The sequence below is a fragment of the Halichoerus grypus genome, chromosome 3, assembly GCF_964656455.1.
Source record: "Halichoerus grypus chromosome 3, mHalGry1.hap1.1, whole genome shotgun sequence".
NCBI classification, from domain to species: domain Eukaryota; kingdom Metazoa; phylum Chordata; class Mammalia; order Carnivora; family Phocidae; genus Halichoerus; species Halichoerus grypus.
In genome coordinates this window covers 20,853,338-21,141,695 of record NC_135714.1, presented here as the reverse complement: position 1 = coordinate 21,141,695, position 288,358 = coordinate 20,853,338, and the positions used below count along the sequence as shown (strand labels likewise).

Sequence of the window (288,358 nt, the reverse complement as noted above, 5' to 3'; positions counted from 1 at the left end):
CCCTCTTCCCAGTTTTTGGCTAAGTAAAACTATCTTTAGGAAATGCTTGTAATATTTTCCGTCATTAACTTCCTATATAATTCTTGATACAAACCCAACTTTGGAGTTCACCTCTTTGTCACGCAAATCACTTCCCTCTCTAGAGATGGCTGGCTCTGTGGAATGTGTTTCTGATGGGACACATGATCAGAACTGAAAACTCACAGCCGCTGTGACGGTAGAATAATGGCTCCCCAAAGACGTCCATATCCTAATTCCTGGCACCTGCCAAGATGTCACCTTACACAATAAATAGGCTTTTGCAGATGTGATTATGTTAAGGACCTTGCAATGGGGAGATTATCCTGAATTATTTGAGTGGGCCCAACGTAATCACGAGGTCCTTAAAAGTGGAAGAGAGAGGCAGAAATGGAAAGACAGGGAGGGAGATGGGACCGAAGAAGGAAGGTCTGAGTGATGGGGTGTAAGGACTCCATCTGCTGTTGCTGGCTTTGAAGATGGAGGAAAGGAGCCGTGAGCCTCCAGTGCCTGGGAAAGACAAAGATTCTCCCCTAGAGTCTCCAGAAAAAAAAAAAAAATAGCCCTGCTGACAGTTGCTTTTAAGCCCATTGAGACTCTCATCTGACTTCTAACCTACAGAAATGTAAGGTAATAAATTTGTGTTGTTTTAAGGCACTAAGTTGGCAGTAATTGTTATGGCCACAATCGGATACCAGCACAGCAATGGTGACCACCAACCTGGCAGCCATGATGGCCTATGGGGGGGGCATCTTTGCATCATTGTCTGTGGCATACCTGGGAGCACGCCTCTCTGAGCTCCCTTCGGGAGGGAGCCTACTGTGCTATGTGACGTGTGTAACAGCTGACAGCCTCGAAGGGCTGCGCCTACAGGATCCATCACAATGTTTACAGCAAGGACATCTCCTCCCCGGGCTGCTCCCAGCTGACGACTGAGCACAGTGGGTGTCCCCGAGCCGGGCCATTCCTCCCCATCAGCCTGGCCAAGACTTGCACAGAGCTGCACTATTTGTCAGAGAGAGCACAAGCAGGGGGAGCAGGAGAGGGAGAAGCAGGCTCCCCTGCTGAGCAAGGAACCCGATGCGGGACTCGATCCCAGGACCCCGGGACCATGACCTGAGCCAAAGGAAGACGCTTAACCCGACTGAGCCGCCCAAGTGTCCCTGACTGAAAGTCTTCTTATTCAACCCTCCTTCCTTCCCTCTTTCTTCACAGATGTTAAACTTCCCTCCTGATCTTGCTTCTTCCTCTCCTTTTTATCCTACAGACATTTCCCCCCAGTAAATCTCAGTATTTCTAATTCCATCTTGGTGTTTGCTTCACGGAATATTGAAAACGACACATCTTTCAAGGCCCAGCTCCAGAACTCCCTTGTCCTTATAGTTAGCCATGAAAAAGGCTCCCGTTTGCTCCTTTCTGACTCACCACTGTCCCTTCCTATCTTTCTTAAATAACTGGCCTCCCTTGATTGGTTTCTTTATTTCTCCTCTCTATCTCTCACCCTGATGGAACCCATCCAGCGCCCTGATGAAGCACGCAAAGATCCTTGCTGTAATGTGGAATGTGTGTGTGTGTGTAGAAGAGTCTTAATATTAACAATCTAATATCCTTCCTTGTTCCTCTGTCACGTGAAGATAAAGGACCCAAGGCTCAGAAAGTTTGAGTAACTTGGCCAAGGTCACATACCGAGAACATGATGAAATCACCTTCAATTCCAGATCTTGCTGACTGTAAAGCCCATGCTATTTCAACTAAACGGTGTACACTGTGTGTGCAAATGTATTTGGGAAGACTCCCATAGGTGTTTAGGATTCAGATGCATCTGGAAGAGTAGGGGAAGAATCACATCAAGACCCTGTTTACATGAGGAACAAGGATCATCTTGAGAAAACACTTATCCAGGCTAGAGTTAAGTGTGCAGATGTGATCCAAGCTCAGCAGGATTACCTTGGAGAGAGGGCTGGAGCCCAGCGTAGGATTCCATACTCACTTCCACAGTCTGCCTTCTGACCCAGCCAGTGGGGACTTATACCTGAGTCCTGGAAGAAGTAATTATAGTAACAAGCTGCTTCTCAATATATGAATAGAGCTAAAAACACTCAGTATATCCAGGGTTTTTTTTAATGTTTCTTTTTAAAGATTTATTTATTTTAGAGAGAGAACATGCATGCTTGGGGGTGGGGAGCAGAGGGAGAAGGAGAGAGAGACTCAAGCTATTTTAGATGAGGTGGTCAGGGAAGGCCAAGGGGATAGCAAGGTAAATATTCGAGGGAGTAGCTGCTCACCACTCCCATGATGCTAATAACACCAATGTCAGGCTCTAGAATGTTCAGTGTCCTGTAAAATGTTCTCTGTGCTCTGTAAGCGACAAGAATCATTCCATATCTGTGCTTTCCTCCTGCTTTTTGCCCCTCACTCAAAAGGAAGGTGATGCTTCCCAGGTTTTGAGACCCTTGGGGTTTTGTTTTTGTTCTTTGTTTGGTTTGGTTTTTTATTTGAGGATAGCTGACACACAATGTGACATTATTTTCAGGTGTACAACATAGTGATTTGACACCCCTCCAAGGCCCAAGGCCCAGCAGGCGGGGCCCCATGCAGCCCCCCCCCCAGCTTCACACTGAGGAATGCTGGGGTAGGCCTCGCTGACAGATGCCACCAATACCACCACGGGGGTGGCCCAAGGCCTGTTGGAAGAATGTGGATCTGCATTGTATCGAGATTTCACAAAGAGAGAAAGACAAAACGAACCTCTTCTTTCCATCCCCTCTGTTTGTGAAGTTGGTCGAGAATGAAGCAATTCGAAAAGCATCACAATTGGTGACCATGAGGTCTGACATAATCATACTTCATTGCCAGGGCTATGTTTAAAATCACAGATAAAATAAAGAGCGGGAGGCTTGAAATATTACACATAGATTATTTTAAGTGGCAGTGTGCCTCTTCCAAAGTTTTAGAGGGCAGGACCATCTTCTATCTCCTAGCCTGTGTTATATCAGGGCCCCCCTGCCTCCCCCCACCACTGTGGTGGATTAGCAAGGATACATAATTAGACCCTCAGAAAGGAGCCATGATCTGGGGTCTAAATCTAAAAGCATCGAGCTTGGTTCTCTGTGCTAATCACAACAGTACAAAAGGTTGCATGAAAGGAATCAGTGGGAGTGTGTTCGTCGTGGTGACCCATATAAGAAAAAGGAGTGGGGTGTGCGTCACCCTGGCCCCTTACCAAGAGTCAGAGTGTAAGTGGGCAAAACTGGCTCCAGACATTGAAACAGGGTCGAGCCCCCTCAGCCTTCCCACCACTCCCTCCAGATGCCCAACCACAGCCTCGTTGCTCCATTTCCAGGACCAAGTCTCGGGGAAAGCCCCGAATGTGTTTTGTTCTAAGGAGAATGTGACCGATAAGAGCCTAGTGTGGTCCCAATACTGAGCATCTGTTTTTTGATAAGAATGAAAGACAGAGTCTGGTTCTGGGAAAGGGAGGGCATGCAAAAGCCAGGAGGGAGAGGCTTCCTTATGGCATACCACGATGGATGGCGTCCTCCTCAGCCCTAGAGCTCAGGGAAGCCTGGAGAAAAGATCCTATCTCAAGAGACAAATAAGAGGAGAGAGTTTCTTTAAAATGCTCTATGGTACCAGGGTGAGAATGCTTGATATAGCCACTCTGGAAAACAGTTTGGCAATTTTTTAAAAAGTTAAACACACGTTTACCATAAGACTCAGCCATGCCATTCCTGGGAATTTGCCCTAGAGATATTAAAACTTAGGTTCACATAAAAACCAGTCTGTGAGGGGCACCTGGGTGGCTCACTTGGTTAAACATCTGACTTTGGCTCAGGTCCTGATCTCGGGGTCCTGGGCTCAGGCCCTCATCAGGATCCCTGTTCAGCACAGAGTCAGCTTGTCCCTCTGCCCCTCCCCCTCTTGTGCTCTCTCTCTCTCTCTCTCTCAAACTCTCTCAAATAAATAAAATCTTAAAAAAAGAAAACAGTCCATGAGAGTTCACGGCAGCTTTACTCATAACCACCCCAAACTGGAAACAACCTAAATCACCTTCTCTAAGTGAATGGATAAATGCCCTATGTATGGTACAACCACACAGAGGAGCACTGCTCAGCTATAAAAAACAACAAACTACTGGTACACACACTTCGATGGACCTCAGTTGCATGATACTGAGTGACAGAAACCAGTCTCAAAAGGTTCACACTGTATGATTCCATTTATATGACATTATCAAGAAACAGAAGGAAAGTGATAGAGAACATACCCATGCTTGCAGGGGTTGGGGTAGGGGAGGATGCGCTTATAAAGGCAACATGAGGAAGGTTTTTTTGTGATAATGGAACAGTTCTGTCACTTGATTGTGGCAGTGAGTGTACGAATCTATATATATATGTCCTAAAACCCACAGAAGTCTATATACACACCCCCAAAAAGTCAATTGTACTATATGATGATTTAAGGCATTTTTTAAAAATCTTTATACATCTAAAGAAGGAGCGCTTGACATGGCTTATGAAGACCTGGGTACCACTTCTTCACAGGTCTGACATTCATTCATCTCTTCACCCAGGAGCCCGCCAGCCAGCCCCACATTTATGCCAGGCAGCCATTACACATGCACAGAAGGTAGAGTTTCTGCTCATAGTGAACTCGTCCAGTGGAGGAAACCAAGGCTTCTATGCATGATTTTAACATGGTTTGATAGAGACTCGTACAATGGCAGGATGGAGACACCTAAAAGGGGACCCCACGTCACAATGGGAAGGTCAAAGATGGCTTTGCCCTCAGAGCCTCTGTTTGCTCATTAGAAGTTTGGAAGAAATAGCTCTTCCTGCCTCATCTGTTCTAGAGGCTTGTTTGGAGAATCAAGTTCATAAGAAGGTGTCTGCCCCATACAGCATGGTCCTACGAGGGTCTTATGATCATTCAGATTCAGAAGGAGCTCTTTGCTCTCTCAGAATAAATGGGCAGTTTAAAGAATAATGATTTTGTAGGTAATGTAACGGGGGGGGGGGGGGATGTTGAGAAGAAAACAGGAAGTCTCTGCATCTTCCCAGGCTGTTTTGAAAAATGTTTTTATAAATTTGCTTTAAAATTTTTTCAATGAAAACTGAATTTTACTTTTATTCAGGCTTTTCCCTGCTGTGCTAACAGTTGGATTTCTACAACATTGGCTGGAAGTGAAAATAAAACAGACCTATTGTAGAGTTATAAACCAAAATCAAACGTGATGTTTTTTTCTACTATTCATCTTAAAATATCTTTCAGACTTTCATTTCTGTTTTCCTATAGAAAATAGATCTATAACCAATGGGTAAAAGGTTAAAGTAGGCATCATTTTTGCTCATACATAGAAAAATGTTTTAAAGATTAGCGATGAATAATAATAATTACTTTTGACACTTATTATATGCCAGCCCAGGCTCCAAGCGTTTTATAGGCATTATCTCATTTAATCCCTAACAACAGTCCGACAGGTCCATGCTACCTCCATTTTACAGAGGAGGACTCTAAACCTCGAAGGGGTAAGTATTTACAGTTGACCCTTGGACAACACAGGTTTGAACTGTGTGGGTTAATTTATATGTGGCTTTTGGGACGCCTGAGTGGCTCGGTTGGTTAAGCATCTGCCTTTGGCTCAGGTCATGATCGCAGGGTTCTGGGATTGAGTCCTGCATCGGTCTCCTTGCTCAGCAGGGTGCTTGCATCTCCCTCTGCCTGCAGCTCCCCCTGCTTATGTTCTCGCTCTCTCTGACAAATAAATAAAATCTTTAAAAAAATTTATATGTGGCTTATATATATATATATGTATATATATAGTACAGTACTAAAATTTATGTTCTCTTCCTTATGATTTTTAAATAAAATTTTCTTTTCTCTAATTTACTTAAGAATATAGTAATATAATACATAAAACATACAAAATGTGTGTTAATTGACTAGTTATGTGATCAGTAAGACTTTGGTCAACAGTAAGCTATAAGAGTTAAATTTTGGTGAGTCAAAATTTATACATGGATTTTCAACTGCTCAGGGGTTGATGCCCCTGATCCCCATATTTTTCAAGGGTCAGCTATATTCAAGTCATCCAGAAAGTCAGTGTTAATTCCAAGACTCCAATCCAAGGGTGTAGATTATAAGCACAAGAAATAGATGGAGAGAAAATACTTGTAACAAAGTTAGTAAATGTTTAGTAATAGAATACAGTAGGGAGCTCATAAATCAGTGACAGAAAGAAAATGCATAGAAAAATTAGCAAAAGAAATAATCAGGTAATTCACAAAAGTAAAATACAAACAATCAATAAAATACAAAAAGATGCTCAACATCACCAGTAATCAAAACTGCAAAATAATACAAGGTACCTTTTTTCATTCATCAGACTGGAAAAGATTGAAAAGATTGGTAACAGTAATGGTTGAATATGCATAAATATGGGTCTGGTACATTGTTGGAGGGAATACAAATGGGCACCACCATTTTCCAGGGAAATTTGATGGTATCTTTTATATTTTTAAAAATGCACCTATTCTGTGACCCAGCAATCCCAGCGTTTTGGTATTCTTCCAGACAAATATCTGCTCATAAGCCTGAGAAGTGTGTATAGAAGTGTTCACTGTGGTTTTGTCTGCAAGAGCAAAAATCCAGGAACAACCTAAAATCACTTAGTAAGAAAATAGTAATAGCATGGCACATCCATAAAATGGAATGCTACACAGTATTCTGAAAGAATATGGCAGATCTATATAGCCTGAAAAACCTCTAAGATGATACTCTTAAGTGAAAAAAAAAACAAGTAGCAAGAAAAAAAATAAGATACAGTACAATATCATTTGTGTCAATGCCCCTGTAACTCACAACACCACCAAGCAATTTCCATGGGTACGGGAATAGGTATTTAACGATAGAAAAAGGATATAAAATGAACTGGTCACGATAGTTATTTCTAGGAAGGGTCCTGGAATTATTTGGTCAAAGGGGACATTATCTCTAATGTTTGGGTTTTCACTAAAGAAAATGTACTGCTGCATAACTTCTTAATTAACAATACGTAACGTAAGAGACTGAAACCAGACGTGGCTGACTCCAGAGCCAAAGGGTATGAGCACATTGGTTCTTAATCTCTGGTTTATGGTTAGATTTTAGCAAGTTTGTGGACTTCCTGAAACTGTGTGCACAGCTGTGTGTCTTGAGGAGAGCACATTTTTCCTTAGGTGGAGATTCGTAAGATCTAGTTCCTAAGGGCGATTCAAGACCCAAAGCAAGTCCAGAACAACTTCAGTAGAACACGTTTCTGTTCTGTTGTGGTCTTGGCAGAGTTACTCAGCTTCTCTGGAAAATGGGGATCGTAGGCGTTCCTACCTCATTGGGTTAATGTGAGGATTACGTGAGGCAGTGTGTATAAAGCTCTTGAAACAGAAGTCAATAACATTAGCTATTATTATTCCTTTCATTGTTGCTGCTATTATTCATGGCTTGGAAAGAGCACTTCATTCAAGAGATTCAAGTTCTCAAAACAGTGACATCACAAGTAAAATAAGGGAGACAATTTCATGCAGTCTGAAAATCCCACAATTCCAGACTCCTACTAAGTTTTCTTCCATCTGGAAGAGTGATAAAATGACATTAAATGACATCAGTCCTCCCATCTGTTCACCCTTATGCCTGACAAACATTTAGTGAGTGCGTACAACGTGCTAGACTTTGTAGGGACAGCTAGAGCCGTAACTGCGGCAAACATGGCTGACAGGGCCCTGCCCTCCAGGAGCTCGGAGCCCGCTGTGGACACGTCGCCACAGACTAAGCTCTGAGGCTGGGAGCTTCGGTGCCATAATGACTCTGTGACCTGTTAGTGGCTTTCTAAGATAACTGACTTTCAAATTCAAGCTTTTATTTATTTATTTATTTTTTTAATTTTATTTTATTTGAGAGAGAGAGAGAGTGAAAGAGAGAGCACAAGAAGGGGTAGAGTCAGAGGGAGAAGCAGACTCCCCACCGAGCAGGGAGCCTGATGCGGGACTCGATCCCGGGAGTCCAGGATCATGACCCGAGCCGAAGGCAGCCGCCCAACAAACTGAGCCACCCAGGCGCCCCAAATTCAAGCTTTTATTATTGACAGGCATAGACATTATATTTTTTTAATCCTTAAATCTGACATCTCTCCTTTAATTTATTGGGCCATGAAGGGGGCAGAGATCAAGAGTTCTCTTCTGACCCTACTTTCCGCAGTAATTAGGCCAGATCAGCATTTTGGTGCTTCAACATTTCAAGGCACCGTGCTTCCAGTTGCTTTTACTTTTAGTCCAGCTAATGGATTTGGTAGCTGTTACAATTCCAAAATAGCAAGTTGACACGTGGGTGGACCAGATGCGAGCTGGGCACAACTCTCTAAAAGGTTCCCGTAAGAGCAATGTTGCCGGCTCCCCACACCTCGGAGGCATGTGAACCGCGGGTTTTTAGTGACCTGACAGTGTGCACAACGTTGTCCCAGTCCACTTAGAACACATCACTGAACGATGATGATAATGGGTAGCACGTTTGGCTGGCAGAGCTGGGACACAGACCTCCACCATCCCCAGAGAGGCACATCCAGCTCTTCACATCCACTCATATTCCTGGGGGTTTTTGTCTTTTAACTTAAGAAGGAGAAAGAGGCTTGGATGGGGGAGCACCACAGGAGAGCAGGGGGATGAGGGCCACAGTGCACCTTTGGAAGGGATAAAGCACCTAAAGGAAGTGTGTGCTGAGTAGGTGGTGCTTTGACACTCACACACGGCTTTGGTAGAGTTCATACAGAGCTTCCAAACAAATGCCTCATCCCGTGCGATCCTCGCGTGACTCTGTGAGGTTCGTATTATGATGTGTGCTTTATGGATGAGGAACTGGAAATTCAGGGGGATGAAGGTCAAGGGTGGAACCCGGTTGAGGCCAGATTGTGGAGATGGCACATAAGGACACACACTAGGTCCTCATGTGTTCACCTCACAGCAGTTGCCTCTTGGTGTCCTGTTCTGAGTGGTCCTCAGAGCCCCTGAGAAAGAGTGAGGAAATTCTTGTCTTCCTGCTGACTCTCAAGTTACCACAGCCTCCGCCAACAAGTGTCTCCCCCAGTGTCTGTCACACACTATGAAATTCCATTCTGAGATTCATGCCCCTGAGTCTTAAAGGCTCACAAACCCCTCAGCAACTGTGCAGAGACCCTGGGGGGAGTGGGGGTCAGCCAGTTACTGGTCCTTGTTCCCGTCAGACTTGACGGTCGTTAGGGTGGCGTGGATGCTGTGGCCGTGAAATGAACTGAGTGTAGAGGTTGGCACCAGTCCTCCCTGGGTCTGAGTCCTAACGCAGCCTTTACAGTCTCTCATCTGCAAAAGGAAATTATAATAACACAGAGTTATAATTTCATAAGGCTTTGTGAGGAATGATGCTGGACGCTTACACCGAGGAGTTACTATAGTGATGTGCAGACCAGACACGGTCCTTGTCTTCGTGAAGCTCCAGGCTAGTGGGGCAATGGCTCAAATGCAGTATTACCAACCAGAGTCAGCGCTGTGTCAGCGCAGAGTGAGTGAAAGAAGAGACCTGGGAGACATGTGAACATCCAACGGGGACACTTGTTCTAGCCTGGGTCCAAGGGGAGAGCTGGCTGAGAAGCCTGCTCCTTCTCAGTGGGTGGGGCCTAATGAGAGAAGGCGAGAAGGCCGAGAGAACAATGTGCGCACACACTCTGGGGGTCAGGGCAGAAAGTGGGCCAGGAGCACGGCCCAGGAGGGAGGAGAAAGTACGTCTGGTCCACACAGGCTGGGGGAAGGGATGAGGGCGAGTGTAAGATGAAGCCATGAAGGGAGGCAGGTGCCATTCGTTCAGGGCCTTACTGGGTTGGAGAGTTTTAGGTAGGCAGTGACAGCCAAAGCCACCATGAAGTATCCTGAATACAGGTGAGGGGTAGTGTGAGACAACATCAGAAACTAAGATACGCAGACTCTAATTCACAGTGTTTTAGTTAGGATTAGACTGCAAGAGGCAGAAAACCCAAAATAACGTTGGCTTATAATAAAGTAAATTTATTTTTCGTTCTCACATAAATGAAGTGTAAAGGTAAGTAATCGAAACAGGGAGCATCTTTGGTCGTAAAAGACATGCAAATTAAAACAACAATGAGGTGCCCTTTTTCAATTATTAAATTATCAAAAAAAAAACCAAACAGGTATATAAATTCTAAGACCATCAAGAATCCAGATTCCTTTTAATAACTTGTTCTGATGCACTGGACCACCCACCTCAGAATACAAGATGGCTGCTCCAGCTCCAGGGATCACGTCTTCATCCTAGCCAGAGGAAGGATGAAGAAGAAAGAAAAGGGTATGCGGGCTCTCTGTAAAGATAATTCTCAGGAGCTGCACATTTGTGTCTGCCTACATCCCATTGGCCAGAACTTGTCACGGAGCCACATCTAGCTGCAGAGAAGGCTGGAAAACGTTGCATTAATTCTAGGCAGCCATGTACCTAATTAAAAATTGGGGATCCAATTACCATATAAAAAGGGGAAAAGGGAAGCAGTCTCTGTTCCACTCAGCAGTTTATGACAACAATTTGTAAGTTAAACATCATTATCTCTTTAAGTAGAATTCCTATCAAGTGATGAGGAAAACATTAAGACCACAATAAATAGCCTTTCTGGAATGTTCTTCTCCCAGGGAGTCATGAGACTCATTCCCTCAATTCATTCTGATCTCTGCTCCAAGGCCACCTCCTCGGATCACCTGTCCCTCTCAACCCCCTACTCTGGCTTTGTTTTCCTTCATGGCACTTACCTGACATTATGTACTCTGCTTATTTATGTGTTTATTGTGTGTCCCCCACTTGACTGAGGGTCCAGTGAAAGGAGCTCCCTGCTGTGAACAGAACCTCTGTCGGTTGCCGCCCCGTGGTAGATGTTCAATGAATATTTGTTGATTGAATAAAGGAATGGGCAGAGCACATAAACAATTCATAAAGGATGCTCTGGTTTATCTTAGGTTTATATAAATAGCAAAAGAAGACACGCAACAGGTAACGAAACCCATGGAAAACAGGGAGCATCTTTGGTCGTAAAAGACATGCAAATTAAAACAACAATGAGGTGCCCTTTTTCAATTATTAAATTAGCAAAAGGCAAATGCTAACTAACACTCTCAGATGCTGAGCAAAGTATAAGGAGCCAGTAGTCATAAATAGCAGCCTTGCAAATGAGTATGATTTCTCGGAAAGCGTTTCGCCCAGGCCGCGGGCTACCAGTGCCAGGACGCGGTGCACACCGCCTTGGTGGCTCGAGGGGGTGGCTCGGCCAGTGCGTCCAACGTGAATGCCACCCTTGGAGCAGGCTGATGGCAGCTCTGACGTCACCGAGGTACATCAAAGGCCACAAAAATGTGTGCATAAGTGTTCACTATGGTGTCACTTACAAAAACAGGGAGCTAAGAATAATGACAAAATACCCAACTGTAAGGAAATATTTTAGTAAATTGGAGTACATACTCTTTTTTTAAGATTTTATTTATTAGAGAGAGAGAGAGAACACAAGCAGGGGGAGTGGGAGAGGGAGAAGCAGGCTCCCCGCTGAGCAGGGAGCCCGATGCGGGGCTCGATCCCAGGACCCTGGGATCATGACCTGAGCCGAAGGCAGACGCTTAACCAACTGAGCCACCCAGGCGCCCCTGGAGTACATATTCTTAAGGAAAGAACAGACATCACTCTAACATAACACTATGGAGAAGAACTAAAACATGACAACGAAATAATGCTAGGTAAAAAAAAAAAATGAATATACAAAATAGCATGTATGCAAAACACTTTGTAAATCCTCTGGGTGATAAGGTTATCAATTTTTTTCCCCACTTTCTTCTTATCTAACTTTTTAAAAAGTACACACATTTCTTCCAAACCTTGTAAAATTTCTCTCTCATTTTCAAAATTTTCATTGAAACTCCATTTTCAAAATGCGGTAAGTAGGATGAAAACCAGACATAGAGTATGATTCCAAATTTGCTTTTAAAAAGATTTGTTTAGAGGGAAAGCCTGGGAAAATATCCACCTAGCCATGAACAGAGTTATCTTGAGGCAGTGGCATTAAGGATGATTTTAATACTCCTAACGACATGAAATACAGTAAATGATGGCTATTATCATTTGCTGAACCTTCGTGACACGCCAAGCACTCTACTGGGCGCTTTACACACACGGTGACCTGTGATGTCCCAGCCGTCCTCTGGTGGGGGGGCGGGGGGGGGCGGTTACCACTGTGAAGCCATTTTCCAGGTAAGGAAATCAAGTTTGAGGGAGGCAAAGCGACTTGCCCAAACCCAGCCAGTGGGAGAAGAACTTCAGGGCACGGCTGTCCCGCATTCTCTGCAGGGAGCAGGGGTCCACCCCTAATTCCAGAAGCTTGGGGATGGCTAGAGAGAGAGAGAAAGAGGAGAGTCCTAGCAGGTGGTGGTCTGGCTGTGTTGGGGAGGAGAGCGAGGAATAAGGAATTTAGAGAGCCACGTTCCAAGCAGCAGACTGCGGGGGAAAATTGTAGAGGAGAGGCAAGAGAATTCTTAGAAATGTCAAGGTGCCCTGTGAATTGGGTACCCCACAACGTACAATTACCTGTTAACTACCTCGGGCTCTGGACTGTCTCTGAGAATAAATCAGGCAGGGACCTGAAATTCATGACTCTTATAATTATAGTTATCTCTTTTTATTTACAAAATTTGCCATGACCATGTGATTGATGTGATAATGAGAAAAAAAAATACATAGGCATTTTTTTTTGGTGTCTCAGAACAATTCTTCCTTAAGATGGAGAACAGTTTAGGGAGCGGCTACCAATTTCCTTCCCTAAGAACCGGGTAAGGTTGCTCGTGTTCTGTCTTTCCAGCATTTGCCGAGAAGAGAGTCCCCTGCACCAGAAGGGCTTTGGGGAGTGCGGGAGGCCCCTGGGCTTGTGTGCCCAGGACTGCGTGCTCGAAGAGGGAAGGCACTTAAACCATTTCAACTCAATTTAGTAAATTATTATCAATTTGCCTGGAACTGTACCTGATCCCAGGATAGGCTCTGAGGTGGGAGAGGCACTCCCATTTTGCCCAGTTTATTAATAATTGCCTGTCGCCCACGGTGGACTGAGGATTTCATGAGGGCAGGGTTTTCACCAGCTTTGCTCATGGCTTATCCCCCGTAGCTAGCACAGTGCCTGGCACGTAGAAGCTTGCAATAGACGTGTGCTGAGGAAAGAAATAAGGACTAACACCCTGGAAAATGCGTCCGTTCTTCCCTTGAAAGCCCTAAAAGCTTTCGTTGGAATTCCCTTTTCTGGTTTAATTCTTACGTAACACTGGCTCAGAGACTCAGAGTGAAAAATCCAGAGCTGGCCAGGAAAAGAACCAATATAATAGAGTTACAAAAAGGTAGACTAAGCAATGAAAGATTGGTTCTCCCAGTTTTTCACTCTTGACTCATTATTCACATTTCCCAAACACATCCTTTATGCCAATCACTGTGCTTGAGTTCTAAAGATTCAGACCCCCTCGCCTGGCCATGATAATGGGGATACATAGAGCATCCCTAGCATTTATCTCATCCACCAATAATAAGTGTCCAGCACTATGTTCCAGGCATTGTTCTGGGTGCTTTCCATGTATTGCTTTGTTTATGGGTAGCATTATGTTATCCCCATTTTAGTGATGAGCAAGCTGAGGCTCAAAGGTTAAGTAATTTGTCCACGTTCCACAGCTGGCCAAAGGTGAAGGCCAGGCTTGGGTTCCTGCAGCTTGATGCTTGTGTTCATGCTCTTAATGGCTTCCAGGGAGCTTCCCGATAGAGTTGACCCTGAGATCACTGGCCTTGGAATCACCAGGGACACTGGATAAAAAAAGCAGATTCCCAGGTCTGGGGCTGAAGGGTCAGAGTCCCTGGGAGGGGAGCCTGGAAATCCCGGTTTTTTTAAAGCACCAACCCAGGTGTTTCAGATATGCACTGAAGTTTGTCAAGCACAGCACTCAAATGTACCACACTCACTCCTTGGGAGTTTAGGATATCTCCAGCCCCCACCCTCCTATACTCCACCCTCGCTTCCTGCCAGCCGCGGGACACAAGTGGAATAGAGAGGAAAGGAAGGAATGAGGAAGGAAGGGAGGGAGGAAGGAAGGGAGGAAGGGAGGAAGGAAGGAAAGAAGGGAGGGAGGGAGGGAGGAAAGGGACGGAACTGCAGGGCAGGTCGGCGGAGCCCCCTACCCTTCTGCCCTTGGACCTGTGGCAGCACACTTCTCCACCTGCTAAAGCAGCTACTGATGGGTGTGAGGAGCCTCAGCGGCTAGAGGGACATCTGCCCAATTGGAGCAACTCAGCAGCCAGCTGCTGGGAAGAGCAGGAGGGTGAAATTTAGCTGCTCCCTGGGCTCAAAACCTGAATGTTTATCCCTCCCCAGATCAGGCCAGCACAGCACAGGGTCCCCTCCTAGTGGGCAGGGTCACATCGGTCTGCTGGCTGGAAAGATCCAGCCAACAGGACACGTGGCAGGAAGGATGAGCAGACAGGAGGGCCCTGGCAACAAATGGGCTACATGATCCTAGGATAACAAAGAAGGTTCCAAGCCGCAGGAAGTGGAGTGAGGATGGGTAGGCCGGAGCTACCAGGGGGTATGCAGTGCTCGTCTCACCAGCAAATCATGGAGCCACTCTGAGTCTCAGTTTCCTCCTGCATAGAAGGAAAATAATAACTATTATTTGATGGCTATTGATATCATGATCTGTGATTGGGTGAACACGTTTATTTTTTTTTTAAGGTTTTATTTATTAGAACGCCTGGGTAGCTCTGTGGGTTAAGCGACTGCCTTCGGCTCAGGTCGTGATCCTGGAGTCCCGGGATCGAGTCCCGCATCGGGCTCCCTGCTCAGCGAGGAGCCTGCTTCTCCCTCTCCCACTCCCCCTGCTTGTGTGCTCTCTCTCTCTCTCTCTCTCTCTGACAGATAAATAAGTAAATAAGTAAAAAATTTATCTGTCAGAGAGAGAGAGTGAGCGCACACAACCAGGGGAGCGGCAGGCAGAGGGAGAGGGAGATTTATTTGTCACTCTAGGTGTCACTCTATCTTCCCAGCCCACATCCTCAGCCTCCACAGCAAAAATACCAGTTAGTTCATCTGCATTCAGCAAAGATGCAGTGCGTAGCTCTGTCAACTGAGAGAGCTGTCAGTACACAAGGGCCCCAGAGATACCTAGCAAATAGACCCACCGTCAGCCAGGCATGTGGCATGTCAGAAATACAGGTCCCGCAGCTGCCATCTGCTTCGCCAAAGGTCTGAACTGAGGAGACCATCTGTATGACAGACACTGAGGGGCTTGGGAGGGCGACAGAGCTTCACAGAAAACCCAGACCCCCCAGGCCGGTCTTCCTCTCTAATCTTACCTCTCACTGTTTGCCCCTCACTCACTTCTACTGTTACCTGTTCCCCAAAGAGGCCAAGCTCATTTCCACCTCAGGGCCTTTGCACTTGCTGTGACCTCTGCCGAAAACACCGTTCTTCCTGCCTAGAAGAAGCTTTCCCCAGATCTTCCCTAGGCTTCCTCCTCCTTGTGTTCCAGATGTCAGATCATGGTCCCCTCCTTCGGAAGGCCTTTCCTGACCACCTCAGCTAAATTAGTGCCCCCAATCCATTCCTCTCCATTGCATCATCTGGCTTCCCTTCCTTCGTGGTGCTTAACACTATCTGAAAGGATCTTGTTCATTATTTGCTTCTGTGTTCAGAGAGCGCTTGGCAAATGGTTGACTCTCAGTGAATATGCGCTGAATGAATGGACAAATGAATAAATGAATGAATGGGAGATCTTACTAACTTTTCTTGTAATAAGGATCCGGAACCCTATATCCAAAAGCAGCCCCTCCCCTCTCGGTTAACAAGGGCAGAGACCACGAGAAATAACAGTGTGGTTGGTAACAACTTAACAACCAGAGGGCAGTTCTATCTACACACATTGCTGGGCATGGTTCCAAAGCTAAAAAGGCACTAATTGCTTTTATATAAGGAGGTAGAAACGCAGTCCCTCCGTGCCCTTCAGTCCTGATGGTCTGCATTATCGTATCTGTTACCGTGTTAATTGTTCCTGTCTCACACAGCCAGCCTGGGCTTTATTCTGCATATGTCTGGGTTGGTGACAGGTTCCTATGCAGAGAATAGAGGTACCGGGGAAGCGTGTGTGTTTGTGTCCGTGCATGCGTATCCATGTGTGTATAAGTGTGTATAAGAGCAGTGACACTCTGGGAAGGGTTAACTCGCAGTCCAGCTCTCTGTGCTCAGGGCCCTTAGACTGGCCCAGGAATGGGAGGGGTGGGCTCAGAAGGTGGAGCAGGCTTGGCTTGCCTGAGCTGCCTTTTCCAAGACAGGAGAGCAAATGCTTGCCCAGCTGGACCGAGCTGGGTGAACTCACGTCGCCTTTAGGAATGGCTGCAGAAGCCCACACCTGGAAATCCCTCCCTCCCTGCCCCTGCACGGCAGGTTGCGTCTGGGAGGCTCTCCAGTCATTAGAGGAATGAGCTGAGGGTGAGCAATTCACCAGCTCGCCAGCACTTGGAGAGCAGCAGGTGAGGATGGATGTGGTCGACAGCCTTCTCGTGAATGGAAGCGACATCACCCCTCCCTGTGAGCTGGGAATCGAAAATGAGACGCTTTTCTGCTTGGATCAGCCCCATCCTTCCAAAGGTAGGTGTCAGACGCTGTTATTTTAATTCAGAGAATGATCGAGGGGAGGGAGAAATCAGCAAAGATGAGGCTGATAGAGAAAATATAACAAAGTCCTCTTGAGACCAGGCTGGATAAAGTCATACGTTCACAAGTTTGGATAACAGATCAAAAAGCAGAACTGAGTCAAATACCCTGATTGTTCCCCCGCAGGAGAGTTGAGATGGGTGTATAGGACATGGGGGGCAGGGGGAACAAAAGCCAAGGGAGGAGGAGCTGAAGTGTCATAAGAAGGGGGTACAAGTGTCGAAGGTGGAACTTACCGGCATCACAGAAAAGGTGTTGTCACAATCGAGCTGTCACCTTTTCTTGGGGGAAATCCAGCATGAAAAAGTGACTAAAGTGAAATCATGCTTAGCAGCTGGGAAAAGAAAGCAATCACTAGTCACTGGAGAAGCTTTGTTCTTAAGAAAAAGTGGTTCCCTGCGTGATTCTTTAACAAATTAACCTCCCAGAAGCAACGGAATCACTCCGTGCGCTCCTCAGTTTGCTTCTGCAAAATATTGTCGCTAGAGGAATAGTCGGGTTCAGTGATTGCAGACCCTTGCAAAAAAAAAAAAAAAATCTGCAGGAAATCACCATTCATTTCGTGTGCTAAGGTTTTAACATTCTGTTCCCATAACCTCCGTCCCTCTGTCTCGTCCCCGTTACTCTTTGCAGAGTGGCAGCCGGCCGTGCAGATTCTCCTGTACTCCGTGATTTTCCTGCTCAGTGTGCTGGGGAATACGCTGGTCATCACCGTGCTGATTCGGAATAAGAGGATGAGAACTGTCACTAACATCTTCCTGCTCTCGCTGGCGGTCAGCGACCTCATGCTCTGCCTCTTCTGCATGCCGTTCAACCTCATCCCCAACCTGCTCAAGGATTTCATCTTCGGGAGTGCTGTTTGCAAGACCACCACCTACTTCATGGGTGAGTTTGCTGCTGGCGACTATTTCTGGAGCTGGCCCCAGACCCCACTCGGCCCCAGACCCTCCCAACCCCTGACAGCCTCAGCAGAGGCGTCCTGCTGAGTGAAAAAAAACCAAAACACCCACCAAAAAAACAAACAGAAAAGAACGAAAACAAAAAAACATGTGGCTGCATGGGGCTGTGTGCAAGGACGCAGGTGCTGGCTTTACGGTAGGTCGGTCCTCACATGTCGCCAGAAGTCGGTCCCCTGTGTGTCCTCTGTTTCAGAGGTCAGTTTCTCAGGGTGGAGTAAGTTGTTAAGCACCCGCAGAAGAGGTTGGTTTTGCTTGCTTCTGCTAGAAAGAAAGAAGGATTCAAGCGACTCTGTCCCTTCCTGGAAGCCACGGGTCGTAGTCTGAGCTCTGCCCAAGCCGAGCCATGGCTTTTGGGGGTGGAGGGGGTGGTGGAGGAGGGTTCTTCCTGTTGTTGCGCCTGCTCTCCTAGGGAACAGGGGCTATGTGAAAACCAGTTTCATCCCAGCTCTAGATTCCTGTCTCAGGATTCACTTCCCAGCCTGATCCCGAGTGACTGGGACCCTCTCGGGCAGAGAGAGAGAGAGAGAGAGCCCTCTGACACTAACTGAGGAGCTGATTTTGCTCCCAGAGCCTGTGGGTCATTAAGCTCCCCCTGACTGGCTGAGACATGCAAATCAATCTGCCAATCAAAATGATGATGATAAATACAAATCCCAAGAGCCGAGATTTTTTAGTACTTTTTATGCACCAGATGTTGTACAAAGTGCTTTTACTCCCACTATCTCATCTCCCAACCCACCCTGCGAAATAAAATACAGTTGTTCTTTCCCGTCTCACCGAGGAGCGAACAGAGGCACAGAGAGGTTGATCATGTGCCCAGGGACACACAGGTGGTAAGCCACAGAGCTGAGATTTGAACCTAGATCAGGAGCCGGTGGTGGGTGAGGACGCCGCCCCAGTTTGCCAGCTGCTGGGGTTCCCCTGAAGCCGAACAAAGATGTTTCTCGGCCCTCTGTCTGCCAGATTGCCCTGTGCCTTACCCCTTCCGAGTACTAGCTGCGGGGAGGAGGAGAGGCGGGAAATGAGGGAGGGTTGTTTTTTGTTCTAACCTCAGCCTTGCGTTGGCCTGGGGCCGTCCTCAGTGATGGAAAGCTTTCAAAGCCTTGATTTCTCCCCATCGAGGCAGCGGGATCCAACCCTGACAAAACGATGATGAATTATTGATCCGTGTCCCACGGACAAACAACCAAGAAAGTGTCCGTCCTTGTCCAAGAGCTCTGAAAATAAAAACGGACTTACAAATGAAAGGGATCATGATTAAACAATGAAGCAATAACAGTTAACTAGCATCTCCTCGCACTTTCAGCTTTCATGGCCCACCCATATGTATCTTGTGATAATATTATTTAAGAATCTTAACTAGGGTCTGTGAAAGGAGATTTAAAACAAGTGCTTGTGTGATTGCACAACACTGTAAATGTGCCGAAGGCCACAGAATTGCCCGCTTGAAAATGGTTAATTTCTTGTGATGTTTCACCTAAAAAAAAATGTTTTTAAAAATAGCTAAAATGAAAAGCAAGAAAATTCTGAAGCTGTTTGCAATACCATAATGGTTTTGTTGGATTTCTAAATCTGGGGATTTTGATTCTGCCCTTGATTTTGTGTTCTCCTCAATACTATTCCTAACAGTTAACATTCATCAAACTCCTTATATGCAGCAAAAAAAAAAACGAAAAAAAAGGAAAGAAGGAAGAAAGGAAGGAAGGAAGGAAGGAAGGAAGAAAGAAAGGAAAAAAAAGAAAGAAAGAATGCTTGCCTGATGGTGGGTTTATAATAACAATGAGCCCATTTTACAGATTTGACTCTGAAGATGCTGGGGCTACACTCTGTAATCTCAATGTCATCAGTTCCTTGGGGTACAGTGCAGGAAAACACAGCCGTCCTGTCTCAGAACATGCGTTTTTATTTAATGGTTTTGGGGTTGTAGATTCCTTCAAGTCTCTAAGGAATACTGTAAGTATATCACCCTAGAAAAGAGAACATTTTTATAAACAGTTTCAGAGAATTTATTTATACCCATAAAAGGCCCCAGGCTAAGAGCTTCTTCTCCCCAACTTAGGTTCATTCTAAGGCTTAAGAAATCATGCTAAAGATAATCAGAAAAACTGACAGAATCCATAGGTGAATAGGTAAAGGGAATTTTTAGGGGATAAGACGTGATAGTGAGTATACACACACAAAATACAAAAGTTAAAGAAAATTAAGTTTTTTTTACTCTGCCTAAGCACATCATTGTGAGGTTTTGTGATGTCTTTCTCGCTGATGATGCATGCTCGTTCTACAAAATACAGAAAAGCAAACAGAATAAGAAGGAAAGTTCTAGTCCTCCCACCAGGAGCAAGCTTTAGTTACAGTATAGCGTGACCTCCCTTTATCCTTCCTTTACTATGTGTTTTTTCAACAAAATGCTTTTTCAAATTTATAATGTTTCATTCTTAAAAAGAGTCTGTACTAGAAATTCTCGGAAAGTTTTAATGCCTCCAGCTCAGACCCCAGTGACCTTTCGGGGTCACAGTCCTTAAGAATCTGGGTTATTAGGTCAACTTAACTTCAGGTTATGCTCAAAATGAGAGCTTCTCTCTAGGCGACTCAAAAACCTCTTCTGTGGGAGAGGAACATATCTCATCCCCTTGGTTATTAATTAATGAGCAACTTCAGCCTGAGAAGGAGTTCAGTTGTAATCAAAGTTCAATAAACGTATCTAAATGTTGGCAATCAGACGTATTCATAAATATATTTCTTTAACTGCCTTAAATCCTTTTTGAAGCAAAGCTGGGAATCAATCATTTAAAAAAAAATACAGGTACATGATCTTTCTTTCCCCTCTGAGTGTTGTCCCTCGATATCGAACCTGTGCAGAGCAGATATGCTTAAGCTAATGTGCGAATAAACTTGGGATTTCAGAGCTGTCATAACCAGCTTCTTTATTCCTTTCCCAGGCACGTCTGTGAGTGTATCCACCTTTAATCTGGTAGCCATATCTCTGGAAAGATACGGTGCGATTTGCAAACCCTTACAGTCCCGGGTCTGGCAGACCAAATCCCATGCTTTGAAGGTGATTGCCATGACCTGGTGCCTCTCCTTCACTATTATGACTCCGTACCCAATTTATAGCAGCCTGGTGCCTTTTACCAAAAATAACAACCAAACGGCGAACATGTGCCGCTTTCTACTGCCAAATGATGTCATGCAGCAGTCCTGGTAAGGTGGTGTGGTGTTTATTTGCGTAATGCGACTTGTCACGGTGTGCAGTTTTTATAAAAACGGGAATGTATTGTCCAGAGCGGCTGGGGGAGGTCCGTGTCCAGGAGACCTTGAGGAGGATTATTCTAACTTCTTTTTAGGATAATAGTGATAGCAGACACTTAACGTGTTCTGTTTTAAATGCCATACACATATGACTTCAATTAATCCTCTTAAAACCCAATAGGGTAGGTACTGTTATGGTCCCCATTTTGCAGATGATGAAACTGAGACACGGAGAAGTTAAGTGAGTTGCTCAAGGTCACAAAACTAGAAGAGAGAGAGCCTCTCTGCTTACCCGCTATGCAGAATGCCTCTGGATGGTCTAGCAGGGGGTTGGCTACAGCATCTGGAGGGCTATGATTTTTCTAAGAACTGAAGATAAAGCAGAGAATGAGTCCCAAATCCTGTGTGGTTGTTTTTTTTTTTTTTTTTTTTTTTTAGAGCTGCAGCTATGGTATTAGCACACAGAACACTTCACTAGACATAGACAGGCGAGATTCTAAGACTTTCTTTGCTTACTAGCCGACTGCCGTTGGACAAGTGCAGGGAACCTCTCTGAGGTTCAGGTTCTTTATCTATGCAACGATATAATAATAGAGATTTTTTTTTAATCTACCTCATTGGTGGCTGTAAGATTCAAAGGAGAGCCTGTGTATGAAAATGTCATTAAATATTCTAAAAAATACAAACGCAGGGTATTACGTTTACTAATTCCAGGCATATTTTAGAATCAGGGAACTAGATATTCAAAAATGGCTCAAAACTGAGATAATCTTTGCTTTCTTTGCCTTCCTTTTTTTTTATTATTTCAACCAAGTAACACACACACGCGCACACAGAGTTATGTTGCAAATGAGAGAAATATTTCCAAGACTTGAAAAAGAATCTTATCAAAACATGTCCAATTGAAATGAGAAATGGCCAGCCACTGTGAGCCTCTGACAATTTTATGGCCTAATCCTGTAACCTTACACATGCCAGACTGCAAAAATGATTTAGGGGCCAGACTCATAAAGGAGGCTGTGGGGCTTCAGGAATCAAACATGTTTAGAGAAAGCATAGCTCTGCCCCACCAGGCACTAGAAGGAGCCCACCACTGTGCCAATGGGGCAGAAATAGCCAGAACACCCGATTGTGCAAAACCACGGAGGTCATCCATCATTCCTACCTATGCGCTTGACGGTTCTGTTGTTGTAAAGTCAACAAATAGTATATTGTGATGCTTAAGAGCACAGGTTCTAGAATCGCGTATTCCTTGGGTTCAAATACCCCCTTTGCCACTAGGTGTGTGACTCTGGACGAATGATTTAATCTCTATAAATCTCAGTTTCCTCATGTATAAAATAGGTATCATGGTAACAGTACCTACCTCAAAGGTTACTATGGGAGTTAAATCTAGTGTTGCATATATATATGAAATATTATTATATGTACAATGCTTAGCCTAGTGTGTCACGCAGTAAGTCCTCGATGAATGTAAGCTCTTATCAGTATTTGTTTATGTTTTTGGTAACAGCTTTATTGAGATTATTCACATGCCTTTGCTGTTGTTAAGTTCTCATTGGTTCTACATGAAGGCTTGTTTCAGGCACAGAACACACCAGCCTTTTCCAACTTAACTAGTCCTTCATAATAGACTTTATCTGAAAAAAAGAAGAGAAATAAGCAACTTCGAATGACCAAACCTCCAGACATAGTATTTCCAAGGCTATTAAATACCAATAATTGATGTGTTTGCCCAGACCAGTTGAAATGGAGATGAATCCTATTTATTCCATCCCGTCTGAGTTTGAAATACTGGAGTTTATGGTTATTGAATTTCTTTTTATTTCATTAGGCACACGTTCCTGTTACTCATCCTCTTTCTTATTCCCGGAATCGTGATGATGGTGGCGTATGGATTGATCTCTTTGGAACTTTACCAAGGAATAAAGTTTGATGCTATCCAGAAGAAGTCCGCTAGGGGTAACTACCTCTTTGCTGTATGGTTTATGCCAAAATATCACAAAAGCTTGGTTCCTATAACATAAATAGTTATACCCAGAGTGTGTGTTGGAGATTTTTGGAAGTATCCTTGGGAGAGACCCTGTCCCACTAGTCAAGAGACCTAGTGTCCCTATTCCCTCATCTGTAAAATGGAGAAATTGTCCCTCTCAAAACGGACTTAACACGCATATACCCAGTTATCAACTGAGGGCCCGTGTGTCCCTCACTGTCTGTAGTGTTGCATTCCAACGGACCCCTCCTTCCACAACTGAAGGGAATTGTAACTCCAACCCCCCACCTCTGGTCTCCCTTTCCTTATCACCCTGCAGTTGCCCAAAACCTAACTTCTTCCCACTCATTGTAATCCATTAGCCACTACAATTTACCCCAACACCTTTGTTGATACAACTTTTTGCCCTTCTCATTCCACCCCTTCATTCAGCTCTTTTACCGGAACTTGTATGTCTGCAGGGCTTCTTTGGTTTTGGTTGATTTTTGCTCATTATCCAGGTTTCCCAGTAAAAGCATTCTGGAAGCTTACCAAGCAAGCAGGGACCTTTCCCCTGAGGATCTGGGAAAAGAAAGAGTGTGAATATTCATTCTTTAGTAATTCTTATCCTTATAATTGATGTCTATAAAATATTCTTTTATTATATACTATGTATATGATAGATTATATATTATTGTTGTTGTTTTTAAGATTTTACTTATCTATTTGAGAGAGACAAGAGAGAGTGAGGGGAGGGGCACAGGGAGAGGGAGAGAATCACAAGCAGACTCTGGGCTCAGTGCAGAGCCCAGTGTGGGGCTTGATCTCAAGACCCGGAGATCAAGACCTGAGCAGAAACCAAGAGTTGGAGGCTCAACCAACTGAGCCACCCAGGCACCCCACATTATTTTATTAGTTTTAAGTAGCTTTCCATTTGAAGGAAAGGACTACTGTAGATCAGCACAGGCCCAAGGATGCCTGCCCCCCGCTTCAGTTCCAGTTTGGTTTGACCCCCTCGATGGAGGGGGCATCTGCCCCGCGTGACCCATCCCCAACAATAAGCCATGTCACTTGCCCATCCAGACAGGAAACCGAGCACCGGCAGCAGCAGCAGGTATGAGGACAGCGATGGGTGTTACCTGCAGAAGGCCAAGCCCCGCAGGAAGCTGGAGCTTCAGCAGCTGTCCACCCCCAGCAGCGGCGGGGTCAACCGCATCAGGAGTAGCAGCTCCACGGCCAACCTCATGGCCAAGAAGCGGGTGATCCGCATGCTCATGGTCATCGTGGTCCTCTTCTTCCTGTGCTGGATGCCCATCTTCAGCGCCAACGCCTGGCGGGCCTATGACACGGCGTCGGCCGAGCGCCGCCTCTCGGGGACCCCCATTTCCTTCATCCTCCTGCTGTCCTACACCTCCTCCTGTGTCAACCCCATCATCTACTGCTTCATGAACAAACGGTTCCGCCTCGGCTTCATGGCCACCTTCCCCTGCTGCCCCAGCCCCGGCCCCCCAGGAGCGAGAGGAGAGGTAGGAGAGGAGGAGGAAGGCAGGACCACGGGGGCCTCTCTGTCCAGGTGTTCCTACAGCCACATGAGCGCCTCGGCGCCGCCCCCCTGACCTGGGCGGGCCTCCGGGGCTGCGGGAAGGAGGGGCGGGGGGCGGAGACGGAAGGAAGATGCCATTGCCCATGGGAGCTGTTCATTGTCCGCTTTTCATCCTTCATCCGGGATCCAGGGGAAACTCCAGCAGACTGGGGCTGGGACTTGGTTTCTGGGCAATTCCAGGCAGGAAGGGTTCAGTAACATTCACCGTCAGAAACACCTCAACCCGCCAGTCACAGGAGTCCAACGGGGCTCATACTACAGATGCGATGCCAAACACGTGGTCCAAATGGAGATGTGAACCCTACTTAAGCTTTATCAGTTTCTAGAACATCCAAGGTGGGCTCTCATTCCGCCTAGTGACACAGTTCTGGGCTCTGCGTCATCTGCTGATGCAGAAGCGTGGAGGCCGCTTTGCCTCTGGAGAGGGTCTGTCATGTACATAGTGTAGCCACCCTCTCATCATGACCACAAAAAGGGAACATGAAGCGAACCCTCTTCTGGCCATTTTTCTGAAGTAAGACAACAGCCTGACTTTTTCTTTTTGAGGTTGGCCAGGGCCATTCAGAGACATAATTTTATGGTGTCATCAAAAGAGCATAAGGAATGTTGTCTAAAGAGATTGAATTGGGAATTTATGTTTCTAAAAAGAAAAGAGATTTGCGGCAAATAGCCGAGTGGAATGCCATCTTGCCATCGTGAACATTAAGAGCCAGAAGGCACACAGAAAATTTTTTCTACTTTAATGACATATATCGCTTAACTCCTCCTTTCTATGGCAATATGGAACCCCATGGCTTCTTTGCCTCAATTTCTCATACTCATCTGGCACTGCCTCTTTCCCAGAAGGACTCCAGGTAGAAAGGAGAGTTGTAACCTATGTGTACCTGTCCAGGGGTGGAAACAGAAACATGTACAGCCAGTCCTAGAAGAAGAACTGGCATTCTCGGACTCCATTCGCAAATAGTTTTGAAGGTCAAAGCTGTCTGTCCCATTAAATATAATCTATGTATTTGTCAGTAATATATATGTACAAACCAAACATATAAGTATGTTCTTTACATATAAGTATATTCTTCAGTGTGTTTAAAAAAGAAAAAAAATAGTGAATGGATGTTGGAATTCAGTAATTGTTACCATTTTACATTCCTTCACAACAGCTAGAGTTCAATGTGAACTTTTCCTTGCAAAACTAGGGTTAAATCTCTCTCCTCCAATTTAGAAATCTCAATTAAAATAAGACATGAGCTATAAATTTAGATAGTAGGAAGTACATTTCTAGAATAGAATGTATCAATCCGCTCTGCCAGCACTTCTTTTTCTTTCTTTCTTTTTTTTTTTTTTTCGAGGTAACATTGTCTTGACTATTTAAATAAATTAACACAGGCATTTTTGACAGAAACAAGTGTACATGCTAGTGTAGGAATAAAAAAAGAAAGAAGGAGGGAAGGAAGGAGGGAGGGAAGGAGGGAAGGAAGGAAGGAAGGAGGGAAGGAAGGAGGGAGGGAAGGAAGGAGGGAAGGAGGGAGGGAGGGAAGGAAGCAGGGAAGGAAGGAAGGAAGGAAGGAAGACAGGAGGGAAGGAAGGAATGAAAGAAGGAAGGAAGAAGGGAGGGAGGAAGTTCATAGTGTCCATGCCTCCAAGCATCTGACAAGTGAGTTTTTCTTTTCCTGGCTTTCATGGGACCGTGGCCATCCATTGTTCCAGGCCTGACATTCTTCAGGATGCACAAAGGTCGGTGATTTCAATCATGGAAAAAAAATCCATGTGAAAAAGAGAAAGGGAAGACAGTGGCAAGAAGGGTTCATGAATAGGGGAAGGGATATTGTGTAACTTAAGATGTGTCACCATTTAATTTTTTGGGTGGGATGGCCATGTGCTAACAGATGAAACATTATTGAGAACATGACCATTTATTATAGGGGACTTTTCAAGCCAGATGTTAGTTTTTCTATTTCTCGGGCTGCCGTGTCATGTTAGTATTTATAACCAGTCATCTCAAATATTTCAAGATAAAAAAATTCGATGGACTAAAGCATGTACTGCTAAATGATAAAAGGAATAAGATGTGAAATTGTCTCCATTATTTAAGTAAATTCTACAAAATCTACAATTTTCCTTCCAGAAGAAAAAGCCTTCCCCTTTGACAGTGTTAGCCTATAAATAAAGATAAATTAGGCCCTCCCCCCATTATTGGGAACGTCTGGAAGTTCCAAAGGTGCATTAACATCTGCATAGGGCTGCCAGATTTAGCAAATAAAAATACAGGATGTCCAGTTAAATTCTAATTTCAAATAAGCAACAAATAATTTTTTTTAGCATGAGAATGCCCCATGCACTAACGTACATCCTGTATTTTATCTGGCAATCCTACTTCAAAATAATTTAAAAAGTACATAAAAATATAAATAAGATTTCCCAGATACAGGACAGTAATATGCCTCTGTTCACTAAAATTCATTGGATGGTCTTTCATATAATGGAAGCTTTTTTAAAAAAGAAGACAAATGCTATTAACTTTCAGAATCTGTGTCTCACATTTGGGAACAGTATCATCAACAGGCTGATTTTACTTAAGAAACATTTTTATTAACATAAAGCTATTCAAGTAGTTTGTGGAATCAACTGCCTTTATTTCCTGCTGCAGTGGATTACTAATTTGAATTGGAACTAAAGGGGCCCATACAGTTAAGAAAACAGATTCACGAAGTTCCTAGTATTTTCTAGTGTTTTCAGGTAGCTTCCACACATCACCAGTGCAGTGAATTACAACTTGTGTCTTTGATCTTTCCTTAACCCATATGTCCCAATGGCTTCTGGTGCCCCAGTTACTGTGGTAATTTCTCATGATAAACTTGTAGTGGTGAATGAGCAATGCATGTATCTATATGTTGGTCACACATGTTTGCGTATGCTTAACATGTATCTCCTCCATTCGGTTAAAATGTAATCGTGAGGCACGTGACAATAGCTGTCGAACCTCCAACCTCCACTGTAATTCCTTCCAGTGTTTTGCCCAGCACTCTGCACGCTGGGATTGCTCAATAAATATTGTGACTGACTTCTGCTCTGCCCCCTATGCTTTGGGAGCGCTCTTTCTGTCCACAGTAGCAGTTCTCAGCAAGGGGGCATATTCTTGGGGGAGTATCCAGAATTTCTGGAAGGGTTTTCCCAACACCCAAGAGCTGGCTGTGTGAGTATCTGCTGTCATCTCTCCCTTCCCTTTGCTCTCTTCCTGGGTGTGTGTGTGCGCGCATGCATGTGTGTGCCTGTGTGTGTGTGTGCGTGGGTGTGTGCGTGGGTGTGTGTGTGCACGCATGCATGTGTGTGTGCATGGGTGTGTGCGTGTGTGCGTGGGGGTGTGTGTGCGCGCATGCATGTGTGTGCCTGTGTGTGTGTGCGCGTGTGTGTGTGCGTGTGTGTGCGTGCACGCATGCATGTGTGTGTGCATGAGTGTGTGCGTGTGTGCATGTGTGTGCGTGGGGGTGTGTGTGCGCGCATGCATGTGTGTGCCTGTGTGTGCGTGCATGCGTGTGTGTGGGGGTGTGTGCGTGCGCAACTGGAGATGTTACTAATGGGAGGATGTTGCGTCTGTGAACACTGCTAGACACAGATTTTTTAAAAGGACCAGGCAAAGGACATCTAAAGTGGTCAAAAGTCATAGAAGCAGAAAGTAGAAGGGCGGTTACCAAGGGCTGGGGGAGCAAGCGAGGAGGGGGAGTTCGTATTTAGCAAGTATAGAGTTTTCGTGTTGCAAGATGAAAAGTTTTGGAGATCTGTTGCGCAACAGTGTGAAAATACTTAACAGTACTGAACTGTACACCTAAAAATGGTGAAGGTGGTAAATTTAACATTGTATGTATTTTAGCAAGATAGAAAAGTGGGGGAGGGGTTGGTCTATCATATCCTTCGATTTTGCTCTTCTCTGCCCTCATTCTCTCTAAGGAGAATAGCAAAGAACCATCACAACAATCCTACTCCATGCTAAAGTACCCAACTGACTCTTTAGGGCTGTAGATATTATCGACGCCCACTGGGTGCCCTTAGCTTTTCTCTCCCACCCATTGTTCTCCTGTATGACCCCTCTGACAGCATTTCTGCTCCAACCACGGTGCTCCATCCCTCTGCTTCCTTGATTTGGATGTGTCTGGCCCCCCTGGCGTCCTAGCCACCCTCAAATGGAATATCGATTCCAAATTTCCTAGGCCCCTCCCGTAGCGAAGGCCAGCTGCGCCCCCCACGGCTTCTCTTAAAGCCCAGCCTGTGAGGAATCCCAGCTCCTCCTTCTTGCCCAGGAAGAGAGGTCAGACAAGCATGAATTTTCCAGCACCCATAGCACATACAGGTGCTCGTAAGTGTTCGGGGGGATGAACGAATGAGTGAACGAATGAATACATTTGAATGGAGTTGTTCCTCAATGCGAGTTCTCTCCTGGCCACTTGGGGGCAGGGCGAGCATCTTGCACTGAGCATGCAGTGGAGCTTGACAAAGGACAATGCTGATGGGCAGCCACACTGTGTTTCTCGTCCTCCACGATGTACATGAAATCCAGCTGATCCTGCGTTCAAGTTCACTGACATAAACACCTCCTCTGTGGGCAAAGCAGATGTACTCTGGACCACAAATCCAGAAGCCTGTGTCCCAGTTGTAGCCCTCTCGCTTGCTCGCTGTGTGGCCCCAGGCAAGTCGCACCCCGTCTCTGGGTATCAGTTCCTTCTTGTGCGAAATGAGAGGTTGTCGATCCCTCTCTGATACTCTGTGACTCGGTGGCTCAGAATTTGCTGTGTCCTCTTCTTAGCCCACACCTGCTCTTTAATTTCATTGGCTTCCCGTTGACTTTGCAGTCGGAGGGAGCTCCTTGACACCCAAGCACGTAACCACCTCTGAGGAAGCCTTGACCTCTGGAACACCTCTGTGAGAAGCCTGCCAGGGCAAGAAAGCACAGGGCCCAGAGAGGACTCTGCCAGCCCTCAGCCCCTTCTGGCCCCAGCTGCCCGGAGCCACCTGTGGGAAGCTAGTCCCTGCAACACCAGCCCCCGTTGCCATTGAAATGCAGGCATAAAAAGCCACTCCTGAGAGATAAATTTAGCCTAGGCAAGAGGGGACCAACACTGATTAAAGCCTGTTTTATGCACTGTGGCAAGTCACTGCAGGGGACAGCAGGTGACAATAAACACTCCTAAAAGGGAGGAACGGATGTTTGCTACGCATTTAATTCTCAAAGCAAGGTGTGGGAGGCATCATGGTCCACATCTCACCGGTGAAGAAACTGAGGCTCCAAGGGGGTGGTAATATGTCCGAGGTCCCGCAGCTGGTAAATGACAGACAGGATGGGGACCCATTCTAATGTCGCCAGGCTGCTGTGGAGACGAGGTGACAGCTAGTGGTTCAAGAAGACAGGCCGGCTGTTCTGTTTCCAGTGATGTTTTCCAGTTCCGAGTCCTTGTGCTATGACGTCCCCAAGGAAGAGAGGTCCCGTCTGTGTCCCCCTCCCCTCCCTCCCTCCGCTGACGGTGGTCCTCTCTCTGAGCTCCCTGAATGTGGTGGATTTGAAAGCTGGCTTTGTGCACAGTGACCTGGATGTTGCTAGCCCTGCTTTTATCTTTAGAAGAAAGATAACACACGTTGCCACCTCACAGGGAAGCCGAGAGATAATGTCAGTAAACAAGCTTTCACCCCTTCGTGGATCATCGACATTATTAAGGCAGATCTATTCTCTCAGAATCATCGGAGAGGAGACAAACACGGGGCCAACTTACCCAGCAGTAAAAGGTGGTATCAGAAAGCAGTGGGGAACGTGGACTTTGATGTCAGGAAGCTGACCTTCCCAGGCTGAATTCCTAACCCAGACCCAGCAGCACTCACCGGCTGTAGGACTGCAGACCATTACGCGGGGCGCCAAGCATGCAGTCCTCGTCCACAGAGCTCACCTCCGGGTGTGAAGGAAATGAATGAGACTGAATTTAAAATAATATCAAAGGATCTTAAAGGAAAGTTTTTGGACTCAGATTGTGGCTGTGGACAGAAGTGGCAAGTCATCCAACATTCCAAAAGGGGGACTCGTTGCAGTCCCCTGATTTACGAAGAGACAGTGAGACATGCTCTAGAATACATGTTTCTTCACCTTTCTCCTGCTTGTATGAACACAAAAGAGAAAGAGAGAGGATTTCTTTGAAGAGTGCTGTAAATTGAGTGGGTGGGGAATTCTGTGCCATTGTCTACCCCTCTCACCATAGACCCAAGCAAGAGAGACTTCCAGAAACATTTGGAGAGGGTGGAATTTTTTTTTTTTTTTGGATTTTATTTTATTTTATTTTTTTAAATTTTTTTATTGTTATGTTAATCCCCATACATTACATCATTAGTTTTAGATATAGTGTTCCATGATTCATTGTTTGTGTATAACACCCAGTGCTCCATGCAGAACGTGCCCTCCTCAATACCCATCACCAGGCTAACCCATCCTCCCAATCCCCTCCCCTCTAGAACCCTCAGTTTGTTTTTCAGAGTCCATCGTCTCTCATGGTTCTTCTCCTGAGAGGGTGGAATTTTTGCCAGAACGGACAACTGACATCTCGTCCTTCTTTTCATGGGACCTCGGTTTGGGGAAAAGTTCCAAGGGAACTTGTGTCTCCTGGATTCAGGATTTGTTTCTTTTATCTCATGCTGTAAAGGGTTTAAGAAGAGCCTGGCTGGAACCGGCTTCCCAAGGATGGAGAGTGTCTTAGTTGGTTTGAGCTGCTATAGCAATAATCCCCTAAACTGGGGGGCTTAAGCAACAGAGATGTATTCCTCACAGTTCTGAAAGCCGGGAAGCCCAAGATCAAGGTGCTGGCTGATTTGGTTCATCATGAGACCCTCTTCGTGGTTCACAGAAGGACGCCCTCCTGCTTCAAATGAAGGAGAGAGACTCCCTCGGTCTCTTCTGACAGGGGCACGAATCCCATTCGTGAGGGCTCCACGCTCACGCCCAGTTACCTACCAAAGGCTCCTCCTCCTAATAACCTCCTGCTGGGGATTGGGCTTCAACAGGTGAATTTCAAGGGGACACAAATATTCAGTCCACAGCAGAGAGGAAAGAGGGTCTGGTTCCACGGCCCCAGCAGACATCAAAGAGAAGAGCTAGGCTTGCTCATTCTGGGACAGCAACGGTCATGGGAGCTATGCCAACAGGACGGGAGCTGACTGGAGAATGCGTCGCCTACCTCAGAAAATCAGGCGGTATTGGCGGCCCCCCTACAGTATGTGGTTGGGGGTCGGGGCATGGTAGGAGGGTTGGTAGAAGGCTCTGAAAAACCTACAGTGCTGCCCCCCAGGGGAAAGAGCCAGCATTTGCACATCCGGCAGGACGAAGGTGATTTGTCCACTGAGGAAGAATCACAAACAACCTCACTTTTGCCGTTTTACCACTTACCCCCCGCCCCCCATAGCCTCAAGAGGAGGAGATGGAGCAAGGAAGAGAGAAAGCTGGGGGCGCGGGGAGAAAGACCTTCAGCTTCTTCTTCCCCAGCAGATGTCTTGCCTGGGACCAGTCTGACTTAGAGGAAAGGGGAGAAGCCACAAACTGGATGTGAGGTAAAAGGTTTGATTTATGTCGTATTTAATACCTAAAAAATTAAGTTGTTCTAACGAAGAGAAAAAAGAGACGGGGAAGAGATGGGAAAGCTCTGGGGGCTGCCAGAGATAATTATGGTGGGGGCTGGGGTAATCTAACAGATAGGGATTGAAGACAGAAAAATAAAGCTATTTCCTGATTGATCCAGATATTTTTTTTTTGATTCATCAGTCTTATATACACCCAGTGCTCATTATGTCACGTGCCGTCCTTAATATCCATCACCCAGTTACCCCATCCCCCCACCCCCTCCCCTCCAGCAACACTCAGTTTGTTTCCTGTGATTAAGCCAGATCTTTCAACACATGTGCTACACGTGAAGGGGATCTGGCAGAGAGGATGCACTTAGGGAGCGATAGCCATCGTAAGGGATAGCTAACACACTTGTGTCAGTTATGCGCCCAGTCTGGCTGGTGTATTGGGTTGTTATTGAGAACACTCTAATCAGAATTCCCTCTGTACTTATCATCCAAAAAGCCACAGTAGCTGTTCAGCTGGCCTCTCAACCCCTAATTCTCTCCCCTCCAGTTCACCCCACTCTCCCATTGCCTTAGCCTGGTATTAAAGTCCCCAGCAACTGGGAGTCAACCCTCCTTCCCAACTTCCTTCCTTATCAATCAGTCAATCAGGCTCTTCTTTTGTTCAGAACAGAATGATGTGCTATTCCCCCAAACATCTTCTGGCTCCCCCAGTTTGCGACGTGCTCCTTTTATCTTTAGCTCTTCCTGATAAAACCCTATCACTCTTCATAGCTCAGCTCACATGTTAACTTCCTCATAAAACCTCCAAAATCTTTTTGGTTTTTTTAAAGATTTTATTTATTTATTTGACAGAGGGAGACACAGCGAGAGAGGGAACACAAGCAGGGGGGGTGGGAGAGGGAGAAGCAGGCTTCCCGCCGAGCAGGGAGCCCGAGGCGGGGCTCGATCCCAGGACCCTGGGATCATGACCTGAGCCGAAGGCAGACGCCTAACGGCTGAGCCACCCAGGCGTCCTTGGAAAGGCTTTCTCCCTCCTCTGAGCTCCCATAACAGTGCCTTTGTCCACCAAAAGCTCGTTCCTCCACCCTGCTCCTCGTTGTTTGCATTATATACAGGCATTATGTCCAGGGAGAAAAAAAGTCCAGTTCTGAGGAATAAATCATGGTGGAGTTACACTAGGCATGACAAGCTCATTCTCTTTTCTTAGTTGTTGGTTCAGGGGTAAGTTTGGTCTCAGTCCTCACCAGTAACGTTTAACGAGGTACCCTCCAGTTAAAAAAAAAAAAAAGCCTTAATTTGTAGCAAAAGTTTGCTGATTTCCATGGTACCATGATCCCCACCATGGCCAATTTCAAGTCACCAGTGAGACATTATTGGACATGGAACCTGGAGGAGATGTGCAGTAGCACACTGTTTTATAGTATTTCCACTACTCCAACACAATGACATCAAGGGCATAGATAATAGCTAAGTGTAGTCAAATAATTAGGAAGTGAGGCATTTTGAGTGTTTATTACCAAGTTTCCTGAAAATTTAACAACTGGCTCTTGCAAGCCAATAAATCCAATTCTAACACACCACTGGTTCTAGCCAATTGCTATAGACATGTTTGTGTCCTCTCAAAATTCATATGTTGAAATCCAACCCTCAATGGGATGGTATTTGGAAGTGGGGTCTTTGGGAGGTGATCAGGTCATGAGGGCAGCGCCTTGACGAATGGGATTGGCACCCTTATAAAAGAGACCCCAGAGAGCTCCCTTGCCTTTTTCACCATGTTGAGGTCACTTGGCTATTTATGAACCAGGAGGTAAGTTCTCACCAGACACTGAATCTACTAGCACCTTAATCTTGGACTTCTCAGTCTCCAGAACTATGAGAAATAAATGTTTGTTGTGTAAGCCACCCAGTGTGTGATACTTTTGTTATAGCAGCCCAATGGACTAAGATACCAAGGAAATGCAAGGAGAAATCTGCTTGGGGGTTCTGGATTTATTGGTCAGTTTTTATTGCATTTGCTTCAATAACAAACAACCCCCAAATCTAGCACAGAGCATCATATATGGAGGTTTTCAAAACATGTTTGATGAATGAATCCCCTACCTCTAAAATAAAATATTTGGACTAAATTAATGGTTTCTAAATTTTAACAAAGAGACACTTCTCGTTTTTTCCCCCAAGCAATTCTGTTTGGAAGCCCAAAGAGGGAAGAGATAATGGTATAGTTGTTCTAGTTGAAGGAATGAGGCTCTGAGACACTGTCTTGAAATCTTAGTGGAACCCCCTGGGTTCCATAGAACATGATTTGAAAACCACTAATTTAGCTTCATTCTAGGACTAATAAACTATGATCCTAGGGCCTGTAATATATCAGTCAATATATCAGGATTAGCCAGTGATTTGAATAAAGCTTGGCATCACAAGTTCAGGGCCTTAACTTCCAGACTTGCTGTGCCCTTGGCCTTGTTGAGTGAGCAGACCGCTTTCCATGAGGCTCTCCATTTCACACACTACCCATCTCCCTCCCCGACGGGGGCAGTGCTCAGAGGGCCGCTCTCCTTCCTGTGGCCCAGAACCAGCCCGGGCTGGTCAGAGAAGACGGAGCCTCCCAGAAGCCCTGCCATGGACACCAGCCAGAACCCCCCGGGAGCTTGGGCTAAGTCCCTCCACCTGCTCCCAGACTTCGCCTCCCTCAACTGCTCTCTCCCACTTGGGCTCTGATTTCATCTCTCCAGCACAGAACCGCAGCTGTGATAAGGGAACAGCTGGTCGGGGATAAATAAACGAGATGGGCAAGCGATGGGTTTTCAGCCCAGCGGAAAAATTCCCTGGCCTGGGGCCAACAGCTCCCAAGACCTACTTCAGCAGGTGTTTTCCTGGGCACCTTCCAGGTGTAAGGTCGCCAGAGAAAATACAAGGGGCCACTTGAATTTGAATTTCAGCTTCCCTGTGAATAGCGTTTCCCTAGAAGCATGTCCCGTGTAACGGTGTATTTCTGTTTGCTACCCCTGCCCACCGCATCCAGGGACGGGGGCGCTGGGGAGGTGCTGGGGGCGGGGAAGGCAGGTCAGGAAATTGAGAGAAGAGAAATCAAACCGGATGTGGCACCGCACCCCCAGAGGACAGGTAGGCACTGGTGCATAATAGGTGCTGAACCAGTTCGGGAGGAAGGGTGGGGGGCCTCTGGGTGATGTGTCCCTGGCGGGTCCCGGCCCTGCGGCCCCTCATCTGGAGTCAAGGCAAAGAGGCCGTGTTGTCTTCACTTCCTGTTGCTGCTGTACCCAGTTCCCACAGACTTCATGGCTTGGGATGACACCAGACGTTCACGCTCTTACAGCCCCAGAGGTCAGAGCCCGAGATGGGTCTCACTGGGCTAAAATCAAGGCATCAGTGGGACCGTATTGCTTTTGGAAATTCTAGGGGAGAACTCATTTCTCACCTTTTCCAGTTTCTCGAGGCCATCTGTCTTCCTTGGCTCTTGACCCCTCCATGTGTAAGGCCCCCCCCTCCCCTGCCTCTCATTTCTCCCTCTTCTGGTCCAGCGGGGGAACAGTGACCCACAGGAAGTCCCACTTGAGACACACGCATTCACTGGCCCCTTCGGAAGAGGGACAAGTGAGTGAGGTGCAGGACTAGGACCCACCAAAGGAAGTCCCTCATAGAAAACTGAGTCCCCAGTAGGGGCTGAGCAGGTGCCCAGGTTTTCGGGCCAATTCTTGAAAGTGCAAAAGTGCTACCAGCAGGGGAACAAAATTCGCCGGGGACTAGTACATGGGAAGCATGAGTGTACGGGGGAGGCCAGCTTCCAGGGACAGAGGAGCCTACCCCCGTGCCTATAGAAAGAAAATAAGGCACAGGTCTCACTCACAGACACAGCAGTGTGGCATTTGCCATTCTAAGCTCCCAGATGCCACCCAACCCGGCCCTCAGAAAGTGTACGTCCTCGGAATGGGACAAGCGGCGCCACTTTCCCAGCCCAAGGCAATATTGCAGGGATCCCCCGGTAAAAAGTGAAGGGAAGAAAGTGTTCTCAAACATTAGTTTGTAGGACAACATGGGACGAGTTTGATATAAATTCAGATTCCTGGGCCTCATCCCTGGGGTCTGGTGTGGGGCTCGGGAATATGCATTACTAACCAACTTCCCCGATGATATTTATGCGATGGCTCATAGGATGCACTTGCAGAATCTCTGTTCTGGAGCTTTCTGTTCTTTAGGTTGGACTCCCTGTAGACGTCACCGCAGGCTCCTGCTCAGGAGCCACTGTGGGGCAGCTGAGTCACAGGCTGGGACGGACCAAGAGGTAATGTGGTCAAATGCAGAGAAAAGAATCTTCTGTAGACATCCGACCCCCACCATTGGACTCCCTGCCATCTGACACTCCCCTCCCCCCACTCCATCCCCACCGGCACCATCTGACCCCGCACAGGGAGTTTCGTGTGGCATTGCTTCGCATTTGCAAACCTTGCTTGCTTGCTGTTCCTGTCTCCACCCTTCGATCCAAAGCACGTGCAGGGCAGACCAGGCGCCCTCTGAATGCCTCCAGGGGCCTCTGCTCAGGGTGTGCCCAAGACAGGTGTGAATGACACCGACCAGCCCCCACGCCATTTGAACAAAAGCCCAGAGGGAAATGGACCCCCTGGGCTAGTTATGTCATTTTCCCTGCCCCACCCCCCAATACTTTAAAGGTGGACTCACCAGGCTTTTATTCCCCGTAAAACTGGGAAGCCGATGTTGCTATGTCTTCTTTCTGAGGCTCCTTCACACCCCCAGCGACTTACTGGTCAACACGCGTGACCTCACCCTCCTTTCTCGCCCCGCCCCCAGGCGGCCCCTGCCAGGCAGCGTCAGTGCGCCCCGTCGCTCCCACTGGGGGAGCGTTCACAGTGGGAACTGGGTCCTGCGGGTGCACAAGGGGCTGGGATGGGCGGCAGGCGCGCGGGTCTAGCCGACCGTAGTCAAGAACCAGGGCCACCAGAGGAAGAACCACGCCGCCCCTTTGTCCTGCAGCCCCTGATGGTTGCCATTCCTCTTGTTTCCCTAAGTGGGTGCCGAGGGGCCGGCACAGCGAAGATGGAGGCCGAAGGCGAGAGGCTCCACACAGGCGCACTGGGGACACATGGGAAACTGTTTAGGCCTGTTGCTGTCAGTTTTGATCAGTCAATTTCTTCTTTTTACCTTGGCAATAACAAATTACACTCATTAACTATGAAAATAACCTTTATTATTGAATTTCTTGTGGGAAAGATAATCTCGTTAGAGTGAGTCTGAAACTCCAGTTCCTGGCCCTCTTACCCCTCATGTTTACAAGGGGAATTTTAAGTAATTCAGGTATCCTGGACAATGGCTGGCTTTTTATTGGGGAGAGTGGCGGTATTGTCCCCACCCCCCACCCCTCCAGGGGCGCCTAGAGAGGGTGCTTGGGTGACTCAGTTGGTTAAGCATCTGACTTCGGCTCAGGTCATGATCCTGGGGTCCTGGGATCGAACCCCACATCGGGCTCCCTGCTCAGCAGGGAGATTGCTTGTCTCTCTGCTCCTCCCCCCTGTTCATGTGCTCACGCTCTCTCTCTGTCTCTCAAATAAATAAAATCAAAATCTTAAAAAAAGAAAAAAAGAGGCCTAGAGAAGGAAATGGAATCTGATAAATTTTAGCCCAGAGAAATAGAGAAGTGGGGCCTGGAGTCCTGGCATTTGGGGTGAGTGGTGGAAAGGGGAGGAACAGTGAGGAATGGGGAGTCCTTTGCCGACTCTAATTATGGTGCATGAGAGGGTAACACAACCCAAAGACCCCTAGCACCATTTGGGACTCAATGTCCTAATTCTGTGAGAACCCAGTGAAACTGAAAGGGATTACCGCAAAGTGAAGCGCATTGTGAGGTTGGCACAATGGCTTCAACACCCGGGTTACCCATGGAAGTTTAAATTATCATTCAGCAAGTATCTTTTCTCTTGACACCCCCAGCTCCTCCTTGAGAAGCATGTGCTTCCCTACCCCCTCAATATTGGGATGGATCGTGTGACTTACTTTGGCCAAAAGAACTTGGGACAGGGACAGTGATAGTGAGCCAGTTTTGAGCCTAAGATTGAAGAAGAATTGTTTCCATTTACTCCTCAGCTTGCGGCTCATCCAAGAAAGATGACAGACACACAGGCAGATCTGGAACCAAGATGAGCAGAGCCTAGCACGGATCAGCTGAACCCAAGCTGACCAACAGACACTGAGCAAGAAATCAATGCTTCACATATGTCACTGAGTTTTGAATGATTTGTTACGCAGCTTTACCGTAGCAATAGCTGACTGACACAGGGCCCTTTCCTTGTTGCCTACTACCTCTCTCTGTGTGTCTCCCTTCCTCTGTCCTCTGTCTTCCCCCTATCAAAATCTTTCAGCCTAAAAGGTCTGAGGTCAACCTCTCACCTCTTAGACTGAATTTCAATTACAGACTTTCCCCTCCCAAATGTATGTGCTTTTCAAGTGACTGTCTCTTTGTGAAAAGAAAGGCTTTGCTATTAAGATTTCAGGAATCAGCTAGCAGGTGAGAAAGGCATTTATAAACGGGGGACACTTTTTTTTAGGTCTCCTGATTTCATAGTCCTAGTAGCCTAGGGTGGGTCAGACCCCAACATGTAGCTGATCTGGGGGGGAAGGCTTAAAATACTGAAAGAAAGGCATGGCAAAATCTATGCTTCTGTTTCATTCTATCATTTGCTCTGAAAAAGTCGAAGCATGGGTTGGCAATTCTAGCTGGGTGTATGAGGACTTCTCCCCCTCCCCAGCCCTCCCAGAAAGTTTGGCCAGATCCCCAGTCCAAATGGCAGCATGTGTTTGGAAAGATGATTAATGTTAGCACAAGGCTCCAGAGAATCTCTCAGGGCCCTTTTGTTTATTAAATATAAAAATCCATGTTTAAATATAATGTCAAGGGTATGACATGGACCAACATGATCCAAGACAGACTGCTGGCCCTAACCTTTGATAACTATGTGTGCTTTGAGTTTTGACTTCTGGGCTTAAAACCCTTAAAGATTTTCCAGGAAGGCTCAAACTACTCAAGGAAGAGGTCAATGGACGCCGACAAAGCCCATCTATTTCTTTCCATCCTCGATTCTTCATGGCAAAGGCTGTAGCTTTCACGTTGCAGATAAAGCACGTAGTTGGGTCAAAATCAGTATCCATAGAAGGCAGCCATTCCTAACTACCTGGCATGGGCTGGAGAACACAGCTCTGTTCTGCCATGGGACCCAAACTCTATGTTCATTCATTCATTCCTTTAGTAAAGAGTTACTGAGAACCTGCTACGTGCCAAGCCCCACTCCAGGACTTGGAGACACATGAAACACAGACAATGCTCAGGTTCCCTGGTTAGATCCCGGAGGTGCAGAGACAGACAATACATGAGTAAACACATAGTGGTTTGGTACAAAGGACTATGAAGGAAACAAAACAGGACGATACGGTACATGTGGATAAGAGGAGATGTGTTACTGTTAGGTCAGGCGGTCAGGGAATAACAGAAGCAGAAGCTTCCACGCTGCTTACCCTATGACCAACACTACTGTGAGTATTTCATGTATATTCGCTCATTCAATCCTCACAGCAACTATGGGGGAGGTACTATTCCTACCCTTTTACAGATGAGGAAACTCTTGCTCAGGGAAGCCAAGTACTGTGCCCTGTATCACCGGGCTGGGAAGTAGAGGAGCTGGGCTGCAGGCATGGTCTTGTTGCGACCGTCTGCACTTTCACCTGCGATGCGTATGCTGCCGCCCCGGGCAGGTGACATTGGAACTGAAACCTAAGTAAGAGGAAGGGGCCAGCCACGTCAAGATCTGGGGAGGAGTGTTGCATGTGAGGGGATGAGATCATTGCAGTCCCCTAGGCAAGAGATGAGGGAGATATAGACCAGGGTGGCAGCAATGGACCCAGTGACAAGTGGCAGTTTTGGGATCTGTTTTCACTCCTGGTGTCATTTCCCATGTCAACATCATTTGTCCTGCTAAACTCTAAGCTCCATGAGCACCAGCGCCTCATTTGTTCTACCCCTCTTAGATCCTAATGCCTCGTACAGGGCCAGGTTCATAGATATATTTAGTAATTCTTTTTGGATAAATGAATTAGTTTAATTAATTAATGAGCACTAGGGGCCACCTGGGTGGCTCAGTCGGTTAGGCGTCCAACTCCTGGTTTCAGCTTAAGTCCTGATCTCAGGGTCGTGAGATTAAACCCCGAGTCGGGCTCCATGCTCAGCAGGGAGTCAGCTCGGATATTCTCTCTCTCCCTCTGCCCCTCCCCCACCTCAAATAAATAAATAAATAAATCTTTTAAAAAAATTAATGAGTGTTAGACCAGTCTGAAGTTGTTTTGAATCCCAAATCCTTCACCTGTTAACTGTTCCACCTTGGTTAAGTTACTTAACCTCTCTGATCTTCACTTCCATTTTCTGTACAGTAGGAATTATAAGACAGTCACAAGGTTGGGTGTCAAGAGCATTCAGTGAGATAGCTTTTCTAGAGTCAAGCACAAGACCGCCATAGGACAGCCCTACGGAAATAGTGGTGTCCATCTTCTTTTCCCTACTACATACAAACTAGAGTTGTTCCAGGGACATAAACCCATTGTAGAATTTTCAGTTGAAAGGGACTTTGAGCCCTTGTTACTTGAAGTGTGGTCCAAGGACTAGCCCATCAGTACCCTGGGGGAGCTTGTTAGAAATAAAGAAACTCATACCCTAGACCCCCTGAATCAGAGTTTCTGGGGAGAGACCCGGTTATCTGTATATTTAATAAGCACACCCCCACCCCCTCATCCTGAGTGATTCTTATTATCAAAGGAAAGGTTGGAATAGGTTGAGCTTGCTCCAGTCCAAGTTCCCATCTCCTTATATACTGTTCCAAACACATGGACTCCAGCCCACTCCCTCTGATGCTTGCTGCCTGGGCCTCTGCACATCCTCACTAGCCCATTTTCTGGCTGCCATGCTTCAGACCCCTGCTATTCCTAACTGAGCCCCCAGTGAATTGACAACCACCCCATTAGATGCCTATGCTGGACCAATCAGCTGGGCTTAGGATGGTCCAGTAGCATCACACAAAATGGGAGCATGAGCCTGGCTGGCTCACCGACCAGGGTCACGGACCTGTGAGTAATACCTTCTCTCTTTTGCAATCCTCCTGGCTCCCCTGCTAGGCCTGAGGAGACACAACAGAACAGGATGCTGACTGATGGGAAGGCAGCCTCATTTCTGAATCTCCAACTACATAAACAAACCCTAAAGATAGATGTCTAAGACAAGACAAATTCCTACTACCCCATCAAACATTTTCCAGGCCCATCCATGTTCACTGACCATTAATCAACTCAGAGCCCAGGGTGTCATAAAAATTTGTTTGTTCATTTCTAAGATATGATCGAACCTTCCAGAAACGAAATCTTGTTCTCCTAATTGGTGCAGAACTCACTTTAGTGAGGCATGGAACCTGCTTTTCATCCTTGGTGACTGTAGCCATTTGGACTGTGCGGCGTGCTGAAATGAGAACGCCTTGCATACCGCCGTGTAGTTCCTTTGCTTTGCACCTCAAGACACCTGCTTTTAAAAGTCACTTCGATGGGGCGCCTGGGTGGCTCAGTCGTTAAGCGGCTGCCTTCAGCTCGGGTCATGTTCCCAGGGTCCTGGGATCGAGCCCCACATCGGGCTCCCTGCTCCGCGGGAAGCCTGCTTCTCCTTCACCCTCTCCCCCTGCTTGTGTTCCCTCTCTCACTGTCTCTCTCTCTGTCAAATAAATAAATAAAATCTTTAAAAATAAATAAATAAATAATAAAAATCACTTAGAGGGACGCCTGGGTGGCTCAGTCGGTTGAGTGTCTGCTTTCGGCTCAGGTCATGATCCCAGGGTCCTGGGATCCAGCCCCGCATCGGGCTCCCTGCGCAGTGGGAAGCCTGCTTCTCCCTCTCGCTCTCCCCCTGCTTGTGTTCCCTCTCTCGCTATGTCTCTATTTGTCAAACAAATAAATAAAATCTTTAAAAATAAATAAACAAAATAACAATACATTTATTTAAAAAAAAATCACTTGGAGACCATCTGCATTGGGATGATAAGCCAAGGATTCACGCTGAAACATACCTTCAGCAAGGCAGAGATCCTTCCTGCCACGACTACCCCACCTGGCACGACGTGGGCGTTCCATTTATACCGCCTGACAAATGCCATCAAACAAAGAGATGCAAATGGACGTTAGAAGAATGCTCATCAAGATGATGACTGGAGGGCACATGGGGCTCCTGTTTGTACCCAGGCCGCTTGTGCTCTGGCTCACTGGCCTCCTCAGCTACATCCAACAAGAAAATCTAGTTTCCAGGCCAGGTTCAAAGTGCTGCCATCTACTGGCCGAAACTTAACACTATCTTTGCCTGAGTACATTTAAATTTTAACTAAGCCCCTGGGAAACTTAAAACATTTACAGAAAATTAGGGAAACAAGATCGATTAAAAAAGACTTGGCAGTAAAATCCCATTTTCAAAAGAATAAATATAAACTGTTTCAGATTAAGTGTTTTAAAAGCTTAGATTATAAATTGGAGCTCAATGAAATTTCCAATCAATAAATTATGTTATACCCTCGTATGATGGATGTGCTGTTTCTGCCGGGCTTTATGGCTACTCCTCCATAGTCTGTGAGTTTGGAAAAAAGCAAATTGGGTCTGAATGTGTCTCCTGAAGACACTCAAGCCCAGAAATGTAGAGATTCAGAAATCTGGCAGGTACAGCATCCTGCTTAGTAGGATATGCCAGGAAGTCCATCTTCCCTGCTCCCCACGGAGAGAGAGAGAGAGAGAGAGAGAGAGAGAATATTTACTATACTTTTTTAAAAAAGATTTTATTTATTTATTTGACAGACAGAGAGAAAGAGCACAGCAAGGGGCGTGGCAGGCAGAGAGAGAGAGAGAGAGAGGGAGAACCTGGCTCCCCGCTGAACAGGGAGCCTGATGGGGGATCACGAACTGAGCCGAAGGCAGACACCTAACCACTGAGCCACCCAGGCGCCCCCACTATACTTCTTTTGTACCTGATCTGTCATGGAGGGATGCTTGCAGGGAAATACTGATCTCTTCACACTACTTCCCATGCATATCAGAGGGAAGTCTGCACCAATAAGTAAAATTGCCCCAGAAAGAAAAAGCACGGACACATACACTCACACACGTTCTTAACTTTGAAGATTCTTCCAAGAGTCGGGTGGCTCAGGAACGGCCACCAAGAATTTGATGGTCCTAAAATGGGTCCTGATTTTTACACACTGAGAGACCCAACATCTGGTTACTGATTCTTCAGACTGATCAGAGCTACCGTCGCCTCCCAGAACCACAAAAAGCCCCCTCTGGTCCAGAGGCAGATAGGCGCTCTATATGCTGTAGTCCAGGAAAGATTCTCCTTCCTGAAAATAGATTTAAAGTCTCCGAGAATTGTTTTTCCTTGAGAACAGGTGTGTTTGTGTGTGCATGTTTAAGAGTTGCCTCCTGGACAACTTCTCTCTGGCAGGCAGGGATTGCCCAAGTCCCCTGCCCCCGCATCCCAGTGACCTGCTGGGTGGTCTCCTTTAGCTCATTCATTCTACAAAGTCATCCAATAAATATTTATGGAGCCATAACAGGCCCTGGGAGTACAGGGGTGAATGAGACAGTTTCTCCTCTCTAGGATCTTGCCTTCTAGCGGGAGAGAAAGGCAACAGACAAGTCACAAATGCAGGAGTGGTAAGTGCTACACAGAAAATAAAACAGAGAATGGAGGGGCGCCTGGGGGGCTCAGTCTGTTAAGTGTCTGTCTTTGGTTCAGGTCATGATCTCAGGGTCCTGGGATCGAGCCCTGCATCAGACTCCCTGCTCACTGGGGAGTCTCCTCCTTCTCCTTCTGCCCCTCTCCCTGCTCCTGTGCTCTCTCTCTCTCTCTCAAATAAATAAAATCTTTTTAAAAAGGGGGGGGTGAAATAAAGAGTGAATGAACTAGGGGGCTGGTGGGGGGAGAGATTTATTATGTCAGTCATCTTCAAAAGATGCTATTTGAGCAGACACCTGAATGAGGTGAGGAAGACAGCCACACCAAGATCTGGGAAGAGCAAACTAGGTAGAAGGAACAGCAGGTGCAAAGGCTTAGAGGTGGGAACCTCTTGGCATGTTTGAGGAACCAATGGAACAAATGTCACATACAGAACCTCAAAAAATTGTCACAAAAACCCTAAGAAGGAAGCACTATTATTATTCCCATTTTACAGATGAAGAAACTGAAGCTCAGAAAGGTTAAGTAAATTACCCAAGGTCCTCCAGCTAGCAAATGGCACACGAACCCAGGTAGGCTGGCTGTGGAGTCCAGGCGCTTAAAAAATTTGAATTAAGTGAGAAGCCACAACTACCATGTATTACCTGGAAGAACTGTGCGTGTCTTCCGGGGGGAGGCGTGAGTAGGGGTGGAAGGTGCATCCAGGACCAAACTAGTCTTTGTGCATGAAGGGTGGCTTTTCCTTCCTCTCTTGGAGACTTTGCAGAGGGCATATCAGTTGACGGAGGGGAAAACGAGGCCCTAGCCTGTGCCAGTGTGTTCGCAGTGCGCTCCGTGTGTGTTTTCTCTTGTACGACTGTGGGGGCTGCCACTCTCCTCTCCACTTAGATCCACAGGTCCCTCTGTAGAGTCGGATGGCTTTGGGCAGCGCCACGGGGCACTGTCATGGAGGAGCGGAGACCCGATGTCCGCGCTTCCCCTGAGCAGGTGAGAAAGTGGCAGCAGAGATCAAGGGCAGGGGGGTTCTGGGGTTTCAGAGGATGAACACAGAGAGCCCATGGCCTGCAGCTGAGCTGGCCCCGAATGTATGACAAAGGCTTTCTTTCCCAAATGTCCTGAGGGGAGGGGCGAGCAGACAGCGCCTGGGTCTCACCGTCTCACCCTAGAACTCAAGGTCCGGAGGACAGTAGCATCACCTCTCTCCCACACTACCACCCCGCCCGCACCCCCCCCCCACTCCCGCACACCTAGCACAGGTCCTGGCAGGTAGGTAGCAGGCACTCAAAAGGGTGTTTGTCATATGGATGTGCGATGGCCCGTAAGGACCTTCTGTCCCAAGAGGCAGCAAATTTCCGGTTTAAGCCAAAAGATAATGTCTTGCCTTGGTAATGGGCTGGGAACTAAATTTGGCTTCTCACCCAACGGACATGGGGCTTCTATGGTGAACCCAGAACTCCGCGTTCCCCAGGAAAGCTCAGGTTTCCATTCTCAAGTAAGATGCGGAGGCGACCCAACCTCGCAAGCGAAAGCAGGGGCCTGGGAGTCCCGCGGATTGCAAGGGCGCCCAAGACTTTCCCAGCCCGGGGCCAGGAAATGCGGTGTTTTGATTGGCTGAAATCTGGGTCATGTGCTTCACCCCAGTTTCCTAAATGCAGCCCCGCGTTGACCCCCAAGGAGCAGCAGAGAGCCGAGGGGGATCACTTCTGAAAATCTTGTCTCGAGAAGGCGCAGAGAATTACAAAGGATCCGCACCGTGGGAAACAGGGAGAGGGTACTCTGAGCAGTCATAAGAATTTGTAGAAGGCTGATTTCCACCGGTGCTATTCCAGGCACTTCTCAAGCGGTGATGCAGGCCTGGTAGCAGTCTTATGGGTCGGTAGTATCGTTAGTCCCAACGTCACAGAAAACGCATAGAGAGGTTCAAGTAACTTGCCCAAGTTTACACAGCCAAAAAAAAGGGGGGGGGGCGGTGCAGAACCAAGAATCAGACCCAGGCAATCAGCTACAAAGCCCATGCCCCTAACTACACCTCTGCAGGTCACACTGCAGATGCTGACAGCTGGTGCCAAGCAGAGCCCCGACACATAACAGGGGTTCGCTGTTTGTCAAAGGAATAAATAAACGGTGCAATGGTTTCACCTGCGTGCGTCTGAGAGCCTCGGACTGCCAGTGACTTGATTTCTGGGGAAATGCTTTATACTGCTTCCATATCCTCCTAGGCTGAAGGATCGTAGCGGGTGCTGAAATTTTTTATTTTTAGGGGGAAATGAATAAGTGATCATGATGAATGGAAATGCCTTCATCACGCCACCTTAGATTTCATCCTCCTTAAATTTTTACCAGGAGCAGCATTTCCGGAAACAACTTTTCTGGGTGATTCTGATAACATTTCCTGTGTCTGCTCTTCTGGGAAAGCTTTCTTCAGAGACCGTATCCATGCCACTCGCCGAACAGTGGATGAGGACTGCCAGGTCCCATGTCTTGTAGACTCACAGATCCAACCAAGCCGGCACCTGCTCGACAGAGTGCTGCTCAGGGCCCTGGATCCTGAGGTTTGTAGGGACAGAGAAAGCCTGTGGTCTGAAGCTTGTCCCCTTCCTGGTCAGAGTGTCCGCTGGGCACCAGGTGGGCATTGCCCAAGCTTGGAATTCGCAGCTCCGCTGCTGGTTGGTGCTTTTCCTCTAAGTAAGCGCTGGGCTTGGGTCTGAGCTGGACCACCAGGGGGAGAGGAATACATACAGCATTCTTCCCTTCACGCATTCCCTTATCCATCACTTCACGGCCACTGCTGAGCACCGAGCAAGTGCCGGTCACTCTGTCAGGGGCTGGAGGTTTGAAAAAAGAAGGACCAAACAGCCATCCTCATAACTGCAAAGTCAGGGAGCCAAGAGCAGTGAGGGTGCTGGTGGAGGGAGAGACAGTGGACAGCCCCCAGAGGAAGTGATCCTTTGGGCCGAGCTCAGCAGAGTAAGTCGGAGTTCAAGGCGCCGTGAGTTGAGAGGAAGGGCATGTAGGCAGAAAGAAGAGACAGGGCGAAGGTGCTGGCAGAGGTAATGTGGGTGGCGCAGAAGTCAGGGGACGAAGGAGAGATGAGGCTGGAGAGACAAGCAGGGCCCGCCCCTGGAGGACTTTAGGATTTGTTAGGAATGTCGTCGTTCACACTCGGACACTGACAGTCCAGTAATGGGTAATGGGTTCAAGAGAAAGAGATGTGATGCATTTCGAGAGAGGTCCTGCTGGCTTTTGCGTGGAAAACCGGAGTGGATGAGGGGAGACTCATTTCGAGGCTGCTAGAGAACCCCATACAAGAGATGGCAGAGGTTTGGACAAGAGCGATGGCCTTGGAAGAGGAGAGCATGAAGAAACGTTTAGGACCCAAGTCAGCAAGATGGCTTTGTGATCAGAGCAGATTCAGAAATGTACTTTCTAGTCCCACCCCTCCCACCAAGGACAACTGTAAGACTTGCAGGCCCGAGGACCTCAGTCTTCTTGGAAGCCATTCCCCACATTCGTATCAAACACCCACATCCCATGTTAAATACACATAATTCTATAGTAAAAAACAAAAAAAAAATTCTTTTGAAAAGATTCTTATGATTTTGCCTTTTGAATTATTTAGCTACATGTTTAATACATTTAATCGGCAAATGGCCAGTTTCTTGACAATCATCAGGCATACCCCAAAATCCTAGCCAAGTGAGAAAATCTAACCATAAATCATTTCCAAATATAATAAAATTTATACTTTATTATATGTTTTATGTATTACACAGTATATTTTACTACATTAAATAAAATACAATAAAATAAGAAATATTTGAGTGTTACACTGGATAATTCATTAGGTTAAGGATGTGATGTTTTGTATCCATTTTGCACCGGCTCCTCTGGCCCGGCCTCACCTCCTCTGGCTCCGCCTCACCTGCTCTGGCTCCGCCTCACCTCCTCTGGCTCCGCCTCCCCTGCTCTCAGCCCCTGGTTTACTTTGGCCATTGCGGTAACAGGCACCTGGAACGGGAGCCACCTCTGCCCTGGGCCTCCCCTGCCGCCCCTTTCCCTAAGGGAATTACAGAGGACCAAGGTAATCATCTTTTTAAAAAAGCACTCAACATACATAAGGTGCCCAAAAGGGTTAACTAGAATTACGCACCAATGAGTCTCGTTTGGAATTGTTACAAGGGAACCCCTTGACCCCTTGACCAACGGGGGAGGGATAAATGCCATCCTCTCTCTCCCCACCCCAGCAAGGGAAACATCTCCGTCATCCTCTGCTTGGCTTTCAGGATGGTGCACAGCGGGATGGACCCCACTTGCCCGCCGCAGTGACCAACTTTATAGTGCACGTCTATGCCGCTCTCCCCCTTCCTCGGCCCCCCATTCCCAGTCTCCACCACTGTTTCTTGGGATCCTTTCACAAAATAAGCTACCTGCCTGCAAGCTATTTGTCTCAGGCTCTGGTTTTTGAGGGAAACTAGGCTAAGACAATTGGTACCAAAAGTGGTTCTAAAATGTAAATGCTACCATGAGATTAGGGGACACTGGTGACAAGTGGAATTCCTGAGGTCCCCTTTCCTCTGGAAGGGGCAGGAATTGTCCTTTCTGGAATTGATGCCAGAGCCAGACAGAAGTTTGCCTTCCCTGCCCACAGCACCCCTGCCGGGACCGCCATCCAGCATGTCAGCGCTTCGGCTGAAGCAAGCAATTCATGGCACAGAGGTGTGGCGGTGGGTGCACGCCCCTGAGAACCGCGGGTTCTCCCATACACTGTGTCAGCTGGAAGCAGCCGCCTAATAGAATAATAGAAGGAACTATTAATGGTTCAGCTAAGATGTCAGCTCAAAGAAGCACCCGGTGGGGTTGGGGTTCTGTCCTTCAGGAAGAAATACATGCACTGAGGGGCGCCTGGGAAGCTCAGTCGGTTGAGCGTCCAACTCTTGATTTCGGCTCGGATCACGATTTCAGGGTCATGGGATCGCGCCCCACATCGGGCTCTGCACTCAATGCAGAGTCTGTTTGAGATTCTCTCTCCCTCTCCCCCTCCCCTGGCTCACACTCTCTCTCTCTCTAAATACATAAATAAAATCTTAAAAAAAAACCAACCCTGTCATATAGGCACTGAATCACAGACCAAAATATGCTACTCTCTTCTCAAGAGAGAATACTCAGGTCCAGGAAACAAAGAATAGAGGTGGAATTTGTCCCTTTCCCTCCCCCGCCCACCCACCGAGGAACCCACTTGCAGATTTTGATTCCTGCTGCTCCAGTTTGAGGCTTTGCCCAGTACCTGGAAAGTTTCAATCACTGGTAAATTGAGAGAACCCACCATTTATGTCTTTCTGAAAAGATGGTGGATCTAGGGCTGGCAAAAGACAGAGGGAGATGAAGAGGGAGAGAGATGAAGATGAAGATGAAGCCATCTCCTGGAAGTATCTGTAAGAGTTGTGGGTCATGGGTACCGGCCATAGAAGTGGAGGTCACCAGCCAGAGACCCAGAGGAAGTGGACACAGGCATAATAGGATTCTGTACCCAATTCCACTGTGGGGTTCCCCCTCCCCCCACCAAGTAATTCTGGGACACTAGCTGTGTGTCCTGCTATTTAACTCAATTCTGACCTGGAGATAACATCAGATCCCGCAGATTAAGGGCTCAGCCCTAGAAACTGCACCGCTGCCTCCTCCCCACTTCAGAAGTCAGTTGCAAATCCAGATTGTCACCTGCGCTTCCATGAGCACAGCGGCGAAGAAAGAATTCTTGAGACATTGTATGGTACAGCTTAGTAAGTTCATTTAAGTAGCAGGGGAACAGGACCCGTGGGCAGAAAGAACTGCACTTTTGCAGTATGGAGCTGGTGGTTATATGCTTAGTGCTCAAGGCGGAGGGGACACATAGGGAGTGTTAGATCATAAATGTTTTTTTCAAATTTCTACTAGTGGGGGCGCCTGGGTGGCTCAGTCAGTTAAGCATCTGCCTTTGGCTCAGGTCAGGCTCTGGGGTTGAGCCTTGCATCCCTGCATCAGGCTCCTTGCTCGGCAGGGAGTCTGTTTCTCCCTCTGCCCCTCCCCCACCCCCCCACCCCACTCATGCTTGCCATAGCGTGCACTCTCTCTCTCTTATCTCTCTCTGAAATATTTGTAAGATGTCTCTTCTCTCTCTCTGAAATATTTATTTATTACTAAATCTTTTTAAAAAATTTCTACTAGTAAAACTACTTTTGAAACACCCGGTGTTTATCATTCAGTTCGATATTAACTATGGGTGAGATACAGAGGCAGTCATGAGACCCTTTAAGAATGTAGCAACCAGCACGTATTTGATCCTTATCGGAACTATGCAGGCTTTAGGTCAGCCCTCTGGGCTAAGGGTGAACATTTTTCTGCTTCTGTCCCTCATCACTTCTGACCGACCAACTGGCTATAGATTGGAGGTTCCAACGACCCCCTCCTTGGGTTTGATTAATTTGCCAGAGCAGCTCACAGAACTCAGAGAAACATTTTACTTACTAGATCACCAGCTTATTATACAAGGATATAAACTGGGAACAGCCACATGGAAGAGATACACAGGGCAAGGTGTGGGTTAAGGGTGTGGAGCTTCCATGCCCACACGGCCCCCCTCCCCCGCCCTCTCTCTCTCTCTCCCCCCTCTCTGAGTGCACCACTCTCCCCAGATCTCCTTGTATTCACCAACCCAGAAACTCTCGGGACCCATCCTTTGCGGTGTTATGGAGTCTTCATTACATAAGCACGACTGATTAAATCATGGGCCATTGGTGATTGAATTGAACCCCTAGGCCCCCTCCCCTCCCTGAAGTTTTAAGGCAGGGGGATGGGGGGCGCTGGCGGTGGGCCCAACCTGACGGTTCACAGTCCTGAAGTTGGCTCCACCCGCAGCCAGCCCACAGCCTTCTGTGCTTTTGAAAAGTCATCTCACTAACATAACAAAAGAAACATTTATCTCTCTTATCATAGGAAATTCCAAGGGTTTTAGGAGCTCTGTGCCAGAAATGAGGACAAAGACCAAATACATATTTCTTTTTTTTTTTTTTTAAGATTTATTTACTTATTTTGGTGGGGAGAGAGAGAGAGAGAGAGCAAGAGCAGGGGGGAGGGACAGAGGGAGAGAGAGAGAATCTTAAGCAGACTCCCCAGTGAGTTCGGAGCTCTATGTGGAGCTTGATCCCAGGACCCCGAGATCACAACCTGAGCCGAAACCAAGAGTCAGACGTTCAGCTGACTGGGCCACCCAGGTGCTCCTTTAAGGATTTATTTATTTATTTAAGAGAGAGCCAAATATATATTTCTTATTATAAATCATACTATCACACATGAGCAAAGGCCACACACAAGCCAGATCCAGAGTCCAGGGTAAAACTGAGACATAAGGGAGCTGCTTGGGAAGGAGCACACAAGCAGGGGCAGAGGCAGAGGGAGAAGCAGGCCTCCCGCTGAGCAGAGAGCCGGATGCAGGGCTCGATCCTAAGACCCTGGGATCATGACCTGAGCCGAAGGCACACCCTTAACCAACTGAGCCACCCAGGTGTCCCAGTATATCATTGTTTTTATTCTGGCTATGACAAAAGTGTTGATTTGTTCAATGTAAACAAAATACACTACAAATTTGAGAACAATGTTTAGTATTCCTTCACTTTTTAAAAGATTAGATGTATTGTGGTACTATTTACATCCAATGAAATTCAATCTTTTTATATGGGTTTGACAAATAGTTGTGTACCTGTGACCACAATCAACATATGGGGCATTTCCTTTACGCCCCAAAGTTCCCTGGACCCCCTTTGTATTCAGTCCTCTCCCTTCCCCCTCAGCCCCCAGCAACCACTGCTTTGATGTCTGTCCCCAGGGTTTTGCCTTTTCTAGGTCATGTGAAGGAGTCAGAGTCTGAAGCCTTTGTGAGCGGCTTCTTTCACTTAGCAAGGGGCATTTGAGATCAAGCCAATTATTTCACGTAATCAGTAATTCATTCTTTTTTGTTGCTAAGTAGCATGACATCATATGATGTGTTACCGCAAACTTGTTTATTGCTTATACATTTATTTACAGGAATTTATTCTTTCACAATTCTGGAGACCAGAAGTTCAACATCAAGATGTCTACAGGCCTCTGGGAGATTCCGTTTCTTATCTTCTCCAGCTTCCGGTGGCTCCAGGCCTTCCAGAGCTGGGACCTGCATAACTCCAATCTCTGCCTTGGTTCCCAAGTGGTCTTCTCCTCTTCTACCTCTGTGTGTCACTTACAAGGACAGTTGTCTTTGAGTTTGGGACTCAATTTGGATAATCCAGGATGATCTCATCTCAAGGTCCTTTATTTTTCTTCTTCAAATTTTTATTTAAATTCTACTTAGTTAACATATAGTGTAATATTAGTTTCAGGAGTAGAATTTAGTGATTTATCAGTTACAGACAACGCCCAGTGCTCATCACAGGTGCGCTCCTTCATACCCATCCCCCATCTAGCCCATTCCCCATCCACCTCCCTCCATCAACCCTCATTTCGCTCTCTATTGTCTAGAATCTCTTATGGTTTGTTTGCCTCTCTCCTTTTTTCCCCTTCCCATATGTTCATCTGTTTTCTTTCTTAAATTCCACATATGAGTAAAATCACATGGTATTTTTCTTTCTCTGACTTATTTCGCTTAGCATAATACACTCTAGCTCCATCCACGTTGTTGCAAATGGCAAGATTTCATTTTTTAATGGCTGAGTAATATTCCATTGTATACATACATACCACATCTTCATCCATTCATCAGTCAATGGATATTTGGGTTCTTTCCATAGTTTGGCTACTGTTGATAGTGCTGCTATAAACATTGGGGTGTAGGTACCCCTTTGAATCAGTATTTTTGTATCCTTTGGGTAAATACCTAGTAGTACAATTGCTGGGTCATAAGGTAGCTCTATTTTTAACTTTTTGAGGAACCTCTGTACTGTTTTCCAGAGTGGCTGCACCAGATTGCATTCCCACCAGCAGTGTAAGACGGTTCCCCTTACTCTGCATCCTGGCCATTTGTTGTTTCCTGTGTTGCTAATTTTAGCCATTCTGACAGGTGTGAGGTGGTATGTCATGGTGGTTTTGATTTGCATTTCCCTGATGATGAGTAGTGTTGAGCATCTTTTCATGTGTCTGTTGCCCATCTGTATGTCTTCTTTGGAAAAATGTCTATTCATGTCTTCTGCTTATTTATTAACTGGATTATTGGTTTTTTGACCTCAACTGGAGCAACTTCTTACTAGACAGGTTGCCGGTGGCAAGGGAAACAAAAGCAAAAATGAACTATTGGGACTTCATCAAGATAAAAAACTCTTGCACAGTGAAGGAAACAATCAACAAAACTGAAAACCTGCATAGGGAATGGGAGAAGATATTTGTAAATGACGTATCTGATAAAGGGTTAGTATCCAAAATCTATGAAGATCCTTACTTTACATCTGCAAGGACACTTTCTCCAAAAAAAAGGTCCCATTCACAGGTTCCAGGGATTAGCACGTGGATGTAACTTTGGCGGGGGGTGGGGGGGACGGGGGGAGGGGGGCTACCATTCAACCTAGTACATATGTATAGACCAGTTTGTTTATTCTTTCACCAGATGATAGACATCTGGGTTGTTTCCAGTTTGGGGACATTATAAATGCAACTGCTGTAAACAGCCACAAGTCTTTGCACAGACCTACGCTTTTATTCCCTTGAGTGTGGGATCAGAGGGTCATTCCTTCACTTTGCAACATACGAGCTGCTTCAAGAAATGGAAGTGGCCTCTCTCTGTCCACCTCGGGGTGGCCGTGCCCCGAGGCCCCAAGCTCCCCCAGCTCTTCCCACTCTTCTGCTCCGCCCTGGCTTCCGGCAAGTTCCGGGCTGGTCTTCCTACCCTGTCCCCTGCCCCCAGGCCCCAGAATCAAGGACATTTATAGAAACTGGCTTGTAGAGAGGAAGAGCCTGAGCAGGGCCCCGGGCCTGCTTCCTCAGGCGCCAGCCTCCCGGCTCAGACGTGGCAGCTTCTCGTGCCTGGCTCGGGAGGGAGTCCGGGCAGGCGGGGGAAGCGGCAGAGAGATGCGCGTGCCGCGGCGCCCGCCTCCGCAGCCGGGCGCCCCCAGACAGGCCCGCCGAGATGCCGTTCTATAATCACCCTGTAATTGCGTTATCTCGAGAAAACAAAGGAACGGTCGTTATCGCTAATCTGCTCGGACTCCCCCGCCGAGACAGGAACTCAAACAGCCTGGCCTGTGTTTGGCTACACATGCCCTCCCCTGGGTTCAAAGGAGTCTTCTGTTCAACGTCGACATTTGCTTGCGAAACTTTTCTGTTGTGCAGTTTTCATTGTTTGCTTCCGCTTTGTCCTTGCCCGGCGTGAGAACACCCGGACGCCGGGGCCCTAACCCGTTGTGTGAGATCCTGCACACCTGTGTGACCCTCGATCGCCGGCTTACCTCGCCCCGACTAGGCTACCCGCACTCCCAGAGACCGAAGAGCCAATGCAGCCGTTTGGAAACGCCGCTTGCTGGTGGCTGAGCTGCTCCCCCGGGAAGGCAGCCCCCTCCCCTGCAGGGGAGCAAGAACCCCGACACAGTCTCCACCTCCCGCTTCCATCATTGGCTCAGAGGCTCTTCGAGGTCTCCGTCCTTGACCTGGCTACACTGCAGCACTAACTCAGCCTGTCCCTGCTCTGCCCCGTGTCCTTGGAGGCTCCACTTCACCCCTTCCCCTCCAGCGCTCGTTCCCCTCCACTTAAAAAGCCCCTCTCTAACCATCTGTGGGCTGAAACGCCTCGCTGTTTGCAGGAATTCGAAATCTCCGGGCAGAGATGGAGAAATCCGCCTCCTTCCCAATCCCAGTTCGCTTTTATATTCTCTGCTACTCCGGGGGCATCCTGAATGGTGTGCAGCCTAATTCCAGATGACAAACGCGGGTTCTGGGAGGCTGGGAACAGGGAGCATTCGCCCTTCTTACTAGAGGATGCCGACGGCTGTTCAGACCCAGGTAACTCTCCCCCGCCCCCCGCACCGCCCCCACCCCTCCACCAGCTGGTAAATCTCCGTGGGATGAAAAGCCACTTGGCTTCAAACATAATGCACGTTTGCCTTTTCTCTTCCGAGCAGGCTGCCTGCCACCTAAAAGCCTAGCTGCGTTTCCCAAATCAAATGTAGCATCTCGCGAATGGCTCCTTCATGCCAACTGCTTTTACACATTCGACTGCATTTTTATGTTTATCAACCTCTGTGAGGCAGATTTCGTCACCCTCATTTTAGAGAAGAGAGCACTGAGGCTTCCAGAAATAAAGTGAGGTGTCTGAGACCGCAAGCCAGGAGGGACGCGGACCCGGAACCTGAGCCCAAGTCTGTGCCCCGAAGGCACAATGCCCTTTTCAGTGCCAGGCTGCCTCCCCCAGCTCTGACATAATTGACGATATGCTCTTGGACCAGTTAGTTGCTCTGAGCCTCAGTCTCCTCCATGAAATGGGAATAAGAAGTTCTGCTTCCTAGAGTTGTGGAGCACTTTAAACATGAGATCAGGGGGGTAAAGCAGTTAGCACAGTTTGGGGCACATGCGTGCTCAGCAAATGGTACCGCCGCCTGTTCCCTGGTAATAGCCTTCCAGCTTTGGATGACAGTCAGGCCGTGGAATCTTCCAGCTGCAAGCACCTTGACAACCATTTGTGACAATCGACCACGTTACAGACCTGGAGACAGAGGCCAAAGAGTTTCGGGGAACTTCCTGTGGCCAGGCGATGTGTTGGTGAGAGACTGGGACTGACACGCGGATCTCCTGAATCCATGTTCATGCTCTTTCAACTACAGATTCAAGTTCATCAAGGCTGACTTTTGGAAGAAAGGAATGTTTATATCTTGGCCTCTGAGCTTCTCAGCTGCATTCCAGGCCCCTCCTTACCCAGCTTCCCTCCCTCCCTCCCTTCCTCCCTCCCTCTCTTCCTTCCGTTATTTCTTGATAACAAATTGCAATTGGGGAAAAGTTACAAAGGAAAGACAGATGTGGGCAGATAGTTGTTGACCCTTGGTTCCCAATGTGCGGTCCCTGGATCGGTATCAGCATCACCTAGAAACCCATTAGAAGTGCAATTTCTTGGGCTCAACCCAGACTTCTTGAGTCAGAAACTCTCTTAAAATGGATCTTATGATAACTACTTCAGAGAGATTAAAAAATATATACTGTATCCATCAAATGCACTAAGAACAGGATGTTATGAAAAAACAAGAGCTTTAGAAAATGAAAAAAAAAAAAAGAGCCAAATGAGAAAATGGAGAGGAAGGTTAAAAGAAAAAGTAGAGGAAATCTCTCTGAAAAATGGAATAGAAAGACAAATGAAAAACAAAGAATAAAAGACAAGAAAATGAAAGAATCGGTCGGGGTGGTGGGGTTGGGAGGATCGTCTGACTGGTAGGAATTCTGGAAAGAGAGAACAGAGACAATGGAAGGGAAGAAACTTTCAAAGAAAAAACACTGGACAAAATTCCACCAAAGCACCAAAGTTCCTAAGTCCTACCCACTTCCTTTTTACCTAATAACAGAAATCTTCATTGAGAAAAAACCCCCGAGACACTAAATCAATTTTTTACCATCCCATATTCTTGGCTGCCAAGAATCCCTTCATTCCCACTGTTGATATTCTTGTCTCTACATTGTGTCTCTGGTCTTGAGTAGTTCCTGTCACTTCTAGACTTCCAGAGTAAGTCATTCTTTACAAGTTTCTGAATTAAAGCATAAGCCTGGGTTTTCAAGGTAGATTGGACATACCACCCAACAGTGTGACTAATAAACAGTCATCCATTCCACAAATATTTACTGAGCACCTAATATGGGCCAGGCACTGTGCCAGGGTCTGGGGACACAGCAAGGAACAAAACAAAGCTCCGGGTTTCAAGGAATTTTCATGCTGGTTGGTGGGCAGAAATAAACAAGTTGATGAGTAAATACACAAAGTGTCAGGTGGTGATAAGCACCATGAATAAAAAACAAGTCAAGGGTACAGAGAGCAAAAGGAGTAGAAGTACAATTTTGCATAAGGTGTATAAAGATGGTAACCTGCGGGAAGTGAGGGCATAGATCTTGGGGACATCAGAGGAAGAGTGTTCCAGACCATTCTCGGTAGTTTCATTGTTAAGCATTTTTGCCACAAGCATTTTTGCCACATAACTAATTGGCCATAAGGCAATTTTGCCATAAAAGGTAAAACCATGAAAAATCAGAGAGGGACATTCATTAAAAAGAACATAATGAAATGTGAAAAATGAATAACAAAGTTAAAAACTTTATTGCAAAATACAAAATATTTGAGTACATTTAAAATGTCAGCGGGGGCGGGGAGGGCACCCGGGTGGCTCAGTCGGTTGAGCGTCTGCCTTTGGTTCAGGTCATGATCCCAGGGTCCTGGGATTGAGCCCCGCATCCGGCTCCTTGCTCAGCGGGGAGTCTGCTTCTCCTTCCCCCTCTGCTGTTTCCCCTACTTGTCTCTCTGTCAAATAAATAAATAAAATCTAAAAACTGTGTGGATTCATGGCAATGCGCAAACAACGGATTTTATTTTGTGGGTTCTATCTAAGCACTTGTCTTCGAAGTCTTTCATTCCTAGTATTACATTTTTTTGCTTGTTGATTCGTCTCCTTGTTCAGTATTGTACTTTTTTTTTCCTGCTAAAATTCCTTCCTTCATTAAGAGGAATATCAGTTGTTAAATACTAGGATGCGTATGTGTAACTGAGCTTTGTATTGCATTGTGAAAGCTCTCTACACTGTTTTGTTCTTGGCATATCGTCATATGTCCTAAAGTTCTATGGGAAGTGTGGGTTCAGAACTCTGTGCCACTGTACAGACCATTATAAGGGCTAAGATTTATATAAAAATGGGAGTGTTGCATCAATGGGGAAATGAAACTAAACTGTCAACCAGTTGATGAAACCAAACTATCAAACCAAATTATCTACCAGTTATTCTTTTTTATTAACTTATGGCCAAATTGCCTTATAGCCAATTAGTTATGCAGTGAAGATGTCCATGGCAAAGATGCTTACGGCAAAAATAGTGGATGCTCTTCCAGACCTTCCAGAACCACCAATGCAAAGGCCCTGAGGTGAGAGCATGTTTGGTGAAATCTAGGAAAGACAAAAGAAGTCAGCGTGTCTGGCATACAGTGGGCCTGGGGAGAGGGTGAAAGATGAGGACCAAGAGTAGCAAGGCAGGTGAGGGTCATGAGGAGGTCTTTGGATTTGGACTCTGAGCAAGATGAGAAGTCAATGAACAGCTTTAAGCAGCAGAGGGACACATTTTCACAGAATCCCTCTAAGAGGGCCTGAGAGGAAGCAGGAGGAGTGGTCAGAAAGTGACCCTAATAACCCACGTGACAACCAATGGCAGCTTGGCTCACAATGGTGGTGGTAGAGGTGATGAGACGTGGTCAGAGTTTGAATATATTTTGAAGGAGTTGTTGACTAGCTTTACTGATGGACTGGATGTGGGATGTGAGAGAAAGAAATGAATCAAGACTGACTTCGTTTTCTCCCTAAGCCACTGGAAGCATGGAGGCCCCGTTTACCGAAAGGGGAAGACCGGCTGGGGAAGGGGAAGAGATGGGGATTGGAGAAGGGGGGGAAGGGGTGAAGCGAGGAAATCATGGGTTAGCCTTCGGATGTCGAGTAAGCAGTTTTATCTACAATCCTGGAGGGCAGGCAAGAAGTTTGGGTGGAAAAGAGGATGTGGGTGGTCATCTCCACATAGATGGGAGACGGGGACAGATCACCGTGGGAGGAGTGTAGTTGGGGAAGAGGAGGGGACAGGACTTTGCACTGGTGCTGTCCCACGTTTGCAGGCTGGGGAGGTGAGAAGGAGCTAGCGGCGCAGACCCACAAAGAGTTGCCAGAAAGCTTGGTGTCCCGGAAGCCAAGTGAAAGAGGGTTTCAGCAAGGAGAGAATCATCACCTGTGGCAAGGAAGTGAGTAAAAGGATGCCCAAAGCCTTAAAGCAATACTGTAATAAACCGCCTTCCATCTGGCTCATACAAGGTGGGTTTGCAAATATTTTTCCTCAACAGCTCAGAAAACAAAGTGCTTCATATGCCTTAATGTGCGACTTTCGATCTTTTTAAATATCTCCACTTTTGCTTCACAGGTTAGAAAGGGAAACATACAAAAGCAGTTTCAGTTTGCCCCGGGCCCCAGTGCCCGTGCTCAAGTCTTTTCCGCCTGCCCACGGTGAGCCAGACTCCAGGGTATGGGCCCGAAGCTCTGCTCTTGACACCCAGCCAGGGTTCCAATCACATGACAGAAAATGTTAAACATCACATTCCAAAGAGACTCCTGGTGTTGTTAACACATATTCAGAGGATGGTAGTGGCGTATGATGGGTATGTGTGTGTGTCTCCCCTTGGGCTAGTAATGTTTCTGGACTCTCCTACTTCGCCTCTCTCTGCTCACCTTGCATCTAGAATCCTCTTCCCTAGAGGGAACTTGTATATTGTTGATGTCGTTTAGATCTAAGATCACAGTGAGGGAAAGAAGACGTGGCCTTCCGAGAGCCACGCCACAGAAAAGTGGCCAAGAGCAGCGTGGCCGGTTTGAGTGAAGATGCCACTCATGGAGGTTTTTGTCATAATTCAGTCTTTCTGAACTTGCAGAATTGCTTTCATGAGTAAGGGAGCTTAAAAATGAGGGGTTTTGGTGTTTTTTTCAAACCAAGGATTTTTTTAAACGCAGGAGTTGTTCAACATTCCTCTAACTTCTGGGTACACCAACTTCTTGGATGCTACGGGGCTCTGGGGTTTCTGACACACTGTCAGGTCATGAAGTCTCCTGTGCATCCTCCCTATAATTGCATGTGAACATTTCAATTTTTAGACAGGCCACACGATCGGCCCTGTAACAAGCATCTGCCTAGCCCATTTGCGGTCTGGTATAAAAGGCCTTCTCGAGCGTAAAGAGAAATTTTAACTCTGTGCTTAAAAACCAGTAAGGCTTGGAGCACCTGGCTGGCTCGGTAGGTAGAGCATGTGACTCTTGATCTTGGGGTTGAGTTCAATTAAAAAAAAAAAAAAAAAGAAACAGAGCTTCTTCTAAAACCATTATTAGTGAGTTCATAGTGACTCGGAAAACACTGATGTTAGTTAAACATAATCACTTCTATGGAGTAAAGAGGCACTTTACTCTTTCTGTCAATCACTCCCAATCCTCTCTGGGGATACATGAGGCCCTCACTACCCAAAGCTGGGTCTCCAGACAGCAGCACCAGAATTGCCTGGGAGTTTGTTAGAAATGCAGGATCTCAAGACCCACGCCCACTGACCTACTATAAAGTTGGAGAAGCGCTGCCCTGGGTTCGGTACTGGAACCCCTTTCTTACCTATACCCCTCCCTCGGTGATCCCATCAGGCTATGGCGTTAAACACCATCCACCTGGGAGGGGCTCCCAGATGCGTATCTCTAGCACAGACTGCCCCCCTGAACTCCAGACCTGAACACCTAACCGCTCACTTGACATTTTAACGTGAAGTCTAATAGTCATCTCAAATTAACATACCTAAAATTTACTCTGGGTCTCCTCCTCCCCCCCCACCCCTTCCCTATCTTGCAAATGGCATCTCCATTCTCCTGGCTGCACTCTGTGTAGGGGAGAGGTCACTCCCGAATCAAACCAGCAGGGATGGCAGGTCGGCTGCTGTTTGGGCTTCCTGGGTCCATGTGCCAAGCCGCACCAGGGTCCCCGCGGTCCTCACGCAGTCCTCAGCCTCGGCCTCCATCCCTGCCTCCAGGTGGGGCAGGAGAGGCTCAGGAGGGGCTCTCTCTCTGGAAAGAGGGCCGATGGGAATCCTGGAGTCACAGCCGACTTCCTGATGGAAGATCTTCATACTGAACATAACATACTCAGTACCTCTAGGATACAACAGTAATCTTCACCCATATATACCCCAGGACGCTGCTGGGCTGTTGTGATGGTCAGATTCCATGATCTCTGACCTCTAGATGAGTGACGTTTTCAGTCTGAGCCCTTATTAGGTAAATACATGTGTGCATGTAAATAAGTAAGTTTTGTATCTACACCTAGTCTCTCTCCGCTAGCAGGAAAGCTCCATGTAAGCAGAGCTTTTATTACTGCATCTGCAGGGACTGGTTGTAATAGAGCAAAATTAACCAATTCCACAAAGTTACTAATACTGAGTAAGGGGCAGAGGCCAAGAATACGAACACGTCCTAATGAAGGGTCACTCCATTCCACAAGGAAAGACATGAGGCTCAGAGAATGGTTTTTCCCCTAACAGACATAGCTGGAGATTCTACCCATCTGACCCTGGTAACCTGTCATATTTATACAATACCATGTAACAACCAATTCCCACGCCCCACTAGTACCCCATGGTCCCGTGACACTGAAGAACTCGCCCTTGACCACGCACACCCAGATGCTCCCAGCTCCTTGCCTTCCATTAGTCCGAACCCCAGGACTTACCTGCTGGAGTCCTGAACGCCTCTCTCTCTGCGGCACTGTTCAAACGCTACCTTCTCTCTGCTCTTTGGAGGCGTCTTAGTAGTGCCTCCAAGCCCTTATCTACCCCAACTAATTACCCAGGTCCAGTGCGCCTGGGTTTGAGTCTCAGCTTTGCCACTTGAAGCTGTGGAACCCTGCAAATGACCCTTGCCTTTCTTTTTCTTAATTTCTTCATTGGTAAAATTAAGGTAACAACAGTAAGACTTACACCAGTAACAAGTAATAAAAACCTATTCAAGTTAACTCAAGCGCTGAAGGGCAATGATAAGGATAATGGGTTACCTCTGGGAACTCAAGAACAGGAATCTAGTTAAGTCTAGTAAGGGGGTGGAATTGGGAGTGCTACCAGTTTTCTTTGGGTGTCTGCTTCATGCTCCCTATAAACCAGTTCACTTCCCATGTCAGTTCCTATGTCAAAACAAGGCCCATGTGATCTCCCATCTGCTCCCTGCACAATCACCTGCAGAACCCGACAGGAAGTTCCTTCAGTGGTCCTGAGTCGATCAGCTACCATGGGGTTTTAAAAAAAAAAAGAAAGAAAGAAAAAAAAAAAAGCACACAGTTCCCAAGAGCCCATCCTGTGCAAGGAGCTTTTTTAAAAGGTTAAAAGGCCAGAGGAGATGGGAGGGCTTTTCCTAATGTGGCTCATGATCTGAGCATTCTTCTCAAAACTGCCTACCAAATTGGCTCATAGGAATTTGAGGAATAAGAGAGGTTTTCACGTAAAGCCTTTAGCACAGAGAATACACTTAATACACTTTATTACAGAATATACTGTTTGTAGCCCTCTAGAGTAATTGCCTAGCGTCTGTTCCCCCATCCTGGCAACTTCAATTTCCTTTGTGGGTAATTATCTCTTTCCCTACTGATTGTCAGTCAGGACTCAACACGGGAACCAAAAGAGCCCCTAGAGGTTCCTTTTAACTGACCTTTCCTCTAAATGCACAGCAAGTGCCAGTGACCTAGGCTCACATGACCAGTTGCTGTTATCTGCAAAACTGCATCTGGAGATGACTTAGGAATGAGACAGGGAATGCACAGGGGCAGTGCTCCCAGAGCAGACCACTCTTACGAAGCAGGCTCCTGGGTTAACCCACAGGGGTTCTGTTTCTAAGCATGATTCAGGCGTCCCTTCAATCCTGTGGGCTTCTGCTTTTCTTACAAAATCCCCTTTCCCTAGTAACCGGTCTTGGTTTCTGACTTTAAAACGATTTTAACTCCAATGGCCATCACAGTGAAGGTGTACATTTTTAAAACTCTGAGGTATTAAATGCAAAACAGTCCTATCGTGGTTTTCTTGAATGAATAAGCAACAACCGGGCTTGAGGACCAAACTCACACTGATCCTAAAGACCCAAGCCAAATGGACTCCTGAACCCGACCGAGGACAACCGAAGCAGGTGTTCTGCACTTTGAGGCTCAATAGAGCTAGGACCACAGCTAAGGGCTTTCCATTTGTGCCCCTTCTAATAACTATGTGTCATTTCCCCCCACTTACAAATGGGACAAAGGAATAGTGGAGAGCTGCAGAATCGACCACCTAGACAAGTAGTGGCGGAACGGTTTATGATTTGAGCACCAATCACTCAGGTCACTATTCATACCCTGGTCTCTGAGCTCTGGTCTTCCTAACGCCAACATAGTGGGTCCAGGAACATGTGAAGTTAGAATTGGCTACTAAACCTGTTAGAGATGAGACCCATTATCTTCACCTGGAAGATGGAAAATGTTTTCAAGTGTACAGGCTCATTCTCTCTAGGGTTATGAAATTTGCACATTATTTACAAGTAAGGCTTGGATAGGGGGACTAGCCAAGACGTCAGCCAGGAGATATTAGCATAATAATAATAGTAACAATAATAAACACCTAGCAACTGAATAGCTCTTTCGAGTTTATAAAGCATTTTCAACCTACAACTACGTTTGGATTTTTCAATTTCTCTAGGGCTGTTTTTCTCAACTGCAAAATCTGAGGATTGAAATAGAACAGCTGTTCACTATAAAGTTCCTTAAGACAGAACTTGTCACAGAACCACTCCCTAGTAACCCGAGTCCCTTGATCTTTTGGTAACTGGGGGCTTGGGAAGTCCAGTGTGGCACTTAGGAGCAGGATCCTGGGCCTGTCTCTTCATCTCTAAAACAGGCATGAGCTCACAGGGTTGTGGTGAGGATTACATAGTGGCCACCAAACAATTTACAAGTGGCCAAAGTGACTTTTCCCAGTCCATTCACCATCTTAGCTATCTACTGAGAAAACCCAACCAGGACTTACGATGCTGTAAACCCGAATACTGTCATCTAGATGGACATCCAGTATGTGGTTTAAACTGCAAACCAGAAGGTTTTTAGGATGAGCCTGCTCTGGACTGAATTGTGCCCCCACTCCATCCATTCACGTTGAAGCCCTAACTCCCAATGACTCCATCTGGAGATAGGGCCCTTGGGAGGTAATTAAGGTTAAATGAGGTCCTCAGGGTGGGGCCCTAATCAGATAGGACTGTGGCCTTCAGAAAAACCGATGTCTCTCTCTGCCCTGTGAAGCCACTGGAACGGTGGCTGGCTGCAAGCCATTAAGAGTTGTCACCTGAACCTGACCACGCTGGCACCCTGATCTGGCCTCCAGCACTGGGAGAAAATAAATTTCTGTTGTTTAAACTACCCAGTCCTTGGTATTTTCTTACGGCAGCCCGAGCAGACCAAGACAAGCCCTTAGTGGAAATTTTCAGAAATGGCAACACCCTGATAGAGCTCAGAGCCTAGACTGTTACTGGCCATTTAAAAATTCCCACTTGTGTCTTAACAAAGTCGAACTTCTGGTACTATCCAGAACTAGGGATGGACATTCATGTTTCTAAGCAAACAGCCGCATATCCCATTATCCTTCAGCTGAAGTTCTTCCCCCAAATCACACCATTTGCACCTTTGGAATCTACCAGCAAATTCTCAAGCTCATGAACTCTCTAGGACATTTAGTGATTAAGGTAACATTGTCCTTGAAGTCACAATTATTTTCCCCCAAAACTTTTCATTGTATCATCTAAATATCTGAATGCCATATTAAGAACTTAGTTATCATTACTTTGTGTTGTATGGTGAGGAAGAACAGAGAGGAAGCTTGCAAGGAGAAAAGTTAGTTCTAGGTGAAAGGAACAGCTATCAAGGACTGCCCCAGAGGCCACTGTGGAAACCACCTACTTACACTCTTTGCTCCTTTATATGGTGAAGGCAGGGGGTGCTTCTAGATGGAAAGTTTGGATTTAAATAAATACTAGTGACCCTACTCTGTCCAGCACCAGGAGAAATTATCAACCAGATAAAGGTGCCAGAAATGACTGACCTACACATTTGTACGAGTAAGTAAGGTGGTAGAATTTAAGAGATGAAAAGCAAGGACTACAATCATTATGCCGGAAAGAACTTGATACACACCTCAACTTCACAGATACCTTTAAACAATTTTTTTTCAGAGAATACCAGTTTAAAGTGCCAAAAAGCAAAACATTCTGTAAATCCAACAGTTATATCGACGTTTGGTATGAACGGTCCTTGTTGTCAAAACCTTCCCCCTTTATCTGTATTAGAGGATATTTACCTGCCTTTTCAGTGAACCAAGATAAGTCATGATTTCTACATATATGAGCCTAACAACTTTAACTCAACTACTTACTATCTCTGTGACAGGCACATAAACGACTTTATCCTGAACACAAAGAACTATGTGTACGACTGACTGTCCATTTCTTCCAGGCACTATCGCTTGGCCTTCTGGTTTAGGCTGTAACCGTTAGGTCAAGATGAATCATCTCTTTACATACATCGGCTTCATCCATCTCCCTCATGATTTCCCAGCACTAAACTTTTTCTAGGGTTTTTTAGTCTATCCTTCTAGATTTTTTTTTTTAAAGGAGAAGACTCCCTTCTGTGATCACTTACCACTAGAACCTGATGTAGCTTGCCCTCTGCGTCTCTATAAATGGCAATCATCTAGGGGTTTGGTGACAAGAAGAAGAAAATAGACTTAATGGATCTTTGGTAAGATTGCTTAGAAAGGGCTCACGTACTATTTAGAGCAAGGAATATATGATTATGCTCTTCTAAACTTTACATCAAGTAATCACTATCAATCTCCACCTTTAAAAGCTTCCAACTAAATTGTTTCTTATTTAACAATCACTATTTTTAGAGTAAGAGGTCTTTAGTAAAATTCTGGTAACGTATTTTTTTCTTTTGGGAGAAGTCAGATAAAAAACTTGCTATGATTTAAAAAATATGTAACGCCCCCTCCCCCTTTACTTTGTTTCCCTATTTAACAAAGAAGGCTCTCTCCAATTAGGAGCCCCCACTAAAGAGCATAAACCATCATTATATGTTCTTCTGTACGGCAAACCAAATGACAACTTTATACTGGAAAGCAAGCTGCTGCTAAATTAAATACTCTTTAATCTTGTTGAGAGTAGCTTGAAATGTTCCTGAATTGGAAGATACACCCCTTGAGTGACAAAGCCCCTTATTACAGGGGGGGAACCCCAAAACACTCCCTCTCTCTCTCTCTCTCTCTCGGAAGTATGACATAGTTAAAAACACTGAAAAAGAAATTCACATAGCTATCACTTTGATGTGATGCAGACAGCAAGCTAAGATTTTTAATACGCAAACTGTGATATGTAATTTAATTGTATCTTTATGAAGTATTCTGAAATCAAAAGAAGGTCATACATGCATCAGGCACATTCGACAGAAGACTTTTACAATGGTTTACATTTCCTTTTTATTTATTCCTTGAAACTGCCGTATTGCAGGTTTCTCATGGATGAAATATGGAACTGAGCAGATTCTTTTTTCTACAAAATTATGGTATAAACTTGCTCAATTTTCTATCTTATTGCTAATAAACCTTACAGGCGCACAGTTTGTAAAATAAACCCCTTAAGGACTGAATGCGTAGAGCATGCTGCAAGGTACAAGAAATAAGCTAAAAATGAGCATATAAACCTACATCTGGACCAACACAGTACTGAATGCTGGCAAACATTTATCACAACACAGGGAAAAATTAATAAAAGGAGATACAGTTCAGTCCTGAAAGGGTTAAATAGAAACCCTAATATATTATTGTTTCTAATCATTCATCCCACATTACAGTGCTTGAAAACAAAGTCAAAAGTCTGGCACAGAAATTACACACATTTGTTCAGTACTCATCAGAAAACACAGCTGCTTTTGAAATCAAAAGTAAGTAACTTGGTTAATAATTGAATAGCATTTTGTTTAAAAAAGGAACCCCTCCCCCCTGTGGATTATCTGGTTAAACATGAGGAGTTTAGTTCTCAAAAACTGCATTGGGAATATTCTGTGAGGGCACAGATGGTACCAGTTTCATTTAAAACACACACACACACACACACACACACACACACACACAAAAACTAACCAGTTATGATCGCAAATAAGTCTGTGCAGAGAATGATAAATACTTCACTAACACATAAATGAGGATGCCTTTAGTTGCCACAGTTGAAGAAAAGTCAGCAGCAGGTTAAATATTATCCTAGTGTTCAATTCGGGAAATCATTCAAAATCAAAAGGGCATTCTACATTTAAAGTCTTTTACTTGCCTTCCCAATCTATGTGATCAATTCAATGGAACTAATAAAAACATACCGGATCACAGACTCAGTTTCTAGCATATTTTTAGAAATTGCATAGCTCATGAGAGCAGAAGATACACTTCTAAAACAGAATTGAAAAACAAAAACAAAACCCCAAACTCGAATGTTCTCTAAGCAGCCACCATTCTAAGAGAGTCGTTATGAGGAAAAAGGACCAGCATCTCTAATAATGCCATCGGAGGAGGGGCTGTGTTCTTCTATAACCAGAGGACAAGGCTCCCATAAATTATACACTGAAAATGATTCACCAATCCATGAAGATTTTTTTTAAAAGCAGCTGACAAAAGAACTATTGATTAAAATAAGAAGGTACAACAGACAAATCATTTCAGTCTTTAGTTTGTGGTATGCAGAATGGCATAAAATAGCAAGGGAAATGCCTGTATAAGTACATTCTTGGACTTTTCAAACAAAAAAACAAACAGGAAAAGGCTTTACAGTCTAATATTTCAAAATCATCTTATTAAAAGAAACAAAGAGCCAAAATAAGGCATAATTAAATAGTAAAAAAGCAAAGTTCATTTTAATAAAGCCATCAACTTGAAAAATTAATTGGAGCTGCAAAGACAGGTAAGGAATCGTTTGTTCTTCAAAAGTATCTCATCTGTTATCGGTTAATTTAACACAGTTTCCTAACTAGACACCAAACCTGGGGAGTGGCCCATTCAAAGGACAGCGGCACTGAAAATATTTCCACACTCTGAACAAAAAGCACTGTATAAAGACTACTTCGGTGACTCAATAGAGAAGAAGAAATACTACTCGGAAATGAGCAAGTTTGCAAGAAAGCAGCTAGTAAACAGTTAAAAACAAAGACAGATAAGGCCACAATTCTGCCCTCGATCACTGGAACAGATTTAAAGTGTGAGGCTGGGTTGGCTTACAGGAGAAGCTAGTGACTGGAGCAGATCTGAAGAGAAGGCTTATATAGACAGAAGAATGCAGCCTGTGAGTAATTAAAAAGGCTTGCAGTAAGATAAAACCACAATAACTTTGATTTAACCACTAACGTGTTTTACAAATGACTTCCCCCTTGAAAACCGAAGAAAAGGTGATTGAGAGAGGTTAGCAATCGTATTCACAATGACATAGTCTGAGCAAAAGGATGGGTGATGAAGACAGCAAAGCTCGGGGGACAAAAAAAAAAAAAGAAAAGGCTACTAATAAGATGTTTAGAAAGTCTTCCAATGACAATGTCTTCAAAATCGCCCAGGACACCAGAAAGACAATGTTCTGTCTGGAAACACTGCAGGAAGTTAGTTTTGCATTCATAAGGTACTTGTGGCTCCTGTTTTATGGGACAGTAAAAGCTTACCACATTCTAGAGGTAGTTTTTAACTCTAAGAAGGATGATTGTATTACTAGACTGTGTCCTATAAGTTACACACAGGGTTCCCGTATTAAATGTAGCCCAGTGAGTCGGCCGCAATTTCTGAGAAACCGAACGAAGGCATAACCAAAGTGCGGGAAGGGAAGCAACGTGAAACCGGTGAGCCGAGCGTCTGAGGCCAACACACAACCCTGAATGCAACTAAATCTTAACTGAATGGAAAAGAAATGTTTTCTGAGTAGGAGACATTTGTGGAGACACTCAGTACTGGGGAAGAGAAGACAAAGAAAGGCAGGAGAGATATGAAAAGATAAATTACATTTGCAGTTTTATAATCTCACAACTATCTGTTCTAAAGTACTGTCTTCCAAGCTATTTTAGTTGGTCATCTAATAAAAGCATCTTGTTTTAAGGTTACAATGTTTTGACCTAGGCTACAAAAAAAAAAAAAAGTAAACACATGCTTTTGCTGAGATTTTCCTCAATAAGGGCACCATCTACCAACTGGTAGCAAATACTTCTCATGATATATATATATATTTTTTTTGTCATATGCCGACAAGGCAGAAAACACCCTGCTGAATGAAATCACTGGGAACGTTCCAAGTTCAAAATAATATGTTTAACTTACACATAATACAAGTTATGTACAAGATCAGGGAGTTGTGGGGGGGCGGGGTAGGGGTGGGGGAAGGGACCTGAACAAATCCTGAAACATGGAGATACATTTACGCATGGGAAAAGGGGAGAGAACACTCCAAATACCATGTTCTGCGCCATTAATTCATTAAGGACTAAATGGCCACATTTAATTCCACCTCTTGGAATACCACTATAAATACTTTAAAAAAAAAAAAAAGAAAACAAGGAAGTAACTACGGACAGCGTCTGAGAACAGAGACGAAGTTAACGTACATTGCATGTATTGCAGGCAAGGCAGAGGCATTTTTTTTTTTAAAGCTTTTGCACAGACTTCATATAATCTTAAAAAAAAAATATGCGGGCCTTTACAAGATTTGACTTGCTGAAATCAAAACAATTTCGACTCATGAAAAGTCATTAAGACATCTGCCTAAAAAAAAAAATAACAATAGTTCCAGCCTTAAATAAAAACAAAAACAAAAAACCCTGGAAGAATATGGTAATTAGATTAAACAAGCATGGTCAGGCTTGGAACTTGAATGTACTGAAGAGCAGAAGCTCAAAGAGGGGCGGGGAGGAAAACAACCTATTTGGTAACAAAGGTGTACTAGATACTGTGATATAAAAAAAAGGTATGGTGAAAATGTACCTTTTGCTAAAGCTTATGCAAGTTCCTTGGTCCGTAAAAACTATGTTAGATTTGTGTCTTCTAGGTTGATTAACTTTTATTCCAGCCACATCTATATTTCTTGCCCATTTAAACAAAACCAAACAAAAGCCAACCAAACAAAAAGAACAGCTGGAAAAAAACACCGAATTCCAATAGTTTGTACATTTCCATGTTTTGCTTGTCTGTTTTACTGTGGCTTCTGCACGTCCAATCAGCACTTGTAGGTAATGGGGTTTTGGAACAGTATCACCTGGTATGAAAAGTTTTCCCAAGAAACCACAAAAGATGGTTCATTTTTTTTCCTTTTTCTTTCTCTCTCTCTCTCTTTTTTGTCACCATTTTGCCGCACTCAAGTCAGTTTAAGTCCTAGCAAAAAGACGGTAGTTAGGACACCACTGTTGCTGCAGAGGATGTGACACTGGTTGAATTTGTGCTGACGTTTGTGTAACCTCCCTCGCTGTTTGTGTTTGATTCATTAGGGGGCACTTGGCCTGAACTGGCTCGAAGGATGGCTCCCGCAGCACTGCAGTGTGGCCGTGGCCCTGGTTCTGGCGTGTAGGTAAAGGTAAGGCTGGTGGAATAAATGATCCCATCGTTACGGACCAAAGTTACTGGGACCTGGACTGGCTGTCGGACCCATCTCCAGCCTTCTCGGAATGCAGAAATGTCTGGGACAACACACAGCATGCTCTCTCCACATCTGGGGGGGGATAGAAATCACTTAGAAGCCACGTACGTTTTACAACTGGAATGAACCCCATGTACCCACCCCCATCAAAAACTCCAGATGATTTAAGAAGTTTCATTAAGTACCTGTACATAGTTTCAGCTTCTACATCCCCAAACCACACTCGTAAATTTGGAGTGAAATTCTGTCCTGTAAGTTCAAGCATTGCTACATCACCACCGCCATTCAACTGAAAGTCACAGAAAATGAGAACAATGTTGAGAAAAATTTTCATTTTTCGTTGAAGTACACAGATCAGTTTTTCATTTAACTATGATTTGTGAAAAAAATGAATAAAACTCTATTTATTTATTTTTAAAGATTTTATTTATTTATTTGACAGAGAGAGACACAGCGAGAGCAGGAACACAAGCGGGGGAGTGGGAGAGGGAGAAGCAGACTTCCCGCTGAGCAGGGAGCCCGATGCGGGGCTCGATCCCAGGACCCTGGGATCATGACCTAAGCCTAAGGCAGACGCTTAACGACTGAGCCACCCAGGCGCCCAAAACTCTTCTTTTTAAATAACATGATTATAGGGGCGCCTGGGTGGCTCAGTCGGTTAAGCATCTGCCTTGGGCTCAGGTCATGATCCCAGGGTCCTGGGATCGAGCCCCACATCAGGCTCCCTGCTCAATGGGGAGCTTGCTTCTCCCTCTCCCTCTGTCCCCCTTCCCCCCGCTTGTACTCCCACTCTCTAATAAATAAAATCCTTAAAAATAAGTAAATAACGACAAAGTGAGCTAAACACATCAAGATAACATACAAGTAGATTTAAACTTAAATTTTCTTATATAAAAGTATGCTCCTATTTTTTTTTTTTAAATCAACAATGTATTAACAACATCCCCAAATCACTAGATTTGGAGAAAAATCAAATTTATTGTGAAATAAAAATCACACCAAGTCAGAGCTGGGAGCAGTTATAAAGCACTAAAAGTCAACTTGTGAGGGGCACCTGGGTGGCTAAGTCATTAAGTGTCTGCCTTCCGCTCCAGTCATGATCCCAGGGTCCTGGGATCAAGCCCCACAATCAGGCTCCCTGCCCAGCAGGAAGCCTGCTTCTCCCTCTCCCACTCCCTCTACTTGTGTTCCCTCTCTCGCTGTGTCTCTGTCAAATAAATAAACAAAATCTTAAAACAACAACAACAACAACAACAAAAAACCCCCCAAAATAAAAGTCAAATTGTGAGTAAGTGGTCTCACCTGAAGACTTTCTACAACAGGCACAGGGGTGACTGGGGCAAGGACAGGGCCCATTCCCTCATAAAAGGTATACTCCGCCTTATCCGTACTAATGATTGTCCAGGAAGCTCCATCATTTATCATCTCTTTATTTGGTTCTTTTGGGCATGGAGTGGCCTTATGAAGAAAGAATGTTTAGAAATCGAGTTTTATATACATTGCAGTATAAGACAATTTTAACAAGGTAGCACTCGTACACTGGAGTTAACAGGGAGAGAATTCAGTGCAAATTTATGAACTTCCAAACACGATGCTTTGCCAGTCCCTAAATAAACATAAACAGAATATTTAATTTGGCAACCTCACATTCAGCAGTTTTTATTATAATATGAAGTATTTTGGTGACATATTAAAAATAATACCTTTCATAATGACCATTTGAGAGTACGCCAGTACCTGTGTAATTTCTTTAATAAAAGATGAGAATTCGTGATGTAAATAGCTAATTAAAACTCTTTACGGATCCCTAAGAAAGAAGCTAGGAACCCCTCAAGCTTAAAGAGCAGTTAGAAACTCATGCACTTTCAGCAGGAGGGAGCCGAGATGTGAACTGGCATTCCCCTACCCCTACCTTGAAACACCCAGACCGGTCCATCCGCTCCGGGCTGAGGAGAATGGCTGCACGTGGCCACCTCTCTGAAACAGGTCTCCAGATGTTGACAAATGAGTTTCACATGAAAGTATAATTATCCTATTAAATCATCTGTCCATGTCACAGATGTACTCATGAAAGACTTCTGAATGAATGTAGTCAAAAATCAGCTTACAAAACATCTCGTCATGACCATCTAGGAAGACCCCCAATGTAAATCTGATAATTATGAACCCTCCCCCAAAATATATGTGTATCTATATACAGTGTCTTCACACAGCTTCAGCGGATTCACCAAACACTCAAAATCTACTTTTGGAAGATCTGAGGAACTTTTCGATTTCCCAGAACTAGATGTTAACTGTTTCTCCAAGAACATTTTTATCGTTTTGAGTTCTTCCTTGAGGTAGGGTGACGGCCATGTCTCAGGATCATGTAGGTTAAAGAACCTTTGGACTTGAGATAAATATCTGAAAACAGCTTCATGTATTTGGGTACAATTAACATTAAATGAGAGTTTTAGGTTTCTGTATGCTGCTAACTGAAAGACAGTACATTTTTACCAATAATTTTAAAACGTACCTGAAACTGGATTATTCTTTCTTGAGAAAGGCACAAGTACATTCTTTCAGTATCCTTAAGGTAAAATGCACATTTATGGAGTTGTGACACAGGATCATCTGCATCCAGTAATGCGGTCTGCTTATCAACCTTCCTAATTATCTGTATTTCAATAATTAGAAAAAAAAAGATTATCACATATGGAGAAACATTTACAAACAATAAGGCGAGGTGTAAAAAATACTTTCAGATGACAAGCATGGTAGAATGTGGAAGCTGTTACCTTCTTCCAAGAACACCTGAAAAACAGGGTGGGCAGATACTTGCTTTCCAGATCACTGCTTTTCAAACTTTGATGTGTATACAAATCATCTGGGGTTCTTCTTCTAATCTCAAAGATCTCATGGGGGCCTAACAGTCTGCATTTCTAACAAATTGACAGCTGATGTTAATTCTGTTGGCCAATGGACCATATTTTGTGCAGCAAATTCAGCTGGCTTTTCCAATAATATACAATGACATCAAAGAAAAAACTGTTTCTAAAGATACTGTGAGTATGCTAGTCAGTGCAGTTCATCAGCTAACATATCTGTTTTAAAAACCTAAAATATCATTTTGCAGATTAGGAAATGGGCTCAGAGAAACCAGGTAACTTATTCATAATCACCTGGTTAGAAGCTGAAGGACCAGAGTGTGATTCCAGGGCTGGCTGGCTGCCTGCCCAGCCTGAACTCTACTATATTTAGTAATTTTATAATTCAAGTATTTCACAAAACACAAAAAGATGTCTGAAAAAGAATCCTGTCAAGTCTGAGATGCCACTTAGGCCATAGAAGGTAATCACTAGGTGTTTGATGATTATGAAGAAGATCACTCCCAAAAGCATATAAACATGTTATAGAACTATTTCTCATCTAAAATCAAAAGTAAAGAAAATCCCTCCTTGACTACGTGTCCCTCTTCCACCCTCTCCACTCCATTTCTTAGCTCCCCTTTATGGCAAACTCTTCTTCCACACTGTCCAATCTCCTGAAGTAACTCCAGCTTTTTGTCTCAAAGTCCCCACTACAATTGCCCTGGTCGGGGGCCACCAAGGACTTCCAGAGAGATGAATCCGTGGGTATCAGGAGGCATCTGTCCTCACCTTACTAGCTTTCTCAGAAGCACTGACACAGAACATCCTCCTTTTTGGGGAGAGCCCTGCTCTAACTGGCCTTCTCACTGGCCTTCAGACTGTCCCAGAGCCGAGTCCTCGGACCCCCTTCTCTTCTCTCCATCCTCTTTCCTTTCTGTACAATTTAGAGGTTGGCAACTCCTAAAGTTGCATCTCTAGCCCTAACCTCTCTCCTCCGGCACGCAACTTGCATATTTAATTACCAACTCAACAGTTCCACTTAAGATGTTTAATAGGCTACCGCAATCTTCACCAAAACCCAGATTTTTGGGATGCCTGGGTGGCTCAGTAGGTTAAGCGTCTGCCTTCGGTTCAGGTCATGATTACAGGGCCCTGGGATCGAGTGCCGCATTGGGATCCTTACTCAGCAGGGAGCCTGCTTCTCCCTCTGCAGCTCCCCTTGCTTGTGCTCTCTCTCTTCTATCTGACAAATAGATAAAATCTTAAAAAAAAAAAAAAATTTAAAAAACGCCAGATTTTTAATTTTCTCCTACAAGTGATCCTTCTCCAACTCACAGCTCAATAAATAGCACCACCATTCACTCAATCCAAAAACTTTGGAGTCACCCTAGACTCCTTGTTTTCTCTTATACCCCATCATCCAATCTGTCAACAAATTCTATTACGTCTCCTTTCAAATAAATCTGTCACCTCTCACCTTACCACTACAATCCTGGTCTAAGATGCCACCATCAACTCTTGCTTGAATGATGACAGAAGCCCAAGCGTGGTCTCTCTGCTCCCAATGCTACACCCCATGCACGTTCTCCTCTTCACAGAGCAGCCGCAATTACCCTTCTAAACATAAACCAGCCATCATGCCCTGTTTAAAACCCTCCAGTGGCCTCCTATTATATGTAGATAATATCTCAATTCCTGCCTCCAGCCCTCCCCCTGGCTTGGGCTACCATGGCGTCCTTACTATTTGTCTCACATTTCCATCTTAAGTTCTTTTTGCACTCATGCTGTCTGAAATGCTCTTCACAGTTTGTGGTCTCTGTTCAAATATCTCCACTACAAAGATTTCTCTGACCCCTGGAAGCACTCCCACAAGTCTCACTTTATTCTTTTTTAACTTATTTTCTTTTCATTTGTTTTAACCTTTAATACATTAATATGGGTATTTCTTTAGCTGATTTTTTGTCCATCTCCCTAACAAAATGTAAGCTCCATGAGGACAGAAAGCCTGTCTTGCTCACCAATGTATCTCCAGTGTCTAGGCAGTGGCTGGCACATGGAAGGTTCAGGAGTATTTGCAGGATGCATGTATGTATGTAGGACTGTAATACTTTGCTCCACAATGAACATCCTTAATAGTAACTACTCAGTTTTATGAGGATTAAATCAATATATGTGAAAGTACTTAGAACTGTACTATTAATATCATGCAATACTGTTGGCTTTACTACTTTGCATCTCAATATTCAAAGATTTTTAACTAAGCCACAGTTGTATAAAAGTCCCAATCTTTAAAGTTAACTTTTTTCACGTTTACATTTTTTAGCTCTACAGTTATTAGTCAGAATCTTTGCCATTCTACTAACACCATGCCAATTTTTGAGTTTAAAGGGAAACAGTACACTTTTAGCAATTATAACTTCTAACATAGTCTGGGAGACTGACTAAACTCAAGCAATATGTTTCAATTCAATGCTAAAGTCTTCGAGCTACATTTAAATTTGATGAGGTTTGGACTTTAGAGAAATAACTGATTTTTGAATGATGTAAGTCTAGAGCTTCTAGGTCTACAGCACTGACTCCTGCTTCCCCATCACATGAGAGTCATGGTTTGTCTAGAGTACCGTTATTCGTGTACTCCACTGTTTCTCCACTAGCTAATAAGCACATTGAGAACATGAGCCATGTTTGGTTCAATTTTATTCCCCACAAGAGTTCTCTGGACACAGACACTGCTCACCAATAAGGAAACCAAAGATGTTCACTAGTATTTGGCATCAAAAACTTGCTTTGGTCATTTCTAAGTATTTTTTTTTTTAAAGAGTTTTTTTTTTTTTAAAGATTTTATTTATTTATTTGACACAGAGAGAGAGCTAGAGAGGGAACACAAGCAGGGGGAGTGAGAGAGGGAGAAGCAGGCTCCCTGCAGAGCAGGGAGCCCGACATGGGGCTGGATCCCAGGATCCCAGGATCCAACCTGAGCCGAAGGCAGCCGCTTAACGACTGAGCCACCCAGGCGCCCCTGGTCATTTCTAATTATTGAGAAGAGGAAAGAAATCTGATAACAGGTAGTGCAAACACTTTAACTTAAGGTATGTGTCGGTGAATTCTACATTCATAAAATATCAGGGATTACTCCAACTGGTGTTCTCTCCTCCATGCTGGCTTTGTAGCTTGTTGGTACAGTATTTACCCTATTTCTGAGGTAAACTGGACATACAGCCCAACACCGTGTCTGCCAACTTGACCTTGAATCAGGGCTACTCATAAATCCCCTCCATCTTAACTGAACTGTACTCTGTTTCAGAAAAGGAAGGGGAACATAAAGGAGGGAGTATAAGGGGCTTTTGCTTTCATTTTGCTAAGAAATGCAGTTTTTACAGTTTCAAAATCATCCTAGTGAACAAAAAGCCCTAAACACCATGCCTCTCTTGAGTATGAAATGACAATTTAATTTTCAATAAATCTATCTTCTTGTAGGAGGGTAAACTAAAAAAACTAAGCTTATATTTTTAAAGAAGTAAGAACTTCTATGCTTCTGAGAACTTGGTCCTGTGGTGGGACAGAGCAGGTACCACAGAAAATGACGACAGAGTATCTGTATTAGTTAAGAAAGGAAATCATAACGTAATTATTTAGTGCCCTCTATCGAACATGTTCAGATATACAACCAAAAAGGAAAACTCCACCAAAATTAGAGATACTAGTGTAACAGAAAGTCAGTAAGAATGCATTCATAAAAACACAATAAAGTGGGATATAACTGTGAATAATGAATAGCAGTGATTACTGATACATCTTCTTAAATTAAAAAGCATGAAATTGAAGTGTATTTTTACATTTGCATGCTGTGTCTTTTATTTTTCCTACACACAACTAAAGCCGAAGCAGAGCCGTACCAGCCTGGGGAGCGCCATGCCAGTAACAGAGCACACAAGTTTGACGGTCTGTCCGTAGTGGATGTAGCCGTCGCGGACTGTGAATTCTTCTCCTTCTGATTCATCATCATCCACTGTGTTGCAGGGAAAAAAGAGGCTGAATTATTACCTTGTAGAGTTCATTAATCTACTTAGGAAAACAACAAAACTTAATAGAGCTGTATATCTTACTATCAAAGAATTTAACAGTTTCACACTAAAAACATCAAATACACATTTTCGTACTCACAGAGATGAATGTAAAATGCTCCCCACTGCTGAGAACTGGCATGGAAATTACCTCCTTCTACATGCAAGTATCTGGTGCTAACTGTCTGGGATCGAAGTCGGTTAAACAGAGCCACCTTTGTTCCTGAGGCAATGCATACTGCAAAGAAAAAACAGCTTCTATTTACGTGGTTGGGGGGAAGGGACCTGTACTTGGCAAGTTATGATTATTCTTTATTATAACTTAATAATTAACAGATTGTGCTAACAAATTGATGTCCTTAAAAAAAAAAAGTCAAGGTAACTCTCATTAATGTCACACTAAAGATATAAAGTATGTCCATAAAAATAATTTTTAAATCAGAGCTACACAGTATGTTTCATGCAGTGCTGTTCATTAAAGGGAAATTATTTTTTAAATAATAAATATCCAGCTGTAGGAACTTGATTAAATAAATTATATCATTTACCTATTTAAATAATGTGTATCTAAATGCACTTGATAAAGAAAATATCTCCCTAGAAGACCACTGAATGGAAAAGCAGACGAGAGAAGCCTCCGCATACTGTGGTTCCCTTAGGTGTACACACGTACATGCACACACACGCATTTATGTGATTACACGTGTCTCTCCATGTGCTCACATCCAATCCTATGGAATGTATTCACAGAGAGGGGTCTAGGAGGAGGTTTACCAAGTTGATGTCAACTGCCTTTGTGATTTCAGAGATTCTGATTATTTCTAAATACCCTGAAGTATAGTGGTATGTGAAATTTCTTGGAAACAAAACAAAACAAAACACGTCTATGTAAGCAGGAAAATATTCTGGAAGTGAAATATGTTCTTTGCCAATAAGAAACTTATGATCAATAGAAAAAGTTAGAGGTTAAATTAAATCCAGTAATTTGAATTAGAAATAGTCTGAATACATGACATTAGCAAGAATACTCTATGACTACAAAGTAAGCTTTGTCCTCTAGCAACAACAAAAAACCCCAAAGAACAACAAATTTAAATCTGACCAAGCTTCTAAGTTAAACCTGACCAAACTTTACAGACAGGTTCCTCTGAGCCCTGTTTTCAAGTAGGCCTCTTCCTTGGGCCCAGTAATTGGCCTGCCTAGCCAGTTACTCCAAGAACGCAAGTTCCCCATCTCCCACCCTGTACATCTGATCACCCAGGCCAGGCTTTAGCAAAAAGCCTCTTAGCTGGCTCCTCTAGAACCCCCCTACCCTTAATGTTTCCTCTTAGTAATTTTCTACCCACTGACCCGCCCCTCACTCTGCTCCTTGATTATAAATCCTGACTTGTCCTTGATGTATTTGGAATTGAGATCAGTTCTACACTGAAGCCTCTTTTCCCTACTGTGATAATAGTGAACAAAATCCATCTTTACCACTTTTAACTAGTGTCCAGTTCTAGTGTGTTTCTCTCTGACACTACTGATTTACAAAATACATTAAACTACACCAAGGAAATGAAATTAACAAAATCCAGTATGTGGAAAGCTCTCAGAGCCAAATTACTCAGTTTCCTGAATAAACACATTACAAAGAGAGAGAGAGAGAGATGAAGAGGGAATCCACAGATAAAAAATACTCAAGGACGTGTCAACACAATATGTATTATATATTATATATATATAAATTATATAAAAATTATATAAATTATATCTGGTGGAGATTAAATTTGAATTATTCAAACAAAATACTTAAAAAATGACATTTTAGACAATTTTATATTTGATCAACTGACTAGACATTTGATGAGATGAAGAAATTATTTCTTTTTTTATTTTAAAGATTTTATTTATTTGACAGAAAGAGAGAGAGCACAAGCAGGTGGAGCAGCAGGCAGAGGGAGAGGGAGAGGAGAAGCAGGATTCCTGCTGAGCAGACAGCCCGACCTGGGGCTTGATCCCAGGACCCTGGGATCATGACCTGAGCCCAAGGCAGACGCTTAACCGACTGAGCCACCCAGGTGCCCCAAGATGAAGAAATTATTTCTTTTTATAGTTGTTTCATAACATATTTGTTTGTACGTGATCATGGTATTGTAACTATATTAAAAAAAACAAGAGCCCCTATCTTTAGAGATACATATTTGCAGATGATACGTCTTGGATTTGCATCAAACTAAAATGAGGCAGAGGAAAGCAGTGGAAGATGGGTATAGACTGGCCTGCAGGTAAGATCATTATTGAAGTTAGATGATGAACACAAGAGGTTTCATGTAATTATGCAACTGTCTCTATGTTTGAAAATTTCTATAATATAAAGTAAATGATTACAGTAATAATGACTGAGAGAACTAAAACCAACCAATACATAAAAACCCAGTAAGTTCATAATAAAACAAAATGAAACAAAACAAAAGCAATCAAACTAAACAAAACTCCTAAAACCTCACTGGGCACTTTCAAAGAATACTATTGTTATTCTGCAAATTAGTAAACAAGCATTTATCCTGCCTTTCCTCTGCAGACTATATTTGAAACAAACTGCTAACAAATTAAGTTAAAAGCATTAGAAAAAGCCCTTCATAAAATACTGGATTTAAGCAGCCATCATCAATGGTTAATGTTGCTGAGGAACTCTGTAACGGATGGATTAGGCTAACAGCTCAACTTACTATAAACAATCTTAATAGGACAAGAAATGGGATGATCAGATATCATAGGACTTCGATTTGAAGGAAACGAACATACAGAAGACCAGCTAATTCTAAAGTAAGTCTTTAAGTTTAACCACCAGTTTATGGAAAATATGAGAAACAGAGGCACATGTAATCAGCCAGATTCAGAATATGGAAATTCCAAAGGAAAAATGACCCAGTTTCTTCAACAAACGACATGGAAGAAATAAAAGGTTGGAGGGGGAGAGAATACACTATTACAGATTAAAATGTATGGACCTTATTTGGATCCAAGTTTGAACAGGCCAACCCCTAAGGAAAAAACCCACAAAAACACAACTGTAATAAATCTGCACATGGACTGGCTTTTAGATGACATTAAAGAACTACTGTCAACTTTTTTAGGTATACCGATGTTTAAAAAGAAAGCTATCTGTTAAGAATCACTACTACAGAAATGGTGGTTGAAAGAACAGGATATCTGAGATTTCCATTAAAATATTCCAGCCGTCAAAAGAAGGAAGAGGCCATGGAAATAATGAAACCCAACTGGCAAAACCTGTTGAGGCCAGGTGCATGGTCACCATGGTAAAAGGGAGAAAGTAGTGTAAGTTTGAAAGTTTTCATCATAAAGAGTTAAAAATAAAGAAAATGGGGTGTAGGGGTTGAAATGCATAATTTAATCAGACAGCACTTATCTTTGGTAGTCTAAAAATCTGCTCATAAGACAGGAGTCTTTGCCAGAGCAACCATGTTAAAAATTTTGTTTCGGTTTGCAGGATGGCCTTCCAAAGCCCGTTTGAGAATACTGTCTCTCAAAGAGGAGCTTTTGACATTCTTTGTGGATCAATTCTCCGTGGAATGTGAACGAGAACATCTAGCATCACTGGCCCAACACACCCAATGCCACCTTCAATCACTCCCTGCAGTCACTGACAGCAAAAGGAAAAAAAACTCCCATTTTTCCATATGTGCCTGGAGAGCAGTGAAGAACCCAGTCTGATTGGGAACCATTTCCCTAGACCAGGTCTTGTTCATTTCAATTAAAAAAAAAAAAAAAGGAAGCCCATAAAGTGGCAATAATAAGCGAGTGTGACAGTTTCAGATCAAGTGAGGGCCACAAAAACATTAGTAAAAATGAACTTGCTGGGGCACCTGGGTGGCTCAGTTGTTAAAGAGTCTGCCTTCGGCTCAGGTCATGGTCCCAGGGTCCTGGGATCGAGCCCCCCATCAGCTCGGCGGGAAGCCTGCTTCTCCCTCTCCCACTCCCCCGCTGCTTGTGTTCCCTCTTTTGCTGTGTCTCTCTCTGTCAAATAAATAAATAAAATCTTAAAAAAAAAAAAAAAGTGAACTTGCTATCAAAAAGTGATTCTTAATTAAAAAAATAGCTGTATCTTATTAATTTACGATGGAAATTGGTGGCAAAAAAGAAAACTCAAGCATACATACAGTCAGCATTTTTCAATGACTGCTTCTTTTTGGAAGGTTTGGAAATGACTTTTATCCGCTTGCTGAGGAACACACCGATGTCATCGCTGTTGCCGTAGAACATCTTTACAGACAACATGAAGTGCTTTCTCTTGTCTGAATCAGATATGTACAATGTTTTGGCTGTGCAATAGTTCTGTGAAAGAAAAGGAAAGCTTCAAGAGCACCAAAACCTTGTTGGTTATGTACTTACAGCTCAGTATGGCCATGGCTAAGTTTTCAATGAATGAATTCAATGAATAACTGATAAAACCAACTGTAACAATTACTGAAAGACAAAGTACAGGCGTCTTTATCAAGGCTATAAAATACTAATGTTGTGATCCATTTTACCCTAAGATTGCTTTAAAACACAGTTTTTTTCTTGTTTAATATAGCCTTATGCCTACATCACAGAATTACCAATGCTACAGCAGTAAATATTAAGAATAGAATTTTACAGTTAAAATAGTCCATGACTGTATTTCTGCAAAGAAAACATATAAATAAGGCTATCAGAATTCAACAAAATTAAAATATTTTAGCAGTGGTCCTTTTGAAAACAGTGCATACAGTGTTTTTCTTCATACAGCTGAACACTAGAGCAACCACCTGTAAGTCTGATGAAAACTATGCTAGACCAACTGGATAATTATAAAATATTTTATGCCAGAAAGGGATATTAAAAAAACGGCTGACTTTGCCCAATGGGATAATTCATATTATATCATCAAAAGAACTGGACTGAGGGATGCATGGCTGGCTCAGTCAGAGGAGCATGCAACTCTTGATCTCAGGGTCGTGAGTTCAAGCTCCTCATTGGGGGCAGTGTTTACTCAAAAAAAGAACTGGATTGAAAGGTAACAGAAAATAAATGCAGCAAGTTATTATGCCAGTTTACCAGAAAATAAATTCTGGTAACTGAAAAGATAGAATTACAGAGGTATAGCACTGGCAAAACAGCAAAGACACTCTCAGTGCTCCTATCTCAAATATATGTGACAATTCTAAACTCTTTCCTATTCCCCTAATCCCTATGAATTAGTCAAGGAACTAAATTATTGATCTCTTTTTCCAGATTGGGTAAATGATGCTCAAAACACAGCTTAGGTATTTAAAATCAATGAGTTAATATTTTTTAAAAGATCAATGCTCTACCTTAAAATTAGGCTAAACAAGTTTCTTTGACAACCTCTGTTGTGCGTTTCTTTTAAAAATCAGGAAAAACGCCACTCATTTACGAAATAGCTAATGTAGTCTAGGTTTTAAATTTTTTAAATTGTAATCATGGGCAATTTTAGTAGCAGAACAAAAATAATGCCGCAGCTTATTTCATTTCTCAATAGCAAAGTTATGTAAGAAACTGTAGTTGCCATGTGAATATTTTACACTCAATTAAGTTTTCCTAAATTCAGAAGTGTGGTAAAGCTTTGAGAAGCTTTGTTCTGCAGAAGACAAAATTAAGATAAAGTTAACAGTAGTAAAAAGAAAAATAAAAACAACAGTACTTCACACTCACGCAGCTCCTTCTACTCAGGGATCTCCAAGCATTCAGAGATGCTGTGGCAGGACTTATCGGTCTGCCATACAATAAGAAGCACTGAAGGTCAGATTAAGCCTAAACTATGGAATTGTTCTGTACCATAAAAGACACAGTCTAGGAAAATGGGTATCAACATACTAAAGTAGACAGTTACAGGGAACAAAAATGAAACATGTATTTAAATGAAGACAATTAAATTCTCATGGGAAAAAGACTTTCACACAAAGGGTTTTATTTTGTTTGGAAAAAGCACACACACATATATCCCTTTGAAAAAAAGGAAAATGTATCCCTATTTTTTACAGAAGTGAGTCTTAATCCCCCAAAAAATAATCATACCTGGGATAACTGTACTAGAACCATTATTTTTTTAAAAAAAAACTGTAAGACCACCGACCACAAGCTACTCAAATTCCATTAAAAAAAAAAAGGTAAAAAGTCACTACTCAGAAAAAGTATTACGGCATTAAGAAAATAAAGTAAATAAAGTTTAAAGTTACATTCATCATACTAAAAGGCTAGATTACCTAAACAAAATTCTAGAATAGAAAACGGCATAAAATAAACCTTTCTATAAATAATAAACAATTTAACTTAAGAACAACTCTTTCAAGACGAGATCTTCAGGCCACAGTAATAACATGTGCCCTGAAATGAGAAATACCAGATATAATACTGCAAAAGTACTGTAGAAATATGTGAATTATACAAATAGTGCTAGCAAGAGAGGTGTAGGGGATGTAATTTTTGAAAATAAGAAAAACACAAGTGGGCTAAGTAGGGATTAATTCATGTTGTACAGCTTACCTAGTTCCAACTATGTAAGATATAAAATTGAGGAAATGAATATTTAACAAATTTAAAACATTAGGTGAAATCTCAGATCCAAAATATTATCAACATAGAGTCAAATGTCATAACCATAAGAAGTGCTACATATACTAGAACTTTACTGTAATGAGTATTAAGTACAAATACCCAAGAGTGCAAAACAAATATCCCTTCTTTTTGAATAATGACTAAACTGAACCATTCAATGAGCAGACTATTGAAAGAAAAGAGTATTACCTTAAATGAATTGAGGTGAAGTGAGACAGGCAAGAGCAAAGGGCCCCTCTCTGAAGCTCAGCATCGCGCTGCTCAGGCCATCTTTGCCTACGTAGGCCCACACCTACCATGTTCTTACACCTTTAGGCTCCAAGCACATATGATGTTACTTCCACCTGGAATGCCTTCTGCTGACTCTCAACAAGTCTTACTTTATATAAAGTAAGACTTCTCCAATAGCATTTTTCATTAAAACTAATAATATTAACAAGTAAATCTGGCTTATAGACATTATACTACCCCATTAGTAGATGCTTTAAATACTAGTTAATGCTCAAGCTTTCAGGTATTCTTTTTGTCTTGTGTGAATTTTTAGGGCTTGGGGAAAGTACATAATGGTATAAGTTGAAGAAAGATATACTAAGCCATGATGCTGGGAAAAGCAAGTGGGGATGCTGTTTGCTTGGTATTAATTCCCTTAAAATGCTGGAAGCTGGAATTGGTTAAAGCAGGCAATGAAATTCAGTTAACAGTTAAATACGCTGGTAGCTACAATCCCTGGCTTCTCACTACCTACCTAAGTAGTCAATTCATAGTACCAAGTGTCTAAATGTACAGCTTGGAGACGTACTCTGAGACTTTCTACAGGACAGGAAAACAGGTGAGACAGAGCTAAGGCCTATCAGATCAGCCTACCACTTAAAAATATCCTTTACTTTGGCTCAAGGGTCATAATTTAGAAATATTTCTTACTGCTCTATTTTCTTTTAAAATGAAACCACCTTTATTGTGATAAGTTTTACTGAAAATCTAATTAAAAAATACATAGCTGACAAGCCTTACTGATAAAAATTATAAAGATACAAATGTCATAAAAAGGGCGCCTGGGTGGCTCAGTTGGTTAAGCGACTGCCTTTGGCTCAGGTCATGGTCCTGGAGTCCCGGGATCGAGTCCCACATCAGGCTCCCTGCTCAGCAGGGAGTCTGCTTCTCCCTCTGACCCTCCTCCCTCTCATGCTCTCTGTCTCTCGTTCTCTCTCTCTCAAATAAATAAATAAAATCTTTAAAAAAAAAAACAAACCAAAAAAAACAAATGTCATAAAAATATCTGAAGAAGGCTGTTATTAAGGCTTCTTGGTGCAGATTCTGTGTATTATCTGTAAATGACTAAGATTGAACTGGAGTGTACAAACCTCCTAGCTCATCACCTTCAATGTTACCTGCCAGCCCCCATCCCTACTGCCAACTGCAACATAGCAAACACTAAGATACTCAGTAAGGATTTACTGAATGAGGAAATATCTTTTTATGTACTATTTTAAGACATTCACGTGATCGTTGAGAACTAAACATTTTTCAAATTTTAATATCAAGGGAAAACAAAATAATAGTTAAATGCTAAGTCAATAAGAACTATTTTTGAATACTAAAGGTATAGACTGAAATGATTACGTTCTAATTTCATAAAATACAATTAGTAAAACTAATATATAAATTCCATTCCCTAACAAATTAATCAAAGAAAATTCCTAAAAGTCTTGAGTAAAGCTGATTGTGGCTGTTCTTGTCTATTGCAGTTTTGCTTCACACAGAAGCTAAGTAAAACATTTACGATCTTTATAACCCAGGTAAATACTTCTAAGAATTTATCTCTATCACTTTGCTTCTAGTATAAGACTAAGATTAAGAGAGAGTAAAATATTACTGAACTATGTATTTTCACTGTTTATTGAGTATCATGTCCCCCCTGTCAGTCACATGACAGATTAGCCTCCTAAATTTATTATTGGCTTCCTGATCATAGCCTGCTCAAACTGCTCCCAATCTGAGGAAGCTTACTATGTGCCACCTTTAGATGTCCACAGCTCATGACTAGACCACAGCTATTTGACCAGTTTATCTCTCGTGGGTAGGGCTGGGTGTGTCTGGGGGGGGGGGTGGTGTTCAGAAAATTGCTACCAAAAGAGATAAAAGAAAAAAAAAGCATCAGCACAAAAACAAATACGCTGGTACCATGGTGCTCTTTAAGAGAACCAACAGTTTTAATTTACCTTTCCTTCCAAGTTCAGCTGCTGCATTTCTTGGTCACTATTTCCTATTCCAATAAATGCACATGGTTGAGACTCTTGTTCAGAACAACCATCTCGTTCCATTTGTTCTTTTTTTTTCTTCCATCCACTGCCCATAAGATACACACAAGGAGGAGGGCAAAAAAACCTGAAACAATATACACACCACAAAAATACAAAAACAATGCAATTAGACTCAAGAAAGCATTTCTTTTCTTCGAACATATGAATACAAAATTATACTGAAATGCATTAAGTAATCTCCTAAAGAAACATTTTGGTGAAGCCTTCTGTAATGCAAATAGTCATGTACAGAGCACGGAAATCAAGGCTTTCACAAAGACTACACTTGTTCAGGGCAGGTTCGTCTATCCTAGAATTACGCATTCAATTACATCAGATACTTTTTAGAGCAGAGAGTATTAAATTTTCATGGAGCCCAGAATTCTAAACTATTGGAATTCAGCAAATCTAACAATGTCTAAAAGGTTACAGAAGATGATACACCAAAGCAGAATCTACAATTATTAAGATCTACTTAAAATGACATATTATTCTTTGATGACGTTGTTTTTTTTTTTTTTTTGAAGATTTTATTTATTTATTTGACAGAGAGAGACACAGCGAGAAAGGGAACACAAGCAGGGGGAGTGGGAGAGGGAGAAGCAGGCTTCCCGCGGAGCAGGGAGCCTGATGCGGGGCTCGATCCTAGGACCCTGGGATCATGACCCAAGCCGAAGGCAGACGCTTAATGACTGAGCCACCCAGGTGCCCCAATTGATGACATTGTTATGGCTATTGTACTTTATTTGGTAATTAACCTGGAAAAAAGATTTAGAACAATATCCAAAGTAGAAACTTTCAAAATATTAATAAAAGTAGAAGAATTACAAGCAAAATGGACAACTGGATTCCTATGTGTTATATATTACACCCTGAACACCTGGTGCAAGTGGATGACTGAAAGAACAATGCATTGTACCCTTTCACCTCACAGATTACCAACGGATTTGTTTTGCTAGCTGCCAAAAACCTGCCTTCAAAAATTCTTCCCATCTAGAATAACTTCCTTATACAGTCGACCCTTGAACATTATGGGGGTTAGGGGTGCCAACTCCATATGGAGTCAAGAAATCCATGTCTAATTTTTGACTCCCCCAAAATTAATAGCCTACTGTTGACCAGGAAGCCTTACCATTAACGTAAACAGTCAACACATATTTGTATGTTGTATGTATTATATACTGTATTCTTAAAATAAAGCTAGACAAAATACTACTAAGAAAATAAAAAAATAGATTTGTAATACTATACTGTATTAACTGAAAAAAATCTGCACGTAAGAAGAGCCTGCAGATGGAACCAATGTCATGCAAGAGTCAACTGCTATCTCCTCTCTAGCAATTATGAAATATCTATTTCGGGGCGCTTAGTCAGTTGGGCGTCTGCCTTCGGCTCAGGTCATGATCCCAATATCCTGGGATCGAGCCCTGCGTCGGGCTCCCTGTTCAGTGGGGAGCCTGCTTCTCCCTCTCTCTGTCTGCTGCTCTGCCTACTTGTGCTTTCCCTCTCTCTGTTAAATAAATAAATAAAATCTTAAAAAAAAAAAAGAAATATCTACTATTTCAAAACCTAGCTCAAGCCCCTTATTTTACAGTTCACACCATCAATCTAGTCCTTATGGAGGGCATAATTTGCTTTTGCTCAATTATACACACTGGTTTATGCATACTTTAAAACATTTACACCATGTCTCATCAACGGGCCTGAAAACCCAAATACCCTCTCAAATAGTAGCTAAGTAAACTCAAATAGTAGCCAGGTAAGTAATTTAGTGGGTGAGCCAGGTGAACAATAAATAAGTCGGAATATCCTTTAATTACTCAAAGAAATAGGTTCTCTCCTTTCTTTCTTGAAACACACAGCCCTCACGGTAATTCCCACTTTTTGTACAGTTATGAGTAAAGGAAAATTTTTCTTAATTCTTTTAAGCCTACTGTAAGAAAAAGAACTTAAACGCAATGACAATCAGCCACTGATGTGTCACTCTAATGATAACAAGGCACAACAGAGAATAGCAAGCCTGTGAGTACACACCCTCTCAATCACTTTGCTGAACTACCTGCATGTGGGCCTGGTGTTGGGCACATCCTCCAATTGTTCAACAAAGGCTTGAAATTAAATTTTAGATGAAATTCCTAATTTTAAAATTTAGCGACTAATTCATGCTTTTTAACACTTTGTAGGCCAACAGCACACAGGCTTAAGAAAACGACAACAACAAAAAAATGTGTACACGTGCCTACTTGTGCGTATGTAACACATGAACAACACCAGGCTGGATTTGGCCTCAGCCCTTCCTAAAGGTAGTTAGTATCTACTTCTTGTTTGCTCCCCGCCTTAGCACCTACTACAATATTGACTGAATTGAATCAAAATTATATAACATCTACTTTTTGCTCAACTCTAAAGACTACTTTAGGAGCAATTTATATTCATTTATAAGAAGTGAGCTGGGTTTATGTAATATTAATTAATTCATCAAATTATTATACCCCTGGGTGCCTGGGTGGCTCAGTTGGTTAAGCAACTGCCTTTGGCTCAGGTCATGATCCCGGGGTCCTGGGATCGAGTCCCGCATCGGGCTCCCGGCTCAGCGGGAGCCTGCTTCTCCCTCTGACCCTATCCCCTCTCATGCTGTTTCTCGCTCTCTCTCTCAAATAAATAAATAAATAAAATCTTAAAAAAAAAAAAATTATATATAAAAAAAAAAAATTATTATACCCCTAGCCTGTACCCCTAGTGTACCAGACACTGTGAATATAGTAGGAAAAAAAAAGACAAAAATTCCTGTCTTGATGGAATTCACACTCTTAATAGGAGAACTAAAAAAAACCCAAAAACATAAATGAGTAAAATGGCTTCTATATTCTGTTAGCTGATGATAAATACTAAGGGAAAAAATAAAGCAGATAAAGGGTACTTAAAATGTAGACGACCTGGGCGGCCAGGCAAAGCTTCCTTAAAAAGGTGACCCTGAGTCACAGCCTGAAGCCATGGGTAGCTGGGGTAGGAGCATTTCAGCTGAGGGAAGAGCAAGTGGAAAGGCTCTAAAGTAGGAAGGACTAAAGTGGACTCTGTCTAAACAAACACAGACCAGTGTGGCTGGAGTTGAGAATAGAAGATGAAGCCTAGATAATGGGGAAGTAGACCGAGTAGGCCCTGGGGAGTCAAGGTGAGTAAGGAGGGAAGCCTCTGGAGTCTTCCCATATTTATCTAAACCAATAAAAAGGGAGCAGAGCAGCTTTCATGCCTGCATACTCTCACTGTGGCCATGGACACAGAGGTCACAGGTGAGGTAGTGGGCCAGCTCCAGGTCACTCCAAGTTTGGAGGGATGCCTGGATCAGCCAGCCTAGTTCTGGATTTGGATCAATTCAAGTCTACACCAGGGATCTTTCTGGCCTCTAACCCTGGGAGCCACCTAATGCTTACCATGGCACAGCCTCAAATACCTAGCTGGCACACCACTGGGAGGTTGAGAAGGCATCAATTTAGGAAACTTGTCTCCTATTAGTGTTTTCTACTGGACACTGATATTAAGATTCCTTAGTAAACTGGTATACCAGCTATAAAATTCAAAGAGCGGTGCTTTAGTAGAATGTACCAGAAGTGGGAGTCAAATCTCAGCAAGTTATCATAAAAGATACTTTTATTTCACATCTGAAAAATATAAAAAGGGCTAAAGCTGTACAAGACTGGGTAGTGCTGGTTTTCTCAAGAGTACTGTGATAAAATGGCATAAGCAAGGTATAAAATTAGGCTGGCAAGCTATTCTTTATCACTTAAAACTCAGACCAAGATTCTATATTGAAAGTGCTTTCCAATCATGCAATAAATAAGAAAAAACGAAGAAGACTCTTTGCAAATGCCTCTGAACTAGCCTTGTTTTTTAATCAACTCTACAATTCAAAAGTCATGATATAAGAAAACAGCGAATCTAATACAATCTAAACAGACTATTTCTATATAATGCATTGATGAAATCATATTTTAACACCCCAATATTGCCATCCTCTTGGAAATAGCTAATGAGTCAGGCTTGCATTTCCACAGACTTCAGTAGTAACCTCAGCAAATAGAAGATAAACATACAACAAAAGAACACAGACAAAAGAAAGGAAATTAAAGGGAGTGAGGATAAAAAAAAAAAAGGCCACCTAATTAACAGAAGAAAAATTATAACACGCCTTATAATGCCATGTGCAATCCATGATTTTTTGAATGTGGGCAACTGGTGAATACGTACCAAACAGTGAAAAGTTTGACCAACAAGTGGTCAGCTCGCAGAGTTTAGCAGCTGCTCTGAAAGAATATGCTACAAAACAATGTGCCTTGATTTTCTAATATTTCCTACAGCTCTTATCTAGCAACTGTGACAAACAATGTTTTCTTCCTGCCACTTGGTGGCAATATGCACACATTTACAATGTTATTCATTTCCTAGTTTAAAAAGTCCGTCTTAAATTATTTTCAGAGAATGATTCAACAACTTTTTCCTCAAACCCTAAGATGAGTTCTGGAAAATACCTTACAGATTCAAAGAAGCCTTTTTATTCGGCCTAATACACAAAATAGGTTAGGTTAGACAAAATCCAAACATCATTTACATTATCTGACCTTTGCAGAATCATTATCCTTTGATGATTATTCAATCCAAAAGCACCAAAATAGAAACTTTTTTGCACACCACAGTTACCTCAATTAACACACATTCTCAGTATGACTTCAGGAGCATCACCTCGTTGTCTACACGGCTTTACTGTCGCCTCAACAGTATCTCTACCACCTTCACTACTGCTTAATGACTTCCGTTGACACAAAGTTGAAGCAATACTAATACGTCAACTGTAGTTTCCCCGTCTTTATTGAAAATTTTCCTCTAGACAAAATAATCTTTTTAAAAGTCTATTTTTTTAACCTAGAATAACCTTCTTTAATGAAAAAGTAAAACTAATCACTAACATCAGTGGGATAACAGATGTCCAAAAAGATAAATATTTGTTATTAGGCACCAAAGTTAATACCAAGGACAATTTAAAATTTTAGGACAAATTTTCCTGACCTAGCATTTCTAGCATCATTCTCTGGACTTATTTTATATGCCAAGAAGACTGCAGTCATGTCCCCAGGTTACCTTGTGCCTAATGCCTTAGCGGCTTTTCAGAAAGGCCTGAATCTTTCTTTCCACCACGTGCGCCACCCGTGAGTAATTGGCCAGGCTTCGTCCAGAACGCTGGACCTCCCGAGCAGTCCCTTACTACTGATCCTTTTTAAAAATCAAGTAATTTTAACAGGTTTCCACCTTCGTATGTAAAACAAATACACGTCTACTCTGAAAATTTAATAATACAAACATATAAAAAATACAGGAAAGTAGTTACTCTGGCCTTTCCATCATTATTTCTTCAGTCTTTGGAAGCTGGAAGCTTAGATTCTTCAAGCTCTCCTTTATCTGCTGTTTTAGACAGGCCAGGCCAGACCCAAATAGAGAGGAAGTGAAAATGAAGGCAATCACAACAAAGGATAACCTTTAAATCACCTACTCGAGAAGCCACTACAGCTTTGTACTCATTTTCAACAGTAACTAACAAGAGGAACCTTATTTAGACTTAGGCATAACTCTTTAAGTTCCTTTCTGCTTTCCCTGCAGGGCCTCAGTTAGTCAGTATTAAATGACACAATGACTTCCAAAATTCCCAGTCAAGATTCTTTTGTATAGTACCTGGCACCTAATTTCCGAACCCAAATAAAGAAAAAATGAATAATGAATGAATCCAGCTATACCAAAATGCACCTTCAAAAATCCAGAGAAAGAACAGCCTCGCTGCAATAAACGCACATCTATTCCTATTTCCATCAGATGCAGCCCAGGCTCATGGAACTGATGGTAAAGGAACGATCTGAGGCAAACTTTGTGTTCTTTAGGCATCTTTACCTCCTTCATCTTCAAGCCTTATTGTACATGACCAGCACTCAGACACAAAATGGAAAGCTATGAAAATTAGGGCAATAAAAAGAATATGAAATTTGGAGTTATAGTCCCAGGGGTTCTAATCCTGGCTCCATCGATTCCTAAACTAAGATGAACGTGGGCATATTTAAAGTTTCTGATCTTTAGTTTCCTCACTAAGAAAATGAGGATTGTAACATACTGATTTTACAAGATTATTCTGAGGATTAAAATTTTAAAATATCTGTAAGGCATTTCCAGTCTGGTCCACGATTGGAGCTGAATAAAGGGCAAGTGTTTCTTCTTCAGGTTTATTATGAGGTGCACGGCTGGCCTACTAACTCATCAAATATTAAGGGTGTTTACTTGCTCTGTTTCTACAACAATCTGCTCTGCACACACATTCAATTTCATTTTATATATATATATATAAATGAATATCCAGTATTGACTTCATAAAAAAAAAGGAGCCACTATCTTGACTTGACTCTATGCCCCAAACTGTAGATACTAACTTCTTCCCATATTTAATTCTAAATCAGATGGCTAAGTTTTATTAGTAAATTAAGATAAAATAATCAGAAGTTTAGTAAGCTTCAATAACGGTAAGAAAGAACACTTTGGCAGTATGAGTCCTAAATATTGCTTGAATTTGCTCATCCTATTTGAGGATAAAGTTATTAATTACACAGCTTCACCATCACCTCAGCTTGGATTGAGAGGGCTTTAAGAAAGAGACCTCTTAACTTTCTTCCAGCATAGACATTAGTCACATAGTTACATCTCGCTCCTCTTATGCATTATGCTAAGTTTTCCTTTATCTCACAAACTCTAAAATACCAGTCATCCCTTTCAACCCAATATCCAAACCTGAATTTTCATTCCTTCTCTCACTTCAGTTTGGGCTTTTCTGGCCAATCCAAAAAATCTTTCATCTTCCCCCACAAGCAGCCTTTGTCCACGAAATGCTTAACACAGTCTCAAAGAAGTCCCAAAGACAAGAAAATCCAGCAACCAAATGAAAAAAACAAACAGCAAAAGTCCCAAATGCTGAAATTCATAAGATACTGCAGCAAACACTAAATATGAAGATCACTTTGTTAGAGTTTAATTCTGCGAATATGACTTCTAGGTTATTTCTATAGTGTCTACATTCTGAGTACAGAGTACCAACTCAGTGTTGCTATTTTTCTTAACCTGAATAGGCATGGGGTCAAGGTGGAGAGCTTTATAATCACTCAATTCAGGTGTTTATTTAGCCTTCTCCTTTTCAAAAGTACTTTGGGGGGGAGGGTCACGTTTATAAAACTACATTTTCCACCAAAAGGAGAGCTATTTTTTGAATGAGCTAATGCACCACAGAAATACTTAGGGAATATCATGTAGGCCGCCCCCCAACCCGGCAAATTATGGATTACTTCATTTCATAACTTCAGAGACCTAGCCAGATGATCTTTACTAAATATGCCACAGTTCACTTTGTTTCTCCCCTTCAATAGAGACAAATCCCCTATTTTTCATTTGGTACTTGCAAAGCAACCCAATAAAAGAAACCACCCTCTAACCTGTATATTAATAAATCACTTGCAAATTCATGATAGCTACAATTAACTACCCATCAGAAAAACAATAACCTTACCTTTTTTCATTTCCATATGACTTCTGTGCAACTTTTGCATGAAGAATAAGTACTGTTTGATCCCCTCGCTCTTTTAAGTAATTTCGCATAGCTTCCCTAAAATAAAATATAAGTATTACTATTAGAGGAGTGAGATTTAGAATATTACTATGCTCTGTGATGAAAAGAATGATTAAGTATATTTTTAAATAAGCAAATATAAAAATGAAAACAAAAAAGCAAAACAAATCCAATAACTAAATTTAAAGAATATTATACGATGGGGGAATAAATATTGTTCATCTTCAACTCTGTATTTTATTCTTTAAAAGAAGAAACTGCCAAAAAAAAAAAAAAAAAAAGGGAAGAAGAAACTGTCCGTCATTGATGGAATTTATGATGTAACTGAATTAAATCACAATTACAACTTCTACAGAATAACTAGAATCATTATATACATTGTTTGCTTTCAACTGTCTGTAAAATTAATGACGTGCAACATTTTTATATTTAATAACCTAATTCCCCACCACCACCAGCGCCATTCCCCCAGCTACTACAATCAGTATTTTCCAATGAATACAAAGCCATAACAAATCACTAGTCACCCAAACTTATTACATGTATTATTATTACATGTTCTTAAAATAACAGCCTTACATAAAGACTATGAAAAGGCTATCATTTATACACAAACACACAATTACCCTGAAGGATGTTACCGAAGACATAATAAAATTTAATAAAGGTTAATTCAAATTGGTGTAAAACTAAATTAAATTTTGGAAAAAAATAGTGTTAATTCAAGTACAAACTACTTCAACTGCCTATTATGCATAAACTGCATAAAAAGTCCACTGTCTGAAATATTTATTCTCTCGATTATTTTGCTAAGCAATACGAGAGTATATAAAGCCTACACAGATCAAACAATTCTGAATCTGCAGTCCCAATTCTTGAGATGTTTTATGCATTATGAAATTAAAGCAAAAACAATCAAAAAGCACTTTTAATGTGTTAAATGCTATTTTATTTATATTGTAAATAAAAGACAAATGTATAAGAGGACAGCTATGCAATAACAGTACATTATTAAATGTGGGGAGTTCTAGACTTGTAGCACTTAGAAAGTGGCTTGGGGCAAATCATTTCACCTCACCCAGTCAGATAATAATGCAGCCCTAACACAGAGTGGTTGTGGGGATTAATGAAATAATCTAGATGGCAGCCAGTGTGGCTACTGACTGAAAACCTGTTAGCTGCAAGGCAGGGCAGGTAACACTGAGATCCAATAGCTTGAGAATGATTCCCTACTGCTGACAAGGAGCTTAAAAGTCCAGTGAAGACAAGAGTTTGGAAAACAAATTGTAATAAAATACACGACTCAGAGGTATGAACAAAAAGCACCACTAAGGGAATATTTGTGTCAAGGAGGGGAAGGGTGATAAAGAACTACAGTTAATTCTTGAACGATGTGGAGGTTGGGGGAGCGAGCACCCTGCACAGTCAGAAATCTGCATACAATTTTTGACTCCTCCCAAACTTAACTACTAATAGCCTACTGTGGACTAGAAGCCTTACCAATACCACAGTAGATTAACACATACTTTGTATACGTATTATACACAGGATTCTTATAATACAGTAAGCTAGAGAAAAGAAAATGTTATTAAAATCATAAGGAAAATCCACTTACAGTACTGTACTGCATTTATGGAAAAAAATCCACATATAAGTGGACCCATGCAGTTCAAACCCATGTTGTTGTTCAAGGGTTAACTGTACACACTAGGAAAAATTTCTTAGAAGAGTTAAATTCAAAAAGTAAGAGGAGTAGGCACAGGAAGTAGGACGAGGAAAGACGAAGGCATTCCAGCATCTGGGAGTAGTATGTATAAAGACACCAGAGACCCTGCACATTTGGGTACACAGAGATTCAGGCTGAGGAATAAGATCAACACAACAACAAAGCAGCAGCCGGTATTTCTTGAGTATTTACTATGTGCCAGGCCCTGAACTAAGCATTTGATGTGCACTGCTTCATTTAATCCTCATAAACCAGAAAGGTAAGAAGATTCTTAAAACCACTTTGAATGTCTTGCCCAGTGTGTTGTAGTTCATGTTAGGAGTCAAAAGTGAGCCGTGGCAGTGAGGAAAGGGGACACACTGGGTTGAGTCCAGGTGTGAAAGGCTTGTCAAACCCCTTGAAAATGTTGACATTTTGGGGCGCCTGGGTGGCTCAGTTGTTAAGCATCTGCCTTCGGCTCAGGTCATGATCCCGGGGTCCTTGGATCGAGCCCCGCATCGGTCTCCCTGCTCAGCGGGAAGCCTGCTTCTCCCTCTCCCACTGCCCCCTGCTTGTGTTCCCTCTCTCGCTGTGTCTCTCTGTCAAATAAATAAATAAAATCTTAAAAAAAAAAAAGAAAGAAAATGTTGACATTTGTAAACTTACTAATTCTGAAAGTTTAAGTTAATTCAAATACCACTCTATGATAGATGATGATAAAAGTGGTAGCAAGTAATAAAATTTTTAAGGGACCTGGGGAAAAGATTTAAATATAAATAAATAAATAAAATAAAATCCTTCTCTTTGAGAATTGGGAAAAGATCATCATTTAATTTTACCCAAACCCCATTACAGAAAAACACTGTGGATTTTCAATCTAGACAAAAAGGCAATGCGAGATCTTAAGGTTTTTTAAACATTCAATTAATTTCCCTTTTAGTGGTGGAATAGAGAAAGGACTAGAAAGCACTGAGACAAAACAAACTTGAAAAAAAGGCTGACACACTGAAAAAGAGGTAATGGAAGATAGTAGGAGGGAAGACGGAAAGACTTGCTAACTGTATTTTGGTCTGGGAGAAGTGGGTGTAGCTTAATAGATTCTGTTTGACAAATGTGAATTCTGAAGTGTCCCTGACCTCCAGGCTCTAAGTATTCAATAGGGTGTTGGAAATTCCCATCTGCAGTTCCAGCGATAGGTCTGGGGAACAAAAGTGGGGTCTGCTGGTATATAGTTCACACATGAAGCCACCACAGTGAATGAAATCTCCCAGAAAGAAAGCACAGTGACAGGAGAGTCAAGAAGAAAATGTATAAAAGGAAATGGTGAAGAACCAGAAAGGGGTAGAAACGAGACTGTTTATTAGATGCTATGGAAGGAGACAACCTTGAAAGAGGGTAAGAATCAAAAGGTGAGATGCTGCAGAGGTCAAGGTCATTTTATTTTTAGCAAGAAGTCTAATGGATGCCAGCTAACAGAATACCTTTTACAAATTATTTGTAAAATGAGAAGCCACTGTAACATCTAATGGTAAGAAAAGAGCCATAAATATCTGGAAACACCCTCAAAGGAATGGCAAAGAGCAGCTGACAATGGACAAGTAAAATGACTGAAGATCACCATCAAAGGACCAGCTAGCTAATGGTAGAATCCATAAATGATGGTGCCAATTCCCTCTAGCACTCCAAAGCTGGGAATACAGAGAGCATATTCTCAAAACTGCTGGGTACTGGATAAGAGGTACAGCCTGGAAAGGATAATGATGATAAGGTATTTGAGGTGTTACTCAGGTGATTATTAATCATAGAGTTCAGGGTGGACAAGAAACCAAGAGCAAAGTCAGAAGGCCAGTATCTTCACAAAACTGGTGGAGAAGTCCAGTTCTTGGCATAGAAACTTGAAAAGTTGCTATATACTTGAAAAGAAAAAAAATTTTTTTTTAAAGAAAAATTTTAAGTAGCAATTTTAAGTATATTTCACCCCCTATAATCTATTTACATCTAAAATTTCTATTATATCATTTAGCAATTACTTGGTATGTCTGTCAGATTTCATGTCTTTCTTCTTGTCTTTCCAAACAAACCACGAACTCTTTAAGACACACTATTAGGCATATTTTAGAACGGGGGGAGAGGTTAAGTAACTTTCTCAAGAGGATAATAAACACCCAGAATTCAAACTGAGGTAGTCCAACTCTCAAGGATGAAATTATACTATCAGATACTTTGCAACAGTTAAAAGCACAGCTTTGCTGTGAAACACACACGCAGTTTTCTTACCTGTAAGATAGAAGTGTACCTATATATTTTAAGTAAGTTAGCCCAACTAACTTATACCAAGTGTCAGTAAACTTTCCTACTATTACTATTATACTCTCAGAAGAGGAGGCAAGGCGTGGCAGTACTTCCACTGAAGTTTGAGAGCAAACTTGAAAAGGGCCTGCAGGTAAATGATCAGGCATGTCACCTGACTTGCAAGGCACACTATCTGTGGCCATGACAGGTAAACCTTACATTTATCCATCTTCCCATTAAAGATTTATTGAGAGCCTGTTCTATCCTGGCACTGGCCATCATGCTAGTTGCTTGTATTGAAAGCAGCTGTGTACAATTATGATTGTGACAAAAGATTTCAGATCTCAAGTTATTTATGGTGAGTGCAAGATGACAGCTCCAGTTTTCATCCTCTCCCTTCATATTTATAATACGGATTCTTGAAAAAGCAACAAGAACCTTCAGATAACCATTAATAGTTGTCTTGTAACTAATTTGCCAAATAGCTTCTTTCAACAAGGAAAAAAAAAACACCTTTGCTTCCTTAATAGAACATCAAACCCATTAAAATTATGTTCTCTGGTAATTAAAGCTTGATCATTTCTTCCAGCATTCTTAAGGAGCCATAACAAAGACGATACACTCTAAAGAAACACAATTAAGGGGCGCCTGGGTGGCTCAGTTGTTAAGCATCTGCCTTCGGCTCAGGTCATGATCCCAGGGTCCTGGGATCGAGCCCCGCATCGGGCTCCCTGCTCGGCGGGAAGCCTGCTTCTCCCTCTCTCACTCCCCCTCTTTGTGTTTCCTCTCTTGCTATGTATCTATCTGTCAAATAAATAAATAAAATCTTAAAAAAAAAACCAATTAAATAATAAAGCCCAAAGAATGAGAGCCCATGTGCCTTTCATCCAAATAGAGTAGGGTTTCACCAACAGAATGGGGTTTCAGTTTCAGCACTGCTGACACCCTGGGCAAAATAATCCTGTGCTATGAGGAGACTGTTCTGTGCACCGGAGTTCTAGCTTCTACCCGTCTGAAGCCAGCAGCACCCTTCCTCAAACTGTGACAACCAAAACTGTCTCCAGATACTGGCAAATGTGAGCGGGGTACAAGGGGGAGGTCACCTGGGTTGAAACCCACTGACTGGTTTAGAAAAAGTCAAAAGTATTTCAATAAAATGGCAAAATCATCCATTGTCTTTTTAAAAAAGAATAAGGGAAATTTTATCATTGGAAAACATAATGTAGGTATTGTAAGACTCTTACTAGTAAAATTATTACTCTGTATTATTGAATTGTTAAAAAGAATGACAAAGTTAAAACTCATAATTTCTTGGAAGAGTTACTATTCTAACAAGTTTGAAGTATATTCTTTGTTATTTCATTTAATGATTCCTTAGAACATAAAATATTCATTCTGAATAAAAACCAATTAAAAATTATTTGAAGAACACTGTGTAGCAACTACTTTTGAAAGAATCTGCTTACTCAAAACACGGAAGCTTTAGAAAAGTGGAAAATTTTATTTTTATCAATATTTTTATTAACATGAAATAATGGCAAGTGCCATGCTAGGTTAGTATGTTCAAACTGCTTGTCATTGTATCTGTCCCCTTTTTGGCTGTGTTTTCCTTTAAAATTTGAACCTTTTTATACTGCAAACAAAATTCGTTTAAAAAAAATGTTCTTATGGTGCTAATTCCCATTCTTCTGTAAAAGAGCCCCTTACTCCACACTCATTTACCTCCATGCTTGGGCCAAGGGACTAATAGGTGATTTACAGTGTGTGTGTGTGACTAATATGTGATTTACAGTGTGTGTGTGTGTGTGTGTGTGTATGTGTGTGTGTGTTGGTGGTGTGGACATATGAGACATATGAGCTGGGAGCAATCACAGCCACAGCCCCAACTACTCTAGGAGAGAAGTGATCCACAGAGTGGGGAGGTCTAGTCATCCTACCAATAGGCTCAGTCCCCTTATTTCTCAAATTAGATTTCTGTCACTTCTAAAATCCAAATAATAGAAGTTCCCACACGGACTGTCTTATAGAAAAGAAACCCATTTACACCACCGCCACAAACATTTTAGAGAGCTGCAAGTACACTTTGGGAAACACTACTAGAGGCCAGGTTTTAGAAAACCATGTCAGCAGCCTGTTTTCATACTTCCTAGGAACTAAAAATGTCTTTTACATTTTTTAAGGATTGTGAAAAAGAAAAGGAGACTGTGTAACATCATGTGGACCTCAAATCCTAAAATATGTACTACTTGGCTCTTTACAAAACAAAAGCATTTGCTGACCCCTGCATAGGCAATAAAAAACAGAAAGATAATTTTAAAAGAAAAGTTGCAAAACAGAATGAATAATGACATTCTAATTTGTTTAATCAATTAAGTATACCACATGGCTGATATTTAATACAATTATTAAATAAAACTCTTCCTTGAAATTGGACTTGGGGACACCTGGATAGCTCAGAAGCCTCTGCTGGACTCTTCTCACCACTCCTCTGGAATGTTGCCAAAAGGTGTCCAGATTCATGCCCCGCCCCCCCAACAAACTCATGGAGCTGCCCTATTTCTGTCAGATTCCCCAGGTAAGTTCTTCACATCATCACAGACAGTACTTCTCAAAGTGAGCTCCACAACAGTTACAATCTGCATTTGAGAGTGCTCTGCTCAAAGAAGTTTTAGAGCAACTGGTTCATGTAAAGTAAAATCAGTTCTTTCACTGCAGGACTACTCAATCTTAAATAAATCTTCAACAGAGGTTATCTGTAATACAGTATTGGCCCAACTATCAGACCAGACCAGGATCTCTTGTCTTCCCCTCAAGTGCCAGTTTTGAAAATGATAATCTAGGGATAGGGCTAACAAAGTCTATTCTCATAATACTAAGGAAACATTAAGGATGCTACACTAGGTTTCTGTATCTATTGGTGACCAAGGCCAAACAACAGTACAGGTCATGTTCCTAGGAGAATGCTGGCAAATTTCATTCCATTCCCTCTCATAATAAAAATAAAATTAATGATCCATACATAATCCTATGAAATTCTATGAAAGTTGATATAGAGGTAAACTGCTTTAAATCCTGTCTCACAGCTATGAGACAAATCCTTTCATAAACTCTTGGTGGTTTTTATTCTCCCTCCCAAATAGACAAAGCCATTACATTGTAGGGACTGGGTCAACATCACTAATAGAACATTACTTCTGTGTTCTATTATTTTAAGTTTCTATTTATTTAAGTTTATTTTGGAAACGCTACTTCTCGTGTAGAGAAAAATCAGACTTGAGGATTTTGATAACATGTAGCAGGAGGGATTACTGACATTGAAAGATAGGTCATCACCTTGGTTCTTAGGTATCTAGGCCTGGTTGATCCAAACTTGGCTCCTTGAATCCCAGGGACCACATGGACCCTTCCTATTCCAGCTCATTTTCTTCTTCCCCCAAGATGCCCTACAAAGATACGACTGGCCTAAGTGAAGTTCGATATTAGCTGCAGCCACTTTTACATGAATTATTTACCACTTATAAACTAATTACCTGACTAAAAATTATATAGAGCAATATATATTAATATATATATTATATATATATTACTATCAATGTATATTTAACTTTATGGTTTTATTTTACTATAAATCTAAATTTGTTTCATTTCAACTTAGTTTACATGGTGTTTGCTACTCACGGTTGTCTTATGATGAAGTAAAAGGAAAACCCATAATTAGGTTAAAACATGAATATTGTACTCTGTAATATAAAATGTAAAGTAACCTCTGATTTCTTGAAAAGAACCAAAGCAGACATTAATCTGACCTAAGTCAATAAAAAATGGATGATTCTCATGTCACAAATTGAAAGGGACGGATCATAAATAGGCATAGCAAATAGTGACTTTAACTATAATCCAGGGCAGACAAGAAGAATACATTGCTTTAAGAGTTTCTCATTAGGCACTGGTAAAATGCTTCTCAAAACGGCATGCTATGGACAAGAAAGAAAAGAGATTCAAAAAGAAAAAAATATGGGCTCACTCAAAGACAACAGAACCCCAAAATTAAAACACAAATATTTACAAAATGTATATAACCTGTGTTGAAGTAAACAACAGATACGGAGGTTAAATTTTAACTATTCTCTTAGGATGTTATTCCTTATTCTGGGGCAACCTGAAAATAAGCCAAATGGCAACTGAGTTTTCCAAAAGTTTGACCAGGACAGTAATGGAATATGTACCAGTACAGTGAGAACAGAGGTATGGTAGTGAGACCAAAGGGGACAGGGTTTCAAAAAAAAAGAACCTTATGAAAGAAATCCCGATAGTAAATGAATTCAAGCAAACGCATGAGTTCGTGGATACCGGTCTGCAGTATCGCAGAGGGGAAGAAAGGTAAGAGTACATGCCGTTGAAGGTTGCCTATAACTCAATCATATTCAAAATTTCAGTTCTAACCTTCTGATTATTGACAAAATGGCAAAGTCTCTTAGTACAATGGTGTTTTAAGTTGAATAACATCTATGTTTTCTAAAAGCACGTGTTACAGTGCTGCTGCAAGTCGTAACTGCAGAGCTCAAACACACTCTCACATAAGGAACAGACACACTCGCTGTGATCTATTCAGCATACCTGGAGGGACTGGCACCTAGTTGCATTGCAACTAATATTTTCACTGATGACCCCAGGCTCTAAATGACAAAATGTTAAGCCTCCACAATAAAAGAACTGTTTCTCTACGTCAATACAAGGTCTGGTTATTCCGTTTTGTGTTTGAATCCACAGCCAGTTATACCTGTGAGTCTCATGAAGGGGACTATTTCAAGAGAGTAGGATGCCCTTGTAAGTTAGCACTCAATTGTTTCTATATATGTGTTTCTGAAAGAATGTAATATTTAAAAGAAAAAAAAGTGAATCCACGGTAATGCTGAGTAGTACATGGTGTTAATTATCCTTAATCAAAAATTTACATTTTGTGTAGGCAGAACTGTGTTCTAAGCACTATCCAAAACACTGTCCTCTAATAAAAAGACAATTTTTCAATATTGCTTAATTTGGAAGATTAGGGTAAGGACAGAATAGGGTCGTTTTAAAAGATTTATTTTTTAAGGGACCCTCTCTGAATTAATTCCCTACCTCCCCCCAATTAAAAGAGATATAAAATTCCTTTAAAAACATTTTTAAAAATGTATTTATTTGAGAGAGGGCGGGAGAGAGAAAGCACGAGATGGGGGAGGGGTAGAGGGAGAGGGAGAAGCAGGCTCCCCACTGAGCAGGGAGCCCAACTCGGGGTTCATGGGATCATGACCTGAGCAGAAGACAGACACTTAACCAACTGAGCCACCCAGATGCCCCTAGAAACATTCTTAATAGAATAAAAGACACTAAAGTTTTCCAACAGAGAAAACTCTTTAAAGGAAAAATGGGAAAATGTGATTAAAAGGAACCAGAGAAAATCTACATTTGCTATACTATCAAAAGGGAAACTTCTTAATTTTTACTTTGGGCTTAAAATTAAATTCTTATCAGAATTGGTCATTGATTTTACAATCCAATTTTCTGTTTTATACAAACTGTTTTTACTAAATTTTCTTTGTATTAGCTTTGATAATAAAGAATAAGGGGTGCCTGGGTGGCTCAGTCAGTTAAGCATCTGATTCTTGATTTCAGCTCAGGTCATGATCCCAGGGTTGTCAGACTGAGCCCTGTGTTGGGCTCCGTGCTGGGCATTCAGCCTGCTTAAGATTCTCCCTCTCCCTGTGCCCTCTGCCTCCCTCTCTCCCTTTCTAAAAAATAAAAATAATTTTTTAAAAAGGTAATAAAGAATAAAAACCTGTAAGTTCGTTCTCTTTAAAAAAGATTTAAAAAGAAATAAAAGCTTAACTGAATTCTCCCCCTAGAAGATACGCTAATTCCTTTTAAGGTATTTTTAAAGGACAAAAACTAATAAAATCTTTTACAACTTTATTGAGATTTAATTGAAACACAATAAAATGTATTCATTTTCAAGTGTACGGCTGGGTAATTTTTGGCATATTGGATACACCATCACCACAATCCAGATGAAGATAGTCATCATTCCCAGGTTTCTCTTCTGCCTCTTTGTAATCCCTCCTCCTACCTCTCCCTGTTCCCAGGAAACCACTGGTCTGCTTTGCCATTATAGATTAGTTTCCATTTCCCAGAACTTTATACAAATGGAATCATATAGTAAATATCCATTTTTTTTTTTTTTACTTTTTGAAACCTGACAGTAATTATCGTAAGATTTATCTGTGTTGTTGCATGTATCACCAGTTCATTCCTTTTATTGCTGAATAGAAATCCATCGTAGAATATTCCACAATTTGTTGATCCATTCACCTGCTGGTGGATGTTTGAGTTATGCCTGTTTGGCTATTATAACTAACACTACCACAAAGTGGAACATCTGTGTTTAAGTCTTTGTATTCACATTATGTTTTAATTTTTCTTACTAAATATGTAAAAATGGAATGGCTGGGCCATATGGTAGGAGTATACTTAACTTTTTAAGAAAGTGCCAGATTATTTTCCAAAGTTGTTATACTACTTTACATACCCACCACGAGGATATGAGTGTTGGCTGTTCTAACATGTATTTCATTGTGGTCTTTTAAGGTTTTGGTGTTTTTTTTTTTTAAGATTTTATTTATTTATTTGACAGAGAAAGAGAGAGTACAAGCAGGCGGAGCAACAGAGAGAGGGAGAAGCAGGATCCCACTGAGCAGAAACCCCGACGGTGGAGCTCAATCCCCAGGACCCTGGGATCACAACCTGAGCCGAAGGTAAACGCCTACCCAACTGAGCCACCCAGGTGCCCTCTCACTGTGGTCTTACTTTGCATTTCTTTAATGGTTATTTGCCATATATACACATTGTCTGGAGTATCTGTTTAAATCATTTTCCCATTTAAAAAAAGAGGTTATTTCCTTATTTTTTTGGAGTTCTTTTCATAATCTGGATACAAATGCTTTATTCCTAATTTGGATGAAGTAAAATTTATCCATTTCTTTCTTTCAGAGATAGTGCTTTTGGTGTTATATCTAAGAAATCTTTGCCTAATCCAAGGTCACAAAGATATTCTCCAATATTTTCTTCTAAAAGCTGTATAATTTGAAGTTTTACATTTAGGTATATTTTTAGCTAATTTTTATATATGGTTCTAGACATAGATCATAGTTATTTTGTGTTTATGTGTATGTAAATGATAGGGACATACGGATATCCAATTGTTCCAGAACCCTTTGTTAAAAACCCCTTAACTAAATTGCCTTTGCACTTTGATTGAAGAACATAGATCACGAGAACTGTTTCTGGCTATTATTCTGTTACAGTGATCTACCTTGGCTATCTTTACGCCAATACATCCTTGATTACTGTATGCAGCTTTCTTTAAAGTTTTGAAAACAAGAAGTCTACCTTCTTACTGCTCTTTTTCAAGGTTGTTTTGGCTAATCTAGGTTGTCTGCATTTCCATATAAATTTTAGAAACAGCTTGTCAACTGCTACAATAAGTTCACTGGGATTTGGCTGGTAGTATGTTGAATCCATAGATGAATTTGGGAAGAAGTGACATCTTAAATTGATTCTTCTTTCTCAAGAACATTTATTTTGGACTTCAAGCTCTCTCAACAATATTTTAAGGTCTTCAAGTGTATAGTTTTTGTACGCCTTGTGTCAGATTGTCCCCTAAACATTACATATTTTTGATGCTATTAAATATAGCATTTTTTATTAAATTTCAATTTCCCATTGTTCATATAAAAAATACAATTCATGTTTATATGTTGGTCATGTTTCCTACGACCTTGATAAAACTCACCTATTAGTTTTAGCAGCTTTTTTTTATAGATTCCATAGGATTTTCCATATAGATGATCATGATGTCTGCAAATAAAGACAGTTTTACTTCTTTCTTGCCAATCTGGATACCTTTCTTTTCTTTCCTGGACTTACTGTACTAACTAGAACCTCAAGTACAATGTTAAATGGAAGTGGTAAAAACAGACAATCCTGCATTGTTCCTGATCTTGAGGGAAAACATTCAGTCTTTCACAATTAAGTATCGTGTTAAATATAGTTTTTTCATAGGTATACCTTTTCAGAATAAGGAAATACTTCTATTCCTAGTTTGATGAGAATTTTGATCAAGAATGAATGTCAAAAGCTTTTCCAAACCTCTTGAGATAACCACATGATTTTCCCTTTTGTTCTGTTAATATACTGAATTACACTGATTTCCATTTGTAAGATAAAGCCATACTGTTGTTTTCATTGTGAAAATTTAAGACTTTTTGCATCTGTGTTCGTAAGGGATATTGGTTTATAGTTTTATTTTCTTAAAATGTCTCTGCCCTGCTTTTAACAAGGCAATGCTGTCCTCAACAAAATGAAATGGAAAGAATATCCTGCTCTCCAACTTTCTGGAACAGTATATAAAGAACTGGCATGATTTATTTCTCAAATGTCTGGCAGAATTCAAAAGTGAAATCATCTGAGCCTGTAGGTTTCTTTGTGGGAAGGTTTATAATTACAAATTTGATTTCTTTAGATATTAGGGCTATTTAGGTTATCTGTTTCTTCTTGAGTAAGCTTCAGTAGTTTACTAGTTTCAAGGAATTTGTGCATTTCTTCAAAAGTTGTTGAATTTATTGGCAGAAACTTATTTGTAATATTTGTTATCTCCTTTCCAGTTTTTTATGTCTAAAAAGGTCTTTACTTTGTCTTGCCTGGGGATAAAATTCTAGGTTGCTGGTTGCTGCATTTTTTCCCCCTTTGAGTACTTTAAAGCTCTTGCTTCACTGTCTTCTCCCTAGCAAGGGAGACATTCCTTTATGTATTTTTTTTTCTCTGTTGCTTTTAACATTTTCTTTATCACTAACTTTAAGCAATTTGGTTACTATATGCTCCAGTGCAGTTTTTGCACTTGGGTTTACTGAATTCTCAGAACTATGGTTTTAACAGTTTTCACCAAATTAAGGAAAGCTTCAGCTGTTACTTCTTCATCTCTTCTTTTAGTCAAACGATGACTCCAATTACTTGGATGTTAGCCACTTGAACATAAACCACAGCTCACTTATGATCATGTTTTTTTACCCCCAGACCTTTCCTCTATGTTCATTTTGGCTAGTTTCTACTGCTATGTCTTCATTAGTCTTTCTTTCAGCAACATGTACCTGTAATTAATTCCATCAAGTGTATTTCATCTTAAATATTATAATTTTCATCTCTAGAAATTTGATTTAGATACCTTTTTAATCTTCCATGTCCTCTATTTAACTTGTTCAATCTTTCCTCTAGCTCAGGAATCGCAATACAGTTTATAAACCAAATCTGATGCACCCCTCTTTGTGACAAAAATTGTACTCCAGTGTACAGACACGTCCATTGGTTTACATGTGGTCTATGGCTGCTTTTTTACAAGAGTTGAGTAGTTACAGCAGAGGCTACATGGAGCTCAAAAACTAAAATATTTAGCATCTGACCCTTTAACAAAAAAATAGGCGAACTCCTGATGTTAGCATACTGAACATACAGAAGACAAATATAATTGCTATAATGTCATTGATTCCATCATGTATGTCATTTCTGGGTTGGTTTAGAGTTGGTTTAGATCCTCATATGGATCATATTTTCCTGCTTCTTTGTATGACTGGTGTATTTTGATTAGATGTTAAGACTCAGTAAATCTTACTTTTGAGTATTTGATATTTTTCTATTCCTGCAAATTTTCTTGAGCTTTGTTCTGGTATACATTTAAGTTACTTGGAAAGAATCTGATCCTTTCAATCTTGTTTTTAAATTTTGTTAGGTAAAACCAGAGCAGCATTAGTGTTGGCCAAATTTTGCACCACTACTAATGGAAAACCCTTCTGTGTGTAGTAGTACTCTAGTAGATGCATCGTGAAGTATAATATTTTTCCACTTTAGCTACTGGGAACAAGCAGTTTGTAGTATGAGCTTTGGGAAATTTTTTCTCTAATTCAACTTGGTTTTTAATCCCCAGCCTTGGATAATTTCCCAACACATGTGTGCTGATCAATACTCAGCTGAAGACAAGAGAGGACCTTCTGCAGATCTCTGGATCTCTTTCCTCTCCAGCTCTCTGACCTGGGAACTCCAGCCACCTTGAACCTCTAGATACCTAGCTCCATCTCTTCAGCTCAAGGTGCTTACCAGGCTCCACCTGCTCACCTCACTTGTTTCCTGTCTCTCAAGGATCACTGTCCTTTCTTGCCTGCCAACCAGTATCTTGAAAACTGTTATTTTATATATTTTGTCCAGGTTTATAGCAGTTTCAGTTTGGAGAGTAATTCCAGTTCCTGTTACTCCACCTTGGCCAAAAGCAGAAGACTGAAAAGCTTACTAAAATTTTCCAAGCAGGGAAAATTGCTTAAAGGGTAAATGGAAAATCATGATAAAGTAAACAGGACCTAATTATATTACTGTATATATTTAAGGAAAGGAAAGGAAAGGACAATTTCCTTATGATATTTATTATCATCACACTGATTGCTATTTTTATAGAGGTATCCATTAAAAGCAAGTGATTTATTCATCAAAATATATTTTATGGTTAGGAGTCATTCCATAACCAATATATTACTACTGGTAATAAAATAAAAATATCTATTAAATTGTAACTTTCAAAATGTCTACACACGTGCTTAGAATTTCTTCAAGATATTTACAAACATGTAATTATATTTAATGTCTTTAGAATTTTTTTTAAATTTAAGTAATTTCAGACTTACAGGAAAGTGGCAAAAGTAGTACAAAGAATTCCTAGTCCCCTTTCCTCCAGACTCCCTAAATATCAGTATTTTACCATATTTACGTTTTTAAACTAATGCATGAAGAGCTCATTGTAGACATTAAAGCCCTTATACCCAAAATACTTCAGTGTTAATTTCCTAAAAACAAAGACATGCTCTTAAACAAGCATAATGCAATTATCACTGATACAAATACTTGTATATACAGATTTCATTCAAATGTGCCAACAGTCCCACAAACATCCTTTATGTCCTTTATTTGGGGGGTGGAAGGCAGTGTTGAGAAACTGTAAATTAAGTTGAGCTGGAATACAGACATACCATTCACTTATGTATTGATATCTATGGCTGATTTGGGGATATAAAAACTGAGATGAGAAGTCACAGTAGCCTCAGTATGGACCAAAAAGTCTAACATGTTTATTATCTGGCCAATTATAGAAAACATTTGCTAACTCCAGCTTTAAAACAAAAGAAAAATTCTTCTTCCTGACCCAGGATTTAGTTGAATTTAGGGGTCATGTCTTTTTGGTCTTCATTAATCTGCTATTCCTCAGTCTTTCTTTTTCATGATCCTGATAAGTTTGAAGATCAAATGCTGTTTATTTTATAGAATGTCTCTCATTTGTGTCTGTTTGGTGTGTTTTCTTATGCTTAGATTTAGCTTATGCATTTTTGGCTGGATCATCACAAAAATGACATTGTGTCATCCTCCTCAGGATGCACATGATGTTTATTTGTCCATTACTAGTGATGTTAATTTAGATCACTTCATTAAGGTAGTGTCTGCCAAGTTTTTTCACTGTCACGTTACTATTGTTCACTTTATAATTAATACATACTTTGTGAGGATATGCTTAGAGACAAAGTAAATATTTGTTTCTCATCAGACTTTAAACCAATAGTTTAAGCATTCACTGATGATTTTTGCCTGAAACAATTATCACTGTAGTGGTTGCCAAAGTGTAACTTCCTAGTTCCATCATTCCTTCTACGTTTATTAGGTGGAATTCTGCTATAAGAAAAAGAATTCCTCTCCCTCTACTACAGGATCATTTCTTTAACTCAGTGTAGACTTTTAAACTGTATGTTATTCTATTGGTTCTTATCTATTACTATCATTATTTATTTTGAGGATTAAAGCGTCCATGATTTGGCTAAAAGGGAACCTCTTCAAACTGGTTCCCTTTCTGTGTCCTTCTGGCATGTCCCCATCATTCTTTGTGTGCAACACCTTTTTAATAATAAAAATAACGTGGAAATAACCCCAATGGTCATCAATGTGAAATATTAAAGGAGTAGTGTGAAGGCAATGAAAAACTATGGAGACATGAAAGAGAACAAAGTAGAAGACGTACAGTAAGTGGAGTTAAAAGGTCCAGAACAATGGTAGAGTATGATGCCAGACAAGAAAGATTAAAAAAAAAAAAAAAAAGACGAGCATATGCTTATATACGCACGTAATTTTCTTGAAAGATACTAAGAATACAGGATTAACATTAACTCTAGGATGTAACTGTGCAACTAGGTGTCCTACCTTTTACTTTACAACTGCTGATTGCTGAAAAATTTAAAAATCATTTTCAAGACTAATACTTTCAATTAACATTTGTAATTAAAATGTGTATTGTAAATTAGAACACAATGTAATACTTATAGCTTCCTTAAAAGTGAGTAAAATCTTATATTTTCTTTAAAATTCTTTTCTAAAGCATTTATTAAATATCATCAGGTGCTACCCTAAATGCAGCTAGATTGGCTAGATGTAGGAAGCTATCTTTACATTGTCACCCTATTTATATTAACTATATAATACTCAAGATTCTTGAAAGGTTTTACACCTTCCCCATTGAACTATATCCTATTATCCTCTTTTTGGTGAGGTGGGGGAGGGAGGATGTGGGGGAAGGATGGGAATAAGCTTATGATCTAGATACCAGTATTTGAATAACTTCTTTTCAAGAGCACCTAATAACAGTTTTTAAGATGACAGGATCTGATATTTCCATGAAAGGTTTGTGTGAAAGACTAATATAACGCTTACCTAGTGAGTCGTTTAGGTGGAGGCCGCTCACCAAATTTTCTGGAAAAAATAAGAAAAAAAATAAATATATAGGCTGTACGACACATTCCGTAGTAAGCTTTTTAGGCACCATGAAATCTCCTTTATGACTTATATTTCAACTCTACTAAAGAACAGCATAAAGGAAAATCCTCTAATAACCACCCATGCCCAGAAATAACAAAATACGTACTTTAAAAATGGTTCCTAAACAAAAAACGCACCCTAAATAGGCCTTACACACCCACTCTGAGCATGTAGCATAATGATTAGATGAGGGTGACAGGTACCTCCTAGAGACACCTTGCAAAAAGCAAACAAACAAAACCCAACAATGACAACAACTAATCAAAGACCCCCAGTCTCACACAACCTGCAACACTCAGAAAAATCCTCAAAGCCCAAGAGGTGGCATAGAGCTTAGTTTGTCATGTGCCAGGAACTTTGCTGTACATTCTTTATACCCTACCATCTTTAATCATTACAAAACAATTCTGGGAAGTACATAAGGGCTCATTTTAAAAAGGTAGAAAGCAACTTGCCCACAAAGTAAATTAAGTGGTACGCAGAGTTAAAATTTAAACCTAGATGTTGACAAATATTATCAAAGTTTGTATGGAACCACTGAAGACCCAGAACAGCTAAAGTAACCTTGAAAAAGAAGAACAAAGCTGGAGGTATCACAATTCCAGGTTTCAAGGTATATTACAAAGCTGTAGTAATCAAAAACAGTTAGGCACTAACACAAAAACATGATCACAGATCAATGGAACAGAACAGAAAACCCAGAAATAAACCCATGCTTATATGGTCAATTAATTTATGACAAAGGAAGCAAGAATATACTATGGAGAAAAGAGGCTCTTCAATAAATAGTGTCGGGAACACTGGACTACTACATGCAAAAGAATGAAACTGGACTATTTTTTAATATTATAGACAAAAATAAACTCAAAATGGATTGAAGACCTAAATGGGAGACCTGAAACCATAAAAATCCTAGAAGAGAACACGGGTAGTAACATCTCTTCAATGGCAAAAACAACATTTTTCTAGGTAGGCCTCCCAAGAAAGGGGAAGCAAAAGCAAAAATGAACTATTGTGACCACATCAAAACAAAATGCTTGTGCACAGCAAAGGAAACCATCAACAAAACAAAAAAGGCAACATAATGAATTAAAAATTAAAAATAGAGGGGTGCCCGGGTGGCTCAGATGGTTGAGCGTCTGCCTTCGGCTCAGGTCATGATCCCAGGGTACTGGGATCAAGCCCCGCATCAGGCTCCCTGCTTGGTGGGGAGCCTGCTTCTCCCTCTCCTACTGCCATTCCCTCCACTTGTGCTCCCTGGCTCTCTCTGTCAAATAAATAAATAAAATCTTTAAAAAAATTTAAAAATAGATATTCCTCATGACCCAATAATTCCACTACTGGGTACCTACCCAAAGAAAATGAAAACACTAATTCAAAATGATATAAGCACCCTTATGTCTATTGCGGCATTACTTGCAATAGCCAAGACATCAAGCAACCTAAGTGCTGACAGACAAACAGATAAAGAAAATACGGTGTGTACACACACACACACACACACACACACACACAGGAATATTACACAGACATAAAAAAGGGAGATCTTGCCATTTGAGAAAACATGGATGAACCTAGAGAGTATTATGCTAACTGAAATAAATCAGACTGAGAAAGACAACACCCCTATGATGTCACTCGTATGTGAAACCTAAAAACAAAAACAGAATCAGACCTATAGAGAATAAACTGATGCTTGACAGAGGGAAGGGGTATGGGGGGGGGGGAATAGGTAAAATGGGTAAAGGGGAGAGGGGGATACAGGCTTCCAGTTACAGAATGAATATGTCATGGGAATAAAAGGCACAGCATAGGGAATATAGTCAATGATATTGTAATAGTGTCGTATACTATCAGAGTGTAGCTACATTTGTGAGTTCAGCATAACACAGAGAGAAGTTGAATCATTATACTGTACACCTGAAACTAGTGTAACCTTGTGTCAACTATATGAAAAATCCTAAATGTTGTCTACTTAACTAGCTCATACTATATGGCCCTTCAGAAAGAAATATGCTAAGTGGACAAAAAAGCATTTCAACTGGTTGTAAGAGGGCAAAGAGAAAAGCCTGACAAAGGACAAGAAAGCACAATTCAGGCTTGAGTTAGGATACAGCATGAAGGTTAAGAAAAATGCTCTAGAGTGAGATCGGCTGAGTTCAAATCCATGATTCAGATCATGCCATGTGACTGATGTTACTTGACTCCCTAGACCTCAGTTTCCTCATGTGTAAAATGAGCACAGTGACTGTGTTTACCTCAAAGAGGTGTTGAAGGGATTAAATGTGTCAATATATAGAAAACACATAGAATAGTGCCTGGTACACAGTAAGAGCTCAACAAATGTTAGTAGTTATTACTGTATTTTAGTTATAAATCAGTAAGCCAAAGCTATGAAATAAAGGAATTAATTGGGATGCTAACAAGGATAAGTAAGTACAGAGGAAGAAGAAACTAATTCCTACGTGATGCCCTATTTCCTCTGAAATAGGAAATGAGGTCTTCGGAGAGATGGTGGAAGCACAACCCTTGAAAAAGACCAACAGAATTTTGTTTTCTTTTTTAAGCAGATTGCAGTTATAAACAGGTTAAATGACTTGTTCAGTCACAGTTAGAGGTTGTGAAACCTAATCTGACTTAAGATTTCTCCACTGTATTTGATGTCCCACAAAATTATCAACTTTGATGATAAAAGTCTTAGAATCCAACGCAGTTCATTTTGTTGTGTAACTTAATGCCATATGACGTTGTTTATGAACTCACAATTTATAAACAGTGGGTATCTGTGACTATGAATATTTTTGTTAACCCTGAAATACTGAAAACTGACTTATTTGAAATAGCATAAGAATATGAGTAAATAATCCAAGCTTTTGTTGGAAGAATTATTTATTAATTCTTTGATTTTACCCTATAGGATATTAAATTTTAAAAACCAAGAAACAAAAAACACAATGTTTTGGTAGGAACATGAGCAAGGCCACTGAACACCATCGCTTTTAAAACACTGAACTACTGGCAAATCTGTGGAATTCGGTTATGGAATTAAAGGCAAAAATCTATTCCTGCATCTTTTTCCACAGAAAGAATTTTTTGAACCTTTGAAGCAGATTAAATGTACCATTACAGCATATGACTAAAATGTAACTGCCTCACTAGGTTAGATGTAATTTACAAAAAAACCAAGAAGTTTAAGACAGCCTTTAAAATACTTCTTTGTATATATACGTAAGAGCATAGCTATACTTTTTTTTAAATTTTATTTTATTATGTTATGTTAATCATCATATATTACGTCATTAGTTTTTGATGTAGTGTTCTATGATTCATTGTTTGCGTATAACACCCAGTGCTCTACTCAATACGTGCCCTCTTTAATACCCATCACCAGGCGAACCCAGCCCCTCACCCCCCTCCCCTCTTTATAAAAAGAAGGAAAGTGAGACGTGGCCAGAACCTACTCAAGGGGTTAAAATGGTGAAAATTTTAGAGAGACATGGTTAACAAATGAAATAAAGCTTTTCAATGAAGATCATGACACAGTACTCTTTGTACTAACTACTAATATTCCAATCATCAAGCACCCTTTGAGATCTAACATAAGTTTGTTACAGGACTAGTAAGAGATCCACTGCACTCAATTGAAATGTTTTGTTCCTTGGTGCTCTGAAACGCTTTCAAAATTAGATCAACAACTAAATATTGATTAAAGTATCTGTCTCTCTTTTTAGAAATACCTGTTAATGAAGTGAACAATTACAGAGCATGCTCATGCAGTACAACTCCTGCCCCCATAGAAAACATGTGCAAGAGAACTCAACAGTGTGCATGCCGAGCTTGAACAGCACTTCAAAATTTAGCATCATTCTATCTAGGTGCCATCCTAAGGCTAGGTATCTTATAAATGTTAATAAGATTAAATTGCTTCTTCAGTATATAATAAAGCATCTCCAATAACTGTTGTGTGCCATCCCAGTCCTTTCTTTAATGAATATGTGATCACATTCCTATTTATCTCATTAAAACTAATGGTTACTGTATCTACTACAATGGGGGAAGAGTAAGAAAAGGGGTTTTCTGAGAAAAGTCATGAAATCCATTTAGTAGGTTCACAATGCAAAATTCTGAAGGCTGCAATTAAACTAAATTCTAATTATGTAATAAAATTCACAAGTCTACATACTTGAAAAATGTCAAGTTATAACAAGGTACTGTATGGATCCTGAACTTAACAAGATCCATTTTCACTACTAATCTGATATACAACTAATACATAAAACTTCAAGAATTATCTACTGCAAAAAGGTCCATCTTTAAACATGAATGACTCAAAATTCATGATGTAATATTTATATCATGTATTCAAAATACTCAGTTTTCAGCAGAAATGACTATAGTCCATTATCAATTTCTCAGAGGTTGATTATAATTTAAACACTAAGCTCTGTCTCTCCCTCTCCCAACAGGGAATGGTGAGATAGGCAGGTACAAGAAAAACAAGGTGTCTACTGACATGATCTGTGTTAACAACTGAACCAGAAATAAGCTGGACCAACCAATTTTAGACCACTCTTACCTAAGATGCTTTTCATGTAAGGTTTATAGTGTATTTAACAATAAAAAATAATCTAAATCGTTAAGTACCCAAAGGATGGTTTTAATTTTACAAAATACTGAGTTAATTCTTCATCGTAACAAAGAATATAAGGTTGTAGGATCATTTGATAGTATAGGTTGTCATCTGTACCAAGTTCCTCATATTTTATGCATGCTGTATTATGTAAAATGTCATTTTGATTAAATGTAATAATCAATCCTGTTTATATTTAAGGAAAAAAGTTATGACTCTGGCTTTTCTTTTTAAGTAACAAACAAAAGTTAGCTTATATACAGATGATTATACCCTATCGCACGTCCCTTCCTTCTTGTTCTGTTCTGTGTATTTTCCCCTCAGACCCATATTGGCGAATGAAACACAAAAATCCATGTAATTTACCTAACAATGCTCTTATAATACTATAGCTCAGGAAAATTTATGTGATCTAAAGTATATATGTCATAAGTATAATTTTAAAGTAGCAAATTCATTTTGCTTTAACTTCACTAGCTTTCCCTTTCTAAGATAACAATGATCTTTTATTCAAAATAGGAAGAGCTGGAGAAAATGTTAATTACTCTATTTTCATATACCTGAAGTAAAAGGATTTTTAAAAAGCTACCATCAATCATTAAACATAGTGTTTCCTACCTATAAATAGTACTGTAGTTCCCAGATATCCTCCAATGAATTATAATTTCCAAATAAGTAAAAAACCTCTGTACACATTACGCTTATATTACACACTTCCTTTTTAAGCTCACAGTGGAGATGCAATATTGTTTTCTCCTATAACACAGATACATTTCCTTCTATATTTACCAGTCTGTTAAGAAAGTGCATGACCACAAACGTACTGAGGACAAACAAGAGAAAAATTTTATCATAACTTCACCATCTTAACACCTTTTCTACCTAACAGATGATTCACATGAGAAAATCAAGTCAAAAATCAAAAAGTGGGGGAGAGGATACAAGAAAAATCTTTTCTGAATATAGAACAATTTGGTAACATGTTGCTAAAAAAGCCCCAAGAACCTGATGTTATCTAGTTTTACCTAGTTAACAATATTAGAAAATCAGTTTTAAAAACACAGAGCTCGCTGGAAAAGCAAGCACAAGTCATGTGGGAAACTCTTCTGCCCTAGGGTTGTGGAACTAAAAGCAATTTCTATTTTTCTGTATTTCATAAATTTCTGCCTAAACAGAAATGAGGATAATGAGATTAAAATAAATGAAGGCAAGAAACACTGGTGCAGTATTTGCAGGAAATAAGAAGGAAGGAAAGCATGAACAATTCAAACTCGTAATTAAACCAAACTTTACACCAAATTTGCTGTAAACAGTATATTATTTTTATACAGTTTGAAAGTATTGGGATTCCTACAATTTAAGATAGTGAAATAAAATAGTACTTGATTGAGGGAAAATTAGGAAACTTTATTCTATGACAACATATAATATGAAAAGCAAAGCAAAATGTACTACAAGTTGTTTAGTAATTTAGTCACAAAAAAATAGGAATGGCTAATTAGAAAAGGCTGCATATAACATTCTGTCCTTGTCTCCAGAGTCACTGATTCACCTAGTAGGAACCAGGTATAGGTATTTGGTATACAACAGTGAACAAGAGACACAAATCTATGCCTTTATGGAACGTATATGCCATTAGGACAAATGGACAGTGACATATATTCAAAGATGTTCTTCTATGTAATTAATAAATGCAAAATTTTAAAAAACCAACTTAAATATTATACCTACACTGAATATGATTGAAGATTACTAGGTGACCAATTGAAAATATTTTTAAAATAAATATGTAATTTATCTCTACTGTAAAAAGCTTATTCATTCTCCATCCATGGCAGAGAAGAGCCTCTTAAGTCACACAACTTGTAGACATGTCCGCCTTTGTCGTACTTCAATTTCTAGTTTTGAACTTGCTCTTACCTTAAGAACCACATTTGATAACAATACTGCTCAAAACCTGTTGAGGTGTAACCAGCGGTCCTTGGCTACTAAAACAAAGACAACCGAGCACGATGTACTCTCCTGGACTATCACATTTATTAAACATGTTTCTATTAGAACAGATATCCTAAGGGGTAGACTTCAAAGACAAACCATGCTTGCAGCCCCATCAGGTGGAGAAACATGCTCCCCTTCTTAATTCCGTGGACTGGGTAGAACATTTGAAAAGCACTGTTTTCCTTAATTTTTATTCTACCTTTTCTTTACAATAAAAGAAAAATTTCAACTGAACTTTGTAACAATCTGGCAGCAGTTTCTGAAAAGCAGCAGGAAGAGCAGAAAGAAAGGTGACTGAGACCAACTCCAGCTGCGCTCAGCATCTGCCTTCTTAGGTATCTCCAAGATTATTGCCAGGTTGAGGGTGCCTTCCCAAAAATCCATCCTGAGAAAGGACTTTCCCAGGTTAAATCTACAAGAGCCATCAGTCTTCCTATCCAGATGGCATGACTGAGTTGCGAGAACACTGGCATCCATTAACATTGCATATGAAGATCTCATATGGAAAGTATGCATCTTAAAATCTATGGCCTCCACAAGAGGGGGTGATCAGACACTGGGTAAACTAATTTCATGTATCAAAAGACTGAATGGGGCAAACTGACCTCAACTGCTTCCTAACATGATGCATTAAGAAAAGTACAGTATCACTTCTGGAATGTTACTGCCAAAAAATGCAGAACCTGAGTCTTAACATGAGGAAACATAACAAACTTAAAGCGTGGAAGAGTCAACAAAATAACTGAACTATACTTTTAAAAGCATCAAGGTGATAAAAGGCAAAAAACTGAGGAACTGGCCCAGATTCAAAGAGGCTAAAGATGCATAATAACTGAGTGCAACATACTATCCAGCATTTACTTCTGCTATAAAGGACATTATTTAGACTGACAAAATCTGAATAAAACTAGCACAGTGGAGAACAGGATTATATTGATTTTAAATTCCTGGTTTTGATAATTGTACCGGGGTTATGTAAGAGACTGTCCTGATTTTTAGAAAAAATCGCTGTAGTACTTAGGGAAAAAAGTAAGGGGGTATGTTGTCTACTTCTTACCTTCAAATGGTCTAGAGAAAATAAATGTGTGTGTGTGTGTATGTGTGTGTGTAAATATATAGAGGAATAAAGCAAATGTGGTAAAATGTTAACACTTGAAATATTTGGGTGAGCTTCCTTGTATTATTTTTGCAATTTTTCTGTAAACTAAAATTATATCAATCAGAATAAAAAGGCCACACTCAGAGAAATACTAATCTCTTGATCAAGTTGCTGGCCTGACCCTGCTTGCCACAGAACCTGGTGGTGACAAACCTATCAAAAAACATTCATGGGAGGTGTCACATAAAAGACTATGGCCAGCTTCCTGGCACAGCTTTTATGTTCTCACGACAATTATGCAAGGTTCGCTTGCTGTAGATGTAAAGTTTGATAATACTCAGTGCTAGTGTACAAGTGGAGAAACAGGAAATCTCATGCACTGTTGGGAGTTTAAATTTGTGCAATCTTTTTGGAAGACATTTTAACAATGTCTATTGTAATTCTAGATGTGAATTCCTTTGAATTCCTAGTCATTTTGATTCTGGAAATTTATTATATAGGTAGACAAATATGCATACCAAGATACTGAATAAAGCATCATTTGTATTAACAAAAAAATTTTAAATTCCAATGTGTATAATTAGGAATAGATTGCTGATTACATATAACCTCCCAGTCATGGCTATATACACACAACAAAAAACAATCCAGTCAGTAGCATTCATTTTCAATGAGGAAATAAGATCTACATTTTTATCCTCTCCCCCCAAGTACACATATAAAACAATACATACAACTCTACACACAATTATTTGTGATAATGGTGGGCAGTGGCAAAAACTCCATTTTGCTCTACAATGCATTATACAATTAAACAGGTGTTTTATTCTTTACTAATTAAGTTTGATTTAGGTAAATAGCAAAATGAAATCACATTCTCTAGGAATCAACTCACACCAAGTCTAGAATACAGCTAACTTAAAATAAAAACAGAAAAAGGCACACAAGTTAAAAATTTACTCAAAAAAATTGTCTCCGCAAATTTCACTGGGTGGGCTACTTTAGAAAAAATACGCCCAATTCAAATAAGGAAATTCACACCCTTATGGAAAACATATTGCCACAAAGGGAAATACTACGCAACTTAAAGAACTTTAAATAGGTTTCAATCTTAACTATCTGTTTAATTTTTGTTAAGAACTCCTTCAGACACTTTACCTGACCTTATAAACTGCTTTGTAAGGCAGTGTTCAAGAAGTGGAAAGTATCATCTGACGAGAACACAAAATGTATCATACACAGGAGAGGTAACCAAGTGCTGTGGTTAAGTACATGGAGTCAGGAGCTGGGTTGCTTAAACTCAAATCCTGGCTTTAAGGCAAACTAATGGAAGCTACTTAAACTCTTTCTCAGTTTCCTCAACTGAAAACACAGATAAAAGTACTTCCATATAGGATTCTTGCAAGAATTTAAAATGTTCATATGTGTATAGCATCTAAGAGTGCCTGGCACTGCATAAGCACTCAATAAAATACCACTACTCCTTCAAGGCTGGATTACTCAATGATATTTACTCTAATAAATACGGTAAAACTGAAATGGATCCTTCGAAACAAATACATATGTATATTGGTTTAGAAATACATGTAAATAACCATGCATCTCATAGGGGACAGATAACCAGAATATAAAAAGAACTCTAAATCAACAACAAAAAACCTGATTTAAAAATAGAAAAAGGAAAAAAAAATAGGAAAAGGACTTGAATAGACATTTGTCCAAGAAGATAAACAAAAGGCCAATAAGCATGTGAAAAGATGTTCAACATCACTAATCATTAGGAAAATGCAAATCAAAACCATAATGAGATACCATTTCACACCCATTAGGATGGCGATCATCAACAATAACAGAGAAGACAGTGCTGGAGACAATGCACAGAAACTAGAATCTGTACATAGCTGATGGGAATGTAAAATGGTGTAGCCACTGTAGAAAACAGTATGGGGGTTCCTCCAAAAGCTAAACAATTACTACTTGATCCGTCAATTCCAATTCTGGGTATAAACCCAAAAGAAGTGAAAGCAGGGACTCAAACAGACACTTGTACACCAATGCTTATGGCAGCGATATTCACCTCAGCCAGAAGGCGGAAACAACCCAAATGCCTATACTGATGAATGAAGACAAGAACAAATGTGGTATATACATACAGTGAAATATTATTCTGCCTTAAAAAAGGAAATTCTGATACATGCTACCATGTGGATGACCTTGAAAACATTATGGTAAGTGAAATAAAGCCAGACAAAAAAGGGCAAATGTTCTAGGATTCCATTTATATAAGGTGCCTAGAGCAGTCAAATTCATAGACAAAGAAGTAGAATGGTGGTTGCCAGGAGCTGGGGCTGGGGCTGCAGCTGGAGGTGGGGGGGGGGGGGGCGGGGGGCGGAGAGCTAGTGTTTAACGAGTACAGAGTTTCAGTCTGGGAAGACGAAAACGCTCTGGAGACATGGTGGTAATGGTTGTACAATAATGTATATGTACTTACTGCAACTGAACCGTACACTTAAAAATAGCTGAAATGGTAAATTTTAGGTTCTATACATTTTACCACACACAAAAAATACATTTAGTTTTGCCTTAAGCTATAGCTTACAGGGGCGCCTGGGTGGCTTAGTCGGTTAAGCGTTTGCCTTCGGCTCAGGTCATGATCCCAGGGTCCTGGACTGAGCCCTGCATCAGGCTCCCTGCTTAGTGGGAGTCTGCTTCTCCCTCTCCTCCCCACTTGTTCTCTCTCTTGCTATCTCTGTCTCTCTCAAATAAATAAATAAAATCTTAAAAAAAAAAAAAAGAACATGTAATCTCATTAAAAAGAAAACCAAAAAAAAACCCATGGCTTACAGAGGGATAGTGGCTTTGCTTTAAGGGGTCCTATGTTACTACCAGGTCAAGTGACACCTGTCTGGTAACAAAAACAGACAAGTAGGTGCCAAAACAAACAAAAGAAATGAGGAGTATATGTATATATAAAAAGTACACATGTGTACATATACACACAAATGGTTCCTACTACTATTAAAGCAAAGATACAAAAGGAAAGAGAGGAGTTTATCTGAGAATCTATACCTTTCAAGGAAGGGCAGCCCAGACAGCATGTAAGCAACCCATCAAAAACTGTTTAGGACTAAACATCTTTCATAGAAAATCCACAAGTGATCATGGACAACTGGCTTGTATATGAGATGAAGTCACAAAGTTTTCTCCCATGCACTTCCCCTCTTATTTCTCACCCCTACCTCAAATTATAAGTAGTGAAGATTTTTTCCTCTTTACAAATTTTCTGTCAGACATGTTAAGTTGTCAGTTCTTTGAAGGCTAGGTGGTCAACTGAAATTTTTTTGCAAGAAGAAATAAATCTGATATTAATCAGAAGAGGAATTAACTTTTCTCTCATCTCCTAAATATTCTTTCCAATGCTAGTGAGACAAGGAAGGTAGGGAGGGAAGGAAGGAAGGAAAGAAGAAGCAGCCAGCAAAAGTAGAAGACATTTTCCCCTACCTCAAATGAAATTTAGAAGGCCATAAGAATGGGGCACCTGGGTGGCTCAGTCAGTGCTAGGACTCTCGATTTTGGCTTCGGTTGTGATCTCAGGGTCGTGGGATCGAGCCCTGAGGAGGGATCCATGCTCAGCGCAGAGTCTGCTTGTCCCTCTCCCCCCACCCCCGCTCTTGTGTGAGCTCGCCTCTAAATAAATAAATAAATATAATCTTAAAAAAAGAAAAAAGAAGAAGAAGAAAAAGGCTGTAGGAGTATACAACCACCCGTAACAGGATTTTTTTCACCTGTTCTTCACGGGTTTTACTCTTGGAAATACATGCAACATTTAGTGTATAAAACACCTGTCTGGAAAGGGCTCTAGTTATCTGTTAACCACTGCCTAGGACAAGTGAACAAGAGGCGTTTGGCACTGAGATAGGTCAGAACCCCAAGAAGTGACTATCAATGATTTCTGTTAGGGAAGCTTGACCTACAGCAAAAAGGGCCAAAGAGAGTTTTAGTAGGAAAGGATATGAGGAAGACAAGTTACATTTCAGGAGGTTTCTCAGGGTAAGTTCCTGCCTCCCAAGAATTAAAAAACTATGGAAAAATAGGTAATTTTCAGTTAAAAAAAAAAAGCGTAACTATTAAGCCAAAAGACCTTGCAATTTTAAAGTTAGATTCTATATGGAGTCCTAATACTCTAAAAATAAAATTTTCCTGTACCTGGTGAGGAATCAAAGGATAAACACGGTGGAGAGAGGCCTAGCATTACACATCACATGGAAGGAAACAGGAGAAGTAGGAAAAGAATGTTTCCCTGTAAAAGGTCCAATGGGTCTCTTCCTAAATTAATCCTGACTCTGCCTGTGGAATAGAATAGCCTCAGAAGCAGTATCATGCAATTAGGCAGTACATAAAGGTCCGTGCCTTTTCCTTAATAAAAGTATACCTGAGAATGTAGCAATACTGCTAAGATGACTGGCAACAGTTTCCAATATATGCTTGCTGACTGTGATTATTATTGCTGATGACGTTCAGAACTAGTAAACACGTTATAACCACATTATGTGTATAAATGGGTACCAAAAGACACGTACAAGAATGTCCACAGCATCAGCAGACACCCCCAGAAATAACCAAAAGGCCATTTTCAAGGATCAGACAAATTATAAAATAATCATACACTAGAGTGCTACTAGCAAAGTGAACTATCGCCACAGATGTGATCAGGTGATCACTAGCAAAAGCCACCAGACCCAAAAAGGTACAAAATTGTATAATTCTGCTTATAAGAACTTCAAAAACAAGCAAAAGTCATCTGCAGTGTTCACCAGGATACAGGTACCTTCAAAAGAACAGTATAGAGACTAAGACTAGAAGGGGCTACAAGAGGGCTTCTAGGAAGCTGGTCATTTCTGCATCTGTGTGTGATGGTCACACCATGTATATTCACTTTGTGAAAATTCACTTTATTGTACATTAACAATTTGTGTGCCTTGTTTTTGTAGGTTTATTACATTAATTTAGAAAAATATTTGTGCGTATGTGTGTATAAATATACATATCTAATATTTTTGAACGAATGGCTGGTTTTGAGAAAAAAAAAGTTCTTTCCTGGACTTCATTCCTATTGTCTTCAAATTTTAACACCAAAATTTTATAAGGCGGTGATTTCTAGTCCTTGGCTACACCATTCCAAGATGTATGTATTCCATATTGAGAAAAGTTAAATATTATGCCAGTGAGGACTTAAGTCCTAACAAAACTCTTCTCCCCTCTCCATCCAAACTGCAGATCAGATATTCCAACAATCTCTCCTACTTAGTAGGCAAAAAACTAGGATTATCTGTGGTCTTCTGTTTGGCATATAACCTATCACAAGATTGTGCCTTTAAAAAAAATTACTAATTATGCAGTGTCATGGAAAAATACTAAATATGTACTAGGATTGGAATGCTCCCATTATTAAAATTGGCTTCCTTTGCCTATCTCATCTAAAACTGAGAAGAGGAAGGAGGGAGAGAATGGTATAACTGTTTTCCTAGATTCTGGTTCCTTTTTTAATTTTTTTTAAAGATTTTATTTATTTGTCAGAGAGAGAGAGCACAAGCAGGGGGAGCGGCAGGCAGAGGGGGAAGCGGATTCCCCACTGACCAAGGAGCCCGATGCGGGGCTCGATCCCAGGACCCTGGAATCAGGACCTGAGCTGAAGGCAAATGCTTAACCCACTGAGCCACCCAGGTGTCCCATGGTTCCTTTTTATTTTAACCATTTAATAATACACATTTAAGTGCCTACTGTGTGTTAGGCACTGCACTAGACTTGCAACATACTGGCAACAAATAAGAAACAGGGCCCTATCCCTACAGATTACACTGTAATAGCAGCTAGTAGAGGGCTGGCATGAGGCCAGCAACTGTGCCCACCTATCTCAACTTCATACACACATCAGTCTTACAAGGTGGGTGCTGTTGTCCTCATTACACAGATGAAGAAATTAGCTTAGAAACCACCTTGCCCAAATTTACATAATGGTAAATTTTGTTCAAAACATAACTTGTTCCGAACAAAACATAACATGAACTTTGTTCATGATTTTCCATACACTCTGCATTAAGATAGAATTTAATTACAGTTCAATTCTGGACACTAACATGTGAAGAGGGTGCCTGGGGTATGAATTTTTTAAAAAAGATTTTTTATTTATTTGAAAGAGAGAGAGAGAGAACGGGGAGGGGGGAGGAGTGGAGTTGAATGCGAAGCCGTGGGGGGCTCAGAGCTGAAGGCAGATGTTTAACCGACTGAGCCACCCAGGTGCCCCTGGGGTATGAATTTTTACCATAGGATCTTAAAGTGCAGTAATTGATTCTAAAACTTTCTGTGATAACAAGATTTGGTTTGCTTCAATGAGGGTCAACAAAAAACCTGAAAGTTCAGAAACCTTCTTTCATTACCCTCCCAGTACTTCAGCTACTGACTAAAATTTACAAAGATAAAGGGTAAATTTTTCTTTGAATACTAGAAAGTGAAAAAATGCTATCTAAAACTATACATACATAAAATTTAGTAAATCTAAAGACAACTACTGTGGAAGCCATACCTCAGCTACTACACACATACATACAGACATGTGTGCACATATGTGTATGTCATAAATTGGACAATTACTCTTACATTTTCCCTGCACAAGGGCAAATGTTACAATTGCACTGGGAACTATGAGAGTCTCATGACTCTACTATTTACACTATCAATCATAATTCTGCAAGGTACATTTTTTTCTGAGTTGCAAAGGACCAAGAATCTACACAGACATCTTCAGTTAACAAAGAGGTTTTACGTTCCTTTTTCTGTTGGTAGAAATTACACAGACACAGTACTAGCTCAACCCCCTTCAAGCCGTGTTTGGCCAATTTCTTAAATAACCAAATCTCAAACACACAGTTTGGTATTCTGAAGTATTTGAATTCAGCAGTGCATCCGCCTTTTATTTTCCTTTTAAATAACCCAGACCAGAACATTTATGGATAGGATAGCCAAAATAAAGTCTAATGCATAAAGGTAAGGCTATGACTCGGGTTTATTTATTTATTTATTTTTAAAGATTTTATTTATTTATTTGAGAAAGAGAGCACACACGCAAGTGCAGGGGAGGGGCAGAAGGAGAGATAATCTGAAACAGACTCCTTGGGAGCCCTTGGGGGGTGCGGGGGTGCTGGAACCCAAAACCTTGGAGATCATGACCTGAGCCGAAAGTATGCTTAACTGACTGGGCCACCCAGGCGTCCCTATGACTCAGGTTTATAAAGGAGTTAAGCACTTTCAAAGAATCCTGTCCCTAAGGGCAAAATAAAAGATGGCAATCATTTTAAAATATAAAATTTAAAATAGGACACTGAATTAAAATGGAGAATTTTTTCTTTTTTTAAAGATTTTATTTATTTATTTGACAGAGAGAGAGAGACAGCGAGAGAGGGAACACAAGCAGGGGGAGTGGGAGAGGGAGAAGCAGGCTTCCCGCGGAGCAGGGAGCCCGATGCGGGGCTCGATCCCAAGACCTGGAATCATGACCTGAGCCGAAGGCAGACGCTTAACGACTGAGCCACCCAGGCGCCCCAAAATGGAGAATTTTAATAAACAAAAATAATAAAATCAAAAGTCATATGTTCAGAATGGGGAAGAGATTTCCAAAATGGTTTTTTGGGTTTTTTTTTTTAAGATTTATTCATTTGAGAGAGAGAGAAAGAGCATTTGCACATCCACACGCACACGTGGGAGGGCAGAGGGACAGAGAAACCCAAGCCAACTCCCTGCTGAGTGCAGAGGCCCACGCGGGGATCTATCCCACAACCCTGAGACCATGACCTGAGCTGAAACCAAGAGTTCGATGCCTAACCAACTGCGCCACCCAAGTGCCCCTCCAAAATGTTTTTTATAGCACCATTTCATGAATAAAGAAATACCGTTCTGCCTGAATGTTAATACCCAAAACGATATTTCTTCCGAATTTTAACTTTGCCTTCTGTTATCACATGTCATATTATAATAAACCTGCATTTGTGGTAACGCAAAACCACTCTGAAGAAGTGGTCTTTAACCACAACTCAAATCTTAAAGAATGGCTTTCTGCCAAAGTGTATCTGAGCCATTAACCTGTCACACTGCCTTCATGCGCCCCTAGGACCAAAAACACAGGCCAAGGAGCTAGTATCTGCTCCCTCAAGCCTCACAGGAGGCCCGGGGGTGGAGGGGTGGGCTCTGAAAAGTAATACACAACACAGGGGTACAGGGGTTGATAGTACAATCTGACAGCAAACCGTTTTTCCCTGGGTGGTGCTATAAGCAACCTGATACTCTAACAATCATCTGAGCAGCCTCTGCCCAACACAGATGAAAGAAAGGTTCTGCATTGAATATGACTGTAAGTGATTAAAAATATCGATCATCAGTAACTTACAGTGGTGAAGCACTAATCCAGGAGCAAAAGCTTTGTGATTTAAGGGGTAGCAATGAAGAAAACAAGGATAAGGCCTTTCACAGATGCAGGCTGAACTCTCATCATTTGGGTCATTCGTGCTATGTATTTACTCAGTATTTTGCTGTGCTATGAATTTAAATTAGGCAAACTGCAAAGCCGTTGTTAAGAGTTAATTTACTAATTAACTGTCCAGTCAACTGCCTGACATCCAATTGTCTAACGAGAAAATAGGATAGGTTTTCTTTAAACTCCACTGCAGCAACTTAATTCTTAACATTCCTTTCACCAACTTCCATACCTGCGTGCTCCCGAAAGACATGCAGTTTCTCTTCTCTACAGTATGAGTTTTATTGACCTCTTCTCCTCATTCTTACCTTCTGTCGCAAGCAATTAATTGATTAATGCTACCAACTGTATTTCAAATTATCTTCTATATTTCCATTCCCTGATTCCGTAAGGTTAGATAAAGCTCCCGTTACTACTTACATCCACAGCTTCCGAAACTGGCCTCATATATCAGAAGAAAAAAGTACATAACAACAAACAGAATATATCTCCTTATATATGCTCTCATTTAATTCTCATTAACAACCCTAAGAGTAGGCATTATTTCAAACTTAGAAGGGAAAACTGAAGCTCAGAAAGTCACAAGGTAGGACCTTCCCCTATTTCTGATTACACACCGACCATACTAAGGTCAAGAGAATGAGACCTACCCTATGGTCCTTAAACTGTTTATCTTCTTTGCCTTCCCCAAGTAAGGACTTTTTTTCCCCCCTAATTCACTGAAAAATAAATGCCTATTTGCTTTTTCCATTCAACAAACCACCTATCATATGAAAATTTATTTAATGTTCCAGAAAAATCACTTTTTAACCTGTAAACTATTTCTCAGTAAACCAAACTGTTGAATTCCAAGGATAAGAGAATATGAAACAATGGCATAAGGTTAAATAAACCAGGGAAATCTGATGTGTTAATAGCTCTAGGGATTAGTGGAATCCAGAGCCTTTAAAGAATTATAACTAAATATCCCAGTAATGGAAAAAAATGCCAACCTGTTTCCACAATTATGCACAGTGGATTTTTTTAGGCCATAACTTTCATGCTGAACAATCTTTTTTTTTTTTTTAAGATTTTATTTATTTGACAGAGAGACACAGAGAGAGAGGGAACACAAGCAGGGGGAGTGGAAGAGGGAGAAGCAGGGAGCCGGATGCAGGGCTCGATCCCCAGACCCTGTTTTCATGACCTGAGCCGAAGGCAGATGCTTAATGACTGAGCCACCCAGGCGACCCCCCCCCCTTTTTTTTTAATAGCAGAAGTGCACATCAGAGAAATATGGCCAAAGCTATAAGCTTGTATTATTCACATGTTGACTCAAGGGTGTACAGTATTAACATCAAGTTTTCAAATATAAGCCTATAGACAGCGTGTGTTCACTAAACCAATAAACCAGAATAGCAAGTCATATGTTAAAAAAGAAAAAAAAAAAGGCAATAGAAAAAAAAATTACGGAATAGTAGGTCTTAAACTCTAATATTATTTAAACTATTTTGAATTAAACAATAATTATGAACAAACCAATCTAAAATTAATAAATTATTTTCTGCATTGGAGAAAAAAAATATAGTCTCCCAAATAAACGATATTAAATTTACAAGTTTTACAATGCAGAGAAAAATGCAGACTTCACTCAAATCCAAAAAGCTACAATGATGACAATTTCCTCACCTTCATTAAACTATTTTATCCACGGAGAGTGTCCTGCTATAGATTACTGTTATTATTTGCTCAAGAACAGCAATGTTCTAATGAAGCACGTTGACAACTTAAAAAAAAGTGATAATCCATGTTTCTGACAGATTCTATAAGTGACATAAAGATCTAAATGGAGGGGCACCTGGGTGGCTCAGTCGTTAAGTGTCTGCCTTCGGCTCAGGTCATGATCCCAGGGTCCTGGGATAGAGCCCCACGTCGAGCTCCCTGTTCAGCGGAGAGCCTGCTTCTCCCTCTCCCACTCGCCCCCTGAATGTGTTCCCTCTCTTGCTGTCAAATAAAATCTTAAAAAAAAGATCTGAATGGAGCTACAACAATACTCCTGAAAAGAGGTCCTTGGAAGTCCATGTTCCTTCGTGTAGTTTTGATGGGTCTAAAACTAACTGAAAGGAAAACTTACATGTATCAGGTATAGGTCTCCAGCAATTTCACCCAGGCAGTTTTTCATTGTAGTATCAATAATCAAATACTAATATAAGACTCATTATATATAAGCCAATATAATGATGCAATTAACACATTAACTTCCTAGGCTTTTAAAATGATGATGGCTCCTAGGTATGAAGGAAAGTTTAAGACTGAAATTAGATCCTTAATTCTTTAAGTATAAATTTGAACTTTGGAATGAAAACCAAAATTAAAGGGAAGTCATTCAAATTGGTGATTTTTAATTTTTTTCCTGGTTATCCCTCAGTGCCTTGGTTTGATTCTAGTATTCCTCAAGAATTAATCCTACTAGTCTGGTCATTATACCCAACAAATCTTTTAATCTGAAAGAGGAATACTACTTGTCCTGGGGTCAGCCCTCTTGACTTTTGGACAACTTGCTAGGACCTATATTTCATACTATTTTCATAACATCCTCATTTCTCACTTGATCTGCCCAGTTTTCGGACTCAAAAGCACTGTTCACATATTATTTTAATAAGAGGAATGTAGAACAAATGTTCTTGTTTGTTCAGGTTGCATGTAAATGAGGGAGGGAGGAGCTTATAGGGTAGGAAGGGAAGAGAGGAGAGGAACACGGGAATGCAAGATAGCAGTAAAAGGGAAGAGAAAAAGGATTGCTTGAGGAAGTGCCAGAGCCACCAAGTTGAAGAGAAATAAAAGCGATGGAGTGTCTAGCGGCCATAAAAGGGCAATTGTCCACCTCCTAACAAACTAAATCTGGTCAATCCCAAATATGGAAATGTTTTAGTTCAAATACAGAGCTTTTCTTCTGTGGGATACAAGCACAGATCACAATCATTCTCTCCCTATAAAAAATCTCACACTTGGAGATCTACCATTGTGAGAAAAATCTGTTGAATTATTGTATAAACTATTTCCAACTTTTGTTCCCCCAAAGTCCAGGTCTTTCCAACAACAACAACAACAACAACAACAACACTCTAGGCCTTTCACAGTTATTCTAGGGCTTCAGTCTCCACATATGTAAAATACAAATGTTAATTTTAACAACCTGGAGAGGTGGAGGTGGCATTTTGTTAAGTCCAATACTCATTAAATGTTAGCTATTACGCACTCAAGACTTTCTTGCTTTTTTTTTTTTTTTAAAGTAAGCTCCACACCCAAGCGTAGAGCCCAACCCTGGGCTCAAACTCACGACCCTGAGATCGAGATCTGCGCTGAGATCAAAAGTTGGACATTTAACCGACTGAGCCACCCAGGGGCCCAAAGATCTTTCTTGGTCTTTAATAAACATTCTAACTCACAAAAGAGTTCACTGATGACAAAACTGTAGAAGTCACAATCATTTCAAAATGTGATTACTTCCTTATATATCCATTCATTCTGTCCATTGGTAAACTGCCATGGCAGGACAGATGCATATCTTAATAACCTATATTATCAAAAGTTCATTCATTTGACAAATATTTACTAAGTACCTGCTTTGACTAGTCACTGTCTAGGGGCAGGGGATATGGGAGTCAACAAAACAGAGTGTATAATTGCGGGGGTAGAGAGGGTAGGACTGAAAATTGGTTCCCAGCAGCTGGAGTAACAGCTTTTATTTCAAAAGTGCCTTCAGTGGGTTTTACCTGTTCCAAGTCACCCCTGTTTGATAACGTAGTACCTGCATCTGCTCTGTCCCTGCCCCAGGTCACAACTTCTCACTCACAGATTACTTTTTCCACAGGAATTTCAACCAAAATGGAGTTTTAATAAAGCTAAATTTCATGCATACTTGATTAATCTAGCTGCTTAGCTGCTACCATCAGCACTGCTAGCACATTTTTAATCACCTTTGTCCACCCACTGCTGCAATGAAACACAAAAGCACTCAACCGAAGTGCTTTGAAAATGCTCTTTGTCCTACCCAACTACCCTAAGAGTTCCTCCCAGGATTCCTTAAAATAAATAATCAAGGAAGTGGGGGGGGGGGGCGGGGTGTAGGCAGTTGTCCTTTCTGATCACTATTTTCCAAAGTAGTACATTTCCAGTCATTATTTTTTTTTTTTTTTATAAGTAGGATTTTATTTTATTTTATTTTTTTTTAAGATTTTATTTATTTATTTGAGAGAGAGAATGAGACAGAGAGAGCATGAGAGGGTCAGAGGGAGAAGCAGACTCCCTGCTGAGCAGGGAGCCTGATGTGGGACTCGATCCCGGGACTCCAGGATCATGACCTGAGCCGAAGGCAGTCGCTTAACCAACTGAGCCACCCAGGCGCCCATCCAGTCATTATTTTTTTTAAGATTTTATTTATTTGACAGAGAGAGAGCGAGCACAGGTAGGCAGAGCAGCAGGCAGAGGGAGAGGGAGAAGTAGACTCCCCGCTGAGAAGGAGCCCGATGTGGGGCTCGATCCCAGGACCCTGGGATCATGACCTGAGCCGAAGGCAGACGCTTAACGACTGAGCCACCCAGGCGCCCCTGCAGTCATTATTTTTAAAGATTATATGCTGACATGATAGTTGTTAAAGCAATGCCTGAAGACTTGTGGGGGCAACGAGGGTTGCCACTATTCTACTTGTAGTTCACTTGCTCTGATGTGTAAGAACGTGGCTACATTGCGGATAAGGGCTCCATAAAGAAGACTGTACTCCTCATTTAAGCAACAGTTTTGGCATGTGTACACATTTTCTGGCACACCTACAGAATATTCTCCTCATAATCGCCTACCAGTTCAATATTACAAGATAGGAGCACCTGGGTGGCTCAGTCGGTTAAGCCTCTGACTCCTGATTTCGGCTCAGGTCATGGTCCCAGGGTGGCAAGATCGAACCCCACGTCAGGCTCCGTGCTCAGTGCAGAGTCGCTTAAGATTCTCTCCCTCTCCCCCTCCCCTGGCTCCTGCGCACACTCTCCTCCCCCAAACCTAAGTTAAATAAATAAATCTTTAAATATATATATATTACAAGATAAACTGACATTGTTGTGTTTTTGAAAAGGAAGATAGTCCCTGATTTTCATGACAATTACTGGTACAGCATATTCCACTTTTTAATTAGGTTCATGCTTGACACGGGATTCTAAAGTTTTCTTTTAATAAGATATCCCAGATCCCAGACACATGCAATATAGCACTGTTTTTCAAAGTAATGAAATATAAATTAGCTTGAGAAAGTGCCCAATGCTAACAATGCTACCATTTATACAAAAGATTTTTAAAACTTTGTTATTTTCAGAATCAAAAACATCTTTTTAAAATCTCTCGAAGCAGCTCATCTTCATTCCTCGAGTGTTTTTAACTTGTTTTTAGTAACCAAAAGTATACGGGAACCATATCTAATAATTAACATAGTAATTTATGGTATGTTCTTTCTTCTACTCCTAGGTATGTGGTTGGAGTACCACCTGTGGCCACTGATCTCCATTTTAGGCCAACAGCTAAACTAGAACGTAGTTTAGTTTCTTTCTAAACTACACTTTAGGAAGAAAAATCTACCAAAGAAAAAGAATACAAGTTGCTCTCCTTCTCACCCAAGATGATAACTCAAGTAAAGGAACACAGTTTTGAAGAACAAATGCCACAAAGTGACAACATGAAACCTTGCGCTCTCAACAGGACAAGCAGCATGAGGTAGCAAGTGATGAGGTCGTAGTAAGAGGACTAAAACAGTGATGAAAAGCCAAGCAATGCTGTTGATGAGGGGAGGAAGAACTGGAGAGTCTGGGAGAAGGCAAGGACAGGTGGGGGCTGGGAGGTTTTAGGGAAACAAAGTAAGAGAATCCACAGGCTCTTGTTTTCTACCTTCACCACAAGCAGCATACGCCTGTACCTCTAGTGCAAAGACAAGCAGCCATCATCGGGGAACTTAATCCAGTGGTTGGGGGGAGTGGTGGTTATTACTTTATCTTCTGTAATTTCAAAACATGATTTTTAAGTTTAGTATATCGTACCCAATTCAGAGCAGGAACTATGTATGTTTGACTCAAATTCCAAGAACTTGCAGAGAAAGATGAATTGTGCTTATCATCTTTTGGCCTCCTATTCTGGCAAAGAGTTCTTCCATTTTTCAACTCCCAAGTGTAGAAAACTAATATACAAATTCCATTGCTATGAAACAATTTACCAGAAGAAACTATTTTAGACACAATCTAAAACATACATATGCTGATATTGTCCTACCATGAAGCTTTATTTATTTTAAAATATTCACCAGAAACTGTGATCATCTTCAACAAATCTGTAAAACAAATATCTGCCTGTTATGAGGACATCGTGGTAGGCACAGGCACTAACCCAAAAAAAATTAAAAGCTCTTACATTTAACCACCCAAAATATTGTCATGTATCTGATTTATGCTTAATCTTTTTGCAACATTAAATTTTTATCTACCTTCTGAATTAAAGAAGCACCTATTACATGAAAAAGTCTTAACATATAAGGAATAGGAAAATGAAATGGGTGGGTTTTAGTATATATTATCAGATTGGGGTTTTTTTTTAATTGAATGGGTCACTTTCATCAATGTAGCGTAAGAGTAAATTCCTCAACTAGGAAATATTTTAAATTTCTTACCGATGAGCCTTTATAAATATTTACCAGGGCAAGCAAGCTAGGGAGCCAACAATACAACAAAAAAACAAAAACAACGTCTCACATCTAATTAATTATAACCTACCATCAGAGGTAAGACTATTGGGCTGACAATCCTGCTTTAGATATCTGAAGTCTTTTCTGACTGAGGTCAGTTTGGCAACCTCGATTTATAAGACCAAGTTTCATATTGTTTCTCAGATGATCGTTACCAGAACTCGGGTCTCTGCAATTCAGTATATATACATGCTCCTGAAACAAAAATTTTATAAAATTTGGGATATAATCATGACATCTGCTATTCTGTTCTTCTTTTTTTTTTTAAAGATTTTATTTATTTATTTGACAGAGAGAGACCCAGCGAGAGAGGGAACACAAGCAGGGGGAGTGGGAGAGGGAGAAGCAGACTTCCCGCTGAGCAGGGAGCCCGATGCGGGGCTCGATCCCAGGACCCTGGGATCATGACCTGAGCCGAAGGCAGACGCTTAACGACTGAGCCACCCAGGTGCCCTGCTATTCTGTTCTTTTCTGTTTCATTTAATTAGGGGAGAAAGGCAACAACTTATTAAATTGACTCCAGAATGGGCTGCCACTGGCAGTTTGAAGACACGGATCTATAGATAATAAACACCAGGATGTATGCCAGAGGGCAGTATACTAGAACACTCTACTTGATAAAACAGCCTTGATTAATGCCACTCAAAAGCTGTTATTACATTCTCCTATTCTCCTGTACTCCTTAGATACTCTCCGGTAATAACCTTCACTTCAAACGAAAGGGATGGTAGGGTGATCCTTGAAGGTGATATAGAGCATGGCGTACCATTACAAGCCACAAACTGGAACCTATCCTGGTCACTTCTTAGCAAGGCAAAAAAAGACAGAACTAACAGCACCTGTGAGGGACATCTGTGACTATGGTAGGCATATACTTAGTGGTACTAAAACAATCCAATCAACATACACATAAATGGGTATATATTTTGTTTATTTCTGCATTTTAAAAACTTGAAACAGGGCACCTGGGTGGCTCAGACGGTTAAGCGTCTGCTTTCGGCTCAGGTCATGATCCCGGAGTCCTGGGATTGCGTCCCGCATCGGGGAGCAGGGAGCCTGCTTCTCCCTCTGCCTCTGCCTCTCTCTCTCTCTCTCTCTCTCTCTCCCCCTGTCTCTCATGAATAAATAAATAAAATCTTAAAAAAAATAAAAAAATAAAAACTTGAAACAAAAGTATTTTTTAAAATACTCTTTTCTACATTCAGTGCACCTGGTATTTTATTTTCTATTCTAATATGTTGTCTTAATGCTGGTCATAACCCATTAAATCGATTTCTTGACCCACTAATGAGTGGGTTGAAACCTGCAATTTAAAAAAAAACATAGCTTTAGAGACGCACACATCAACCTAGCAGGATAAGAGGACCATAGATAAATTACAGGTCTCTAGTGGCCACCTTTAACTGATGAGAAAAAGCGCAAAGAACTGAAAACATCAATCAAATACTGATTGTTTATGTAGCTCTAGGAAGATCATGAGAATGTGTAAGACTCAAGGTAAGAAAAAAATGTAACAGCATCCCCCTTCTACACCCCCCCAGGTTCCTGATCGGATATTTAATAATCATCACCACTGTTAGTCTAACACTGGCTTCCTACCCAGCACCGTGTGTGTAATTTATTGATACAGGTATTTATACAGAGACACATATATGTATTTTTATATACACACGTATAAAATGCATTAACATAAATTATATATGTATATACTTATTTACTACATTTTTAAAATACAAATTTAAACTTTTTTTCCAGATCATTTTTACAACCTGTCAAAATAATAAAATTAAGTGTTAGATCTGAAACACAGGTCAGCTGGCCCCCGAGTCTAAGCTCTTAACCACTAAGCTATAAATTCTATGAACACTTCCCCACACGAGTTCTCAACCCTGGCTGTACATTAAGAATCCTCAGTGGAGTTAAAACAAAACAAAACAGATTCCCAAGTGCTACCCCCAAAAAAAGATTTTTTAAGTTAAAGTAGCAAATATTATAGAGAATTACATTTTGTAAACAATGTATCGAATATCATCTCCAACCCATTATGTCAGAAAAGATCTTTTTTTGGAGAGTAGACACTATTGTGTGCCATCAGACATAAAATACCTGGTTGAAGTGAATGATTGCCTTGGTTAATAAGCAGCCTACTTTACCTAGAAACTTGATTAGATCGCTGTCATTATAGACTGGAATTTAATATAAAGCAATTTTGTCTTAGGTTTAATAACTAAATTTCATTTAGAATTTAACTGCTGATGTATCAAAAGGATCTTAACGTTAAGATAGCCGAAACGATAAAAATTACAGACTGCACTAGTGTATTTCTATTAAATTTATCTATCCATGATGTAAACCATTACCTTCCCAACATATTTTTCTTTATTACCTAAAAGATAAAGAATTCTGAACCTAATGTAACATTAATAAACTCTGCATTCTTCCTGGGTTCATTCACTTCCACCATCCATAGGAAAACATTTAGTAGTAAGCACACAGTACAAAATTAGGTTGTCTCCAAATAATTAAAAAGTGGTTTTGACCACATCAGTCAAATAAAATGTACGAACATAAAAATCTTAACAATTTTTGACACTTAAGTGGGTAATATGAAACCTAGAATTACCACTATTAGCAACCACAAATAACAGGGGGACTACATACCACAAACACATAAATGATTAATTACATACATACAATTAGTGAAGCAACAACAATCACTGTTAATAAGGAGCCATGCATTTTCCTCTCAGGAAAAATTCTTTGTAAAAGACAAAAATGAGCACAAACTATAAACGGTCCACATAAGAATTATTTTATTTGGTCAAATTAAGGCTCCAACTAAAGCATTTATCTATTTCCTATTCAGGCCATGAAATGACAGCACTGCAAAGAAACTAGTCTATGATGTAAACCACAAAGCTAATTACAGACCAATACATGACTAATACCTAAACTATCTGGTGAAAGAAATTACAGCCCATTACTATTAAAATCCAGGGAAAATATCTACCCCAGTGTCTTCTATAACTGTATCTCAAAGGGGGTGGGGGGAGGGAGGGAGGGAGGGAGAAATCAGTCATCAACCTTATGATATATGGGTTTTTTTTAACAAAAGAAAAAGTACTATTACCATAAATCCATACCACATCTACAGTCTAAATATTAAAATCTCTTAAAAATTTAATTGTGATAATTAAATACAGAATCACGAGCGTTCATTCTATCCATGACCCTGGGGTCACTGGGAGATTTCTAAAGCATACCTTTTAATCCACGCCATGGTACTTCAAGAACATGTTAAGGTAAGTCACAGCTTGGAACACTTCGATGCACCTCAAAACACCTCAGCCAGTGTATCTGTATCATTCTCCTTTCCTTTTGAGATCATAATGGTTCCGAAGAACTACAATGCTTCCATCTGAATGATAGTCTCATAATTTCAATGACTTAAAAACAAAAACAAAAAATAAGGACTTGAGTGTTGGTGTGTTACGTGCACTGTTAACTGCTGCCATGACTAAGAAAACCAGAGAGGCTGCTGCTACTACGTCACCCTGTCACTTTTACTGTGAACCCTCAGATGAATGAGGGGTACATGCCTGGTGGTAAGAGTGACAGCTTTTGCTTTATGGAGATCCACCAAAACCCCACAAATCTCTTTGCCCCAACAGATTCTTCAGTTCTTCTGAAGAAATGAAAATCACCAAAAAAGACAGGTCTAAACACTGGGTAGGTGCTCTGACTGACCACCTATTGTATTCTGTGTTGCATGAGAGCTGGAAATCACCCACACCCCTGCACAAAAGGGAACTCATTAATAAACACAGCAGAGGGCCCTGCCCCATTTTAATTATGGAATCATTTTAAATTCCATGGAAGTCATTAAATTGAAATTCCATGGAGCTCCCGTTTTTGAAGCTTACTTCCATTAAGAGTATGCACGTATCAATGGACAATAATGGCTAACTATCAGGTTGTACTGGGGCTCTGTGACTGCCTTGGCAGGTTGTCTGTCCCCCTTTCCTCCTCACTCCAACTCACCTTTGTTATATAAGAGCATTTAAAACATTTCATTATTAAAATGATAGGATAAGAAGTTTGTATGTCACATTTTAAATCTAAGAATTCACTCTACTTTTGCCTCAAGTTTGGCACTCTATAATAGTTACAGAAGGAATACTCAAGCCACACAAAGAAAGTAAAACTAAATTATCAATATCGTATTGATATCAATTATCACATACATTTGTCATAAAGCAATTAAAATTACCTTAGGATAACTGATCAGAAAATTTTTAATAAAAGCAAGCCATAAAAAGGGCTTCCAAAGGGGAAAAAAAAAGTCACTGGGAGAGGTCTGTTATACTCTGGGCCTATGGAACAGCTTGTGTCAAGTTAACAGGCAAGAAATGGAAAATGACAAATTTCCCAACTAGAGCTAAAAGTATGTCCTAAGGAGAAAGTGGAACCACTTCCTGTTTGAAAAAGTAGAGTCAACTGATGAAAACCTTTTATAGTCCAGTGTCAGAAAATTACATATTTCTGAGATTTAGATTCATTGCAGGTTGTGGGGGAGGCAGATTACAAAATGTAGGTCACTCTTCAGAAAGCTGATAATAGTGGCAGGATCGCATATAGGAAAGAACTCTACCAGGAGAGGTGGAAAGAAACTAATGAAGAACAGAATCAAGAGACCTGGCCCAGTGAAATCACTGCAGCCACAGCCATCTTTTTAAACTGATTGTTTTACCACTCAGTGCAACCCCCGGCCCTTCCCACTTCAGCTTGAAGCCTCTCACTGGGTCTGTACGTGTTACAACTACCTGGAAGGACAATGGCACTGCCTCCTATACTCTGCTCCTCCAAATAAATGCGTCCTCCACCCAACTATTGGGTTAATGTTCTGAAATACAGCTCCTCCCCTTTGCACATAAAAATTTATGTCAACTATTGGGAAATAAAGCAAGTTATAATAAATAGGCTAGATAATAAAGAAAAAAGCCTAGATCTGAAGCACTTGCTCAATACATCATTTAATTTTCAGAACCTCATTTTATAGAAGAGAAAACAAACACTCTGTGGTCAAGTGACTGATCCAAGAAAGCATGCAGTAGAAGAACTAGGACTTAAATCTACATCTTCTAGCCAGAACATCAGCACTTTTTTTTTTTTTTAAAGATTTTATTTATTTATTTGACAGAGAGAGACACAGCGAGAGAAGGAACACAAGCAGGGGGAGTGGGAGAGGGAGAAGCAAGCCTCCTGCGGAGCAGGGAGCCCGATGCGCGGCTTGATCCCAGGACCCTGGGATCATGACCTGAGCCGAAGGCAGACGCTCAATGACTGAGCCACACAGGTGCCCCATATCAGCACTTTTGTACTACAATTCTGTCGCAGAATACAGTTGGGGAAAGGGGTGGTACTGAGGCTAACACTTACTGACACTATGCCATGAACTGTGCTGAACATTTCATGTTATTTCATCCTGATCTACCACTCCTAAGACTGACAGGGTGCCTGCCTCCTTTTACAGCGAGGACATCGAGGCTCAGAGAGATTTAAGTAATCTGCTATACCAATCTATCTTCCAGAAGAAATCAAGTCCAACAATTATGTTTGTTTTTTCAACCTGCCTGATATAACAATAATTAAATTTTACAAATGCGTCTCACTCAAAATCCAGTCAATGTACGTAAATGAATTTGTATAACAAGACTGTATACACATTTAGTAAAGCCACTAAAAATTAGGATCACATATAATCACTAAAATCAGAAACTCCATTCAGAAACTCCATTTGATTCCTACAAATGACATCTAGTATTTTCATGAAGTGATACATTTGGAGGTCTTTTAAAGAGGACTTGAAAGTCACAGCAGTTATCAATATAAATTTTAGGTGACCAAACAAAAATGAGCATGGAAAGTATTTTCCTTAAGAGGGTACACTGCCGGGGCGGCCTGGCGGGCTCAGTCAGTAGAGCCTGTGACTCTTGATCTCAGGGTCATGAGCTCAAGCCCATGTTGGGTGTGGAGCCTACTCAAAAAAAAAAAGAAAAAAAAAAAGGTATATGGCCACATTTTTCCAACTGGGCCCCGTCCCATAAACTGCTACGGGTATTAGCCTCATGGGAAGAGACATTTATTTGCTGAGGGAGGTGAGGTCATTCAGTCAGGTTATCACTAATTAAAAATACAAACAAAATAAAACAGAACAACAACAACAACAAAAGCAGATGGACAGCTTACTTCAGTGCTTCAAAACATTATTAAACTAAAAGAGAAACAAAAAGCACTGAAAAAAAAAATCCCCCAAATTAAGGGACAGGAAACTCCTAAGCAACTTCAAATTTGAATGGAAACCATGCATCCACACTGCATGCCACTGTTTGGTAACAAGTTAGATGACTCAAAGAAACCGTTTTTTAAATTGCAGAAACAAAGTCTTGCGGAATTATTACATTTAAGAGTCAAACTGTTACCGTAAAAAACCTAAAAGGTCTTTTAAAAAATATCTTCATCAGTAATAGCATTAACCCTTCTGTGTAACTCATTTTATAAACATTAATATCTCAGATAGTGGATTATAATAGGAATGCCCATCAGAAATTCTGATGCCCAACCACATACCTTTTAATTTCAAAACTAGTGTGTATTAAAGACTATGCATCTGTCTACAAAACATTTCACTCCTTATAAAAGAGACAAATAGGTTTCCATGGAAGTTGTTATAGCCTCCTTCACTACACTATGTCCAAGAGGGTAGCTGCTGTCTTTATCTTCCTAAACCTATTATCTAACTCCCAAAAACGTGGAACACACTAGGCACCAATGATCTAAGTACGTGAAAATGTTATACACCCCATTTTGGATACATGATTGACAACCAGAAGAAGAAAGTTCGTGATATGCTCTAAAACATAGTAGGCACACGAATATTTGAGTGAATGAAAGAAAATATTTAGGAATGGTTTATACATGCTACAATGACAACATTAAAAACAGATTTTGAAAGAAGACAGTTTAATATAGAACACCATTTTTGACTACTGAATTTTGTTTTGTTTGTAACTACTGAATATTTAACATATAATGCTTTTGAAGGTAGATCAGCACTACTGCTAAAGCATAAACTTTAGACAATTAGGGGCGCCTGGGTGGCTCAGTTGTTAAGCATCTGCCTTCGGCTCAGGTCATGATCCCAGGGTCCTGGGATCGAGCCCCGCGTTGGGCTCCCTGCTCAGCAGGGGACCTGCTTCTCCCTCTCCCACTGCCCCTGCTTGTGTTCCCTCTCTCACTGTGTCTCTCTGTCAAATAAATAAATAAATAAATCTTAAAAAAAAACTACTTTAGAAAATTAGAAACAGATACCAGTAACTTGAAATTTTTATGCTTTTATAAACAGCCTCACAGAGTAATCTGAAATGACAATAATGAATGCATTCAATATTACTTACTAAGAAAGGACTAGGAATTTCTTTCCGACAACACAAGAATAGTTAAATTATGGCATATCCATACAATGGAAATTATAGTCAATAATACTGAAATTTGAAACATGGTAATATGCTAGTTATATATGGTTACTTAACCATATATAGTGTTTTCCCACATTAGGTATGTCTGTATGTATTTATATATTTTAACAAACATAGAAGATTGTAAATATATTTATAAATATTTAAGTTCCATGAGATCAAGAACCATTTCAGACGTACCTCCAGCACTTATTACAGTGCCTTGAGAGAGGTGTCTTTACATAGGTAACCATTTAAAGCTTGGTAGTTAGAAAAAAGGGCTCTGAAGAAAAGACTGCCTGGTTTTGAACTGAATCCCAGATTCACAACTTAGCAGCTATGCAATTTCAGGCAAGTTAATAATCACTAGGCACCTTAGCTTCTCCTTTTGAAAAACTGGGATAAAAGTAACATTCATGTAATGGAAGAAAACAATGAGTTAATACATGTAAAGGCTTTGGAACAGTATCTGGCACATAGTGGTGACCCAATGAATGGGAGATGGAATGGAGAAAGAGAAGCAGTGGGTTCTCAAATACCTGAGTAAATGAATGGATACTGTCTTTAAAATACAGACAGAAATGCTAAAAGCATATACAAATATTTAAATAGAGTTTTTCAAACTTTGCTTACCATAACCAAAAGTAGATTTTTACATAACAACCTGATACACACTCTGGTAGATATAATTGTATCCTATTCTGTCATAAATTACTTAAATGCTAGTTGTAACCCACTAAACTGATTTCATGACAAGTAGCAAGTCACTTTCTAAACCATGGACTCTTAAGTTCTCCTTTATTTTTATCCTTCAACTTTATGTTCCTAAACACGGGGCAAGAATATTTACCCATTAAATCAAGAATCTAAGGTCAGAAGACACTCCATAAAAGTCTTTTGATTTTGTCACATATTTTGTTTTATTCTTTCTAAATTCTACTCTTTACTCTTAAACCACCAGAAATTTCAACAGAAAAAACTTAAGCGATCGTTAAAGGTGATACAGAAATTTGCCAGCTTTTAACATATACCTAGGTAGACTTACTCTTGAAGAAATTAAATTTGGGCAAGAGAACACAACATTAAGAAAGGTATGAAAGAATACAGGTTGCTGGGCTGGTATTTAGCTGGAGAACTGCATTCCCACAGGGTCTTTTCCTGATCCAGCTTCTGGTCTCCTCCTACCCATACAAAGACAACGTGTGTTCTAGCCACACTGGAACTTAACACAGTTCTCAGAACACCACATGGTGTTTCAGGTCTCCGGACTTCTTCACATGCTATTTTGCCCCACCCTCCCACACCCCTAAACTGCAGGAGCAGTGTGTGAAATAAGACTTTAACATCACATGATAATAGAAGAATAAAGGAGAGAAAAAAATGAAACAGGTGAGACTAGAAGTGAAAAATTTTTTAAATATTTTCAGTGCCTACAATGTAAGACATGTGAGCCAAGTTGGTATTTTTACATAAATCCTCATAGATTTAGTATCTATAAAAAAATGTTTAAAAATACTGAATACTGAATTGATGAAATAAAGTCTTTTAAATTAGATAACATAATTTACACGATGTGTTCTACGGACACTTGAATTTTATTTTATTTTATTTTTTTTAATATTTTTATTTATTTATTCGAGAGAGAGAATGAGAGAGAGAGAGCATGAGAGGGGGGAGGGTCAGAGGGAGAAGCAGACTCCCTGCCGAGCAGGGAGCCCGATGTGGGACTCGATCCCGGGACTCCAGGATCATGACCCGAGCCAAAGGCAGTTGCTTAACCAACTGAGCCACCCAGGCATCCCGACACTTGAATTTTAAACAAGTTTTGTCAACCAAATACTTGAAAACAGTCTTGTTATATAATGACAGAAAATTAATCACCACTATTATCAAAAGTATGAAAATCACATATACCAAGAATTTCAACTCTAGGTTTTGGCAATGCTAAAAAGGATTATAAATCTAAAGCTAAACCTGTTTTTGAGTAATTTTCAAAGAATCTTCCTAAGAATAATAAACTATTCTGATTCCCATCCTGATAGTAAAACCGTAATTCCTTTTCCAATTAGGGACCAGGGGACATCAGAACCTGTAATGAAGAGACTAAAGTCAAGATCAACATGGCTCAATAACTAAGACACTTGTGATCTAGCAATTCTGAAAGATGGAATATTCAGCTAATTTTACTTTTGAGGAACTCCCAACTGGGAAAACTCTTTTCTTAAAATGTATATCTTAATCTTCAATAACAGTGATAAAAACTTCTATCAAAGCGCCTGATACTGCTGCTACCCTTAAAGTAGCAAACACCCAGGGGTTCAACCATGGTATGCCTCCATATTTTTGCTAGAATTCTAGATGGCACAGTATACACAGGTACAATTTAAACATAAATACACACACGCATGCATACACAAACATACAACTACTCTTTTTCAAACAGATTGGTGTTAGCATGTTGTTACCTGTCCACGATACCAAAGGTAGGAGGGTGGGGAAAGTGGAGAGGGACATGAAAAACCAGTAGTTCAAAAGTGCTGAGTACTCAGCATCAAAAAAAAAAAAAAAAAAAAAATGAAATCTTGCCATTTGCACCCAACGTGGATGGAACTAGAGGGTGTTATGCCAAGTGAAATAAGTCAATCAGAGAAAGACAATTATTATATGATCTCACTGATATGTGGAATTTAAGAAACAAAACAGGGGATCATAGGGGAAGAGAGGAAAAAAATAAAACAAGATGAAACCAGAGAGGGAGATAAACCATAAGAGACTCTTAATCATAGGAAACAAACAGGGTTGCTGGAGGGATGGAGTAACTGGGTGATGGACATTAAGGAGGGCACCTGATGTCATGAACACTGGGTGTTATATAAGACTGATGAATCACTGACCTCTACCTCTGAAACCAATAATACATTATATGTTAATTAACTGAACTTAAAATTTAAAAAAATGGAAAAAAAGTGCTGAGTAAAGGATGTTAGGGAAGGAAAAGCAGTAGTAGTAAAGTAAATCAGCTCATAAACCCTACTATACATTTATTCAAAACAAGCAAATCAACAGAAGTTTCTTTCCAGTCCAGAACTAAGAACTGCTAAAGAGACTGAATCAAGTTTACCTCTACTTTCTTTGTACTTTTTATGTATATACATATTTATAAAAGTGTTTATGGGTGAACTGAGTTTCTATTATTTCTCCCTCAGCTTAGTTGCTTAGGTCTCTTTTTATTTAAAATAAAATGTAAATTTTGGTGACTTAAAAGAATATGTCATCATGAGCGATACAAGAATGTGCTGATCAAGTTCTGGACTTGGAGTCAGGAATCACAGGTTAGAAACTTACTGAACATGTAACTTCTCAACAATCACAATCTCTCTGTGGCTAATACCAGCATAAAACTGCAGTAATTATGCATATTATATGTGAAAGCATCTAAAATACTGTCTGAGGATGCATAAACATTTACTGACTTTGGAAGCACAGTATCTGCTAACGCCACAATTCCAGAATCAAAATAAAACACTTTCCTAGGAATGTTTTAATGTTCAAGAAGTACTTATGATTTAAGTTTGTTTTAAAAAAAATTCACACTTAACGTTTATTCCAATTATGTGGGCAATGATCCAGTCTGTGGCTCTAATTCATGCCTTCAAGCATTCTCTCCTTTCTAGACAAATTCATTAGCTTAACAAATATTTGAACAACTACAATGTGGCAGCCCTTTTTTAAGCACTAAGGACACTTCAGTGCACAAATCAGACCAAAATCCTTGGCAGAGTTAACACAGTAATTAAGAATTTCATATGGTGGGACTGCCTTCGGCTCAGGTCATGATTCCAGGGTCCTGGGATCGAGCCCCACATCGGGCTCCTGGCTCAGCAGGGAGCCTGCTTCTCCTTCTCTGCCTCTCTCCCTGCTCATGCTCTCTGTATCTCTGTGTCTCAAATGAATAAATAAAATCTTCAAAAAAAAAAAAAAAGAATTTCATATGGTGGGGTAAACACTATGAAGAGAAACGGAGAAGGAAAGGACAAGGAAGACAGGAGATGGGGTGCAATTTTAAATAATACTTGAGCCAAGATCTGAAGGAGGTAATGAAAGGAGGATTCCACGCGAAGGAAATAAACAGCAGGTCCAAGGATCCTGAAGCAGACCAGCGTGGCTAGAACACAGAGACTGCAGGAGGATACTAAATGAGACGTTATGAGTGTGTGAGTGTGGGTAGGGGTGTGCACGCACATGTTCTTGGGGACCACTAAGCATGCAGGCCTTCTGCTTTTTTTTTTTTCTTTTTTAAGATTTTATTTATTTATTTGAAGAGACAGACACAGTGAGAGAGGGAACACAAGCAGGGCGAGTGGGAGACGGAGAAGCAGGCTTCCCCCCAAGCAGAGAGCCTGATGCGGGGCTTGATTCCAGAGTCCTGGAATCATGACCTGAGCGAAAGAAGGCAGACACTTAACGACTGAGCCACCCAGGCGCCCCAGGCCTTCAGCTTTTTATTCTAAATTTTGAGTTGAGGAAGATCAACTGAGCCAAGAAAGCTCAGCAGGAGTCTGGCTGGTGAGCAGAGAAAGATGGTAAGGCAGAAGGGAAGAAGCAGCAGAGACCAATTAGGTGGCCACTGTGACTATGGAGGTAGAGAAGACAGAGCCTTACACCAGAGTGAAAGCAGTGGACACGTCACATGTGATGAAAACATGCATATATTTTAAAAACAAAATGACAACATCTGCTCACACTGGATGGTGGAGTTGGAGGGAAAAATGTAAGAGGCAATGGTGACTGCCAGGTTTCTTCTAGCCTCAGCAACCCAAAGGATGGAGTTACTTACGGAGATGGGGAAGACCTCAGACTTAAGGAGGAAGGTTTCAGCAGTTTGGTTTGGACATCATAAATTGGATATGCTCAGATATTCTAACAGAGTTTATTCCAGTTTATCAGAGCTTTCTGCCAAGGCTAGTGAGATGTGACCAGCCAAGTTAGTCTATTTAGTTCTTTCCTGCAGTTGGATATTAAAAACAAAAACAAAAAACTAAGGAGGTAAAAGTTTTATTTATCAAACGAGTGTTCCGATAATCTTAGTATTTTAATTACACATTAATTAAAATTAATGTGCCATCTGCACTTGTCAGTATTAAATAAAACATAATGTGGTAAGAATATTTAAGAAAATCTCTAATTACAGAGACTAATTTAAGAGAGATAGTCCATATTCAAACACTGTAGAGGTAAAACAAGGCAATTTCAGGTAAGAACAGCAAATTATTATCTGATGCTCTCCAGCCACTAAAATGCCTCTCAGTTTCAAACCCATAGATTAGAAATAATAAATTTTAGTATATGGGCTGCTGAAGCAAGCACTAGAAATAATAAATTTAACAGACAACATTCATGGACTGCTTTCCACATGCTAAGCATCTCATTTAAATTACCAACTACCTTCTATTAGCTTATCTTTTACAATGAGGCTGAAAGAAATTAATAAAGCTGAAGAGCTATCCTGTAACTTCAGCCATCCTAGAAAGGACTAGTTCAAGTCTCCAGAGACTCCTTTTAATCTGTTTTATTTTTCCATTACCATCTTCATCTGTATTTTGTATTCTTTGCATGCTTTTCAATTTTCCAGTGCCAAATGTTATCAAAGTTTGATGTGCAGTAATATGTGTGGGTATATGTTTTGATAAGAAAGGAACATCAAGGAAAAGCATATACTAGTGAGTTCCAAAACAACACATTTTCCTGAAATGGAACTGTGTTGAAATGTATTAACAGAGGTCACAATTCAGAAGATGGGCCCACAATTACAACTCTGCTAGAGAGGACTGCAGAGAACAAGGAAAGTGAGTACGTGTTTTCAAGAGAGTAATGAATAAAGAGAGAAAGGAACCTCCCTCGGACACTCATTCTCACTGTCTGTTCTCACTGTAACTTCCATTAGAAAATTATGATGACAAAGGAATTAAGATATTGGAGACAGGTAACACCTTCTTGAGGCAACTCATTCAACTCTATTTTATAAAACCTGTATCACTTAGGTTAGTTCATCAGGTGCAGGGCTGTCTTATTTCATCCACCTAATAATTCGAAATTCTTTCAAAAACTGATTCCTCAGTCAACCAGACTAGACCATCTATTACAACACCTTCTCTCTGTTTCGGGCACTTCAAAGTGTACAAAATTGTGTACATATTGCTGAAGCCTCACAATATTCCAATCATTCTATTAAAAACCCCAGGTCTTTTAAATCCTGTTTATGCTATACCTTTGACCATTATGGTATCTACCCACTGGTAGAATAAGCATTTTAGGTCATTTTTCCAATAGCCATGATATGTATGAGTTGTACAAAGTAAGATCTTTTGTACTCATCTTTGTGGCAACAAACACTATTTCCTAACAGTGGACCTATACAAGACTACCGTGGTTTGTACAGTTTTATCAAACTCAATTTTATTGCATTCACACTCTAATAACAAAACAAAAAAAAGGCCTACCCCTTCCCCCATAAAAACCCCCAACAAAACAACCCTGGCAAATGGATGGATTTTTTTTTAAATGTATATACATACAATGGAATACTAAATGGAATACTATTCTGCAATAAAAAGAAATTCTGACACATGCTATATAAAATGGATAAAACTTGAAGACATTATGCTAGGTGACATAAGTCAGTCACAGAAGGACAAATACTCTATGACTACTTATTATGAGGTACCTAAGTCAAATTCATAGAGATAGAAAAGCAGAATTGTGGCTTCCAATTTACTTATTGAGGCTCAGGGTATGGAGGAATGGAGACATTGTTTAACGGGTTCAGAGCTTCAATTTAGGAATACGGAAGAAGTTCTGGAGATGGGATGGTGGGTGATAACTGTATAACAATGTGAATGTACTTAGTAACATTGAACCGTACAATTAAAAATGGCTGAAATTTGGGGCGCCTGGGTGGCTCAGTTGTTGGGCGTCTGCCTTCGGCTCAGGTCATGATCCCAGGGTCCTGGGATCGAGCCCCGCATCGGGCTCCCTGCTCCGCGGGAGGCCTGCTTTCCCTCTCCTACTCCCCCTGCTTGTGTTCCCTCTCTTGCTGTCTCTCTCTGTCAAATAGATAAAATCTTTAAAAAAAAAAAAAATGGCTGAAATTTTAAATTTTATGTGATGTATATTTTACCACAATAAAAAAAGTGAACACACCTTATAGAAATAGATCAGTGGATAGTAACTTATCTTATTCCTTATTATTTTAATAAAAATTTCCCTTATTTTTCCCAAAACTATTTCTCATCCTGTTTTTATTATCTTCATAAAAAGCACCACCTATGGACTCAGAGAGCCACAACATTCAACCTTTTACCTTCTTATCCTAAGCCACCAAGACTTACAAACTGATTTTAAATCTGTACCACTGCTTGAATCTGATTCCTTCCTCTCATTTCTAATGCCACAGCCTTCATTATAGCTGACGATCATTTTAACAGCCTCATGGCCAATCTCCCCATCCTCAAAAACCTAGCCTTCAGTTACTGCTCTTGAAATACAGCTCACCCGTAAAATCTTTTGAAGGGGGGGAGGTGCCTGGGTGGCTCAGTCAGTTAAGCGTGACTCTTGGTTTCAGCTCAGGTCATGATCTCAGGGTTGAGGTCAAGCCCCAGGGCAGGCTCCGTGCTCAGTGGGGAGTCTGCTTGGGATCCTCTCCCTCTCCCTGCACTCATGCTCACCTGTGCGCGTGCGCACGGACATGATCTTTTTCTAAAATAAATAAATCTTTAAAAAGAAAAAAACCTTTTGAAAGGCTTCCACTGTCTATTCAAGTTTAAACTTCTGAACAACACATTAAAAAATACTTTTGTTATTTGATCCAGCCTACCTTTCTAGACTCACCTTCCACAAGCCCCTTACTTCCAGACTCTACATCAGATTCTTTACTCCCTCTTTCCTCACCAGATCTACTAGGCCCTCCTGCCTCCATGCTTTTACTCATGCTTCTTTATCTGTACAGAATCCCCTTGGTTTCCATTCCTATTGAAATCTATTCATCAACTCTCACATACTGCTATATATATGGGTGTAAGTAATATAAGCTTTTGGAGAACAACTTGGCAGCATCTATCAAAGCTATAAATGAATTATGCCTGCAATTCCACTTCTAAGTATGTCCTACAAAAATATTCATGCAAATGTGGCACACAAAGATATTTACTACAGTGTTGTTCCTAAAAGAGAAATATATCTAGTTGTCCACCAAATGGGAACTGGCTAAATTGTTACACCTATATTATGAATATAGAATACTACACTGATTTAAAAAAAAGAGTGAACTAATCCTAAATATATGCCAAGAAAAGAACTCCAGAGTTACCATTTTTTTTTTTTTTTTTAGATTTTATTTATTTATTTGACAGAGAGAGACATAGCAAGAGAGGAAACACACACAGGGCAAGTGGGAGAGGGAGAGCAGGCTTCCCACTGAGCAGGGAGCCCGATGCGGGGCTCGATCCAAGGCCCTGGGATCACGACCTGAGCCAAAGGCAGACGCTTAACGACTGAGCCCCCCAGGTGCCCCTAGTTACCATTAAATTTTAAAAATAAACATAACACATAAGATATGAACACAATATAAGCCCATCTGCCCTGAAGAAAACCCAAACTGTATGTATGTACTTAAAACACGTAAGTACACAGAAAATTGTCTGGAAGAATATACCCCACATTTTTAACAGCGGTTACCTCTGGGAAGGGACTTCTAACTATCGTAATAATGACATAGGAATCTATCCTTGTATTAATTGGGTAACATGCCAGTAGGTCACAAATCAGCAGGAAGAGCCTACACAGACAGACGAGGCCTAGTCCCTGCTCTGTTAGGCCAGCGGTACGGAACTTAACTGATGGCAGTGGCCACACAGAGCAAAAGCACATGCAGCCTATGTTGGCACAGATTTACCTCGGCACTCACAGCTGGGAGTAACACATTAGAGTTCAGTTCTAGCAAAACAGCCACATTCTCACTAGGCCACTACTCAAGCTTACCTTTCAACTGACTTTCTGTTTTCTTCCATTGAAAGGAATGTTTACAAACACTGGCACTCGTGGCTTGTGAATAAACTCATCAGTCTCCAACAAGAACCACATCCTGACTGGCAGGGGTGGAGGACAGAGTCAGTACCTAGGTATTCCTGAACAAAATCTCCTGCCTCCAGATTTCCAGAACTCATCTTCCTCTGGCATAATTTAAAAGTTTAAAAAGAAGAAGAGGAAGAAAAAAATCCTTGCTGAAGTTTTGCTGAACCCTCAGAGTGAATGAATCATTTCTTCTCCCGTACCTCAAGGTTCCTTGTGAAATGTCTCTTATTTATAGGAGCCATTGTGTTCTCCTTACATTATAGTTATGAGCACTGACAGAATCCCCACTGAAGGCACAAACTACTGAGGACTAAACTTTCTTAACTCAGCTTTTATAAAACTTAAGATGTTCAAAATTCTTCCCTGTACCAGGTTTTCAAGAAACGACTCTGAATACCATTTGTTGAAAATATTCCAGTGTATGATACTAGACAGTTCACAGATGGGATATTTTTATCTTCAGAAATAAAAATGTCAATAGGCAACATCAATTCAAAAAAGATTCAATAATAAGTTCTAAATGGAGTTCCATTTCAATTTATTTGACAAAATGAAAGCTTTGAGTTGGAAGAGAATTCTCAAAAACCACAACATGTCATGGGCAAAATGTATGAAATATAAACTATCCACGGCATTTAAATAGAAAAAAGTTCATCCCTATTATAATCTAAGGGAAAAAACCCTGTTTGTGTCCTCTTCACATCATAAGAGCCTAAATATAATCACAGCTTCTGCATATTCTGGTTACTTGATCAGTTTTCTATATAAATCTTTGCCAAAAGATGAAAACACAAATCTCGTTTACCACATTTTACGTATGCTTTCCTCGTGACCTACATTTGGTGGTAAAAACACAATCCTGTCTTCTCACATTTTATATGAAATAAAACTGACAGATGTAAAAATTATTGAAAATGTTAAAACTTGCTGAAAATATACCTTGGTAGTGGTATATGTTATGTCATGCTCTGAAGAATACTGTGAATTTTAAGAGCTAACATTTATTAAACTTCATGCGTAAAAAAGATTGTCTAGCATTATCTCATTTACTTACTACCAACTCTGGGTAGGTATAATAATCCCATTTTATAAATACAGCAACTGAGGCTTAAAGAAGTCAAGTAACTTGTAGAAAAGAACATTTAAATAGCAGAGCCAGAATTCGAAGCCTGGTCTGATTCCAAAACTAACACTCACCTGCCAGTCATCTTATACAAATTTTATAAATCCAAACAAAACAAAAATAAACTCTGTTCTTCTACAATGTAGGTTCCTCTGCTGTGAATTACTTCTTAGGTGACTGGAAATAGCGGGATGAGGCTGGTGTGAAAGGAAGTCATGTTGGCATATAACACAATTTTTCCTAGCATGTTAATGTTCTGAGGCAACTGGAACAAGCTCTTTCACAATTAGAGATAAAACCTTAGCAACAGATGAATATTTTACGGAAAAAAAACCCTGAAAATTTACAAAAGTACTTTTCTTTCTTACAAGTAGTGGCTGATTTAGTGGCTTCAGGAATTGTTCCTCTTTTAGCTAAGTTCCACCTATTTGGCAAAGCTGCCTGTGCAGATGAGGAAGCTGGAAAAAAAAAAAAAAATTCCCCCCAGTATTCAAACAATGTATTAATGAAGAAGGCTACACATCTTGGATTAGATTTTTAATTTTAATGAAATAGGCTCTTACAAGCAGTGCCCTTCTAGAACCTACAACTAGGAGGAGGCTGGAGCTCAGGGTTTAAGACTCCGAAGACTGATGGTACTACAAGGCACACAAAAGCTAGTCTTTTGTTTTTTATTAGAATTGCTACTGGTTTGGGTTAGTATTCAAGAGCAGAGTTCCATGGATTTTCAGTAGTCTGCCCCATCCCTTATGCCACAATATAAGCTTTATTACTTTCACAGCAGGATTTTGCAGAATTCAAGGTTTGTCAAGATACTATATGGCATTGTGGCAGAAACTCCTGTATGCATGAGACAAAACAACTCCTATGAACCTTCTGCATATATGGACTTAATAAAATGCCATGGAGAGTTTTTTGGTTTGGTTTTGGTTTTTAAAAGCTGTGGGGTAAATGCCAATCCTACAGACAAAACAATGAAATGTGTGTTAAAACTTCTACCATTAGGACAAAAATGCAGAAGTAGAGATTAATGCTACTTTGAATTTAAAACAATTTAAATGACTTTTTGTTGATCTTTAAAAAAAGATCAAAAATATCATAAGCAATAACTTATTGTGATCTCAGACAAAGTAGACACACAAGGAACACAAACACACACACACCAAAGTGGCTCTCAGCATACTTCCCTTCTTAACTAGAGACGCTGATATTACAAAGTGACCCTACTGAGTAATCTATTGCGTAAACTAAGGCAGTAGGTTCTATCCAGCACACATATAATTCCAAATATAAAAACATACTATCAAAACAGAAAGCTCACAGCAAAGATAAAACATAGTTTGTATAGAAAACAGGCCATCTAAAGATATTTAATAAACACAGTTGCCTTGATTAATTGCTCAAAACATAAAACATTTTCAAAAAATAATTGTTTCAAGTAATACCTGGAGACCTAAGTATGTGGTTAAATGGGTTCTGGTACCAATTCCAACATGGGGAGGGGGTTTCTCACACCAACAAGCAATTCTCTGGACACCAGCAGGATGTCCTACAGTTCAGCTCATTCTGACACTACCCAGAGACAGATCCCCTAGGTGAACAGTTCTGTCCCACAAGACTGCCCCCCACCCCCATTTCAGATGCTAGTCACAAGTCAAGGTTATTACCTGTGCTCTGACAGACCAGCTATAGATTGGAGGCTCCAACAACCTTCTTCTTGGGTTTGACTGATTTGCAAATGCAGCTCACAGAACTGAGGGAAACATTTTACTTAATAGATTTCCAGTTTATTACAAAAGGATATAACTAAGGAACCGCGCAGTGGAAGAGATGCACAGGGCAAGGTATGGGGAAGGGGCAAAGAGCTTCCATGCCCTCTTCAGGCACAACACTCTCCCAAGTGAAACCTCCCACATAAAACACCTCACCCCCAAGTGTTCAACCTGGAAGCTCTCTGAACTCTGTCCTTTTGGGTTTTAGTGAAGGCTTCATTACAGAGTCATGATTTATATAAACCATCGGCCTTTGGCAATTGATTCAACCTACAGAGGTGGTGAGGAGGGGAGGAGGACTGAAAGTTCCAACCCTCTAATCACACGGTCGGCTCCCCTGGCAACCAGCCCCCATCCTAAGGTGCTTTCCAAAAGTCATCTCATTAGCACAAGAAAGAAACCCGTATCACTCTCACAGCTTAGGAAATGCCAAGGGTAGCAGCTGTGAGCCATGCACGGTGAGTGAAGACCAAAATATATATATGAAAAAGACAGTGCAGTCATCAGACTGACCAAATACATATTTCTTACAAATCACAGTATCACAGTGGTCAAATATTTATGTCTTTTTCTCACTGATCTAAATATTAGGACTTCATACTTCTCTACTTCCTGATCTGACTATCTTAGTATTTGTTTCTTATATGTCAGAGATTACATATTAATCTGTATAATAGTACTCTATTTATTGTTTAAATCAACAGCATTGGGAGAAAAGTAATGCACCTTAATAAAGCAAAAATTTTTCAAGTAATTATTTAGGTAATCCAAAATTAACGTGTAAAACATGTTAACTCCTGGAAAGTGCCTTTCCCTTACAGTTACATTTGGCTCAGGCAAATAAATTTGTTCATTTTCCTTAACTATCAATTTAGAGTAAAACAGTTATTCAAAATCATGTTTCTTACCAAGAGTTGGCCCGCCTACATTTTTTAATCTGTCCCCATGCAAATCCAGAAGCCACACAAATTATTACTTCGCATACATCTCATCTCATACTCTCACACCCAATATCTGTTCTCCACATCAAATGAGAGCAACCCTGCATTTACCATTGGTCAGGCCAAAACCCACGGGGCCATCTCTGACATCCCTCTTTACTTCACATACCGTATGTAATCTAGGCACACTCCGTCTCAGGATCTTTACAAGTGCTGTTCCTACTTGCCGGAATGTTCCTCCCCCACATACATGCATGCCTCAATTCTCATTTTATCCTTGAGGTTCTTGGCTCAGATGTCACCATCTCAGTGAGACCTTAAGCACTTTATCTTGTTGCAACCTCTTCCTGACATGATACTCCCTATCCCCAACTTTTTCTTCTAAAGCCTTATCTCAATATTTTACTTATTTGTTTTTTGTCTCTCTCTCACTAAAATGTATTTTTAGTATGACTTTTTTTAAGTAAACTCAAACTCAGGAGCCCAAGCTCTACCGACTGAGCCAGCCAGGCACCCTTTCTCACTAAAATGTAACCTCTATACACTGGCAGAGATTGTTTGGTTTTGTCCACCAGAATATCCTAGTACCTAGAACATAGATGATGCTCAAAAATCTTTGAATTTAACACTGGAGCTCATTTTATGTCAGATGATCCCAACCTGAGGAAAGAGATGTCCCACAATGTGAAGGGTCAGTAATGGTGCTCTCACTGACTGATTTGTTTAGGCATATCACCAATTACCTACTTCCATGAACTGAACTCTCAGAAAACAGACAAAGGCCTTAGGATGATTTCCTCAACAAAACAGACATTGGCGAGAATACTAATAATCAAGCACTCTAAACAAATGGCAGAAGGGTACCTCTTTCCTCCTAGTATTCGCTCTTTACCAAGTAAAAATAACAATTAGCTAACCACATGAGAATATAACAAGAGAGTCACAGGCCACCCGGCTGGCTCAGTCCATAGAGCACGTAACTCTCGACCTTGGGGTTGTGAGTCTGAACCCCACTTGGACATAGAGAATACTTTAAAAAAAAAAAAAAAAGAGGAAGACAAGACAGTCAAAGATAAGATAGAAATAACCAAGATAACTTTTAAAAATATAGGTTTACATCTATTATCAATAATAACCTCACACTACATACAAATTTCACCCTGGAAATATTAGCAAATAACTGTATAAAGCAATCACAACTAGCAAGATACTTAAAAAATTAAGTACCTAAACACATACCACATTGCTACAGGTTGTCATTTTTTTTCTCTCCAGCAAGGTTAAAGAGTCATGACTTTCAACTCAGAACTTTGGAAAATTTCCCTGAATTTAACTATATAAGTTTACATGCCTCTTTTACTTGTGGTTTCCTATAAAACAGTGTAAGATAAGAAGCCACCTACCACGGGGAAACACTTGTTCTTCCTGCTACAGTAGAAAGGGCTGAAATATGACTTGGGGAATAACATGAACATAAGCCAAAATGTATTTTCTGTCAGTAAATTACTGTATAAATATACACACAAAACATTGCTGAAAATCATGAAGACTGTTATTAGGGAAAAAAAATTACATACTGTGGGAAATTTGCCATATAGTTGGTAGTATAGATGGTTTTTCTAATATGCCTCAGTTTATAGTCTTTGCTGACTTCTGCATGAAATGCAAAAATTTCTAAGAAAATATCTATGTGACAATATTCTCAACTGCAAATTCATTTTACAGTTAAATATTTCCTGAGTGCCTTTTACATAACAGACACTCTTCCAGGTGCAACTGACAGAGCACTGAAAAAGACAAAGTGTCTTCAGAAGGGAGCTTCTTTGGCTTCTTTAATAAAAGCATTTTATGGAAAATCAGTGAGAGCATTATCTGCTGAGAGTGGCTGCTTTAACCAAAATAAAAGAAGATTCCTGTAAAAAGCTTACTGAAATCCCATCACACAAGAACTCATTCATTTCATCTTTCATTAGCAAGCAACAAAGATGATGACAGAATGGCACAAAGTACTACCAGATGTTATAGATGTGGCCAGTTTTATAAAACAATGTATCTTCATGAGATAAGGAGTAACCATGAAAATCTCCTGTACCACAGGAGGTCTGCTCTTTATCTGGTGGCAAAGCACTTAAAGGGGTTGTGAAACTTGACAGTTACTCTTCCTTCTTATACAAAAATGTCCCAAAATTGATTACTTTTCCCGTGAAGACAAGCAGCTTCCTGTAGTATGCTATCTAGAAGTTATTTTTGTAAAATTAAAAACACTTAAGGTAAACAATGGCTTGTCAGCTAAGAAAAATCACCTGATTTGTACAGAAATAAAATGAATTTGAATCTAGCCCTCTGAATGACTCTATCACAAAAAATTAACCAAGATTTTAAAAAGTAATGAAGTATATTATGTACACTTTCCCAATTTCAAATATAGCAAAGTGGTCTTTAAATACAGTGGTGCCACTAAAAAATACCTTGTGAAGATAAAAAGGGATTCTGTCATTCTGTTAAAGTATCTTTAAAACCTTACTTCATTTTTATCCTGTACACATTTTGATGTGCCCATTATTAAAGTACAACAGTTCACTGTAATTACACAATTATGTAAATACACATTCACAAATACCAGGGTACATGTTAACTTTCTATGGACACAGGGGAGCAATCAGAAGTCTAGAGACTGTGATACAGCACAAAACAGAACAAACTGCTGCATGTGTCACACAGCTCTCGAAGTGCATGGATAAAGACCCCAAAGATACGCAACCTTCTCTGGCTTCACAGAAATTGACTAAATCCACCACTTCAGTGAATCACAGAGACACCAAACAAAAAAATATGGAAGAATCAAGCATGAACATCATCTCTTCAGGAGAAAAACAATAAAGAATCTCAATCTTAAAATGAGATAGTCAATGTGAAAAGACTGAGACGTTTGAACAGAGTCAAATTCATGAATGTCCTCATAGTCACAGCATTACTGAATGTGCGCCCGCCTCCCCAACAAAACCCCTTTTAAAAAGCACCCAAAGAGTTTCAATCTAAGTATCATCCCCTCCCTGTGTTCCTTCTGATCAGCATCTAAACAAGTCAAGCCTATTCTACCTTTAAAAGCACCATCACAACACCTATGGCTCCACTCACAAGTTCACAGCCATTGCTCCTGAAAGAGTTGTCTCCACGTCCTCACCCATGAGACAAACCATATTACAGCTCCCACCACTCCACTGAAATTGTTCTTACCAAGGTCTTTCAAGTCCTAAATCTGGTGAACACTTGGATTTATAGCACTTGCCCTCTTTGCAGCATCTGACGCAACTGACTAGTTTTCCCACCTTCTGAAAGCACTCTCTTCATTTTTGTGACACTACACTGTCTAGGTTTTGTCCCACCTCTTTCATTATTAGTTTTTTTCCACTGGTTTCCACACCTCTACCCATTCCTTAAATGTTGGTGCTCACCAGCAGTTTGTCCCTGCTTAACTCCAACTCTCCCAGGGAGGTTTTGCCCACTCCCAAGATTTTAATTACCATCTAACAGTCTTCAGGTATGTCTCTCCAACCTTGACCTCTCTCCTGAGCTCCAGGAACCACAGACCATACATCACTGGCCACCATATATCTTCATCTATCTCTTACAAGGGCCTCAAACTCAACACACTCAAACCCAGAAACTTCTCCCCACCAACACTAACTCCTTTACTATGCCATTTAGCTCAGTGCCATCTCATCTCAACAAATGGCAACAGCACCTTGCCCCAACAACCTGTGTAAAAGCACCAGAATTTTTTTCCTTCTTGACAAATTTTTGATAGCTCTAAAGTTGAGCTCAATCTACTGTAACTCTTACAACTTGCCCTGACCAGTTATATTAAAAGTAAAGCCCTGCCCTATCTTTCAAAGGCACTCTGTCTTCTCTTACCTCCAAAATATCACTGGCTTTCTTCCAGATGTCATTAAGAAATGACTTCAAAAAACAAACATTTCTTGCTATTGAGTAAATATAGCCTACAAATGTAAAGTTCTTAGAATCATATTGACTGTGGTTTTGAAATTTCAGGAGCATAAGTATACATGTGAATCTCTAATACATGCGTGCACGTGTTTTGAAACTTCCAACAGAAAGAAAACAGAAGGGGAAAGATAATCCTCGTAGTAACAAGTAAAATCTCCACAAAAGCTTCACATTAGAGCTGAAAAAAGATGCGATTTTATAATTGTAAGCCCCTGCATCACTGTATTCTCTGAAAATCTTCCTCATACACAATAGAAACCTATCCTTAAGCCTAACAAAAACTCCCAGTGCCTCAAAGCACTGGATGGGCTGGTCATCTGACCAGACAGAAATGAAAATAGCACACTGATGTCAGAGCTAATGAAAGTCAAAAAGTGGAAGAGGTAGCTTAGGAATCCCTGAAAGGACAGCTGAAGCATTACGAGCCACACTGATTTCTCTAACACAAACAGATTACCTTCCCCAGGAGCGTGGGAACTATACACACTTCCAACTTTTATAAGTTCTCAAATTCACTAAGTCATTTTATCATCTGCATCATATTCTGCTACCAGGTGTGATCTTTCAAAAGGTGTGATTAGGAAATCATCCAACATAAACACGAACCTCAGCAGGCAGTGTTAAGGACCAGGGCTAGGAAAGCCATCTGTTTGATGGAAATACTATTTCTACTTCCCTGGTGATTACAGCTATCTGTAACAACTGTGAAATCCCAAGAGAAGAAATTTTAACTGCCTCAAAACTAATTTTTCATATAAACTGGCCAAGAAATTAAATGTTACACAAAGGTCTCTCTAAGCCCTAATATTTTTTGGCTAATTATTCCATTGGTAGTCTACATCTGCTCTACTAAAATGTGGTTATGAATCAGAGGTAACTCACAGAGAATGCTTTTGTATCTAAAAGTGACTACAGAAAATAACTACAATTCACAAAAATTGTTATTTTTAACATGCATAAAATCCTCCCAAAAACATGTCCCACACAATAAAGGAACAGATGTTACTGTCGAAGTTTAAACGTTATTACTAGGAGTAATGAGACTAAATTTAACAAAAAAAAGTTAATTTTAACAACATATTTTTGAATATCTTCAATAGTCAACAATTTATGATCAAGAAGCATGTTAAGTACTGCCTTTAAAAGTAAAGTGAATCTATTATGATGATTTAAATATATAAATAGTTCAGAGATTTGCAAATATATATATCCTAAGACATTCAGAAATACTGGCCATAATCCCACATATTACTGCGGTGGGGTTTTTTTGGTGACAGATCCTCATTTGTTCCAAATGTCACTTCTCCACCCTTCCTTTTTTTAAAAAATAAACATTTTCTAGAATTCTTCTGAGAAATTTATCTTCTAGATATTTTGATAGAAAATACCACAACTCCTTTATTTCTTGTAGCTCAACTCTAGATGTGGTATTTAATATCTTGGAGTAAAAAAATAACCTAAGAGTTAACTATGTGAACTTGTTCAGTAACTTATTAAAACCATAAGCTTTTGAAATAAAAAATGAGTATATGCACTGTGCCTAAAACTATTGATATGTATGAGCTAATCATACCAAACAGAAAATACTTAAGTTCCAAACAACCCAACACAAGGGTTTTAGACAGTAGACACAGGTAAAGATCATTCACAAGAGCTATTATACACAGTAGTTGTTGAGAGTAAAAATATTTGATGACAGAAACCATGTCAATAAAATATCTTAAAATTACAATTTACCTTTAAATATATCCAAATAATATGATTAAAGAAACAATCATCAAAGTAGTCAAGCAAAATATTCCAAATTCCTTCAGTCATAAGAAAGAGCACTAGCAGAAATGACTGCTCCAAAGATTACCAGAACAGAAACACTCTCAGTTTGTACTATCCTAACTCACCCCCCGCAAAACACATTTACCCTTAGGGATTCACAAATAACAAACACACAATTCATTTCAACCGTGGCTACAATTTGTAAGCAGCCTTTCATTGCTCCATAAAGACTCGTCATTGTAGATGCTCATCAGTTTTTAAGCCACATCCACAGCTGCTGTCTTGGAAAAACAACATTTGCAGCAAAAACTTTAAAATTACATTTATAAAACAGTTTGACATAAAACAAAATTAAAAGTACTCCAGTATAATACAAAGAATGAATGTATCTAGAGTACCAAAAGCATGAGACTCAAGTCATTCTTAATAGTAATACTTTTGGTTACAGTACAAGAATTATTTTCTAAGTTCTGTGACACATATAGTATCATGTTTAAATTAAAGCCTAGATCAAAGAGGCATTATTCACGCCAAAAAAAAGTGAAGCAGAGACATCACCAAAATTTCTTACTGAAGAGAACCTATTTCACGACCTCCAGCCTGTGTTTTTTCTACAACCTTTTTTCTAAAATCATAAACTGAAATGCAGAGACAAAAATCCCACATAAAACTGTTATAAAAAAACAAAGTCTACTTTAAAAAATCCCACATAAACCAATTCCCTGCTCAACTTCATCCTCCTGTCTCAGATGTTTACTCTGGCTAGACTGAGGGAAGGGGATCTTCTGGTTAGAGAGCACAACCAATCGCGCAGATGACTGAAGGTTAATCTTGAATTTGGGGTGGGGGTGTGGAGAGGAGGAATGCCCAGTAGCATTATCACATACTAGATTACACAATCATTAGAAGATGCTCATCACAATGAAATTGGAATCCAGAGACGTGAGTCTGAATTCCAACTCTCCCACAGGTAAATTTGGTTAAATTTCTATTAAACAGAATACTACTACCTTCCACACCAGACACTGGCAAAGGCTAAATGTAACAACAGATCTCAAGGCTACTGAACCACATTCAGGTAACAGATTATATTTAAAACACATTAGATGAATCTGTACTAACACTGGGGGCCCATAAAACTTTATAACATACAGGAATATAAGCAGGATTTCAGATCAGTGAGAAAAAAAGCATTCAAAAAGTGATGTTGCTAGAACACTTCCCTGGTTCATTCATTCATTCAACAAATACTGAGTATCATCTATGTACCAAGCACTCTATTTTAGTAGGGCAGAGAAAGACAAAATCAAAAGGCAAAGAATACATATAGTGAGAAGTTGATACATACAAGTGAGAAAAATAAAACAGGAAGGAGTACAGAATGTGGGATAAAGAGCAGGAAAAATGTGGGAGAATGAGAAAGTACTAGAAAGGAGACCCAAGAAAAAGGTGCCAGCAAGGTGGCTACCCAAGAGTGTGGTATCCTACAAGCCAAATGAAAAAAATGTTTGAATAAGAAGGCAGTGATCCAAGATATCAAATGCTGATCAAGTCAGATAACACCTGAAAAAAACTCACCACTACATTCACCCATAGAGGGAACCGGTAAGTTGAGAGGAGCAGGGTTGTTGTTGTTGTTGTTTTTTTAAGATTTTATTTATTTATTTGACAGAGAAAGAGCGAGCACAAGTAGGGGGAGCAGCATGCAGAGGGAGAGGGAGAAGCTCCCTGCAGAGCAGGGAGCACGATAAGGGGCTCGAACCCAGGACCCTGGGATCTTGACCTGAGCCGAAGGTAGACGAACGACTGAGCCATCCAGGAGCCCTGAGAGGAGCAGTTTTGTTGAATGGTGGAGATAAAAAGCCTGGCTGAAGTAGGTTTAGAGGGAATGGAGAGTGGAGACAGAAAGAACTCTCCACAGGAAGTTTGTTGCAAAGGGCAAAGGAGAAACAAAACCAAAGGGGAGTGTGGAATCCAGAGAAACAACAGCATGTTTATATACTGTCAAGGATGCTTCAAGAGAAAGGTAAAAACTGAGACCAGAGACAGGGAAGGCTAGCTGGCTACTCCAATGTCTAGAGTAGCCAAGAAGGGATGGGATCCACGGCACTCTAGAGTAGCTGAGAAGGGATGGGATCCAGGGCACAAGTAGAGGGCCTGCCCTTCCTTAAAGAGGAGTTCTCACAGTGATTTACAAACTTCAGGCATCAGAATCACCTGGAGGGCTTGCTGAACTAGACTGCTGGACTCTACTCCTCCAGGGCTTCAGAGACAGGAGCTCTGGGTGGAGTGAAAGAATGCGCATTTCTAACAAGTTAACCTATTGCTGCCCTCCAAGGATCTCATTTTAAGAACCACAACTCTATACAACAGAAGACAGAAAAAACTGAATATATGAAAACAATACATTTGGTTCTAAATGTATACATTTAGAAAAAATAAGGTCAGAACCTACATCATATAACACACGGCAAAAAAACCAACCAACAAACCAACCAACCAAAAACCTCCGAGAAGGGTTAAAGGGATAAATAATGTTTTAAATTATAAAAGAACATTTGGAAGAAAAACAAAAGAATGGGGGCGTCTGGGTGGCTCAGTCGTTGGGCGTCTGCCTTCGGCTCCGGTCATGATCCCGGAGTCCTGGGATCGAACCCCCCATCCGGCTCTCTGCTCAGTGGGGAGCCTGCTTCTCCCTCTCCCACTCCCCCTGCTTGTGTTCCCTCTCTCGCTCTCTCTCTCTCTGTCAAATAAATAAATAAAATCTTTAAAAAAAAAAAGAAAAACAAAAACAAAAGAATGCTTTCATAATCTCAGGGGTGAGGAAGACAAGCAAAACACAAAACTAAAGGAAAAACTACAAATTTGACTACATAAAAATTTTAAACTCACTTAAGACAATAATAAAATTGAATGACAAATGAAACACTAGGAGAAAATACTTCATATAAATTGACAAAAAGTATCATCTGGAAAATAAAGTTATTACACAAAATAAGAAAAAAACATTTCATCAGAAAAATATGGTTACAAACACATAGTCAAATCTAACTTTGAATGCATTTCTAGAATATACATTTATTTTTAAAATAATCAAACAGTAAACCTAATATTTCATCTAAAGTAATAATCTAATATAATCCCCTTTTCCTTAAAGTCTTTATTAGAATTCTCTCTGGTACTGCTTGCCACCTAGGAGAGAGTTTGGAAGCTTTCAGGTGTTTATCATTTAGGTAGAGAAAAAACAAAACCTCTGTCAGTACAGGGAGGGCAATGAATGGCAGAGGCAGAAGTAAAGCTTCCTGAACTTGAGTTAAATTAATTAAATACCTGACCCTCAGACTTCTTATCTATAAAATGGAGATACTATTTCCCTCAATGTAGTTGAAGACTCAGTAGAAACTTAACAAAATGTCAATTCCCTAAAACCCCTTAATATGTTTGCTAAACTATTGACAATAAATAGAATGTCAGCATTTCCACTAAAAAAAAAAAGTTGAAGACTATACTCCCAATTGTTCACAGTAGTTAATTTCCTGGTGGAAGACTACAGTGGCTGCCTTTCCATGATATATTTAAATTACTTTTGGATTTCTTATATACATTTTTCCAACAGAAAAAAATCATCTAAAGTATCTATAGATGACATTAATTAACCCTTGAGAAAAACTTCGACATCAACATAGTCACTTGCCTGAATTAGAAAAACAAGCTAAAAATGGGAAGAAAAAATAAATCAACTGTACATCTAAGCTACCGTGTTAATTTAAATTCTCATGTCATTTAAGATATTTAATATACCAACTGACAACTTTCAGGAGTTACATCCTTGGAAATGAGGCTTAAGTAAATGATATGCTCCTAAATCCTATACATAAAAGAATTTCCCCTATATTGCGGGGGGAGACCAGGATGAAAAATGGCACGTTTACCAGTAATTGGGAAATAATCTTTGAAAGCTACAGCTACTGTTTGTTTTTTGAACATTACAGTAGTGAAGTGGCAACTCCCACTAATTCAGTACTATCCATTTAATCAAACGACGACACTCATTATTATAAGATGTAAGTAAATTACTAAAACTATCAATACTATCTTTGGACTGCTGAAATGGATTTAATTCACTTCCCTGACATTTGGTTAAGCACAGATGACAGATACAACACATCTAATGAGTTCCACAGTTAGGGAATAATGTCCTAGAAATACGCTAGAAAAACCCCTGTATAAAAATCACCAGGTTCATAAATGAGTACATCTTCCAGTGTAAAATTTCAAGTTGTGGCCTCCTTCCCTATATGACGGTCTTCCTTTTTCTAAATCTCTTCTTCTGTCCTTCCATTTTCTCTAACAGAGCCTCTGGAAACAACCAGCTGCAATTTAGTGCGAGTGGCAGAACTAAAATGCTAGGGAGGCAAGAGGCAGGGACTGGGGTGAGCCAGGTGAGCCAGAACCCAGGCAATTCTGGAGTAGGGACAACTAAAGCGGAGTGGGTGGTAAGTGTGCACTGAGAACAAATGTGTTCTAAAAGAAGCCACCCTGGTCAGTCAAAAATATAAGATAGAGAACACAAGCAGCATCAAGAACAGGAAAACAGCCAAGGAGGAAAGAAGAGGCAGGCTCAGAGCTGACCATTTATTAAGCAACACTGGCAGCAGCCCCAAACCAAGCTTGGGGTTGAGAGATTTGTATTCTTGCTGTAAGTCCACACCCACAGGAAAAAAAAAAAAAAAAAAAAGACAAAACAAAGTTCTTGTAACATTAAAAAGCAGCAGAGTGGTATAAATAGAAAAAAGACCAGCACAAGTCTCTCCCCAAAAAGCAAACCAGAACTAGTCCCAGCTCAATCACTGAATGGGTCTCAGCCATTAGCCAACTGGAAATTACTCAGGCCATCTGTGCCCTCATTTAAATAAGTAGTTACTTAGGGGCGCCTGGGTGGCTCAGTCCGTTAAGCGTCTGCCTTCAGCTCAGGTCCTGATCCCAGGGTCCTGGGATCGAGCTTCTCCCTCTCCCTCTGCCTCTCCCCCCTGCTTGTGCGCGCGCGTGCGCTCTCTCTCTCTGTCAAATAAATAAATAAATAAAATCTTAAAAAAAAAAAAGTAGTTACTTTAGAACACATGATTAGCAAGGTCTTTTCCAGCTCTGAAGTTTCCTTAATCTAACGGAGTTAATAATCTATAACATTTGTCACACTGGATATAATTACATACTGTGGTATGTTACAGGGAGAATACAATACACCAAAATGTAAATAACCTAGAATCACAGTCTAGTATCCCTACAAACCATACCTCATCGTCATCTTTCATTATAAGAAACAAATTCCTACAGTCTCCTCCTTTAACCATAAAAACCACCGCCTAAAATCTAACCCACCAGGCTTCACTGTCTATACATTTAGAGATGGGGAATTTGGTCACTTGTGCAATTTCACTGAGCTTCCCTTCAGTTTCTACAGAACATGTTGTAATGGCATTATGCTTTTTCCATTTTTCAATACTATGAGTTTTCTATTTGCTGTAAGTTTCATATTCCACCTCAAAAACTATGGTCTAGAAATGGCAGAAAGCAGACCATAATCCAGGTCAGTTTCACCATAGTTCTCAGAAAAACTAATCTATGCTGAATATCAGATTTATCACTTAGACTAAGTGCCACCTAGTGGCAAGTTTATATATTAAATCCATTCAAGTCCTATCCATCTAGCAAATAACATTCTGGCTGATAACAACTGCGCCATAATTATGCAAGGTAAGTAAAATACTGATCCTGTCCTTACAGAGGTGGCTGACAAATCAGACTTAGAAAGGGAGGCACACTCAATACAGATATATTTATATAACTGCAGAAAGATGTTAAATGTTACAAAAGTATGCAAAAATGTTACAGAAATATGCAAATTATTCAGCATTTGTTCAAAAGCTAAAAGAAACAAAGCACTGTTATGCAGGTTCTCTTGTACCTGCTCACCTCACTCAGACTTTCCCATTTCTAATTACTTCACCCAGCTTCATCATTTGGTTTTTTCCCCCCACCTTCCCTTCCACCCCTCCCTGCTCCCCCATCTTATCCTTTAAATTCTACTCCAGATAAGGGGAAGAGTAGGACCTATTTATTGAGCAGCTACTACTCCCAGAACTGAGCTAGGCATTTTTCTCATATCTCATATAACCTTCACACCAATACCACGAAGTATTATTTTCTCCAATTTTTCAGACAAGGGCAAGACAGATTAAGTGAAATGCTCATAGCCGCAGATCTATAGCGCACTGATTCCAAAGCTCCCAATACCATCCTGTCTCCAGAAAGAGCTGCTCTATTCTTTCCATTCCTAGGCCTGCTACCATGAAAGATGAGACCTTGATTACATTTCTCCTATGGTCTCCATCCACCCCAATCTATTTTACACTGATTACACCCTGCCTCACTTCTTCAACAATGTTCAATGCCCTCCTACCCCAAACCCTGATTGATATCCAAACCCTTAACTTTGCACTCAAGGTCCTCCAAGAAGCCCCAACAACTTTTCCAGTTTTATTTCCTAACACCCCTATCAGCTCTCACCTTTTCTATGAACTCTCCTCCAATTAAGATAATCATTTACACCTGTGTTCCCACCACTATACATGTTACAGCACTTATAATCTCCCTTATTATAATTATCTGTGCACTTTTCACTAAATCATGAGCTTCACCAGAAAACTTCTTGGCCATCTTTATAAGACCGCTAACATAGCAGTCACACCTATTACGTGCTCAACAACTGTTTCTTTAAAACATATTTAAGCAGTTATAAAGGAGAACCACTAAGGCACGGTTATAGGCATTTCCCTTAACCCCTCCCTTCATGACTGGGAACCTCAATGTTTCTGCTTCCTCCACTTGGTGTATGGATCAGGAGCTTTGTACAGAACTACATAATTTTTTGAATCAAAAATTTTCTCATACTCAAACCAAAAGTTAAATGATTGGAAAATATATGCTGGGAACTATAGAGAATACAAAGTTCAGTGGTTGTCAGGGGCTAAGGGTGGGAAGGGGATGAGTAGGCAGAACACAGAGGATTTTTAGGGCAATGAAACTACTCTGTAAGATACTACGCTGGTAGATAGATTTACATTTGTCCAAACCCAAAGAACAAAGTCTAATGTAAACTATGACTTAGAGAGAGAATGTATCGATGTAAGTTTATCAATTACAACAAATCTACCACTCTGCTGGGGGATGCTGATAATGAAGGAGGCTATTTATGTACAGGGGCAGGGAGAACATGGGGAATCTCTGTACCTTCCCCTCGATATTCCTGTGAACCTAAAAGTGCTCTAAAAAATAAAGTCCATTAAAAACAAAAAACACAAAAAGCAAACAAAAAAACATGGGGCGCCTGGGTGGCTCAGTCAGTTAAGAATCTGACTCTTGGTTTCAGCTCAGGTCATGATCCTGAGGTCATGAGATCCAGCCCCGTGTGGGCTGCCGCTCAGCAGGAAATCTGCTGGAGATTCTCTCCCTCTCCAGGTCCCTCTGCCCCTCCCCCTGACGCGTGCACTCTTTCTCTCAAATAAATAATATTTTTTAAAAAATGGTATGTTAGGGCACCTGGGTGGCTCATTTGGTTGAGCGACTGCCTTCAGCTCAGGTCATGATCCGGGGGTCCTGGGATGGAGCCCCACTGCTCTGCGGGGAGCCTGCTTCTCCCTCTGCCTCTGCCTGCCACTCCCCCTGCTTCTGCTCACTCGCTCTGTCAAATAAATAAAATCTTTAAAAAATAAAAATTAAAAAAAAAAGGTATGTTAGCAAAATAAGGCAAGATCTTAGTGGGTCTGCAGTTTTCCAATAAGGGAACAAAGACCCTTCTTCCAGTTACACAAACCAGCCGAAAGCTAGTATGGTCTGGAGCAAAATTAGTTCCAAAATAAAGTCTTCATAATAATAAAGAAAAAAACCCTACAACATTGGTTCTATACTTTATAAGGCAACTAATATTGCAGTTATATAACACAATCTTTACCATGCTAATAAAAAATAACAGGGTTTCATAAAGTGATAAACATTTTTCCTGGTTATATACACTTTTTATGAGAAATACACTCGTATTCATTTACAATTCTATCATCTAATTAACAATGTGCAGAAAAAACGTTAGCTCTAAGGCCAAGTTAAAACTATTGAATATAGAAAAGGAAGCGTGGGAGGGGAGTTAAAAAAAAGTCAACTTGATTTTCTAGTATATTCCAGCTCACATCCAACAGGTGCAGCATTTTTATCTCAAGGCTTTTGCAACTTAGGATACCTAAGCAGCAGTGGTTTCTACATTGTTTCTGTAATCTTAAAATAGTGCAAATATTTCCAAGACTGCCATGAACATGACCAGTTTGACTAAAAAGCTGTCATGCTTATCATTATACACTGTCTCAACGTAACAAACCTACACAAATATTTATGCAGATAGGTAATTACTACCAATTATACAACCCAAGTCAGAGTGCCTCTAATGCTTGCTTTTCCTCAGAAGTATGTTCAGGAAACACATTATCCTTTTCATACTACTAGGATATCATTTCATTCCCTGAAGCAGAAGCAGGTCTAATGAGGCATAAGTGACACCATGATGCTGTGCCAGGCCTCAGGGGCATCCAGAACTGTGGGCAGGATGTATGAAAGATGGCTGCAGTCAGGCATTCAACATTCCTACTTTATTACGGCTGTCCAAGCAGAGAAGACAGCAGTAACAAGTAGACCCCAAAAGTTGGGGGTGACTCAATGACAACATCCATGGTCAAGCAGTAATTTACCAAATATGTCTGCTCAAAATGCCAAGGCACATATTTCAAGAGCTGTGGTCCTTTGCACTAAATACACTGCTGCCTTCCTAAAACATGACCCACAAACCACAGGTTACAAAATAAAAAGTCCATCTTGAACACTGCCTGTGAAAGGTTAGCAGGAGAAACCGTTTGTTACAATGAAAATATTTGTATACAGTGCTTTAGTATTTACAAATCACTTAAATATTTTTATTCGGCCTTTATAATTTAACATATTTTACCTTACTTGATAGTCACATGCCTGTCAGATAAATACAACAAAATTATCATTCCCTATTATATAGAGGTAGAACCTGAAGCTTGGAGAAATCGTAACCTGTCCACAATTCCAGAGGCTTCCTGAAGATTATCAAGGTTATCAGGTTATTATTTGGTTCGATGGCATGGCTCCCCCCCGCAAAAGAAGCAGTCCAGAGTCTTAAGTTTTAATGTACATCCCTATGCATCTAAGAAGGACTTAGAACATGTAAAAATAATGGAACCCTTTGAGAAACACTGGTCAACCATTCAAAAAACAAAATGTGAAATTTAAACTTAACAGTTTTGTACAAACAATATAGTATAATCCAAAAGGAACTTCTGGCTAAGATTTTACTATAATGTTCTCAGAGGCTATGAGAATGCCTGTAGCTGAAAATATCAATTCCTCTGGGTACCTCAGCAATTAAATTCCCTAGAGAATCAATACATTCCCATGTACATCAAATTCTGCCTACAGGAACCAGGTTGCGCCAAGGTTTCAAAGTACTCTTTTGAGTCACTTGTTCAAAAAACCTTTTTACCGAGTCCCTATCATGTGCTAGACACTCTTTTGAGTATAAGAATATATAAACGATTATGAAAAAAAATGGTATCTGCCACCAGGTAACTAATGAAAAGCCTTTGAATGTGACAATTACAACTTAGTATGACACTTCCAAGAGAATTATCCTGAGTCCTTTAAGAACACACCAAAGGGGCACTGGACCCAGCCTGGAAGATCCCGTTAGAATATCGTCAGACGTAAGTCTTGAATAATAACCCACTAATACCAGCACTTTTCATGTACTGGAAGGCATTAAACTGCTAAACCCATCCAGGGAACTGCAGATTCTTAAATATAGCCAGAGCACTAAAGAGTAAAGGAAAGAAAGGCATACAGTTCAGCTAGAGAAAAGGTAAATGAAATAGTTATAGAGGACCCTATATGTCAAGCTAGCTAACATTTTTTGAGCACCTGCTATGTGTTTAGGTATCCTACTAAATGTTTTCTTGCATTCAATCCTCACCACGACCCACTGAGCTAAGAATAATTATCTTGCAATTGATGGAAAACGCAAGAACTCAGAGCACTTGTCAGTGTTATGAGGTTTTAAATGGCAGAGACAGAACTGGAACCCAGTCCGGATTAAATCCTAAATGTGAACTCATACTCTCTACTCCACTGCCTCTTTAATGAAGGCTGCTAGGGGGAGCCATTGAAAGGTTTTTAAACTAAGAAGTGAAGTGATCAGATTTGCTATTTAGACTGTGTGGAATCTGGATAAAGGAGGTGAACCTACAAACAGAAAAAGGAAGCTGCCAATGTTTATACTAACCCATGAGAGAAATGAGAACATGAATTGTGGCAGCAGGGATGAAGGACACAGATTCAAGAGATTTTCAGAAGGGAAAATTTTCAGTTCTTAGTGTCTAAATGTGAAGGGTTAGTGTAAGAGAGGAATCCAGAAACCTAGCTCGGGGAACTTAGCTGGGATGTTGTATCATCTACCAAGAATAGAGAAGCAACAGGTTTCGTTTGTTCAGTTAAGTGTCTACGGAGCATCTCCTAAATGTAAAACACTTTCCTAGATCAAGGGCCAAGGGCCTTTGATCAAGGGCCTGAAATCATGGCCCTTGGTTGTTGGAAATATTCTTTAGAGCAAATGACAAAGCATTAAAAACTACAAGGATATTGAAAATAGTCATTACTATTAACAGATTTGGCGTAGAGTCTAATGAAAACATTTTGTGCCACCACTTTTAAAACATACTACCCACACGCATAAAATAAAAACTTTAAAAAAAATCACCAAGTGCAGAAAACAGATCAATAGAGGGAAAGCATCCCATAATTTCACAGTGTTATTACTTGAGTTTGACAGATTTTCAATCTCTTATACAACAAATACACCACCCTGTAATTTGTTTTACTTATCCCTCTCCCTCTAAGCTTATAGGGAAAAAAATGTATTGGTTTTATTACCCAAACTATAATACATATTTTCATTTTTTTCATCCCACTATCACCACTGTGACTTGCCAAGAACTTTGTTCATAACCTCCTACTTGACTTCCTATAAAATATGACCTACTTCACATCAGCTTATTTCAGTAACAATTCCTAGAATTTAACCACACCTTTCATGCAAGGATGCTCTCTGCAAATCCTAAGGCACAGCAATCCTGTGCAGATGTGGCAAGTTATTACAATTCCCATTTTACTACATAGTTAGGAAATTGGCCCAGGGGAAGTAGAGTAACTTGGAAATAATCATAAAGCCAGATGCCAAGAATAACAACTTTTAGTCAATCCATGAGAAAATACTGCCCCTAGTTGAAATAACATGAAATTTAGTATTAGGAGGACGCAAAAAAACGTTTTAAAGCCACATCCTAGGTTTTTAAACTTTATTTTTTAAAATGACCCAATCCTAGAATTAGGATTTGTAAGAACTTTCAAACACACCATTTTTCCCTAATACCCTATCCACCCAGAGTGCCAAAGATTATTTAATGAAGTACAAATGGAGTACAGCTGGCAAGAGTGGCTTTTCTCCCAAACCATTTTTTATCTTACCCTTTTAAAGACACTGATAGAAAACTGTTATCAGACAATAGGTAACTTTTTAATAAACCTAACTACTTAAATAATCTAATACAAAGAAGCATATATTAGAACAGATCTGAAAATACCACAAGTGAGCTTCTATTTTTTTCCTGAAAATACACTCTGCACACCCATCTGCAATATGCATGGACAACAAATTTAAAGCTTTAATAGTCGATAATCAGAATGAAAGTGTCCCAACCACAACTCATCCCGTATGTTTCTAAGTATGTTGCTATTTGATATAATTTAGTAAAAGCAATGTTTTATATGATCACAAAATAAAGGTCTTAATTCAATTTAGAAACAAAAAACACAACACGGTTTGTAAAAGTGGCTTTTACGTTTGTGTGATCATTCCTACATGTACAAGTCAGAACAAAATACTTTCCATTATTACACCATATTTACACTTTTGTTTAGAGTCAGAAAAAGCGTACTCAAGATTTTACCTTCAAAAGAATGATTATGCACAAAGAACAAGTACGGGAGACAAATGATTACGGGTAAAATCCACTCATGGAACCCAGACTGCAAATTTTCACAAAACCCTCACATATCAATTATGAAAAAAGATTTTCCATTAATTAAAATCAAACTACTAATTCTAATCACAGCCTTCAAAAAAAAAATGTTTAACAACATTCCTCACACTAAATCTTGTACATCCTATACTAGTAGCACTTCATGTGGAACTTTAGTTTATAAAGGAAATGACACTCCAAATGATTTTGTGGTTAACACAACTTCTAAACTTAGTGATCAACTAGTAAGGGGGAAAAAAACCCAACTTCTGAACAATATATTCAATCTAGTAATCCTGGTAAATTGAATACTTCTTTTCCTCAGCACCAGAATATTCAGGTTATTTAAATACACCACACCACCCTCCCTCCCCCCCAACTCCCAGTTTTTACATTACCATAACAATAAGCACTCTGAACAATTTAAAGCTCCTTTAACATTAGAAGTGACTTTACCTTACTTAAGACTATTACTTAAATGTCTTTTAATTGCATTTGATTAATGCATTCCACAAAGATTCTAGAAGCAGTATTCATCAACCAGAAACTGCACTCTTAAGCGTGTTCCTCATTTCAACTCCAAAGATGGGACAGAAGGGTTGTCACAAATCTACAGAGCAAAAGCACATAATTATAAACTATCTAATGATTAAGAAAAAGTAAAACTCCCAAGTAGGATGCCTCCCTTTTTCCTTAGCAGCAGGAGTTACTGGTAAAATAACTAACTCTAGACCTATAGTCTAGAAAATGCTGGAATCTTCCCCACGAACGTTCAGAAATTTTTAACATCAAAATTTACGCTACTACTATTCACGTACCAAATGAATAGCCAATGTGGATATCTGAAACTAGTCTCATACACCCAACAGAAAAAAACAAAAAAAATACCTCGCACCTCTTCTAACCTTCCTACAATACCCCCAGGTAACCCAGAAGCAAAGCTACGACAGCTGACCTTGGCCTAGGCCATCAGAAACGGCCTAGGGGCAGAGGGGGCGGGGGTGGAAGAGCAATAACCTAGAGACCAGATCTTTTTCCAGGGCTACTGTTTCCAAGCAAAACAACCATGGGCCCAAAGAGACCGCGAAGAAAACCGGAGACACTGTAATCCCGAGAGAAAGGGGGGTGGGTGGGTGGGTGGGTGTTTGTGTGTGTGTGTGTGTGTGTGTGTGTGTGTACGTACACATAATCCCAAGAGAAAAGGGTGCGGAACGCCGAGGAGGAAACTAAGTATCCCCACGCCTCTTTCAAGACCCACAAAAACAACAACAAACCGTAGGGTCTGTCTGCGCGCAGAAGCACCAGATGGAGTCCCCGAGGCTGAGACAGTTCAGCCGACACACTCCGTGGGTAGTGGATAAATCAACCGATGATGGGAGGGGAAGGGGGTGCCAAGCGAATAAGCCACTGAATGGGCGAGACAAAGACTCTGGGAGTGATCAAGTACCAAACATAAAGGTGAGAGGAAAACACGTGAGAAAAATAATGGAAGAAAAATTAAAAGACAGAAATCTGGTGCCTGGGCTGTGGCAGGTCACTGAGCTACCGAACAGCGAAGGGCACAACAAAGGGGCACGGGAGGAAGGACAGCTGAGGGGAGGAGATGGAAAAGGGATGCGGGGCGCGACGGGTCGGACAAAGCGCCCAAGGCGGTGAAACAAAGGGCCCGGGGTAGAGAGTCGCGGGGGGCAGCGGGGAAAGACAAAGCGCCCGGGGCCGGGGACACCGGCCCGGCGAGGAGGCGACGACCGCCCGGAGGAACAAAGCTGAGCGGGGCCAGGAGGCCCGGCCCGCGGGCGGCGGCGCAAGAGGCGCGCGACCCGCACGGCGCCCGCGGGCCCCGCGCGCCCGGCCGCACTCACGCCCGCACCCGCCGGCGTCGCCGCCGCCGCCGCCCGCCCTCACGCGCCGGAGACCGAGCCACGGCGGCGCAGAGCGAGCAGCGCACGGCCACACGCCGCCGCCGCCGCGCTCGACGCACGCGACGCCGCCCCCGCGGCCCCGGACGCCAAGCGTGCCGCGGCCCCCGAACACGCCGCCCGCCGCGGGCTGCCAGACGCCCGCAACTTTGCCGATTCCCAGCGCTCCGATTCCCCCAGACTTACCCTGTCACAACAGGCGCCATCTTCCACAAACTCTCGCCAAAACTCCAACCCTCGCGAGATTCCCCCTGACGCCTTCCCTGGTCCCTCTCCCCCGCCCCTTCCCTTTTTCCTCACTCCTCGATTCCACCCAGCCCCCGCGCTTCTTTTCCCCTCGCAGCCGCCGCGAAGAGCCAGACGCCTCGCGCCGCCCGCGGAGTAGGGGATCCTGCTCGCTGCCTTCCCTGGACACCTACCCAAGCGATGGAGCATGCGCAGGCGGCTCCTCCGCGGGCGAGCCCTCAGTGTGGTCCATGGGGAGTGTTCCGGTTATCCGGGTTTTGGGACGCGCCCTGAGGGACGTACGTGGAGACTGAGGAAAACCGGAGGGGATTACAACGGGGACGGGGAATGGAAGGGTCAGGAGGCGGGGCCGAGGGGAAGGGAGGAGGGGTCCTGGGAAAATCTGCCGCGTTTCACAGGCCTAGATGAAACACCTCCTCAAATGGGTGTTTTCCAAGTGGCTTCCCGCTCACTCTGGTTCCCAGCCCTTTTCATTCATTCAGACGTTCATTGGACACCTCCCTTATGCAAATGTATGCGTTAGATGCTGGAGCTACAGAGATGCCTGGAGTTCGGCAAGTGACAAACCTAGAACTGTCTTCGCTCTCTTCGACCCCCCCATGCTTGCGCACAGACAAGATGACAACGTGGGCTGTGACCCTTCAGAGCTCTGTAAATGGAAAACTTTAGCAGTTGAGCTCTGTGGACTTAGCTTTCTTCTCCTTGGGTGTGAAATGAGGTCAGGCCAAGGCCTCTGGCAAAGACACCTCTAATGTCCACCTTGTATATGCATGCCAGAGCGCCGCGTAGTTTTCTCCAGAGGTGAAAACTGCGTTGGAATTGAGGCCCCACTCGCACTCAAACCAGAGATGCCCCTGGGGCAGAGAGCTGCCTGCTGTGTGAGCCTTAGCACCTCATCGCCGTCCCCAGCCGTGTGTGAACCCAGGTGGAATGGGGACAGACACTGCCAGGGTCCTTCCGTGGGCCTGGCATAGTCGAGGCCGCTGGTCGCTGCCCGGAACGCACTTCAGGCAACTTAAGCCTGGAAACCCCGGAGCAAACTTGGTCCGTCTGGGCATTTAATAGAAAGGAGAAGGGCACGAATCCTGACCCCTCCTTCCTACCTGCCATACCCCTTTCTCCACCCTCGCCGCCCCCGCCAGCCTTGCCCTTTCAATTCCTAGAGATTCCCAGATCGAGCACTGCCTCCTGTAGGGAGCCCCAAAACCCGGAGAACTGGAATTCGCTGCCGGAGACCTGCTGAAGGCGCTGCAGGATTGGCGCGGCACTCGCGAGCGGCACTGCGCATGTGCCCAATGCGGGCAGCCCAGTCTCACGCTACACCTCCTTCCCACCGCCTTCCACTACTCAACTCAGACACAACACGGGCCGTGGGAAATTTCCTAAACCTCGCGAGAACGCGCCCACTGTTGCCTATGCTTTCGCCCCCAAATCTCGCGGAGCCCAGGCGGGACAGGTGTTTGTCTAGTGCAACTCCCGGCGCTGTTCGTGCCGCGCGTGTCCGGACGGCGGCCGCGGGCGGGGTGGGAAGGGAGCGGCTCGCCGCGGAGGCGGGGCGGGTGGGCGCGTGGTGGGGAGCCGCTGGGAGGGGGCACGACGTCTTGCACACACACGCCGCGTGACACTTTGTGGAAGAAAAATGGGTGGCGGGGTGGGCGGGCTGTAAAGGAAGAAGGGGAAGCCAGGAGATTAGAAACTCCTCTTGGTGCAGATGGTAAGAGGTCAGACTGTAGGGCAGGAGGAGCCCCAGGCCGATCCCCTGGGGAGGTTTCCTGTCGCCTTCCTCGAGCCTGGTACTTTCCTAAAATGTGTTTGACGCCGCGCCCCCGGCCTCCGGGAGCTGACGGCCCCCAGTGTCGGGTTTGAGTCATGCCTCTGAGTCACCTAGTCTGGCCACCACTTTACTTGGTTTAAAACAAGTTCGGATTTCCTTAGCTACTCTCTTGTAGCAATTGGTTGTTTTCTTTCTGATCTACCAGCTGGCATCGCGAGTGGAATAGGGAAAAAATACTGCTCTCTGTGCTCTTGCAGTGTTGCCCAGTATAGATTCCGTCCCCCATTCAAGGATACAATTTGAAAATTCCTTTCCCCTAATCTCTTCCTAGCCTTTTGAAGTAATTCCTATACGTGAGTTTCTGTTCTTGTGTTTTGTTTTCCTTTCCTTCCGCTAACAAGAGTTAAAATAATGGCTTTTCTTTCTCCTTCACTTTCCGTGTGTTTGCTGAAATATTCATTCCATCTTAGGTACTGTTTCATCAGATGTTTTAGCTACGACTGTTTTAAGTGTATCCTTCTCTTGGATTATTTATTTGTCCAGTGAATTCCTGGTTACATTCTTCAATCGGGCACATTTCAGATTGCCCTGGTGTGGTTTCTTTACCAGCCCAGCCTGGCATTTACTAGGAGCTGGGGGCTTGGTGATATCACAGACCCGCAAATGTGGAACTCAATTGTTTTGATTTTTGGACGACAGTAAGTCCTCTAATGGAGGCTCATGTTCTGCTTGTTATGTAGTGGACAAGAAATCAAGTTTTTGAGTTGTTTTCAACGTTTTTAGTTATGTGTGATGATATGTGTGTGCATTTTCCTATCCCTTTGATTAAGTGTTTGACACAGAAAAAAAAAAGATATAGGACATTTAATACAATAGCTCACTGCAAGTCTGCTTTGGAACAGGATAGCTCAGGAGGAGGACAATGCCCATGGGCAGATTCCTTAAAGTCTTCATCCCAAGAAGGCATTTCAGTCATAGTCGACTAGTCCAGGCCATTAACTTAATTTGGAACCTTGGCCATCTGAGAACCCCAGCCACAGAAAGCCATGGTAGCCACAAGCCAAATCACAACTCATCTTCACCCTAAAACATGATCTTCCTGCATTCTTTCCCCAATCCAGTAAATGACAACTCTATCCTACTTCTTTAAGCCAAGAACCTTGGAGTTATTCTTGCTTCTTTTTCCTCTCACATCGAATGTCCAGTCTAACCAAATCATGCCAGCCATTCCTTCAAAACAGACCTGTAGTCCAAGTATTTCTACACCTCCATGGCTCCCAGCCCATCGTGACCCATCTCCTTTCTCACCTGGTTTACAGAAAGTCTCCGAACTGGTTTTCCCTTCTTCCATTCTTGCCCTCCCTCAGTCTGTTCTCAGTAGGGCATTCAGAACAACCCTCTAGAACTTTCCATGGTTTTCCTATTTCACTATAGGGACCTACACATCTGACCTGCTACTCAAATCCCCTGACCTCCCTGACCTCACCTCTTCCTCTTCCCCTTGCTCACTAAGCTCTAACCAGCAGTCTAACTTGCTGTCCCAGGACATACCAGACACACTACCAACTTCTTTTGCTCTTTCCTTCAGATACCTTGCTCATTTTTTCACTGCTTTCAGATATTTGCTTAAATGTCACCTCAGTGAGGCCTTCCCTAACCACCCTCCACGAAGATGACTCCTCATACTCCCTATTCCCTCCTCTATTTTTCCCAAGGCATTTATAAATTAACATACCATGTATCATACCTGTGTATTGTGTTTACTCTCTGTCTCCTTCCATTATAATGTAATCTTACTAACGACAGGGACTTTTGTCTATTTTATTCATTGTTTAAACCTAAGCCACTACAACAATGCCTCGTGCATGGTAGGTGCTCAGTAAGTATTTGTAGAATGAACAGGATGTCTTCCACTCTACAGCAGAAGAGAAATGATTCTGAAGACTGGCAAAGCCTTCTAGGGTTGAAAACAGTATTGGGGTTAGACCAACAATGAATGCTGCAGTGCCAACCTGCCTGGGGAAAGGAGATCCTATAGAGCAATCATCTACGTTGACTTAATGCAAAAAAAAAAAAATTCTTGCTCCTGGGTTAGGAGCAGTAGATGAATCTACACTTACTTGAAGGGTTTCCTTTGTTCATTTTAGAACCTCAGGAAAGAAAATACTATTGGCAAGGGGTGCCTGGGTGGCTCAGTCGGTTAAGCATCTGCCTTCAGCTCAGGTCATGATCCCAGAGTTCTGGGATGGAGTCCCACATCGGGCTCCCTGCTCAGCAGGGGAGTCTGTTTCTCCCTCCTTCCCCACTCGTGCTCACTCTCTCTCTCTCTCTCAAATAAATAAATAAAATCTTTAAAAAAAAGAAAAAGAAAATACTATTGGCAAGATACCAAGAAACAGGTATTCACATATGTTCTAATGGGAGTGAAAATGGGCATAATCTTTATGAAACCATTTTTCCAAAACGTGTCACTACCTGTTAATCCTACCATTCCATTTCTAGAAATCTATCCTACAAGTAGACTCACACATGTCTAAAATTACCTATATATTGCAGCATCATTGATGGTAGAGAATACTGGTAACAACCTACACGTCAATCAAGAGGTGCCTTATTTAAAAAAACAATTGTACCTGAAATGAATATAACACTGTATGTTAACTATACTGGAATTAAAATTAAAAACTTAATTTAAAAATCATGATATATTCTCAGAATTGAATAGTATGCATCCGTTAATAAGCTGAGGCTGCTTTTTATGTACTTATATGGAAAGATAACAAAGTTTAAAAAGCAAGGTACAAAATAGCGTTAGATAAATACCTACTTATTTGCCTCTATGTATCTAAAATGGCTCTGGAAGGGCACACTAGAAGCTCTAAGGGACTCAGTGGTTGGAGGGTGTGGTGAGGAGATGACTTATCTCCCAGTCAGCTGTCTTGGATACTTGGAATTTTGTACCTAGTGCCTGTATTGCCTATTCAAAATACAAAACATAAAAAAGGGAAAACGGAAGAAAAGGATTAAATGTGCAAGAAGAAAAAAATTGAAAGAATGAAATTATTTTCTTGGTTCTATTTGCTAGAAAATTATTTTCTAATAGAAATGATGGACTTGACCTACCATCTCAGTACAATTAACTGCAGAACTGTCAGTACTTTACTCCAGTCATTGGGTAACACTGAACTCACAAGCAAGTCCAAACAGCAAGTTTAGAGTCCCTACCACTTCATGTTAGGCATGATCTTTGGTGGTTTAAAAAGCTAGATAATGCAGAGATCCCAGGGGACTCCCTGGCTAACAGTACACAGACCAGTTGCAGTATAATTCTAGGATAGATCAATGAGTTTAAGGGCATTGGAGTACAATGGAAGAAGCACCTAACTCTGGACTGATGGACCCTAGGAAACCTTACAGAGGACTATTGAACTGACTCTTAGTAGTGGGGGAGTTTAGAGGACCATCAAAGGGGGAAGAAGCATGAGAAGCACAGGAAACAACATGTTCAGGCTCTGAGGTGTGAAAGAGTATCTTGTACTCAGGGGAACTCCAGGTGGGGGTTTGGTGCGTGTAGAAGCAGGGGGTAGGCATCCTAAGGAGGGTCACAAAAAGGATCTGGAGAAAGGTCCTCAAAACTTGGCATCAGAATCCCCTGCGTCCCACTCCCTAATACTCTAAATGAGTAAATCTGGGCTGAACCTGGGAATGGGCATTTCTAGCAGGCTGGTCAGGGACTCTGATGCAAATTGTCCATGAGCCAAACTTTGAGAATCTTTGTCGTAGGGGTTAGACGTAATCTTTCTTCAAGAGTTTAACATTAAAGGGAGTAATGGCATATGATTTCTTTTTTTAAAAAACAGTAAAGATATTTAAATAGTAAAAGGAATGAGTTTCAGAGCCCCTTAGTGTATATCCAATGGGCATGTGAAGCAGTTAGTGGCAGTAAGATAAGCACATTCATGAAGGGGGCATGCTTTGCTGGGGTGGCTGAAGCCCAGTGGCACATTTCAACGTTGCTCTTATTCAAAGACTAAGTTACACCATCTTCTATTAATGAGACACAGTAAAACATTGAACATTTTGCTGGGCAGCCTCATGATGAAGAACATGGGTTCTGGCACCACGTTGCGTGGGTTCTGGCTCTAAGACCTTAGACAAGTTACTGCCTATTTTTAATGCCTGAGTTTCCTCTCCACAAAATGGAGATAACAGCACCTGATTCACAGGGTGGTCGTGAGGATTCAAGACGTTTATTACATCATGAGGATTCAAAGTGTTGAGGGTGTCTAAATCATTTACAATGATACCTGTCACATAACTGCTGTGGTAGTGTTAGTTTTTATCATTATTATTTTTATTCAATAAATCTGTAAGTTGCATTCATCTAATAAAGGTATTTCACATGCTTTGCAAGAATTTTCAACACTTCAAAAATCAGTGTTTAAGTTGCTGAATATAGTGGTGATTTTATCCAGATTGGTGTTAATTCATTTCTTTATACTATCCCACTCAGAAATGGCAGTATCACTGTTATTATTATTCAATTTTAAGAGGTGCACATGTCCAAAAAGTTTGGGAAACCTCCTGTAGATGGCCAATGAGAGCCTCTCAGGCTGGAAAGCAGGGTTTGATGTGATTGGATTGTGAGGTAGTTGTGTGCCCAAGAAAGACTTACTGACAACTCATATTAGAAATTAGGAACCTACGGGGCGCCTGGGTGGCTCAGTCAGTTAAGCGTCTGCCTTCGGCTCAGGTCATGATCCCAGGGACCTGGGATTGAGCCCCATTGGGCTCCCTGTTCAGCGGAGAGCCTGCTTCTCCCTCTCCCACTCCCCCTGCTTGTGTTCCCTCTTGCTCTCTCTCTCTCTGTCAAATAAATAAATAAATCTTAAAAAAAAAAAATTAGGAACTTTTTCATAGAAAGAAAATACCATATGATTTCACTCATGTGGAATTTAAGAAACAAAACAGATGAACATAGGGGAAGGGAAGGAAAAATAAGATGAAAACAGAGAGGGGGACAAACCATGAGAGACTCTTAACTATAGGAAACAAACTGAGGGTTGCTGGAAGGGAGGTGGGCGGGGGGATGGGGGTAATTGGGTGATGGGCATTAAGGAGGGCATGTGATATCATGAGCACTGGCTATTATATGCAACTGATGAATCACTAGCATCTACCCCAGAAACTAATAATACAGTATATGTTAACTAAATTGAATTTAAATAAAAAAATACGAAAAAAATTAACAATTTTTACTCCAGAGAAATTTTTTTCTTTTTTCTTTTTTTTTTAATTTTATTTGTTTATTTGAGAGAGAGCGAGAGAGAGAGAGCATGAGCAGGGGGGAGGGGCAGAAGAAGAGGGAGAAGCAGACACCATGCTCAGCAGGGAGCTTGACTTGGAGCTCAATCCCAGGACCGGGGGATCACAACCTAATACAGAGGCAGACGCTTAACCAATTGAGCCACCCAAGCACCCTACTCCAGAAAAATGTATTAACTTATGGTTTTCATTCATCTTTATAAGCATGAATCCCCCCCTTTCTTAATAACAGTATCTCCATTGTTTCTACTACATGTTAATCAAGGTTAATAAAATGTACAGGAGATTGAAAGAGTGGCAAGGATTCCATAAGACTATGTAATTCTAGAAGGAAAATAAGGATTTAAAGAAATAAAGAGAACACTGAAAATGAGTCATGGAGTGGGCTTTAGGAGAACTTGAGGAACAAAAATAAATATTCACTCTTCTCTTACCAATTGTGTTTGATTTTCATAGGATTCTTTGGCCCTGGGAATTTGATTTTTTTTTCTTTTTTCTTTTTTTTTTTTTGCAGGCCCAAAGCTTTACATAACTTGCTAACATGTGCAGCAGTTCAAGAAGGTGAAGTAAGAAAAAGAACGGGCCATTTACTCTAGTGATGTGGAACGTGAATGGAATCAAATGCACATTTGGTGTGTACAAAACTAATAATTTGTCAAAAGTTTTCATAGCTAATGTAATTGGAAGAAAATGTTTCCATGTGTGATTGATATGCCTTGTTCTTTTTAGGATATAAACAAGATAAAGCCACTTTTACAAAAAATGACAAAATAACAACACTATTCAAAAAAGACAATACCACATGAATCATAAAATACCAGTTATTTGTTTACAAGGGAATATATATAAATTTTGATTTCCTAAACTTTCCCCTTTGTCATGTATCCTATATTGCAGTGGTTTTTGGTTCTGTGTTGAGCCAGTGTTGAACACACATAGTTAAAAAAAACAGCTGGGGGGACGCCTGGGTGGCTCAGTCAGTTAAGCGTCTGCCTCCGGCTCAGGTCATGATCCCAGGGTCCTGGGATCAAGTCCTGCATCAGGCTCCTTGCTCAGCAGGGAGCCTACCTCTCCCTCTGCCTGCCATCCCCCTGCTTGTACTCCCCTCTCCTCTCTCTCTGACAAATAAATAAATAAAATCTTTAAGAAAAATCAAATAAAAAATTAAAAAACAGCTGGGATATGAGGGAAAGAGCACTGGACTGGTCTACCATGGAGTCCTACCTCCACCACTAGTCAGAAGGCCAATTGTGGGCAAACTAATTTTTCCTCATCTGTTAATGGGGAAGGTAAAACTTCTTGCTTAGGCACATTTTAAGAATCATTTCAGACATCACACAAAATAACTGTGTACACAGTAGGCACTCTGTAAATGTTACCTCTTTAGGAAATTCTCTCACCCATACTGTTGCTCAGTTTGGCTTTCTTTTGTTTTTTGTTTTTTTTTTCTATTACGTGGACTAGTACTACCTCCTTTAGAGATTTGTTGCACAGATCAAACTAGATATTTATGTAGATGATTAAATGGAAAGAATTGTCTCTCAATAAGTTCACTGTACTTATTTTTGGTTGGCACATTTATTTGTAAAAATTTGACTATGGTTATATAGGAAATCAAGAGAATGGAAAAAGATCGTAGGTTTTTCTCCTCTGGCCTGTGTTACTATTAACCTTGGGCACAGATGGCCTTTATCAGTTTTTCAAAGAAAGCTTACCAGAAAGGTTTTACTCTTTGCATCTGTGTTACTTTGTGTCATAGATCGTGTAATGATAAGCATCAACTGGTAGGTATGACCTTTGTGGCTAGCACCCTTGTCCAAAATAGACTAAGATCAACTTTGGAGCCAGTCTATTCAAGCACTGACAAATAGTAAGAGATATCAACTCCTGTCTTGTGAAATACCTAGCTGGGTCAGAGATAGTTGATTAACCACGAATCCCCTGGAACATCATAATCAAAGTTATACATTGTCCCTTTTAATAATTGCCATTATATCAGGATGTCCATATTTTTTATTTTAATGATTTTTTAACAATTTAAAAATTTTTAATTATGTCAACATGTAGGAATTTAAAAAAAGAGATCTTGTGAAATTACTGGAGGTAAAAGGTATCTAAGATAATTTCTAATTATTAGGCTATTAATAAATCTGGAGTATGGGCTTAATTTTATGCAAGAAGTATGTTTGAAAAGTTTCATCTCAATCTCATAATGATGTATTTTATTTGTAAAGGCATTTAGAGAAACTCTGTATTTAAAGGTATCTTTAAAGGCTTTGTGTTAGGGGCATCTGGCTGACACAGTCAGCAGAGTGTGAGACTCTTGACCTCAGGGTCATGAGTTTGAGCCCCACATTGGGTATAGAGTTTACTTAAAACATAAATAAATAAATAAATAAATAAATAAATAAATAAAATAAAAGCCAACGTGTTTTTAAAAAACTAAATAAAAATTTTAAAAAATAAAGATTCCATGTTACATATTATAACTGGTATTGTTGTATATGTAGTTTTTGCTACTTAAATGGTTATTTAACTAAATTCTATCATAATTAGCATCCTGTGGAAGCTAAAATAAGTTATATTAAGGTGTTATAAATATCCCACTAGTGGAAAAAACATTTCTCAAGATCTTAACTACAAATTGCCTCCCATCTAAGTCTTTGGAAAGATTTGGAAATTTATGCATGCTTCTTCTTCTTTTTTTTTTTTTCTCCCAGCTTTCCAAACACTTGGCTTAAATTCTACCCTCAGAATTACTCTTGACTTCAGTGACAGTTATAAACTATCGTCTGGGAGAAGCATTTGGCTCCTACTTTTCAAGTCTAAGGTTCTCCAGAAATGTTCTTATGAAATGTGAATCTGATTTTCATCACACAGTTTTACCTACATAGCATCATATTTTCCTTCACCAGCAAACACTAAGTATTTTATTTTTAACTTAGCAAAGCTATATCTGTATTTGCATGGTACTTTCCAAGTTTCCGAAATAGGCAACAAATCAAAGAACCTAGGCAAAAAAAGGACTTAAGAACTGAAAGATAACTTCTGAAAAACAGATTACGTACAGAAGTATTTAGTTTTATGCAATAGAGTGTTTTTGAAAAGTTGTATGCCAATCTAACATGGAGACAAGCAGCTTTCTATTTAAAGGGATACTATGATATGCAATTTGTGAATCGACAGAAACTATAATTGAGTCTACACTGTCCCAAGCCTTCTCACATATATCATCTCAATCAGTCCTCAGGACAAAGTAGGAGGGAGGGGATTTTATTCCTGGTGTTTTTGTTTGTCTGTTTGTTTGTTTCTTTTAAGAGAGAGAGAAAGAGAGAGAGAGAGAAGGGGATCCCCAAACAGGCTCCACGCCCAGCACAGAGCCCAACATGGGGCTTGATGTTACAACCCCAAGATCATGACCTGAGCCAAAATCATGAATCGGAAGCTCAACTGACTAAGCCACCCAGGCTCCCCTTTATTCCTGTTTTTACAAATAAGGCTCAGAGAGCATGACTTACACAAGTTATACCTTAGAAATGGAGTTTCTGATTGTCAGTGAGTTTTTTTTTTACAATAGAAATTCAAATGATTTTATTATTACAACCTGATAGAGAATATCTTATGTCAAATACTCAGTAGCTGATTATGATTTTAATAACTTATTTATGAAAATAAAAAAGGTAAGGAATTCAAAAAGATTTATTTTTAAATAGCTATTTATATGAACTAGTGAATGGCTAAGGATGGGTAGCCAAGAAAGAGAGAAGACCTAATACCCTTGTAGATTTTTTGGTATGATTATTATTTTTAAAAATAATTCACCAAAGACACCACAAGAGAAAAACACTATAAATAGAGACACAAAATCCTCAACAAAACCCAGATGGCCCTTACCTTACAATTGTTCAACTTAACAATTTTTTGACTTTATGATGGTGTGAAAGTGATATACATTCAGTACAACCCATACTTCAAATTTTGAATTTTGATCTTTACCCAGACTAGCAACACGTGGTATGATACTCTCAAAATGCTGGGCAGTGTCAGCAAGATGCAACTAACAATCAGCCACACAATCACAAGGGTAAACAACTGATACACTTACAACCATTCTATGCCCATACAATCATTCTGTTTTTCACTTTTAGTATGGTATTCAATAAATTACATGAGATATTCAATAGTTCATTATGAAGTAGGCTTTTGTTAGATGATTTTGCCCAGCTATAGGCCAACGTAAATATTCTGAGCATGTTTAAGGTAGGCTAGGCTAACTAAGCTGTAATGTTTGGTAGGTTAGGTGTATTAAATGCATTTTTGGCTTATGATATTTTCAACTTATGTTGGATTTATCTGGACATAACCCCATCATAAATCACGGAAGAGCTATACTAGCAAACATCAAACAAACTAAGAATAGAAGGAAACTTGTTCAACCTGATAAAGGGCATCTATGAAAAATCCAGAACAAATATTTAAAGGTAAAAGATTGATGTTTTTACACTAACATCAGGAAGAAGGGAAAGATTTCCATTTTTACCACTTCTATTCAACATTGTACTGGAGGTTCTAATAAGATAATTTGGCAAGATAATTAAATAAAAGGCATCCAGATTGGAAAAGAGCAAAAATGGGGTGCCCAGGTGGCTCAGTCAGTTAAGTGTCTTCCTTCGGGTCAGGTCATGATCTCAGGGTCCTGGGAACAAGCCCCACATCGGACTCCCTGCTTAGCAGCGAGTCTGCTTGTCTCTCTCCCTCTCCCTCTACCCTCCCCTCGCTCATGCTCTCTCTGACTCTCTCTCAAATAAATAAATAAAATCTTAAAAAAAAAGAAAGAAAAGAGCAAAACGATTTCTTTTGCACATGACATGATCTTATAGAACATTCTAAGGACTCCACTAAAAAAGTATTAGAACTAATACACAAGTTTAGCAAGGTTGCAGGATATAATATCAATATACAAAAATCCATTATATTTCTATATATTTGCAATGGGCAAGCCAAAAATAAAATTAAGAAAACAATTCCATTTACAATAGCATCAAAAAGAATAAAATACTTAGGAATAAATTTAATTTAAAAAAAGTTCAGTTCTTATGCTCTGAAAACTACAAAACATTGTTGAAAGAAATTTAAAAAGATCTAAATAACTGGAAAGGCATCTCATGTTCATAGATTGAAAGAAATGATTATCAAGATGGCAACACTCCTAGATTGATCGGTAGAGTGAACATAGTAACAATCAAAATCTCAACTGTCCACGTTGCAGAAAGTGACAAGCTGTTCCTAAAATTCATATGGAAATTCAAGGAAACCAGAATAACCAAAAGAGTCTTGAAAAAGAACAAAGTTGGAAGATTTACACCTCCCCTTTTCAAAACTTACTACAAAACTATAGTAATCAAGACTATGTGGTACTGGAATAAAGTAGACATACAAATTGATGGAATAGAATGAGAGCAGACATAAGCCCTCATATCTGTGGTCAATTAATTTTCCAACGTAAGTTTCAAAACAGTTTAATGGGGAAGAAATAGTCTTCAACAAATGGTGTTGGGACAGCTAGATATCCACAGGCAAAAGATTCACAACGTATATAAAAATGACCTTAAAATGGATCAGAGACCTAAATGGTGGGGGAAGGGGAATGACTGCTAAAACTATAAAACTCAGAAGAAAGCATTAAGGTAAATATGCATGACCTTGTACTAGCAACGGTTTCTTAGACAATAAAAGTATAAGCAACAAAAGACCAAAAAACAGATAAATTAGATTTCATCAAAACTAAACTTTTATGCTTCAAAGGACACGCTCAAGAAAGTGAAAAAGACACCCCACGGAGTGGAATAAAATATTTGCAAATCATACATCTGACAAGGATCTAGTATCCAGAATATATAAACATATACAAATAGATAAACAGTTCTTAAACTGAGTAATAAAAACTACAACCCAATTTAAAAATAGGTAAATGAGGGGCACCTAGGTGGCTTAGCGTTGGGCGTCTGCCTTCGACTCAGGTTGTGATCCCAGGGTCCTGGGATAGAGCCCCTCATCGGGCTCCCTGCTCAGCGGGGAACCTGCTTCTCCCTCTCCCACTCCCCCTGCTTGTGTTCCTGCTCTTGCTATCTCTCTCTCTGTCAAATAAATAAATAAAATCTTAAAAAAAAAATAAAAATTAATAAAAATTAAAATAGGCAAATGATTTAAATAGACATTTCTCCAGAGAAGATATGTAAATGATCAATAAGCTCATGGAAAAATATTCAACATTATTAACCATCCAGGAAATGCACATCAAAACCACAATCTGATACTATTTCACACCCACTAGGATGGCAGTAACCAAAAAGACAGATAATGACAGATGTTGGTAAGGAGGTACAAAATCAGAACTCTTACACATTAATGTGTTGGAAATATAAAATGATGAAGCCACTTTGAAAAACAGTCTGCCAGTTCCTCGAATGGCTAAAGGTAAACCAAGCAATCCCGCTCCTACGTGGATGGCCAAGAGAACTGAGAACATATGTCCACATCAAAGCTTGTACACGAATATGCATGGCAGCATCATTCATAATAGCCAAAAAGTAGAAACAACCCACATGTCCATCAACTGCTGAATGGTTAAATAAAATGTGGTATATCTATAAAATAAAATAGTACTAGGCCACGAAGAGAAATGAAGTATTGATACATGCTACATGGATAAATCTTGAAAATATGCTATATGAAAGAAGTGAGTCACAGAAAGTTCCATATTGTATGATACTGTTTATATGAAATATTCAGAATGAACACATCTATAGGGATAGAAAGGAAGTTATAAGGGGATGCCTGGGTTGCTCAGTCGGTTAAGCGTCTGCCTTCAGCTCAGGTCATGATCCCAGGGTCCTGGGATCGAGTCCTACATGGGGCTCCTTGCTCAGCAGGGAGCCTGCTTCTCCCTCTGTCTGCCACTCCCCCTGCTTGTGCTCTCTCTCAATCTCTGACAAATAAGTAAATAAAATCTTCAAAAAAAAAAAAGAAAGAAAAAAGTTGCCTAGGGCTAGGGAGTATGGGGGGTGGGGGAGGGGAGTGACTGCTAATGGGTGAAGGACTTTTTCTGGAGTGATGAAAATGTTCTAAAAGTATGGTGATGATTGCACAGCTCTAAATATACTAAAAACCCTTGAATGTACACCTTAAATGCGTGAATTAGATGGTATGTGACATGTGTCTCAATAAAGCTGTTAACCAAAAAAAAGGCAGAAAATTTAACTGTATTCAATTACATGATAATTTCTGTCTTAGTCATATGCTGATATAAATGTTCGAGTACAGACAAATAAATAATAAACTCCATAGAAAATTAGGGAATAGTCATCACTATGTCAGTTGATTTACCCTCTAGTTTCATTTCAGAAGTGGACTGATCTTATTTTAAGATAAAAATCATAGTTGAAATGACTGAGTACCAACTTAATCCAAGAACTTTCTGTACATGATGATCCCATTTGATCCTCCCACGACCCTGAAGAGGACTCCAAACACCCCTTTTAAGAGCTAAGGAAGCTGTGGCTCAGAGAAAATAAGTAACTTTCCTTAGTGCATACTCAGTTACAGAGAGAGCTAGAATGGGAATGCTGTGGGCGCTTCTGACCTTTCCTATAACCTGTCCTATACTAGGCCTGCTGGGTCACTTTCTCTTTCATTACCATTGGTGAATTAAGATCCCAAGGCTGAGACTTGTAGGGTAATTACATAATAGGTATGTTAATGTTACCTTGAGAACCTAAGAATTGGGACACCCTCTCTAGGCTACCGATGAGAGCTGGTGATGGGGGTGGGGAATTGTGGGGGGTTGGAGTTGGAAATGGAACTTCCTTATTTTCAAATGTGCAGGAAAGGATGAAGAAACTGAAAGGAAAATCCCCAAAGATCCTACCAGCTCTAAAGTTCAGTCAGTTTAAGGCTCCACCTTAATGGCCCTGAAAGTACGGGGAATACAGGTAACAATTTCTTTCCTCTCCTGACTCAGTCTTGTCCCAGGATCCATGATTGCAGTGTCTCCTTCAGGACCCCAATGACTACAACTTCATCAGAAAGTGTGTTTTCAGACTTTTTTTTTTTCCCTTAGCTGTACTCTGCTGGCAAAATGCATGCCAGAATTATCTTTGCAAATTTAGTTCTTTTTTACTTATTTAGAAAAGTTATCCTTAGGCCACATGTTTAATTTCAGTCTATGCTATGTCTACTTCTTATCCTTTGCTAAAATTGCCTTTTGATATGTGACAAATTATAAAAACCACTTTAAAATTTTTTTGATTATTTTTTTAGAATGAATAATATGTACACATGGAACAAAATTTAAAATTCATAGTAGTGAATGCACATAGAGTTGCAGATCTAGCAAATAAAAATACAGGACACAAGTTAAAGTACAGTTAAATTTCAGATAAACACCAATAAATTTTTAGTATAAATTGGCCCCATCCAGTATTTGGGACATATTTGTACTAAAAATTATTTGTTATTTATCTGAAACTCAAATGTAAGTGGGTATCCTGCCTTTTAGCTGGTAACAGTCAATGGCAGAGAAAAGCAAATATCCCTCTGGCTGTGGTCTCCATTCAGTTAACCTTTCAAAAGGAAATCCTATAACCAATTTCTTGAGTATCCTTCCAGGAATATTCTATAATTAACTGTCTTTTTTGCAGCAAAGTTATCAAGCCTCAGTACAAAATAGAACTTGGAAAAAAGGATCTAAACCAAATATAATAGTGTCTGTGTTTTTAATTTGGACTCATGACTGTTACTAAAGGAACTTCACAGAGGCCATGTGATGCACAGGGGAGGGATTTTAGTTCATACCAACTTGGTAACCTTGAGTATGTTCCTTAACGTCTGGGACTGTCTGCAAAAGGAGGTTAATATTAATACTCACCTCATACATTTGTAGTGAATAATAAGTAACACATGTAATATGCATGCAAAATGCCTGGCCCAAGGTAGCCGTAGGATCAGCAAAGCCCCTCTCTGGATGTTTTAGGGTATTCATTCATCTGTAACTTTCTTAAGACATTCACTATAAAGGCCTCTGTCTGGAAACACAGGCCAGATAACCTAAGTCTGTCTCAGTAGAACCTTCTAAATTTGCCATTGGGTAACTCATTAACTCAGTTTTCTGCCTATTGCCTCTACTCCACCAAATACATCATTCAGGGCCCTGATGGCTCAATTTATTCTATGCATTTTCACCTCATTGAATCTATTCCTCCATCATCCAGGGATTCAAAAAAAGTATTTACTGAACACTTACTCTGCAAGGCACTGTTCTAAGTACTGGGGATCCAGGTTCGAGCAAGTAAGACAAGATCACTGCTCTTATATTCAGGGATGGAGACATAGATAATAAAAGGGTAAACAAATAAGTAAGACTATTTTAAATAATGATAGAAATGATGCAAAAAATTAAACAGGAGTGGAAAATGGTAGGGGGAGAGGTAAGCTGACTTTATTCGGACGACTGTCCTAGTAATAGTAAATTTCTTCCATTGTACTTAAGCTGCTCAAAGTACTTTAACTGTGTCATTCCTTTAAGAAGGTTTTGAACAATAGAAGTAGAGAGCAACAACCTTTACAATTTTAAGTTCTTTAGACTCAGCAGTATGTAGAGACCAAGGTCTTTCGAAAGTATAGACTTGAGGATTTCTACCCTTCTTTGGTAAATTCTCCATGGGAAAAGGAAAAGTGACGAGCATTCAAATTCTGAATGCAAATTATGAATGAGAAAATCCTCAGGCCAGTTATTCATATTTATAATTCACCCCATCTCACACACACACACACACACACACACGCACACACACACACACACAGTGCTGAAATTTGGCTGTTTTCACACCCAGATCAGAAGAGGACAAACCAGATTTGAAGCCATATTTCTGCCTTTTTACTTATGCCAATTAACCTATAATTTTATGCCATTTCCACCCCTCCCCAAACCTTGCTTCTTTATTAAGACGTTTTCATTTGAAAAAATTACTGTAAAGGAAGTTGGGATATGTTGAGGAGGTTTGGCATAAATAATTCAGCATCATTAAGAAATCACAATATAATAACTTCCAGCTTCATTTTGTCTGTTAGGGTCACATATTATCAGAGCTAATATTCAGAGATAATTATCCCAGGGAGTGATTCCTACATTATTTTTAAAGCAGCCTATCTCTTCTGAGAAACTGCTTGTTGTTTGCCGGGATAATGCAATTCCTGTTTGTGCATTATCAAATTTGTACAATTTAGATGAAGAAAATCTTTTTCCTTGGTTCCTCCCAGTGAAATGATGCATTTTCATGATGATTAAAAGGAAAACAGCCAAAAATGCTATATTAGTTCACAAAAATTTCTCAGAATAGTGTATTAAAACTGAAACTGACACATTACAGAGGTGGTAAAATCTACTCATTCAATTATTTATGGGCAGAAAAAGATTAGATACCATCAGTGTTTTCAGATCTACCCAACATGTTAACTATGATATTGGAAATAAGCCTAAAATTGAGTGTGAATCCTCCAGATAAGGATGTTCTTCTAAGTGGGTTTAGAAGACTTGATTAATTATTAGGCTCATAAAATTAACTAAGTTATAAAATGAGAAATGCCTACGATATTATTATATTAAACTTTGCTAAGATAAGAATCATTTTGAAATGTGACTGCTTTCTAGCTTCTTAGTTGACTCTCCCCCCTGCCCCTGAATATTTTATCTTTTGAGCTTTAAAGTATATTTATTTCATTGCCCCATTCTTTTTTTAGAGTTCTTTTCTTTCATTTCTTTTTTGGAGGGGATGGAAATGGGGTGTTTCTACAGGACAGGGTATATATCTTATGGTACTCACACAACTTTCTCTGTTCTACCTTGGTTCTTGGAAGTCTAGATTTTAAATACTTCTAAAATGGTTAGTCTCAATTCTACTCACACTCTTTTTATATATTTACTTCTTTTTTTTTGAGGGTTTTTGTTTTTTTAAGTTTATTCTTCTTCTTCTTCTTCTTTTTTTTTTTTTTTTGTAATCTCTACACCCAACGTGGGACTTGAACTCACAACCTGGGACCAAGAGTCACACGCTCTACTGACTGAGCCAGCCAGGTGCCCCAGATTTACTTCTTAAAAGTGCTTTTTTAGAATATTACTTTGTATGTCAATAACTCCACCGGCCTCCCTGCCTCTAAAATGTGGATTTTCTTGACCTGGTGGTATCGATTTTGGTTTTGCGCAAACAAGTTAAGTTAAGGCCTTGTCCTCTCCAAAACCTGTGTTCACCCCAAATCAGCCTCCACTGTTAAGAATACTTTAACTCATGTGTTAAGAAACAGGCTCATCAAGAATACTGCTTTGAACTTAAGTTTTATAGGAATTTATAAACCAGAATGTTTCCTCAAATTATGATGACATTGGGCAAATATTAGTTATTAAGAAGATCCTTTTAATACCTCTTCTTCCTCTTCATTCACTGGAAAGTGTTTGGTCTCTTTTGGGGGCATACAACCAGTATGGAAAGTAGCTTTGCCCACCTTGTGCAAACCCCCTGTAGGGTTTGTAAAACTGCAACCCATAATCCCCTCTTGAAAAAACACACTGATTATTTGTGCTTATGCTAGTTCCAAATATTACAATAGTTTCTGGATTTTTGCCACATTCCTCTCTAGATGGTCATTTGGGAGACTTTGTTTATAATGTGTGTTTTGAATGAAATTTTAAAATTCCAAGACCACAGGATGTAAGACTCAACTGTGGGTTAAACTTAATTTTGCATTTTTTCAAAGAGGCCCTTCTTAGATTACAACAATAGCAAACATTGAATAGAAAATGAGAGAAGGTTTGTTTTTTTCCAAGGATTAGTGTATGAAAGAATATAAGAGAAAGCATGCTATTTCCAAGGATTAGGGAAAGTTTTCAAAATGGCCTATAGTGTTTAGTTGGTGGCTTAGGTAAATTAAAACATTAAACTGTTTTATGGATATCAGGAGAAACATTTTCTTTAGTAATTGTGCTAATTGTGATTTTAAAACCAGAAACAAAACCCTGAATTTAAAATAGCACTCCCCCCACCCGGCCCCAAGAAATTAGTTCATTTCTTGGGGATAAACAGTATAATAACATTTTTTAATATTTAAGGCAATGTTAAAAATATAAAAGCTCCTTGGGGACTTTTTCCTTCTAATAAATTCTATTTTTTCCCCCTTATACTCTTTGTTTATTTTAGAAGCTGATGCTTGTTAAAGAACCCTCAGAGATTTGGGGACAAAATAAATTGGCTTTTCAAAAAAAATGTAAATGGAAGCTTCTTGCATCTGATTACAACCTTCAGGAAGTTTTTTTTAGCTTTACAAATGATAGACTTAATAAATCGGTGCGTCTGACTTTCGTTGTTTTGTGCTCTGTCTGTTACCATTTGGATGTATTCTTTGGCTCTCCACTCCTTACCAAACAGAAAACAGTGACCATAGTAGACAACAAGTTGAGGCCAGCATCCTCTATCAACTGTAAACTGATGGATTTCTCCTCAAGATGTTTCAGTTTACATTCTCTCTATAAATCTCTCTCTCTCTCTCTCTCTCTCACACACACACACACACACACATACACACACCAGTGATTTCTATGACATAACCTTTCTGGAATTCCATAAACACAGGCTATGCAATATGGGTTAACCACTTGTCTAGGAAAGAAACTAAGCAGACAGTTGCCCACAGAACACATCTTACATTTAACCTTCTATGTATGCCAAGAAAGTGATCCAAAAAAGTGATCATTTTGAGTCCCTGCCTGAATAATAACAGGACCTTGAAAACACTATTGCTATTTTAAATGGATGTTGCTTGTCAACAGAATGAAGAATGAATTCTGGCCTCTGTATGAAGCTCTTTTATTGTTGACCTCGATCTTCATAGAGGGTGTGGTAGGTAGCCATCTACAAATGTAAAGCTTACATCAGGTACATAGAAAAATATTCTACTTAGAAAGAAAATAGAATATAAACATTAATGTCACTGGTTAAAGAAAATCAATGGTTATTCATCAAGGTAAAGAATAAGATATTAATAGTGCATATATGGCAGCTTCCTTGAAACTTACGAAACAGAGTGGAGAATAAAGAAAGGGCAAGTAAATACCTTCTTTCACTAAGCCACCTGACTGATACTGAGCCTGATTAATATTGCCCTAACACAGGGACATCACCCACAACTTGATGCTTAGTAGCCACATTCAGCAATGGACTTTAGGCCCACCTCTATTCTCAGCGACCCAAGGCTGAAGAAAAAAGAGCATCGTTAGAGGTAGGGTAGGGTGTGTGGGGTGGGTGTGACCAGCAGCCTTGTGTTCTGTAATTATAGTGGGAGATCAGCATGCGAAATATTAGCCACTTTTCTATTCTATAGAAGTGATGACATCACTGCTGCCGATTACAGAAACTGCCTGTCAAGGAGTCAAATTAGTCCCTCTAACCCCCACTTAAGACAGATCCCAAGGAAGGATCTTCAGTGGAGGCTTAGGGAATTATTTATATCTCCATTGCACCCTTATGAACTCACCTGGGCTCATTAATTCAGGTGCTTTCTTAGCAGATCGAAATAGAAAGAATCTGTTTCTCAAAGACGGATATCATATAAGCACTGCAGGAGTGAAGTGGTTTCCTGTGGTTATACGATTGTACCAATCTGAACGTGAACGCAGCAGAAGGGCCCAGATTGTGGAGGCAGTGAATCCCTTAGGAGGCTCTTTTCTGCCCTTCAAACATCCTTGAATCATATGATTATTAGATGAGCAGGACCAAGCTGCTGAACATCCACGGCCATCACCTCTCCTCCAATTCCCAGATCAGCCCAGTGATTGATTCTTGGATGTAGCATGGCCAAAAGAGATGGAAGGGGCTGCCAGCAGACTGGCTTTTGTCATAGAACCAAGCTCAAGAATTGGGTGCAGTAGGGGCGAATGTGCCTTGGGAATTCCTACACATTCTTTTACCTCTTGTGCTGCTATCAGCCTTTCCTCCCATTCCCGTCACATCAATGCTTTCTGGTCCAGCATCCATAACAGTACAGCCACTCTGCCTTCCAAAAAAAGACAACTACTCACCAGATGAAGCAGCCATACTGTGAAAGAGAGAGAGAAGCCTTCCTCCTCCCCACACGGGTGCACACACACACTCACACCCTCTCTTCCTGGATGGCAGCCATCCTTGTCACTTCACCCAACAAAGTCATTCTCATGGAGGAAATGTGGGCGTAATGGAAGAGGAGAAAAGCGATCTTGTCATTTCCCTACTTAGATGTTGTCAATTACGTTCAGCGTTTCATCCCAAAGCCCAAAGCTAGTCGGTCCAGAGGAAATGTCTGGAAGGGATCATTCCTAGGAAGGGCCGAAGCCTGGTGAATAGGGCAACACTCACCCAGGGGCTCAGTGGTTCTTCCTTGATTCTTGTCTCTTCATCACCAACCCTATCCAATCCATTAGCAAGTCCCATTAGTTCTATGCTCAGACTACGCCCCACATCTAATACTTTTCACCCTCTCCCCACTACATCGTAGTCCAGGGCACTATCAGCTCTCTCTGGGTTACCTGTATTACCTTCCCACCTTCTTCCTACTTCTACTCTACCCCCCTCCCCCACTCCCAGTCCATTCTCTATGGGATATCCTGGTGTGGTCTCTTAAAACGTAAATCGAATCATGTGACTCAAATTTAAAACTTTCCATCTACATGTCTATTATTTTTGTTATTCCTCAAGCATTTTGCTACCATAATTAGCATTGAAATTAGCGTTGGTTTTTTTAACCAAAAAGCTGTGTGCTGTTTCACAGGAAACAAAGTGCAAGCTGAGGGCACCACCTTCCAGATGCAAGAGAAAGGGTGGGTGGTGATAGCTATCAAAGGGAGGAAAGGCAGGAGAGCCCAGGAAGGAAAAAAGATACCGAGCTGACTTGACCCTGAGCAGGGGCCTGGGCTGAGCAGTGGAAGGACCCCTCCGGGGTGTGACTCCTGCCAATGCCCCCCTCCTTTTGTCCCACTCCCAATCACTGCCCTCCCCTGGTCCCGTGCTCCCGCTAGATTCAAATAACTTTCACTCCCCAAAGCAGGGACACCTTCTTGCCCCCTCCTGCCTTTTCTCTGCTTAGAAGAAGGATCTTCACCCAGCTTTTCTTCCTGGTGACTATTTATTCAGTTCATACAACGCTACAGACTAAATTCCCCCCACCAGGAGCTAATTTCTTAATTGATCCCCCCTTGCTCGGAAGATCGTAAAATTGTCAAACCTGTTCTTTTTCTGTAAGTGGCAACTTTGCAACAAGATCTTTCGGTTGTTTTCCAACGTCTGAAGTTTTCTATGTGCCATGAAAATGAACGTTTATAATTCTATTTGACATAAAAGATTATACTGAACAATGTCCTATTAATAGGACAGGCAAATAATCTCCCCTGGTCCACACAACCCACGGACCAGAAGAGAATCTCAACACACTGGTGGTTCTGACAAGTGGCCGCCCCTCCTTGACTGCCTCCTCTTCTAGACTCTGGGTTACTGTACAAAGAGTAACACTCTTTTCTCTCTACTCTTTCCATGCGCACTGATTTTGTCTCTCTGCAGCACTTCTCAGTCAGGTAGTACAGAAATACAGGTAAACAGAAAGCAAAGCTTGTAAGTGAATACTTACTGGCTCAGGGGCACAGAAACTGTGTTCAAGAAGAATGCTTTTTATTTTTTTTAAATGAAGGATTATTTACTTTATTATCTGTCTACTTCCTTGAAGGAAGACCAAGTGGTTTAAAACAGAAATAAGGGCTATTGATTTTTATGTGTTTAATTTACAATTCTATTCTGGAAGGCAGATTCCCATTAATAAATGAAATATTTATAAGTACTCTAATATCCAAATAAAAGCACACTAAGTCATCTACTTTTGGGGGGAATATTTAGGGTGTATTTTTCAGCTAATGGGACAAATCCTGAAAGAACTGTAGCATTTAAAGAAAGCACATCATTACTGGAACTAAACTTGAGTGCTTTTATGGCAAGACTGGACAGCTGCTTGCACCTGCCCTAACTTTTTTTCAGGCTAAAGTTATCTATTCCAGGATCCTATGTCATGCAGTATAAAGCTTTGGTTTCAATCAGTCACTAACCCAGGACCTTGGATATATTTGAAATTCCTTTTGGGGGAAAGAATTGGCCAAGGCTTTTGACAGCATTGCTTCTCACACCCAGGCCAGAGCAGGCTGGCTCTCCATGGCGACAAGAATGCATATTAGCATCTCACCCTTAAAGTCACAGAATCATAGCATTTTGGTCCAAAAGGGGATTTAGAGTTCATATGGCCCTTACTTATTTTACGTTTTTCTATAACATAATATCAGCATCCCTCGTTCCCCCATAGCAAATATCCCAAACTCCTAATTTAACTGACAATATAAAACATTTATATTATAGGTGGCTGATAGAGGATGTCAAGACAAAGAAATAAGATTCAGCAGTTCATTTAAGGACTCTCACTTACAACGCCTGATATTTGAGGGAGATAGTCCAGCACACAGATTAATCATCCGTTCATGTATATTCTCCAAGTTTCATCCCTTAATTTGGTAAAGAAGTTGGAGGACAGTTTGCCTAGGCTGCATTTTTCTTAGCTTCTTGCTCAAATGTATTCACAAAAATTAAAGGTGAGGTATGACCTCTGTTTATATACAGGGTTGGTATGAGAATATCTTTCACACAAGCAAGACTGAAGTTACTGACCACAATGTCAAGTTGCATTATCTCTACACAGATCCATGTGATAAATTCCTTCTTGAATTTAGCCTCAGGCAATGATAACATGTATGCTCCCTCTTGTCAGAAAGTGAAACCTCTGTTGCCTATTATGTTTCTCTTTTCACCTCTGCTGCCAGAAAAATATGAACCAAATTTATTGCCAAGTGTAATCTGATAAACTCTGGTGCCTAGAAGTATTTACGCCTCTTGCTTTCTTAACTATTTCATTTGTAAATTGCCTCAAGTCATTGTCATGAAGTCCATGAAGTCTATAAGTTGACAATAAAAATTTAAATGAAAAAAATGAGTAAAAACAATCGGTGGGTAATAAGGAATGGTCAGACTTGCCAATGACACTTGTCTGAGCAAAGACCTTTCTGCCAATGTTCCCATTTTGAAGGTAGTAGAGAGATCTCATGTTTTCTATCAGAAAGTCTGGGCTTAATTACCAGCTATACAACTTACTCGCTGAATAACCTTACAAAAGTCACCTAAGCCTCCATTTCCTCATTTCTAAATGGGGATATTAATGCTGTTGATCCACTGGGTTGTTGTGACAACCAAACGAGAATACAAGGGGAGATGCTTTCTCAATAGTGAGTCACTCTAGAAATGTTCGTTGTTACAATTTCCGTACTCTGTCTTGCAGTGCTGACCCACCCTCACCAGTACATGATGTTTAGAATAAGTTCACAAATCCACAAATAAATTTAGAAATCCTTTGATACTCCTCTTTTTAGGGGGTGGAGACTAATTTCTCTTCCCTGGAGTGCAGGCTGTATTTAATAACTTATTTCTAGCAAATAGAATGTGGCAGCATTGACAATATGTGACTTGTGAGACTAGGTCTTTAAAAGCATGTGGCTTCCTCTTTGCTCTCACTCTTAAACCACTCATTACGGGGGAAGCCAACTGCAGCGTCATGAGGATGTTCAAGCAACCTTACAGGGAGCTCCATGTGGCAAGCAACTGAAATCTCTTGCCAAGATCCAAGCGAGCACACCATCTTGGAAGCAGACCCTTTGGCCCCAGTCAAGTTTTCAGACCGCATCCCCCCCCAGCCAACTTCTAGCCTACCGCCTGAGAGACCCTAAACTAGAACAACCTGGCTAACGCACCCCCTGAATTCCTGACCCTCAGAAACTCTATAAAAGAAGAAATGTGTATTCTTGCTTAACCCCCCTAAATTTCGGCTAAAACTGGGGGGTAAAGTGAGGTAATTTATCACATAGCAATAGATAACTGATAAAATGTCCATAGTTACCTACACATCCTCTAGGAGAATACTACTGAGGACAAATAGCAGACCTTATTCTCCTCAGATGTTGTATTAAAGGTAAGTCAAGTGCCTCAATATATTAGGATCATTGTATTGGGAATCACCTCAGTGCTGTGTGGTGCAATACCCTCATTTTGCAAATGGGAGAACTGGGAAGCAGGAGGTGAGCTCTTCAAGGACATTTCAGTGAATGGCAAATGTAGGGCTAGACCCTCTCCTGGTCATCTTCTGTTTGATATCATCTTTCTTTTCCTTCTTTAATGATCTAAAGAGCTCCTTTATTTTTGAATACAGATTGAAGAACAACGGAATGGTTCAAAATCGACACTCACTTTCTTTCTCCCATACCACACTACTTTTATTCCTTTGCTTTTTCACCTGAAAAATGCCAGTCAGTAGTTTTTAGTTTATGACATCATTTTACAAAAGGCAGGGTGCCCTTCAGATAAGGAAATTGCCCCAAGTGAACAAATGTTGATGCGGACATCTGCTGTTTGTAAGACCCTGTACAGGATCAAAGAAGATGAACTAAACCCAAATTCAGGCCCTTAAGGTTCTCAGGATCTGGTAGGGACAGGAGGTTCTAAGCACAGTCAGAACAATGGGTTATGGGATGCTGAAGGACAGAAAGATCATACGTGAGATAGAAAATATGTTAAGCCAAGAACCCACAGTACATGTTCTGCAATCACTCCCCCAGAGGAAGGTCTAAAGCAAGTCTTCAAAATTAATATGCTAGCATGAAAAAAATGTTTTAAAGGCTTTTAGACTGAACTCTTCACTGCACTCTTAGGGGGCAGTTTTACTCATGTAATCAATAAACTGCCCTAAGACATCAGGTGCTGGGCTAGGCTCTGGGCATGCACATAATTTATATTCAGATAGGGATGGTTCAAGAATTTCTAGGTAAAACAGAATTAAGGAGGTAGCAATCTGGTTGGAAAATGCTGCTGGGGACTTGTCTGGAATCTGCCTTTGGTCACATGCCATCTTTACACAGGGCTTTGGGGTGGTATTTGAATTTGATGGCGATCATGACCTTGGAGCCATTACTATACGTTTACTATTGATGACATTCTTGTCTTTGGCCTCAAATCATACCCTTCTCCCTTCTCTCCCATTCTCTTTTCAGACTGTAGGAAGAACCAGGCTGTAATCTTTATTTGCTAAAATTTCAAGGCCGAGAATCTTGCAGGAGATTCTCTGAAATAACAGTGGCGGTGTGACCAGTGTGGAGGTAGGCACAGCTGTTCCTACACTGGGGATGGCTGAAATGGAGTGGGGTCGGGATGATAAATGTTTATCGTTTGCTTTAAGTTGCTAAGTTCTGTTATACAGCAAAAGGTAACTGAAAGAAGGTGGCAGATGTTATTCCAGATCATCAGAACCTGGCTGCCATCATGGTAGTGATAGATGTGTGGGGGCTTAGAATAGTTTTCTGGGGACGTGCAGAAATGCCTTTCCAGAGTCTGGACACTAAGATCCGTGTTTGAAGGAACATTTAAGCTTACCCTGTCCTAGAGATGGAAGTCATACAATAGGCTTTCTCATCCCAAACCAAAGAGGAAAAGATAGAGTTGATATGGACCAGATAAGATGCTTAGGGGTACTCTCAACTTGGTAATGTCACTTTCTGACCAAGTAACTGTTAGTCAGTTGCAAAACCAAAATTTATTTCCATAAGTAGGAAGTTGTGGGTTGAAGAATCTTAATTACAGGAAGGGATTAGTAAGTGAAAGACAACCTTTAGAAATCCAGCAACACAACTGTTAAGGAAATACATCTGGGCTTGTTCTGATGAATGAGTATGAGGACAGTAATCTTATGATTTGTAACCTTTTGTCTTCACACCTCGTCTCTCACTTTTGGATTTTGTAGGTCACATACCATATAACAATAAAATAAGTACTATTAAAAAGAACTTTCCAGTTTGAGAGGTGCTTTCAATGATCATGACCCGATTTTATTCCATAATTTGGATATATTGATGAATTTAGATATTGTGAGAAAATGCCCAATATCATTTACTTTTTTAATTAAGTTTTCTGGATGCCTTACCAAACCACAAAAATCACCATATTAAGAGTTTTATTTAAGTGCATTCAGTAAGAAAAAGGAAAAAATCAGAAAATCAGTAGCTTCTGACCCCTTTTGCTTTAGAAAATTGTATATCTTTAATTAAAAAAATAAGACTTTACACCTCAAAATCAAAAGGGCAATATTTTCTTGATTTCAACTAAATTGAAATTAAACTATTATGAAATATATCAAATGCATTTGATGTCGTAATTTAAATTCCTTAGATGCATATTTAAATATGCAATGTACCATTCCACTCTCTCTCTCTTGCACCAGTTGCACCAGTTTATTTTGTTTTTTTCCTCAGATGATTTTGTTCCACGTTCCCATATTCAATACTAAACTGGAAATTAAAATTTGAGCACAATCTCGTAGTAGATGGGGATTTTGACACGGTGTCGGCAGCTTATCCCAGAAGAAAGAAATGCGCCAGGCATGGATATGTTCCTTTTCAAGGGTTTATTTCTCTTGGTGACCTGATTGTACTGTCCATAGCAAAATTCCTTTTTAGATGATTCATAGGCAAGATTTATATTAGCAAAAAGAAGAGGAAGATTAAGGATAGAGGCCGTTATTTACGTCTTGTAAAATCCCTTGAAAATTTGATGGAATTATGACCCTTTCCCTAGATAAACACACACACATAAAGTTTGCATGAAAATTTGTCAGGGGAGGTCCTCCCTGATCTAGATCATTTGGAAAGGGTGAAGCACTTTGTTTCAAAGAGTTCTATGACTCAAATAAAAAGGGAGGATTAAATTAGAACAGAAGGGTTTTAAAAAACAACTTTATAAGTTCAAAACTAAGAACTGTTAAATTAGCATAACTCTTTTGCTCAGACATCAAGAAATCAGCACTCCAGCGTCTATGATTATTTACATGTAGCCAGTTGAAGTTGGGGGATACACTTACTGGATAATCCCATCTTTCTGATTTGCCTGTTCTGAAGATAAATATACATCTTGTTTAAGTTATTTTTTCACTGGCTGCTAAAAGCAACCCACAGAATATAAATCTTTTTCAAACACTAAATATTTTATAATTATCATAATAAACAAGTCAGAGAGAATTTTTAAGATGATGTCATAGAGTGGTTTCAAACTTTTTTTTAAGCAATAGGACTCTCAGTAGTATCCTAAAATATAACAGATTAAAATGGCATTTTTAGCATAAATTGTTTTTATATGTTACAATGAAAACAACTCCTTATTATGATGTCATTCCAAGAGGCTGTTTTTGTTTAACACGAACATTTAGAAATAGGACCTAATGGAAAATAGTTACAGGCCCAGCCTCCATTGTATTTCTGTATTTAGTTTTGGTTACTTGATAAATATTAAGGAGATTCTGATTTGGATATAAATGTATTTGCAAGTGGTCACAATTTTTAAATAGTCACCTTTCAGTCTCAGGATATTCCTCAAATAAATAAAGATGGGAGGAAATGCTTTATTCAAAGTCTAAATAAAAACTTGATAGCACATGGGAAGTCTCCACCTTATGAAAATTTAGCATATAACCCATCTGAGTGTCCATTTGCTTTTTAAAAATTTTTATTGTGATAAAATATATTTAACACAAAATTTACCATTTTGATCATTAAGTGTATAATCCAGTGGCATTAAGTACCTTCACAAGGTTGTACAACCATTACCAGAACTATTTCCAGAACTTTCTCAACCCAAAGCATTTGCTTTTTTTTCAAGGTTTTGCAGTCCACTTTTTTATTAAAGATTTATTTATTTATTTGAGGCAGGGGTGGGGAAGGGGCAGAAGGAAAGAGTATCCAAGCAGACTCCCACTGAGCGTGGAGCCCAGAGCCCAACGCAGGGCTCCATCTCACCACCTGCGAGATCAGGACCTGAGCCGAAACCAAGAGTTGGTTGCTTAGCCCACTGAGCCACCAAGGCGCCCCCCCTCCAGCCCACTTTTGAAATTAATTTATTCCATTGCCTTCCTTCAGGTAGATTCACATTAGAAAGACAGGTGAATTATCGGCTGCCTACTGCACAGCATTAGTGTGAAATAGCCTCTTGCAGAGTGCTGGAACTCCCTATGTGGATTTTTCATCCCACCCCTGCCCACCCCGTCTGTGCATGACAACTCTCCAGGGCAGGGCTCCGGGGGAAGACTCCACCCTGAATGCGGGGGCCACTCTGTGCGCTCTCCTGGAAAGGGAGTATGCAGCAGGGTGCTGGGCCTCTGAAAATGCCTTGTCTGGCATTAATCAAACCATTTGCTTTTAATGACCAATTTTAAAGCAGTAAAAAATGAAATTTGAATCAAATGTTTGCCAAGCTCCTAATGCACCTTTATAGAACAGCTTACAAAGTATGGTGCGCTCAGTGATCTGAGGCACAGAGAATGAAGTGACGGAGACAGGTCCGTGGGTAGGCGAGGGCAGGAAGGGGTGCTCTCCTGGCCACCAAACAGGGCTGCCTTTTTCTATCATGCCATCCGGAGAGGCAACATCTCTTTATGATTCTAGTCTTAAAAAGACCATTTCAACGCCACTCACAAAAATCCTTTCTCCTCTCTCTGTACCTGAAAATGAGAAGTTCAAATGTGACATGCAAAAACCTGCTATCTTCTTGGGAGGTTTTACTGAAATTCATCGCTGCTTGTCTAGTCTGGTCTTAGAATCATCCTAAATTAAAAGCAAGTCGAAGCGACTACAGGAATTGGTGTAAACATTTCAAATATCATTTGCAGAACAGCCTGCTAGGCAAACCTTGTCTTCTTCTTCTGTAAGTGGCCCCTCTATGTTTATAGCGAGGCTCCGATCACCAACCCCCCTTCTGTTCCATCAGGTTTAATTTAGTGATAGTCATTAAGAACTTCCAGGTATGACAGACGTTTACCAACAACAGGTAATATTTACTGAGTACCTACTATGTGCCAGGCAATTTTGCATCTACTGGTAAATTCATTTTGGCATCCCAGATTGCCTCCATATATATTTGACCTTCAAATTGTCCTTTGAATCTGTTTTAACATCTTTCTGGTTCCCTCATGGATTAATGAGTTAAGTGAAGTCTTTTGCATATGTTTATTTTACATTTGTATGAGAGTCATGATTTTACCTTTTTGAGAATTATATTTTAGCACCTTATCTGTAGAAGAAAAACTGAAGATGAATATGAAGCATATGTGGTAAAGTAACCAGAACACAAAGACAGCAAGTAGAGGGGAAAGGGGCAGTTACTGAAGAGTTCTTAATTAGAATGTCAAAGCCTTGGCATTCTCAACAGACATATGAAAAGATGCTCAGCATCACCATCAGCAGGGAAATGCAAGTCAAAACCACAATGAGCTATCACCTCACACCTGCCAGAATGGCTAGCATCAAGAACACAAGAAACAACAAGTTTTGGTGAGTACGTGGAGAAAAGAGAAGCCTTGTGTGCTTGTGGGGAAAGCAAACCGGGGCAGCCACTGTGGAAGACAGTACGGAGGTTCCTCAAAAAACTAAAGATAGAACTACCATATGATCCAATGACCGCATTACTGGGTATTTACCCAAAGAATAGGAAAATACTAATGAGAAGGGATACATGCCCCCCCACCATGTTTATTGCAACATTATTTACAATAGCCAGGATATGGAAGCAGCCCAAGTGCCCCTCCATAGATGAATGGATAAAGAAGGTGTGGTGTATATATATATATATATATATATATATACACACACACACAATGGAATATTATTTAGCCATAAAAAGAATAAAATCTTGCCATTCGCAACAACATGGATGGAGCAAGAGAGTCTAATGCTAAGTGAAATAAGTCAGTCAGAGATAGACAATACCATATGATTTCATTCATATGTGGAATTTAAGAAACAAAATAAATGAAAAAGTAAAAAAAAAAAAAAGAGAGAGAGACAAACCAAAAAAAACCAGACTCTTAACTACAGAGAACAAACAGATGGTTACCAGAGGGGAGGTGGGTGGGGGGAAGGGGGAAATAGGTGAAGGGGATGAATAGTACACTTATCTTGAAGAGCACTGAGTAATATATGGAATTGTTGAATCATCATATCGTACACTTGAAACTAATATTAACACTATGTTAACTACACTGGAATTAAAATTTTAAAAATTGCAGGGAAAAAAAAAAGAAACAAACCTTGGCATTCTCAATCACAATACTATACCCAGTGCATCGCACATAGTAGGTGCTCAATAAATATTGAGCAAAGGAACTAGCTTGGAAAATAAGATATAGCTAAATACCAGGAAAAAGAACATGAAGATATCATGCACAAAAAACTTGTAAACATGACATGGATATTGAATCCAATTTTTAAAAAACACGACAGAAATCTATGGTGAAAATAATACGTTTAAAAACACTAATTGTGCCAGCAAAATTCTTCCTCTGTGCTTTTGGGGCTGGAGAAGGTTAGGAGGGCATTTCTCTCAGGGAAAAATGTGAGCCCACATGTACAAACGAAGTCTCTTCCTTTTGCTGACATTTGCCTCTGTCACTGCCATCCTAGATAGTTTAAATCCTGCAAAAGAGATGAATCGGCCCCCTCCACCCCTGTAAGGCTATGTGTCCTTCATGCCATGCTTTTCACAAACCAGATTTTTCATGGGGCTGCCCAGGCTTTCTTGGGCACCTACAGCTCAGCCAGGCTGGCACTCACCTATGCAACTCTCAAGGGCAACCCACTGGGGCCACGCATTGGAGAACCCCAGGCTTCACAGCCCTCAGGCTTACAGTCCGGTCCTGGACCCACGAGAGGGGAGAGACTGGTCTGGTGGTGCAGGGGGTGGAGTGGAGATTCCTATATCATAAGCTAAGAAATTCCATAAATGTTGGATTTTTCATGAGTGCTAGTGTTACAGAGAGGGATCAGAGCATAATTTTCACAAGTTTGGCTTTTTTACTTATAGAAAACTATGTGGCCCCATGATTCTCTGACAGCGAAGATGGACTCTGACATCTAGCCAAAAGGAAAAAGAAAAATTGAAGCCAATTTCACAGGTTGAAGAAGGAAGATATTATTTGACTCTGCTCTTGCTGCAAGGGCAAGAGAGAGAAGGATTTCTTTGCTAAATAGCCTTTCTCCGAAGATACTGGGGTACTAACCCCTGTATCCTCGTTGGCTTATTTGAAGTTTTTCTTAACACGGTATGCGCTCAATTAAACGTCAAACAATCGAAACCGCTCCTGTGGACCTGATGTCATAGTGAAGCAAAGACTTGTTTTCTCTCCCCTTTAAGTGACTCTCACGTGTGTCTCATACAGCATCTAACCAGCAAAGCCACGACAGCAGAGAGGTGGTCAACAGAGACGGCATTCTGGTGTGTTAACAGCAAAGCACATCCAAGCCTGGAGCCCAAGGTAACTTGAGATTTTCCATAGATTGCGGTTCAATAGACTTCTGTGGATTGTACCGTTTCAGGAAAGCAATTCCACCAGCATGTGCAGCATCCATCCTCAGGGGCAGCCAAGCCTCGCCCAAGCAAGACCCCTCGGCCCCCAGACCTCATTAGCCATAATTGCTGAGGCTTTGCTTAGTCACCTTAAAGAACGTGTTTTAAATCCGAAACTTCTAAAAGTATGTCTACTTTACATTTGCAATAGCTTCACAGTTAGCATGTCACTCTTAATATCTCTTTTGAGCTATAAAAACTGTGTGGTTTAGGGAGGGGGTGACAATTATGATATGTCAAGACACCTCCCGCCTGGGTGGTTTTGCTCCGGACCATCAACTTAACGTGTTGCTTAACCCAACCAGCAAGTCACGTAGTCTTTCTGGGTTTTAATTTCTTCCTCTGGAGTTATTAAGACCCGCTGTTGGGAGGAGTAAGAAGAATGAGGATGTTAGGTCCCACCTTCCCATTGTCTTCATAGGAAGCAGGTGACCCCAGAGACACAGAGCCTTGCCTGAAGGTTGCACAGCCAGTGAGTGACAGAGCTGGGATCTGAATCTGGGTCTTGAGCATTTTAACGGAATCTGCTTAGGATGCCAACTGCCCAGGCTTTGTCCCAGATAGAGGTAAGGGAACCCACCGCGGCAGAGTGGAAAGAACTCACCTAGAGAGTCAGACATCCCGGAGGCTGTCCTGCCACATTCTCTCTGCGTGACCTTGGGTAAGCATATGACCTTTCTATGCCCCATTTCTTCATTTATGAGATATCGACGATGACATGTAACTCACTCATTTATCATAAACATGAGGTGACAGGGAGCCAACTCCTCAGCACTCAAATGTTCTCTTTCTCCGTACCTTCCATCCCCCCTCCTTTGGCCCTGGTACTTTAGAAAGATTCTCCTTGATCAAAAACTCTACCTTCCCATACTTTCTTTTCGGTTTCAGAAATTCCTCAGATTCACTCATCATCCCACAAATACTCACTGAACACCTACTGTCTACCAGGCATTGTTCTAGGTGCTGGGGTGTAGCGGTGAACACAACAGCCCATGTTCCCAAGCCTTGGCGTTGCCACTCTAAGAGGCCAAGGCTGTGGGGGGTGGGGGAGGGGCTGGTGGCAGAAGAGAAGAATAGAGAACTAGGTTGTAACGCATGTACCCAACGTGTTAGGAGGTGACGAGTGTCATGGAGGAAAATAACGTAGAAGATGGTAGCCTAGGATCCATCGGAGTGGGGACTCCATCTGTGGTCTGGGGACTCCATCTTCTCTTTTCTGAGAAGGTAACATCCAAGCAAAGACCCACTGGTGGCAAAGGAGTGGGCCAATAACACACTCTCTTTCCCCAAAGCAGAGACGATGCAGAGAGCACCGGGAGAAGCAAACATGGGCCCAGACGGGTCCCCAGGAAGGTGGCAGTGCCCGTGGCTACGTGTTGGTTGTGTGAGGAAGCGCAAAGCTCTGTGAGAGTGGGTGCGAGGGCCACCGGGAAAGGCCGTGGTCACCACCGATGACAACAGCTGCCTGCTTCCCCACTTGTTCCTGAAAGCTGACGAGGGGACTGAGGCAGTTGTGTGAACAGCTCCTTGGCCCCGTGCAACCAGGCCTTTCTGAAGGCCCGCGTGTGTCTCTGGGCAAAGAAACGGTTAACCGTAATATGTGCCCTCCTTCCCTTAGATTCCAGAAGAGCCTTGGAAATCGACACCCCTCTCTGCCGCCCCCGGCTTCTCTTCAGCCAGCTAGAGCAGGAAAGGCCCTCGTGCTCGCTGCCTGCCAAGGCCGGGGGGCTGCATCTTGCTCTCTTGGAGGTGGCCAGCCAGCCGGCTTTGGAAAACAGGGAGCTTAGTAAAAAAGTCACTTGGATTTTATAAAGTGGTAACTACTGTGGGGCTTCATGTAATTAAACCTAAATGCTATTTTCCTCCTGAAGCTCTCTGGTGAGGTAACAGCCCTCTTTATGTCAACTCAGGAAGTTTTACCCAAGAAAAGGGGTGGGGGGGTGCTGTTTGCCAAACCAGGAAATGTGAATTAACTGACAAGGAGCTAAAAAAAATGAGGCTGAGGCAACCTAGAAGAAGGGAAGTGAGAGAGAGCAGAAAGGGAGTCCTACAAATGAGCAAACTTGGGAAACACAAGCCACTTTTCACGGCAAGTAAACTCAGGCTGGTCGACCCTTCCTTTTTTATTGTGGGTTGCTTTGAAAAACTCAGAGGGCCAGAAAAGCCCAAACTTAATGCCACCTTCATGGAAGGAAAACCTAAGGTATTAACAGGGATTCCATCCTCTGCAGTGTAAACATTCACCTTGGGCATGGAAATTCTTGCTCTTGGAGCATGCATCAGGCTCCCCGTTCACACCACAAATCTAACCACAGCTTTCTGCGCAATGTATGCTTTTAAACAATGAATACATTATGTAGATCAAATAAGACTTCCCTCCACCCCTTCCCAGCCCTCCCCTGGTTATTAGACCTACCTCGTGGCTTCAAACATGGTTGGCACACCCTAAGGACAGAGAGAAGAGAGCCCTGTTTTTAGGCAGGTGTTAGGAACCGAGAAGAATGAATCACGTTGGAAAAAATGAAGGCAAGATGCAAGTTTGTCTGTCACCAAATCCGTAGTGACTTTTAGAAAATATATTTAACTTTTTCATTTTCTCTTTTCTTCAAATATCTCTTGGTGGTTGTTTTTTTTGTTTTTTTTTTTTTAGTCTAGAAACAGAAGCCAAAGTTCTGAAATACAAAGAACTTCTTCTGTTCAAAGAGTTTTTGCCCTAAACAGCTTTTTCTCTCCCCTACCAAATATCCAGACCCAGTCTTGGTCAGGGTTGCACTAGTCAGGAGGCATCTGAAGGGACCACAGAAGTGACCCAAGGCGCTGGCCCTGCAGAGATCTGGAAGCCACTGCAGGCATGTGTGAACATGTGGATCCGTGGATGTCTGTGCACGTGGGTACGTATCTGCGTGCGTGCACATGTGCGCGAATGTCAGTGACGCTGTGCAGAATGAGCGAGAGGGCATCATGGTTTATGTGTTGGAGTCTCAGGGGTCTTTCCAAATCGACAAACCAGGCTTTCCCATAGAAGGCTAGGTCTTTGATGGAAACCGCTCCACACTAAGGACCTGGGTGGGATGGAGGGGGATGAAGGCACTCAGGAAAGACCCCAGCCATGCCTTTCAAACTCTAGTACCTGCGATGCTTGTTAAAAAATCTCTGAGATCCCACCCCCAGAGTCAAGAGTCAGGAATTGGTCTTGTAAGCCCCGTACCTGCCACTCCACATGTTGAGGAACACACCAGCTTAGTCAATGAACTGGATTCCTTCTGTTTCCATGGAATCTTTCTGGTAACTTTTTAGTAAGTGCGTTGCTTCCTTCTGAGGTTCTGGATCCTTCGTAACAATAAATGCTAGCTGCCTCAAACTAATTTGGGATGCCGGTTTGAATTCTCTCTTCTGTTGCTTCAGGCATTCCTGTCCCCTTTCTCCCCTTCACTTCTCTCCCCTGGATTCTCCTCCTTCTACCCACCCTTCACCTGTTCCTCCTTTTCCTTCGTGTGGTTTGAGGAGTCGTTTCATGGGCTTCCACTAAAATTTAAGGCTCTGGGGTTATCAAAAAGAACGAAGAGGTAGCCCCTGCCCTTAAGAAGCTGAATTCTGGCCAAGGAGACAGACACATTAAACAGATCATTTCAACACAAAGAGCCAGGAGTTAAACTAACTCTGAGTTGTAAGGCTCAGAGGGGAGGGTATTTGAGAAAGTGCTGTGAGCAAGGCCAAGGGCCATGGTTGTCTGGGTAGCTGAAGTGGGGGTACAGTGGCAAGGCCTGCTCCAGGCACCCCAGTTCTTCCTCCCACCAAATGAAAGCACATGCATTTGTCAATTGCCAATTCAAGAAACCAGAAGAACAGCCGGAGAAGCTAGGTACCAGAGAAAAAGAAGAAAACCGATTCAAAGTCAGAATGATGGAACAGTACAGCGTCTAAAATGCACAGGATTGAACACACGTTTATCAAGTTAATACATGAAATCCGTTCTCAACAGATTTTCTGGATTTAGACCTTTGCTTTCCGCATTTGCATGTGAAGGACATGGCTGGGAGGTGAAGCAGAGGAACCAGGAGATACTCACCCCCCCCTTTCCCATCCCCCTCAGTTGCTGCTCCCTCCCCTCTCCTTTTGGCCTTGCTCAGCCTTGGACAAGACACTCTGTTTTTTTGGTTTCCAGCTCATAAAATAGGCATAATAAATACCGTTGCTTCCAGCTGCTTTACAATGGTGCTGAGAGGATTTAGGTGCTAATTCTGGCAAAATCACCTGAGCCCACAGAAGGAGCAAAGAGCGTGTGTGCCTTTAGTGGGGAGAAGGGAGAGGCAGAGGACCCATGTTTGGTTTACTGTGCTCCTTGCTGGCTAATTAGGAAGCAGATTCATTAAGGCTCAGGCCCAAAGAAAAAGCCCAAAGCGTGAAAGAGAAAGACCAAAGAGAATTACATCATTTCCTCTGTATCTTCCCTAAGGGCATCCTGGTATTGGAGAGAATGACTCAGACCACAGAAATAAAGCAAAAACAGCCCAACTTCCAATACTGATTATTTTGGACCAGAACCTTGCAGAGAAGAGGATACTTTTTTGGAAAAATAAAGAAGTGAGGCAAGCAAAGAACGTGGTTTTCTGATGGGACTGAAAATAAAGCAGGGTAGGAAGTTGAAGCTAAATCATAGCATGTGTTGTTCTTTCCCTTCTTCTCTCCATATAAAAATCAAAACAGCTTACAGACTACTCAATACGGTTTTAGGAAATTTAGATTCAGTGAAATTCTTGGAATAGAGGCACTGGTTTAGAAGCTTACGCTTATTTTTTTTAAATATTCATTTGTTATTATTATAGGAATGTCAGATGTAATTGGGCAGATAAATTAAGTCAGAGGATCTTTTTTTATTCTGACTTCGGAAATTGTAAAGTTTCCTGCCATGTGACTGCCTCATTAAATTCATTCATTTGCCTATAGCAATAACATGCACTTAGAAATCTATTGTTCTTGCTCAGGTGATGATAGAATACTGACATTTACATATGAATGCAAGTTGCTTTTGTTGTTGTTTTTTGTTAGTCTAATATACTCAGAGGAACCCAGGAATGATCCTTGGGCAGTGTCTTTGACAAATTCCTAAGCTGGGAGTCTGTTATTCTGGCTACTGAATTGCATTTATACTGGAAGCCTGGACCTGGACAAGCTTTGTCCCATCTCCAAGCCCCACCCCCTCCAGACTCCAAGACACAGGCAAACGCGACCTGAAAAAAATCAGATCCTCATATATTTTACACCTTGGATTTAGAGATCCATCCACCTCCGTGAGCCTCAGGAAAAACAAGGAAGTTAGATGTTAGTTTCTGTGTAAACCCATCCCCTGCTCTAACTTGAAACCAAGAGAAGAGACAACTTATTGAAGATTTGCACGATCAGAAAGTACACGGATAAGGTTATTTGGGTTTTAAAAATTAATGTTATGGAAGAGAAGAAAAACACCTCTTTGAAATTTTTGCAGTAAGATGATGATTAAGAGGTTCAGATTATGGAAAGAAACCTGGAAAACTTTTTCGATAATTAACACTTCTACCCTTAGCACAATATTACCTGGTGTTTCTACCACTAAAGCTTTCTTAACAGATGTCACCAGTGATGCCCAATCTTTTTGGAAATTGAACACAGTGGCTTACAACTCTTCTTCTATGAAATGTCATTTATTTATCCATCTATCCATTCATCTATCCATCCTCTATTTCCAGGATGTAGACTATGTGCTAAGTAATATGTTAAGTGCCGGGAGCACTACAGGGAATAAGATGTGGCAGGACAGTCTGCTGAACGAGAAGGACTTAATAACTTTAGGCAAGCCATGAAATACCTCCTACAGTGGGCAGAGGGCCATGGGAGCACAGAGGAAGGGCACTAACACCATCTTGGGGGCTAATGGGCATCCTCAGTTAAGGGACAAACTAAGCTGAGACTCAAAGACAATGAGCAGTGAGCAGGGGAAGGGCATGGGGGAAGTGTCAGTGTTTCAGTGTGAGAGGATGGAGGCGGGAGAGGGAGGGAGAGGGAGAGTTTGTGTGGGAGTGTGAGTGAGCACCTGCGCATATGTGATGGGAGGGAATGTGGAAAGAGAACAGCGATGAGAAGTAAGGCTAGAAAGACGAACAGGAAGGGAATTGCCTGGCAAGATAAAGAGTTCAGAAGGCAATGCAGGGCTGTTGACGAATTTTAAAGTAGAAGAAATGGCAGGATCAAATGCTCAGATTAGAAAGATCAATATGGAGGACAGACTCTATGGACGACAGACCCTACGGAGAGAGCAAAGAGGACAATCATTTAAAAGGTTGCTGCAGTGCACCAGGCTGGACATGCTAGAGATCTAGATTAATAAAAATGTATTGATTAATTCAACACCTATTTACTGAGGCATATTGGGACCAGATTGTGGATAAAAATGCCTTTATCTCCACAGAGTTTAAAATCTGGTGAAAGAAACAGATATGATAATGCAATTGTACAAATGAGTGTAAAATAACAATTGTGATAAGTGCTATTGTGGCAGAGAGTGGTTTCCTCCCACACGGGTTGTTTGCTTCTTTGTCCAGGTGGACAGATAAACTACGTTTCCCAGCTTCCCTTGCAGTTGGGTGTGGTCATGTGACTGAACTCTAACAGGGACATCTAAGTAGAAGTGATAGGCAGTGGTAGAGAAGTAAAGCAAGAGGAGGCTTTTTCTCTGAATGTATGGAGAAAAGTTGCACTGACCACCTGAACACTAGCTCAGGTTGTTGGGCAGGAAATAGCTCCTAATGGCTGAGTAGTTACATATTTGGGTCTATTTGTTACCTCAGCTTAGCACAGCATAAAGCAATATATATTGTAAAAGAGAGTCACGGTACAATGCAAGTTGGGGCACCGGACATAATTTGGGGAAAGAAAGTCAGGAAGATTTTATCGTGGAGCTGTGGGAATAATTCAGAGTCAACTGAGACTGGTAGAAGTAGACAGTTCAAGAAATGCACAACAGATGGACTCCATAAGGCCAGATAAATGGATGTGTAGAAGGAGAAATTAAAGATAATATCCAGGATTCTGCTTCGGGAAACCTGATGGATGATAATGCTGCTGTAAGAGCACACAGGAAGAGAAACAAGTTTTGTTGGGGAGATAAGATAAATTTTGGACATATGAAATTCATGGTGCCTGAGGACCACACTAGAGATGTCCCAACTTGGAATTATGGTTCTGAAGCTCTGTAGAGAAAGATTAGGTGGCAGATAGAGTTTGGGGAGTCTTTTCCCTCTGAATAATAACTGAAACAAGGGAAATAAAGCAAACAAGATGGTGTAATATAAAAAAAGCAGAGAGTCAAAGGTGGACTCCCAAGAAATACCAACACAAGGGAAGAATCTAGGAAGAGGAGGCTTCAAAGAAAACTCAAAAAGTTGTAGTCAGAGTGGGAAGAGGAAACTGGGTGAGAAAGGTATCCTAAAAACTAGGGGAAAAAATGTTACACCTCTACCTTTACTTTCTAATTTAAATAAAATTAGAATGAATTATCTCTGATACTTTTGCATAATAGGAATAAAATTAGGATGGCCATACAACATTGCCAGATTAGATAGCCACTTGAAGGTTCTGGTTTAAAATGGTCGAAAAATTCTTACATGATGACAGAGAATTTAAACTCATGCATTAGAAGTTTTGCCTACAATTATCCAAATTGCACTGAATTTCTCACTCAAAGCATCACATACCTGGTCACATTCCTGGTCTTGATAGAGCATTTGATATTTCAGGGTGCTATTTGGGTCTACACCATCAATAGAATAAAATAGAAGGTGAAAATAACTTTGTAACTATAGTAAAATATTCCATTGTAACAAGAAAAGTATAATCTGGATTCTTAAGTTCCTTTCATTGTGGTTTTCTTTTTTCCCTTTGATTTTGCAAATTTGTCAAAAACAGATTTTGTCTGGAATAATTTTAATAACCAAAAAAGGACCAACCACTTCCCTCTCTTCTTCCCCTTTATCCTCTTTTTTACTTTTCTCAGTTCTCTTACCTTTGGCCAAAGGATAGAACCTTCCTCATTTCTTCTCTACTTCCCAAAGCCCAAATTAGCTCTTCTGGTTGGCATAAAGCATTTTCTTAAGGAGATTATAAAAATGCATTTCTGCCTTATTTTTCTGCCCTTATCTTCCACCTCCCTTTTATTTTTATTATTTTTTAAAAGATTTATTTATTTCTTTGAGAGAGAGAGCGTGCACAAGTGTATGCACATGTGTGAGCAGGGGGAGGAGCAGAGAGAGGAGGGGGAGGGTGAGAAGCAGACTCCCCGCTGAGCATGGAGCTGGACCCGTGGCTCCATCTCATCACTCTGAGATCATGACCTGAGCTGAAATGAAGAGTTTGACACTTAACTGACTGAGCCCCCCAAGGCCCCCAATCTCCCTCTCTTTTAAAAAAACTCCCCCTCTTTCCTGCTTATCCATTCATCTTAGCCCTCCAGCTGATGCATCTCTTCCTTTCCTGTCTCTTCTCATTCTTCCTCTTCTTCTACCTTTAAATAGTTTCTTTCTTTGCTTCTGTACTTTGGCTCAGGGCCACCATGAGTTAGTGCAAGATTTTCCTCAATACCCAAGTGCTGTGTTTTAACTTCCTCCTCTATAAAGTGGGCACAATCATGCCTTTTCTCATGCTTCCCCCTCCTCTATTTTTTTTATGCCTTTTATGTGCTAGATATGGTTTTAAGTGGCTTAGAGGATAAGACATTGGTCATTTTCTCTGCCCTCAAGGAGATTACCATAAACAAGCAAAAATTTATGGTTTCCTAAAAGCAATTATAGTAAGAGGTGTCATGCATGAACAGCAGAGGCAATGAACCACGGTGAGTTCAGAGAAAAAAGTGATCCAGGTGGATTTAGAAAACCAAAATGGCTTCATGGAAAAGGAGAGGAGCTTTCAGCAGAGCTGCAAAGGATTTGCCTTTTATGGTTAGTCAGGGCCTGGGGAAGTACAAAGGAGTAAAGGAGTGGCATTTCAATGAAGAGCACTTCAAAAATACAAAATGGGCTGCAACCTCAAGGTACTGTTATTTCCATCGCCTTGTAAGTCAATCCCATCAACAAAACAACTTCAAAATCCTCCAATGTTAGGCCATTTTGAAATGTCAGATTTATCAGAGCTCCTGGGTTACAAAGAACAGACAGATGACAGCTGCTTTTTTTGTATCCTGAATCAACTACATAGTTTGACTATAGATTCAACAGGTGAGAGAGCTGATGTTCAAGAGCATTAAAAAAGTGTATGGTGTTCAGTTCTGAGTACACCACAGCCAAAAATGGAACTCTAGCCAAAGTCTACAATAAGAGAATAGTTAGCAATGACCCTTTATTGTTTGGTTTACTCTTAAATTTAATACTTTATTTTTTCAGTAAGAGCATTTGTTCTGATTAGCACTTTAAGTACATGAAAGAGGATTTGTATGTGTACCAGACAAGTCATACATAGAACCAGCCACGATTAATGTTCCCTTCTAAACATGTAGGTCCATGCTTAGCTTTGTGTGATCCTGCGACCTTGGCTGAGGCTAGTAGACCTGGAAGTCTATCCCTCATTGGGGAGGCGGGTGATGGGCAGCCATCTATAGACTTTGAGATGGCTTGGTGTAAATGTCCTGCATGATGGGAGCATCATCTACTTGATGAACCAATAGGTCTACTCATGTACCCGAAAAGACCCCTCTTTCTCCTGGAGTTTGATTGTAAGTCCTACAGAAAAAAACCATGGGTGATAAATAGAGGCAGAGGAAGAGAGACTCAGAGCAGAGGCAGGAGAGAAATGTAAGACAAGAGAGAAAAGTAAATTGATCGTGTGCAGATTGTGAGACAAACGGCAGATTATGAGTCATTGCTATGGTAGACAACTAGAATTGCTGTTGGCTGACTAGAGCTTCTACTGCAGTCTGAAGAAAAATGGATGCTCCTCCATGAGGCCTGGCTGTGCAGCCACTGAGACCATTTCCTGTGCTTCCCCACTTCTCCACGTATTCATAGTAACACATTTCCCCACTAACTGACATAACACGAGCATCTCTGTTCCTTCTTGCAGAAAGAATCTAGCTTACATAGTAATTCATGGATTATGCTTTTATACCAAGCCACCATGGATAGAAAACATACTTCCAGAGGCCATAGCCTAAAACTTGTTGAAGTTTCAACATTGCTGATAAGATAGTAAAATCTTGGATTGTCCAAGTTACTCAGGTTGTAGATGGCTTTCTCTTCTTTTTGGTTCCTTTATCTTTATTTTATTTTTTTAAAAGGTTTATTTATTTATTTATTTGACAGAGAGAGAGAGAGAGAGAGAACAAGCAGGGGGAGCAGCAGGCAGAGGGAGAGGGAGAAGCAGGCTCCCTGCTGAGCAAGGAGCCTGACAAGGGGCTTGATCTCAGGACCTGGGATCATGACCTCAGCCAAAGGCAGACTGAGCCACCCAGGTGCCCCAGTTCCTCTATCTTTAAATGTCTCTACTGCCAGCTAATATTGAGAAGATAGGTGAATACAGGGAGAAGAAGCTTAGGTTAGCTACTTACTATTTCTCCTAACAGTTGGGTAATGGGAAAGTAGAAACTAATGAGAAGACAGTAAAGCATAGAGAAGCAGATTAAACACTGGTTTAAGGGTATGTCCTTGAGTCTGAATTTGAGCAAGACCCAACCTCTTTATGACTTAGTTTCTTTACTTGTAAACAGGAGTAATAATACTATTTTATAGGATAGTTTTGAGGAGTAAATGATTTATTGATGTAAAAATCTTAGAAAAGTGCATGGCACATAAATGTTAATGTTCTTATTATTATCTACTCCATTGAACTAGTTGTAGATTAAATAGGATCATGCAAATAACACACCTAGTACAATATCTGACATATAAACTCAACAAATATTAGCAATTACTGTAACAACAGCATAACAACTAATACTATAATTCCTCAAGTGGCTTCTCAGTTAATGGACTGACCATTTTATATCCTGATCTGCTATGTTCTGGGTTGGCACCCATGATTGAAAGTTGCAAGTAATGACAGTGTTTCATAAAGTCAGCATGGTGTGATGATGAGGAAATCATGGAACCACCAAGCAGGAGACCCGAGCTTTGGTTCCAGCTCCAGCAACAATGGGCCTTATTACCTTAGCCTAGTCATTTGATCTCCTTGAGTTTCAATTTCCTCATTTGTTAAAGGAAGGGCACAGTGTTCTCCAAGCTCATAAATGCTGTGATTCTAAGTTTCCATGTGGTTTTTCAAAATTTTAGAAACTCGGTTTGCAGATATGCGTTTCCAAGCAAATTAAAAATCTATCCTTGCAGCTGATACTGCCGTCAGTTCCTCTAGACATGGGGGAAATCCCTTTCTCATTTCCTGAGACCATTTTTCAGAGGATCTGAAATAAGGAATGATGTACATTTTAGTGTATAGTGTTGCTATCTAATCATTATTATACTGTTTTTTAATGTATACTTCTAGCATATTATAAACTAAATGGCTAAACGTTAAGCATGTTCAAGTGTAGTAACTGTAATTAGGTGTGGCCTAGAAAAAGTAATGAAGAAATTATCTCTGGCAGAGGCGCCTGGGTCGTTCAGTCAGTTAAGTGTCCGACTCTTGATTTTGGCTCATGTCATGGTCTCAGGGTCGTGAGATTGAGCTCTAACTCAGTGCTGGCCATGGAGTCCCCCTAAGATTCTCTCTCTCCCTCTCCCTCTGCCCGCCCCCACTAAAAAAAAAAAAAAAAAAGAAATTATCTCTGGCAGTACCTAAAATTTGATATCACTGCCCCTTAGCATCTTCACAGACTTTATTATATTAAGAAATTTTATAAAGTGATCAATCCTGTCAGTGGCACCCTGACTTCTCCAGAAACATCATACTAAATTTGTGCAGCTCTTTTTTTTTTTCTTTCCAGAAGCCAGGGAGCCTGCTATTCCATTTTTATTTCCAAAGGCAGGGTGGGGTTGTGGCTTGGCAGTGGAGGGTGTGGTTCTGATGGGGCTGGCTGGGCAGGAAAAATAAACACTACAACATGTGGTTGTGATGACAGTTCAGTGTCTACAGACCATCCATCCTTGAGAATTCTGTTTGTGCATAAAATATCCCCAACTGATTTAGAATTATTTTTGAATCCAAGGGAGTGCTGCTGAGAAAGAGAGAGAGAGATTGAGAGAGAGAGAGAAGGAAGGTAAGGAAAGGGGGAAATAATAAATGAATACAGACCATGGGAGTATAAAATAAGAAGAGTCCTTCATGATCTTCTAGAAATATACTAAGTATATTTCATAGGGAAATCTGATACCCAAAGAGGTTCAGTACCTGCCAGAGTTTACTCCATTACTCAGCAACCAAGCTAGGACTAGAACTTAGGTGATTTCTGAACTTGGGTATTCCTTCGTTTCTTCATTCATTCATTCACTCATTCAAGCAATGTTATTGAAAGAATTTTATGGGTAGGCATCATATTAGGCATTGAGCGACAAGACACTCCTGCAGCTTACATTCTAGGGGGAGAGATACTCTAGCATAAGGTAGTTCCCAATAAACAGTAGGGCTGAAACCAGAGTACTGAGTGCTTTTAAGGAAATAAAACAAGGTATTAGACCCAGGGTGATGGCATGTGTGGGCAAGGAAGGCTTCTCTAAGGAGTTAGCTGAGTGATGTGAAGGAAATAACCATGCAAAGATGACAAAACAGAGCATTTTAGGCAGAGGAAGACATGGCAAGCATGAAGACCCTAGAGTGGGAATGTATTAGGAGTATTTGAAGAAAGAAAAGGGGTGCCACTGCAGCACAGTGAGCTCGAGGGACAGTGGTGTCGGTGGAGGTGGGCGGGGCAGGCATGGGCTGGGTCGGGTAGGGCTGTATGAACCACAGTCAGGATTGGGTTTTCTTCTACATGCTGTGGAAACCATTGGAGAGTATTAAGCAGGCAGTGACATGATTTGATTTACAGTTAGGAAAGGCCACTCCAACATATTGTATGGGGAATGGATCGGAAGGGGCTAGAGGAGAAGCAAGGAGACCAGCTAGGATGCTACAGTACTTGTTTAGGTGCAGGATGATGTGGACCATAGAGTTGCAGTAGAGGTGAGAGGAAGTGGACAGACTCTGGTGTTAAGGGAAGACACCATTAGGCGTGTCCCAACCTTATTACTCAACATTTTTATTACGAATAAGGGGAAAGATGGAATGTGTAAGTAAAGCAACATTCCAAAACCTTTCAACATGATGGTCATCATTTCTCACTAATGTTGTTTTAGGCCATGTACCTGTTGAAAATATGATTACTGTTTGTAAACTCAGAGGGGCAGAATCTCGACCTTTATTACACTCCGATTTTAGAATAATAATCAATCACAAGAAAGCAAAGAGATGCCAGGGTGATCGTAAAATACAACAATAAGCTTCCAGTTTATGATCTGAAGTCAGCTTTAGCTCAATTTCCTGTACAACTTATAGATGGACATCCACACATGAAGTTTCAGTGATTTTAGCCATGACCAGGGATGCAGGGGCAAATCCACAAAATATACCGTATCAAAGTGGATGGCAGACTTTCAAAATAGTTCTAACATTGAGGGTTGAAATATCTGCTTTACAAAACTTAACCAACCAGGAAGAGTTGATAAAAAATTCAATCAATGAGACTTTAATCTAAGAGTTTTTACTTTGTTTTGTTTGTATTTTTGCATTCTATAATAGCATTAGCAAATACTACTTTGATTATATGTGTAATATTCAGTTACCCAGTTGAGACTATTTTCCCAAGTGTGGAAAAGGCTTAAGCATGACATAAAGCTCATGGAACAAGCTCCAAACCTACAGCTCAAATGACCCTGTAATATCAGTAGCTGTCACTGAGCACCCCTAATATTCCCCAGATGCTTTCAATATGTTACATACGATCCTTACAGCAAACATGCAAGTTTCATATTGTTGTCAATCTCTAGTTTAGAAAAGAGGCAGCTGGGATTCAGATATGGTGGAACCAGGGCAGGACGGAAAACCAGCCTAGTTCCTGGGCCCAGCCTTTCTGATATGCCCAATGTCATGGATCATTCGTTCTGACTTTGGAGTAGTGAAACATTTACATATAAATCCACGTTCATGTTCAAAGACTGATATTCTCCAGCCAGAGACCTATTTAGCTGTTTGTGCTGACATTTCCCATTGTGACATCTGGAAATTCTGCATCAAGTTAAACTGCTAGGTTAGTGTTTCTCAGACTTGAGCAATGTATGGAACTTTTTGATAGGGAATAAACATTTATTATTGATTTAAAATAGCTTTCAAAGAGCACAACTTTAAAATATATAAATAGAAAACTAGTTATAGTCTCCTTATACTTACAGCTTTTACATATGCAATGAGAGAACCCAGAGCAAATTTAAAAATTATATTCAAATGTTTCCAGAGAAATTCTTTGGTCCACCTTATTGCACCCTCCCCCCTTGCCCCCCCCCCCCCCACTGTGGGAACAGTACTGACTACTCTGTCATAGATTTTTTTTTATTTGGCTTCTCACTACTGTGATGGTCCCATTCTTCTACCACTTTCCTCTATTCGAACTACTTAAACACCTTCATTCCTATAGTGCACATGACATCACTGGGTCTGTAACACAGTGAACTTACTAGGTTTATCTCTATTCTTTTTTTTCCCCAAAGATTTATTTATTTATTTTAGAGAGAGAGATGGGGGGAGGGGAAGAGAGAGAGAGAGAGAGAGAATCTCTAGCAGGCTCCCCACTGAGTGTGGAGCCCGACGTGGGGCTTGATCCCAGGACCCTGAGATCACGACCTGAGCTGAAATCAAGAGTTGAACGCTCAACCAACTGAGCCGCCCAGGTGTCCCTTCTCTATTCTTTTTGTGTTACTCCTTGACTTGGTATCATGACAATCATAGACACCACAGTAAATTAGGGTACCAACGTTGGTTGGCAACACTTGTTTAACAGCTGGTCATTCAGATGATCCAAATGATGTTTACAACTATATTATAGATTATCTCAAAAATGAAAGCACAAAATTTCACTTTATAAAGAAAATGTGTAGACTTATAAGAGTGTGTCTGGGAAACCACAGGGTTCCACAAACTCCACTTTAAGAAAACTTATGTTTCCATTGTATAGGCTCAGATTCTCTCTTCATTTTCACCACCTAGGCAGGATAAAATTTACTTCCATAGAATGTCATCCTCACATCATACTATGGAATACGAAGCAATTGGTGAAAAAAATGGGGTAGCCTTATCTGTACTGATTGAAGAGATGGTCACAATTTATTAAGTGGCAAAAGCAATATGGCAGAATTGAAAATAGGGACTCAAAACAGATGCTTGTACACCAGCATTCAAAGCAGTATTATTCACAATAGCCAAAATATGGAAACAGCCCGTGTCCATCAGTAGATGAATAAACAAAATGTGGTCTATACATACAATAGAATATTATTCAGCCATAAAAAGGAATGAAGTTCTGACTCTTGCTACATCATGGATGAACCTTGAAAACACTAGGCTAAGTAAAATAAGTCAGACAAAAATGAACAAATATTGTGTGATTCCACTTATATGAGGTAACTAGAATAGGCAGATTTATAGGGACAGAAAGTAGAATGGAGTTTACTGGGGGCTGGGGAAGGGAAGAATGAGGAGTTATTGCTTAATGGGCATAGAGTTTCTGTTTGGAATGATGAAAAATTCTAGAAACAGTGGTGATGGTTGCATAAGTTGTAAATGTACTTAATGCCGCTGAATTGCACACTTAAAAATAGTTAAAATGGTATATTTGATGTCAGGTATTTTTTACCACAATAAAATGTTTTTAAAATAAAAAGTGTCAAATAACATGTACAGTGTGATAATATATGGCATATGTTTGTGTACATGTAAACAACACCCATATATATATTATATACATACATTTGTAAATGCATAAGGAATTTTCTCTAGGATACATACTAAATTGTTAAGAGTAAAGAGTGAAGGGGTGCCTGGGTGGCTCAGTCGGTTATGTGGCAGCCTTCAGCTCAGGTCATGATCCCAGGGTCCTGGGATCGAGCCCCGCATCGGGCTCCCTGCTCACAGGAAGCCTGCTTCTCCCTCTCCCACTCCCCCTGCTTGTGTTCCCTCTCTTGCTGTATCTCTCTCTGTCAAATAAATAAATAAAATCTTAAAAAAAAAAAAAAAGATACCTTGAATTTCTAACCCCCCAGAACCTCTGAATGTGACTTTATTTGGAAATGGAGCAGTTGCAGATAGAATTAAGATAAGGTCATAGTAAGGTGGGTCCCTAATCCAATATTATTTGTGTTCTTAGAAGAAGACAGCCATGTGAAGACAGAAACATGCAGAGAACATTGCATGAAGACAGAAGATGGGAGTGGTGCGTCTACAAACCAAGGAATGCCAAGTTTTGCTGATAAACCACTAGAAGCTAGGAAGAAGCAAGGAAGGGTTCCCACACAGGTTTTAGAGGAAGTATGGCCCTGCCAACACCTTGATTTCAGATTTCTAGTTTCCAGAACTTTAAGAAAATACATTCCTATTGTAAGCCACCTAATTTGTGGTACTTTGATATGATAGCTTTAGGAAACTAATACCATGGGCTTAATTTTTTATACTTTTATTTGTTTTTTTTTAAAGTAGCCTCCATGCCCGATGTAGGGCTTGAACTCACAACCCTGAGAGATCAAGAGTTGCATGCTCTCCTGACTGAGCCAGCCAGGCACACCTATACAATTGTATTGTTAGATATTTTACCTTGGACATGATTTAATTTTTCAGCCAAAGGAAAAATGTTCACTTAGCCTCATTCATCCTCAGGAAAATACAAATTAAAATTACAATGTAAGACCATTACATACCCACTAGAATATCTAAAATGTAAAAGACAACACAGATTTGGTGAGGATATAGAGCAGCTGGAACTCCCATATATTGTTAGTAGAACATAATTGGTATAACCACTTGGAAAACTGTTTAATAATGTATTTTATTTTATTTTATTTTTTTAAAGATTTTATTTATTTATTTGAGAAAGAGAATGAGAGACAGAGAGCATGAGAGGGAGGAGGGTGAGAGGGAGAAGCAGACTCCCAGCTGAGCAGGGAGCCCAATGTGGGACTCGATCCCAGGACTCCAGGGTCATGACCTGAGCTGAAGGCAGTCGCTTAACCAACTGAGCCACCCAGGTGCCCCTAATAATGTATTTTAAAGCTGAAAATACAGATATCTGTAGTAATTGTACTTCTCGATGTAGGCCCTATGGAAACTTACATATATTCATCCAAAGACGTACTAAAATGTTCATAGCAGCACTATTCTGAATAGTTCCAATCTGTAAACATCCTAGATGCCCATCAACAATAGAATAGATAAATAAATTGTGCTATATTCATACAATGGAAAAACTATACAGCAGTGAAAATAAATAAATTATTGCTACATGAAACAACATGGAGGAGTCTCAAAAATGCAATGTTGAATGAAAGAAACCAGATACAAAAAAGTAAATACTGTGTGATTTTAATTTATACAAAGTTAAAAAATAGCTAAAACTAATCTATGTTGTTTTGTGATTACCCTTGAAGAGTGTAGTGGCTAGAAGGGAGCTCAAAGGGAACATCTAGGCAACTGGTAATGTTCTGTTTCTTGTTCTCAGTGGTGGTTGGGGGGGGTTAATAATTTATTGAGGTGTACAATTTGTAACTTCTCTGTATGCACGTTCAATAAAATGCTTACTTAGAAAAAGACTTAAAAAGTCATCTCTTTTTGTATTAGAAATCATTGCTTTTTCTTTGGCTTCTGAGATATTGTTATTTTTCTCTCTTCTTGTCTATTAAATCAACCACTTTTTTTCATGACCAACTGTATACAAGTCGCTGTGCTAGGCAAAGGACTCCACTACACTGATAGGAAGATGACAAGTCATATTTTTAAAGCTTGAAAAACTCTGTTCTAGAAGCTGCTTGTCAAGACTTTCTATTACTTGTCAAGATTCTTTCCTTTCAGAGATTTGCATTCCCTCCTTGGCTTCTGCATAAAACTGTTTTGACATCGTGGTCACCTCCCAGCTGGTTTTCTTGGCTTTTGCCCAAGAAAATCCTGCTTTCTGATCTCTGGTCTCTTGTTCTCCCCAGCTGTTCCTAATCTTTGAACTCTTAATCTGCCATCTTGGATAGATCAGATTCTTCCTGGCTCCTCTCTCCCATCACTTCTTTTAAGAATTTAAGGAATGAAAAATTCCTTCAAGTCTTTATTTCTATCCTGTGGAGACTCGAGCTTACTCTGCTCTCAGGGAATTATTCATTATTATATATATCCTAAATATAATTATTGTTATATCCAAAAACGGTATAGTTTATTTTCCTGTTTTGTATTACAGTTTGTATTGGCTACAGAATTTTCAAGAGCAAATACTCCTGACTTCAAAACAGGTAAATGAACATCACCACTATTATTTATCATTATTTGGGAGGTTCTAACTATGTAATAAGACAAGAAAAGCAAATGAAGATTTTAAATATTGAAAAAGAAAAGGCAGTTATTTTTTGTGCCTATTATATAATTTTATGCCTAGAAATCCCAAATGACTCAATTAAAAATATTAAAACCAATAAGAGATTGGTACAGTGACTGAGCATATGATAAATATTTTTCAAAAATCAGTAACTTCTCTTTGTATTAGTAATAATGAGTTACATATAGACATTACAAAATAAATTCTTTAAAAATAGAATCATGAACAAATTGACCTATGGAAGTCTAGAACCTATATAAAGAAAGCAGTAAAATTTTATTGAAGGAAATAAAACATGTCTTTGAATGAATAGGGAGACATGCCAAAATCTTGGATTAGAAAAAAATCATGAAAATAAAATCCTTCTCAAGTTAATATAAAAATGTTATTGAATCCAGTCAATGTCCCACTAAGGACCCAGCAATGGAAAGGATATTAAAAAAATAAAAAGTCAAAGATTGTCAAGACAATCTTGAACAAGAATAATAAAGGACAATATGCTATGCAACTTATTTTTTAAAAATACTATAAAGTGACAACAATAAAAAAACTAGTACACTATGTCATATAGGTAATAGATAATACTTTTGTAGCCCTAGAAATTGTTTTGTTTTTGTTTTCTTTATGAGCAGGGTGCTTGTAAATGAGCCACACCTGACCACAATAGGATTCGAGGCCCTTAAGCAAAATAAGATTCTGCTGAGCTCTGTCCCCTGAGCAGTTCCACTTTCCCCCCTCCATTTAGTCAGTGAGTCAGGCAAAACACTCAAAGCAGGCACCAGACTGTGCTTTAGAGAGAGAACTGTGCGGAAGATCCTAGAGTTTGAAAGTCTAGTGAGAGAAACCGCCAGCTACAGTACCGAAGGACAACACATCTGCCTGTGGGGGTCTTGCTTCTCCCCACTTCTATCAATTCGCCTGAGCCCACAGTCTGACAGGTTATATGTTTCTGGTCCCTTAGCCAATGCCACTGACATTTTCTCAAAGAGCCAAGCTAGTAATATCCTTGTAGCAGGCAATGAAAATGTAAATTATATCTCACTAGAACAGTGGTTCTTCAAACTTGCAATCTTAAATGTCATAGCAATAAGTATACCAAAATCAATTTTATTGATATACAGTAGAATAAACAATCTGAAAATGAAATTAAGAAAATTCTATTTACAATAGCATTAAAAAGAATAAGATACTTAGGAATAAGTTTAACAACAAAAAAAGTATAAGACATACATTGGAGACTACAAAGCATAATTGAAATAAACTAAAGAAGACCTAAATAAATGGAAAGGCATCCCATGTTCATGGATTGGAAGACTTAATACAATTAAGGTGGCAATATTCTCCAAATTGGTCCACAGATTCAATGCAATCCATATCAAAATCGCAGCTGGCTTATTTGCAGAAATAAAATTCATGTGGAACTAAAAGGGACCCAAGGTAGCCAAAGCAGTATTTAACAAGAACAACAAAGTTGGAAGACTCAGACTTTTCTATTTCAAAACTTATTATAAAGCTAGGTTAATCAAGATACAGACATGAAGATAGACATATGGATCAAGAGAATAGAATTGAGAGTCCAGAAATAAACCTATACATCTGTAGTCAATTGGAAAGGGGTGATCAAATGAAATACAGGATACTCAGTTAAATTTGAATCTCAGATAAACAACAATTTTTAGTAGGTCCCGTACAGTGTTCAGAACATACTTATACTAAAAAATTTTTTGTAGTTTATCTGACATTCAAATTTAATAAGGCATCCTGTATTTTTAAGTGCTAAATTTGGTAACCCTAAACAGGGAGGCAGGACAGAAATGGCTTCGCCCACATTGTCATCTGCCAAAATCTCTGGGAAGAGGGTGGTGGGAGTCCTAAGTATTTAGTCACTTAAGTTTTTGCCAAAGAGATTCTAGTTTCTTTACAATAACATCCTTTACAAGAAAAAATAGTGCAAAGTGGGAAAAAGGATTTTACATCTCATTAAAAAAAAAATCTCTTGGCCATGATAAAAACAGAGAATGAAACAGAGTGTAACTGGATTTGCCATAATCACCGAAACAATTAAGGAAACGTTCCCCATTTCCCCATAAACAAAGATTCTCTCTATCAGATTCTCCCCCTCCCTCTTCTCTCGCTCCTTCTCTCCTTCCAGTGCATTGTGACTGGTCTGGAAATATATCCTGGGATCCTTGGTTGGCATTTGCTTTTAGTACATTCTGAGGTCACTTTGTACAAAGTTTACAGTCTTTCCTTGATTACACTGTGCCTAAAGTGTTAACCCTGTTAACAGTCCCTGCACACATTTCCTCAATGAGACTCTTGTGCGCCTGACAATGTAACTATTTATTTGCAAAGTCACTACCATTGACATTTGTGCTGCTCAATGCTAAGTGTTACCAGTGCTTTCTTTATGTCACTGTTTCTCTTCAGTAACCAAGAAAAGCAAAACAAAGTACAAATAACTGCTTATTCAGAAAGAAATCTTGGATTGTTCCTTAAACCTGCTCCAGGCAGCACATACAGATTTTGGAGTGATCTGGAAAATATGAAAAGCACTTGGCAAGGGGACAAAACCCGAACTGATCTGCAGTGATGGCAAAAGCAGAAATAGGAGCTCAATCATACAAATAAATTTCTGTACGGCTGATTGTGGCTTCAGGAGGGAGGAGAAGGTCTCAGAAGTTAAACAATTATCTTCGCAGCCGTGGCTGGGGAGAAGCTGGGGGAGGTAGGAATCAGGCTTTGCTTCAGGGCCTGTCCCTCAATTGTTAGCTGATTGATTGAAAAAGGCAAATGGGGCCGCAGTCTCCCTGCCAAGGGTTTTATTCTGCCTCAGCCCTCCCTGGGTGCGTGGAGTGTGGACTCTATGGCCCTCACCTGCTGCTTTGTTCCAGCAAAGCTGGCGTCTTGCAGCCGCCTCTCACGCCTCTAAGCCGTTGTCCCGGCTGTCCTGACTATGTAAACCCTGCCATCCCCATCTGCCCAGCCACCTGCCTCCTTGTCTTTAAATATCCTCCTGCAACCCCACCACTTCTGGGAAGCTCTCCTCAATTGTTGCCACCCACTTGTCCCCAACTGCCGATGCAATCCTCTTGCAGAGCCGCTCTGAAAATGACCACATCTCGTTTCTGCTGATGGTTTGTATGGCACGACGGAGGGGGAAAAACACATGCGCTCCGAGGCAGGTGGGCTAGGCTTCATCAACTCCCTTTGTCGCTTACCGGCCCTGTGACCTCTGGCCACATAATCACCATGATGCCCTACAACGAGGGAGTCCTGGCAGTGTGCCAAGCAAGGGCTCAGTGTTTCACTGGCTCCCTTTTATGTTATCCCCAAGTTAAAGCTACAGGATGGGTGCAATTATTCTCCTTGTTTTACGGACAAGAAACTGAAGGAGAGGTAAGGGAACTTGGTCAAGGTCAAATAGCTCCTTAAAGGTGGAGCTGGAATTGGAACCCAAAGGGTCCAAGCTCTGACTGTCAAGTCCATGCTCTTACTGGGACCCAGATGCCAGGCAAGGTACCTTTCTCATTTCTCAACAGCCCTACGAAGTGTGTGTTATGCACATTACACTCATCATGAAGCGACTAAGGGCCACAAAGTTTTAGTGGCTTATGCATGATCATGCCTTTAGGAGGTAGGCAATGCTTCCACATAGGAGGCTTAAACCTGCAGAGGAAGAAAAAAAAAATAAGTGTATGTTGAGCTCTAACAAGTTTGCGAAGTGCCGGGTCACATCTAACTAAACGAGTTTTTTTCCTTCCAATTGTGTTATTGTTTACGTATAGGACTTCCTAGAGTCTTCAATGCCGCAGAATGTGCGCTGCAAGTCTCCAAAAAGGGATTTAATAGACAGCCTTGTATTCCCAGAATACAAGGTGGGAAAACACTATACTACACTATTTAAGTGATAACACCTGCAAGATAAAGATAAGCGAGAGAGATACATTTGTTGTTGCTGCTGCTGTTTAGGAGCTAGTGACAAGGTGCTCCAGGTGCTTCCCAGGCTGGCTGAGCTGTTGAGCCTACCAGGGCCAACGAGCTGCCATCGGTCCTCAGGAGCTTGGCCCCAGATGTTGTTTGCTTCATCTGTTCTTTGTACTGGTGTTTGTTTTTGCTGATGTTTTGTGTGAGCCCTCTGGCTTTCTGGATTCTTCCTATCGGGTTCTAATGAGGGCTCATGTATTTCATAAAGGAGTCTCCTGTTAAAGTCCAAAAAAGCATAAAACTCAGGGCAAAGTGTAGAGTCAGAACCAGCCTTAGTATTGGTTGGCATTCAGCACTTTGCAATAATAGCTACCATTTATTCAGTATTTATCATGTTCCAGGTTTTACGGGCTGTTTTAATTCTTCCGACAACCTGTGGAGTAAATCCTGCTGTAGAAACCTCCAAGATGTCCCTTGCATGGTTCCCTCCCACTTGAATTAGGGGCTGCCTTGGGTGACCACTAGAATATGGCAGAGGTGATGGTATGTGACTTCCGAGGGTAGGCATAAAGTCACTGCCCTTGCATCTTGGTCTCTTGGCTTGCTTGCTCTTGGTAGCCAACTGCCATTTTGTGAAGAGACTCAAGCAACTCTGTGAAGAGGCCGAAACGGAGAGGAACGGACTTGCCAGCTATGTGAGTGAGCCATTTTGGAAGTGGATGCTCCAGCCCCCAGTCAGACTTTCAGATGACGGCAGACCCTGGGCGACATTTGACTGCAACGTCCTGAGCGTCCCTGAGCCACACCCAAATTCTTGACCCATCGGGATGACTATTGTGGTTTTAAGCAGCTAAGTTTTGGAGTGAATTGTTACAAGCAAGACATAACTAAAACAGACACTATTACCATCTCTCCTTTGAGGAAACAGAGCTGTGAGAGAAGTGAAATTATTCCCTCAAGGTCACAAGGCTTACTCACTGAAGGTCACAGCCAGAGGTTATGTGGCTGAGGTAGGAAGCTGCAAAGGACTCCTCTCTTCACAGCCCAAAATATTGCTCCAGAAGTCTGCTAGAGAATCCAGAATTCTATTTCTAGGCTCACTTATTCAGTGCAGTGATGTGATAATACAGAAACTCTTGGAGTCTGTCCATTCTTTACCTCTCTTGAACTTCACTTCCTCAGAGAGTAATATCATCTACCTGGTTGTGGATGAAATAGTTTAATATAGTAAAAGTGCAGGCAGATTCTGGGCACGGGATAGTCTGAGCTCCCTTCCTTTCCAATTCCTCCTTTAGCATCAGGCCTCACTTTGGTGGTGAGGAAAACAGAAGGTTAGCCCAGCCAACAATCTGTCATTCCCACCCTAGAGGGAATTAGCTCATCGGAATCCAGTCCTAACTGGCAGGGGACCTGAGGAGGCAGACTTTTTGCTTGGAGAGCAAAGGACAGGAAGACATAATTTTTGAGTGTGGGTTACTTTGGGAGCAGGCGGGCTTGGATGGGTGCCCCGCAGGGCTTTTGGAATAGCTAAAGGGCATCGTGAGGGCCCTGAGAAGGCTGGAATGGGGCCCAGCCACCCAAAGTGGGAAAGAACTTTTCTTCATGAATTTACCCAAGGCCCCCCGCCGTACCCAAAGTACATCAACAAAGACGACCATTGTGCAAAGCATCACCTTGAATACTTGCTGCTTCCGTTTTGGCCAGGAGAGACCAAGAACAGAATGCGGTAATTCTTTTCAAAGTTTTGTCTTGTTTTGTTTTATTTGTTTTTTTTTTCTCCAAACTCATTTAGAGTCAAAAGTCCTTGACTCCAGGTATAAATGTGTTCAGAGATCCACAAAAACCAAAGTTAAGTGTCTTGGTTTGGGTCACATAGCTCCATAGAGGCAGAGCTTGGTCTAGAACTCCAAACCTGTGTTGTAATCGCTGTGTTTGATCAGATCAATTTGTTTGGGGCTGAAAGGCACACATGTCACTTCTTCCAAGAAGCTCCTGCTCATTAACATCGCCAAAGGTTACTTATTTTTGAAAATTGTCAGCACTAATATGTAGCCTGTATTAATATGTGCCAGGTACTCTACTACCTGCTAAGGATTCAGCAATGAACAAAATGCAAACCGCCCCTGCTTTTATGAAGGTTCCATTTACAGGTGGGGGGTGTTGTAAGGTAGATGACAAAATTTTATAATAAGCTAAAAGATGATGGAGAAAAGCCAAACAGAGCAGGGGGAGACAGACAGGGTTTGTGAGGTGGTTGATGCAATTTTTATATAGAATGGTTAGGAAACTTCTCAGACAAAGGTGATATTTGGGCAAGAGTTGAAAGAGGTGAGCGAGTAAGCCATGTGGTCATCTAGAGGAAGAACATACCCCTCTGCCATATATTACTAGGGAATTATTCTTGGGTTCTTTCATGCTTGTAATTTTATTATTCTTCTGTCCCCTAATAAATCCTCAGGGGTGTGTATTTCATCTTCTTGTTCCTTTGGGTCTACTAGGAGTGCCTTCTGCAGAATGCTAGTTGGGCCACAGGCTTTTAATAAATACTTGTTCAATATTTTGGTTAAAGTCATTTTCTCACTATTGCCCTTTTTAGGTAAGAAGTTAAGGGAAAACTACAGGAGTTCGGTACTCTGTCCAATAGTCTAAATTACTTAGAATGTGCAAACCAACGTTCAGCTGTGCTATCCAACATTCTGGGTTAGTATTCTTTGCCTTCCATAAACATTACATCTAAAAATATTTACAAAAGTCTTGGCTTCTCCTAAATTCAAAACAGGAAACCCCTATAGTCTCTAAGCCGCCTTCATTCACCTCCAAACCCGAAGTGGAATCCACCATTACTATTTGTAACTATAATCTTTTTGTACAATGAGCTCTGACACTTTTTGAAAATGGTTTCCTGCCTAAGCTAGAGACATCCTGTTATTCTTAATAATATTCTATGCCACCTAAATACTAAGGTGTCTGGAATTCACAAGGACAGAAACCATTCATGGCCACTAACTTGTTCCTCCTTGACTTTTGCAAAAAGGGACATTTCACAGAAACACTTTCTAATCTCCTTTTGAACGAGAGTCTGTTTTCATACAAATGAGACCCTGACCTTGCTTGATTCAGTGTTTTTTCCATAAGAGTATATACTCTGTGCTTATTCACTTTGATTTTTGTTTTGAAGAGACAGATTGGAAATGAAAAAGAATTACAACCATGATGATCCCAATGACCCCAACAATAAGGTGCCGGGGAGAATTTCACAGAAAGTTCAACTCAGAAGACAGAGTCAGCAGCTGAGAGACGGGCTAACATTTACACGTAGGAAACAGAGACAAAGCAACATCTTCATGAAGCTGAAGGGATTCGAGGCTTGGGGGCTATAATTCTCTAAAGGACAACTGAGTATAATCCCAAATGGGGAAGAAAAACTTGGAGGAGACAGATCAGATGATACGTAATAAGACAGTCAAATGTGTAACAGAAGAGCTTGCCACCTTGACACCTGTGGTCACATAAATACCATTAAGAATGAAAATTAGGATAGCCTGAATGTCATCATTCATAGTTTGTTTGTTTTTTTCTTCCGGTATTTCAATTTATAGCTCCACACGTTCTCTCACAGTCAGTCCTCCAATGTGTTCACTAATGCCTTATTTACCATCTGGGGAAATACAAGTCCAGTCATGCCCCAGCTATCCTGAATCTTAATCATTTCAGGATGCCAGTTATACAAAAAAGAGACTGACTTAATTCTTTTTTTACAGTGCATACAATACTGCTGACGCATCTGCAGAAGGAAAACCAGCTCCTCACTCTATGTGAGACCTTGGGCAAACGATTTACCATTCTGAACTTTGCTTCCTTTCACTGTAATGCAGCGGTAATAACACAAAACTTAGATGGTGCTGAGAAAAAAAAGAAGCCAACTTATACCAGGTTCCGGGCACTCCTTTAAAGCCCTTACATGTATGAATTTATTTCATCCTTACAACAATCCTATGGCATCGGTGTTATGATTTACAGGTGAAGGAACCAAGTACAAAGAGACCAAGCTATTTGCTCACAGCCACAGAATGGTGGAATTGGCCACGAAAACCACGTATTCAACTGCCACTCTAAAACATTTCTCTCATGACGGATGGTAAGTAGTCAGTGCTCAATTAAGGGGCTGTCATTGTCGTTATAGGGAGGTGATACAATATTTCAACTTAAACAGATCCGGTTATAAATTAATTGCTTCCCTGAGACTTCCAAGCACATTCAGATGGGAAGAAAATGGGAACTGATAAAACAGACACCTTTTTTAAAAAAAGATTTTATTTATTTATTTGAGAGATTGAGAGAGAGAGCACAAGCACAAGGAGAGGGAGAAGCAGGCTCTCCGCTGAGCAGGGAGCCCAACGCGGGCCCGATCCCAGGACCCCAGTATCATGACCTGAGCTGAAGGCAGATGCTTAACCGACTGCGCCATCCAGACGTCCCAGATAAAATAGACACTTCAAAAATAATTGGATCAGGGTGCCTGGGTGGCGCAGTCAGCTAAGCGTCGGACTCTTGGTTTGGGCTCAGGTTGTGATCTCAGGGTCTTGAGATCAAGCCCAGAGTTGGGTTCCCTGCTCAGCACGGAGTCTGCTTAAGACTCTCTCCCCCTCTGCCCCTCTCCTTCCCTCCCCCTCCCCGGATCTCTCTCTCAAATAAATAAATAAATCTTAAAAATAATTAAATCAATAATTGCATCAGTTACAACATTTCCTTTTGGACCACATGCCTTAAATTTACAACTGGGCTGAACCGATTGGCCATCTCAGTCAAAAAAGTGATTCGTTGAATCAAAAGAGCACTTCAAAGGAGCTGCTTGGCCAGGTCAGTCTAAACAATTGATCATTTAAAATAATCACCCTTCGGTTCCCTGAGGCTCCAGCCTTTCTCCTATGGTTTTGTGGTTCTTTGGGGTATAAGATGGTGTTAAAATATTGATCTCTTTCCTTCAGTCAATAGACTTTGTAAACAGGTCACATCATAGAAGTGGCTGTTTCTCTCATTATGCTTTTTAATGTTCAGAATCCATCACTTTTGCAGATGTTTATAAGGCCCACTTACATGTTTCCTGGTTGGATATTGTCAGACAGCCCAGGGGAAGCCTTTATTCCTGCCATAATCTCAGGGCTGGAGGATAAAAATGACAGAAGAGTGGAACACTTTACTCAAGGTGTCAAAATTTATCGGTGGAGATGTTTTCTCATACTTCGTTATAAGATGCCAGAATGCAAAAGCTAGGCTTGTCATTTTAATTTTACTCTGGATCTGTTTTGTGGGCCATTTCGATGCTAAAACAAAAGTGTGGAAAGCCAATGACTCTTTGAAGGAAAAAAATAGAAGAGAGATGAACTGAACTTATTTGCCAGGAGACGAGTAGACCCACTGGTCGTATGAGAGATAAGGAGGATTTAATGAAACAAGAGAACTTACCTAAAAGACCAACCGTGTGGGCAGTAGAGCCTAGTGGTTAGAACAAGGTCTCATTTGAGCATCTCAGATTCAAACCCTGGCTCTGCCGATCGCTTGCTCTGTAAGCGTTAAATGTTGTTATTGTTGTTCTTAGTATTATCGGTACATTTGTATAAGTCATAATAAAAAAACAAGTTTGCCTGAATTATGGTGCCCAGCAGTGTAAGAATGAGAAAGGTAAACATTTGGTCAACCTGGTCGTTTCCACCTTTTGGCTATCGTGAATAGCACTACGATGGACATGTGTTTCGTGATGACTTTTTAAAAACCATTTTAGAGACAGCGGCAGAGCTCAGTCACCAAGCATGTGGTCTCGTTCGTCAGACTACCTGGCTTCTAATCCTGATTCAGTACTTCGCATTTGTTATCTGATTTTATCCTATTGTGCTTTTCTTACTATCATTCTACCGTTCTTATCCTACTATTATTATCCCCTAAAAATGCCCGTACAGTATCGGCACTATTATTAATCCACGTTTTGTAGACAGGGAAACCAAAGCTCAGAGGGGTGAGGTCTCTTGCTCAAGGACACACAGCTAGTAAGTGACAGAGACAGAATTTGAACCTAGGTCTCGGTTCACCTAAGTCTGTGCCCTTTGCTGTGACTTTTTTCCTGCCTCCCAGTGAGGGGAACGTCCTGATGCAGTGAAGTAGGATGCAAAGTTCGGGGCAAGTACTTCTGGCTAGGAGGGGATGCTCGAGGTGGGGTGCAGTTCCTTCAAAGGCAGGAGTGCTCCCTTATCTGCAGTTTTGCTTTCTGTGGTTTCAGTTACCCGTGGTCAGGAAGCAGATGATCCTCCTTCTGATCTGTCATCAGAAGGTCAATAGGAGCCTAATGCTGCTAGTCACAGTGCCCCCGTTGCTCATCTTATCTCATCTCAGCACGTAGGCATTTTGTCACCTCACATCATCACAAGAAGTGTCAACACAGTTACAGCACAATATGATATTTTGAGAGAGAGAGAGAGAGATTATATTGATGTAATTTTTATTACAGTATACATATTTTTAAAGATTTTATTTGTTTATTTGAGAGAGAGAGAGATTGAGAGAAGGGGCAGAGGGAGAAGCAGATTCCCTGCAGAGCAGGGAGAGAGACGAGGGACTTGATCCCAAGACCCTGAGATCATAACCTGAGCTGAAGGCAGACGCTTAACCAACTGAGCCACCCAGGCATCCCTATTAGAGTATATTGTTATAGTTGTTGTATGTTATCATGTTATTATCAGTTATTGTTATTAATCTCTTACTGTGCCTTGTTTATAGAGTAAACTTTATATTTTGTATGTACAGAAAAAACAGGTGGTATATATAGGGCTCAGTACTGTCTGCAGTTCCAGGTATCCACTGAGGGTCTTGGAACCTATCCCCCAGGGATCGGGGCGGGGGGGGGGGCGGGTACTGTAGCCAAGTTAAAAGCAGCACACCCTGTGGGTACTCTGGAAGGCCCAAGAGAAGGAAGAAGATACAAAGATGGAGGACATGTATGTAATTCTTCACCCTTTTCTTTTCTTTTCTTTTCTTTTCTTTTCTTTTCTTTTCAAGATTTTATTTATTTATTTGACAGAGGGAGAGAGAGAGAGCGCAAGCTGGGGGGGAGCGGGAGAGGGAGAAGCAGTCTCCCCGCTGAGCAGGGAGCCCGATGCGGGGCTCAATCCCAGGACCCCGGGATCATGACCTGAGCCTAAGGCAGAGCTTAACCGACTGAGCCACCCAGGCACCCCTCTTCACCCATTTCTGAAGTGTGCCAGGGTTCCGTTCTATCCGTTAAAGCACACTGACCCACTCAAAACAGATTCCTGCCATTTCACTCAGCTATACAACACCCTAATCCAACCGAGGAGGCAATTTGGCCCACCACAAACACCCATAGAACTTTCCACCACATTCAGTAAGATCTCACCAAAAGGAAAGAGAAGAGGGGCACCGAGTTTATTAAATTTCTTTTCGGCTCTTTGCCTGATTCTCCATCCCGCTGCTTAACTTGTTTTAATTTCTCCCAAGGAAGCCCATGGGTATATGCTGATTCGCTTGGCTCCAGTCATGGGTACTTTTTAGAAAAACAAAGCCAGGAAGAGCTCGAAGGCTCCCGTGACTTGCACCATTAGCCGATAGTTGTTTTATTAAGTGCGGATTCCGCCTGTGGAGCTGAGTTAATGGAGGTGGGAAAAAAAGTCAGGGCCAAAACAAGGAGCCATTCAGATGTAGTACTCAAAATATCAAGGTAACAGAGAGTTTCTGTACCCAGCCCTGCGGGGCCAAGTTCTATATGAATGAACGGGCAGCAGTCAAACACCCACCCAGTCAGGCTATTCTTAGAGAGCCGGCCAGAGGGAACAGACGTCGTACTCTCGCCAGCTCCAGATTATTTCCTAGGGGAGAGCTGCTTGGCCCTTTGTCCAATTCCATTGTAAAATTTGAGTTTTACCTAGAGTTTTGTTGATTAGTAACATGTTGTGTTCTTGGGCGTTGTTTTTCTTATCTTTTCCAGAGAGGGGGATTGCAGAGTCTTGGAAATGAGATGCAAGAAAATACAGACTTGAATTAAGAACCTCGTGAGATGTGGAGCAAAACACGACTTGGAAGGGGGACTGAAAGTGGCATAGATCACGGCTATCTGAATCGAACGTCGCTCTTAAGGACAAATATTTGTGACCCTGAGATCCAGATACCCAACTCATTTGAATTCCTGCATGGGAGAGACTCCCGCACGTCTGTATGTGGGTGTGAGTGTGAGTGTGCGTTTGTGCGCAATTGTGTGTTTGGGTGTATGCTTTCAAAGGAATAACCCAAACAGAAAGAGACAGCCCGCAAAGCAGCAACTGGGGAAAATGGCAAAACGCAGAGTGATGGATAAAGTAGCCAAACCAAGAGTCTGCCGCTGAAATTACAACCAGATTGCCTCGGAAAAGCGAATAAGCTTGAACAAATAAATCCCCGTGGCAGATTCGCTTTCACAAGCGTACCTGTAAGACAGTGTCCAGATCCCTCCTTCCAGATGGAAGGGAAAGGTCTAGGGGGAGGGCGGGTGGGGATGCTAAGGCGATGTGTCCAGTAACTGCAGGAACACGGGAGCCCAAACGGCCTGCTCATCACACCAGAACTGTCTCATGGGCGAGAGCTGCCGGGGGTGGGGTGGGGGGTGGGGTGGGGTTGGAAACAAGTAGCAATTCGGGAACCCCAGAAACCGGAGCGGTGAAGGAGCGTTCTCTCGGGACGCCGGGGAATGAGAATGTGAAAGCCAGCCGGAGCCGGGCTAGGCCAGCAGGGAGACGTGCAGCAAATGTGCTGACATCTGACGTATGTCAGCAGCACCCAGATGCTCCACCACCAAAGCGGAGGCTGCCCTGCATTTACGGATTTCCACATCCTAAGCGGCAGATTCTGGGAGAGCGTTCTCGGAATGAGGTGGACATATGGTCATGTACCCTGGGCCTGCTGCCTCAGATATCCTGAAATAGCAGCCACTCCAAATGAAAAAAATAAAGAAATAAACGAATACAAGACTCTGCAAAGCTCAGCTCAACTCGGGGGCAGGGATGGTATTAATTCAATGTCATTTGGAGCCCGATACCGAGTCTCGTGGCAGGTCCTTTCCACGGACTAGATGAATATTAACCACGACCATAATAATTGCTAATATTTATTATCACTTACTGCGGGCCAAGCTTGTTATCTGCATTTTCTTTTTGACTCCTCACAACCACGCTTTGAGGTGGACGTGACTACTCTCCATTTCCATTTTACGTAGATATTGGGTAACTAGCCAAGGTGTTGTAGCCAGGATGGGCCAGAGCTGGGATCTAAACAGCAGGCCCTACTCGTTCCACAGTCAGCTAACCTCTCTGCTTGGAGGACTGAGCTCGGTTAGTTAAGAAATTACCCAGGTCTTTGTAATGACAAAGGACACAGGAAAGGATTCTGATTTAATTTCATGGCTGCCAATCATGCAGGATGGAACCATCAGATGACTCAATGAGAGCTTTTTCTTCTACTCTTGCTGCATAAACATTCTCCACACTGCTTTCTTGAGACATAGACACAGGTGAGTATCTGGGGGTTAAGCAAAAAAGCCACTTCCAGCGTTCTTCTTTATGGTCAAGTGAGGAGGGTTCATCCCCCTCTCCCAGCCCTTTTGTCTCTGCAGTTCTGAGCAAGGATAAGTGAAATTTGGAATGAGACATTGAGGCCCTGATGGATCCTGGAGTGCCTTCCTCATCACTAAGGACTCATCATTGAATAAATTCAAATTATGTTTGGCCTACTTTTCTCCTTAAACCAGTTTTATTGCATACATTTTAATTCTGAGAAAATTGGATGACTATATATGGTATCCATGGCAACCTTCACTTAAACAGAATATGAAATTAACCAGGCCACTCTGTGCCTGACATTCTAGATAAATGGAGCTAACCGCAGACAGAAGTTGGCACTCTTCAAGGCAATTTCGGGAATTCTATGCCTATAGGGTCATAGAAAGGATCAGATTAAGTCCTGTGTAACCCCGCTTGTGTAGACGGCCATCACAGAGCCATTCTGAGCCTCGGTTTCCCTATCTCAGAACTGCAGAAATTGGGTGATTAGCCCCTCTAATTGTTCCCTGCTCCTGATTTTTTGGATCAATCCATATTTTTTATTATTTTTCCTTCCCATTTAGTGGCATGGCAGTTGAAAATACCTTACTTCTATTTTTACTAGTGTTTGTCTTTGATTTTTTTTAAATGAGTAAACTGTACTTTTTACAGCCATTTTAGGTTTATAGAAAAATTTAACAGAAACTACAGAGTTCCCCTATATTCCCTCTCCAACCTCCCAGTTTCTCCTATTATTAACATTTTGCATTGGTGTGGCACATTTGTTATAACTGATGAACATTATTAACAAGTGCATAGTTTATGTCAGACTTCACTAGTGGTGTTGGATGTTCTGTAGGTTTTGACAAATGTATGATGACATGTATCCACTATTGCTGTATCATACAGAATACCTTCACTGTCATAAAATCCCGTGCTCCACCTATTCATCTCTCCCTTCCCCTCAATCCCTGGCAAACCACTGATCTTTTTACTGTCTCTATAGTTTTGCTTTTTCCATAATGTCATGTAGCTGGAATCAAATAGTTTGTAGCCTTCACACTGGCTTATTTCACTTAGCTATATGCAGTTAAGTTTTCTCCATGTCTTTTCATTGCCTGTCATTTTAAAAAAAGATTTATTTATTTATTTTAGAGAGAGAGAGAGTGCACACAGGCAGGAGGGGTAGAGGGAGGGAGAATCCCAAATAGACTCTGTGCTGAGCATGAAGCCCTACTTGGGCCTCGATCCCATGATCCTGAGATCACGACCTGTGCCAAAACCAAGAGTTGGATGCTTAACCAACTGCGTGACCCAGGTGCCCCCAAATCTATGAGGTGGGTTTTATTATTCCCATTTAGAAAACTAACGCACAAAGAAATCAAGTAACTTCCCAAAGTTCAGAGATTTAGTAAGTTGGTGAGCATGGTTACCAACTTGGACAATCACCCCCAAGTACTGGACTAAGGTGGGAGATAAAACATAGTTTCTCAGCCCCGAGTCTCTCTTGACCCCAATCCATCCCCTGATGTCACTCTTATATCCTTAGGAAAAAATCTGCTCCTCTTTCTTCTCTTCTGCTGGCTTTGCTTGCTAGGGACCAACCCAGCTTTTCAGCTGGGAGCACAAAACCTATTACCACCAGCCCAACTATCCTCCAGCACGGGCTCCTCTCGTGCCCTCCCTCCCGCCTCCTTGAATTTTCCCTCTTCTCTGCCTCCAACTTGTCAGATCAGGGTTCTCTGTCTCTGCTCTTTCTCTTTCTGGAATGCCTTTCCTCTTCTTCATTACCTGGAAAGCTCCTGCTACTTATACTTCAAGACCACCCTCAGACATAACCTCCTTCATGAGACTTTCCCCAGGACCCCAGGCCAAATTGGGATTGCCTTCTCTGAGAATCCATACATTCTACCCATGCCCCTATTTTAGTCCTTGACAAAGTGAGATGTACATTGCTATCTGTTTACTTGTCTGTGACATCCTTAGTGTGAGAGAGCATGTCTTATTCATTTCTGTACACTCAGCCTTTCATGGAGCGCATCACATGGTTATTCCTCAATGTGAAACCCATATAAAACCCAGCAAGTCCTATGGTCCACATCTCTGGAATGCTCCTCAAAGAAGCATATCCAGACAACATGGATTGACCTAGAGGGTATTATGCTAAGTGAAATAAGTCAGGCAGAGAAATACAAATACTGTATGATTTCACCTATATGCAGAATCTAAAAAACAAAATAAATGAACAAACAAACAGAAACAGACTCATGAATACAAAGAACAAATTGGTGGCTGTCATAGGGGGAGGGAAGGGGGGATGGGAGATATAAGTGAAGGGGATTAAAAGTTACAGACTTCAAGTTTATAAAATAAATAAGGGGCGCCTGGGTGGCTCAGTCATTAAGCGTCTGCCTTCGGCTCAGGTCATGATCCCAGGATCCTGGGATCGAGCCCTGCATTGGGCTCGTTGCTCCGCGAGAAGCCTGCTTCTCCCTCTCCCACTCCCCCTGCCTGTGTTCCCTCTCTCGCTGTGTCTCTCTCTGTCAAATAAATAAATAAAATCTTTAAATAAATAAATAAATAAATAAAATAAAATAAATAAGTAACGGGGATGAAAAAGTACAGCATAGGGAATCTAGTCAATAATATTATAATAACGGTGTATAATGACCGATGGTAACTACACTTACTGTGGTGAGCATTGTATAATGTGTAGAATTGTTGAATCATATGTTGTCCATCTGAAACTGATCTAACATTGTATGTCAACTATACTTAAAAAAAAAAAAGTAGAAAAAAGAAGCACATCCACCGTCAAAAATTATTATAATTGTTACCTGGTCTCTGAGGAAACATCCAAAACGTATGTTTTATGCACTGTAGAGCCTTTTAAAAACTCTCCTCGTCTCTGCCACTTGTAGTAGCCTCCACAAACATGGTGGCTTTTCATTCAATTCATTCAATTCATTCTTTCCTTTATTCATTCTTGTTTGTTCATCTATGCAGTAAGGAAACATTTACTAAGAACCTACCAGGTGGTCAGTATTGTTTCTTCCAAAATGCTCTTTCTTCCCTCCTCTCACTTTTCAAATCTCAAAATCCTCTCCAGACACCTAGCCCAAGGACCTTGCTGTCCCTCTCCTCCCGTACTTCCTCTGGTCTTTATTCTGAAGATCGGCTTAACCTTTCTGGCCTCTTTAGTTTCTTCTGTTGGTCCATTAATAGGATTGCCCTTGATGAACCATAGTCTAGAAACTGACTCAGAAAACCAGAATCTAAAAGAAGAGGGAAGATAACGTGAATTAATACGTTAATAATATTTGTCTTTGTTACAGATTAATGTGTACATACTTGAGCAAAAAAATAAGGATCTGGGCAAGCATATCCTGAGTGCCAAATGAATGATGCAATCAGTAGATGCTATAGGATTAAGGGCCAAAATATGTGTTTGGGCCCCAGATGAATTCCCTCATAGTGATCTAACCGCGGTGGTGGGGTGAAATCAGCACCGGACTCTGGGCCAAAGTTCTCTCCTTGCTCTGCCCCTTAGCCCTGGGCGGGCCATCTGGAATGAGGGCCTTAACTCTTGGGGCCTCTAGCTCCACATCTCTAAGATGGGGATGTTTATACCAGGAATACCCCTCTCTTGAGGCACTCAGAGACTCCAATGACATCATGGAGGCTTGTTCCTTTGGAGTTCAGGGAACGGTTGTTCAATCCTTCAGTTTAAATTCTTTCTGTGTGAGACCCAGCGAGAGGCAGGAAACCCTGGGACCAGAGTCCAAGTCTGTATGACGACAAAAGAGTCTAAAGCCATCACCACATAAACTCTGTGAGGGTAGAGATTTTTGTCTCTTTTGTTCACTGATCGATCCCAAGTGCCTACAACAGTTCCTGACCCAATGCAAGGGCTCACTAAGCATTTGTTGAACCAAAAAAAAACAAAAAAAAAAAAACAAGAAACACCCAAAAAAGATCATACTGCAGTGTAAGATGTTATTTTAGTGCCTTGGAAACCTAGGTCTCTAACACTCTTACTGAGAGTGACTACTGATACAGCCTTTTGAGGGGCAATGAGGCAGAATCTATCCAAGCTTAAAACGCACACGTACACCTTTGCAGGTGTGATATAAACAGCCACCCTCCAACTATTCAGTGAGGTATGATGGCAACTCATCCACATATTCCGTAGGCCTGCATGTGTAGGAGGTGGCTATCATTTTTGGAGGCTGGAAACACTGTAAAGGAGTGGCTGAGAGCACAAAACCTGAAGCAGAGTGCCTGGCTTAAAACCCTGCCTCTGCCAAGTTCCAGTGTGATCTTCAGCAAGTGACTTCACCTTTCTGCCTCCCTGTCCGTGAACTCCAGAGAACGGCCCGCCTGCCTCACGGGGCTGGTAAGAGTCCTACGGGGATTCATACGTGCAAATGCATGGAGTCAGTACACACGCCTGCTCTGTCGAGTTAGGTGCATGCTCGCTCTCTTTTCAGGGGGATTTCGGAGGCTCACCACAAGCCCTTTTACAGCCGAAGCTGAGGGAAATTACAAACGAAGGGTAGGAGCAGTTGGCCAGCCGTGCAACCCAGACCTGAACCAGGCCCCAGGGCTTCCCCGTCTCACTCCCCGGCGACCACGGGCAGTACCAACATATTCTCCTTGACTTAGACGGCGCTTGGGTCCCAATCCGTATTTTTTCCGAGTACTCTGCCCTGATTTTCGACACAGCCGCCCTGCTCGCCACCAAGAACACACAATCATCTTCTCTGGCTAATCTTGCTTCCCTTAATCAGGTGCTCAGGACTTGTGGGTGGACTGGGGCAGAACCCCGTCTGCTGACACCCCAAGGAATCCCGAGAATCCTCTTCTTAAAAACCAGCCCTCCCTCAGCCTGAATTTCCAACCTTAGATAATCCTAACTTGACTTTCCCCTTGACTCATTTTTCTTTTTAAATTTACTTCATTAACGGTATCATTTCCATCTTGGAAAGATGCTTGAAATCCTTTTTTGGGGGGACGAGCTGGGCTATAAATACATGCATTACCTTTCAGGCCGGGGGGTGGGGTTTGTAGAGCCCTGGGAGGGGCCGAGGCCTGGCCTTGGCCGTGGCGCTGGGCCCGAAGCTCTCTGGTGGCTGGCTCTGGGGAGAAGGGCTGGGAAGGAGAGGCAGGGTAATGAATTTCCCCTCAGTGCCGGGGCCTGTTTCTCGTTAGAGTTCTGGCTCCACGCGGCGGCCCCGTGCAGCTCCGTGCCCCTCCGCCCCCCATCCTGCTCTTCCCGGCTCTGAGCACCCCGACTCGGCTTATTTTTAAGGGTTAATCAACAAGTGGTTTCGGATGCCCGCTGTGTGCAGAGCCGGGTCTGGAGACCCCATTGGGAAGGGCAGGAGCTAGGGCGGAAAGAAAAGGAAAGGCCCGGCCCTTAGGGGTTTGCGCTCCTGGCACGGATGGCATTGGTGACAGAAACTGAGTGGTCAGAGGGCCATTTAGGAACCAGCAGGCCTACCAGGCCTCAGGGTGGTGGCCCTGTTTGAACCCACAAGCACATCTTGGTAGGAGTGCTTATACCTTCGTGTTTTTCGGATGAAGTGTCCTTTATGGGGGGCGGGGGGAGTAGGGGTGGGGGCGGGTGGAGAGAGGACTGGACAGGAGCAGAGCCACGCGTTCCTGCCCGCAGTGTCCATCCGGGTGCCTCAAGGGGAATTTGCTCAGCAACCACGGTTCTGGGGCGGGCTTTCACTTCTGTTCAAGTCCTCTGCTCGCTTCTCTCTTGGTCACATCACTGAGAATCTGTCTGCAGCTTTTTCCCCATCCGCCACAGCGAGCCGGTGTGTGCACATGGCCACAGGCCACAGTAGAGAGGGTGAAGTGCCCATCACCACGCATGGGGTCTCCTCACGCCACTCCTCACTCGAAAAAACACACCGCGGAGGCCCAGCCCTGGCCGGGCCTTGCTCGAGGCCACACGACTAGAAGGACCCTTGGCCATGGCGCTGGGCCCCACGTGGGCCTTGAGTCTCGGAATTGCCTGTGCAGGGCTTGTGGGAAATCAACACTGCTGGCTGGCAAGATGTTCTTATTGTATTTTCTTAAGGTGGAAGTGCCTTATTCTGTTTTGTTTTATTCTCCCCCCTTGCCAAAACCTTTGATCACAGATCTGCTCATTGCTGAGGATGTACTTAGCACATCTGTAGGCCCAGGACTTGTGAGACTCTGCAGGAGCAACAGAGATCCCAAGACTCAGGCTGTGTCCCCATGGGGAACTGTGGGGAGAGATGAGACCGATCCGTGAGACAAGGACAGTTCCAGCCCAAATGTGGGCCTGAGGACAGCCTCAGCTGCAGAGCAGGCTGGGTCTTGGGGGGGAATTTAAAAGTTTTGTGTCATAGTGGAAGGAATTGGGTGAAAATACCCAATACTGGCTTGTATTTTTGCTGGTTTTTTCCAAGTGGGCAAATTTTCCATCCACTTCTGGTTTTACATTGAATACAAATGACACTGTCAAGAGAGGGAGGATGTTCTACCTTTCAACCAGGAGGACCACTCCACGGTTCTGCGTGGAGGGAGGGCCCATGGCCCTGGATCCTGGGACAGCCGCTTCTCATGACCGTCCAAGTTATTGGGCATCCAGTTTCCTCGAGACAATAATTGGGCTTTTGGGGTCTACTTGGGTCCTCTTGGCATGGGGATCACTGGCTAAAATAGCTCAGGCCATAAAAATACAGAATGAAAATACTTGTAGCAACCACACATCCACATATTCCATGCAGAGGCTATTAAAACCTCCAAATTACACCAGTGTCGCTCTTTGAGGCCGCAAGAGTACATAGCTGAATGGAAAAGGAAGGGATATTTTCAGGGTGAGTTCAGTACCAATCATTATAAGCTTTCCATTTGCCCTCCTAAAAAGGTCTTCCTCAAGCCTTGCAAATTAATTTATAAAGGTTGACTCCCTTTTTAAATGGTTTTACCAGACCACAATAAGGCATGGTCTCCACATATTGCTTTTCTCAATATGACTAATCAAATCTCTGGTTGGGAGAGACAAGATCCAGTAAAATTTGGTGGTTTGACCTACCATTCTACTCCAAAACTCCCCTGCCACCCCTCTGGTCCAAGCCACTGCTATGTTTTGCCTAGACTCCCAGTGGGCATCTTAACTGACCGGTCTGCTCTCAATTTTCCTTTCTCACACCCATTCTCCGTAAGACACAAGGCTAACCCTTCTCAAATGCATACCTGGCCATGACCCTCCCCTAAAATCCCTACTGGCTCCCCATTGCCTCCAAGTGCAAACATTTTCCCAGAGCTGGCAAGGCCTTCCATGGTCCGGCTCTGCCCACCTTCTCTGACCTCCTCCCGCACCCTTTCTAACTCGGTTCATGTCCTCAGATGCTGCATGCTCTCTCTTCAAATGTGCCAGTTCCTCTGCCTGTCTCTCTCTCTTTTGCTCTGCTAGTTGATATTTACCTTCAGGTCTCGGTTAATGTCCGGTAAGAAGAGGGAGCAAGCCTCTCATTCATTGCTTGTAGTTGGTTGAATGGTGCCCCTCCCCCTCCACCTTCTATGTCCATCCAATGCCTGTGAATGTGACCTTATTTGGAAAAGGGGTCTTTGCAGATGTAATGAAGTTAAGGATCTGGAGATGAGGTCATCTTGGATTATCTGGGCAGGACTTAAGTCCGGTGATAAGTGTTCTTCTAAGAGCAAGGCAGGGGGAGGTTGGGGACACACAGAGGAGAAGGCCATGTGAGTTCCATGGCCACCAGGCAAGGAGGACCTGGAACCACCAGAAGCTGGAAGAGGCAAGGAAGGAATCTCCCCTAGGGCTTTAGGAAGAAATGCACCCTTGGGGATTTCTGACTTCAGGTTTCCAGAACTCAGAGAATACCTCTTGCATTTTTTTAAGCCACTCTGTTGGTAATGTTAGGACGGCCCTAGGAAACATCCACTGCTGGTCTGCTCACATGGAACATGCTGCCCAGTACTGAGGAGGTGGCCTAAGACAATTTCTTGAATGAACTAAGTCCGGGAGACCGGCAAGGAAATGGAAGGGGTTGGGGAGAGTGGGAGAGAGAGAGATGTGCTAAGAGGTGCTGGAAGTTAGCTAAAAATTTCCAGAAGCACCTCCAATGTATGGGAGTCGCACCTCCAATGTATGGGAGTCGCTTTCCTCTTAGGTGAGTGGCCCTGGAGCACGAGACTCGCAACCTCGGAGGTGGTGCAAAAGCTCAGAAATGTTCTCTCTGCAAAAGTAAGTTAATTCGCTTTTAACAGGTATTTATGTTTTAAAAACACATTTTAATTAATTAGCAAGTATATTTGAGTATCTCTGAGTTCCTTCAAACTTTATGTGAATTGAACAGACTCTTGATTTCCCTTTGTTTTTTTTTTAAGATTTTATTTATTTGACAGAGACAGACAGTGAGAGAGGGAATATAAGCAGGAGGGGTGAGAGAGGGAGAAGCAGGCCTCCCGCTGAGCAGGGAGCCTGATGTGGAACTCGATCCCAGGACTCTGAGATCATGACCTGAGCCAAAGGCAGACACTTAATGACTGAGCCACCCAGGCGCCCTTGATTTCCCTTTGAAATCTGTTCCTTTCCCAGCTGTTCCAGCTAGGTAAATGGCACTGCCCTCCACTTAGCTGCACAAGCCCAAGTCTTGAGCGACACCCTTATGTTCTCTCTTGCCATCACCCCGACCTGCAAGTCCTCTTAATTCTTTTTTTTTTTTTAAGGATTTTATTTATTTATTTTTGTTAGAGAGAGAGCCAGCGAGTACACGAGTTGGGGGGAGGGGCAAAGGGAGAAGGAGACCCCACGCTGAACAGAGAGCCTGATGCGGGACTAGAACCCAGGACCCTGGGATCATGACCTGAGCCGAAGGCAGATGCTTAACCGACTGAGCCACCCGGGCACCCAAGTCCTGTTAATTCTGTCTTGAGAACACATCTCCAGGTGGTCTGCTCCTCGCCACCTTCAAGCCTCCCCTCTAGTTCAAGCCACAGCCTCTCACCCCTGGGCTTCTCCAGTGCCCCCCCCCCCCCCCCCCCCGGATTCACAGCCAGCTTTCTTGCTTGGTTACAATCTGGTCTCTACCCAACAGCCAGAGCCGCCCTTCCAAATATAAATCTGATCTCGGCAATCCTGTTTGAAATCCTTCAGTTGCTTTTCATTGCATTTAGAAACAATCCAAACCCATTAGTATGGTTCTCCCAAGCCAAGGTGGGTCTAGCCCCTTCCTACCTTCTCATTCTCATTTGGTCCCACTCTTGCCTATGACCACCGTACCACAGCCTCACCTGTCATCCTTCTGCTTTTCCAACAGTCTAATCTCATTCCTGCCTCAGGGCATTTGCATTTGCTGTATCCACCGTCGGGAATGCTTTTTTATGATTTCCATACGGGTGGCTTCTTCTTATTTTCCCATGCCAGGCTTCTCAGAGAGGGCTTCCATTACCACCCTCTGTACAAAGTAAAATGTAGCCCCCTTCCCCAACTGTCCCATGATACCCTTATAATTTTCCTTGTAGGCAATTACAAGCTAGATGAAGGTATTAGTTTGGTAGGGCCGCCGTAACAAAGCACCACAAACTGGGTGGTGGCAGGTGATTCCTTCTGAGGTTTTGAGGGAGAATCTGCTCCAGGCCTCACCCCAGCTTCTGGTGGGTTCCTTGGCTTCTGCTGCATCACCGAGATATCTCCCTTCACATGGCATTCTCTCTGTGTATGGATCTGTTTCCAAATTTCCCCTTTTCATGAAGGGGATACGAGGCCACCCTTCTCTAGAACAACCTCATCTTAATTAATTATATCTGCAATGACTCTAATTCCAAATAAGGTCACATTCTGAAGTCCTGTGGGTCAGGACTTCAGCCTATGAATTTTGGCAGGGGACACAAGTCAACCAAGAGCAGGGTTGTTCCCTTGTTTGATTACTTATTTCTTGTCTGCTCCAGTGGAAGCTACGTTTCTGGAGGGCAGAGATGTAATCTATCTGCTCTATCCACTGCACTAAGAACAGTAGCTGGCCCCAAGGCTCTCCATAAATAATCCTTACTAGAGAGCTGTGATGGTTGCACAACTTCCAATAGACTAAAAACCACCAACTTGGACACTTTAAAGGGGTGAATCTATGGTATGTGAAATATATCTCAGAAACGAATGTTTCTTTCATGAATGTATGGATGCCATGATTATTTACTGTATAAATATCTCTTCTTTCTGAGACTCAGTTCCTTTCTCGGTAATACATCCAAATTCCCCAGAAGTTTAGTGACAGTGACGTCTTTGAGAAACCGATGAAGATTTCCCCCACGTAAAACGCCAACAGGCTCGTACATGCCTATGTATCCACACACAGCTGCACAGAGTCCTTTCTATCTCATTGCAGGGAGCTCACGGATACCTTGAGGAGGACAGTTTCCATGGACCAAAGTAACAATGCCTAGGTTAGAGGATCTCACCAAAGGCCCTTCTGGCTCTGAACATTATGGCATTCCACACCCCTGCGCTCTGCAAAACACAGGGACCCAAGCAGAATGTGAAATGGCCTCTGCTTACAGGGAGCTTTTTGTTCACTTGGAGTGGAAAACACCCATCTACTACAAAACCAAATGGAGAAGTCTGAGCAGTTCAGAGAAAGGTGTCATGTGGGCTCTTGGGTTGAAAGTACCCATGCCTAGGCTTCCCACTGGAAGACTGATGAAAGAGCCAGACGTAGCAGAAAGGAGAGAAAGAGCATGCGAGCTTGCGGAAGTGTTTGAGAACCAAGTCATCAAGAAAAAGTGGGTTTTGTCGCAACAAATTTAATAGAAAGTCTCACTGATATTTCAGATAAAACTGATCTTTATTACTTTCCTTTAAAAACCTGTTAATATCATATAGCTTCTTTTTTAAAAAAAATAGTAATGATGGTTTTGATGCAATGGGAATGATTTTGAAGCAACGTAATTGCTTTCTGCTGCTCTCCTACACCCAGGCGGCCCCTTCAGCCAAGTCGTGAAGCAGCCAGTTTCCACATATGGATAGGTCTTAACCTCCCTCCTTCCCTCCCTCAACTCACACACCAAGTAGAATTTCTCATAACCAGAGGTTTAATAAAGAGGAGGGGGGGTTGTCCAGGAGGGCAGAGGAGGAAACCAGTAGTTAGAATCTTTATAAATTCAGAGAAGACAACATTCTCAGAACCCTGTGAAACTCTCCAAACTGGGTAGAGAATTATCTCTTCCCCTCTAAAATGACTATGCCCAGTACACAGCCCATTAAGGACATTTTAGGAACCCTAAGTAAAAAGCTGAATTAGGAGAAGGACTTTCTGGAAAACTGGCTAGAAAGGAAACCGATCCAACAGTCGTTTTAAGTTCTACAGTGGGTTTTCACATGGGTTTAGGATGGCAAGATCATTGGCTCCCAAAGTGTTTTCTTGTCCCACCGATGTCACTGTAAGTTAAGAGCAAAGCTTACCACTCAAAATGAAAAAGACATGGGCAGTAAAGAAGGTGAAGTGAGGCGGGAAGGAAGGAACAGAGGGAGGGAAGAAGGAAGGGGGGAGAAGGCAGGGGATAGAATGTAGGTTGGTTGTTGGGTTAACTTAAGAGAGTAGACTTTAATTCTTTAGGTTCATCAATCTAAATATAAAGCCTTTCCTACAACCTGACTCTGGAAGGACGAAGTGAGCAATTCTACACAGCTAAAGTGTGTATTTCAAACTACCATACATACAAACCAAAGGTCCTGTATTTCAGGCAAACCTGAATACAATCCCTCACTAAGAAAACCTTTGTTGAGATAGAAAACCACGTCACCATATCCAGCAAAGATCATATTTTTGGGGGAGAAATTATCGTGTTTTGGAGCCACATTCACTGGCTTACTAGAACCAATTGTTAAAATTCAGGAGTTTTGTAAGCCAGTTGACGTCATGCTGGTAGCTTGAAATAGGCCACGGTGAGAGGATGGGAAATGCTATATAGATCAAGGCCTTGTTTTCTTTTTTTCCTGGAGAGCTTGCTGCTAAACATTTACCAGCACACCGTCTTTGTATATGAATATTTATAGTTCTAACTGCAACAGAACAAAACAAAGAAAAAACGAATACCTCTAGCCAACCAATATGGAACAAGCACAAATACTTCTGGAAAAACCACTGAAAACTTACCTAAGAGATGATCACTGAAGCAGTCAACAAACAGTGATCAAGTACCTTGGTTAGTGCTGAAGGGCCAATGAAGGCATCCGATATAGATCTAATCATTGAGTATCTTACCATTTGTTTGGGGAGACAGGATGGGCATACGTAGAACAGTTATGTCAGAGTGCAAAGCAAAGTGTCATTACACGTAATATTGTCTTGTCAAGCCTGGGCACAGCAGGAGTTCAGAGAAGGGGGAGATCACCGAGTGGTTAACATCAAGCAAGAAAACTGCAAATCACGGTCCTCTGTTAATTTCAAAGGAGTAAGAGATAAACCAGCTTCATCCCTTTTTTTTTTTTAAAGATTTTATTTATTTATTTGACAGAGAGAGATAGAGAGCACAAGTAGGCAGAGCGGCAGGCAGAGGGAGAGGGAGAAGCAGGCTCTCCACTGAGCAGGGAGCCCGATGCGGGGCTCGATCCCAGGACCCAGGGATCATGACCTGAGCCGAAGGCAGCCGCTTAACTGACTGAGCCTCCCAGGCGCCTCAAACCAGCTTCATCCTAATGGGATGTCTGGCTTGCAGCAAAGGGATCCGCAGACAATTAAAAAAATCCTTTGAGTTTCTCTCCCTCTTATTTAATATCACTATCACTCATGAAATATATTATTAGCACAGAGAGATGGTTGTTCGCTGTAAGAGATGGTAACTCCTCTGGCATGTGGCTATTGATTCATGCCTGGCCAGTTGATGAACCAATCAACCTTCTTTTCTGCACTTGAGAGACTGCACTGCTTTTGGACCCAGAGCTGCAGCTACCATTTGAGGAAGCTGCTTATGTTTGAAAGACCTGACTTTGAATCCAAACTCTCTGCCACTCGTTAATGGTGTAACCTTACACAAGCGATTCATCCTCTCCGTGCCTCAATGCTCTCATCTAGAAGACGAGGAAAACAGTCCTATCCATCTCACTGGGATGTTTGGAGGATTAAACTGAGCTAATTCTTATACAGCACTTAGAACAGGGGTGAGCATGTGGCAAGCGCCCTATTTATTATTGTTATTATTATCGCTATCATTCTGCTGAGCTTGAAGCCCAGTCTTGCCATGTGGATTTTGCGACCTTGATCTTGAAACTTCGGATTGCTCGTCTATAGGCCTGAAAGATTGTCCTTGCCCGCTCTGCAGGGGCTATAGTGAAGACTGTAGGAAACAGAGTCTGTGAAAGCTCTTGGCAGGCTGGAAAGTTCTGCATGGATGTGAGCTATCAGTACTCAGAATGAGCCCCCCACCCCCACCCCCGGGTCTTGGCCTCATGATGGCTTGATGCGTTCGGGGTGTTGCCACGGTTCCTATTGCTGATGGAAATTCCATCGCCGTGTCCCAGTGCACAGAGTCCTGGGGTTGTTGTGTCTTTTACTTGTTTCCCCTGCTTGTGTTTTGGAAGAGAACATCCTATCAATGCGCTCAAAGTGTCTCCTCTAAGAGATTAGTTCAGTGTTTATAATCTGCCCACTCCCCTCCCGTTATAGCACGAGCTCCCCAAGGGCAGGGACTGCTTGTCGGTTTTATTCATGGCTGGACCCAAGTGTCTAGACAAGCCTGGTGTGTGATAGGCACGCAGGACCCATTTGTGGCAGGAGTGGATGCTTACCATCCTCAGCTCACATTTCCTCCCAACTAGAAAAGTGAACTGAGAGACATGGCCATAGGAGTGAATCTGTACACTGTTGGCATCCCCAAATGAACCAATCAAACCATCATTCAGCTAACACTCAGCACCACATGTAGACGAGCCACTCCGCCAGGTCCTGGGGGGCAGGGGCAGGTATGCAGAAGAAGGTGAGGCCCCTGTTAACTATAACTTTTTTTTTTTCTTAAAGAAGAAGCTGCCCAACTGGAGATCTCATAAATTTCATTATTATCCCACCCTAGTTCCACATCCTAAACCTGCCCTGCTCATCACCGATGCCCGCTCCCAGGAGGCGAGACTCATCTGGATCTAGAAGGCCCACAAGGAACTGGTTTCCAAAGCACCATCTGGTCACCATTTATCTGCTAAGGCTTTTCATTTCAAAATCAGACCTTTTGCCTTGCTCCAAGGGGCTTAGAAAAGACTGTCATTTCCACATTAGAGAAGAGGGGTGGGAAGGGGGAGCACTGCTAGAATCTAAACCTGGAAAAAGCTGAATTGATTTATGGGATTCTGCAGGTGGGTGAGGCCCGAAGCAGAAAAGTAAACGCTAGTCACCTGTGCAAGTGACAGGTCATGATTTTCAGGAGAGGGACAAAGATTTAAGGGGCTTTTATGGAATATAATCTTCCTTTAAAAAACTATCAGAGTTCAGAGGAAAAAAAAGACCCCAAAAATGGTTTTTTGGCTATGTTTCTTATAGCGACTTTGAAAAGCCATGGAAGAGGAAAGCTGGCCAGGAATTTTTTTTTTTTTTTTTTTTTTGAGGGTATGAAAGCCTCTCATTTTTATAGTTTTGAAAATCCTTGGAGTTTAACTTTGAACTTTAACCAAGAAAAATCATATCTTATAAACAATGGCATTTGTTGATTGGATGAAGGACTAGATCAATATTGGTCTTGGCAACCTGTTTTCACTGCAGTTGCCTGCAGAAATATGCTCATTGTGGTGTAAAAAATTATGTCAGTTCCTCACCATGGGCCTCTTTTTCTTGGAGTTTTGCCTGAGAATGAGTTTCCAAAGATACTTCCAGAAGTTAACCTAGAGCCTGGCCTCCGCAGCCAAGGAAGTTACACATAAACTCTAGGAAAACAGCCCGCCATGGTGAGCTTCTGGGAGGGACGGGGGAAGAAATCTCCACCTTTGGAGAAAGGGGATAACATGGAGCAACTCCGAATTCCACGATGATGGTCAGATTCCCTCTCGCTGCCAAGTTTTTCACTTAGACTCATCACACTGAGGGGGAAAGACACCAAACCAAACAAAAACAAATCAGTGAAAAACCATTGCTTTGAAAGACAATAATTATACTGCAGCCGCGATGGGGCTGTGTACATTAGAATGTCTTAAATCTTTCCATTTTGCCCGGGCGGTTGGGGTGTTTCCGGAGGGAGCAGTAAAGCTTTTGGTGTTTTATTTTAGACTATCATATTATCAATTTATTTGGGGTATAAGGCTCTAGGCCACATGTTTACTTGTGCATATATTTATCAAGAAAATATGCCTATATCAGATTGACTTTCCTCAATTCAGCGGATTGGGTTGGGTTATTTCGCCTTACTCTTTGCAACTTTGGTCTGGATTTGCATTTGTGAGTATAGTAACTAGAGCAGTGCCCAACTGTGAAAAGGGGGCAATAAGAAAAGCTAAAAACGAATCCCTCCTCATCACTTCTGAGTCTGACTCTGGGATGGCAAGCGCTAATGCAGCCCTGTTTGCCCCGCGTCGTTGGCCCTGGGCTCTCCTGCGCCGTGAAGACTGTGGGGCCATGTCCTACATACTAACAGTTGTCAGTGAAAGATAGCCCAGGGCTGGAACTGCCACCACGTTGCTTCTCCTTGTGGAAGATGAGTACACACCGGCCACTGCCTGAGAAAGACTGAGTCACGAGGGACGCCTGGATGGCTCAGATGGTTAAGCATCTGCCTTCAGCTCAGGTCATGATCCCAGGGTCCTGGTATCGAGCCCCACACCAGGCTCTGTGCTCAGCGGGGAGCCTGCTTCTCCCTCTCCCTCTGCCTGCCTGTCTGCCAACTTGTGATCTCTCTCTCTCTGTCAAAATAAATAAATAAAATCTTTAAAAAAAAAAAAAAAAAGACTGAGTCACAAGCCCTCACTGCGTGCCCCCTTGGAGGACCTGCTGGCTGACCCCCTCCTTGGGCTCCTGGTGGCTGGTGGGCATCCCTGGTCCTCTGAGGCCCCTCCCCCATGCAACTCTGCCACCAGAGACGGCTCCTTTCAGCCATGTGGCCCTGGCACTGTGGCTGGGACCTTGGCACGGACTTTGGAAAGGGGGCCAACTCTGCGCTTGCCAGATTCTCACAGTTTTCTGACCCACATCTTGGGTGAAATGAGTGCAGGGGGTGGGATTGTTCTCAGGCCAACTCAGGGAGGATGCGCCAGGGCACATACTAACTGTAAGAAAACAGGGCTCCCGCTAATGTTTATTGAGCACTCACTGCCTATCGTACATTATGCTAAACACTTGGCATACTTTATCTATGGAATCCTAGCAACCATTTTATGAGGGCAGCACTATTTTTGACGGGACAAGACAGACGGGGCACCTCACAGCAGGCTGGGATTTCCTCCTGGCCTGTCTCACTTCAGAGTCTTGTCACTTCTAACTTGGACTCACACCCAGGTCATCTCGCCCCACTGGGCCACCTTCTTGCAAAGCCACACCTATCGGGGTCCCCGCTAGCTGCCCACACCCATCAACACATTGGATGACATCACAGATGGTGGGAGTGCACCTACCTGCCCCCAAGGGCCAGGCCCACTGCCTTCCTCTGTGAGTCATTTCCAGAACTCTTACAGAGCACGGGGAAACCCTTCCTTACGTCCTGCCTTCAAAGGCTATCACCTTTTTCCTGGGCATCAGGACAATTTCCTTAGCTAGATTCAGCATTCCTCGAGTGCAAGAATGGTGTCTTCTATTTCTTCCAAAAAAAAATCACTGACTCTTAGGGTTGGAAAGAGTCCTCAGAGATCTGCCCAACGTAGTCATGTTCAGGGAAGGAATGGAGGCTCAGTGAGGTTAAACGGTCCGGCGGAGGTCCTGCAGCCAGGGAGCACCATAGTCTCCCGCTCCTGACGGACAGGCACAATAAATCCTGCGCCCCTTGCGCTGAACTGATGTATTCTGCTAGAGTGAGGAAGAGGAGAGGCCACCAAGCAATGACTGAAAGGCCAACCTCAGTGGTCCCATCCCTGTTGCATGTCACCCCTCACCCCCACCTACTCCTCCGCCTGCGCTGTCAGCCATGCTCAGGATGGGGAGTGCCAGGAGCTGCCTTAGAGGAAAGGAATCGAAGTGTCTTCCCCGGTTGGGGCCAGTCCTGCAGGGCTTCCACGGACACACAGTCTGACCTGGGCACGGGGCTCCCTGCAGGCCATCCCGAGCCCCTTGTGTGCCTTGCGCACCTGCCTACAACCCCCCCACCCACCGCAGACCAGGCAGAGGAGGCCCTAGGGTGCATGGCCGGCTTGCTCCCCATGGGGCTCCTGGCCCGGCCTACCATCACCCCGGCTGTCAGGCCTGCCACCCAGATGGTGCCTGGGACCTGAGGCCCCACTTGAAGGAGGGGGGAAGCCCACCTCCACCGGCCACGTGCAGGGGCAAGTGCTGCTGGCCCTGAATGGCACTTTTTCCAGTGGCCTGAGCCCCTGAGCCCAGCAGACTTGGGGTAGGGCAGTCCGATGGAGGAGGTAGGATTGTATACAGAAAACTTTGCAAGGTAGGGTGGGCACGGATTTAAGAAATGGTTCAATTAATACAGATTTTAGGCCTCCCTCTTCCTCACCTGCTCCCCAAGCTAAAATTACTTTACATCAAGAATAATAGATACATTCATTAAGCATGGCCTTCCAGCTTGAAATTGTGCTCGCCTGTAGTTAACTTGGTTTTTTAGAGTTCACACTTCTGGCTCATGGTGAGCATCTAGGGAATATTTGATGAAGAAATGAATTTATTCCTCAAAGCAACCCTACAGTCATCCCCAACTGACAGGAGACAGAAGTTGTGGGAGCTACACATGGGCCCATCTCTCTCCAATCAGGAGTTCCCTTGATGTGAATTTTTACTCTATCCGCACAATAGGGGGGTTTAATGAAAACATACTTAATGTATCTATCTGTTTTTCTCCTTCCTATCTTCCTCCCTTCCTCCCTCCCTCCCTCCCTCCCCCCCTTCCTCCTTCTGCCCCTTCCCTCTTCCTTCTCTTCCGCAGCCCCTGCAGAATCCCTGGGAAAGAAAAAGCCATCTCTTCATCTGTAGCTCACCTCCCTTGTGAAAGACACGGACATTTTACAAAAACCAGGGTGAACACACATTGTGCTAAGCATGATTCTAAGCACTTAACATAAATTAACTAATTTAATCATTACAACAAACCCATGAGGAAGTGACTCATTATCATCTCTATTTTGCAGATAAGGAAAGGAAGACACGGAGAAGTTAAGAAACTTGCCCCAAGTCACACAACTGTTAAGTGACAGGGAACTGGACACAGAGGTTGGTCTCCAAAGTCTATTAAGCTTTATGCTACACCACCTCTCAGGGCTCATCTTCCCTCCAGGGCACGAGGAAGCACTGTGTGTGTGTGTGTGTGTGTGTGTGTGTGTGTTTGAAAGGTCAAGGTGAAATTACAGTCCTGCAAGTCAGGGAGGAGGTGCAGAGGGGCTGGTTGTGTGAGTGGCAGGGCACCCTAAGGCACAGTGTTCAGTGGGGATGGCTGCGTGGAAAGCTTTGAGGGTTGGGAACGAGGGCAGTGAGTGTGGGACCCCTGGCAAAGAGCAGAGAGGGAGGTTGCTGGCAGTCACCACCTTGGCACGGGCTCCACAGACAGGGGCAGCCCATCATCCAGTCACTCAACAGCCTTTAGTTGGAGGCAGATCCTGTCGGAGTGCAGGATGCAGCAGCGAACAAAGCAGCCCCAAGTCCCTTCTCTCACTGAGTTTACATCTTAGAGGAGGGAGACAGACGATACAGACATAAATGCATTTATGAGAAATCATACTAAGGGCCATGCAGAAGAATAAAGCTGGTAAGGGGGCCGAGAGAGAGAGAGAGAGAGACAGAGAGGGGTGGGAGACACTATTACATATAGGGTGGTCAGAGACGGCTCCACTGAGAATGTTGCATTGAATATGGACATATAGGACTTGAGGGAATGAGCCATGTGGATATTTGGAAAGGAGTATTCCAGACACAAAGGACCAGACCATGTAACCACTTGCAGAACATTGCAAAGTCTTTGCATTTTACTCTGTGATGAGAAACTATTGGAAAGTTTCAAGCATAGATATAATCTGATGTTTGATTTAAAAGAATTACTTTGGCTGCTGTGAGAAGAATAGATTTAGAAGATAAGGATGGAAGTGAAGCAGATAGACCCTTTATGCAATGATCCAAGCAAAAATATATATGCTGGTGACCTGGACTAAGGTGGCAGTAGAAGAAGAGGTGAGGAATTATATTTCTAAGCAGGAGACAATCCTATTTGCAGATGGATTGAATATGGGATTGGGGGGGAGAGGGAGAAAGGGAGAAAGAGGAGGAGGGAGGGAGAGGAGGGGGAGAGAGAGGGAGAGAGAGAGATTGACTGAGGAGTCAAAATGACTCCAAGGTTTTAGCCTGTGAAACAGGGCAATGAAGCTGTCACTTGCTGAGATAGGAAAGAATGAGGTTGGAGCTGATTTGGTGGGGAGAGGAATAATCAGGTTTTGGACATATTAAATTGTAGATATCTGTTCAGCATCTGAGTGGAGATGTCAAATAGGCAGTCAGCTATAGGGGTCTGAGTTGAAGGGAGAAGTTAGAACTGGAGATTGCTTTGGAAATTATCAATGCGGATTGATGGTCTGTGGAGCTGTGGGGCCTGCTGAGCTCATCTAGACAAGGAGTGAAGATAGAGAAGAGGTCCAAAGATGGAGGCCTGGGGTACTCTGATTTTAGAGTTAGAGAAGATGAGGAGGAATTGGCAGAGTCACAGAGAAGCAGAGGCCAGGGAAGGGGAAGAGCAAGCCAGAAAAGTGGAAAGAAAGAAAGTTTTTTGGGAAGAGAGAGAAATTGACTGTGTCAAATGTTGCTGATTGTTTGAGTAAGATGAAGACAGAAAAAATTACCATAGGATTTTGCAACTAGCAGCTCGTGGGTATCACTGAAATGATGGGTGAGGGACCTGTGACCTTCCCCCCAATTTCTGATCTCTGTAAGCCCCATGTTTCTTGTGTGATGCAGGGGGCAAGAATAAACCTGGAATATTTCTCTGATTTGGCAACTCTTGATCCTTTTGAGTGCAGGGCATGTTATAGGTTTAATTTATTTTAGGATGCTAAAGAAATGTGGCATTTTCTGTACTCCAGGGTGTCACAGAACAGTCTACATCAGTTGCAATGAGATTTACTTCAATGCACCTTTTGTTTATGGAGATTGAATTGTGGGTCATGCCTGTTGGGGGTGGAAATGGAAGACAGAAGTAAAGGCAAAGGAAGGGTAGAGGTTTTGCAATGAAGTTGTGGGAGTAATAATGAAAAATGAAAGCAGAGCCCATTTGGTCTTTGGAGTCATACTAATGCCATATTGGGGAGGAGGATGGAGGCACTTGTAAAAGAAAGTCCGTGACATGTACTTGGTACAAAGCTATCATAACAGAGCTAAAAGTCTTTAACTTTGAGTACCAGAGAGAAAATTAAGAAATACCTACTCAGCTATGTCACCCAGTTAGGTAAAAGTTACACCATCCTTTTTCCATCACCAATATCCCAATTATACCACAAGTTTGGGACCACAATTAAAACCAGGAGAACAGACCCCAGAGGCAAAAACCAGTCAACAAGTCTGAGTCACAAAATTAGAAAAGCATTGAACATTTGGAAAGAGAATCCATTGGAGGAGGGGAGTTTTATATTATGTGCATTACCTACAACAAAGCAAAATAAATGAAATTACAGAGTAGGGAGGTCTGGAAAAGTCTCTTGAGAGTAAGGGATGGTACATAGAAATTTGTTCATTCATTCAATTTGGTTTTGGAAAACCACCCACATGCTGGGCCCTGGGGATAGATAACAGGACACGGTGGGTGTGATCCCTGTCCTCACACCATTTACAATCAGTACAGCTGAAGTAATAGGCAATCATGTCCTAGTGTGATAAATAACGTGAGAGGAGAAATACAGGCAACTTGTGTCATAGACAAGGGACATCTCACCAAATGTAGGAGCTTTTGAGGAAGCTTCTGAGATAAAACAATGTCTAAGCTGAGTCCTATAGATGAGCTGAATAAAGTCCTTTCTGGGCACCTATGGTATGGGAGGAGAGACAGTACAGTGGGCACTGGGTTCTGTTGTCTGGGTTCAAATCTGGGCTCTGCCACTAGCTGTGGAACTTGGGGTAGCTAGTCATCTTTGTTTGCCTCAACTTTCTCATGGTACAATACTGCTATCTATTTCAAGGAATCATTACAGTGATTAAATAAAGTCTGTAAAGCATTAAGTTCGGCACCTAAACATAGCTAAGGAGTTGAGTAAAATGTCAACAATATCTTCTCAATTTAAAATTTTGTTTCAGGGGTGCCTGGGTGGCTCAGTTGGTTGAGCGACTGCCTTCGGCTCAGGTCATGACCCTGGAGTCCCGGGATTGAGCCCCACATTGGGCTCCCTGCTCAGCAGGTAGTCTGCTTCTCCTTCTGACCCTCCTCCCTCTCATGCTCTCTCTCTCTCATTCTTTCTCTCTCAAATAAATAAATAAAATCTTTAAAAAAAATTTTTTTTAAATAAAAAAATTTTTGTTTCATAGCTTTGGATGTAAAAATATATCTCTAAGGGCTTTACTAACTTCATTCAAAACTCTATCTTCCTCACAACGTTTTACATTCCTCAATAGCAAATGCACCTGCTGCCAGGTCTGCAGCTCTGCTCTTGAGGTGCAGCAACGACAAGGAGAAGCATCAGGATTGGATGTGGAAAGGTTACTCGAGGGTGGAGGGCACCATCTTCAGTCCCTGAAGGCGGAATACATCACAGGACCCTGGGCCAACCAGAAACACTTGCAAAAGAGAAGAGCTCGCAGGGTCACTGTGACTGAAGAGTACTGGCCAGGATTCTTTTTATTAAGAATTCTTTTTTATTGAGATATAATTCAGATACCATAAAATTTGTCCTTTAAAAGTCTACAATTCAGTGGTTTTTAGTATTTTACAAGGTTGTGCAATCATCACCACTATCTGACTCCAGAGCATCTTTTATCTTTTATCACCTCTAACAATAAACCACTTGCCAGGTTTTTGACTGGTGCACGTCTGTGCCAGTGTTGTTAATGTAGAAATAGAGTATACTGTGATCAAGAAATTTGTAAACAGCACCGGACTGGAATTGTCAAGCTCATGTCCAGGGATTTCCTGCCCCTTGTCCCCCAGCCCCTGCATGCTCACTCTAGATCTTCAAACTCTACTGACCCAGAAGAACTGTCACACAGCAACACTGTGTTCCATTCTAACGTGTGTGTTTATTATATATATATATATATGTGGATTAGTGGGTAGCTGTTATCTAGAATTAACTAGATTCTAGTTCCTCTTGTCAACTTTTCCTCCACCCTATCTAACCCCCATGTATAGAAGAGGGAGAATCGTACCAGCAGCACCTGTCGGCTCCTTTTTGCTGTCCTCCTGAACATCTTTCCTGGGGTGTTTCACAGGACCCTGGGTTGAACTTGTCCAGAATGGAACTGATTAACTTCTACCCAAACCAGCCACTCTCCCAGGGTCCTTTATCTCAGTGAATAGGTGAATATAACCACCAGCCATTTGGTTATTCAAACCAGAAACCCAGGCATCATTTGTGACTCCTGTCTCTCCCCATCTCTCCAAAATCACCGAGTCCTCTTAATTCTGCTCCCACGGTCACTCTTGAACCTGTCTACCAACTTCATCTCCGCGGTGGCCAACTACCCCGGTTCAGAGAACCCTCATCTCTGGCCTGATTTCCATAATCAACTCCTACCCGGTCGCCCTATTCCCAGTTCTGTCCCTCCTTCCTTTCTGTCTTTCACATTTTGTGAGATGCAAATCTGAGTGTGCCGCCTCCCTGCTTTAAATCCACTGTGGCTCCAAGTTGCTGTCAGGATAAAGTCCATATTCCTTCATTTGGTTTAGAAGGCCTGACCTGATCAGGTCCCCACACCCACTCCAGCCTTCTCTCTCTCTCTGTTCTCCCCACACCATGCCTCATCCCCTCTGTTGACAATTGTGCTATTCCTCACACAGGTATCTTGCTTTCCAGTCTTACACATACTGTTCCCTTTGCCCTGGAACATTCTTCCTGCCCTCCCTCCACTTCTCTCCAGCCACCTTCATCAAGATGACCCCTATGCAAACTTTAGTTCTGGGCTTAGTTGTTGCTTTTCCTGGAAAGCCTTCCTTGAACTCCTTCTATGTGTTCCCAGAGTTTGAGCCCTTCTTCCATAGCATGGAGGGTCATACTGTTTACTCTTCCATGGAGCCCCATGATAATGCTCATCAGCATATCCCCAGCGCTTCAGCAGTGCCTGGAACACGATGGGCACTCCCCAATATTTGATGAGTGAACAAAAGAAGGCAGCCCCCAGTCCTGAACAAGCTAGAAGGGAAGGGAGTTTCTCGGTGCCAACCTTTCTAATCTTCCCTTTAAGCCATCCCTGCATTGTGGCTGCCTGATATCCCAACCTTCTCTTTGGGCTCTTGAAGATCTCAAGATCTCTAAAAAATCAAAAGAATGACTGTTTAATGGTATAATGTCCGAATTTATGACCGCTAACAGAGGAGCAAATTTCAAGGGCGGGAATTCTTTATTGCTCCTCTCAAATCATCCCGCATAGTTGAATTCTCACTCCAGGGTTGAACTCTGGCCACATTTCTCCTTGTTAAGAATTTTATAGGAATGGGAAGTTAGTGTTTAATGGGTGCAGAGTTTCAGCTGGGGAAGATGAAACAATTCTGGAGATGGATGGTGATGATGGTTGCACAACAGTGTGAATGTACTGAATGCCTCAGAACTGTACACTTAAAAGTGGTTACAACAGTAAACTTTATGCTTTGTATATTTTGTTAAAATTAAAAATAATTCATAGGCTGTGGTTATGGTAGTTTATGATCACACAAGTCTCAGTTTGAATCCTAGTTTTGTCCTACAAGCTGTGGGATCTTAGCAAGTAGCTGAATTTCTGCATCTGTAAAATGGGTATGATTATTCATTTAACAAATATTTATTAAGCCTCTATCTTGAGAGAGGTAGACTAGCATCATGGTTGAAACTAGAGCCTGGAATTGAATCTAGCTATAGGAGAATGGGCAAGACAGTGTTTTTTTTCCATGCCTCAGCTGCATCATCCGGAAAGTGGAGATAGTAGTTTGTTTGGTTTTGTTTTATTTTGAAGTCATAGGGTTGTTGTGAGAAATAACTGAGTTAATGTATGGAAATTGAACAGGGTCTGGCAAAAGCTAAGTGCTGATTATTACTATTACTATTTGCTTGAGTTAGTGTGTTAAAGCACTCAGAACAGTAGCTGGTACGAGCATTATTTATAATCACTATATGTTATTATATCCCAGTTCTAGAAACTGGAGATAGAGCAGTGAACCATTTAGTGAGGGAAATGGACAATAAAAAGAGAAAGTAAAGTATGGCAGATAGCATCGAATACCTGCCTCACTTTATTGTAGTGAAATTGCATGACATAATAGATGTAAAGTGGCTCATGGAGTCAGAACCCGGCTCACACTGGCACTTAATAAATGTTAACTATCCTCTCCTCCTCCAGCTCTTTCTGTCTTTCGCCTCTCATTTTTGGAGAGAACCCAGTGAGAGGACAGACAGTCTCTGGACCCAGGGGAGCCCAAGCCCATCAGCTGAGCACGTGAAAGGAGAACCTCAGGCCAGGGCCTTGCAAGGTTGGTGGCGATTTCCGTGGCAGATAGTTTTTCTTGCCACTTTAGAGGAAATATGAATCATCTGTTGTTTGGCTTCCATTTCCTGGGAGGCTGCAGACCCAGGAAATCTGTGGTTTGAGCATCTGTGCAGAGATAAAATGAAATGGCTATTGGTGGTGAAGTGTGTTGCTAGGACCACTGACAATCAACTCTTGAGCCAGATGACTCATCTTGAGCTGGCTCCTCAGCCCTCTGATTGCATTCAGCTCATGAAATGAGTTGCATTTCCAGGCATAGGGTGATTCTTCCTTAGCTGTGCTGGGTGAAAGAGCACATCTGGCCCAGGCTGGGGCAGGGATAACAGGGGTCCAGCCTGTGTTCTTAGCTCCATTTTACATAGGATGGAAAGGAGGCCCAGGGACACCAACCACTGTGTGGATGGGACAGTCAACGAGTGGTAGAGTTGGAAAAGCCTCTCCAAATTGCTCCACCCCACGTCAGGTTATTTCCCCAACCATTGAGTAGATTCCAGCACAACAGCACCATTGGTTTTACTACAACCTGGCCCGTACCCGCCTAGTTAAAGTCCACTTATTTGACAGAGTTGTACTCTCGTGTAACAAAACAGTTGGGTCCATCTCATGGAGTTCTTGAAAGTAGAGTTAACCAGTTGTTAGAAAAAGAGAGGGAGAGATTGTCACGAATGATATATGCTAAAATAAGAACATTCACCAAGTGTTTCTGTATCATTCTTCCCTCTGTGTCCCCCTTTTCCTTTAGACATTTCCTTTGAACCAAGGAAATCCTCAAGAACATCCGTTTAAAATGAAGACAGAATGGCCCTCCATGATGGAGGGATTGGACTTAATTATACACACCACATTGGGGTGATCAGGTCCTCTCAAGGATGGTAAACCCCAGCACAGGATAAAGAGCATGGGGGAGTTCTGACACAAATACCGCAAAAGTTGACATCTCTTTAATCTCAATGGTGGGTACCTGGATGTCTCTTACTTGATTTTGCACCTTTATGTATGTTGGCAATGTTTCATACTATAACAGCATGGAATTTGAAGTCAGAAAATCTGAGCTCAAATTCCACCTCCTTGGACATGTCATCCAATTTCTCAGTGTGTTTATCTGTAAAATGTGGATAACAATAAGTAATTAACAGGTTAGTTACGACGATCAAGCAAGATAAAGCAGTTAAAGCATTCTGTAAATTTCAAGCCATTACATAAATGTTATTAACAGTAATGACAGTAGCAACAATAGTAATGGGATGACTCACTACGGAGTGAATGACCCTCACTGAAAGAATTTAAGCAGAGGATGGTGTTCATGACCATGAATGAGGTGACCATGAATGATGGTGACTGTGACAAGAATGGGGACTCCTGTTATCCTATTGGTAAAGAGATTAGACTGGTGACATCTTTTGTATCTTTGAAATTCCATGATAGTCTTGACCCAAAGCTGAAAACTCAAAGACCCAGGCCAGGCAGAAAACAGTTGAGTGAAGTGGGTGAAGCTTGTGGTTGGGGATAGCTGAGTGGTGGAGACCTTGGAAGAAGTTTCATTCAAAGGCGGTAGCCATGACTTAGATCCAGCCAATAATTACTAGAATTCCACAGTTATGTGGGCCCCTGTTGCTACATATTCATGTCTATATCTATCCACACACCCATGTATATGCAGGTATATGTCTATATGTGCGTATTTTTTTAAACAATTTAATGTTTTTTTGTATATTCACAGAGTGGTGCAGCCATTGCCACAATCAGTTCTAGAACATTTTCGTCACTCCAAAAAGAGACCCATTACCCATTAGCAGCCACTCCTATTCCTGCTCTCTCCTAGCCCCATGCAACCACTAATCTACTTTCCATGGCTACAGGTTGGCCTATCCTGGACATTTCATATGAATGGAATCATTTAATGTTGGGCCTTTTGTGACTTGTTCTTTCACTTATTTTTCAAGGTTCATCCATGTTACAGCATGTATCAGCACTTCATTCCTTTTTATGGCTGAATAATATTCCATTCTAGGGATTGTACGGATTATATGGATCTACCACATTTCATTTACCATTCATCAGTTGATGGATATTTGGACTGTCTCTGCTTTGGGGGTATTATGAATAATGCCACTATGATCATTCACGTACAAATTTTCACATAGACAGATGTTTTCATTTCTCTTGGGTATATACCTAGAGGCTACCAGATATTTCAATTTTTCAACAGAAGCAGAACCAACAGAACCCTTTTTCTCCCTCCCTCCCACTTTCTCTTTCTGTATGTGTGTGTGTATGAGCACACAATTTAAAAATATTGACTCAACTTAAAAAAAAAAATCAGGTGGGCCAAACACAAAATGTATTCAGGGACTAGTTTTTAAGTTTGGCATTGACCTTGCTTGTTTTGTCTGCAAAAAGGAACATGTGAACCAGCTGACCCTGCCCCCCCATAGATCCTTTCAGCTTTTAAACTTCACTTTCCTAGGATTTTATTAAACTCTCACATACATATGCATTCTTTTATAAATAAAAAACACTTTTGATTTCTCGAGGGATTTGGAAGTGACTTACAATACCAACCTAATATGCCAGTTAAAAATCAGTTCAGAAGGAGAACTCATAATTGCACTGGGAACCTGAACTGAGAGGGTTGATAGGAGACCAAAATTTTGTTCCTAGCTTCCTGGTAGGTGTATGCATAAATGCAGTTAAGGAGGGTGTGCAAAGCTAGGGCAATGGATATGTTTTGGGACCACTGGTAATAGTTTAGAAAGACGTTTTTTGTGCTTTTTTTGTGTGCTCAGTTTTGAAAGACACAATCCCTACTCTAAGGAGCTCATGTCTCTAGGGAGACACACAGGTCCACACAATTAGACTCCAGTGAACTAAATGAAAAGTAACTTTCGTAGTTCAGAGAAGTACTTTCAAGTGTGGTGGGGGTGGCTGGGGGTCCACAGGATCAGAAAACAATGGACTGGGGTTGGTTAATTGATGAACTCCCAAAAGTTATGTGATCCAGCTGCTCGATCACTAAAAGCTCTATGGCATTAGACAAGGTATTTCATCTTAGTGAAATTAGTTTCCTCATCTGTCAGTGGAGAAAAGATAATACCTGCTGTGTAGGTGATTTTTCTTTTCCTTTTTCATTTTTTTTAAAAGGTTTATTTGTTTTATAGAGAGAGAGAGTGTGAGCATGGGGGAGGAGGAGTGGGGAGGGGCAGAGGGAGAGGGAGAGAGAGAATCTCAAGCAGACTCCATGCTGAGCATGGAGCTGGCCACGGGGCTTGACCTCATGACCCTGATCACCACCTGAGCTGAAACCAAGAATGGTACGCTCAACCAAGTGCACCACACAGGAACCCTGATTTTTCTTTTTTATGAAAGAAACAAAGTGCTTAACATAATGCCTGGCATGCTGTGGTACCCAATAGGTATAGATTATTGTTATTATATCAGTGTCCCTTAGTGTTTTCTCATCTGGGCTGTGTGTGTGTGTGTGTGTGTGTGTGTGTGTGTGTGTAGGGGGAGGGGTGGCTATGACCTGAGGCTGAATCCTCTGGGAATGTCTCTTACCTGGGGCTGCAGATGGTAGTAGGTTCACGGGACTGAGCATCACAGTGTCGGTGGTCCAGTGGAAAAGACCAAAGCCAAAAAGCCAGAAAACAGAGGTTGGTAGTTCAGTATCCAGCCAGGAAATCAGAGAAATCAGAGATAGATGACATAGGAAACCACAGCTCAAAGGTAAATAGGGTGGATGTTCTGGACTCACACCTGTATGTCTATTACTGTGTCTTTGCCGGTGATGCTGGGAAACAATCAGATCTCTCCTTGAGTCAGGGAAGGAGGGGACAGCATTAGCCTGATGGAAAAGGGAGCAGATGTTGCCCCAGGTAAAGAAAGCAGGATGTGCAGGTACGGAGGCTTGAGAGAACCTGCCACGTTTCAGAGCGATGAGCAGCGTGGTAGGGCTGGAGTCTGGCAGAGCTTGGGAGAGAGACGCCGGGTGAGTTTGGGAGACCATGAGGGGAGGCCGATCACGAGGGGCGCTTGGCTCTCACGCTTAGCAATCTGTTCTTCATTCTCAGTGTAGTGGGAGTCAGGGAAGGAGTTGGAGGAGAGGAATGACACTGTCAGATTTCTGGAGTGAAAACTCCCTCTGGCTGCTGTGTGGAGCTTGAGATGCAGGAAGACCGTCTGACAGCGGAATTAGCAATTATGTAAGAGCAGAGAAGGTGCTTCCTTTGAGCACGGGCTAATAGTTACATGAATTATTACCGCAGCAATTATAATAATGCCAATGGTCTGGGAGCAAGTTCACTGGTAGAGTCAGGGCTCAAACCCAGCAGGAAATGTTCGGAAAGGGAAAGTTTTGAAAAGTCTCCAAGCAAAAATTGATACTGAAGCAAAGGAGGGGAAAGTATCATAAAAAGAACCACCAAAGTCAATTTTGTAAAAGTAAAAATGAGAATCTCCATGGATAATCTTCACTTATTCTAAAACGGAGACAAGAGGCAAGAACAGAAACAAGAACCTATTTGTTGTTTCTTAGCTGCTCAAACGTATTTCCTGGCTTTATTTGGCAGCAAGCGTGGCGCTGCCATCAGCTTGTATACGATGGTTGGTCGATGCTCATGCCCTCCTCTGATTGATGCCCTTGCTTTGTGCTTTGGCGGTTGAATTAGTTTCCTATTGCTTCTGTAATAATACCACAAACATAGCGGCTTAGAACAACACAGATTTATTATTTTACGGTTGGAGAGGTCAGAAGTCTGACCTGGTCCTTATGTGGCTAAAATCAACATGTTGGGAGGGTTGTGCTCTTTTCGGCATGCTCTAGGGGAGAGCCTGTTTTCTTGCCTTTTCCCGCTTCTCGGGGCTGCTGCTGTTCTCTGCCTCGTGGCCCCTTCCTTCATCTTCACAGTCAGCTGTCACTCACTCTGACCTCTGATTCCACGGTCAGGTCTCCCCTGACTCTCACTCTCCGGCCTCCCGTTCCCTGATACACCTTTTGAGGACACTGGGGTAATCCAGGACATTTTCTCCATCTCAAGATCCCTAACTCAATCACATCGGCAAAGGCCCTCCTGCCACGCACTCACAGGTCCCAGAGATTAGAATATGGATGTCCTTTGGGGAGGGCATTATTCTGCCTACCACCGGGGTTGCTATTACGGACCAGTAGTGGTTAATTATGGAATGGAAGTAATAATAAATGAACTCATGTGCCAGGAAGGCCAAGTGTGTGATGATTAAACTGAGCTCTGGGGCTAAGGCGCCCTTGGATGACATACTGCCTTCCCCAGCTGCCAGTCCTGTGGCCTCTGAGTATCCATTTCCTCCTCTGGTAATGGGGACGCTTATCAGACCAACCTCACAAAGTTGCTGTATAAGGACCAATTAAGTGCTAGTATATGTCAATAACTTTGAATGGTGACTGGCACCTAGTAAGTGCCCATTAAATATTGGCCATTATTATCTGATGGGTGGGTATCCTATAATCTTTTTGTTCTTGTGGTTGAATCTGACTACTAACGGCAACATCTGTGCCTATGTGTGTGCGTGTGTGTGTTGGGGCAATTTGTGTATTTAAGAAAAGTCTGATTCCTCATCCCTAGGACTTATCATTAACTGGAAAGGAAAGTGCCTGACACCAGTTGAGCTGTCCAGGCTAATTAATGATGCTAACTCTTAAAAGATATAACTGGAATATTTTCTCGGACCACCAAGATTTCCATGATACATTGCATAAAACCTGAAGATAGAAATTTTAGGTTACATTTTTCAGATATTGTATATGCTATTCCATGAGGTTGTTGGAGCTGATTTTGATAAAAATCGTATCTTACCTACTTCTTATGAATAAATACTTAGGTATTTGATACATGTTGGTTCGGTTAGTTTTAGTAGTATACGGATACATATTACTTTCTTATTAAATAACTTCATTAAACAAAAGTTTAGGCATGAGAACTAAGGAAATTAACAAAATTACTTCTGATTTTTGGACATAATTCTTATTTAATTATTCCCAAAGCCATGTATCAGAGTTAGAAGCACACATTCACACAACTTACAGAAAGAGTATCATGCTTTCTATCACATTTCTGGCTCCACAAATAACATAATTTTGGGAAAATAGTGTGCTATTTTATTGCAAATCAAAGTAATGAGAAACAGCATTGTTATCCTGTTTTACACTCATTATAAAATTAATTATATCTGATCTATATCAATGTAAACGTGGCTGCTTTTTAGTAATCTATTTTCTATGATGCATTCCATAATTTATTTCTCAGTGTTTTTTTTAATAATACTCTCCAAAATGATTATTAAGACACTCATTTAAGAAATAAAGTCACACTTTTAATGACAAGAAATGTACCTAACTTGGCTGATTTGTCTGATAATTGGGTTATATGACAGAATATTTTTCATCAGTTGAATGAGCCAAATCTGAATAAGATTTTGACAAAATTTTATTTAAAGCACCCCACAAGATAAAAACATTAAAGTAGTTCTACTCCAAAAGATGTAAATAAGTATTTTGATTTTCTCAACTCTTACTGAAACTAATTTAACAAAGTGCCTCTAAATGAAAAGATAGCAAGTAAAATAATAGTAATTTACAAGTCTTGGCCTTTTTGGTTATACTTCACAGAATGAGACATTAATGACTGAATAACAAATCCTTTCCCAAATTAGATGGTTTTCAATTATTTACTTTCAGTAAAATTGGAGAAAGACCTAATCAAAGGTATAGATGCTTACGAGTTATATTGTGTTTGGGGCACACGCTTAGGAAGGAGTTCAAAGAACTGAATGTCGGGAATAGCAATGATTCTAATCTTTTAATTAGATTAATTTTAATCTCTCTAATAGTAAGTGATAGTCATTCTTGAATATATTAACTAATTGGGGGGAAATATCTCCACCCATCTCATTGAAATGCATTAAAATTACTTCTGAGATTATAATTACATATCAAAAGTTAAAATATATTGATGATGTTTTGATCAGTTGTATGCTGCTAGTACTTATGATACTTAAATCTCAAGGAACCTCTCTCTCTTTCTTTCTCCCTTCCTTCCTCCCTCCTTCCCTCTTCCTTCTTTCCTCCCTTCCTTCCTTCCTTTCTTTCTTTTTCTTTCTTTCTTTCTTTTTCTTTCTTTCTTTCTTTCTTTCTTTCTTTCTTTCTTTCTTTCTTTCTTCTTTCTTTCTTTCTTCTTTCTTTCTTTCTTTCTTTCTTTCTTTCTTTCTTTCTTTCTCCTTTCTTTCTTTCTTTCTTTCTTTCTTTCTTTCTTTCTTTCTTTCTTTCTTTCCTTCCTTCCTTCTTTCTTTCTTTCTTTTCTTTCTTTCCTTTTTTTTTATATTTAGAGCCTAGTGGCCAGAGGAAACAATATTCCCATGTGTGTTGCAGAGAAGCACAACAGGATGATGAACGGAAGACTAACTTACAAAAATTTTATTAGGATAAAATTCCGAGGAGGAAGACAAATAGAATAGCAGTTTAAGGAGATAAAAGAGAAATGTAGGATTTCTCAGTATGAAAGAAAAGCTTGTTTGTGTATATATTGTTTTAATTTTTATTTTCCATTTGTGTATTTTTTAAATGGGTAATAATGGGTGGCAAATTGCTAGGATATTTGCCGAGGTAATAACTCCATAGGATTTGTTTAAAATAGTGATGCAACTGTCTTCTTTTCAAATGTCAATTTTTATAGTGTATAATGTATCTTCTGCAATCATCTAATCTTAAAATTTTGATAAAGTTTAGGTAAATTAAGCATGTGTGCAGAGGTATAGTTTTCAAATTCATTTTTTTAAAAGATTTTATTTATTTATTTGACAGAGAGAGTGAGAGAGCACAAGCAGGGGGAGCGGCAGGCAGAGGGAGAGGGAGAAGCAGACTTCCCGCAGAGCAGGGAGCCCGATGCGGTGCTCGATCCCAGGACCCCGGGATCATGACCTGAGCCGAAAGCAGACACTTAACCAACTGAGCCACCCAAGCATCCCTCAAAATTCTTTTCTAGGGAGGAAAATTTTGAAGTCGGCTAACTTTGTTTCTGAGAACGATTGTTCGCTGGCCTGGGAAAGCAAACGGCCGGCTCTGGACCTGTGCATTTCCCTCCTCACTTCTTGGTTCATTGTTGAAGGGCTGCTCTGACCTCTGGGTGTCCTACTCAGGCTCACTCTGCAGGAAAGAGAGCATCAGATCCCAGGGTACAGGCAGCCAACTTTGCCCTTCAGGTCACTCTGCTTGATTTAATTAAACATGAGTATTTTCTCCAAGTGTGTTTTTCAAATCCGCAGAGAGCCCTCACTATGTACCAGGTACTGGTCTAACTGCTTTATAAATATTAACTCATTTAAGCCTCATGAAAACCCTGTGAGGTAGGTACTGCTATTTCCCCCATTTTACAGATGAGGAAACCAAGGCACAGAGAGATAAAGTTGCAAAAAAATGTTACGTAGCCAATAAATGATGGAACCAGGATTTCTTAGACATTGATCTCCTTTAAAAACAAACAAACCCAAAAGAGCAGAAATAAATGATTCTTTTTTTTTTAAGATTTTATTTATTTATTCATGAGAGACAGAGAGAGAGAGAAGCAGAGGCAGAGGGAGAAGCAGGCTCCCCGCAGAGCAGGGAGCCTGATGCGGGACTCGATCCCAGGACCCCAGGATCATGACCTGAGCCGAAGGCAGACGCTTAACCGACTGAGCCACCCAGGTGTCCCAGAAAGAAATGATTCTATGCTTTGTCCCCAAGTGGGCCACCACCAGAGGTTCCTTTCCCCCCCGAAGGCCTCGGAGTTCCTGCTCCCATGTCTATACCCAACACTGACCTGGATTACAAGGAGACTGGATTTACCTGTGAAGATCCTAAGAATCCAGTTTTGAGATGCAACAGAATTGAATTTCAGTGGCCTGTTTATTGACGCTGACTTCCACAGCCGTGAATCATCATAAAGATGTCTTATTCAGACAGGAAAGCGGGGTAATTAGTATTACAGGTCACTAGTAAAAGGCCTCAGAAAGCAGCAAACCACCCCAAGAAATTATTTTTCCTGGCCTCCTCCATCCGACCTCATAACTCCAGTTTCAGGGGTTTGGAGTGGGCAAAATGCGCTTACGGTTTCCTTTGCAGCAATGAGGAAAACAGATTACCGGGACAGCGGAGTGGAGGGGAGGGACTGTTTCCCTGCCATCTCCCGTGCCGTGTGCCAAATGACTTCCATTGCTCCTGCCATCTGACACAGGCAGAGGGTGTCAATAAAGGTTGCAAGAACTTTTGAGAGTGAAAAATACCTAGGGAAGTTTGCCACTTTGCAAAAGGAAAACCGCTTTAAAAATACAACTCTCTTCTGGAAAAAAAAAAAAAAAATTCCCCCTCTCTCCCAAACACCATAATGATCTTAAAAAAAAAAAAAGTCCTGCATTTATATGTAGATTGCCTCTCTTACTGTGCTTTCTGGCAAGGGAAAACTGCTTTGCGGGGGGTGGCGCCTGGGTGGCTCAATCGTTAAGCCTCTGCCTCTGGCTCAGGTCATGATCCCAGGGTCCTGGGATCGAGCCCAGCATCGGGCTCCCTGCTCGGCGGGAAGCCTGCTTCTCCCTCTCCCACACCCCCTGCTTGTGTTCCCTCTCTCGCTGTGTCTCTCTGTCAAATAAATAAATAAAATCTTAAAAAAAAAAAAAAAGAAAATTACTTTGGGGCAACTCTGGGATATTTCAATGTTCTTAATATTATACGGGGCACTTCCAGGCTGTGGGCCAAACCCCCATTGCCACCTGTTTTGAGAATAGGAGCATCCTGGGTCGAGTCCTGAGAAGAAGGCTGTAGGGACCGGCCAGTTCCTACCCCACCACTAGCCAGCCTTAAGTTTGTCAGAAAAATTTCCGAAAACCTCATTCTTCCCCCAGCCTCCAAAGATGAAATTGCCTTCTAGTTGCCTGAGTTGCTAGAAGTGTCAGGAGATAGAATTGAAGTGAAAAAAAGCTTTGGTTTACAAGGGGTTATGCCAACGCCGGCTTGTGTTAGTGGCGTTAGGGAGACATATCTGCGTGTGATGAGCTAGACGGTTATTTTCTTAAAAGATTTATTTATTTTAGAGGGGGAGGGGCAGAGGCAGAGGAAGAGAGAGACCCTCAAGCAGACTCCCCGCTGACCACAGAGCCCCATGCAGGGCTCGATCTCACGACCCTGAGATCATGACCTGAGCTGAAACCAAGAGTTGGACACTTAACGGACTGAGCCACCCAGGCGCCCCGAGGTAGACAATTATTAATATGACCCTGTGCCCTGATTCCTGTAGAAAGGAATTAAATAATAAAAAGTTGGGAGGTTGGAAGAGGCGAGGGGAGAGAATTGTCTTTGTAGTCTAGGGGTTTAGAGGGAAGAAAGGAAGTAGCTGCCGTGAGTAGGGGAGAATTAGGCTTATCCGTGTGGCTGGAGGGCTATGATTTGGGTCCTCTTTAAGTTTGCTTGGGAAGACGCAAGTCAGAGATTACAATATTTTTGAAAATCCCCTATGGCTATTTGGACTGTGCTTTTTTGCACGTGACCTCATGGGCCAACACCGGTCTGGCCATCTGAACTCCCAGAGCTCCAGGAGAATCAGGAGAGAAATCTTAGCAGTAATTCATAACACATTTCTCCAGTGATAAGTGTTGAGGGTCCCAGCGCAGAGATGGTCATTGTTCACGCTGGGCTGTTTGGTACTGAGGAAAATGGGGAGGAGGGAAAGAGATGCGAGCGGTGTCTATGGTCTTGGTTTTCCACCAAATTCACGTGAAGTCCTAACCCTCGGTACCTCAGAATGTGCCTGTGTTTGGAGACAGGGCCTTGAAAAAGGAAATCAAGTTAACTGAGGCTATTTGGGTGGGCTTTAATTCAATCCGACTGTGTCCTTAGGAGAAGAGGAAGGCGGGATGCCAGCGGAAAGGTCATGGGAGGGCACACTGAGAAGGAGACCCTCTTCCAGCCAAGGGGAGAGGCCTCAGGAGAAACCAAGCTTGCCGATACCTTGCTCTTGGGCTTCCAGCCTCCAAAACTGTGAGAAAATAAGTTTCTGTTGTGTAAGCCCCGCAGTCTGTGGTATTTTGTTATGGCAGTCCCAGCAAGTTAATAACACCATGGCACCCATCTCCTTCTGGTACTGGAAATGTCAATGGCTCCCACTGACTATAAATATAGTGTAATTCTTTAGCATGCCTGGCATTTAGTACTTCCGACTCTCGTGACTATCTCCAGCCCACTTACCTCACTTCATCAGAATTTCTCGCTCTGCCCCCTGGGATCATCTCAACTCCTTTGCGATATTGTTTCCTTCCTATCTCTACGGGTGGAACTCTTACTGGGTCTTCAAGGCTCAGGTCAAAGACCACCATCTCTTTGACCTTCCTCATTCACTTTGCTTCTAGTACAATACTCCCCCCTTATCCACGGGGGATACTTTCCAAGACCCCCAGTGGATGCCTGAAACCCTATAGATACCATGCTTCTCCTATACAAACAGACTGTGGTAAAGTTTAATTTAGGCACAGGGAGAGATGAAGAACAACGACTAATAATAATAAAATGGAGCAATTATAACCGTATACTGTAATAAAAGTTATGTGAATGTGGTTTCTCGCTTTCTCTCTCATAATACCTGATAGTACCATACTCAACCTTCTTCTTGGGATGATGGGAGAGGATGAAATGCCTACACGATGAGCTGAAGTGAGGTGACAGGTGTAGGCACTTGGGACATAGCGTGAGGCTATTATTGACCTTCTGATGACTTGTCAGAAGGAAGATCTTCTGTCTCCCAACCACAGTTGACTACAGGTAACTGAAAACTCAGAAACTGAAACCTTGGAAAGTGGGGGACTAATCTCCTACTTAAGGTTAGGAGAACACATACCCTCTGGATGCAGATGACCTGGGTTTTGAATTCTAGCTCTGCTACTTATGAGCTGTGTGACCTTGGGCAAGTTACTTAATGTCTCTGAGCCTCATCCTCTCCCCTGTGCATGGGAATAACAGTAGTCCCATTACACAGAAGTTGAGAAGAGTAAGTAAAATAATGCCTGTAAATCTCACTGTAAATGTCTAATGTACACCATTTATTTTCTTATTACTCCAACCTTATTATTCTTAACATTTTCCAATACTTATTCTTATTTAATTTTTCCTTATTTCTTAAAGCTTTCAAAATATATTACCTGTTTCATAATAAAACAACACTTGGGTGTTCTTATAAAAATTTTAATTTTGTTGAAAATTCTGATTATGGAAGCCACACATGCTCATTGTAAAAATGTCATTAGAGATAGAAAAACAAGAGGGAAAAAAATCATTTATAGTCCTGCTGTCCAGGATCTACTGTTAACACTTTGATGTATCACCTTCCATCTTTTTCCTATGTGTTAAATGCATGATTTGGAACAAGATCATATTCAACATATTTATGTAAAGTGCTTTTTTCATAAGGGTAGATATTTCTCCATATTAACAAATAAAGTCTGCATCAGAGGTCCACACTGGTGGCTTGTTCTGATCCAGCTCATGGGTATGTTTTGTTTAGTTTGCATAGTGTTAACAATTTTTTTCAGCCAGCTTAAAAAGAAATGGGGATATTTTACAGAAAAATCGCATTCTCCTGCTTTGGAAAATCTGAGGCTATAGCCACACTGGGCCCACAGTCCAGAAAGCCGGTTACTGGCTAGAAGTGAGTACTGCTTTTACCTTGCTCTCCTGGCCCGTGTCCATCCCTGGTCTCCACTGCCATTTGTGATGGGCATGTAGCATTTTCTGGCTATTTGTGACCAGATCTATTCTCCTCAGTGAGAATCAGCAATTTGAGGGCAGGGTCTATTGTACTTCATCTTTTATCCTTGGGTCCTCGGCACCTCCCACTTACAAAGCTTTTAATAACTGCGATACCTAAATACTTGAATGGAGACACTCATTTGTGACATTTTGCATATTCTTATTACTCTTGGAGTGCATGGAGGATTCTGAACCCCGCCGGAGCCCTGGGCTGCTCCTGTCCCTCGAAAGTTCCCGCAGCTGGACCCAAAGTGGGGCTCCCTCCACCCTGGTCACTTTGAGGAATCTGACGTCTTTCTTCCTGGAGGAGGAGTCTTAGAAGCTTTCAAGTAATTGGTTCGCCTCCCACTAAAACGCAGCCAGATGCCAAGCAGAAGATGACAGCTCTTGAATAACACCATTAAGCCTTTCCAAAGATCTGACATTGGGAGAAAGCAAAAAAAGAGAAGTCCGTCCCCAGCTACCCGTGGTGGCACTTGCTTTTTTGTCTCTCTCCCCTGTCTTCTAAGCCCTGCGACGCAGGGTGCCCTCTGCACGGTTCCCGGTGGGTGTTGGTGCTCAAATTAGAAGCTGGATTTCAGGGACCGCTGGAATGTTCTCTTGTTGCTCCTCCCTGAAGGCTGCACGTGAGGCCCCACCACAGGATGTGAGCGGGCCCCTTTAATCCGACGCCAGAGTTTGGGCTTCTAAAACCTGATCCTCCAAAGTTTGGACTTATATAACTTATTTGTTTATTTTTAAGCCAGCCCCGTCCAAGTTGAGAACACTTAAGACTCCCTTTTGGAAAAAATTTGGAACCCAACATTATCATTAACTGAATCAGCAAGCAATGGTTCTGTAAAAATACCAAGCGGCACAGTTCTGAGGACTTTTATTGTCACGTTCCCAGCGGCATTACATCGTGCGGTGCTTTCTCTGAGAATGTTTCCTGGGATTTTCTCTCTCTCTGTTTCTATCTCTCTGTTTCTGTCTCTGTCTCTCTCTTACAAACCACGGCCCGAGTCTACAGGGGATTGGAACTCCCGGCTGTGAAGAAGCCCCCTTCATTTGACAAGGGACTAGGTAGTCCTTGCTCAATACTCGACCACAGTGTTTCTCCAACTAGTTCAGTTGGTGGGGCCTCTGGAAGACATGGGGCCCTTTGTCGAGCATGGCAAAAACAGAAAACATGATAAGACACATATCTTTGGGTCAAATATCGGATGCCACTTTATATTAGATTTTAGACATAAGGGAACAGGTGCCGAGGGTCTGATAAAAAAATGTATGTGAGGAAGATGTTCACTGCTATGTTACTTCTATTAGGGAAAAACCTTGGAAACACTCTGTATCTTTAGCAGCAGGAGAATAATTAAATAAATTATGCCATTTTCAATGTATCTGTTAATGGGTCATCAAAGTCATGAAGATTCTTTGAAGAGTTTTTAATGATGTGAGGGAAGTTATAATTTGTTAGGTTAGAAAAAGTGGAATACAAAGTCATAGATGAAGTATAAGGCCAATTATGTTTATTATATGGACAGAGATCCTTGGGAAATTCACCGCAATTTTAGGAGAGGTTCTCTCTCAGCATGAGGAGATTATGGGTAGTTTTTGTTTCTTTATACTTTTTAGCACTTTCAAATTTTCCCCACAATGAGAATTTATTGCTTTCATCATCAGATATTAAAATGATTATAAGGTAGCCAACTTTCCCAGTGGTGACAGATTTGGGTGCACATTTTCTTTCAATGCCATTTTCCTTGGCTCTTACTGGCTACCCTCTATCCTCGTGTGGCTTCTCCAGTGAGGGTCTGGAGGAAAAGACTGGGACTTAAGATGAGGAGGGTAAGATGTCCCCCTATGTACAGAGCCACAGTAATTTCCCTTGGGACCTGGAGGTTTGTGGGCATCTCTGAGCTGTATGTACTCCAAAAAGAGTCCTGTGTCCAGATTCATAGAGCTTCATAGATTTAAGAAGGAAACGAGGCAGAAGGTTTCTACTGATTGATCTTATGTACAAGTGAGAAAGAGTTCTAGGAGAATACCCTTTCCCTCTCTTTATCCCCACAGCCTCTGCTATCCTAAAACAACACCAACTGAAGGGCACATCGATATTTTCAAGTTCTGGTGAGGTGGCCTGGTTCAAGCAAGGTGACTAAGCTACACACACTGAGCTTTGAAGGTTATCCAGCTGAAAGAGGACCGGTTTATTCCCTGGGCCAGCCAATTCCTTCAGCCCTGTGGGTTTCCTCCATGTGTTAAATGGATGTAACATGACTCGAATCTTCTTTTGGAGCTGTGTCCAATGACCTCATCTACCATTGCTTATACACATGGGGTGAAGTGCTCCCTGCAGGAGCTGAAGGGTCCTGTTGAAGGGGGACTAGAGCTGGGAGGGGGGGACAAGTGTTTCTTAGGAGTGTGTATAGGGAAGGAGCAGAGTCTTTTAGCTACCAAACGTGGTAATAATTCAATTCAATTACAGCCACCCACTGTTTATTGAACGATTTTCTACATTTTGGACAAGGCACCCAAGAATCTCCCCATACTCCTTCGAGAATGTCTCACTTTCCTCCATCAGCATCCTATCTAGTCCTTTTGTTGAAGGCTCGGATCCCTGTTTGGTATTGTAGAAATATCATTGGTCCTGAAATCAGTGGGTCTGGGTCAAAAATGACATCTCTACTCTGTCACCCGCAAGCACTGTGGTTGCTGGCCGGACACTCAATCCCTCCAAACCTCATTTGCCCATCTTTAAAACAGGAATAATAATGCCAGCCTCATGAGGTTGTTCTTGAGTAGGGTTGTCGGATTTAGCAAATGAAAATATAGACACCCAGTTACATAGGAATGTCAGATAACAAATAACATCTCATCTAAGTATTTATTATGAGTACTTCAGACATACTGCTACTAAAAAGTTAGTTGTTGTTTCTCTGACGTTCCAATGGAACTGGGTGTCCTGTATTGTACCTGAGAATCCTATTCTTGAGGCTGAAGTAAAAGGATTTATCTGAAACCTACTGCCCCCAATCAGTGAGTACTCTTTCCTCTGTCCCTGCTCTCCCAGGGTGGGACCCACAAGGGGATTCATTGCTTCTCCCTTTCCTAGCTGGGGGAAAAAGACTGCTTGACCAGGTTGGTGGAGGGCAGGGGAGGATGCTCAGTTAGTGGAGGCCATCTGCACAGGACGAGTGAGAGAGGAGAAGACGCATAGGCTGGTATGAGGCGACAGCTCTACTTAACAGACATAGCATGCAGAGTGTCCCTTGGTCTTGTGTGCCTTTAACACACTCCGCTCTGTTCAAGCCTGTCAGTGGAGGTGACATAGTCGGGCCAGGAGAAGCCTGGATGGGGATACTGACCCCAGGGAAACCCCGTCCAGGCATGACCATTCCATAAGCTTCAAAGGCTAACTGTTGTGATAGACAGAGGGACTTTCCTGGGGGTAATTTTTACAAAGAAAGGGTAGAGGTAACTGGGTGCCCCAGAGACCTTACTGCAACTTGGGGGAAACCCAGCGAATGAGTCGACACCGGCCTGTCCTCATCTCTTATGTCTCCTTCCCACTGCCTCCCCCAAACTCGAATCCCGTTGAGCTCGAGCTCCCCCAGCTTGTGGGGTGGACACGGCAGGTGGCAGGTCCACTCTCTGGCCTTTGTGTGCATCACAAGCTGCTCAAGTACCCCCAGAACGTCAGGGTAGAATTTTCCTTTTCTGATCATCTGAATTCCAGGCGAAAAGCTCAGCTGTCGTAGGCTTCAGGGAATTTTTCCACCAGGATGGAAATTGGGGCCAAGAAAGTGCGGGCATGCAGAAGGCATTCTTTTCTGCTATTCAGACGCACTCTCCCTTTAGTTAGGGCATTAGAAAATGGTGCCTTTCCCCAGAGTCCTCGATGAAAGTTTTGAATTTCATTACAGAGAGAAAACACAGAAAGGGAGACCATCACTTGCTGCAGTTCCTAATCTGTGATGTTTTTTCCCCATATCCCTTTAAAATAAAAATCTAGAGAAGATTTTAATATGTTCTTTCATAGATGTATTTGATATTAAGAAAACTAAAATGAATTCAAGCCCATACCCAGTGCAAAAAAAAGGGGGGGAAGAAAAAAAGAAAAGAAGAAGAAAAATTTAAAGTGAAACATCTGTCTGCTGTCCTAGTCTCGATTTAAGTCTCCTGGTCAGCTTGGTACTTTTATTCTGAAAGACAAGACGTAACATCTGACTATTATTTCCTAAATAGCTTTCTTTTAGTTTCACTAAAAATTTCTAATTTTTTTTATTCCTCTTAGGAAATGATATCTTTAAAATTTGGGTTTGATGGGTTATATGTATTTCCCCCCCCCAACATGTGAGGATAAATACATGCTATTAAAACGTGAGCATGCAAGGGGCGCCTGGGTGGCACAGTCAGTTAAGTGTCGGGGTTTCATCCCAGGTCATGACCTCAGGGTCGTGAGATCGAGCCCCACACCGGGCTCTGCGCTCAGCATGGAGTCTGCTTGGAGATTCTCTCTCTCTCTGCCCTTCCCCACCTCTCCCAAATAAATAAATCTTTAAAAAACAATGTAAACATGCTTGTCTGTGTATCCCTTAAAACGATCTTCCAGAAACACAGCTCCACTTGGTGAAATTATTTGAAGCCAATTAATATCTGTCACCCAGTTAGTTGTAGCCAGATTGGGGTGAGATGTTTATTCCATCTTGGGCGCTGGGCTTTGCATGCGTTAGCTCATTTATCTTCCCTATGAAGAAGGTATTTTCATGGGCCCCATTTTACAGATAAAAAAACAGACCGAAAGAGGCAAATGTCATATGACTAGTAAGTGAAAGTCAGATTCAAACCAGAGCAATCTGAGTTCAGGGTCCATGCAATCACCTCTCTCTCTTACCTCTTCGAAAAAAACACAGATACTGATATTACTGCTTGCCAGGAAAAAAGCAGGCAACAGTCCTGTTGAAGAATGAGTTCATTCAGTACTAAATGGTAAGTACGTCCTTACAGTAACTTCTAATGCATTGCATGCAGCTCCCAACTTGCCGAGAGGTTGGATTCCAAAAGTTGATTTAAAAGCAATTCCCCGTCCCCCTCCTTTGTGCTCCAAGGCACTTTGTACACACCTCTCCTGTTACACTCAACACGTTGCACTCAGCGCATTGTCTCTTAGCTGCTTACACATCTCTCCCCCTCGGGGCTCCTGCTCAAGGGCACACACCTTGCCTTATATCTCCTTTGGTATTCCCAGCACCCAGCAAGGTGCCTAACCCAGGGAGACGTTGTATTACATTACAAGTCATTTGTTGGGAACTCAGCACACATTTCCCAAAAGAAACGCAAGACAAATGGGAGTGGAAGCATTATGTTTCCAACCAGCTCACAAAAGTTTATTTAAACTTTCTTGTAGTCTACCAAGAGTACTAATAAGTAATTTGGAACCGTGGGTGGGACAAGAGATGGTAGGTGGGGAAAAAGATAGAAATCTTCCTCCCCCTTCTCCTGAGTCAGATCGAGATGAAATTTCACTTGGGTCAGAATTCATCTTTGACTCCCCCTAAACTGCTCTTTTTTTTTTTTACCTCTCCTGTCCACGGGTATCACTGCCTCCAGGCTTCCTACTCAATACCCAGCTGTGGTCTCTCGATCAGCTCTTCTGCTCTTTCCCCAAATAACCTACTTGCCCCCCTCCCTAGTCAAAATTCCTGTTTCCTGAGTGCAGCTGAGCTGAGTTGATTTTCAGCAGAAAACAATGTGCTTGAGTAAATTCTTGCTAATGTGTTAATGACTGCCCAATGCCAGGCATATGACTGTTTATACACAGTAGTTAAGATTATAGGATTTGGAGACAGACCTAGATTTGAATCTTGCTTCTACCTCTACGTTCTATGACTTAGCTAGGGTAATTTAATTTCTCTAAGCCTCAGTTTTCTCATCTGTAAAGTGGAAATAACCATGGTTATACAGGAAGCCAACACTTTTATGACATTTCTCAGTGTTAAAGCATACACTGGGCACAGTTATAAGTACTTCTTCATTGACTCACTTTGTCTTCACAACCACCCCATGAGGTAGGCCCTCTTATTATTAACCATTAAAGAGGGGAGGGGCTTTTTGAAAGAGATTTCTAATGGTAAATTATTTATTCCTGCCTTCTTCCAAAAAGGCTTGGAGGCAAAATCGTACATTGATAGAGTCTTCCGGATGGAAGAGGACAGTCATTCCCGGGAGGAGATTTTTCAGGGCAAAGAGAGTGGGGGCTGATGCCAGATCGCCCGTGGCTGAAAATTCATCTGGAGAGTCCATTCCCTTATGCGATTCCTGTTTCCACAGCTTCTTGCCTTCTTCTGCCTCTGAATGTGCCGAATCTGCAAGTGGTCCAAGTTTTTTTTTTTTTTTCTATCCCCTTTCTTTCTTTTTTAATTTTTTCACCCAGCCCACGGCAGCTGCAAGGTGGCGGGGGCCAGGCGGATGGCAGCAGCTGTTTGTATGTATGGGACCTCTGTAGTCTTTCTTTGTGAGTCGGGGCTGTCTGTATATATCACAAGCCACCACCTGGCAAGACATTTCGTTCCATCTAGGTTGTTTAAATGTTTCCTGGATGATATCATAAATGCAAAAGGAGGAGAGGAACTTCAAGATGTTAAGTTCCAGCCCCTCACTGCCCTCTGGCCCTACACGGAAACATTCGAGGGAGATTTTGTCCTGTAGCTTAGCAGGCAGCCTAGCATTTGCTCTCCAGTCCTTCCCATTTACCAGATGCAGAGATTTTAAAGCCATGGGGGAATGCAGTTGCACCGAAGTAACGGGGTAGTCACGGAAAACAGTGAGCAGAAGCCTAAGGTAGAGGCAGGGGGCAAGTTGGCCCCTGGAGATGCTCCCTGTGGGTGTCCTTGTGATTAAATAACTTCACTTCTCTGGGTTAAACCAGATGGGTGGGTGGCACTATCTCTGGTCCCTCCTGGGCTGAGGACTCTCTGATTCTCTGATAAACTCGGGACAGAAGGCTGTTCATCCTTTCTGATGTCAGCCTAGAGATGGACGGTCCACCATGACCCTTGTAAGCCTGTTCAAATGTTTCCTTATCCATAAAATTGAACAATTTCCCCTATGCTAACTAAACATTTCTTATAATTTGAGGGGTTTTTGTTGTTGTTGCTACTAGGCCTTCTGAAAACATGGATAGACTTCTACCCTATGTTCTTATTACAGGGATACAATTGTTACATATATAGTGACACATCTGTTTTAACCTAGATGATTAGTTTTTAAAGACTTTAGCAGCAATGATATTCTTTTTACATGACATTTATATTTAAGAGCAACTTAACCTACACCATTTCATTTGAACCTTGAACTAGAAATAGGAGGGGAAATTATACTCATTTTTATATGAGAAAAAGAGATTCAGGATGAATAAACCTAAATACCTTTAATAATATCTCATCTTATGGTTACTAAGCGGAAGAGTCAGGACCCAAAACTTAGATTCTGTTGACTCCAAGTCTAGTGCTCAGGCCAAGAGAATGCATATAAATTAGACCCAGCATCACCACCCAACATACCAACTCTCCCTGCTTGAGTTTCTGCAATGTCCTGCGTAGTTTACTAGGTGCTTTGCATATAACATCTCGAATCTTTGCAGCAACCATGCAAGGGAAATGTCATCATACTCAGTTTAGAGATGGAAAAAAAACAAAAACAAAGCTCGGACAGTTTAAGTATTAAGTAGTTGCCTAATGGCTAATGTGTGTTGAAAGCAAAATTCAAACCCAAGCTCATTCTTTTGACAGTGAGGCCTTTCACTTAAATATGCATCACCTGAAATGAGACCCAATATAGTTTAATCTTTTGGACTTTTTTTAGGCCACATGAATTATTGTTCCATGAAAGTACAGTTAACAGAAAGTCCTACTGGGTTGAATTCCATTTAGCCAACTTGAACCTCACTTAGTTGCCCTTAATTTTCCTGCCGTGCATCACTCTGCTTGTTGGACTGTCTTTTCTAGATTTTATTTTCCATTTTTAAAAAAATATTTGTTGTTTGCCTTTTTTTCTAGGCCCTTCTTAAAATGTCTCTTTTTCTATTTTAAGAGATTGGTGTTTAATATGAGCACAATCTTTTTAGAACTCTCATGATGGCCCGCCCGTAGAAGCACAGGATTTTAGCTTACCTCCTCTTTCCCAAATTCCAGATTCTGCATCCCAGGGCCATTTTACATTTCTTCGTAATCCACTTTCCTGCCAATTTTACCTAGCTAACCCTTGCTTATTTTTGTATCCTTGTAATTCATTGTCTATTCTTCAGCATTCTAACTTTATCTATAAAATCAGAATAATGTCCTGTCCTGTCCTGTCCACATCTCATCGTTCTAGTGATGCTCAATCAAACCACGTACAGGGAAAGCACTTGGAAAAGTATAAAGAATGATGAACACAGACGACTGTAGTATATTTTGCTTTAGAAAAACCTATGTCACGTAAATGGAGCTAAATAATCAGCATTGGGCAGTAAGGTGGAGATTTAGATGTTCTGGATTATTTATTTGTTATGATATATATACTAATTTTATAAAATAACTTGTCACTAAATCGTTTTAAAAGAGAGAGTTTATGTGCATATTTTAAAGTAATGTGGTCTTCATACTGTAGACCAACATGGGTAAGGGTTGTTTAAATATAGCGTTGGTGCCCCCCCATGCTTCTGTGCTTCCCCCCCACACCTCCCTGGTTTCTTTGCCTACACATTCCTGGCTGTCATCCTACAAAACCCACACCTTCGGGTATTGTTATGGACTCTCTGTTAACCTTCTCTTGCAGACGTTCCCACATTTTCCAGTATAAGAACACATTTTAAAAGTGTTAACTCTTTCTCTGCAGGTCCATGGTGAGAATGAACTTCTGGTGTCCACTGACCCAGAAAATACTCAGTGAGAAAAGGACATTTCAAATTCAGTAAAACTTTTAAGTGGATTTGTTTTTAATTGATCACAACTGCATCCAAATGCTTTTGGAAAATACACAGACACATCTGAGACATTATTCCAAGTTTATAAACACTCAGTACCTATTTGTCAAATGAATGCATGAATAAGAAGAGAATAAAAATGTGCAGACACTGTTTGTGACATATGTGGATTTACAACCCTCTGTCATAACTCCATTCCCCAACTCCTACCCCGGGGGGCCAGAGCTCAGAGTTTGGAAACCACTTATATGGTTTCCCTAATACCTAGCATACAGGAGGCACTCAAGAATTGTGTACTGAATGTCCATAGGAATGAATGGATGAACACTACTTGTCTCTCAATTAGATTACAAGTCTGAGAATACCAGCTATGTCATAGACGGTTCCCAGCAGAGCCCAACATTGGGCTGAAAGTAGCCTGCTTTCAATAAACAACTAACTTGATTAGCCTCCCCTACTGACATTTCTGGAAGGGGTTATTAGAAAGGAAGGAGCTAAAATTTAAAATATCTAGAGGGAACATACATGTTTTTGATTTCAGAGAACTCCTTGTGTTCCTCCGCGAGGGTAAGTAGGGGAAAGCATGGAGTCATGAAAACAAGGTGATGGGAAAGAGCCCAAGGAAGGATCAGTGCTGCTGGCCCTCAGGGAGGGAGAGCGTCTGGTTAGTGGGATAGAAACCTCACCCTTGGAAGCCTGCCTCAGGGTTCTGCTGAGTAATCTATGGCTTCACCAGAGAGCGGGGAATGTGACCAGAGCGCAGTTGGGTGGAGTGAGACGGCAGAAGGGATGGTTAGTTCATTACACCTTGAAGTGGAAGTGGCAAAGAGCAGTTGACTTACTCATAAATCATCAACTAGAGCATCTTCAATATTTTTATGGGCAACGTGACAGAGAGATTCTGTTGGAGGAATCACTCACCTCAGCAATGCTGGGTAGAGCAGTCCAATCATCCTGAAGAGAAACTCTTAACACGGGTTCTTCTTGGAGGCTCCAATGTCATGAAACACTGTGGAAAGAGATGGACACTTGCACCCTGAGTCTGGTGGCCACTTCACCCTGCAGCAAAGGAAGTGAAAGTGTCAAAATGAAGAGGAAGAAAGCCAACAACATTCTCTCTAGGGGGAAAAGTGCAGACACAGGCCTTTTTTTTTTTTTTTTTAGGGGTGGAGAGTTCAAAAGTGCTTTGATTATAGACGCTATCTATAAAGACGAACAAGAAATAATCTTTCTTATTTCTTGTTTTTCCTCAGCTGCTCCTGAGATCGGAGGCCTGATTTTTATAGAATAGCCGCCTGGAAAACATATTACCAAAAGAGGAAAAGGAGAGGAATGATGCTCCAGCTGCTTTAGGTTAATTTGATTTTTTTTTCATGTTTCATGGCTGCCTCGATGTTCCTGACCTCAGTTATTTCTGTTGAATGGAAATCGTTGGGTGAACTGGATTCCCCCAAGTCGAGACAGGGCTTTAATCGTAGTTTGGTCCAGATTCCCAGTTTTGTAGCTGTGAAAGCGAGGTACAGTGATGTAATGCACCATATCACAGGTCCCTCTGGCCCATGATGTCACTCTCTTCAGGGTTCAGCACTCTCCAAGTTAGCCTCTTGTACAGAGGTTCAACCCAGGCACAGCACACCTGTGACCTTCTTGGTCTTCCTGTCCGTCCCTCTTCAGCAAGATGCGTGGGACATTTCGGCTGGAGTGAGGGGTCTGGGTGGGATCTGCTGGCTTTGGAGGGTGGATTTGTCTCGAATGCAGTCAGACTGGACACCCTGAGATGGGCACCAGACAGTGTGGTGTCTGATAAAGAACGCATGTTCTGGAGCTTGACTGCCCCGAATGTCCTAGTCCTGCCACCTAATGACTATGTGACATTGTCACATACTTAACCTTTTTTTAGACTCAGTTTTTCATCTGTAAAACAGGGATAATGGTACTTCTTTCCTGTGACTATTGTGAAGATTAAATAGATTAATATATGTGAAATGCCTAGAACCATCCCAGATAGATGATAGACACTTGGCAAAGGCTATTATTATTATTTTTATTATGTATATTATGATTAAATCTTCTTCACGTAGAGAAAAACAGCCATGTCACAGGACTGTGAACCTAAGTGACATTGAATGTATGATTAATTGAAGAAAAGGGATGAATGAATTAACTGTGTGCTCTTGGGTAAGACACCCCACTTTCCTGAATCTTTCTAGTTCCTCTTAAGTAATGCCATGCAGTTCATGGACTGATTAGCCTTGCTGTAAGGTGACCAAGTGTCCTGGTTCATCCCAGGCTTTGTGGTTTTAGCCCTGAAATTCCCATGTCCTGGGAAACCCTGGTATATGTAGACTGGGATAGTGGTTACCCTGGGCCTCTGTGACCCTTGCTATGTTCCAGGGCACACTAATGATCAATCTCTTGGGCTTTGAGATGCCCTGTCCTGTGTCCCCCACCCCACACTATATCATCCGGTGTTACCTCAGCTGGGATAGCTCATTTCTATTCTGTGGGATCTATTATCCTCCAGCAGATGAGCCCACACTTGATCACACAGGGATCATATAGTGATCATATCATGGTGGCAGTCTTCCTCAGGAGAGAGTGGATGGACATGGTACAAGGCCTCGTGAGGCCCAGAATGGGCACAGTGTCATTTCTGCCTCATTCTGTTGG

At 41.6% G+C, this 288,358-nt stretch overlaps 2 protein-coding genes across 9 annotated transcripts; one reads left to right on the top strand and one right to left on the bottom strand.

The window, feature by feature from the left end:
- The first annotated feature begins 17,187 nt into the window (after positions 1 to 17,187).
- Positions 17,188 to 24,594, top strand: CCKAR (cholecystokinin A receptor). Its single transcript, XM_036099856.2, has 4 exons — positions 17,188 to 17,683; positions 20,697 to 20,958; positions 22,841 to 22,968; positions 24,062 to 24,594. The coding sequence occupies exons 1-4, from the start codon at positions 17,533 to 17,535 to the stop codon at positions 24,592 to 24,594; spliced, it is 1,074 nt and encodes a 357-aa protein (XP_035955749.2). The 5' UTR covers positions 17,188 to 17,532.
- A 41,594-nt stretch (positions 24,595 to 66,188) lies between these two features.
- RBPJ (recombination signal binding protein for immunoglobulin kappa J region) lies at positions 66,189 to 286,749 on the bottom strand. 8 transcript variants are annotated; one of them, XM_036099853.2, is made up of 12 exons: positions 174,355 to 174,436; positions 137,050 to 137,232; positions 110,671 to 110,709; positions 93,789 to 93,884; positions 86,120 to 86,285; positions 81,461 to 81,635; positions 77,398 to 77,535; positions 77,130 to 77,242; positions 72,900 to 73,040; positions 71,687 to 71,842; positions 70,570 to 70,673; positions 66,189 to 70,456 (listed from the first exon to the last, which is right to left on the bottom strand). In XM_036099853.2, the coding sequence occupies exons 2-12, from the start codon at positions 137,064 to 137,066 to the stop codon at positions 70,141 to 70,143; spliced, it is 1,461 nt and encodes a 486-aa protein (XP_035955746.1). In that variant the 5' UTR covers positions 137,067 to 137,232; positions 174,355 to 174,436; the 3' UTR covers positions 66,189 to 70,140. The 8 variants fall into 8 exon arrangements, with proteins under 8 accessions (XP_035955746.1, XP_077924596.1, XP_035955743.2 ...); XM_078068470.1 differs by lacking the exons at positions 137,050 to 137,232; positions 174,355 to 174,436 and adding an exon at positions 286,610 to 286,749; XM_036099850.2 differs by lacking the exons at positions 137,050 to 137,232; positions 174,355 to 174,436 and adding an exon at positions 174,588 to 174,664.
- Positions 286,750 to 288,358: the final 1,609 nt, after the last annotated feature.

Bases quoted from the DNA above. Each gene is read 5' to 3' on its own strand.
- CCKAR (XM_036099856.2), top strand. From the start codon at position 17,533: ATGAGAACTGTCACTAACATCTTCCTGCTCTCGCTGGCGGTCAGCGAC. The intron at 17,684-20,696 runs GTGAGTTTGCTG...TTCCTTTCCCAG, and splicing joins GACCACCACCTACTTCATGG to GCACGTCTGTGAGTGTATCC. The intron at 22,969-24,061 runs GTAACTACCTCT...TTGCCCATCCAG, and splicing joins CCAGAAGAAGTCCGCTAGGG to ACAGGAAACCGAGCACCGGC.
- RBPJ (XM_036099850.2), bottom strand. From the start codon at position 174,646: ATGGACCACACTGAGGGCTCGCCCGCGGAGGAGCCGCCTGCGCATGCT. The intron at 73,041-77,129 runs GTACGGCTCTGC...ATTGAAATACAG, and splicing joins GCATGGCGCTCCCCAGGCTG to ATAATTAGGAAGGTTGATAA. The intron at 70,457-70,569 runs GTACTTAATGAA...ATCCCCCCCCAG, and splicing joins GAAGCTGAAACTATGTACAG to ATGTGGAGAGAGCATGCTGT.